We start from the raw sequence: 288,358 nt of genomic DNA on the forward strand, positions 1-288,358 counted from the left end.
CTATCAACCAGAGTCAATGAATTTACTCTATTTGCCAGTTACAGCTAGCCCTTCCTGGGCCTCTGATGGTACTTCAGTTTTTGACCCCTGAATTAAAGTAAACAGAAACAAATTCTGATCATGAATTTTATCATCATTAAAAACAAGCTTTCAGAGATAGTCATTCTCTCCATAAAGGCATTTTTAAAGTTTTATTTCGATTTACTTACTCTGCTTAGCTAATAACAATGTCCTTATGTAATTAATAAAACATATAAATTAATTTTTCTCCAGGGCTTAATTATTAGATAAGGATACGTTTCCAACTGAAGGTGGCAACGTTATGCTGGAAGAACATGTGTCAGGAAAACCACAAAATTTCATGACTGTACTTGCTACACTTTCAGCAAAAGAGTTATACATATTTTCAATTCAACCAAGATTAAGCCAAAGAGAATTCTTAGAACATTCCCACTCTTCTCTGGCACATCAAAAGGCAACAAATGTCATTTTCTCCCATGTTTTCATGTGCAGTTTAGAACAAAGACCAATTATCTATGCAGCTGTCCACAGTGGATAAAACAAAAAGCATGCATTTGGTCCAGAGTAAGTCACCTGGGTTGGGCCCATCCAAGGAAGCTGGATGTTTCTACTCTCATGAAAAGTACCAATGGCACTGCACAGTGATAATCTTAGATATTAAGGATAAACACAAATTTCTCCTTAAATTTCCATTTATTGGAAATGATTGGAGAGGGAGAGAACTTCTCCCTCACCTCCACACTGTCTCTTTTCTAACTCTTCTTCCAACACAAAATAGTTTAAACAGCAAGCACTTAGAGAGCTTTTAGCCTTGCTTGCTGATTACAAGGCCCAAGTTAGTGTACGGTTTGCCCATCGGAGGAAAGCTAAAACCATGGGCCTTTCACGGGTGTTAAAATTCAAGAAACCTTTTCCATCATTTTTTCTATTTTCTTTAAAGTAACAACCTATGGACTTCCCCATTTGACATTTTCAAGTGATCCCACTGTGTGAATTGAAGGACTACTTCAGGGTTTGAGGGCAAAGCTGAGATCTTAGCAACTTACCAGTGAGCAAAGGTAGAACCCAGAGCCCATCTCTCCTTTTCCAGGCTGCTGAGTAAAGTCTGGCTCAATCAACCTATCAATGAAGCAGTGCTTACAACATTCTCCAAGACCACCCCAAACCCAAACTGGAAATGAATCATGACTAATCTGGCTCGTTTTGGCTCACACAGTGCCCTTCCAATTTGTATTTACCTTTACCACCCAGGACCTCACCTTGGACATGTGTACCAGGATGTAAGGCAATAAACCTATTCACAATTCCAAAAGGGCCTGGTCCTCTATTAAGATCTCCTGAAGGCTACTTACTTTCTCTACTCATTAAGATTTTTGCTTAACTTCAAATTTCTGAAATATACCGTATGTGAAAAATTTAAATGTTAATCTCTGTGCCTACTGTACTACTTGAACAGAGAAAATTAACTGGTAAACTGTAAATACAAACTGTCAAAATTAATTCTTGAGTTTTAATATCATCTAAATAAAAACAAAATAATGCAGCAAGTCTACTCCTCAGGGAAGGCAATAGATTGTATAGTTATCTCCTGAACAGGGTAAAATCACTACCCCACAACTATACAATCTACTACCTCACTCTGATAGAGCAATCTTTTCTTCTGGAATGGAAAGTACAATCTCTTTCAAAAGAAAATTTCAACATAAAATTATCAGCATCAATCAAAATAAAAAAAAACATTTATTCTGACACAGAGAAATAAGACAAGCAGCAAAAGTTTTCCCCACCCCCATCCAGTGTACTTGCTACAGACTTTCTAAAGTAATAAATTTTCAGGCCATAAAGAAATGCTGCACTACATCTTTTTAGGACAAGTTAATCTTAAATATTGTACAATTAGTTAACTGACTTTCTATCAGACCGCCTGGATGCAGACTTTTCTATCACGTTAGGAAAGACAGTAGATTGTATAGTTATCTCCCAGTGGTGGGTGTGACCCTAAAACTATACAACCTACTACCTCATCCCACAGTGAAGAGAACATCCAGGTTGAATGATGAAAAGGAATCACAGTTGAGCACCACAGGAAGGCTTTTTTTCCTCCTCGGTAATCCTGGTTTCCTGTGTGAGTGACAAGAAAAAAAGTATTAGACCATTTTCATTCACTTATGTTGAAAACAAAGTTTAACTGAACATTTTGGCTACATGCATAATCTATGCTGTGGTTTCATTTCCTGTATTTCATTAATAGTATTTTAAATGCTTGGTTATCTGAATCCACTCCTAAAACCATGTATTTACGAGATTCAGAAATCACCCTCTTACCACCACCTTTTACTATTATTAGCTGCTGGTTTTCTTATAGTTCCTACAAATGAAAATGCATGAAATAACTTATCCTTCTTTAAGAAACAACAAAAAATCATTACAGAAAAACGCGACAGCCTCTAATTAAAAATCCAATGACTTCAAAACCCAAAAAGTCCTGTACATCATGCATAATCCAAATGCACTAACGTACAACGAGGTAATATAAAAAATACACACAAAGAGAAACTAATTTTAAAGGAACCTACTCATTTATCCCATGCCAGCAAACACTAAGTGGTCTTATTAGGACTAAATCAAAGATAATCACCTGGATCTGATTCAGGGTCAGGATCCTTTCCTTTAGATAGAAAGGTAATATGTGGATTGAAGGCAGAGTCCAAAATCTTTAATAACCCCAAGTAATCTAAACTGTACTATTACTCTTTAATTTACAGACTTCATATTTAGGAGGTAGCTACTACAAAGATTATCTTTTAAGATAGGGACTAAATTTATTTTGTAGTGATTCAGTAACCAAAAGCACTAATTTTTAAAATTACAAAATGTAATAAAAAAATACAGCTCAATATAATAGAATTTAAAGACTAGAAATAAACCCATACATGGGTCAACTGATTTTCAACCATGCCAAGACAATTCAACTGGGAATTGTTTTTTCAACAAATAATGCTGAGATGGCTGTATATCCACATGCAAAAAAATGGATTTGCATTCTTTGTAAATTGGTGTGCAAAACATACCACATTAAAAAGTAACTTAAAACAACCTAATTTAATGGTAAACAAAATATTTTAATAGATATTTCACCAAAGATATGACTCATAAGCACAAATGGCCAACAGGCACATGAAAAGATACATTATTCATTAGGATGGCTAATAAGATTAATAAAAGTGTTGACAAGGATGCGGAGAAAATTGGAACCCTTAGATTGCTGGTGGGAATGTGAAATGGTGCAGCTGCTTTGGAGAACAAAACTTGTAGACAAGTCAAACAGTTGTTATTAAGTGGAATCAGAAATATGTATTTGGTCTTTGTCTCCATTTGAAAATCCTGGCTGGCATACAGCTCCTAAAACCCTCAGAATTTTCCAAGTGATGAATGTCTGTTTAATGCTACTGAGTCGATTGGTGGCTCCTACAGTTTCAGGAGGCGGATGGTCACCAGAAAGACCAAGGTGTGCTTAGAGGGGTGGAACTTTCAGCCTCACCCCCTCAACCTCCAGGTAAGGCAGAGAGGACGGAGAGTAAGCCAATCATCAAAGGCCAATAATGTAATCAATCATGCGTAAGTATGAAACCTCCATAAAAACCCCTTAAGTGTCAGGGTTTGGACAGCTCTGAGTTGAAAAACACATCTTCATGGCAGGAGGGTGGTGTAACCCTAACTCCACAGATATAGAAGCTCCTGTGCTAGGAACCCTCCTGGACTTCAGCTTAAGGACCTCTTCATCTGGCTATTTATTTATATCTTTTATAATAAACTAGTGATAATAAGTGTCTTCCTGTGTTTTGCGAGCCATCCTAGCAAATTATAGACCCAGTGGAAGAAGTTATGAAACCCCCTAATTTATAGCTGGTGGGTTAAAAATTCAGGTAGAAACGTAGGATTTGAAACTGGCATCAGAAGTGGGGGCAGTCTTATGTGTTTGAGCCCTCAACCTGTGAGGTTTGTATAACTTCAGGTAGTTTTAGAATTAAATTTAACTGTAGGACACTCTGTTGGTGTCGAGTTGAAGAATTGATTGTTGGTGTCAGAACTGGTTGGTGATGAGTAAAAAACAGTTCACCATATGACCCAGCAATTCCATTTCTAGGTATATACTCTAGAGAACTGAATATGGCTGGGTGTGGTGGTGCAGGCTTATGGTCCCAGCTGAGCTACTCAGGAGGTTGAGGCAGGAGGATTGCTTGAGCCTAGGAGTTAAAGGTTGCAGTAAGCTATGATCACACCACTGCACTCCAGTCAGAGCAAGAGAGTGAGACCCTGTCCCTCCCCGCAAAAAAAAAAAAAAAAAAAAAAAAAAAAAAAAAAAAAAAAAAAAAAAAAAAAGCAAGAGAATTGAAAAAACATGTACTTGAATGTTCACAGCATTACTCATTTGGAGTCACTAAAAACCAGGGTTCAAATCCTGGCCCTACTACTAATTCTCTGCCATTGAAACCTTGCAAAAGAAATTTAGCTGAAGTCCCTCAGCTTTCCTAGCTGCAGTATCAATACGTCTGTAAGAAAAAGGGAAAGATTTATTAATACCATATATCCAAAATATGTAAGGCCCCACTACTTCATCTCTAGATGAAAACTGGTGCTAAGAAGCTTAATAACTTGCCCCAAATTAGAGGAGACCGCACTGCATCACTAAACTATACTACATCTGAGACCATTTCAATTCTACAAGGCCAGGTTATGCAAAGTAGGAACTTGCAGACACACTTGTCCCTGAAGTCAGGCCCTTTATAAGCCAAAATATTTCCCATGAATCAGCACTGTCCTTACTTTTATTTTTTACTTTTTTTTTTGAGACAAGGTCTTGCACTGTCGCCCAGGCTGGAGTGCAACGGTGTGATCTCGGCTCCTGAAACCTCCACCTCCTGGGTTTTCAAGCGATTTTCCTGCCTCAGCCTCCCAAGTAGCTGGGATTATAGGCGTGCGCCATCACGCCCAGCTCATTTTTGTATTTTTAGTAAAGACGGGGTTTCACCATGTTGGCCAGGCTGGTCTCGAACTCCTGACCTCAGGTGATCTGCCTGCCCGCCTTCACCTCCCAAAGTGCTGGGATTACAGGCATGAGCCACTGCACCCGGCCTAGTCCTTACTTTTAAAACAATAACAGCCAAAAAAAAAAAAACCCAAAACCAAACAAAAAAAACAGCTAAAAGAAAAAGCATCTGGGCCGGGCGCGGTGGCTCACGCTTGTAATCCCAGCACTTTGGGAGGCCGAGGCGGGCGGATCACGAGGTCAGGAGATCGAGACCACGGTGAAACCCCGTCTCTACTAAAAATACAAAAAATTAGCCGGGCGTGGTGGCGGGCGCCTGTAGTCCCAGCTACTCGGAGAGGCTGAGGCAGGAGAATGGCGTGAACCCGGGAGGCGGAGCTTGCAGTGAGCCGAGATTGCGCCACTGCACTCCAGCCTGGGCGACAGAGCGAGACTCCGTCTCAAAAAAAAAAAAAAAAAAAAAGAAAAAGCATCTGGTACCTCTACTACAATCCTCAACCTCCTACTGATTTTCTCATTTAAAACATGTTTGAATCCTCACCAAACATTCAAAAATACATATTTTTCCAACCCTGGTGTCACATGCTTACTTTGTATTATTCTTTCTCAATCCAGCTATGTAAATAAATACCATATTGCTAGAAAGCATTCTGGTAATTTACATACCAAGTGCTATTAACATGACCCTCAATTTTTTGAAAAGTATATGCATATAAATAATCCAATAAATAATATCGTGCACAAATCAATACTCTTACTCTGTTATTTTATTATATATATAAACTGATATTTATAATCTGATGGTTCCCAGCCTGCAGTTCAGAAAACACTGATTACAGCAAATGGCGGAAACTAAAACCAAACAGCTGAGCAACCTTCAGTTAGGGCTAACTCTCATAAACACTGAACATAATCCATGAATTTATGGATTACAAGAACCCATGGAAACATTCATTTGGAAGTTAATTAAAAGCCCTAACTAATCACAACTATGTAATGCTTGCGTACTGGGAAAGAGCGGGTTGATAGCTAGTATACATTTAGGACTTGAAATTTTTCTGTCTACAGTTAATGCTGGCTCCCCATTTACTATGTCCTTGGACATACCACCTAATTTCTGGGCCTTTGTTTACTTCTTAGGTAGGATACTATTAGCCTTTGTTTACTTCTTAGGTAGGATACTATTAGCTAAAATTATCAGAATTTGAGCCTTCTGATAATTCTTTCTTAAAAAGTAACAAAAATACTTTTATATCCACTTTCTATCCTTATTCACGTACTACCTCAATCTTCAGCTGGAACTACTCTCTCATTAAAAGTTCTGGCAACTGGCCAGGTGCGGTGGCTTACGCCTGTAATCCCAGCACTTTGGGAGGCCCAGGCGGGCGAATCATGAGGTCAGGAGTTCGAAACCAGCCTGGCCAATATGGTGAAACCCCCTCTACTAAAAATAAAAAAATTAGCCGGGCGTGGTGGCATGTGCCTGTAGTCCTAGCTACTCGGGAGGCTGAGGCAGAAGAATCGCTTGAACCTGGGAGGTGGAGGTTGCAGGGAGCCGAGATCACGCCACTGCACTCCAGCCTGGGTGACAGAGCAAGACTCTGTCCAAAAAAAATTACGGCAACTGGCCAGGCGCAGTGGCTCACGCCTATAATCCTAGCACTTTGGGAGGCCCAGGCGGGTGGATCACCTGAGGTCAGGAGTTTGGGACCAGCCTGGCCAACATGGTAAAAACCCATCTCTACTAAAAATACAAAAATTTGCCAGGCGTGGTGGCAGACACCTGTAATCCCAGCTACTCAGGAGGCTGAGGTAGGAGAATCGCTTGAACCCAGGAGGCAGAGGTTGCAGTGGACCAAGATCGCACCATTACACTCCAGACTGGGCAACAAGAGCAAAACTCTGTCTCAAAAAATATATATAATAAATTATTTAATTAATTAATTTATGGCAACTAAAAGTCAAAATTCAACTTAGACAAAATGTATCTTCAACTTATTTCATTCAGCTCAGCATACCAGTACAGGAAAATGGTTAAGGGCAATGGTTTCAGGGTCAAGCAGCTACTTAGTGGCTGTGTTCTCTCATCACCATTTGGGGGAACTGTAACATCCACACCTCATGGGGTTGCTGTCAGGACTGGGATACACGCAAATAAATTGAATGACTGAGAAATTAACTCAACAAATGGCAACTGTACTTAATAAATTAATTTGACAAACTATCCTAACAGTAATTTTACCTTTCCAGATATATCTGTGATGGTTAAAAATACTATCAATTCAAAGCATGCTACAAGCAGGCAAATCTATCAGTTACAGACTTGTCTATATGTACATTTACATCAAGTAAGTTTTCATAACTAAGTTATTAACATTCACATTCCTAATTTCATTTTTGTAATGAATTTGTTTCAAACTGACATAAAAATTATTTTTATGGTGTACATAAGATAGGTTTATATTATAGCTAAATCAAGTTAATTAACATATGTACTATCCCCATAGACTTCTTATGGTGAAAACACTCAGGAACACATTCCTAACTTTAAAATATTTTTAAAAATAGCTTCCAATTACTTAAAACACACTAAACTTTAGTCCAAATGCAAGCATACTCTACCTTTTAAGCACTTAATATCTAGTAAGTTTAAATTTTCTGAGCTAAGACATTTCCCTACACTTTTACATTAATTTAAATACTCCCATAACAAAGTAGCTCAAAAAGTTCACAAGTAAACTATTTCCTCCGGTCTCATCTTCGTTTCATATGCTGTAATCAAATACAAATCAAAATTACAACACTCGCTACTTTGATTTCTTTCACTCTCAAATAGTTGAATTATCAACAAAATTATCCGACAATGATGCAGGCTGAGTATTACATTAATAAGCAAACTCTCCGATAGTATTTTGCTTCCTTCGATAGAGCATATGCAACACACGAGATAATAAATTCTTTACAATTATAAATAAGTTTCTCTGAAGAAATTTAACCTAATTCTACTTTAAGATCTTATTTCCTATTCTATCAAACATCACACTAACCCTGAGATTAAGTCTGAAATAGCTAAGTACTAGGTCAGGTTTCCCAAAAGGACTATTCCTTATTTCCTTTCACTCTTAGACACAGAGCAGACACTGAAGATAGTCTTGAAGAATATCCAACTTGGCTGGCTTGTTCTGCTTACTGACCATTATACATATACCATTATTTCTCAATCCTTTAAAAATCTTCTGCCTTCCTATCCTCCATTATATTGTTATGTTCCTGGGTTGAAAAAACCACTATGTAGTCTACACATCCCTAAGCCAAGAAAAAAAGTAGGGTCTAATTATTTAATCTAGATTCTACAGTTTACTATAATTAACTGTATCCTTAGTAGGCAATTCATAGTCTATACTGCACAACAGTGAAATCATTAAGAAATGAATTCTAAGCATTCGAGAATTATATATTTGGCTAATAAAAATATGGGGTGGGTTTCTCAGGTGACCAGAAAAATATGGGGTGGGTTTCTCAGGTGACCAGAAAAGTACTGTAACTTCCTGTTAATGAAAAATTCACACAAAGTAGAAAAGTATCCTCAGGGGACTGCTTCCAGGATACCTCCTCCTCCCAGAGGAAAATCCTCGGATGCTCAAGTCCCTTATAAAATGTGGTGTCGTATTTGCATGCAACCTACACACATCCTCCTACATAGACTACTTAAAATACTTAATACAATGTAAAAGTTATGTAAATAGTCGTTATACTATATTGTTTTTGTTCATATTATTTTTGTTGTATATACTTTTTTTTCCCCCAAATATTCTCCATCGGAGGTTGAATTCAAGGATGCAAAAATCCTTGGATAGGAAGGCCAATTGTGCTTAACAGAAGAGCAAAATGCTCCCCACTTGTATTCATTATGTTATGGTACAACAAATCATCCAAAATGTCTTATTCTTAGAGAAGCGAAAGAGACTTAAAGGTATAGCTGTCGGCTTAAATTCTGCATCTAGAAAAGGCCTAAGAAATCACCTGATTCGGCCAGGAACCTGGTGGCTCACACCTGTAATCTTTGCACTTTTGGAGGCTGAGGAAGAAGGATCACTTGAGCTCAGGAGTTGGAGACCAGCCTGGGCAACATAGTGAGACTTTCTACTACTGGGGAAAAAAAAAAAAAATCACCTAATGCAATTTCTTCACAATTGAGATGAAGCTGTGGAGAGAGAGAACATTTTTGGCTGTTTATCTGAAACTACAACTATTCAGCTAGAGAAATCTAATTTTTTTAAAAACAGTGCACTAGAACTGCACTGTTCATTTGGTAGCTGTTAGTCACATGTTGCTACTGAGCACCTGAAATGTGATTAGCCCCAAGTGTATGTGCTGCAAGTGTAAAACAGTCTGGATTTCAAAGACTTAGTACCAAAAATAGAGTAATGGCTCTCATATTTTGTCTGTTTATTTAATGAAGCCCATTCTTAAGTGATTATACAATGCTTAGAATACCTACACAGGCAAAAAGCATATAATGATCAGTCCTGAGGTCACATTAGGCAATGCTGACAACTCATTACTGGGGATTCGGATTCTTCTAGTCTCATCTAGACATGGACAAATAATTGGCAATTAATATTCTGGGATGGAAAAGATCTCTTAGAGTCTAAAGAAAAGCTTCGCAGGCTATTAAAAATATTATGATTAAAACGCATACTGGTCATGGATGGCAAATTTATTTCCCAACTTGTGAAAACTGAAGTGAGTGGCTCATGTTCCACCAAATATAAACAGCCCATTTAATACTCCTTAAAAAATATTAAACTATAATACTTTACACAATGCTATAAACGAGAAAAACACCCTACAGAAGTTGTTTTTCAACTTTTGACACTCAGCTTCACAGGATTATTTTGCAGGAATACACACGTGTCGAGCTGAATCAACACGCTATTTTGTATTCAATTGAATATTTTCTACTTTTTAAAAAACTCAGATCACCACCCACTAAAGTGACTTCATGACCCTATAACTCAGGACCTACAGTTTGAAACACTAGTTTGGCGCCCTTAACACTCAGTAATTCCCATATGAGTAGTTATTATACTTACTATCTTAGCTATTAAAATAAAAAGTACACAATGTCTTGTGTACTGCTCTCTAAACCAAAAAATGTCTAGTTAATGATAACAGGAATAAAATGACCCTAAGATATAAACGTTTGAGACTAACTTGTTTAATACTTATTTCTTCACTCAGTAAAACTGAACGCAGTTATTTACACATTTTCGTTTTAGAAATGGTTTTGTTTCACTCCACTTTTCATACTTGCAAGATTAAGTGTCTTCAAGTTCAACAGAGCTTCAATTTAAGCGAGGGGAACCCACAGCCTGTCTACACATAAAAATAGTCTGCAATTGTCACTGCAATGTAACTATCCAAAAAAGTTAACTTTTTCCCTCACACTGTAATCGCACCTAAGTGATACACTTTAAAATGATATTTAATACCACTGAATTTACAAGACGTCAAGAAATTTGTCTATTCTCAAAGTTGAAGTTTCAAAGTAAACTTTCAACAAGTATGTATAATAAATCATTCTCACAAAACCCAAAGTAACTTCCAAGTTTTTACTTCCCTAACTACACATACTTCCTGAATATACAGTAAATAAAACCAGAACCCGCCAAACACCAAAAGAATTCTGGATATAAACAATTATTTCCTAAACTACACACAAATTTGGAATTTGACATTCAATGTTCTTACACTTCAGGCCAACGGAAATAAGTGCAAAAAAATGCCACATGATGCTTTAACTTTAGGAACTGCATGCCAAGAAAGCAGTATTTATCAATGAAGTTAAAAAGCAAAACTCAACCGGTCTCTTGATTTACCTCAAGATTTTAACATTCACTGTCTTCCCTGCCTTTTTCCTGTCTGCCCACCCTCTCGTTAGTCAATTTTTTAAACACCGGAAAGCTGAAAAATACACACCATTACCTGTGACACAGAATCTACCGCAAAAAGTTGAAAGACCGAAGGGCATTACTGGCCAAGGACATACAGGTTACCACATTCCTCATACGAGAGCCCGCCCAAGAAGTTTATTAGCAAGCCTTCTGAGAGGCACTCGGTTCCAAGAGTTTGCAGTGTCGACTCAAAAGGCCAGCGCTGTTTCCGGTGACACCGAGTCGCAAATCTCCAAGCCCCGTCCCCCGGGATACGATTTCCTCCCGCTCCCGCGTTCCCCTCCCCCTCGCCAAGGACGGCTGCCGCAGCGGACCTCCAGCCGCAGCAGCTGCTTCAGGAAGGGAGGCTGCACTTGGCCGCCGGGAGCAGGGGCAAGCAGCCAGCCACGACTCTCCCGCCCTCCCCGCCCGCGCCTTCCCGCCCTGTCCCCCCGCCCCTCGCACTTCCTACCTTCCCTCCTTCATCCCAACCCCCAAGGCCAAGGTCTCCCCGGCCCACAAACATGATAGCGGAAGTGACGTCAGAGGCACCTGGCGGCGCCTACAACCAGTCACGCCACAGTAAGAGGCGGCGTCGGCCAACAGGCGCCGGCCACAAGGCGGGCCTTCCGCCCGCCCCAAGTTTGATTGAAGCGGGGGGAAGGGCGGGGTAAGGAATGTGAAGAATGACCCCCCTCCCCCGCCCTGTCGGTGAGGAGCTGGGCGGGAAGCGGAGGGGGTTGGGGCCGGCCCCACGGCGGCCACGCGGCACCCCTCCCCCGTGCCCCGAGCGCCCGCGACCTCTGCTCGCGGCCCGCCGGCCCCCCGCCCCCTGGAGGGGGCAGGCCGCCCCACGAGTCCCAGCCCGCGCTAGCCGGACGGGCGCGGGCCGGCCCACGGCTCTCCCATTCTGCCCACCCGCTGCCGCGAGTGTCCGGGAGATAAAATGGCGACGGACCCGCGCTCGCCGCCGCGTCCGCCATACCCACCTCGCGTTCGCGGAGAGGGCCGTCGCCGCCGTGGAAATGCCCCGGCCCTCGCGCCCACCGCCGCTGGGAGAGCAGTGCGCCAGGACCCGGATGGAGGCGCGGGCGGGCGCCGCCGCGGCGGCCTGAGGGGAAGCAGCGCGGGCGCCGGGAGGCCGATGCAGGGGCGGGCGCCGCGGAAAGCGCGCAAGCCGATTGGTGAAGCCGTCTGATTGAGGTGCGCGTCGCTCTTTCGCCTTGGCCTAGCTGAGCTAGTCCGTCCCCTCACTGGAGGGCGGTGGCTGGGCCCGCCTCGCGCGGGGTGGCCACCGTTGGGGAGGCGGGTCTGGCCCGCCCACCAATGTCATCTCCTTCTTTCCTATTGGAGGGCTGAGAGAGTGGCGGGGGTGGTGTCCTCCAGGCCCTGCCCTTTGCGCGTGATGGGCTGGCTGTGTCACGTGGCCGCTGAACGCGCTGCCCGCGGGGCGGGGCGGCTGCTTTGCTCCCTCAGGCTCCTGGGGGCAATTAACACGTGCGCGACCCGGAAGGTCCGAACGCTGTCGCTCGTGCAGCCTCGGGCTCTTCTCCGTCAACTGACCGTGTTCCCTCCAGGAGGCATCTGCGCCTCAGTTTGCTCATCTGTCAAATGGAGGAGTTGTGTCCGCCCAATCTTTTAACTTATTCCTTGACGTTTTGGGGTCTGAGGGTTTTTTTGTTGTTATTTGTTTTTTCGAGACACGGTCTCTCGCTCTTTCTCCAGGGCTGGAGTGCAGTGGCGCAGGTCACGGCTCACTGTAGCCTCGACACCCGGGCTCTAGAGATCCTCCCACCTCAGCCTCCTTGAGCTTACTTTTGTTATCTTTTCCAACCCATGTTTTGAAGATTTTTGTCTTCAAACGTTTTTCAAAGCAATCATTGATTTTGTTGTTTTAAAATTGATCCAAAGCCCAGTTCCTCCATCCCCATTACAACTTTCTCATGCTAGGACTCTGAAATCACTAGTTAAGGTGTCCTTTGAGGTCTCTGCCGGTTCTAAGATTTTATGACTGGGAACCCCAAGACCTAGGCTGTATGTAGCTTTGCTTTTTGTAATTCATTGTGACTGTGTGCAACACTTTAAAAAATGTGGGTCCTTGTCTATAATAGAACTATGGGAAATAGTACTTGACATGCTGTACACTTATATTTATGATCTCAGGTGGTGGTATCGGCTCCCCTTTTAGCACTCATATTAGTGCATGCAATAAGTGCCAAAGGAGTTTGTTTCGTTTTGTTTTTAATGGGGACTTTATTTTGTGAGCCAAAGTGAACAAGAAACAAGGGGGGGGAAACTTGAGCTTGACCCATGGGTAGGATTTGGGGAGGACTTCTTGAGGTTGGAAGATGTATTGAGAAAGGAGAGAGCAGGCCCCAGAGCTAGATAGAGTACAGTTCAGGGGAAGAGTGTGGTTATGCTGCAGGGGATGTGGAACTCTTCAAGGGCAGAAACTGTTTTGTTCTTGTCTATGCCAAGTACCTAGCACAGCAGTAGGGTAGGATTAAATGATATTTAATAATGGTGAAGTAGGCTGAAGTGGGAAGAAAGTATTAGCAAATAAATCAGGATATCGTTGGATATCAGAGTTAAGAGGTACTGTGAGCTTCAATTAGAGATTGGTAGTAGAGGCTGGTGGGCCAGTGTGTTTTAGAAGAAATAAGAAGCGTTATAGCACTATGAGCCCTTCTGACGTTTTCTTCATATGTTCATCGGAAACTTCTTGGTGAGTTTGCAAAAGTGCATATGACATACATTACCCTTTACCTTCCTATCTGTGCTTCATTTTTTACCCTTGAAGGTCAACTAAATGACTCTAAAGTAGAATCCATTTGGAAAATGTTAATAGATTTGACAATGTAAATGAAAACTGAATTTTAAAAAACTTTGAAGTTAAAAGACAAAAATTGGAAATATTGTAAAAGTCTAAAAAAATCTCTAAGAGACAAAACATTAATTTGAATGTCCAGTGGTTAAAAGCAAGGATCTGGAACCAGACTGCTGAGTGTGAATCCCAGTTCTGCCTCTTCCTAGCTGTACAACTATATACTGGACAAGTTGTATATCTTTTCTGTGCCTCAGTTTCTTCATCTATAAAATAGGGATAACAATACTTACCTTACAGGCTGTTGAAAAGATTAATATAAACATTTTAAGAACTAAGAACAGTGCTTGGTACACATAAGTACCACGTAAGCATTTGCTAGTATGTTATCCTTAATAAAGTGGATTTTTTTTTCAAATCAGTAGGATAAAGTGAACACTCCTATTAAAATATGGACTGTTTAAAAGGATGTGAACTGACAATTAACAAAAGAAAATGGCCAATAAATGTGAAAAGATGCTCATCCTCACTAGTAATCAAATAAAGCAAAGTTTTAAACAATGAAAGCTTTCTTGTCTCTTAGTTGATCAGTGGCATTGTAGAAGGAAACACTGGAGGCATTAGTATAAATTTCTGCAAGTCTAGGGGCCAATTTGGCAGCAAGAATTGGAATCTTTGAAAGTGTTCCTTAATCCAATATTTTGCCACTGCTAGGAATTTATGCCTAGAAAATAACAGGACAAACATACAAAGATCCTCCACAGGCTGTTCATCATCTTGTTTATAGTAGCCTCAAATCACAACCATCTACCAGTACACCATAGGTGACTGCATAAATTATGGTCCAAACATGCCATGAAAAGGTATGATCGTGGCCAGGCGTAGTGGCTCACGTCTGTAATCCCAGCACTTTGGGAGGCTGAGGCGGGGGGATCACTTGAGGTCAGGAGTTTGAGACCAGCTTGGCCAACATGGTGAAATCCCATCTCTACTAAAAATACAAAAATTAGCCGGGCATGGTGGCGTGCGCCTGTAATTCCAGCTACTCGGGAGTCTGAGGTGAGAGGATCGCTTGAACCTGGGAGGCAGAAGCTACAGTGAGCTGAGATCATGCCATGGCATGCCAGCCTGGGTGACAGAGTGAGACTCCATCTCAATTGGAAAGAAAGAAGAATTTCAGCTTAAAATGTTCTTACTCCTTCAATAGAACCAAGATACTAATGGTTGACAAATATCTACAAGTCAAATCAAAGCATTTGTAAACAACAGGGGAAATAAAATTCATTGAGCTGGAACTTTGTCTTGCTCTCTCTTGTGCACCCAGTCACCACCACAGGGCCTAGCACCTGACAGGCATCCAAGAGATACAGACAAATAAGGCTGAGGCAGGAGAATCGCTGGAACCCGGGAGGCAGAGGTTGCAGTGAGCTGAGATTGTGCCAGTGTACTCTGGCCTGGGCAACAGAGCGAGACTCCGTCTCAAGGGAAAAAAAAAGTTCTCATGGTAATGTAGATCTGTGTTTATTGATATGGGAAGATTATCGGTATATACTATTTATTTAGGTTTTTTTTTGAGACAGAGTCTTGCTCTGTCACCCAGGCTGGAGTGCAGTGGCACGATCTCAGCTCACTGCAACGTTTGCCTCCCGGGTTCAAGCAATTCCCTGCCTCAGCCTCCTGAGTAGCTGGGATTACAGGCTTCTGCCACCATTCCCAGCTGATTTTTGTATTTTTAGTAGAGACAGGGTTTCACCATCTTGGCCAGGCTGGTCTTGAACTCCTGACCTCATGATCCACCCACCTCGGCCTCCCAAAGTGCTGGGATTACAGGCATGAGCCACTGTGCCCGGCCAGGATATACTATTAAGTGAGAACTAAGGTTACAAAAAATTTGTTTGTCTTAAACAACAGTTAGCTCTGGAATTACTCCTGACCTTTATTTTTTCTCTCTCTCTCTCTCTCTATATATATATATATATGGATTCCTGGCAGTATGTATTGCTTTCATAACTAGGAAAAAATATAAAAATAAAAGCCATGCCAGTGACCGATAGTTGTTCCCCAGTATCCAGTGTCTCCTTTTTCTATAATAAACAGAAACCCAGTTTTTTGGTGATGGTAGAATTAAATTACCCCCTGAATGTACCTGTGTGACTAAGTTCTGGCTGGTGAGCTGTGAACAGGATGGAAGGGGGTCCTGGATTCCCTCTCTCTCCTGCTTTCTGATTTCTAGCTACTTGGGTGTAATTGGGGTGTGGTGGAGAGCCACTGTGCCCACCACTTGCAAGCAGCAGTGAAGAGCTAACCTGAGTCCCCTGGTAGCATCACAGGGCACCCTCTACACAAGCTTGGACTTTAAGTGAGAAAGACATGACTTCCATCTCATATAAGCCCCTGAAATTTGGGTGTACTTCTGCCAGAAGCTGGCCCGATGTGGCAGACATGCATGTGGACATTTTGTGGAGAGAACATGCAGCCTTTAGTACAGAACAAACATGAGTGAATGTCCAGCAACTCCATTTCCTAGGAACACCTTTGGATAGAGACTCCCTATTTCAGCTAGATCATACCTAGGAAAGTGATTTGGGACTGCTGAGTGATAAACAGAGCCTGGTTGTCATTAATGATCATTATTTGGCAAGGGATAGGAAGAGCATGCATTTCGCTGTCTGGGATCAAACAGAACAACCTGCTTGCAGAGCAAAGCAGCCCATGGTATTCCTTGGGTTCAAGTCCGAGCATGCTCCCGTGTCCAGCCTGGGCCTCCCTCTCCATTCGCCACTCCTGCCACTGCTCAGGTCACTTGGCATGCTTGTCCCATCTTCGTCTGGCTGGTCCTTGTCACCCAGATGGCACCTGAACCTCCCCTATTTAGAGAGGACTTTGCTGGCCACCCAGCCTAAATCTCCATCTTAAATCAGATTTCACCGCTCTGTTTTTGTAACATTATAACGTTTTGGCACTCTCTGGCTCCATCTTGCTTGTTTTATTGATGTTCTACCCTCATGAGGGCAAGGAACTTGTCTGGCATGTTTTCACTACTGTATCTTACATTCTAGAACAGGGCCTGGCAAACACAGTAGGTACCCAATAAATCTCTCTTGAAGAGTAGAATTAAAGGTGAAGAACTGGCCAGGTGCGGTGGCTCATGCTTGTAATCCTAGCACTCTGGGAGGCCGAGGCAGACAGATTACCTGAGCTTCGGAGTTTGAGACCAGCCTGGGCAACATGATGCAACGTGGTGAAACCCCACCTTTACTTAAAAAAAAAAAAAATTAGCCAGCCATGGTGGCACGTGCCTGTAGTCCCAGCTACTCAGGAGGCTGAGGCACAAGAATCACTTGAGCGCAGGAGGCAGAGGGTTGCAGTGAGCCCAGTGAGCTGAGATCACACCACTGCACTCCAGCCTGGGTGACAGAGGGAGGCTCCACCTCAAAAAAAAAAAAAAAAAAAAAAAAAAAAAAGTGGAGGCTGAGCTTGAAGGATACAAATAAAAGGAGTGGCCACAAGGGGAGTCTAGCTCATGAAAGTCAGGACTCACAGAAAGTATGAATAAGTTGAGGGAGAAGCAGCTGGCTGGGTCCAGGAAGAGAACTGGGCAGAGATGCTGAGTAGTGAGTAGACCAGCAAAATCTTGCAGCTGAGGTTCCTAGAGTAGCCAAACCCCAAACCACAGCCAGAGGCCCCTTGTCCCTAAGGCCTGTGTCCCAGAGGCCTTGCCATCTCATGATTACAACTCTATCTGTCTATCTGTCTTCATGCAGCCTTAGGACAGAACCCTCCCTCTACCTTTCTTAAACTGGACAAACGAGTCTCTTTTCCTTGTAACCAAAACAACTAAAGTAAAGCAAACACATACTCCTGGAAATTGTGACCTTCACCCTCCCTAAGCCCCTTCCTCTAGGAGAGATTTAGTTCTCTGCCTTTGTGTAGCTGCTCCCCTCCAGCCCTACACTCATCACATGGTGTTGGAAAGATGAGTTTGCCTCTTGGTCTCCCAACTATTCACAGGTTAGACTTCCTGCTCTTATTCCTGAATGTGATAGTTTTATGTGTCCGCTTGACTGAACCTCAGGGTGCCCAGATATGTGGCCAAGCATTATTTCCAGGTGTGTCTTTGAGGGTGTCTGGAAGACAGCAGCATTTGAATTGGTGGACTGAGGAAAGCAAGTGGCCCTCCCCAGTGTGGGTGGGCAGCATCCAATCCATTGAAAGCCCAAATGGAACAAAAAGGTGGAGGAGGGTTGAATTTGCACTGCCTGTTTGAGCTAGAATATTGATCTTCTCCTGCTCTCAGTGCTCCTGGCTCTCAGGCCTTCAGACTCAGACTGGAATCTACACCATCAGCTCTCAAGTCCTCAGGCCTTTGAACTACACCACCAGCTAGCTTTCCTGGGTCACCAGCTTGCAGATGGTAGATTGTGAGATTTCTCAACCTCCATAAATCACACAGGCCAATTCCTCATAATAAATCTCTTTCTATCTGGATATATCTCCTCTTGGCTCTGTTTCTCTGGTGAACCCTGCCTAATACACTGGGTCTTCTGCAACAGTCAGCCCAGGTCTGTCTTAGCACAGAGCATAGTGGATGTGTTAACCATGAGGGTGATGTCTGGATAGTGCCTTCCAAAACCTCACCTAGGAGCCTCCCATTTTCTGTGTGCTCAGAAGAGCTGCCTCTTGAAGAGTTACAGCAGAAAGAGAGAAAACCCACAGCTGGAGGCTCCAGGCATAGTGAATCTCCCCAGGGATCATTCTCGGGGTGGAGTGGACATTTATTATATTTTCTACCTACAACCAGGGGTTTGCAAACTGATGATGGCCTGAGGGTCACATCTGGTTCACAGAAGTGCTTTCTTACACCCACGTTATGTTTTAAAGCTATTTTTAACTAGCTGACAGCATACAAAAGAATCAAGACATTTAATAGGAAAAAAAAAATCTAGATTTCTTGCTTCTCTCAAAAAAAATTGGCATCTCTGGCTACACTCAGCCTACATTCCAACATGACAATATTTTCTTTATGTGCAGCGTGGGCTCTGCTATTTGTCACAGTCCCCATTGAGCCTGCTTCATTCTTACTACAAGCCTGGCCCCTGAAGTCATCTAAATTTGTGTCCTCTGGCCTGGAAGCATGCCTCTTCTTTTGAAAGAAGCTCCTGCTCCACTTAGTTGTGGGATTGTGGTCTCAGCTGTTAATCACAGTACCTTAACCACAGAGGTGAGTGGGTAACACACACTGGTAAGTCCTATAAGGGGACAGTACCTCAATAAGGCCAGTGTCCCTTCCTGGAAATGTAGTAAACATGGACTGGGAGAAGGAAGTCCTCTTAGCCACAGATCCCAAGCTGTAATGACGTGTGAAAAGAAGTCAGCCCACAGCAGAAAAAGCAAAGCAAGAGTCAAGAAACAGAGACAAGGCTGGGCGTGGTGGCTCACGCCTGTAATTCCAGCACTTTGGAGGCTGAGGCGGGCGGATCACAAGGTCAGGAGCTCGAGACCAGCCTGGCCAATATGGTGAAACCCCGTCTCTACTAAAAATACAAAAATTAGCCAAGTGTGGTGGTGGGCTCCTGTAGTCCCAGCTACTTGGCAGGCTGAGGCAGGAGAATGAATCGCTTGAACCCAGGAGGTGGAGGTTGCAGTGAGCTGAGATGGCGCCACTGCACTGCAGCCTGGGTGACAGAGCGAGACTCTGTCTCAAAAAGAAAAAGAGACAAAAAACAGAGAAAGAGGTGATGATAACAGCTGAGTCCCCACATCCAGGCATCCTCAAGGCCACTCCATCCCTTCCCCATTAAGCATCAGAAGCTGTACATTTCCCTCTTTTCTCACCTGGAGCTGGATGGAATTTCTGTCACATGCAACCAGAGATGTTACTAATAAAGTGGTTAGGAGGAGGACTGGCTTGAGAGTAACATCTAGAATCCACGTTTCTACCATGCAATTTGCGATTTTGGACAAACTGCTGATCTCCTTTCACCTCAGTTCATCTGTCTGTTTGGTCGGCACTGGGCACTCTAATGCTTATCTCCTCAGGTGGAATGGAGTTCTCATAATGCAATGTATGTAAAGCATTAAACTCAGTGCTTGTGCATAATAGGCATTCACAAAGTATTTCATAAACACTGAATTTTAAGATAAATGTTTAATAAAAACTAGTAGACTGGAAAGAAGAGTGAGTAAACTTCTGGAGAATTGTAATAGTGGTTTTTTTTTGAGATAGGATGTCACTCTGTCACTCAGGCTGGAGTGCAGTGGCACGATCATAGCTCAATGAAGCTTGGAACTCCTAGGTAAAGCTGTCCTCTCACCTCAGCGTCCCAAGTAGCTGGAACTACAGGTGGGGGACACCACGCTAGACCATTTAAAAAAAGAATTTTTTTTTTTTTGTAGAGACAAGGTCTTCCTATGTTGCCCAGACTGGTCTCAAGCTCCTGGCCTCAAGTGATCCTCCCGCGTTGGCCTCCGAAAGTGCTGAGATTACAGGCGTGAGCCACCACCCCAGGCCAGCAGTGTTCTTTAAGGTGATGTTTCCAAATCAGTACTGCTTTCAGAGACTTGGGAATATCCTACAAGAAGCCAGGCCTCACCCAGATGGACTTGAATTTGTTTTACGGCTCACTGTTTAAGTAAATGTGTGATCCTAAACCAGTTACTTACATTTTTTGACCCTGAGTGTCCCCCTATAAGGTGGAGATAATAATTCTCAGCTCTTTTAGTTATTTTGAGAATTAAATTAACTCATTAATGTAAAGGGTGCATAGTAGTCTATGGTAAGCGTTTAATAAACTGTAGTTAGGACTGTTGTGAAGGAAAAATAACAAAATCCATGGACAAGAGCTAACAAAAGGCTTCATTTCTGTGGAGTCATTGCCATTGTAATGTCTAGTATTTGAAGCTCAACTGAGCTGAAATTGCGTAGTAAGTCATCAGAGTACAATGCTGTTCTGTTCAGTTGTGCCAAGAACTCACCTCCTGCACCACCTCCAGCTGAGCCAAGCCCAGCATCTCCCACTAGTTAAAGCCCTCCTATGTTAGCTTTCAGCAACAAGCTTTTAAAGCAGGTTTCCATTAAAAATGAAAAAAAAATGGATGATTAATTAGCAGCAGAATAATCCAAATCAAGAGAGAGATCACAATGTGGAAAGTTTGTTTTTTTTTTTTTTCTTTTTAAGAAGTGAAGTCTAGCAACTTTCAAATTATAGGCAAAATGATCAAAGTTTTTGACATTTTGAGGCCAAAATATGACTTTACGCTGTTGATTCTCTAGACTTAAGCCCACTTCCTTGTGTGGAGAACACACCAGTGAAGGAAATGGAGGAGGAATAACATGGGTCCCCAGGAAGCTTTGCCTCTTTGTTCGGTTTTGGCAGCAAGCCCAACTCTGACTTGCATAAAATCTCCTGGAGCGTTTGTTCCAACAGTTCGCTCTGCGTGGCCCTGCCCGTCCTGCAGGCCTCGGGCAGCCTGGCCACGGTGGCCAGCGCCTGGGCTAACTCAGGCAGGACCAAGCCAGCAATATCTATTCCTTTAATGAGCTCTTGAAAATAGTGCCTGATAGACACGTTGTCCTTTTCAGGGACCTGGGGGACCATGCCATCGTGCATGAACCTCTTCATCTGTGTCCTGAGCTTTTTGTCTTTTCCTGCAGAAACTGTATTGCATTCCGGTGCTGCTGCAGGAGCCTCAGTATCTGGTGGCAGAGCTGGCGGGGGGTTGCGAGGTCCCGGGCCACCCACTGCAGCCTCTCCAACTCGGAGGCATGCTCTAGCTCCAGCTCCTCCTCCTCCAGGCTGCGGCTGTGGATGCTGCTGATCAGGCAGTTTCCAATGGTTTTGATCATGGTCCTTGTGCTGGTGGTGCTGGTGGACAGGTCTGATGAGCCTCGCTGTGTCCTGCCAAGGGAGCACTAACACACACTTAGGCAAGCCCTGCAGGGAGGCCCTCCAGCCTACAGGTTCTGCTCTGCCTGGGCTTCCACCCTGAGGCAGGGAGGCCCCAGGCCTGGCAGACACTGCTGGTTGCCAGCCCACTACCCATTTTTCACCTCTTTTCTACCCAAATAACTCTGATTCTTTGGGGGAACCAATGTGGGCAGCTAAAAATACTACATTCATTTTCTGCTCCCCTTGACATTGGGAGTAACCAGGTGTGCAATGGAAGCAGAAGTAGAATCCAGTCAGGTGGGCTTCTAGGAAGCTGCTTAAAAGTGGGTATGTGCCCCTGGGACCAGTCTTGACCCTTCCCTTTCCCTTTGCCGGGATCATGGACACGATGCCTATATTGGACAGCCATCCTGTGACTACGTGCTGACGAGCACCTACCAAATGGTCGAGAGAAAAGGGCTGGAGCATCACGGCTCCCAAGCCAGCCAGCCTTGACTTCCTACCTTGGGACATTTCATTAAAGTAAAAAAATAGAACCCCTGATTTTTTAAAGCCATTGCTCATGGACTTCTGCTACAGCCAAATGCAGATTATTGTTGAAAGAATAGCCACATGGAAGAAATCACCTGAATAATTTAGAGGGAAGTAAATGAAATCTCAGATGCAACCATTCTAATATTTCTAGAAAAAGTCAAGATCTCATACTCCAGAACTGGTGGTCTTCAGTTCACCCCTAAAGCCCAGCACAAAGCTGGCATGGCAGCTCACACCTGTAATCCCAACACTTTGAGACCCAAGGCAGGTGGATTGCTTGAGCGCAGGAGTTTGAGGCCAGCCTGGGCAACATGGCACAACCCCAACTCTGCAAAATTTGCAAAAATTAGCTGAGCATGATGGTACATGCCTGTAGTCCCAGCTATTCGGGAGGCTGAGATGGGAGGATCCCTTGAGCCCAGGAGGTCAAGGCTGCAGTGAGCCGTGATTGTGCCACTGCACTCCAGCCTGGGTGACACAGCAGGACCCTCTCTCAAAAATAAATAAAATAAATAAAACCCAGTACCAGCATCACCCCATGATCAGGTCTTTCCAGATGAGGCAGCAAAAAGTAGGGGAAAGCACATCAATGAAGCCACACAGACCGAGGAGAATCTTGGTTCTTGCTAGCTGGGTAGCCTTGAATCTCAGTTTCCTGCCTTCAAAGAAAGGGATCCTGGCCAGGCACAGTGACTTACGCCTGTAATCCCAGCACTTTGGGAGGCCGAGGTGGGCAGATCATGAGGTCAGGAGATCGAGACCATCCTGGCTAACACGGTAAAACCCCGTCTCTACTAAAAATACAAAAAATTAGCTGGGCGTGGTAGCAGGCACCTGTAGTCCCAGCTACTCGGGAGGCTGAGGCAGGAGAATGGTGTGAACCTGGGAGGTGGAGCTTGCAGTGACCCGAGATTGTGCCACTGCACTCCAGCCTGGGAGACAGCGAGACTCCATCTCAAATAAATAAATAAATAAAAATAATAAAAAAATTTAAAAAATTTTAATTTTTGAGTACATAGATATAGATCTAATTTGAATATTTTTATATTTTGTGTCTGTAACTTTCTGAAATATGGAATATAATTATAATAACTTTTAGTGTCTTCATCTACTAATTCTAACATCTGTCTCAGTCCTGATTTGATTTTGATTGTGTGATTATTGTTCTCATTATAGACTATGTTTTCCTGCTTGTTTGCCTGCCTGGTAATCTTTGATTGGATGCCAGACATTGTGAATTTTACTTGGTTGGGAGCTGCATATTTTTGTATTCCTATAAATCTTCAATTTTGTTATGGGATGCAGTGGAGGTACTTGGAAAGAGTTTGATCCTTTCAGGTCTTGCTTTTATTGTTTTTTAGGTGGGTCCACAGCAGTGGTCCATCTAGGGCTAATTATTCCTGACTACTTGGAGGAAAGACCTTCTGAGTACTCTTCCCAGTGTTCCATGATGTATGAGTTTTTCCAGTCTTGTGGAAATAGGCATTGTTCCTTGTCCTGTGCAAGCATCAGGTGCTCTTCCCTCAATATTTTTATGTTTCCTTGTCTGACCTTGGGTAGTGTCTTCACAGACATATGCTGATCAGTTCACTGCTGAGTACTCAAGGAAGACTCTTGACAGGTCTCCAGGATCTCTGTTTGTGTAACCATCTCCTCTCTGAACTCTGTCCTATGTACTCTAACTGCTTTGGTCTCCCTAGAGGGTGTCTTAGCTCCGTCTTCTGAACTCAGGGAAGGTAAATTAATTGGCTATTAACTGTTCATTTTTTGAAGTCCTGAAAGCAATCAGGACTGACCCAGTTCTTAAGGTGCACATTTCAAAACTTGGCATGTTTCAGGACAGACTCAAGGGGAACCCGTCTCTAGAGAATGCAATGTATGATTTCTCCCTTGCACTTATACACTGCCTTTGTTGGCCTTGTGCTCTGAAGAGAAAACTGTTGAAACCAGAACCAAACATTGTCTTCCTGTTAATGTGGGGACAGGAGAGGAACCATTCAAGCCATACCTCCGTTTCCTGGGCTGTGCTCTCAGATCTCTGCAGCACCTGCTGAATGTTCTCAGCAAAGCCAGCTTTCCTCTCTGTGTACACATCAGCAATCTTGGCTACCTGGTGAGAACTGTGGTCCCCAGAGAGCTTGAATATCCTGCATATTGGCTTTTCATCACTTAGGCACATCTGATTGAGAAAAGAAAAGCAGTGAAACTTTCTTTCCTTCCTTTTCCAACCCTATGCACTAGAGACCTGCCCTACCCAGGCTGATGACATTGTGAATGTGTGAAGCAACTATTAAAAGTCAGTTGCACAGGACACCCTGGTGTGTGTAGAACAGAGGTGATGATAGTACTAGGATGGTCTGGTGGTGATTTAGTAAGTGCATGTTGTTATTTCACAGAATCCTCACACAACCACCCTTTGCTTTAGATAGTATTGTTTGTTGTTGTTGTTGTTGTTGTTTTAGACAGGGTCTTGCTTTGTCACCTAGGCTGGAGTGCAGTGGTGCAATTTCAGCTCACTGCAACCTCCGCCTCCTGGGTTCAAGTGATTCTCCTGCCTCAGCCTCCCAAGCAGCTGGGACTACAGGCACATGCCACCACGCCCAGCTAATTTTTTAGTAGAGGCAGAGTTTCGCCACATTGGCCAGGCTGGTCTCCAACTCCTGTCCTCAAGTGATTTGCCCACCTTAGCCTCCCAAAGTGCTGGGATTACAGGTATGAGCTACTGCGCCCAGCCTACATAGTACGGTTTTATGGGTGAGGAAGCTCAGAAGGCTGCAAATAACTTGCCAGGAAGGGACAGCACTGGGATTAGAAGACAAGGTCCTTCTGAGTCTAAGGTCAGAGCTTTTCCCACATTGCCACACCACCTGCCTCATAGGACTGCCGTGAGAATTAAATAGGGCGATGCACGTAAGATGCCTGGAGTACTGCCTGACACCTGGACGACATTAAACCCCTGGTAGCTGTTGATAATATTATAAGGACCTTCACAAACAAAGTGAGCCCCACTACGGGACTGAAAGCTGAGCACATTTCTAGATGGAGGGGACCAAAGAAGAGCCATCCCCCCTGCCTGCTTCTTCTGCTTCCACCCCTTCCTTACACAGTTCAGGGGCAGGCTCTGAATGAACACCATAGAGGTGACTGCTGAAGATGAGGCAGAACCATAGCAAACTTGTGAAAAACTAAACCAATTCTTAAAGGCATAATCTAAAGAGGAATACATAATTGCACCTAAGGGGCTTGACCTAGCCTGTCCCAAGCAGTGTCATTGATCTCAGCAGAAGTGCAAGCTGCAAGGAAGAGAGGAGTGGCTCAGGCGGTGGCCCAGGTGGCTGGTTGAGGGTAGAGGATCTCAGAGAGACCCTGCCCCACCGCGGCGGACCTGATTCAGAACTAGGAGACCCTCTTCCAGAGCCTCTTTCAGTGCCACATCTCTGCTTTTGGAGTTGGCTTCAGAGTTTCAAGTTGTGGCAGAATTATGAAGTCCCATGAATACTTTTGACTTCTTCCAAGTAAATTGTCAACTTAGGGGGCCGGGCGTGGTGGCTCATGCCTGTAATCCCAGCATTTTGGGAGGCTGAGGTGGGCAGATCACGAGGTCAGGAGATCGAGACCATCCTGGCTAACACGGTGAAACCCCGTCTCTACTAAAAATACAAAAAAATTAGCTGGACGTTGTGGCGGGCGCCTGTAGTCCCACCTACTCGGGAGGCTGAGGCAGGAGAATGGCGTGAACCTGGGAGGTGGAGTTTGCAGTGAGCCGAGATCGCGCCACTGCACTCCAGCCTGGGCGATAGAGTGAGACTCCATCTCAAAAAAAAAATATGTATTGTCAACTTAGTTTACACCTGATAATTAGCAAAGACAAGCAACCTAGATGAGGCTCCTAAGGCTGGTGGCTGATGCTACCTAATCTATGAAACATGGAAACTCTGCCTTCTCCTGCCCCTCCGGGGTTGCTTGGGGAGTCAAGTAGGCTAAAGGTTGTAAATGTGCTTTGTGAACAGCAAAGAATTAAAGCCTTTTAAAGGGGTATCCCATCTGACAGAAGGATCCATCCTAAAGTTAGTGCCAAAGGGGAAAATTACCTCAAAATTCCCTTTGAAGATCCCTTAGCAAGGGAATGTGGAGTGTCTTGTAGAACACATCTAGTTTTGTGCAAGGCACACTGTAGATATGTGTGTAGAAATGTACAATGTACAGAGCATTGCACAGAAACAACCAAGGGTTCATATGGCACACTGTGCGGAAAATGTGTGCTGAGCATCTAAACGCCAGAATTACACTCAGCTCTCCAAAGGAGTCACTCCTCACCAGCCATTTGGGAGGCAACAGAAGGAATAGCCGGTTCGCCAGTCTCATCCTACCGCACCCTCTCTCCGAGATGACTGAGGGTGGCTGGAGTGTCATAAATCTCATAAATCACTGTACCTGTTTGAGCCCTTCTACATGTGACCCCTTCAACCCCGCTGTGGGCTGCAGGGCTGAATACTGCACGCACACACATGCACACACACATGCACCCCCCCCACACACACACGCACATCCCCCGCCACACACACACGCACATTCGTCCCTGGGCTCCACGTTACAAATGAAGAATAAAGTTAGCATTGGGTTGTGGATTTGGAAAGTAATCCTCTACTATACTCCTGAGTAAACATCTGGTTTCAACTATGTAGGGTTACCGAGTAATTTAACAAATTGGGCAGCTAGGCAAAAAGAAAATTTTAAAAAGTATAATTTAATACCAGATTCATGATTTCTCCACGCTTTTCACACATCTGAGTGAGCTGGTTTTGTTCCCCGGTGTGAAGTGTCTCAAGTACTTCCTTAAGCTTTTCCAGGATATTTTCAGCCAGGATGTTTCCCTGCAATCCATTTGTTCTCTTGCCCTTCAAATAAATGTCCTAAAATAGAGATGACATGAGTTTGTGGCAAATTCCTGAGGCCAAAGGCCACCTCATCTTCGGGGAAGTTTGAAATATGTCCCTTCCTGGTCACTAAAACACCATCCGGGAGGAGGAAAGAACTCACATTCCACCCTGGGGAAGGCTGATAAGACCTGGAGAAGGAAGTGACCGAGAACCCTGCACGGTAACACTTCCAGGCTGGCCCTGCCGTGGGCCTGGTACCAGCATCTGTTGTGAAAGTCACTACAAACTCCATCAGGTGAAACTGGAACCTGCGTTCTTTCAGTCCGTTGAGTTTTGGTTAGGACCTACTCTGTCTTCCACAGAAACGCAGTCCAGTGGTAAGACAAATGCTCACAGTCAATGACTGCACAGTTGGATATGCCAGTGGAGTGCAGAGAACGAAGGACCAGGTCTCACTGTGTCTTTTATTGTCTGTGTTTTGATGTTTTGGCACCTGGGGCCTGCCCTCCCAGGGTTAGCCAACTCCTAGACAGAGTAAAGGATCTCACCTAGGACTGTGCTTTTCAGATGCAAACCAACCAACCCAGATCCCACACCCCCAACCATCCAACCTTCTCACACGCAGGCCACTGTCTACCTGCCCTAATTACCAGAGAGCAAGGCACAGCTCCTATGCCTCAGAGCCCACTGAAATGATTCACACTAGCCAGTCTTTACCCTGCTTACCCTCCCCTCCCCATTTGTTCCTGTGGAAACCACAGCAAAGGCCCTGGACCACAGTTCCCTGCCATTCCCTTTGCCTCCTGATCAATCCTGGGGCTTCCCCATGTGGCCCTGCGTGGTGGGGGGCTCCCTCCTCTTGGGAACTCCGAGTAACAAACTACCTTTTCAGTGGCAATCATCTCCTGATCTTTTGGCCCGAACAGAACCAGTGCAGGGAAGTGATTTCTTTTCTACCCCACTAAGAATTTCCCTGGTCGCTCGGAAATGAGAAAAGAACTTGTCTTGAAAAGAGGTGGACCTGGGTTTGAATTCCAGCCTAGCACTCACTACAGAATGCCACTGGTATATAAATCTTTTCCAGGATTCAGCAGAATGAATACCCCAGGGAAGATGAATAGGCCAGCGCCTGGGATCTGGGCCTTTTTTCTTTTCAAAGAAAACTGAAGAGCATTGAAAATGTCCCAGAGGGTCTGCCTTCAGAGCTGGGCACACCAGTCCTTTCCCTCCCTTCTCTCTCAAATCTCTGCCTCTACTCAATCAATCCAAAGCTCTTTCCCACCCTTCGAGGCCGCAGGTGCAGCCGGTATCCCAGCCAGCACTGTCCCTCCACTCGATCCCCTGTGTTCTGTCAGGGTGAGGACGCACCTCTACTCCTGCTCAATCCTCTTGGGACCGCACCTGCATGACCTGCCCAACCCCCAAATCCAGGCTCAACAAAATTTCTGCGAAGACCTCCAGTGTACTTCCTGTGCCCTTTGCAGGTTCCTTATGGTCTCCCGGAGTCTGAGGAGCCTGTATGTCCGTCACCTGGGAGGAGGAAAGCCAGAGAGCAGGGCAGGGGACAAGGACCGCCTCCCTTCCAAAGTGGAGCTTCCGAGGGTGCCGTTATCTCTAGTTGCTTGGTGCATAACTTAAAATCACAATAGAGAAATTAAGGTTGCCATGGACCTGCTCAGGGAGGGAAGATGAGGAAGGAGCTGTGCACGAGAAGCTCGGTCATCGGAGAGGCAGCAAATGCCAGTAGCGTCTAAAACCAGTGGGTGAAGAATGGCAAGATGAACACATACTCAGAGCTATGGTGGTGAGTGCAGGAAGAATGATGTAGAAAAAGTTAGGAGAGATTGCCTCTGGAGAGTGGGACTAGGGGTGGGATGGCAGCATTGCTTTTCATTATAAACTCTTTTCTACACTATTTCTTTGATATGATTTAAAAATAAATGTACAAATAAGTGAAAATTCCAGGTTGAGAAATAAAATGATCCATCGAAATGTGTGCTGCTTCTGAGCTGCTGCCCCTGTCTCTGCAGTCACCTCATGGCAGCCCTTCCCCAAAAGCCAGGCGATGACCGCCTGGGAGATCAGTGCCTGTCTTTCTCCCTGCCCTCCAGCCCCTCAGGATTCCTCTGCCTGCAACCTATTCCTTCTAGATTTTCTTCCTTCCTTCCACAAATATCCAAAGGGCCTGGAGCAACACCAATCATGATTCCTACAGTCCAGCTGGCAAAATGTTACACAAAGCATTTCCATGACAGCATGTGACGTTGTGCTTTCAGAAGTCAACATTATGATGACCCTTTCCAGGTTAAAATATGTCCCTAGCTCCCCTCTGCTTACAGGATAAAATGCAAAGCCCTTTGCTTGATGTATAGGGCATCCTGGAATATGTCCTACCTACCCTTTGGGTGGGTACCCTACAGCCCCAGGTGTCTCCCACAGCACCTTACACTCAAGCCTCCCTGATCTCTGGGCCAGGCCCTTAAGCACCTCCTTTCTTAAGCCCTCTTTCTTGGGCCTTGGTATCTGCCACTGTCTCTTCCTGGATTGCCCTCTCCATCAGCGTCAGTCCTACTATAGATTCTACCCAGCAGTGCCTCCCTTGTGGCCTTCCTGTCCCCTGCATTGCATTGCAGACCTGCACTGTGGGGTCTCCCATTATATGCGTGATCCATCTCTCCTTGAAGGACGAAGTCTGAACCCTCATCAGCTCTGCTTCTCTGGTCTTCCACCACAGTGACAAGGTACCTAGCAAGTGCTAATAAATGGTTCTACCTACCCCAGCGCATACTGAACAAGCTGTTCTATGAGAACGTTCTCTCCAACCTTAGGCCACAATGTACATCCTCCTGTAGCTCCTCCCTGTGGGTCCCGATGGGACTTCTAAGCCTAAAGGAAAAGCCTGTCCTACCCCTCCCAACACCCTCCCACAACCCTTCAGAGATGTGGGTCTGTCTTGCTGGTCTTCATTTCGGGGCCCAGCGTCCCCAGTTTTCTCATGGGCCAGGGTTCGAAGAGTGCAGACCAGAAAGAAGTCTGCTCCCATGGTCAGGCGCTGTGGCTCATGCCTGTAATCCCAGCACTTTGGGAGGCCCAGGCGGGCGGATCACGAGGTCAGGAGATCAAGACCATCCTGGTTAACACGGTGAAACCCCGTCTCTACTAAAAACACAAAAAATTAGTCGGGAGCGGTGGCGGGTGCCTGTAGTCCCAGCTACTCGAGGGGCTGAGGCAGGAGAATGGTGTGAACTCGGGAGGCGGAGCTTGCAGTAAGCCGATATCGCACCACTGCACTCCGGCCTGGGCAAAAGAGCAAGACTCCATCTCAACAACAACAACAACAACAACAACAAAAAAGAAGTCTGCTCCCTCATGGAGTGAAAGGGCGCTGATTTTCCTCTTACTTTCCTACACACTGGACAACAGAACCGTCCCTGGACCTGGGTGCAATTCTGGCAAACCAAGATCAGCTCCAGGCACTGTTTGCAGAAGTTATGGGAGCAGGAGAGCAGCAGTGCAGATGACGTAATCAGCTCTGTGCACATGGGCAGGACAGTGCTGCACCCAGCGGCTCCATGGCTCTCAGGCTGCCGCCCTGGACAGATGCTAGAACAGGCCTAAAACTGCTCTGGGAGCCACGTCACAATAGCGCCATGGCCAGGCCTGGCTTTCTTCCAGGGGATGAAGCAAGGAAGCTCCTTGAGTGCTTCAGGGGCGCCAGGACATGTCGGGGAGTCAGGCGGCCAAATCCAGCTGCAGCTCCTTTCTTTGTAGCTTGTGTGCCAAGATGGTTCTTAGATTTTTTAGACTTTTTTTTTTTTTTTTTGAGACGGAGTTTCACTCTTGTTGTCCAGGCTGGAGTGCAATGGCGTGGTCTCCACTCACGGCAACCTCCGCCTCCTGGGTTCAAGCAATTCTTCTGCCTCAGCCTCCCAAGTATCTGGGATTACAGGCATGTGCCACCATGCCCGGCTAATTTTGTATTTTTAGGAGAGACGAGGCTTTGCCATGTTGGTCAGGCTGGTCTTAAACTCCTGACCTCAGGTGATCTGCCCACCTTGGCCTCCCAAAGTGCTGGGATTACAGGCGTGAGCCACCGCGCCTGGCCATTTTTTAGACATTGTATAAAACAAAAAGCGAAAAACAAAACAACAAAAACAAAGATATGCAACAGAGTCCACGCATGACCTGCAAAGTCATAAGTATTTACTTTCTGGCGCTTTACTGAAAGAGTCTGTGGTCCTGTGTAATTGAGAAGATGAACCTACTGAAATCCAGCTACTCCTAGGCACAGCATCCTGGCCTCAGGTTAGCAGGGAGGAGTTGGGGGATAGGGCCACCACCCCACCACAGCTGAACCATGTGAGGCAGGTAGCTCCTGGCCTCTCCTGTTCCTTCATTCACGTGTGTTGAATGAGGCCATCTCTCAGCACGTCCTCTCTGATCCTGGGCATCACCAGTCTCTGGATTGTGACTTGGCCTTTCCCAGCCCTCAGTGCCTGTCTAGCCTGCCTGCCTGGGGGTTCCTGGAGGATCAGCCAGTCTAAACAAGGGGCACTAGTTGAGCACCCATATTGGGCCGGCATTGTCATGTGTTATTTCTTATTTCATCTCCACAGCCCTAAGAGGCTCAAGAAATTAGCTTTCATTAAGTCAGAGAAACTGAGGCACAGAGAGGTAGGATAACCTTTCCAGGGCTGCAATGTGTCACATTCCATATGACTCTTTCTCTTTTCCTGGCAAGCTTTGTTGCCTCACAGATGAGGTTGTCCTATAGATGTGAAGGTTCATGGTAAAATATATAGGTGTGGCTGGGTGCGGTGGCTCATGCCTGTAGTCTTAGCACTTTGGGAGGCCTAGGAGGGTGGATCACCTGAGATCAGGAGTTCGGGACCAGCCTGGCCAACCTGGTGAAACCCTGTCTCTACTAAAAATACAAAAATTAGCTGGGCGTGGTGGCAGGCACCTGTAATCTCAGCTACTCAAGAGGCTGAGGCAGGAGAATTTCTTGAACTTCGGAGGCGGGGCTTGCAGTGGGCTGAGATCACGCCACTGCACTCCAGCCTGGGTGAAAGAGCAAGACTCCATATCAAACACACAAAAAAGGATGGGTGTGTTACATTGCTAGACATGCTCATGAGACCATGGGGAGCAGGGAGGAAGGAGTGAAAACCCACACCCAACACTCGCAGCCCCTATTCAGCACGCAGGCACCCAGCATCAAATATGTTCAAGACACAAGATGGGCCCTGGGGGGCTGAAGGTGCTGTGACTGCTCCTTATTCATGATGGTGACAGCCACTCTTGGAGGGCTCAGCACATATGAGTTCTCGGTATGCACTGTCCCAGTTACTTACCACAACACTCCTGTATAATCAGGTCCAAAGTCATAAATAAGAAATAGGCTGGGTGCAGTAGCTCATGCCTGCACTCCCAGCACTTTGGGAGGCTGAGGCGGGAGGATTGCTTGAGCCAGGAGTTCGAGACTAGCCTGGGCAATGTAGCAAGTCCCTGTCTCTATACAAAATAAAATAATAATAAAAAAAGAAATATGGCAATATCCCTGCTCTCACAGAGCTCTCAGTCCAAAGGAGATGACAGATACAGAAGGAGAGTTGCAGGCATCCCAGCTGGCCCACCCGTCATGACATCCCTAACCATCTTCCATCAAGGCCAGAAACGCTGACTACTCCCCTCATCAGACTGACGTCAAGGGGTGGTCATGTGATACGCTTTTGTCCAATGAAACGTGTTGAAGTCTGCTCAGAGGCGTCGAAGAAACTTTTTTGCACTCCTGGGAAAAGAAACATGCAAATTTCACCACACCTTCCCATATCTTTCCACCTTGTGTGAAGACTCAAAAGCTGGAGTTGTAGCAGCTGTTTTGTAACCATGAGGGAAACTACCAGGAAAAGCACAGATATGGATGCTGACATCAGTGAACTGCTGGACCCATGTCAATGCTCACTTCTCTCCAACCTATAGTTATGTGAGAACAACAAAGCCACTACAAGCCAGGTCTGCAATCCTAACTGATAACAAAAAGGTAGTAAATATTATGAGCCATGAGAGATAAGAAGCTGTAAACATTTAGAGAATACAAGACTACTTGCAAGTGGAAATAGAAAGGATGGGGAAGATGTGGCAGCCTCTGTCTGTTGCTGACTGTACTAGAGCCATTGCCTTCTTTTTTCTGTTTTTTTGTTTTTTTGTTTTTTTGGTACTGAATCTTGCTCTATGGCCCAGACTGGAGTGCAGTGGTGCAATCTTGCCTCATTGCAACCTCTGCCTCTAGGTTCAAATAATTCTCGTGCCTCAGCCTCCTGAGTAGCTGGGATTACAGGTGCCCACCACCACACCTGGCTAATTTTTGTATTTTTAGTAGAGATGGGATTTTACCATGTTGGCCAGGCTGGAACTCCTGACCTCAAGTAATCCGCCTACCTTGGCCTCCCAAAGTGTTGTGATTACAGGCATGAGCCCCTGCGCCCAGCTGCCTTCTGTCTTGCTAGGAGCACCCTGGCTGCTCTTAACTCCTGAGACAGGTCCGTGATGGACAAGATCATTATGTAAAGGTCATCCCCCAGGCCAGATACTGTCCCCCAGTCACCCCAACATTTAGGGCAGGTTTGGCTACATGGACTAGTACTCGCCAATGAGATGTCAGGGGAATTTTGCTAGAAGGTTTACTGGGAAATTCTTCCCTCTATAATAAAAAAGGAAAACTGCCCACCTGTTTTTTTTTTCCTGCTGCCTCTCCTTTCTGCCTTGACTGCAGTTGTGTAACGACATGATCACTGCACTACAGCAGCTGTCTTGTGATCAAGAAGTAAAGCCCTGAAGGTCAGCAGAGATGCCAATCCAGACCATTGACCTTGACATCAGTGAGCTGCTGAAAGAACCTGGAACCACCTTGCTGGAGACTTCTGGTGAGATAAACATCTTTGTTACTTAAGCCACTATCGGTTGAGTGTTCTAATGATCATTCTTGGCCTGTGCACAAGCCTTCCTGGAAGACTTGGCATTTGAGCTGAGGCTTGAAGGATGGGTCGTGCTTGGACATGCAAGTATGAAGGAGAGGACTGAGGAGAGGTGGGTTCCAGAAAACCAACTGTTTGGAGCCAAGGCAAGGAGCTGGAAAATGTGAAGCTAATGAGTAGTCTGGTTTAACGAGAGTGTTCACAGTTTATTGGGCACTGAAGAAATGCAGTGTGTGTTTGATAGTTTGCAGGAGATGGGAAGCTGTGGGACTGGGCTGGGGGCTGCCTGCAGGCAGGACCTGCAAAAACAGGCAGACCAGGGCCAAAGATGGCCCTTTGCTTTTAAGACTCAGGCGCCTAATGACAGCGAACAGCAGCCCCTTTACAGAAACCCGGATCCCAGGAGCAGGGCCCAGGTTCAGATCTACATGATGGCAGACCCTCTTGTCACCCACTATCCACAGGCTGTGCTGTGTTTCTCAGCCTCCCGCAGGCTGTATGGTCTTTCTGGTCCTAGGACACACAGCAGCAGGTGGGCAGTTAAGCTCCAGCCTCCTCTGTCCACTGTCCCCTGCACAGCAACCCCAGGCCTTGGGTTCTGGACCTGGGAGAGCCACCTAGCCCACCCCATGGGAATTCAAACAAGAAGCAGGCTATTGTTGGTTAAGCTACCGAGATTTAGGAATTGATCTGTTATCCTGGCACAGCCTAGCTTGGGGCTTCTCAAATTATCTATGGTAAAGGGCTAGTTCTTTTTAAATTTCCTCTTCTTCTTCTTCTTCTTCTTCTTCCTCCTCCTCCTCCTCCTCCTCCTCTTCTTCTTCTTTCTCCTTCTCCTTCTTCTTCTTTCTTCTTCCTTTTTTTTTTGAGACAGAGTTTTCTCTTGTCACCCAGGCTGGAGTGCAATGGTGCGATCTTGGCTCACTACAGCCTCCACCTCCTGGGTTCAAGTGATTCTCCTGCCTCAGCCTCCCTAATACCTAGGATTACAGGTGCCTGCTACCACACCTGGCTGATTTTTGTATTTTTAGTGGAGATGGGGTTTCACCATGTTGGCCAGGCTGGTCTTGAACTCCTGGCCTCAAGTGATCCATCCACCTTGGCCTCTCAAAGTGCTGAGATTACAGGCGTGAGCCATGGTGCCTGGTCTCTTTTTAAAAATTTCTAATATAACACAGATTGATGCTTTCATAAAGTAAAGACAAACTACTGGAAGAATATTTTTAAAAGACATCCAGAATACAAACCCAACTTTAATTATTCTATTCATCAGACACTGTCAGAATGGATTTCTAAATCCTGACTCTTATTTTCTGCACCCCACTTTCCAAGAGGGGACCACTCTGGGAGCTGCACTGGCCAGGCCTGTCTTGTCCCACCCGTTTCCTCTGTCAGGCCTCCGTGTGTGGAGAACAGGCTGAGGGGTAACGGGAGTGGGATTCAGTCTGGGCTCTGCTCTTGGTGGCGTCAACCCCAGTGGGCACTTCATTTGCCCCAAGGCGAGGTATGAAGGGTATGTGGGAGTGTCTAGTAGGCAACTGGAGACTGTGACTGAAGGTCTAGAGATAATTTAGAGGTCATTTATTGACCTGTTATTGGATGCGGGCATTGCATTCAGTATTCTGCAAACATCATCCCATGTAAACAGTAAGCAACAGTGCAAAGCATGCACTATTGGGCAACGCCCTTTCTTCTCATTTAAAAATATTATGGCAGGCTGGGTGCAGTGGCTCATGCCTATAATCCCAGCACTTTGGGAGGCCAAGGTGGGAGGATCATGAGGTCAGGAGTTTGAGACCAGCCTGGCCAATGGAGTGAAACCCTGTCTCTACTAAAAATACAAAAATTAGCCAGGGGTGGTGGTGGGCACCTGTAATCCCAGCTACTGCAGAGGCTGAGGCAGAAGAATTGCTTAAATCTGGGAGGAGGAGGTTGCAGTGAGCCAAGATAGTGCCACTGCATTCCAGCCTGGGTGACAGAGCAAGACTCCGTCTCAAAAAAAAAAAAAACAAACAAAAAATTTTGGTAAAATATGCATAACATAAAATTTACCATCCTCACCATTTTTAAGTGTCCAGATCAGTGGCATTAAATGCATTCACATGATTGTGCAACCAACACCACTATTCATCTCCAGAACGTTTTTATTCGTTCAGTCCAAACTGAAACTCTGTCCCCGTTGAACAACAACTCCCCATTCCCGCTCCCCATAGCTTCTGACAACCACCATTCTTGGCACTGCCTTTTACAGATGGAGATGAAACACAGATGGTACAGGAGGCAGCAGGACAGCCAGCCCTCATCCTGGTGGCCCTGGGGCAGGACAAGCTCCAGGGCCCTGTGCTTGGCTCTGGGTGGTGAATGCCAGCTCCTAGGCCACAGCGGCTGGGAGGGATGGGCACAGTGGGGTGACCCCTCCCCAGGAGGCAGTGAGGGGTGTGGGAAGCACTGACAGTTGGGCCAGGAGGAGGAGTAGGACCCAGAAAAGGGGTCGGACAGCCAGAGGGGCCAAGGGAGGAGAGCGGGCAGTAAGTCTACACTGCTTCTGAGGTCAGAGGAGGCAGAGGACTTGGAACTTCAGACATGACCAGTGACTGGTTCCAGAGAGGCTAGATGCCTGGGGATTCAGGGATGAGGGCAAAGGCGGTGGGAGCGCAAGCCAGGGAGGGGACACGCAGGCTGGCAGGGGGGCAAATGGCGGGGCAGAGAGGGGGAGGTCTGCCCCACGCCCCTGTGCCCCAGTCCAGAGGCCGCCCAACTTAAATGGAGGTGGACCCTTTCCTGACTCTGTGGAACCTGTTCCGTTCCTGCCTGTAGTTCATGATGCTGATGTGGTTTTGCCTCATTGCAATTTTCTCCACACTGTAGAATCTCCCTGTAGCAGATTCTCCTCCTCCTCTGCTCCCTTTGGACACCAGCTGGCTCTGCGGGTGTGGGGAAATCTTTGTCCTGAGCCACCCTTGCCTCCCAGGAGCCCGCAGTTGTCTGGGGCAGCATGCTCACTGCAGGAAGTGACTGCTCTCTGAGGAGAAGAATTTGCCAAGTTCTCAGACTAAGAGAAGGTCACTGGCCTGGGGTCTGGGGAACTGCATGGAGAAGGTCCTCTGAAGTGGGCCAGGAGGACAGATGTCACCGGGGGAAGGGTGGAAACACAGCAGGAGTGGGGTCTCAGAGGTGAGGGGGCTGTGCTGTGCGGAGTGATGGGACACTGGCCTTCACTGTGGGGGACAAGCTGGACTCCAACTGGGACCCATTTTGGTACCTGTCAGACAAAGCTAGGGAAACCATGGCACTTGGAAGTAGGGAAAGAATGTGGAGGATGCGTCTTTATATAGGCCCTGAGGGGTGTGGAAAGAAGTGGAAAGAGACCCAGAGACTGACCCAGGGGTGGAGACAGGGAGTTGGAGCTGAAAGACATTTGCCCAAGAATCTAGACAAATTGAATGGCTGGGGGTGTGGCCAGCTGACTTCACACAAAGAGAAAGATAAAAGTGATTTTCTTGGGGTCAAGAGAGGATGCCACATTAGAAGATAGGTCTCTGAACTCCTGGAACCCGATTACCAGGATGTCTGTGGTTGAAAACCTTGGACAGAGCCATCCACCGCAGGTGGTGGAATGGGAACAGGCTTAATGCCAGGGTTGCTGTTACCCCCCGGCCCAGCTGGAGAGGGGCCCTCTGCATGCTTTGGAAATGCTGGCCTCTAGGCACATTTCTATCCTTTAAAGAGAGAAAACACACGTGTTCCAGCTTTGCTGGTGGTCCCTACCCAGAGGCTCCACATCTCAACAGCCCAGGCCCTGGGATGGGGAGCAGAGGACCTGGCCCAACCTGTAGGGCTGCGGATGGCCTCGGGACCGTGGCACATTCTTGGAGGCCTGGCATGACTGAGATCAGGTATTTCACCTGCCTGGGGAGAGATGGGGGCTTGAAGTCTACACTGAGTTGGTTTAAAGAAAGAGAAGAAATGCACTACTTCTTGCTCACCTGTTTGTGGACTGTTTTAAAAGTGGGGGCTGGGGCTGTTTGAAATTTGACACCAGAATGACTCACTGACTTTATTTCTACCCCAACCTCTCCCTACAGTCCGTGGACAAAGGATGATTTGGTTTTTCAGAATGAAAGGCCAGGAGTACTATTATCTATTGTTTCATTGTCCAGAATTCCTGTCCCTCTATTTTCTGCATACAAATCCACAAGGCATGTCCCCTCCTTTGTGGAGCCTTCTCTGCCTTCCCAGAGGGCTCTTGGCCTCACATGACCTGGTGTGTTCCCGTTAAGAAGCCATCTGGCCTGGGGCTGCAGTCTGTTCCCAGAGCTTGCCTCCCTCCTTAGTTGAACTGCTGAGGAGCCAACGCAGCCTGCGGTCCATTTGTGTCCCTAAGCCCAGGAAAGACTCTGAAGATGCTCCTTAGTGAAGTACTGAATGAATGGTGCCAGCGGGAAGGAACTTAGCTGGCTCTGTATTTTATTAAAATCTCGAGTCTGTGGCTCTGATACAGTCCATTCTAAGGTACCATTTCCCATTTGCCTGAAGGATTATTTTACACGCGGGGTTTCTTCATGACTCAGTTTCTGGGCAGTGGCCAGCAGGCGCTCCCGGTTAGAATTCCTGTGGAGGAGGACTTCTGAGCAGCATTCTGACCTCCTGGCCTGCCCTGCGGAAGTCAGACAGGCTGAAATCTTTCCTAAGCTCTTTAATTACATCAAGATTTTTTTTGTTTTGGTCTTCAAATTAGTTTGCCAATACCGATTGTCAAAACTTTAAACTGTTGACAAAAAAATAACTATGTGGCCATACCAGCTAAATCTCATCTGTGACTTTTAAATATAGAAAGCAGGAAGACAAACATCTGGTAATAGAGGTTGTGTTCTGAATGGGCGGTGGCCAAAAAAAAAAAAAAAAAAAAACCCAAAAAAGCATTAGTCAGAGTCTAGAAAAATAGTGTGTTACTTTTACCAAGTAATATTTAGAGACAGGACTGAGGAGGGAATGTAAGACATCTGTTAAAAAGCAGATTTTTTTCCAAACACAGTCCTTTAGAAATTCTTAGGAAAAACATTTTAAATAAAAATAAATTTCAGTTCATTTAAAGATATTTTAGATTGTAAAAACAAAGCTCCTACTTTAAAAATATTGCAACTCATAGAGGTTTGCTGAAGATTCAGAATCAACAAACATCAGAGCTCAGTTGTGAGCTAGAAAATTTTTTCTAACTTTAAAAAATAACACAGTTAATATGTCGGCACATTTGTGCAATAAAAATTCAAATGATAGTTAAAGCTCAAGTTCCCCTTGTATGTAACAACCCTTCCCAGAGCCTTCCCCAGAGAAAACCACCATCGTTATGTTACAGTAGGTAGTCAGGCAGACATGAGCAGGGCAGGAGAGGGCCTCCAGGGGTGGGAGGGAATGTCAGGCAACCATCAGGTGATGGTCAGGCAGTTATTTATTTATTTATTTGAGACAGAGTCTCACTGTGTTGCCCAGGCTGGAGTGCAGTGGCGCGATCTCAGCTCACTGCAACCTCCGCCTTCTGGGCTCAAGCGATTCTCCTGCCTCAGCTTCCCGAGTAGCTGGGACTACAAGCGTGTGCCACTTCGCCTGGCTAATTTTTGTATTTTCAGTTGAGACAGGGTTTCACCATGTTGGCCAGGGTAGTCTTGAACTCCTGGTCTCAAGTGATCTGCCTGCCTTGGTCTTCCAAAGTGCTGGGATTACAGGCATAAGCCACCTTGCCCAGCCAAGAGATAGTTTAAATTAAAAAAAAAGTTCTCTTATTTATTTCTTTTTCTTTCCCTCTCTGTTTCCCGCTTCCTACTTTGGCCTTCAGAAATGCAAATATAATCTTCACCTCCCCTCACCAGACACTCCCTACAGGGCAAATCCATCTAACTATGTGCTCCAAGACAGTTGACAGTTGATTTGCAGACTGAAACATACCCCATGGAACTCTCACCTCCAGGGGGTTGCCTCAGAACTTGTACCCATGCGGAGGACATGTCAAAAGCATGCTGGTGTGGCCATGTTTACAACTTATTTTTGCCCAAGAAGGCGCCAACTCAACTGTTGGATAGATAAGGCACCAAGCTAGCAGTGGGACCCCCTGCCCATGCACACTTCATCCCCTACCTTTCTTTTTTTTTTTTTTTTTGAGACAGAGTCTCACTCTGTTGCCCAGGCTGGAGTGCAGTGGCGTGATCTCAGCTCACTGCAACCTCCGCCTCCTGGGTCCCGGTTCAAGCAATTCTCCTGCCTCAGCCTCCCAAGTAGCTGGGATTACAAGAACGCACCACCATGCCTAGCTAATTTTTGTATTTTTAGTAGAGACGGGGTTTCACCACGTTGGCCAGGCTGGTCTTGAATACCCGACCTTGTGATCTGCCCACCTCGGCCTCCCAAAGTGTTGGGATTACAGGCATAAGCCACCGCGCCCGGCCCACCGCCTACCTTATAAAAGTTTTCTGCTCCAAAAGTGAAGCAGCACATTTAAAGTCACGACACCTTGTGCCTCTTTCCATAAGCTAGCTTCGGAATAAATTCACTTGTTTTGTACCAGATCTCATTTTGTTAATTGGACACTGTGTGTGGCAAGCAACTAACCTGCTTTTTAGTTATGGTCATGCCTCCTTCCTCTCCCTTCCCCACCTCCAGGCAACCACAGATCAGCTATCTGTCACTACAGATTACTTTGCATTTTCTAGAGTTTCACATAAATGAAATCACACAGTATATAATTCTTTTTTTGTCTAGAGTCTTTCACTCAGCATAATTAGGTTGAAATTCATTCCTGTTGTATGTATCAATAACTTATTCTTTTTAAATTGCTAGATAGTATTTCACCTATTTTTATAACCACAATTAGTTTATCTGTTCACCTGTTCGTGGACGTTTGTGTTATTTCCAGTTTTTGGCTATTCCACATAAAGCTGCTGTGAACACTCATGTACAAGTCTTTGTAGGGACATATGTATTTTTTTCTCTTGCGTAAATGCCTAGGAGTGGAATTGTTATTGGAAAGGGATCCTGATCCAGACCCCAAGAGAGGGTTCTTGGATCTCTCGCAAGAAAGAATTCGAGGTCAGTACATAAAGTGAAAGCAAGTTTATTAAGAAAGTAATGGAATAAAAGAATGGCTACTCTATTGGCAGAGCAGCCCTGAGGGCTGCTGGTTGCCCATTTTTATGATTATTTCTTGATGATATGCTAAACAAGGGGTGGATTATTCATGCCTCCCCTTTTTAGACCATATAGGGTAACTTTCTGACGTTGCCATGGCATTTGTAAACTGTCATGGCGTTGGTGGGAGTGTAGCAGTGAGGGCGACCAGAGATCACTCTTGCTGCCATCTTGATTTGGTGTTTTAGCCGGCTTCTTTACTGCAGCCTCTTTTATCAGCAAGGTCTTTATGACCTGTATTTTGTGCCTACCTCCTATCTCATCCTGTGACTTAGAATGCCTTAACCTCCCGGGAAGGCAGCCCAGTAGGTCTCAGCCTCATTTTACCCAGTTCCTATTCAAGATGGAGTTGGCTCTGGTTCAAATGCCTCTGACAGAATGGCTGGATCATATAAGGTATTGCCAAACCATTTTCCAAATGGATTGGGCCATTTTATATTCCCACTGGAAGTGGATGAGAGTTCCCGTTTATTATATCCTCATCAACACTTGGTATGGTCGGTCTTTTAAATTTTAACCATTCTAAAGTGTGTATTGCTCTAAAGCTAATGATGTTTTAATTTGCATTTCTCTAATGACTAATAGTGCATATTTTCATGTGTTTATTTATCAACCGTTTATCTTTGTTGGTCTATTCAAATCTTTTGCACTTTTAAAAGTTTGGGCTGCTCTTTTTTTCTTACTGTTGAATTTTGAGAGCTTTCATATAGTCTGGATGCAAGTCCTTTAACAGATATATGCTTTGCAAAGATTCTTTTCTAGTCTGTGGATTGTCTTCTCATTCTTCTCATAGAGCAGTTAAGTTTTTTTGTTCTTGTTTTCATTCTCTCTCAGTGTCTTTTGAGGAACAAACTTTAAATTTTGATGTAGTTCAATTTACCAACCTGTTCTTATGGATTGTACTTTTGGTGTTGTATCTCACAAATCTTGAGCTAATCCAAGGCCACACATGTTTCTCTCATGTTTTCTTCTAAAAATTTTATAATTTTAGATTTTACATTTAGGTTTATGATCCTTTTTGAGTTGATTTTTAATATGGTGAATGATATACATTCAAGTTCTTTTACATATCTATAAATGTCCAATTGTCCCAGCACCATTTGTTGAAAGACTATCTTTTCTCAGACAGGTGAGGTGGCTCACGACTGTAATACCAGCACTTTGGAAGGCCAATGTGGGAGGATGGTTGAGGGCAGAAGTTCAAGCCCAGCCCAGTCAACACAGTGAGACCCTCATATCTACAAACAAAACAAAACAAAAAAAACACTGTCCTTTCTCTACTCCTTTGCCCTTTGTCAAAAATCATGTGTCCATATATGCATGGGTCTTTTTCTAGAATCCTTATTCTGTTCCATTAATCTATCTATATACCAAAACCACTCAGTATTGATTACTGTAGTTTTATAATAGTTCTTGAAATCAGGTAGTGTTAGCCCTCCAATTTTGTTCTTTTTCAAAGTTTTCTTGGTCATTCTAAATCCTTTGCCTTTCCACATGAACTTTAGAATCAGCTTGTCAATTTCTACAAGAAAAGCCAGCTTGAATTTTGATTAGCATTGCAATGAATGTATAGGTCAATTATGGGGGGAAGTTGACATTCTAATAATCTTGAATCCTCTGACTCATGGATAAGATGTATGTCTCCATTTATTTAGGTCAGTTTAATTTCTTTCAGCAGTATTTTGTAGTTTTCAGTGTATGGGTGTAGTGAGTTGAATCATAGCACCTGCCCCAAAGATATGCCCATGTCTTAATACCCAGGGTCTGAGAATGTGACCTTATTTGGAAAAAGAACTCTGCAGATACAATTAAATGTCTCAAGATGCAGAGATCACCCAGAATTCTCCAGATGGGCTCTAAATCCAAAGACATGTTTTCGTAAGAGAGATACAGAGGAGAAAGAGAGAGGGAGGAGAAGGTGACGTGAAGATGGAGGCAGAGATTGGAATGATGGGGCTACAAGCCAAAAAATACCAAGGAACATATTAAGCCAACAGAAGCAGGAAGAGGCAAAGAACAGACTGTTCCTTAGAGCTTTTGCAAGTACTGCAGCCCTACCAGCACCTTGATGTCAGACAGACTTATGGACTCCAGCACTGTGAGAGAATAAACTGTTGTTTTAAGCCACCAAGTTGGTGGTAATTTGTTATGACTGCCCTAGGAAATGAATAAAACAGGTCTTTCACATTTTCTGGCAGATTTATCCCTAGTATTTTATCTTTTTGATGCTATGGTAAAGGACATTGTTTTTTCAATTTCAATTTTGAATTGTTCATTGCCAGTTTATAGAAACACAATTGATTTTTATATGTTGACCTTGTATCCCTCTGCTTTGCTAAGCTCACTCATTTGACCTAATAGCTTTGTTTTTCTAGAACCCATCAGGTTTTCTATATAGACAATCATGTTTGAGAAAAAATGGCTTTACTTTCTTCTTTTTTTTTTTTTTTTTGAGACGGAGTCTCGCTCTGTCACCCAGGCTGGAGTGCAGTGGCGCGATCTCGGCTCACTGCAAGCTCCGCCTCCTGGGTTCACGCCATTCTCCTGCCTCAGCCTCTCCGAGTAGCTGGGAAAAATGTTTTTACTTTCTATTCTCCATGTCTTTTATTTCTTTTCTTGCCTGATTGTGTTAGCAGTGGCAAATCTGTACAGGTCTGCAGCAACCTCATTTCTTGCCTCCTCAGAAGAACTTGTGTGAGGGGCATAAAGCAGAATGAGAGATGGAGGCAAGTTTTAGAGCAGGAGAGAAAGTTTATTAAAAAGCTTTAGAGCAGGAATGAAAAGAAGTACGCTTGGAAGAGGGCCAGGCGGGCGACTTGAGAGATTCAAATGCACAGTTTGACCTTTGACTTAGGGTTTTATACATTGGCATACTTCCAGGGTTGTGCATTGCCTCTCCCCTGATTCTTCCCTTGGGGCGGGCTGTCTGCATGTGCAGTGGCCTGCTAGTGCTTGGGAGAGGCTGCATGTGCAGTGGCCTGCTAGTGCTTGGGAGAGGCCGCATGTGCAGTATGTTTACTAGAGTCGTATGCGTGCTCACTTCAGGTGTTTTTCCTCCACCAGTCTAGCATTCCTAGAGGAAGGTCATATACCAGTTAAACTCCACCATTTTGCCTCTTAGTGCACATGCTTGAGCCCACTCATCCAACTCTTGAGATCTTATTGGGAAGCTGCTGATCACCAGTTTTAGGTGTTTCTATCTATTGGGAAACTGTCTTTCCCTGGCACTGGCTGCAACCAATAATTATTTCAGAGAGACAGTTTAACAACTGCCTGGCCATCCCCTGATGGTCACCTGGCATTCCTGGTGGGAGTGCCTCTCCTGCCCTGCTCATGTCTGACTGGCTACCCACTGTAACAATTGCACTAGTGAGAACCTCCAGTGCAATGCTGAATAGGAGTGGCAAGAGCATGCATTTTGGAATTGCTCCTGATCCTGTGGGATCAGCGTCCAGCCTTTCATCATTACTAGGTACAATGGTGCCTGTAGGTTTTCTGTAGCTGTCCTTTACCAGATTGAGAAAGTTCGTATTACCAACTTGCTAAGAATTTTTATCGAGAATCTTGTTGGATTTCATCAAATGCTTTTTCTGCATCTTAAGATTATCACATTTTTCTTTTCTCAGTTTATTAACATGGTAATTTTCTCATGAATGAAGTGATAGGTGCTCATCTGAATACTTCAGGATGTCTCCCTGCAGATCCTTGGGAGTTTCTGCCAGTGTGCCTCTCTCCTCTCTAGACTCTGCTCCATCAACTCAAGCTGCCTTGGTCTCCTCAGCTCCATCTTCTCAAGTCCAGGAATCTTCCAGGCTCTGCCTCTGTTCTCTCTTTGCCACAGTCCGGAAGCTCTCTCAGGGTGGTAAAGCTGTGGCGATTGTGCAGTTCACAGTGTTGTTTCTCATCTCTCAGGGATCACTGTCTTTCATTGCCTGAGGTCCAGTGTTTTATATACTATTGCTTTTGTCATTGTGTGTGTTTGCTTTTTTCAGGAGGGAGGTTAAGTCCAGTTCCTGCATCTTGGCTGGAAGGGGAGGTCATATATAGTTTATGCAAGTTTTTTCAAAATGATGTTATACATACTGCTGTTTTCTAGCTTTGTATTATGGAAAATTTCAAATGTATTCAAACATAGAGAAAATAGAATAACGAATCCCAATGTATTCATCACCCAGCTTTAACAATGATAAATCAGTGGCCAACCTTGTTTCATCTATAACTCAGTTCACTTCTCTGCCTATGTCCTCAACTCATGGGGACACTTCTCCCCACCAATTTTGAAACAAATCGCCCACACTGCATCATTTTATTTGCAAATAACTCTATATCTTTAAAATTCATAACTTTTAAAAACAAATGATAGGCTGGGTGTGATGGCTCATGCTTGTAATCCCAGCACTTTGGGCTGCCGAGGCGGGCGGATCACTTGAGGTCAAGAGTTTGATACCAGCCTGGCCAACATGGTGAAACCCCATCTCAACTAAAAATACAAAAATTATCTGGGCATGGTGGTGTGTGCCTGTAATCCCAGCTACTCAGGAGGCTGAGGCAGGAGAATTGCTTGAACTTGGGAAGCAGAGGTTGCAGTGAGCCAAGCAGTGTGCCAGTAAGGACCAAGATGGCGCCACTGCACTCCAGCACAGAGTGAGACTTCATCTCAAAAACAAACAAACAAGAGCAAATGATTATCATTCTGTAATATAATAAAATATCTAGCTGTTGTCATTGCTGTTTTACAATAGTTTATTCATATCAGGATCCTAACCAGGTCTACAGATTGTATTTGGCAGATAGCTCCTTTTCAATTATTGATTCCTTCCTAGTCTCTCCTTTGTAATTTATTTATTGAAGAATGCAGGTCGTTTGTCCTGTAAAGCTTCTTAGAGAATGGTTATTCTGGTTGCATCTCCATGTTGTCTTCAAAGTGATTCTCTGTCCCCTGTTAAACTTATAGTTAGATGTGATTCAATTTCCAGTTTGGGGTGAATATTTCAGAGGATGTCATGCATAGTACCATCAGAAGTTTATAATGTATTATTGTATCTCTCTCTCTTTTTTTTTTTTTTTTTGAAACAGAGTTTTTTGCTCTTATTGCCCAGGCTAGAGTGCAGTGGTGCAATCTTGGCTCACTGCAACCTCCACCTTCTGGTTTCAAGCAATTCTCCTGCCTCAGCCTCCCAAGTCGCTGGGATTACAGGCACCCACCACTATGCCCAGCTAATTTTTTTGTATTTTTAGTAGAAACAGGGTTTCATCATGTTGATCAGGCTGATCTGGAACTGCTGACCTTGTGATCCACTCGCCTCGGCCTCCCAAAGTGCTGGGATTACAGGCTTGAGCCACCGCGCCCAGCATTGTATCTCTTTTGTGGTGTTCTAGTAGCATCCTGTGCACACCTCCACCACAGTACAGTCATACACCTCATATTTGTCAGCTCAGGCTACCCCAGCAAAATACCACAGACTGAGTGGCTTAAACAACAGAAATTTTATTCTCACAGTTCTAGAGGATTAAAGTCCCAGAGCAAGATCCGGCAGGGTTAATTCCTGGGGAGGGCTGTCTTCTTGTCTTGTAGATGTCCACCTTCTTGTGTCCTCACATGGTGGAGAAAGACCTCTGGTATCTTTCTCGTCTTATAAAGGTGCCAGCCCTATCAGATTATGAGCCCACTCTCACTTTATGAGCTCATTTAACCATAATCACTTCTTCACAGGCCCCATCTCCAAATATAGTCACATGGAGTTTGGGGCTTCAACACGTATACATTTTGTGGAGACACAAACATTCAGTCTTATACCTTAAAACTTTCTTAAAAATAAACTTTTAAAAATAATATTTGCAGGTTAAGAAAAGTTGCAAAGATTGTACAGAGAATCACTGTATACTCCTGACCCAGTTTCCCTATTGTTAACATTCTATATCACCATGGTACCTGTATCACAACTAAGAAACCAACATTGGCACATTGTTATTAACTACACATGATGCTTTATTTAGATTTCATCAATTTTTCCTCAATGTCTTTTTTCTGTTCCAGGATCCAATCTAAGATGCCTCATTACATTTATTCATTCTGTCTCCTTAGCCTTCTCTGGTCTATGACAGTTTCTCAGACTTCCCTTGTCCTTGATCACCTTGGTAGTTTTGAGAAGCACTTCCCAGACATTTTGCAGAATGTCCTTCAATTTGGGGTTGCCTGATGTTTTTCTCACAGTTAGTCTGGGATTACAAGTTTGGAGAGGGAGGCTGCAGAAGTAAGGTGGCATTCTCATCACAATATATCATGGATACATGCTATCCACATGACATTATTGAGGAAGTTAACCTTGATCACATGGCTGAGGTAGGGTTTTCAGGATTTTTTCACTGTAAACTTTTTGTCTGTCCCCACAACCTCACTTCAAAGTGGTTACTTTTTCGAAGCAAGTTACTAAGTGCATCCCCCATTTGGGTAGGGCGGAGAGGGAATTAGCTACATAAATTAATCTGGAATTATTCTGTACAGGCAATTTATCTAATCTCCCCCACTTATTTCATGTTGAAACATTTATTTATATCTATATGGACCCATGGATATTTACGTTACACCTTTTGTATGGCTCATGCACCATACAAAAACAAGTAGTGAGCTAGATTGGCCTGCAGGCCATAGTTTTCTGATCCCTAGTCTAGAAGACTCCTCAGGAAGGACTCATTTGAACAATATTCAAATAAGTTATTCTACTGCATGAGTCCATTCTCACACTGCTATAAAGAACTAATTTATGAAAAAAAGAGGTTTAATTGACTCACAGTTCTGCAGGCTGTACAGGAAGCATGGCTAGGAGGCCTTGGGAAACTTATAGTCATGGCCAAAGGTAAAGGGGAAGAGAGCATGTCTTAACATGTCAGAGCAGGAGAGAGAGAGAGCCAATGGGGAGGTGCTACGTAGTTTCAAACAACCAAATCTTGTGAGAACTCACTATAATGAACACAGCAAGTGGAACATCCGCCCCCATGATTCAGTCACCTCCCATCAGGCCCCTCTTGCAACACATGGGGATTACAATTTGACATGAGATTTGGGTGGGGACACAGAGCCAAACTATATCATCCATGTTCACGTAAGTTTGTGGTCTTCACATATAAAAAGGTTGCATTGGCTGAATAAAAAATCTCTTTTCCATTTTTGTAAAGAAAGACTATTGGGGCCAAGGTGGGTGGATCACGAGGTCAGGAGATCGAGACCATCCTGGCTAACATGGTGAAACTCCGTCTCTATTAAAAATACCAAAAAAAATTAGCCAGGCATAGTGGCGGGCGCCTGTAGTCCCAGCTACTTGGGAGGCTGAAGCAGGAGAATGGCGTGAACCTGGGAGGTGGAGTTTGCAGTGAGCTGAGATCATGCCACTGCACTCCAGCCTGGGAGATAGAGCAAGACGCCACCAAAAAAAAAGAAAGACTATTGGAATTTTTACAGAAATTGCATTTATTCTATAGATTACTTTGGATAATATTTACATCCTAACAAGATACTTGTATCAGTCTGTTCTCACATTGCTATAAATAAATAAATACCTGAGACTGGGTAATTTATAACAAAAGAGGTTTAAGTGGATCCCAGTTCCACAGGTTGTACAGAAAGGTTGTACAGAAAGGTTGTACAGAAAGGTTGTACAGAAAGCATGACAGCATTTGCTTCTGAGGAGGCCTTGGGGAGCTTTTACTTATGGCAGAAGACAAAGCTGGAGCAGGAGGAAGAGAGAGAAGGGGGAGGTACTATACACTTTTAAACAACCAGATCTTGTGAGAACTCACTCACTATAGAGTACCGAGGCTGGGATGGTGCTAAACCATTCATGAGAACTCTGCCCCTCATGATCCAATCACCTCCTGCTAGGCCCCACTTCCAACATTGGAGATTACAATTCAAGATGAGATTTGGGTGAGGACAACATCCAAACTATATCATTTCACCCCTGGCCCCTCCAAATCTCATGTCCTACTCACATTGGAAAATACAATCATGCCTTCCCAACAGTCCCCCAGAGTCTAAACTTATTCCAGCATTAACTCAAAAGTCGAAGTCCAAAATCTTATCTGAGACAAGGCTAGTCCCTTCTACCTATGAGCCTGTAAAATAAAGACCAAGTGAGTTACTTCCAAGATACAATGGGGGTACAGGCATTGGGTAAATACTCATGTTCCAAAACGAGAAATTGGCCAAAAGAAGGGGTCTCCAGGCCATGTGCAAGTCTGAAACCCAGAAGGGCAATCATTAATCTTAAAGCTCCAAAATAATCTCTTTTGACTCTGTGTCTCAACTCCAGGGCACACTGGTATAAGGGTAGGCTCCCAATGCCTTGGGAAGCTCTGCCTCTGTGGCTTTGCAGGAGTCAGCACCCATGGCTGCTCTCACAGGCTGGTGTTGAGTGCTTGCACCTTTTCCAGGCATGTGGTGCAAGCTGTCAGTGGCTCTACCATTCTGGGTTTGGAGGATGGTGGCCCTCTTCTCACAGCTCCACTAGGCAGTGCCCCAGTAAGGACTCTGTGTGGGGGCCCCAACTCCACATTTCTCCTCTGCACTTCCCTAGTAGAGGTTCTCCATGAGTCCTATGCCCCTGCAGCAGGCTTCTGCCTGACCATCCAGGCTTGTCCATACATCCTCTGAAATCTAGGTGGAGACTCCCAAGACTCAACTCTTGCACTCTGTGAACCCACATGCTTAACACCAAGTAGAAGCCACCAAGGCTTATGGTTTGCATCCTCTGAAGCAGCAGCCAGAGCTGTACCTGGGCTCCTTTGAGCCATGGTTGGAGTTGGAGTGGCTGGGATGCAGGGAGCAGTGTCCTGAGGCTGTGCAGGACAGTGGGACCCTGGGCCTGGCCCACAAAACCATTCAGTCCTCCCAGGCCTCCCAGCCTGTGATGGGTGGGGCTGCCTCAAAGTTCTCTGAAGTGCCTTTAAGGGCTCTTCCCCATTGTCTCTGTTATTAGTATTTGGCTTCTTTTTACTTATGCAAATTTCTGTAGCCTGCTTGAATTCCTCCCCTGAAAATGAGCTTTTCTTTTCTACCACACGGCCAGGCTGCAAATTTTCCAAAATTTTTTGCTTTGCTTCTCTTTTAAATATGAGTTTCAGTTTCAGGTCATTTCTGTGCTCACACATATAAACGTAGGTTCTTAGAAGCATCCAGGTAACATCTTGAATGCTTTGCTGCTTAGAAATTTCTTCCAAGGCTGGGTGTTGTGGCTCATGCCTGTAATCCCAGCACTTTGGGAGGCCAAGGCAGGTGGATCACTTGAGGTCAATTCGAGACCAGCCTGGCCAACATGGTGAAACCCCGTCTCTACTAAAAATACAAAAATTAGCTGGGTATGGTGGTGCATGCCTGTAATCACAGCTACTCGGGAGGCTGAGGCATGAGAATCGCTTGAACCTGGGAGGCAGAGGCTGCAGTGAGCTGAGATCCACTCTAGCCTGGGTGACAGAGTGAGACTCTGTCTCCAAAAAAAAAAAAAAAGAAAATTCTTCCACCAGATAACCTAAATCATCACTCTCAAGTTTAAAGTTCCACAGACCCCTAGAGCAGGAGCACAGTACAGCCAAGTTCTTTGCTAAAGCATAGCAAAAGTGACCTTCACTCCAGTTCCCAATAACTTCCTTATTCCTGTATGAGACCTCCTCTGCCTGGACTTCATTTTCCATATCACTATCAGCATTGTGGTTGCAACAATTTCACAAGTCTCTAGGATGTTACAAATTTTCCCTCATCTTCCTGTCTTCTTCTGGGCCCTCCACATTTTTCCAACCTCTGCCTGTTACACAATTCCTAAGCTGCATTCATGTTTTCAGGTACCTTTATAGCAATGCCACACTTTTTAATACCAATTTTCTGTATCAGCCTGTTCTTGCATTGCTATAACGCAATACATGAGACTGGGTAATTTATGAGAAAAGAGGTTTAATTGGTTTACAGTTCCACAGGCTATATAGAAAGCATGGCAGCATCTGCTTCTGGAGAGGCCTCAGGGAGCTTTTATTCATGGTGGAAGGCAAAGCTAGAGCAGGTATCTTCACATGGCCAGAGAAGGAGGAAGAGAGAGAGGGAGACAGTGCTATATACTTATAAACAACCAGATCTCATGAGCACTTAGTCACTATATGGTACCAAGGGGGGATGGTGCTAAACCATTCGTGAGAACTCTGCCCACCATGATCCAATCACCTCCCATCAGGCTTCACCTCTAACACTAGGGATTACATTTCAACATGAGATTTGGGCAGGGAGAACATTCAAACTATATTAACACTTGAGTATCTGAAATCATTGTCCTCTGGTGTAGTGTTGCTTTTGAAAAGTCTGATGTCAGTCTGGTATCATTTCCCTTATAAATGACTTGGTCTTTTTCTCTCTGATTGTCCAAAGGTTTTTTTTTTCTTCTTCTTCCCTTTAAAATCCAACAATTTTACTAGAACATTTCTCATTGTTGGCCAGCTGGGTTGATTTTCCCATGTAAATGGAGTAACTTTTCAGTATATAGTTTTAAGTCTTCTTTTATTGAACAACACTTTGTTGCATTATAGCTTTTCAACACTTTTTTTTCATTACTCTTTCTTGTTTAGATACTCCTATTATACTTATGTTGAATCTTGTTTGCATGTCTTCTATATCTATCACTTTTTCTCAAATCTTTTAAATCTTTCCTTATTAAAAAAATGTTTTTTTTTCTTCTCTCTTCTTGGTTTTCTTGTAAACTTATTTCTCTTGAAGACTTATTTGCCCATTTAGTTTAATCTTCCTCTTCTGAAAGTTTGTCTTTTCATTTCTAATTCTTTAATTCATCATCTTTTTTTTCAGATCTTCCTTTTATCAAATCATCTCATCTGAGTTTTCAAATTCTAAATTTTGCTGTTCTATCTATAATCTCTTAATTTTTAGATGAATGAAAAGTCTGGCATGAGGAAGTAACTGCTTGAGCTAAAGCCAACCCAATTTTCTTAATTTTTAGAGCTTATTTTGAAGGGTTGGGTAATGGTAATAGTCTTTATTTTGTGAGCACATATTTCTGGCACACTTTCACTATGTATAGGGATGTCATTCTGCACATTAATTCATCAATTTTTTATTCTTTTAATAATTTTATATGGTATTAAACTGTGGTCCTCTACTATTGCTCATACTACTTGAATTGGGACAGAACTCCTTTCCTAACTCCATGGCTTAAGGGCTTCTTTCTCTGTGGTTTTTGAAATAATGAAAAAGATGAACTCCAACTTGCTGTTTCTCTTCCTACTTTTAAATAGTCTTTCTAATTCCTTTGCCCCAAATTTCTCTCTCTTCTTCAAATTGAGTTCTATTTCCAGCAGCATCTCCTTAGTTGGAGGCTTTCCTGGAAAGGAGCTTTGGCTTATTGGTTTTGAGCATTTATAGAGCTCATACACTGTCAGGAATACTTGAGGGACCCAAGACCCTTTCAAGGTGTCTGAAAAATTAAAATTGTTTTCATTCTAATACTAAGATGTCATGTGCATTTTTCACTCATGAATGTACAGTGGAAATTTCCAGAGATTATATGATTTGTAATACTATAACATAGATTATTATATCAGAAGCAGCTATGAGAATCTATCTGTCTTCTATTAAGTCAGATCTTAAAGAGGCCTGTCTCGGCCTCCCAAAGTGCTGGGATTACAGGCGTGAGCCACCACGCCAGCCTAATTTTCTATTTTTAGGAGAGATGGGGCTTTGCCATGTTGGTCAGGCTGGTCTCAAACTCCTGACCTCAGGTGATCCACCTGCCTTGGCCTCTCAAAGTGCTGGGATTACAGGTGTGAGCCACAGCACCCGGACTGAAGATTATTGTTAAAATGTCAAAACTACCCAATGTGATCTACAGAGTCAGTGAAATCTATCTGAAAAACCCAATGTTTGTAGAAATAAAAAAGCTCATTCTAAAATTCATATGGAATCTCAAAGGACCTTTAATAGCCAAAACAACATTGAAAAAGAACAAAGCTGGATAACTCACACTTCCTGATTTCAAAACTTACTACAAAGCTATATTAATCCAAACAGTATGGCACTGGCAAAAAGACAGACATATAAACCAATGAAATAAAATAGAAAGCCCAGAAATAGCTCTTGCAAATATGGTCAAATTACCTTTTTTTTTTAATTGAGATGAAGTCTCGCTCTGTTGCCCAGGCTGGAGTGCAGTGGCCCGATCTTGGCTCACTGCAACCTCTGCCTCCCAGGTTCAAGTGATTCTTGTGCCTCAGTCTCCCAAGTAGCTGGAAATACAGGTGCATGCCACCATGCCCAGCTAATTTTTGTATTTTTAGTAGAGATGGGGTTTGGGGTTTGGTTATGTTGGCCAGGCTGGTCTTGAACTCCTGGCCTCAACTGATCCACCTGCCTCAGCCTCCCAAAGTGCTGGGATTACAGGGGCATGAGCCACTGTGCCTGGTCACCTTTTCTTTTTTCTTTCTTTCTTTTTTATTTTTTTTGAGAGAGGGTCTCCTTATGTTGTCCAGGCTGGTTTTGAACTCCTGGGCTCCAGCAATCTTCCTGCCTCGGCTTCCCTAGTAGCTGGGATTACATGCCCATACCACCACATCTAGTTTCAAATAGCTTTTGATAAGGGTGCCAAGACCTAACAGTCCTTTTCAACAACAAGTAGTGCTTGGAAAACTGGATATCCACATGCAGAATAATGTGGTTGGACCCTTACCTAATGTCATGTAAAAAAATGAACTCAAAATGGATGAAAGACCTAAATGTAAAACCTAAAGCAATAAAACTATTAGGGAAAAAAATGGCAAAAATTTCACAACATTGGATTTGGCAGTGATTTCTTGGAAATGGCAACAAAAGAGAAATAGAAAATTCTACTTCATCAAAATTAAAAAATTTTGTGCATCAAAAGACACAGTCAACAGAGTAAAAAAGCAACCCATAGGATGGGAGAAAATATTTGCAAATCATATCTTTAATAAGGATTTAATATCCAGAATATATAGAGAACTAAAACTCAACAACAAAATACAAACCAACTGAAAAATGAGCAAAGGACTTGAATAGACATTTCTCCAAAGAAGATACATGAAAAGGCAATAGGCATATGAAAAGATGCTCAATATCACTAGTCATTAGGGGAATGCAAATCAAAACTACAATGAGAAACCACTTCATATGCATGAGGAAGGCTACTATCAAAAATACCCAGAAAATAACAAGTGTTGGCAAGGATGTGGAGAAACTGAAACCCTAGTGCGCTGTTAGTGGGAATATACAATGGTACAACCACTGCGGAAAACAGTGTAGTGGTTCCTCAAAAATTTAAACACATGATTACCACATGATCCAGCAATTCCACTTATGGCTGTGTACCCAAAGGAATTAAAAGTAGAGTCTTGAAGAGATATTTGTATACCTATGTTCACAGCAGCATAATTCACAATAGCTCAAACATAAGCAACCCAAGTATCTATTGACAGATGAATGGATAAGCAAAATGTGGTATATACATACACTGGAATGTTATTCCACTTTAAAGGGGAAGGAAACTGCATTATACTACAACGGGGATGGATCCTGAAGACATTTTGCTAAGTGAAATAAACCAGTCACAAAAGACAAATACTGTATTATTCCACTTATATAAAGTATTTAGAGTAGTTAAAATGAGAGACACAAAAAGAATGGTGTCACCAGGGGCTGGCATGTTGGAAGATGGGGGTGTTCTTGTTTAATAGGTATAACATTTCAGTTTTACAAAATGATGACTTAAATAGATGGATAGTGGTAATGGCTGTACAACATTTATGAATGTATTCAATAACAAGACTATATACTTAAACATGAATAAAATGATAAATTTCATTATATATATTTTACTACAGTAAAAAAATTAAAAAATACATGAACAAGCACTAGAGAAAAGAAACATAAATGGCTCAAAACATGTAACAAGGTAACACATTTGAGGTACTATCTCATACCAACTGAATCTGGCAAAAATCAAAAAGTCAGTCAATACTAAGTGTTGACAAGGATGCAGAGCAGTGGGAACTCTCATTTACTGCTGTTGAGAATATGAACTGGTACAATCATTTTGAGAAATAGTTTATCATTACCTAGGAAATTGAAATTGTATATACCCTAAAGTTCACAAATTTTACTCCTAGCTACATAGCCTACAGAAACTCTTGCACATGTATACCCAGAGACATGTGAAAATATGAACAACCCAAATGTCCATCACAAGTAAAAGAGGTAATTTGTGGAATATCCACACAATGGAATGCCATCCAGCAGTGAATACAAATAAGCTACAGCTTACACATCAATGTGGATAAATGTGAATAGCACGTTGAACAGAAAAGGCAAGTCACAGGACAATACACACAGCATTATTCAATTTATGTAAGGTTTATAAACAGGCAAAATCAAGAAATATGTTGTTTAAGATAGAATTATAAAGAAGTACACACAAGTTATAGTGGAAGAATTAAGGAACATCAGGGAATTCTGTCTTCTGTATTAGTTTACTATGGGCTCCATAACAAAGTACCACAGACTAGGTGGCTTAAACAACAGAAATTTATGTCTCATGGCTCTGGAGGCCAGAAGTCTGAGATCAATGTGTCACCAGGGTTGGTTCCTTCTGAGGCCTCACTCCTTGGCTTGTAGATGACAATTTTCTCTCTGTGTCTCCATATAGCCTTACCTTTGTCCATGTTTGTGTCTCAATCTCCTCTCCTCTTTGTTTTCACTTTTTTTTATTTTTTATTTTTTAAGATAGGGTCTCCCTCTGTCACCCAGGCTGGAGTGCAGTGGCGCAATCTCTGCTTACTGCAACCTCCACCTCCCGGGCTCAAGTGATCTTCCCACTTTAGCCTCCCAAATAGCTAGGACAACAGGTGTAAGCCACCATATTCGACAATTTTTTTTTTCTTTGTAGAGACAGAGTTTTGCCATGTTGCCCAGGCTGGTCTCAAACTCCTGGCCTCCAGTTATCTGCATGCTTTGGCTTCCCAACTTAGTGGGATTACAGGCATGAGCCACTGGGTCTGGCCTCAATCTCCTCGTCTTATAAGAACATCAGTCAGGTTAAAATTGGGACCACCTCAATGACTTCATTTCACTTTAATTACCTCTTTAAAGACCCTACATCCAAAGACAATCACATTCTGAGTTACTGGGGTTAGGACTTCAACACATGAATTTTATGGGGGACACATTCAGTTCATAACACCTTCCCATCTCTTTGGGCCGTGTGGTAGTCAGGTAGATAAAATTTAATTACATTTAACAAGAAGTTAATTAGCTTATATTCTGTTCCAAGGAAAAAGAGCTGAGTTTTGAAGGACATGTTGAGTATTAATCATCCAGCGTTGTATATAAGGAATGAAAGTGTGGACTGAAGGAGGTATCTAGATGGTAGGCAATGCCAAACTAATTAGGGTGACAACAGAGGTACAGAAAATGTCATGGACAAGCGCTGCTGTAGGTATGGATGTGCACTATACTTGTGTCTTAGTCCGCCTGTGCTGCTATAACAGAATATCTGAGACTGGGTAGTTTATAAACAACAGAAATTCATTCCTCACAGTTCTGGAGGGTGTGAAGGCCAAGATCCAAGATGCCAGCATTTAATGAAGTTTGCTAGCTGCTTCCACAATGGTGCCTTGAATGCGGCATCCTCCAGAGGGGAGGAATGCTGTGTCCTTACATGACAGAAGATGGAAGGATAAAAAATGACCACACTTTCTGTCAAACCCTTTTATAATAGCATTAATCACTGTATGAGTCTACAGACCCCAGGAACTACACACCTCCCGAAAGGCCACACCTCTCTAACACTACAAATTTTGAGGTACATATTCAGATTGTAACATTCCACTGACCCCCCAAATTTATGTCTTTCTTATATGTAAAATACATTCATTCCATCCCATTGCCCCTAAAGTCTTAATTTGTTCCAGTAACAATTCAAAGCTAAAGTACAGGGTCCCATCTAATCAGATATGGATGAGACTCAAAGTAAGAGTCATCCTGAGGCAAATTGCTCTCCAGCTGTGAGCCTGTGAAATCAAAAAAGTTATATACTTCCAAAATACAATGGTGGAACAGCCATAGGATAGACATTCCCATTCCAAAAGGCAGCAATAGAAAAGAAGGAAGGAGTAAGAGGTCCCATGTAAGTCCAAAACGTAACAGGACAAACATTAAATCTTTTTTTTTTAATTTCAATTTTTTTGAGACGGTGTCTTGCTCTGTCACCCAGACTAGAGAGCAATGTGTATGATCATAGCTTGCTGCAACCATGAACTTCTGGGCTCAAGCAATCTTCCTGCCTTAGCCTCTCCCGTAGCTAGGACTACATGTCTGTGCCATTTTGCCGAGCTATTTTTTTTTTTCATTTTTGTAGAGATGGGGTCTCACTATGTTGCCCAGGCTGATTTCAAACTCCTGCCTCAAGCAGTCCTCCCTCCTGGGCTTCCCAGTGGATTGGGATTACAGGCACAAGCCACTGTGCCCAGCCCAACATTAAATCTTGAAGCATGAGAATAATCTTTGACTCCATGTCCCACCTTCCAGGTACACTGGGGTGGAGGTTAGGTCCCCATGGCCTCAGGCAGGCCCACCCACATGGCTTTGCTGGGTACAGCCCATGCTTCAGCTCCCATGCACTGAAATAGTCTGCCCACAGCTTTCCCAGACTGCCACTGTATGCTGGTGCTTACACACTTCTGGGGTTTCTGGAGCAGCCCCAGTCGTATGACTCCACTAGGCACTACCCTAGTGGGGGCTCTCTGCAGAGACTTTGTCCTTGCAGCAGTTCTCTGCCTGGGCCCACTGAGGCATTCGTTGAAATCTAGGTGAAGGAAGCCATGCCTCCACAGCTCTTGTATTCTGCACACCTGTAGAATTAAGCACTGCATGGATGTGCCAAGGCTCACTCTTGCACCCTCCAGAGTAATGGCCCTACCTGGACCTGGGCCTGCTTGAACCAGAGCTGGGGTAGCCAAGGAGCACTGTGCCAGAGTGCAGGGTGCAGAGACCCAAGGTGGCCCTCAGCAGTGAGCACACAGGTCCCATGGGCACCCTGGGCCCCTCCTCAAAATTCATCTGTCCCCCAGACCCTAGCACTCTGGGCTTTTGATGGGCATGGTTGCCCCCTCCCCTTGTACCAAGATGTCTGTAATACCTTTGGGGTCATTCTCCCATTGTCTTGATAAATAGCACATGGCTTTCTTGTATCCATACTAATCTTATCAAATGGTGGCCTGGCCACACCGTGTGCTATCTTCTAAACACACTTTTTTTTTCTTTTTTGAGATGAAGTCTGTTCTGTTGTCCAGGCTGGAGTGCAGTGACGCGATCTCTGTTCACTGCAACTTCTGCCTTCTGGGTTCAAGTGATTCTCCTGCCTCAGCCTCCCGAGTAGCTGGGATTACAGGTGCTTGCCACAATGTCTGGCTAATCTTTTTTTTTTTTTTGTAGTTTTAGTAGAGATGGGGTTTCACCATGTTGGCCAGGTTGGTCTCGAACTCCTGACCTCAAGTGATCTACTCACCTCGGCCTCCCAAAGTGCTGGAATTACAGTGTGAGCCGCCGTGCCTGGCCCTAAACATCCTTTTTTTTTTTTTTTTTTTTGAGATGGAGTCTCACTGTCACTCAGGCTGGAGTGCAGTGGCGCCAACCCAGCTTACTGCAACCTCTGCCTCCCAGGTTCAAATGATTCTCCTACCTCAGGCTACCAAGTAGCTGGGATTACAGGCACCTGCCACCACGCCTGGCTAACTTTTGTATTTTTAGTAGAGACGGTGTTTCACCATGTTGGCCAGTCTGGTCTCGAACTCCTGACCTCAAGTGATCCACCTGCCTTAGCCTCCCAAAATGCTGGGATTACAGGCATGAGCCATCACAACTGGCCTACATACTTTTTTATTCTTTACATGGCTGGACTGAAAATTGTCCAAATCTTTTTCATTCTTCACATGGCTGGACCAAGAATTGTCCAAATCTTTATGTTCTGCTTCCCTTTGAATTATAAATTCTGTCTTTAAATCATTTCTCTTCTCCCATTTTAACATGTTAACATAAGCAGTTAAGAGAAACCACACAGCATCCTGCACACTTTCCTGCTTAGAAATTTCTTCTGCCAAATATTCTGGTTCATTGCTAAGTCCTGCCCCTACAAAGTCCTAGAACATGGACATGGACATAATTCAGCCATGTTCTTTGTCACTTTGTAGCAAAGATGGCCTTTTCCCCAGTTTCCAATGACAGTCCTCATTTCTGTCTATGACCTAATCAGAATGGTCTTTACTGTCCATGTTTTTATCAGCATTCTGTTCAAAGCCACTTACGCAGTTTCTCAGAAGAATGAATGAGAATTTCCCTACAGCTCTCCTTCTGAGCCCTCACCAGAATCACCCTTAATGCTCCACTTGTGGCAATACAAGCTTTTTCCTGCTTTCATTTCACAACTCTTCTAGCCTCAACCCATTACCCAGTTCCAAAGCCGCTTCTACATTTTTAGGTATTTGTTTTAGCAACACCCCACTCCCCTGGTACCAATCACTGTCTTAGTCTATTTTGTGCTGCTATAACAGAATAGCACAGGCTGGGCAACTTAAACAACAGACATCTATTCTCACAGTTCTGGAGGCTGGATAGGCCAAGATCAAGGCACTGCCATCTGGTGAGGGCTGCTCTCTGCTTCCAAGATGGTTACTTACATGCTGCGTCATCTGGAGGGGAGTATGCTGTGTCCTCACATGACAGAAAGTGGAAGGGCAAAAAAAGAATTCCCTCCATCAGGTCTTTTATTAATAATATTAGTTCACTCATGAGGGTGGAGCTCTCATGACCTAAACACCTCCTAAAAGGCTGAACCTTCCTACTCTATTGCATTGGGAATTAAGTTTCCAACACATGAATTTTGAGGGATTAGGCAACGTGACTTCTAGAGGGATGAATGACTGAATAAATAATTCCTGTGTGTCCCCAGAATTAGCAGAGGGCCAAGCAGAATAGGCACAGACATGTTGCTGAAGGAATGTTTCATATTTGTTACTTACAGTTGTATTGGAACTCTACTGTGAGCATACGGGATAGTCTTAGAAAATAATTGATCACCTAATCTAAACTTACCAAAATTAATTCAGGAAATGTCACCTACTTGTCCTGGAAATACTGAGTTTGATTATTAGGTTGAACCACATAAAATGGCCAGTACTTGATCATTTTTTACCAAAAAAAAATGGCCACTCCCTATGGTGCAGCCTAAATCAAAAGCCTGAGTAGTTTGTTTTTCTTTTCTTTCTTTTTTTTTTTTTTGGAGATGGAGTCTCGCTTTGCTGCCCAGGCTAGAGTGCAGTGGTGTGCTCTTGGCTCACTGCAACCTCTGCCTCCCAGGTTCAAGTGATTTTCCTATCTCAGCCTTCCAAGTAGCTGGGAATACAGGCGCCCACCACTACGTCTCGCTAATTTTTGTATTTTTAATACAGACAGGGTTTCACCATATTGGCCAGGCTGGTCTCAAACTCCTGACCTTGTGATCTGCCTGGCTCGGCCTCCCAAAGTGCTGAGATTATAGCCACCGTGCCCGGTCTGTTTTCATTTTTAAGAGGAGAAAAAAAAAATGATAAAGCAACTCATTAAATCAAAACCAGAGGCTGTCAGACCACTTTCTAAAAATCAAGTAAGCAGAGCCCATCCTCAAAATGTAATTTTTCTCTAAAATAGGCAATCTCAAGAGTAAAATATCTTTTCATTTTAATCAAGAAAGCCGAGAGGCAGGGGCTTAGCAGGCTTCTCTTACTATATAAGTTTCAGTGGATGTATGAAACTTTTATTTTCATTGCAAAAGGTTTTATGACATTTAAGTCTTATTGGGACATTATTTTTAGTGACTGGAGGGCTTTGAACAAAGGCTTGTCAAGCTCCAATACTGAATGGTTCCATTGTGATTACTTATAAATCAGTTTTATTGTCAGTGTTGAGGTAATCAGAGATTAGCTCATGCCTAAAAGCATAACTAAAAAAAAATGCACCACTGAGAAACAGGATTTTGTTGAATTTTTCTCCGGCTACTTTATAAACAATTTGCAGCCATCTAGCATTGAGAAAAGCTCTCTTAGGTAACATGCTAATCTTGTGCCGTTCATAAAAAGCATCAAAGAGTACGTTGTTCTTGATTTACCTGCACTGAAAATATATTAATGCTTGTTAATTTGGAACAATAATAAAGATCCTATGAGTAAGCTGTCATTTTTAAATTGACTCCCCAAATTACATGGGGGCTGTCAGATGTCAGGAAGTTGGGGCTTGCATTCTATCTACATTATACTGTCCCTGGATATTTTTTCAGACATGTGGAAACTAGCCTGAAATAGCACCCAATCATATCAGCAAGCATTCTCCATTTAAGAGAAAATAGAGAAACTTTATCTCTATTGAATTATGATATATGGTGGTTTTCATGGAATCCAGAATGATGAAGCAAATACTTTTTCTAAGACTGGGAAGCTGGGTGAAGATATGACTAAGTAACTCAGCACAGATTTTCTGAGTTACATAAATAAATGAAGCGAGCTCTACCACCAGCAGCAATTTGTCTCAAAGGGCATTAGTAAGCTCTCTGAAGTAAGAAAAGGCAACAGTGGCAAGAAATCATGTACTTCCTCTAAGTGTGATATACTAGAGAGCATCATATGATAGTAATAGAGCTGGTTCAGCCTTTTCCAGGACAGGTGTGTGGTATTTTCACTAAGTTATGGACAGCACAGTGTTCTCTTAATGCCATCATAAAATGTAGTGCTAAAGGGACCTCAAGGTCCCTGAGAAGGCAGTTTGACTGGGCAGCTTTGCCAGGTTAAGAGTCCTATAGGCAGGTAATATGAGCAGAGAGGAGGGCACAGCAAGGGGTCCATTGGACTCCACATCTAACGTCACACAGTTATGATTAAGACTTCTCAGGCCAGGTGCGGTGGCTCACACCTGTAATCCCAGCACTCTGGGAGGCCGAGGTGGGAGGATCACTTGAGCTCAGGAGTTCAAGACAAGCCTGGGCAACATGGCGAAACCCTATCTCTAAAATAAATAAATAAATAAATAAAAAATACAGAAAATTAGCCGGATGTGATGGCGTGTGCCTGTAGTCCCAGCTACTGAGGAAGCTGAGGTGGGAGGATGGCTTAAGGCTGGGAGTGGAGGTTGCAGTGAGCCAAGATCATGCCACTGCATTCCAGCTTGGGCTACAGAGCGAGACCCCCGTCTCAAAAAAATAAATAAATATAAATAAATAAAATAAAAAAGACTTCTGTCTGTCAAGATAATTCAGAGAGGTAATGGATACAGCTGGCCCATGGTAAGTTCTTAATATGTGTGTGCCCTTAACCTTCCTATTTCTGTTGAACTGAATTTTTCAACCTTATCACTTCTCCCAATATGTGAGATTTCTGTCTCTGGGCTACAAAGAACTCCTCATCCAAATATGGGAAGTTAAGAATCTTGTCAGCTTGGAGATTTTCCTCAGCTATTCCTCTTAGAACTCACCTATCCCAACTCCCCAGTGTTTGGTCATGCTGAACTGATGGAAGGAGTCTGTACTAACAAGAGCTTGGCTCACTGACTCAGCCGACAACTCAATTTGCCTGTCAGGATAATCTAAGAGCAAAACCTCATCTTTATCATCAGATGTCCTAGGGCATCAAGGTAAAGAAGTATAAGACTAGGATTATGGGTTGTTCTTTTCACTTTTATTCAAATAAATACAATACTTATATAGAGCCTGATTAATTTCCCTTGTCATATCTCTTTTTTTCAGGTTTCAGGCTTAGATTTTTAGTTGTGCATTGCTATGGTCACATCATAACTGTTCTCTAAGTTGAAACAAGTATTTCAACAGGCAAATAGCAAACTCGCCAAAGGACCTGTGGGTCACTTGCCCAAATGAGGCCGATTGAGATAAGAACAAACATCTTTTTTTGGTAAAAACTCTATTTTTATAGTGTACCTTTGGATAAAATGCAATTGTTTCTTCTCCTTCTTTCCCAGGCCAGGCACTTGAAAATAAGACATTTCAGGTATGGGTAACCCACTCCATTAACATCCATTGGACTTGATTTCCCAAGAAAATTAAAACAGTGTGAAAGAACACTGCATTTAGCATTTGGCATTTGAGTTAATGAGACTGATAATGACTGAAATATTTTGGATGTGCTAGAGGTTAATTCAGAAATGTAGGATTGGAGAAATTTCATTTGTTCTAAATGAGTCTTGCTTCCCCTGAAATTCCGTCTTTAGTAACTTCTTTAGTTTGAAATTAGTCTGATTAATATCACCTTTATTGGGAAAAACTATTATCCCCTCTTTGGCTTGGCCTCTGGTATCCACACATATTAATTTAAATAAAAGTATGGCTTCAATTGATAATTGATGGTTCAGCTTACAAGGAACTAGTTTAGGCAGTCACTCTTCTTACATGAAGCCAATTAGGGCTAATGCAACCTGTATGGTCAACTTCAGTTTAAAAATCTTAATTCTCATTGTAAGAAAGCAGCCAAATATAGAGCCTTGAGGCAAGTGGGTCTATGGAGTGGCAGATTTGGGAGTGTGGGGCCAGGGCCACGCTGCTCATGCTAATACACCATCAGCACAAACAGTGGCCCAGTTTTGACTTCCTCCAGCTCCAAGAGTCACCTCTGCAGAGTGGCTGTGGCACCTGAGAGAGCAGGGCTGGCACAGAGCCCCTGCCCTGCACGAATATCCCTGTGGAGTCCCCAGAAGGACAGAGGCAAGCCCTGCTTCTTAGCAACTTTCCACACTTCCTGCCTGTGATCCCACTTCCTCTGTAAAGATGCTATTTGGCTCAGCAGCAACCCAAGGGAGTGGGAATAAGGCTTGGTGTGTTGAGAACTGCTCCTGCCTCCTTTTGACAGCCAAGGCTGCAAGGTTGTTTGGAAATCTGACAAAGAGCAAGTCTACTTTCTACAAGCTAAATATCCCAACCACTTCACAGTCACTCCATTAAAGTAAAATTAAATCTCTCTGAAAAATAATATGCTTTGAAACTGTCTGTTACATTTATAAAAAGACAGGGAAAAACAAAAAATTTCAAAGTTAAAAAAAAAACCTTTAAAAATATTGTAGCAATAGCCTTTTTTGTAACAAATATAAAACAGCTTAAGACACTTGGTGACTTTCTTAGTTCATTTGTGGGGGAATGGATACACAATGAGGTTTTACTACTAAAGTTAGCTATTTGGTAAAAACTCTAGGAAGAGTTCCATCAAGAAAATGGTTATTTTGGAAACACAAGTTATGATTATTTCCAAAACGTCAAAAGAAATAAGAATGTAAACACCATATACTTGAAATGTTAATACAATAATATTAACTCAGTCAAATAAATAAAAGAAAGTGGCACCAAATTTATGGCAATTTTTCAAAACTGCCATAATGTAGCAAAACAAAAATGTAGCTTAAGGATATTTTAAAATAAATAATTGGTTCAAATAGGGACGACCATTCTCAGCACAAACTAACGACATTCGAAATAAAGTGCTATAAGAAAAAGTAGCCCCACAATCTTCAACTTATTCACATATGAACAGAGATACTATCTGGATCTTTAGGTCTGAAATATTCACCATGAGGGAAAGCTAGAGGCCAGGCTTAGGGCCATCTTTTGTCATTTTTCTTTTTTCTTCCAGCGTGTGCTTAAATATTTTCTTCAGGGTGTTGTAAACTGTTGGTCCATTTTCAGAATCAAAATTAACCTGGTGACAAAGAAATTTATATTCAGGACACTGTAACAAGAATTTGAACTAGTTTCTATTTTGAGAGAAGGAGGGAGTGGAGAAAAAAACCAGACTTACAAACAAAACTCTATATAAAATACACATAATAAATTTAACACATTTTAGTTGAAAGACTATATTAGAACTGCCAACCACGTCAATATCAAACTTATGAATGAAAACCTCAAAATTAAATCTAGTGCCTGGATATTTAGTCTAATTATATACACCCAGCCATGAAGCAAGTCAACAGTGGGTGTGAAGTGAATTTTTTTGAGACTAATCATTGATGGTATAAGGGAAAAGTCTCCCATATTAAAACAGCACATCAGCTGTGTATGTCCTGCTGAGAGGCCCTATGGCCACTCTGGACAGGGTCATAGTGACCTGAATAGAAGCCCAGCTCCCCACCTGCGAGCTATATGTCCTCATCTCATACCCAACCTCTCTGGACCTTGATCTCCTCCTTTGTAAAACAGAGATAATGATACCCACCTTCATAGGATAGCGTATCTATGAGTCTAACATATGTTTGGCACATATATACAAACCTCAACTGGCTGGGCGTGGTGGCTCATGCCTGTAATCCCAGCACTTTAGGAGGCCGAAGTGGGAGGGTTGCTTGAGCCCAGGAGGTCGAGACCAGCCTGGCCAACCTGGCAAAACCTCATCTCTACAAAAAATTAAAAAAAAATTAGCCAGGCATGGTGGCACGTGCCTGTAGTCCCAGCTACTTGGGAGGCTGAGGTGGGAGAATTGCCTGAGCCCAGGAGGCGGAGGATGCAGTGAGCTGAGATTGTGCCACTGCACTCCAGACTAGGCAACAGAGTGAGACCCTGTCTCAAAAGACAAACAAACAAACAAACCCCACCTTGATAAAGGTAAATTTCCTTTTCCCTTGATGGGAGCGCACTATTTACACATATTTGCATTTTTCACCCAAGTTTACCATACTCTGGGTTAGGAGTGATGGCAGGACAGAGAACCAGAGCAAGTACCCACCCTCAACGCCATTCCCAGAGTAATGTGTAACTCCCTGGGAAAGAATCAGGGTCACACAATCACTGCTTCTCTCCTTCTGGAATTTCTCCTTCTCTGATAAATTTTGACAAATGAAACGTTGTTCCGTCTGTCAACAACTGTAAAGGATCTGAGACTTTAACCTGTTAGCTTGCCAGTGTTATGGATACTGGTAGAAGATACGAGATTCCTGGGTCAGAGACAGACAACTTTTATTTCTCATAGCTGCATGTGCTTCATGTTCACATGGGTTCTGCTTGTCTCCCAAGTCTCATGGGGGCAATGCAGAGGGGCCTAGGTGGAGGCTGCACAAGCACGGGGTTTGCCTCATCGCTGAGGAGCCCCAAGCTTAGGAAACTCCAATGTTTCACAAGGGGGCTGCAAGCAAATCTGCCAACCTTTGCACTGAAGGGAAACATTTTTATTATCCTGGAAGTCAGAACGTGTGCCTTCTGCTCTCCAGGTAGAGCTCTCCAGACATCAGTGAAGAGTTGATCCCCAAAGAGAGTGGTCAGGGCATCTGCTCATCAGACTATGAAGAGACATGAGAGACCCAAGGAAAACTGTCTCCTAACATTTTCTATAGACAGATTTTGAACAACTGTTATCTCTAACTTTTCATTCGTATCCCCTTAAAAGGCCAAAAGAAGTTGTAAAGAATTTCTACTGCTTTCAGAGAGACCAATCGTAAGGATTTTTTTCAGTCAAGCTCAGGAACTTAATTTTATCTATAACTATATTATCTATCCCATTTGCAAAAAACTCCTTATTAACATTAATAATGGTGTGAATTGTTTACTTTTTTTTTTTTTTTTTGAGACAGAGTCTTGCTTTGTTGTCCAGGCTGGAGTGCAGTGGCGCAATCTTGGCTCACTGCAAGCTCCGCCTCCCGGGTTCACACCATTCTCCTGCCTCAGCCTCCCGAGTAGCTGGGACTACAGGTGCCCACCACCACACCCGGCTAATTTTTTTGTATTTTTTTTTAGTAGAGACGGGGTTTCATGGTGTTAGCCAGGATGGTCTTGATTTCCTGACCTCATGATCTGCCCACCTTGGCCTCCCAAAGTGCTGGGATTACAGGCTTGAGCCACCGCGCCTGGCCACTTTTTTTTTTTTTTTTTTTTTTTTTTTGAGACAGAGTCTCGCTCTGTTGCCAGGCTGGAGAGCAGTGGCGCGATTTCAGCTCACTGCAACCTCCACCTCCTGGGTTCAAGCCATTCTTCCACCTCAGCCTCCTGAGTAGCTGGGACTACAGGCGCACACCACCACGCCCAGCTAAATTTTTGTACTTTAGTAGAGATGGGGTTTCACCATGTTGGCCAGGATGGTCGCAATCTCCTGATCTCGTGATCTGCCCATCTCAGCCTCCCAAAGTGCTGGGATCACAGGCGTAAGCCACCACTCCCAGCTCTGTTTACTTTCTTAAACACCAAACCACAACCTTCTTCACATAGTGGGTAGCCTCTCAGTCTATGAAAATGTAAATACAGATGTAAAGGACCATGTGGTTTGGATTTGAGACTACTGACTCTGGAAACAGTGGAGAACAGATTGAAAAGATGGTTAGTGGTTAGTGCCATAGAATCCAGATGAGGAACAAGGAAAGCCTGAAGTAAGAACATCACTCTGGAAAGAGTGGAGGGGAAGGAGACTGGACAAATATTAAAAAGGAAGAATCTTCACAGCTTGTTAATGAGTATAAATAATAACTTATTATCATTAATGTTACCACAGATGTTGTCATTCAAAAGCTGGGCTCTTTGTTTAATGACACTTTCATATCAGTGAGAGGTAACAAACAAATTATAGATACTTTCATATCAATGAGAATAAACAAATTATAGCTGATGGGGTAAGGGGAAACTTTTCTCTCAGTATGAACCTGGCTTCTTCTTCTTTCTTCAGCCAGGAAAAACTGCTGCATCCAAAAGGATGGGCTTTTAGAAAGAAAACCTTTTTTTTTAACTCTTTCCTTAGGATTTTCCAACCAGGACTCAGTACTGAGTTAGCAATGTGGGATGTTTAATTCTCAATAGATGGTTTCTTACTTACACCCAAGGTAGAACTGACTCGACAAGCAAAGATCCTCTGACTCCGATTAGGCACATGATCTAAAAATATGTATTCAACACTCAGTTGTTTCTCTTTCTTTTACATAAAAGCTCTTTGTTGCAACGTTCTCCTTCAAAAAACCCACAGTTCAGCTTTTCCTAAGATCATTGTTTGGAAACTTTTTTTTTGGTCAAACTCTGCAACTACTTAGAAGAAATGTCAAACAGATTTCCAAGAAGGGAAAACATACACATACATGTTTTATTTTAGAGGATGGTGACCTCTGGATTCTGATTTACAAAGATGATGCTGATCTGTGTTTCAGAGAGGGGAAAGGAAGAGTGTGACCCACCTTAGTGAACGCCTTAATGGCATGGGCAAGGAAAGCTTCCTCCACATCCACGGGGATTGTCTGCAGGTTCACTATGCAGTGCAACACACAGAGAATAGTCTGGTGCTGTCCCTGTTTTGGTAGAAATCAAAATTTTAAAAATTTTTCAAAAAATGCCTCAATAAATCAATTCAAAACTATCATAGAGTCAAGAATTGGTTTGTGACCAAGTATTCATAATGTCAAATGCCAAAATACCTAACAAAATATCTAAACATCAACAAATGTTTATTGTTATGTGTTAATATAATTTGAAAAGCTTTCAGGAGATAATATCAAAGCTGGCTAGCTATTGTACAAAGTCAAACTAAATTTGAAGATCAGTGCACTTTTAAACCAAGTGTTTCTCTTGCAGTGAACTGAATAGATTTTCCCATTCTTGTTGTTTCTGGATATAATGTCAGTTGTCTAGTAGATGGTGACATGCCATAGAGATATATGGACTAATTAATTGGGCACTGAGTGGTCAGGATCTGGGTGCCCAGCCACTGCAGATGATATGGAGGGAGGTAGGTACACAAAGAAAAGGACAAGGACAACCCCAGTCCCCCAGGAGCAATGCAATGCTTAAGTGCTTAGCCTCCAACCTAAGGGGGTAAGATACTTAAAAATGTGTCCACTGACTTGACTCTTGGGGGCTGTTTACCTTAGCAAAGAAGAAATTCCATCACCTTCAGCAATACATATCCAAGATGTAATGTACAGGGACCCATCAATTTCAATTCTGAAAATCTACTCTAAGAGCATAATCTATAATAAAGAAACACCTGCAAGTACAAATTATCATTACAATGACGCCTATGAAAGTAAAAAACCTGAAGCAATATAAATGCCCTATACATGGGGCGAGGGTGATTTAGGATAAAACAGGCAGCCTTATGTAATAGAAAGCACATGGGCTTTGTGCCAGAGTGGTCTGAGCTTGAATTCTGCTCTGACATGTGGTGCCAACCTTGGGCATGCAACCTCAGCTTTCCTTGTCTGTGAAACGGGCCTCTACCTCTAAGGGGTATTGAGATAAACAGAAGAGAAAATGTAAATTATGTCCTGAAAGGCTTGGCCCAGTCACCTACCAAACATTAATCTCCCTTATCACCATCTCCTGTTTTATCTCTGTGATTTAATTGCTGAGAAAATATCCTAAGAAAAGGACTTCAGATACAGGAAAAATCATTTCTTAAAAGATATGTATTGCATAACTGTGGTATGTGAGTGTGTGTGTGTGTGCAGGCACACACGTCTGTGTATTGTGTATTGTATCTGTGTGCATGTATCTGCATGTCTGCGTGTGCATCCGTCCATATGTGTCCGTGTGTGTATGTGTAGTAACAGCAGATTTTTAGTGAAATTTAGAAACCGAGGAGATATTTACATGGAGCATAGTAGGTAACTCAAGGCTGGTTATTCGATAACATTGTTTCTTAAAACAAAAACAGGCCTGGCATGGTGGCTCATGCCTGTAATCCCAGCACTTTGGGAGGCCGAGGTGGGTGGATCACATGAGGTTGGGAGTTTGAGACCAGCCTGACCAACATGGAGAAATCCTGTCTCTACTAAAATTACAAAATTAGCCGGGCATGGTGGTGCATGCCTGTAATCCCAGCTACTCAGGAGGCTGAGGCAGGAGAATCGCTTGAACCCGGGGGGCAGAGGTTGCGGTGAGCTGAGATCACGCCATTGCACTCCAGCCTGGGCAACAAGAGCGAAACTCTGTCTCAAACAAACAAACAAAAACAAAAACAAAAACAAACCCTGTTCTAAACTGAAAATTTAGTATCTCTGTATGGATAAAAATGATAAATTGTATAAAAGGATTCATACAATTTCTCCCGTTTCCTAGATCCATTGTCTTCTAATATCTTTTCCTAAAGGTAACCACTATTACCAGTTTCTTATTTCTCCTTCTATATATTTTATACATATATACATATTTTCTCTATTTTAAACATATATCTTTTATACATAAAATATAGAAAACATCTATATTTTACAAATAGAAATTATATATACATGTATATATGTGTGACACCTACCCCTTTTTAAAAATACGAATGAGTGCATATCTCAACCTAATTCATAATTTTTCCCATATGCATGCTCACGGCAAATAAGTAGAAACAAACAACCAACAGTGAAAAAGTGGTTAATTATGGCACAGTCTCGTGTTACAGTATCATATCCATTAAGAGTCAATATTTATGAAAAGCTTACTTTATTCACGGGAAAATAGCTATGTTATAACTTTAAGCAAAAATGAAACATAAACTTAACAAGTTAATATACATATTGATAAGTTTAAAATATTTGAAAATGTTTGCAGTGCCTCTCCCAGGACTATGGATAGTTCCCCTTTTTATTTTTGTATTTTCTAAGCGTTTACACTGGGTATCAGTTTCTTCTCAGTTTCTTCTCTTCTCTTGGAAAAACTATTAAATTAGACCTAGATTTGGGATTCTGTGTGAATTCTCTTTTTTTATACTGGATTTTTTTTTTCTGCGTGAAAAACTAAGGGCCTCAGTTACAGTCATTAACTGGTCCTATACCCACTTTACCTTCTCTAATAAAAACAGTGCTTCTGTGGCATCTGCTTGCCTGTCAACCAACATGTCCACATCCTCTTTGGTGATTACAGGCTCCTTCAGTTGCTCCACCCAAGACCACATCAAGCTGCATAGGATGAAAGGGTCCCTCTCGCCACATATTCTTTCCCAAGCTCCATCTCGGGAATTAAGCTCTTTCTAAAAAGGAAGAGAAAGAGACAGACAGACAGAGACAGAGACAGGGAGAGGAGAGAGAGGTGCACCATTTGACACTGCATGATTCTTGCGCTGCCCATGAGAGTGAAAGACTCAGGCTCCAGAGTGCAGAACTGGGACCCCTCCCAGCCTCTCCACTTCCAGGCTGGATGCTGGACTAAGACACTGAACTCTGTAAGCCCCAGTTTCTCTCTATGAAACTCATCCCCTGCCTCACAAGCTGTTGGGCTGATTGACTGAGATAAAGTCGGTTAAAGCTTATAGCACAGGGAAAGGGCTTAGTTAATCCAAGTTCTCTACTTTATTCAGAAACCACAGAAACCATTCAGAAGAGTCTTCCTTTTCAGCCTTCTGGTGAACAAAACAGAACTATTTTTTTGCAATAAAGTAGATGGTAGATGAGAAAGTAGAAATAAGGGAACATTTATACATTAACCTGGGGTCTAAGGAAAAGGAAAAGCTTTGAGCTTCGCAGTCTGCAAAAATAAAATAAAGGTGCTTGAAAGTTGGTAAATGGGGCATATGTACTTCTTTGAAATATCTTTTTAGCATCCTATGTAGGATTTAACAATAAGCCCCGAGTCCTGAAATTTGACATAGGGAAGATAACTGGAAAGTTTTTCTAATACTCCAAATGCCTAGAGAAAATTTAAGCATGAGATTTTAAAACTTTACCTCACAGAGAGCAAGGGAAAAGTGAGATAAGGATTTTCATGAATTTCTGACAGGGTTCAGATTTATGTTTTAGTGAGTCAAATACATTTTTACAATAGAAGTGTAATAATTGCTACCAGCCACTCATTCATTCACCTATCCAATATTTACTACATGCACACAGTGGGACAGAAACTGTAATACATGTCTTATCTCTAACTCTCAAATGGCACCCAGCAGGGAGCTTCCTCACCAATACATATAATGGGGCTCAAGAAAGATGAAATAACTCACCTAGGAGCCAAAAGCTAGAAAATGGCAAAGGGGGTGTTCATACCCAGTTCTGCCTTACTCCAGAGTCTGTGCTGTTTCTGTTACACCACAAGGGCCCACCGGTACTGGGCTTCTCTTTATTATCTTATGAATACGCCAATACTTTGTTATTCACAGTCCTTCGTATCCCATAGATCATGTATAAAACAAAGTAGCTCTTGATTCAATCTTATGAAGGAGACAAGCTGGGCAGAACTGACAGTAATAAAAAACGCTCTTAGCAAAATGACTATCTTATCATGATGTTTCCTGAGGCTCTCCAGGGAGGTTAGCCAAGAATCCTGGGATAATGGAAAGTGTTAAACACATGTGCTGTACCCTGACTCTGCCACATGCATGCCATGTGACCCTGAGCAAATCACTTACCCTCTAACCTTTGTGACCTTTAGCATCCTCATCTGTCATACTGAATTCATAAGATTAACAAAGACTGTAGAAATAGTATCATCTGCCTCACAGATATGTTCTATGATAACTGTGAAAAATCACGTGAAATAATATATGTGAAATGGTCTAGTACAGGCATGAGTGGCATTATACTATTCAAATAATGTTCATTTTATTCTTTTCCAGAATTCAACTGATTTTTTGATAACTAAAAGTCCTAAAATAAAATCTAGAAAGGAAAAAAACGCAAAACTATCCTGATTAAAGGTCTGTGTTCACCTCCAGAAAATGCTTTCATATACGCTACATACGGTCTGGCCCAAACCAAGTCCTGAATGCTTCATCACCACAGCAGAGCTTGCATGGGCACTGGGGCTGACCCAGGAGTGGGGGTGCGAGATTTTCATCTAAAATAGAAGACTCTCTTTCTTGCTAACTCTTAGCACACAGTAATGCCCAGGAAACATTTGCTGACTGAATGAAAGACTTTTTCAGTTTGGAGCAGAAAATAAAGAAAATAATTCATTTTGGAAGAAAGCAATACATTTAACTATTGGATAGGCGAAACACAATTCTGAAGAACAAAATTTTTATCAAAAGTTCTCTCCTCCCGTCATATAGTTGTAAGTTAATGTGAAGCTCCAAACTTAATTTTCATGCCTCTGCATCTGAAGAGATACTGGCACTCAGAAATTTTATATGCCTGGTTTAATCAATGGCAGACTATGAAAGCGAGCTATTAAAATAATTCACAGTAGGTTATGGGCTCAAAAGTCAAGATTTCAGTGATTCACGACTGTCCAAGTCAGCCTCCTTTTGGGGCAGTTTAGCTGTTTCTCATAGCTAGGTTTATAAGGCCTATCTTTTCTCGAGAACAGGTGCTCATTCAGGGCAAAAAAAGTGTGGCTGACTTACGACTGTATCCTAGTAAAAGTACAACACAAAAAAAGAGTTAAACATTTACATTCTTTCTTTCTTTTTTTTTTTTCGAGATAGAGTCTCGCTCTGTCGCCCAGGCTGGAGTGCAGTGGCGCAATCTCGGCTCACTGCAAGCTCCGCCTCCCGGGTTCACGCCATTCTCCTGCCTCAGCCTCTCCGAGTAGCTGGGACTACAGGCGCCCGCCACCACACCCGGCTAATTTTTTTTTTTTTTGTATTTTTAGTAGAGACAGGGTTTCACCGTGGTCTCGATCTCCTGACCTCGTGATCTGCCCGCCTCGGCCTCCCAAAGTGCTGGGATTACAAGCGTGAGCCACCGCGCCTGGCCTAAACATTTACATTCTAATCGAAGTAAAAGCTAAGAAATGGACCCCAAAGACCTCATCTCAGCTTTTAAAGTGAATGGCACGTAGTAATCTGTGGTTCCACCCACTTGCTCTCATGATTTCCCACAGTTGCCCTATTAGGGCAGGATTGGCAAGTCTGAAGGAGAGGATGCCAAAGAGACAGCCTCACTCTTCTGACCTTGCTCAGCACCAGTGTTGATGAGCTTTGGAAAATAAATATTTTATTTATGTCTGCACATCTGTAGTTCTCAAAGTACGGTTCCCTCTGCAAGGCCTCATGTTAAAGATGCTTCAAGTCAGTTTCGAATGCTGTCTGCTGTGGGCCAGTTGCCCCCATAGGCCCAGGAAGAAAGAAGGAAGCTACTAATATCAATGCCTAGTGTGGGTCAAGCATGACACCAAGTGCTTTCTTGTGTATGCAAATTTAAATGAAACCATACAAACACCTATGTTTTTTCTATAACATCAGGTTCACATCAGAGACGAGAAACCTGAAGTTAGAAAGTATTATGCAAACGTATCTTCACATTTCTATAATAAATAAGTTTGGGAAAATGTATCACACTTTTGCCCTGACATAAATATTTCCCACATATCTATAATTAAATAAAGTACTAATAATACCTGCCACATTTCTACCTTCCGTTTTAGTTCCTCCTTTTCTACAGATTCATTTAAATTTGCTAGGGCTTTGGCCGCCAGTATTCTTCTTGCCTCAGCACTCAATTCAGACTGTAATGTAGAGTGTGAAGCTGCTTCAGACAGATCTTTTCTGTCCTGGGTTTTATGTTCAACCAAGAACTGTGCTTTGGGACTGGAGCCACAGTCCAGAGGGCTTCGGGGTGTCCTGCTGTTCTGCCTGACAGAGCCAGGGCTCCCAACACCATGAGTTTTACAGTGACAGTGAGACACTTGCTGGTGAGCAGGGTTTGGATACTTATGGACATTTGCAAAGCTGGGTGAAACTGGCTCCCCAGGGCTGTGTGAGCCTGAAACATCTGCAGAGAAAACTCCACTCTGCTGTGCTTCCTTTAGAATGGTCCTTCCATGGAAAATTGGTGACCCATTATCTTTGAGTCCTTCCAGGCCTCCAAACTTTGACTGACTCCAGAAAGAAAGTGTGCTGCGAACCAAGGCTTCCTTGTGTAAGTCTGGTTCTGAAGACTGTGGGATGTAACAATGGCTTATGAGCTTCTGCTGCCTGGGGTTGTGGCCAACCAAGACCTGGGCAGGCACTGTCTGTGGAGTCTCCCCTTGCTCCAGGAGGTTCTCGGCCCTCTTTAAATCTGAGTCACTGTAGCTGAGCCGCCTTTTCAGATGAGTCAGGGGTTGAAGGCACTCAACATTCCGCCTTTTCCAAAGAGGGTCAAACTCTTGCTCTTTGGAGAAAATCATGCCTCGATTGTTAAAATCTGCTGCCACAGCAGTGGGGTTAGGCGAGTTCGACACATCACTGTCATGCCTCAGTAACTCTTTATCCAGCTGCATCTCAGACATGGTCTTTTCTATTTCAGCAGAGAGACCAGGTCCTTCGGACATGTCCTTCATCATAACTGGCCTGTTCTCCGCTAAGTCCAGCAGCAATTTGCAAACTAGGTGGATAATTTTTGGCACGTGTTTCAGAAGTCGTGCCTCATAACCATGAAGCAGATGACGCTGGCGAATTAGATACTGAGCTAAGGTGACAGCATGTGCTTTGGGATCACAGCAAGAGAATATATTGCGGAGAGGAATTAGAAACTGAGTAAATTCCCTTACACAGAGGAGCTGTCCTCTGGCTTGTATGGAATTGGGTCGCTTTGCCCGCACAGATGTAATTGCTTGGTCAGCAGTCATTCTCGTTGCAAAAACTAAGTAACAGGCTATTAAAACACCTAAACAGTGAAGAAGAGAAGACTGGTATGAGAAAAGCTTACATTTTTTTTAATTTTATTTATCACTCTTTGATGATTTACAATTTGAATATGTGTTAAGAAACCATATAAATAGAGACACATTTTAAGGACAATTATGATGATAACTTTGTGACTTTTTATAGAGCTGTTATTATTGCATGTTCCTTACTGCACAGAACTTTATTAAATGTCTACGTGGCACCGCCTCCCCATGACTGAGTCATCTCAGTAGCCCAGAGCTGTGCCAGCACAGGCACAATGTAGGTGAGTAAGTGTGCAGGAGGGAAGGGAAACTGATCATCTGGCCCATCTATCTTCCTTGTTCTACTTAACTCCAACAGAAGAAAGCAAATCCTGTTTCTATTTTCCACTCTGAACAGTTCTTGAGAATTTCCATCCAATCAATCCATACACTTTGTGTTTGGAACCTCCCACCCTGCCATCTTTGCCATCAACTGCTGGCACATCCCAGCTTGGCACTCTCCCTACCACGGCAGTTTCTTCTTTGGGAATTATTCATATTCACAGCCTACTTTTCTTCTTGGCAATTCTTTTTCCAGATTTGTGCCTATACTAATATGTGTTTTCCTTCAGACCATGATATAATTCTATTTTTCCATAAGCAATTATGGAAAATTAAGCAATCTTAAGGAAGCCAGCCTTAATGGTATAAACATTAGGTATTCTTACTAATATCTAATTAAAAGGAATAACTAGTAAGGTTATTACTAGTTAAAAGGTAATAATTACTAGTGAAAAGATAATAATTAATAAATTAATTCAAATATAACAGTCAATTAATATTAAAGTAAAAGGCAAATCAAATACACCTGTGTAATCCCCAAGTTTGTGAACACGTTGTTACATACGAAAATCAGAACCTCTGAAAACTGCACGCTCTCCAGTTCACAGTCGGGAACAACATATCTTTCTCACTAGGACACAGAAGATCTTAGTATAAATGTAAAACGTCTGCAGAGCTATCACGTCAATGTCTAGAAACAGTGAGATTTTGGCTTGATCCTAAGAGCTACCAATCTCAAGCAGAGCTGAGTCCCCTCCCCTGAGCATGCTTCCAGGTATGTGGCAGATCCCCTGGCAGGAGCACAGGTACACTGCGGACAGAGTTGAGCTGCATGTGGTTGGATCAGATGACAATGAAAATTTCAGCCCTACGGCCTTTTATTTTTGCCCTAATATCAGCACTGTAATGAAATTCAGCTGAATGTTTTAAGTAAAATCACTGACTTTTTAATAGAATTCTGGGCACAGATAGACTCTTCTTCACAAACAAAATCCTTATACCTCCAAAAATGGAAAGCACATGAACTCTGGAGTCAGACAACCATGGATTTAAAGTGTGGCCCTGGCACTTACTAAATGTAGCAAATTACTTCTCTCAAATTGCAGTTTCTCCAACTCACATTGTTGCTAAAGACTTTAAAATGATATACATATGGTCATTGTAACTACCTGTTTATGGTATTTCAAATATCTTAAAAATTTTTTGATTCAATTTTTAATGTTAATAATTATACATATCTATGGGGTATATAGTGATGTTTTAATACATATAATGTATAGCGATCAGATCAGTGTATTTAGTATATGCATAATCTCCAACATTTATCATGCATTTGTGTTGGGAACATTCAATATCCTCCTTCTAGCTATTTGAAACTATATATCATTTTAACTATAGACATCCTACAGTGGTACAGAACACTAGAACTTATTCCCTTCTTCCACCTGACTCCGAAGCTTTGATAGGATTCTGAGAAACATTTATCCTCAAATTAGGAAATCTTATTCCTTTTATGTTTAAATATGCCTACAAGACAATAAACCACCTCTTAGGACCTACCTGTTCGACCAAGCCCTGCATGACAATGGATAGCTACTTTTCCTTCCTGTAAGGCAAATGTCATCACCTTCACCATATCTAGGATAGTAGTAAGAGACACTACACCATAATCCTTCCACCCGAAATTGTAGAAGTAAACTAGGAAAAAAGAAAAGGAAAAGAAAATCAACATACAGGAAATTAATGAAAGTACACACACTAATGAAAAGTACACAGATCTACACTGAGGCATGTAGATCTCAGTGCATACACTGAATAAAATAAGAGGGATTTTACATTCCTAGTAACTTTACTGTTAACATTTACTCACAGAGCACATTTTATATTACTTAAGACATTTCCTGCAGAAACTCAGCCAGAAAGAATTATGGCAAAGTATAATTACAAATTAATAAAGTCAGTGATTCATGCTATAGTTACTCAGCTATGGAGGGAAAGCATACACTCTTGTTTAAGCAGGGAAATGTGTCTAAATGACTGATAAATAGCTTAAGACAGTATAATATGGATTTTCTATCCAGTGTAAATAAGCTTCTTAAAAACAAGTTCCAAGATTGTTTATCCTTTCCAGCCTGGTTTGAAGGACACATGTTGAGTGTATTTCATCCCAAAGCTCCTGTGACTGAGGCGGCTTTGAAATTGTTAGAAGTAGAATTCCTGGGCATCATTTTGGGAGCAGGGCTGGACAGCAGTAAACCTGGAGCATGTCCAGGTTCCAAACCTGACTACCATTTCTAAGCCGTCTGATCTTAGGCAAGTAGGTAATTCTCTAAGCCCCGTGTGGCTTCATATGTAAAACAGAAATAACAATTTTGTTACACAACTGCTTTAAGGGTTAAATGAGATAATAGTGGCTGGCATACTGTAAGCATTAACTAAATGTTAATCATTATTACTACAGGATCTCCTCCCAACATCCCTCTTACAGGAACAAAGAAATCCTGTACTTTGAACAGCAATACCAAAGAGAATGGTAGCTCATTTTTTCTAATCCTTACTACGATGCAGGAGGTATTTATTTCCATCATCTTTTTAATCTAAGAACCCAGCAGAGAAAAGCCTCTGAGTGCTGCCCTTGATAATTCATGAGAGGAGGGTGGAAGGAACTTACTGCCAGCCTGCATGAAAGCCTCAGGAAGGTATGTGAAGCCACTTTCTTGTTCCAGAGGGTTCCCACAGCTAGCATGCTCACCAGGGCGCTGGAGGTTGATTATTGTTTTTATGCCATGGCTTAAAGGAAAAAGGGCAGTCAGTCATATTGGGAGCTAGCATTTAAAAAAAATTAACCATTTTTGGTATTAATCAACATTATTAATTACTCTCAAAATCTTAATTTCTCATTTGAAATACACTCTTCACTGCCTATTGTTAAAATGAAAGCACTTTTTCACTTGAAAACAAAGGCAATGAAAGAAAAAACATGAGTTTGCTCACTCGTGTGTGAACAATACAGCATTTACCTGAGGAACTGATCAATGATGTGGTACTTCTCCAGGAGCTCAGAGGATGGGCGGGCCATGGCCAGTATATTATCAGTGACCCTGCAAATAGGTGGAGGGACTGGTGAGATGTGCCAAAACCTAGGAAGTTCCAGCCCAAAGAGATGTTCCAGCCCTGAGAGATGATTTTTTTCTATGATTTCAACAACTCTGTTAGAATATTCTTTTTTGTGTATAAATTTTATTTGAACAGGTAATACAGTTTCATGGTTCAATAAAATCAAAACAATACAAAAACGTATGCACTAAAATGTTTGCTCTCAACCGTTTTCATCCACTCCATTCGGTTTGTTCCCCATATGTAATCATTTGTTTTAATTTCATGTTTATCATCTTAGTGTTTATTTTTGCAAATATAAGCAAATATGAATATTTATTCTTATTTATCTCCTTTTCTTGTACAAAAGGTAGTGTAGTAAAGGCACTGTTAGATACTTTGCTTTTTTTCTCTTTAGGTTAATTTTTAAAATTTCGATAGTTTTTGGGGTACAGATTATTTCAGGTTACATAGATGAGTTCTTTAATGGTGAATTTTGAGATTTTGGTGCACCTGTATAAGAATATTCTTATACAAATCTGGCTTCAATTTTGGATGATTAGAGCTCTAAGAAACTCTAGTTTCTTAAATCCCTGGAAAAAATTCCAAGACGTAAATTATTTGTGGATTCCAGCAAAGTATTTTCAAGGACTCTCAAGAGATTCTAGTGGACATGATGGAGAAAACTCAGCTGGTGGTGAAGGTAACAGTCTGGATTGTTACTCAATGGGTAGTGACTTATATGAGGAGGGCCAACTGGGAGATATTTTGTTATTCAACTATCTGAATCTTAGTTACAAGGTGTTAAATGGGGATAATAATGCCTGTCTCACAGGGTTGGTGTGAGAATTCAATATGATGTGGATGTAAAGTCTTTGGCACAAATCCTGACATGCAGTTATGAATAAATACTGAGTTACTGTAATGCAGTTACAAATAAATACTGAGTTACTGTAATTTGATGACAAATATGGGCTCCAGAGTCAGTTGGGCTTGGTTTCAAATGCTGGCTTTTCTACTTTCTAGTTTGGTAGCAAATTACTTGGAACTCAATTCCTTCATCGATAAAATGGCATTAACAGCTCACAAGAGTTTTATGAAGATAAAAGATAATAGTATGAAAGCATCTAGCACACTGACTGGCCTACAGCCAAATGGGTATTTACTGAATGAATGAGTGGGCAGACGCCCAATAAATGACTATTACTCTTGTCAGGTCTCTGGGCTTTGGCTTCACTCTGTTCTGTTCAAATTTCTCATCAGTGGCCTCATACTATTAGTATGATAGTGATGGACAAGAATATGACCTGTGGTGAACAATAATGGCAGTGGACCCCAGACTATATCACTACAGATATACTGAGCAAATCCAATATGAAAAAGTAACGGTTGTAAGCTGGATAAGCCAGTTGACAAATATCTAATTTAAAAATGGGTTCTTGATGTATGAAATAATTCACTACTAGAATTAAACAGTGAATTCCTCTAAGTATGCTTCCAATGTGATTTAGCAGAATTTTTCAGATGTTACTACATCAAAAAGGTGTATTTGACTAGTTTACTGTTTAATAAAAAGCAGTATGATTAAAGAACAATATTAATTGCACTTATACACCATAAAAAAAGCAAGTATCTTATGTTTTCTACTGAGCTGACAATGTGTACACTTTTATTAGGGTAGACTGAAGGGTATTTGTATGAAAATGTGACCTTTCATATAAAATATAGGAATAACATAAAAGCTAAAGCTTACTTGCATGAAACTGAAAAATTACACATGTACCTCATAATTTTCTCAAATTTATAGCTGAACAGTTTTATTATTTCTAAACATTTCTGAAATTTAAGAGCTAATTATCCATTTCTTCAATACACTTTATATATATCATTTCACTTAATTAAAAAAACCCTATGGTTTTGGTTTTATTATTTTCACCTTACAGATAAAGAAACTGAGGGTCAATAGGCCAAGATCACACAGCTAGGGCAAAGCCAGATCTGACTGGCAAAGTGAGGTCCTGACTTCAAAGTCCCACACTGCTCCTCCCACACTTCAGGGCTCCTGGCTCACACAGAGCGTCTTTCCTGTATCCAACAGAGCTATGAAAGACCAACAGGATCACTCACCAGGATGAGTAAACCCCCTTGATGGCTTGCTCCTGCTCACTCCAGTGGGCTGGGTTCTCATACTTGCAAGCTCTACCACCACATGCCATGGAACACCACATGTGTCCAGGAATGACATGCCGTAAATACTCTCCTACTTTTGTGTACTTTGGTGTTGGATGTTCTAAATTTCCTAGAACATATAAGGAAAGGAAAATTCAAAATTCCACTCTCCAAATGAAATTGTAACATGGGAAACAGCTTCCATTTTATCTCAGGATGGTAGATGACAAGCCAGTGCAAAATCGCCTTCATCTTGTCAAGAAAACAAAACTGTTTCCCTGTCAAAGTGACATATATCTCTTAATGTAAAAAAGCTTTCACATATAATAATCTCCACACATACTGGCAATTAGGAGGAAGAAACTGTAGAAGCAGATGTTTTACAAGAGAATGAGTTTTGTTCAAACCTATATTTTTAATAAACACAAAACATTTGATCATTTTATATCCTCATATATTCACTAAAATAGCATAACAGACAGCAAAAAGTATAATATAGAATAAACCGCCAATATTTAAAAAGGTATAAACACAACACAGCTGATTCCCATTCCTCAAACTTATATACAAAGGTATGGCAATCTATAAGAAGAAAGAGACCTTTACTTTTTCTTTCGGGGAAAGTTGGGTTTCCCTCTGCATGGCTGACTGAGGAAACAGCCACCATCACCTGGAGAGAGGACGAGGACAGCAGCTTCGTGGCAGAGCCGGAGCCCAAGCCAGAGCCCCGCCGGGCCTGCTGCAGCCGCAGTACTGGGTCTGAGGTGGAGTGCCGGCGGCCCTGGAGAAAGGAGCTGAGGAAGTGCACGGCTGAGGGCCGCCTGGTTGCATCCTGCACCTGCATGGCACTGGGAGGCAAGAGCCAGAGGCAGGAAGAGTCAGCCCCACTTACTCAGTGAGAAACTTTCACTGAGAGCACGGAGCATTGCATCGTTCTGTATGATCTAAGAGCCATTCAGATTGGCTGACTGGTTTCCATGGTGACAAACAAAGAAACTACTGATTCCCACTTAGATCTGAACAGGCAAAATCCAATATGAACAGATTGCATTTTGGACAAATTGTTCAAATATAGGGAAGAATAATATAAATTTTAAATATATTGATTACTAAATTTTGTTTCTCAAATGCACTTAAAATATCTAACCACTCAAAGAGTTACTCCCCAAAATATTGTAGTGAATTTAGAAAACTGTCTTCCTGAAGCAAAAACTGCCTTTTACATACGTGTTAAAAAGCTTAAATTCTGTTATTCCTTTCACAACCTGTCTCTGGATTTTTTGAAAAAAATTACCTTTCTACTCCTCATTTGAATAGTGTAGAAAAAAGTTAATTGTAATAAAGTGGGATATACTGGACACCTTACAACATTATTAAAATATCATCCAATTTTTCATAACCAAAACCACTTCTATTTTTTCTTTGTACAACTATTAAAGAAATACTTGGATAGAACAAATAAAGACATTTTTAGAGGTGATATATTATCAGAAGACATTTAACTTCATGTGTTCATTTTCAGAATATAAAAACCCAATTCTTAGTTATGCCTCTGCTGGACAGTTATAGTAGCCATGCCTCTCAAAAACTCAAAACACCATTCTCTGCCTTTTGTTGCAGTGAGGGAAAAAAGAAGCTTCAATAATGTCTTGGCAGAGGCATATAAAGAAAGATCACTAAGTATCACATTTTTAAAGGAACTAGATGAGGGGGAGGTTGCAACTTGAAGATAAAGGATATAAAGAAAATAGAAAGTGCAACAACCACTAATGTACTCATTGTCCGCCTCCTCCCTTGTTAATGTCAGGCTGCGCCCTCGCTTGCTCGCTCGCTCTCTGCACAAGTGGTATTTCAGATGTGTGTGCACAGAAACAAACTACTGTACTGCTACAGATAAGGCTATTTTCTGTTTTTTTTTTTAACGTTTACTAATGCTATACCAAGCTCCTTTTAAAATGCTGCCCCCATCTCCCCAATAATGTGCACTTTTGTCAAATAAGACAGGGACACAGAATCCCAATTTGGTGTCCAAATTTCTACTCTATGTGTAGTATCATGCCTTTGTTATTTAGAATACAGCCATGGAAGAAATCACAGCTTTCCTGTTGGAGGAATTATATGAGGATTACTCTAGGCAAGGCCCTCAGGACCCTAAGGGCAACACAGAAACAGCAGTTGCACAGAGGTCTGCATGACAGGAACATGAACTTATTGGCAGGAGGCCTTAAATGCTCAAACTAAGGAGCTGTATATTTGCTATGTGTGTAAGAGGGAGTCTAAGAAGATTTCTGGGCAAGTCTGTGCTTCTGAGTATGTGGCACTCCAGAATGTAAACTTAGCTCTTGAGAGACAAGAGTGGTGAGCTCTGCAGAGACAAGTCCATGGCCTGGAGAACCAGCATCTGAGGACATCTACAGAGAAAAGTCAAAAGTAACTGCTTTCAACTACACTAAGAATGACAACTAATTTCATTAGATAAGGGGTAGGGGTAGGACTTATTTGGACCAGGCTAAGGAAGGGATGATTTATAGATCACCTCAAGAATAATCTCTGTGGTGAAATCTTGAGACCTGGGTTGACCTCAAATAAACACAAAACAACTGAGCTGACCCCAGTTACTATAGTCAGTGACCCTGTGTCAACGTCTAAGGAAGTCAAGCCTAACGCAAACAGGATTCTGCAAGGTGAAAGCAGCCCTTTCTGCATGCTTGCTCAGTGTTCCCAACAATGAGGTGCTGTGAATATACCTTGCATTGATGCGGCAGATGAAAAGAAATGTACCCACCTCTGGACATGAGAACCAAATTTAGAATAATATTTAAGGAACCAAATGAGATACTGATCATGACAAATATGAAATCAGTCACAATAAACACAACAAAGAAATCCACTAAAATGTACCAGTGAGTACTGAGTCTTTTCTTCCTTAATTTCTACAAGTGGGCAGGTAAAACACTGAAAAGTGAGATCTAGAACACCAAGAACTAGCAATTTCCTTCTATACTCAAGATTTCAGAAAGGGCTCATTACTTCGTAAAGTCATAGAACAATAGGCTGAGAATGCAGTGGGTGCCTGGTGGGCGTGGGAGGCCCACCTATCCGCATTCTTAAGTCCACAGAGGAGTCACTTCCAGGAATTTGCTGTACAGCTGAATTTCCAGCCTCGTGTTCTCTACTTTTTGTGACAACAGGCTCACTTTTCATAAGGGAACTGACTATTCCACTGTTAGACAGCTCAAATGTTTTCTTTCTTTCCTTCTTTAGAGATGGGGATCTCACTTTGTTGCTTAGGCTGCACTCAAACTTTTGGGCTCAAGGGCTCCTCCTGCCTCAGCCTCTTGAGTAGCCGGGACTACAGATGCCTGCCAACATGCTGGTCTCCAAATATTCTCTAGTATTGAGTTAAAATCCATTCTATAAACATTGGTTCTGGTTCTTCCCACTGAAAATAAAGAATAAAGCATCTCTTTGTCTTGAAAGATTTTCAAATATCAGAAGACAGAACTTTTCCAAGACTTTCCCTATTTCTGTTTTTCAAACATTCCTAGGTATATGTAATTGTTTCCAGATCTTTCACTATAATTTCCCTTCTTCTGAGGGCCCTTCTTCTCTCCCCTTCATAGCTAAACCTCCAAACCAAGGTGATTACACCTGCCATCTCCACATGTCACAGGTCTCATCCTTAGCCTACTCAGCTCTGGCCTCTGCCTCCACTCTCAAATCAAACTACTCTTGCTAAGGCCTCCAATGATCTATTTTGAGGTGGACTCTTTAGAGTTTCTATTTGACTGTGCAGCAGCATGCAACACAATTGAACACTTTAGTTTTAATTTTTAATTTTTTTTTAAAGACAGCACCTTGCTCTGTCACACAGGCTAGAGAGCAGTGACGTGATCATAGCTCACTGCAGCCTTGAATTCCTGGGCTCAAACAATCCTCCTGCCTCAGCCTGTCTGGTAGCCAATATGACAGGTGCCTGCCACCAGGCCTGGCCCATATATTTTTGAGAATATTTTATATTTTTACTTTGAATCAATGTCAAACTTACAGAAAAGTTACAAAAGAGTACAAATAATATTTTTCCTTGGCTGGACATGGTGGCTCATGCCTGTAATCCCAGCACTTTGGGAGGCTGAGGAGGGCAGATCACCTGAGGTCAGTAGTTAGAGACCCACCTGGCCAACATGGTGAAACTCAGTCTCTACTAAAAATACAAAAATCAACTGGGTGTAGTGGTGCACGCCTATAGTCCCAGCTACTTGGGAGGCTGAGGCAGGAGAATTGCTTGCCCCTGGAAGGCAGAAGTTGCAGTGAGCTAAGATTGCACTCTAGTCTGGGTGACAGAGCGGGACTGTCTCAAAAAAAAAAAAAAAAAGAATATTTTTCCTTGAATTTTTTAGAGTAACTTGCAGAAATGCTGCCTCATTACGCCAAATAATTTAGTGTATATTTCCCACAAAGATATTCTTGAAAATTACCCCAAATCAGAAAATTATGGTTGAGATACTACTACTTGCCCTCTATTCCTCATACCTCATTCAAGCTTCACTGATTACTCCAAAAATGTTCCTTACAGTAAAAGGACATGTTGTATTTAGTTGTCCTGTTTCTTTCACCTATTTCACACTAGAACAAGTTCCTCAGTCTTTCCTCGACTTTGATGACCTTGACACTTTTGAAGAGTATAGGCCAGTTATTTTGTAGCAATCTCTCTCAATTTGGGCATGCTGTTTCCTCATGATTAGACTCAGAAGCCCTTGCATTTATTAGTAAAGAACGGTATCTAGAAACCAATGTCTGCGTGTTAGGTATGCTCATTGCCATTAGAGTGTTACTGCTGCCAGGCCCTCTCAGTGGACAGAGCTAAAGAATATGGATATTATGCACAGGCACATACATTACCATACTTTACATCTATATTTATTCCCGTATGTAGGCATATATACATATGGAAAACCCAGAGTTTACCCTGATACTACCAATTCCAAGCCAACACCACAGAGTTGCTCTAATTTCCACCCTTTCCACAACTATACCTATAATTATAACTCTGTGAGAAGCCTGGGCACCGTAATCTTTAATATATTTACCTAATTGACCAAGCCCCCTACATGTAACCAGTCTCCCATCACTGCCTCTGCTCCCTCCTCCATGTGGATGCCTCTCTCATCCCATGTGGACTTTAACACCTATGCCAAGCTGCTGCTGCCACCCACCTGGGTAGATGCTCTCCTCGCCCTGCCTATGTTCCAATATTCCATGCACGGTCACCCTGCCACATGGAGCCCTCCCAACCTGACCCAAGCTCTGATGCCTGGGAATGTTCTAACACCCCGGGCCAGGTCACTCTCCCACACGAGTGTTATCTGGCTCAGGCTTCACCACTCCTGGGCTGCTCTCCCATATGGATTTCCTCCTCACCCTTGCTGGCTTCTCCCAAGTGCCCCTGCTCCACCTCAACTGTAGGTCAAAGATTCCACACTTAGGCAAGCCAAGAAGACCAGAAGCTATCATTCCTGCTCACCTTGCAAAGCAGGGGGATCACTCAGAGAAGTGGGCTGTTGCCCCTGCCTCAAGCTCCAGAGACATGGCTAGTAGACTTCAGCCAGAAGGAGAAGCAGGCCTTAAAAACAGAGAATTCTGAAGCTCTCCCCCTACAAAACTATTTTTATCTGAAACACAGCATGGGGAAGTTCAAGCCTAGGATGCTTTCAAAAACAATGGAGGCTTTGGTTAAGCAGTTATTAATAAGAGTAGCCTCATAGCTTCATGAGACCAATAAGCTGAACTGTAGTCACACTAGTTTGCCAGAGAGAACCAAGGAAAGAGACAACTAAGCCCTCTCATGGAGTATGATCAAACCTCAAGACTGACCTCAAAAATGGCCACCACCCAAACTTAATTAGATCAGATTGTAGGGCAACAGATGACCCAGGGCTTTGTCAAAAACAACAGAGTGATCAGCAGGTAATTAGTGGAACCCAACAGCTGGTGTGCTAACAACTGAGGGAGACAGCCTAACAGAGAGATTCGTGGAAGAGGGAAAGAGTGCCCTGCTTAAAAAAAAAAAACACTGTCTTCCCAGGGTGACTGCGTTTGCTTGGCCAAGGCCATGCCCTCTTAGGAGTCACATCAGAGGCTTCAAACTATGAAGAAAAAAAGACTAGTCCATCACTAAGATGGTCTAGTCAAGTCTCTGATCAAATAGGCAAATAACAAAAACAAGCCCGGGGAGGGAAGAGTATCTAGAGGTGATAAAAAATATTACCTAAAATGTCCAGTTTTCAACAAAAAGTATGAGACATGGAAAGAAAGAAAAAAGTATGACCTATACACAGAAAAAAGTGTAGTCGATAGACACTGTCTGTTAGAGGGGCCAGGCATCTGATATACCAAAGCCTTCAAAGCAGCCATTACAAATACGTTCAAAGTCCTAAAGGAACCCATGTTTAAAGAAGTAAAAGAAGCTATGATGACAATGTTTCATCAGATACAGAATACCAATAAAGAGATGGGAATTATAAAAAGGAAATTCAGAAGTTAAAAAGTACAAAAACGATGAAAAATTCACTCGAGCAGCTCAACAGAAGATCTGAAGTGGCAGAAAAGAATTAAGAGAACCTGAAGATAGACTGATAGAGATTATGCACTCTGAAAAACACAGAGAATAAAAAATGAAAAAATGAACAGAGCCTCACAGAAATGTGGAATACCATTAAGTGAACCAACATATACCTTATTATAAGTGAACAGAAAGAGTTGAGAGAGGAGTAGAAAAAACTTTTAGAAATAATGGCTTAAAGCTTCCCAAATCTGATGAAAAACATTAATCCACACATCCAAGAAGTTCAAAAAACTCTAAGTAGGTTACATACAAATAGATCCACATTAAAACACATCACAGTAAAAATGCTCAAATAGAAAAATGACTCCTTGTGTACAAAGAAACCTCAAAAAGATTAAGTTTACTTCTCATCAGAAACCATGGAGACCAGAAAGTAGAGGAAGGACATATTCAAAGTGCTAAATATTAAGCTGTCAATCAAGAATCTTAATGCAGCAAGATTATCTGTCAAAAATGAAGGGGAAATAAAGGAATTCCCAGGTAAACAAAAAGCAGAGAATTTGTTGCTAGCAGACTCAGCATGTAAGAAATATAAAGGAGGTTCTTCAGATTAAAAGCAAGTCACCCAAGACTAATGTGAATCCACGTGAAAGAAACGACACTGGCAAATTACAAGAGACAGCATGTATTTATATGAAATGTCCCAAGGAAGCAAATTGACAGGGACAGAAAGTAGATTAGTGTTTGCCAGGGGGACTAGGGTGAAAGTGGAATGGGAACTCACTGTTGGGATATTGTGAAATATATATTTGGTCTTGGTCCCTGTTTCTTGGCATACAATTTTTGAAATCCTTGGAATCTCCAAGGTGATATCTTTTTGTATGTTAATAAATTGACTAGTGGCTGTCAGTCCCTCCGTAGCTTCAGGATGGAGGCTGGCCATTGGAAAGACCAAGGTAGGTTTACAGTGTTGGGACTTTCAGCACCAAATCCAGCTTCTGGGGAGGAGAGAGGGCTGGAGGTTAAGTTGATCAACAATGGCTAGTGGTTTAGTCAATCATGCCATGTGATGAAGCCTTAATAATAGCTTAGAAGGACAGGGTTCAAAGAGCTGAGAACATGGAGGCTGCTGGAGGGTGGCACACTTGGGGTCAGCATGGATGCTCTGTGCCTCTTCCACCATACTTCACCCTTATGCATCTCTTCATCTCCATACTTTGTAACGGCCTTTATAATAAATTGGTAAACGTTTCCTAGAGTACTGTGAGCCACTATAGCAAATTAATGAAATCCAAAGAGAGGGGTGTGGGAACCCCAATTTATAGCCAGTCAGTCAGAAGCACAGGTTAAACAAGCTGAGGCTTGTGACTGGCATCAGAAGTAGGAGGCAATCTTATAAGACTGAGCCCTCAACCTGTGGGATCTGATGCTATCTCTAGGTAGATAATGTCAGAATTAAATTGGAGGACACCCATCCGGAGTCTCCTGCAGAATTTATTGCTTGTTTGGTGTGTGGAAAAAATCCCGCACATCTGGTGTCAGAAACATGTTATGAGAGTGTAGCAGGATAAACTGAGCTTGCTTATTCCTCTGTATTCTCAAGTGCTAATTGGTAGAACATTTTTTTTTGGTCTGATGAAAACAGTCTGGATTTAAATAGTGTTGATGACTGCACAGCCTTAAGTATATACTAAAAACCAATGACTAGTTTAAAATGGTCAATTTTATGGTATGTGACTTATATCTCAATAATTTAAAAAGGGCAAATAATTTGAGTGGGCATTTCTCCAAAAAAGATGTAGAAAGTTTCAATAAATACATGAAAAGATGCTCAACATCACTAGTCATTAGGGAAATGCATATTAAAACCACAATGAAATACCACTTCATACCTACTAGGATGGCTACAATCAAATGCCCGATAATAACAAGTATCAATGGGGATGTAAAAGAAATGAGAGCCCTTATCTACTGCTGGTGGGTATATAAAATGAAGCAAACACTTTGGAAAATGGTCTGGCAGTTCCTCAAATGATTAAACAGAGTTACCATATGACCCAGTTCTTTCCTCCTAGGTAAATACCCAAGAAAAATGAAAACATATGTCCACACAAAAACTCAGGTTTTGTTATTATTCATAATAGCCAAAAAGTGAAAAGAGTCCAAATGCCCATCAGGGGAATGGATAAATGGAATGTGGTATATCTACACAATGGAAAATTTTTCAACTATATAAAGGAAGCAGCACTGACGCATGCTACAACATGGATGAACCTTGAAAACATTATGCTAAGTGAAAAAAGCCAATCACAAAGACCACATATTTACATGGTTCCATTTATATGAAATGTCCAGAAAAAATGAAATCTATAGAGACAGAAAGTAGTCTGGTGGCTCCTTGGGCCAGTGGGAAGGGAAAGAACAAATGGCAGCCGGTGCTTGCTAAAGAGTACAAAGTGGCCAGGCATAGTGGCTCACGCCTGTAATCCCAGCACTTTGGGAGGCTGAGGCAGGTGGATTACCTGAGACCGGGAGTTCGAGACCAGCCAGCTTGACCAACATGGTGAAATCCTGTCTCCACTAAAAATACAAAATTAGCTGGGTGCAGTAGCATGTGCCTGTAATCCCAGCTACTTGAGAGGCTGAGGCAGAAGAATTGCTTGAACCTGGGAGACAGAGGTTGCAGTTAGCCAAGATCGTGCCACTGCACTGCAGCCTGGGCAACAAGAGTGAAACTCCGTCTCAAAACACACACACACACACACACACACACACACACAAAACAAAACAAAAAAGCACAAGGTTTCTTTTTGGGGTGATAATAATCTTCCAAAACTGACTTTGGTGTTGGTTACATAGCTCTTTGAATGTTCTAAAAACACTGGATTGGTACTTTAAATGGGTGAATTATTGATAATTATACCTCAAAGAAGTTAAAGGAAATTCTCCCTTTCTCCCTCCTTCCTGCTCTCCTTTCCTTAATAAAGCAAAAAGCTACTAGGCAGACTTCTGGTTCTGTCCAAGTAGAGTTGCCCCATTCCTCATCCTTGTGTCTTAGAAACTCTGGACACAATAGAACAGATAAACATAGGAAGACTCTGAGAGGGGGAGACTGTCTAAGGACCTCAAGACTTGAGGAACAATATGGCTGTGAGCTACCTGGGATTCTTTATTGCCTCCAATATATCCCTAATAGGGTGCTGCAGAAACCTTCAGCCCAGAACAAGCTATAAGAAAAGCGTGTCCCCCTTTGCCAAAGGTCTGTGGAAAATGTGACCCAACAACTGAATATATTTTTGGCAATACCCAGTTAAAAATGCCGTTATCATCTTCCAATCCCCAGTTTCAGAGAGGATGGAGAGGGAGCTGATCATCTATCAAATACTCCTGCTCTGCAGAAGTGGAATCAATCCACTTCTCTCATCAGGTGGTGTCGGAGGGATAAACATGGATCTCATTTTCTACTGTGTCTAGAAGGACCATGTGGTGCTCTGATTCCCCCACTGGGTGGTTTTGGGGCTGATCAGGGAGCTAACTTTCCATACCCCAACTGGAAGAAGCAGGTGGCACTCTGATTCCCCTGCTGGGTGGCAGTGGTGGCCTGAGCAGAAAGATGATTTCCCCCCATCAGGTAGAAATGGGCAGTGCTGCAGTTCTGAACCCCTGCCAGAGTGGTGTCATTGGGGTCTGTGAGCTGTGCCTCACCCAGCAGCAACCAGTCTTAACAGGGTGGTTTGAAGTGGGATTAATCAATACCAGGCTCACCACCTGCCTCTATGTAAGTGGGACCCAGTGGAGACCTGAACCTTTGTTCTCATCCATCATCAAGGACACTGAACAAAGCTGTGCAAGTGGGGGCCTGTAAATACTCTATTTTCCCCATAACTTTCATCTTAGTGAGGCCCAGTGGGGAGACAAACCTCCACATTCAATTGGCGTCCACAAGACTGAACAGTGCAGTAGGAGGAAAGGCTAGTTGGCATTCATGTCCCTGCTGCCGCTGCCCCAAGCAACAGGGGAGCTTCAAGGGAAGCTGAGCCTCCACACTCATTTGCCATCAATGAAGCAGAATGAGGGGGTGTGAAGCAGGATAGTCAACATTCCCGTTTCCCAATCCCCTGGTGTCAATGGGGTCCAGTGGGGACCTGAACTCCCAACTCCATCTGGTATGAGGAGGAAAGAGATGGTGGGGGGTGGGAGGCTTGGCATTACACTTTCCACCTTCTCCTCCCCTGAGGACCACAGGGCCCAGCCAGGAATGAGCTTCAGTCACACCTCGCAGAAACAAGGCAGTATGAGTTGCCCTCTACTTCTTACTAGGTGGCAGTGGGGCCCAGATTTGTTTTTTCTCATGTTGCTGATCTTATCCCCCTGACTCAAAGGCAACATGACAGTGCAAGGCAATGCCCCACTTTCACCACAAAGATGTCAAACAGAACTGGTGAGAGAGCTGAAATTCCACTTCGTCATCTGGACTGAGGCAGTGTTTTTAAGCACCCGACTTTTGTTGGGGTGGTGTCAGTGAAGCTGAACAGGGAGCTGGGCATATACACTCACCTGGCTCCTGGGTAATGCTTCAAGAAGACTGCCTGACAAGCGAGAAAAAAAAGGACCCAAGATGTCCAGAATACAGTTGAAAATCACTTGTCATACCAACAATGAGGAAAATCACAACTTGAATCAGAAGAAACAATCAACAGACATCAAAATGGAGATAAATGATACGCTGAAAATTTCCATTAAGGACTTTAATTATAATGTGTCTTGGCACTGATTCCTAGAATAACTGGAATCATACAAAGAATGTTCTCTGCCCACAATGAAATCAAACTAGAAATCGATAACAGAAAGACAACAATAAAAACTCCAAAGACTTGGAAATTAAACGTCAAACTTATAAATAAATCATGAGTCAAATAGGAAGTCTCAAAGGAAATTACAAAAACACACAGAACTGAATCAAAATGAAAATATATCAAAATATATATATAAGATGCTAGTAAAGCAGAGATTTGTAAGAAATTTCTATCACTTAATGCTTATGTTAGAGGAGAGGAAAGGTCTCAAATCAGTAATCCAGATTTCAACCTAAGTAAACTGGAAAAATGAGAGCAAAACACACACAAAACAAGCATTGGACAGATAAAAATAAGAACATAAATCAGTAAGATTAAAAATGGAAAACAACAGTGAAAAATCAGTGATATAAGAAGCTGGCTCTGTGAAAAAAATTAATAAAATTGATAAACCTCTAGCAAGACTGACAAAAATTTTAAAAAGACACAAATCACCCATATCAGGAATGAAACACAGCTATCACTACAGATCTGGCAAGACTGACAAAAATAAAAAAAAGACACAAATCACCCATATCAGGAGTGAAACAGGAACTATCACTACAGATCTGGCATCTATTTAAAAGATAACAAGGAACTAATACAAACAAATTAGAAATTGTTGACATAAACTTGACAACTTAGAAGAAATGGATCAACTCCTTGAACACTGCCAACTACCAAGACTCAACCAAGATGAATGAGACAACCTGAACAGTTCTATAAAAATTAAAGAAATTGAATTAATAAACAAAAAGTTTCCCAAAAGAAATCTCCTGGCTTAAACGACCTCACTGGAGAATGCTACCAAACATTTAAAGAAGAATGGGCACCAATTTTCCACAATGCCTTCCAGAAAATAGAAGAGGAAGGCCGGGCGCAGTGGCTCACGCTTGTAATCCCAGCACTTTGGGAGGCCGAGGCGGGCAGATCACGAGGTCAGGAGATCGAGACCACGGTGAAACCCCGTCTCTACTAAAAATACAAAAAAATTAGCCGGGCGTGGTGGCGGGCGCCTGTAGTCCCAGCTACTCAGAGAGGCTGAGGCAGGAGAATGGCGTGAACCCGGGAGGCGGAGCTTGCAGTGAGCCGAGATTGCGCCACTGCACTCCAGCCTGGGCGACAGAGCGAGACTCCATCTCAAAAACAAAAAAAAGAAGAGGAAGGAACATTTCCCACCTCCTTTTATGGGGCTAACATTACCCTGATACCAAAAGCAGATAAAGAGGGTACAAAAAGAGAAAACTATAGTCCCACATCAATCCTGAACTTAGGAAAAAAATCCTCAACAAAATATGAGCAAATCAAATCCAGCAATGCATAAAAAGAATTATACATCACTACCAAATGAAATTTATTATAGGTACAGGCTGGTTTAACATTAAAAAATCAATCAATATAATCCACCACACCAACAGACTAAAGAAGAAAAATCATATGATCATATCAATTAACACAGAAAAAGCATTAGATAAAAAAATTCAACACTGACTCATGATAAAAACTCTCAGCAAGAATAGAGGGGAACTAATTCAACTTGTTATGGAAAACTTACTGCTAACATCATACTGAAAGTCGAAAGACTGAATGCCTTCCCCCTACGGTCAGGAAGAAGGCAGACTCTGCTGTTGTGACTCTTATTCTACTTAGTAGAAGCTTTAGGCTACTATGATAAGGGAAGAAAAAAAATAACAGCATATGAATTGGAAAAGAGGAAATAGAACTGTCCTTATTTGCAGACGTGATTGTTTAAGTAAGAAAATCCCAAGGAATCACCAAAAACTTCCCAGAATGGAAAGTGAGTTCAGCAAAGTAGTAAGGCATAAAATCAACACACAAAAATCAATTGCATTTCTATACACAAACAAAAAACATGTGGAAACTGCATTTAAAGACACAATACCTAGGCCAGGTGTGGTGGCTCATGCCTATAATCCCAGCACTTTGTGAGGCCAAGGCGGGCAGATCACCTGAAGTCAGGAGTTTGAGACCAGCCTGGGCAACATGGCGAAACCGTGTCTCTGCTAAAAATACAAAAATTAGCTGGGCATGGTGGCAGGCGCCTGTAATCCCAGCTACTCAGGAGGCTGAGGCAGGAGAATTGCTTGAACCTGGGAGGCAGAGGTTACAGTGAGCTGAGTTCATGCCACTGCACTCCCATCCTGGGCGACAGAGTGAAACTCCGTCTCAAAACAAACAAACAAAAAAACCACAATACCAGTTAAAATCACCCCAAAGAAAATGAAATACTTAAGTATAAACTTAAAACATGTATGAATCTATATGCTGAAAATTATAAAATTCTGATGAAGTAAGTCAAAGATATAAAAAAAGAAATATACGGTGATTATAAATTAGAAGACACAACAAAGATGGCAATCTCCTCAAACTGATTTACAAATTTAATTCTTATCAAAATCCCAGTAATATTTTTTGCTGACATAAATAAGCTTATTTAAAGTCACAGGTCCTATCTAAGATGATCCTGAAAAAGAGGATAAGTGGGAAGAATCACTCTATTACATAACTACAGTATTCATGACAGGGTGGTATTGGTGGATGGACAGATATATAGCTCAGTGAAACCCAACAATGAATCTACAAACACATTCACATAGCTTCAGTGCACTGGGAGAGATGAAAAGTTCTGAAGACTTGACAGCAAAAGTGTAATCTGTAAAAGAATAATTGGACTTCATGAAAATTAAAAACTTTTTCTCAGAGAAAGATCATACGAAGAGATGGAAAGGTAAGTTACAGAGTGGGAGAATGTATCTGCAAACCATGTATCAGAGCAAGATCTATTATCTAGAGTATATAAAGAACTCTTAAAACTCAACAGTAAAAAAAACAATTAGTGGATAAAAGACATGCACAGATATGTAAAAAGAGAATATACAGATGGCAGATAAGCACATGAAAAGAGGTTATCATCATTAGCCATTAAGGAAATGCAAATTAAAACCACAAAAGACACCACTATAGAACTGCTCTAATGGCTAAAATAAATACTGATAAAACCTAATGCTGGTGAGGATGTAGAGAAACTTGATCACTTGTACACTGCTGGTAGGAATGTAAAATGGTACAACTACTCTGGAAAACAGTTTGGCAGTTTCATATAAAGTCAAACATGCAACTATCATATGACCTAGAAAGTAAATTCTTGGGTATTTATCCCAAAGTAGTAAAAACCCATCTACACACAAAAATCTGTACATGAATATTTACAGCAGCTTTATTCATAATAGCCCCAAACTGCAAAGAATCCAGATACCCTTCAGTGAATGAACTGATAAACACACTGTGGTACATCCATACCACGGAATACTACTCAGCAATAAAAAGGAATCAACTATTGGTACGCACTTACCTGGATGAAACTCAAAGGAATTAGGCCGACTGAAAAAAGTCACTCCTAAAAGGTTACATACTGTATGATTTTATATACATAATGTTCTTGCAATGACAAAATTATAGAACTGGGGAACAGATAGCGGTTGCCACAGGCCAGATTTATGAGTGTAGGCCAGGTTTGACTATAAAGGAAGTAGGAGGGATCCTGTGTTGATGGAACTGTTCTGTATTTTGACCATAACAATGTCAATATCCTGGCTGTGATATTATTATTACACAATAGTTTTTCAAGCTGCTACTATTGGTGGAAACTAGATAAAGGATAAATACGATTCTTCTGCATTATTTCTTATATTTGCATGTGAATGTACAATTATCTCAATATTTTAATTAAAAATGTATATATAATCAAAGAGAAAGAGCTACACATAAAGCCTAAGCAAGGGTCATCTAGCAAAGGTCAGGGCAACACAAGGCAGGCAACTAGTAGGGTGCATGGCATATGCTGTGGGGCCTGGCAGGGTACGGGCCCTGTGTGGAAAATACAGCTGAGTTGGGTGCTGGCCTGGCAGGGTTGAGAGAGTGGTTAGGAAAAGGAGGGCTGAGTAAATAAGCAAACATACTGGGGATAATAAAAGCCAGGTTTCTCATTCTTACATAATTATAAATGGGAACAGCTATAAAGATGGTATAATAATGGATTAGAATTGAAAGTACTGGGCGGGGGTGGTGGCTCACGCCTGTAATCCCAGCATTTTGGGAGGCAGAGGCGGGCGGATCACGAGGTCAGGAGATCCAGACCATCCTGGCTAACACGGTGAAACCCCATCTCTACTAAAAATACAAAAAATTAGCCGGGCTTGGTGGCGGGCGCCTGTAGTCCCAGCTACTCGGGAGGCTGAGGCAGGAGAATGGCATGAACCCGGGAGGCGGAGGTTGCAATGAGCCGAGACTGTGCCACTGCACTCCAGCCTGGGCGACAGAGCAAGACTCTGTCCCCCCCAAAAAAAAAGAAAGTATTGGCCGGGCATGGTGGCTCACGCCTATAATCCCAGCACTTCGGGAGGTCGAAGCAGGCAGATTACTTGAGGTCAGGAATTCAAGACCAGCCTGGCCAACATGGTGAAACCCCACCTCTACCAAAAAAATTAGCTGGGCGCAGTGGCAGCTGCCTGTAATCCAAGCTACTTGGGAGGCTGAGGCAGGAGAATTGCTTAAACACAGGAGGCGGAGGTTACACTGAGCAGAGATCGCACCACTGCACTCCAGCCTGGGCGACAGAGCGAGACTCTGTCTAAAAAAAAAAAAAAAAAAAAGAATTGGAAGTACCAAAGTGAACTTCTGCTTTTCAATATGTATAGACAGAAACAGAAATAAATATACAGTTGACTCTTGAATACAAGTTTTAACTGAGCTGGTCCACTCATATGCAGATTTTTATCAACCAAAAGGTACTGAAAATACAGTATATGCAAGATGCAAAACCCTTTAGCATGGGTGGGTACCACAGAGGAGACTGTGAGACTTGAGTATGCATGGATTTGGTATACCAGGGTGGGAGGGTCCTGGAACCAATCCCCTGTGTACAAGGAGGGATGACTGTACCTGTAAAAATGGACAGGTACATATGTATATGTATGAACACATATTTCCTAGCTTTGTCCCCTAAAAGGGGTTGGGAATCATGATATTCCAGTAGCAGTGAGCATACCAGATCTTGGTTATATTTCCTACTAAAAAGAACCAAGGCTCCTTGAAGAAATGGCTGATTTCTGGGCCAGGGCAAGAAAAGGATAAAATGAGCTGGAAGATCTTGCTGTGCTACAGAGTGAGGAATATAGGAATGGTGGGGACATGTAAAATGGACATTGTAAACAGCTTGAAGGGGCTCTTACTGCCCAAATATGGGGAAACTGAAGCATCCAAATAAATCATAGTAAAGGATTACAATCCACTGAACAAAATAGGAATCCATGCTAAATAAATAAATAATCGAACAAATAATTAGAAATTCTTCCTTACACTAGAATGCTAACTAATAAAGACAGAAGGAATAATGAAATTAGAAAATCTCCAGTTATCGGAGGGTTGGGCAGGGGAAGAAAATCTCGTTATCTATCACAGTAATAATTAATTCAGGCAAGAAAAAGCAATAGATGCTAAAACTGCTAGGTAAAAGTTGGATGTGGAACAGGATATTTACGTAGTCTGAAAGCATCTCTCCTTAAAATATTAATTATGAGGGGAGAAAGCATAATTTATAATGGATAAACTTTGGCAGACACCACTTTACTGATGTGATCAAACTACACATTACCAGTGATGGGGCAAAACGACATCTAGTGTTATCTGTGACCTTTCTACCAAAAATGTATAATCTCAGTCTTATCATGAGGAAACAGCAGACAAACCCAAATTGAGGAACATGTTACAAAAAAAAAAAGTCTATAATCTTAAAAAATGTTAAGGTCATAAAGGTCAAGAAAGGAGTGACTAGGGCCTTTGAAAGGGATTTAAAAATATTACCAGAATCATTTTCCTATTAAAGGATATTATTGGGACTGCTGACAAAACTTGAATGGGGGTCTCTGGGTGAATAGAATGTAGGAGTTCTTTTGTGTGCTTTTCTTGTACCTTTACTGTAAGTTTGAAATTATTTCAAAATAAAAAAATTAACATCACAAAAAACAAGACAATCATACAGCCTGGGCATCCTGAGGGAGGAATATAGCACTGCCCATGAAACAGTCTTGCCAATTAAAAAAAATCTGACTAGACTCTACATCCATCTACCAATTTATAGAAAATATCACGTCGATATTATCAGCAAAATACAGGTTGTGGCAAACTCCACAAGGCAAAAAAACCTGTTTTCTTCAACAAATAAACTGTAAGGAAAAAGAGACAGAGGGAAGCCCAAGTTTAAAAGAGATTGAAAGCCAGGCACGGTAGCTCACGCCTGTAATCCTAACACTTTCAGAGGCTGTGGTAGGTGGATCACTTGAGGCCAGGAGTTTGAGACCAGCCTGGCCAACATGGCTAAACCCTGTCTCTACTAAGAAAACAAAAATTAGCCAGGCACGGTGGTGCATGCCTGTAATCCCAGCTACTTGGGAGGCTGAAACATGAGAATTGCTTGAACTCGGGAGGCAGAGGTTACAGGGAGCTGAGATGGTGCCACTGCACTCCAGCCTGGGAGACAAAAAAGAAAAGAGATTGAAGCTAAATAGCAACCAATTACAATGTATTGACTTTTTTTGGATCCCAATTCAAACAAATTATATACACACGTGATACATATATGTATAAATATATCTATGGTGTATCTATAAGACAATTAGAAAATTGAACACTGTTTAGATATTTGATGATATTAAGTAAATACTGTTGATTATTTGAGGTATGGTAGTAATAATGTGGTTTATTATTATTATTATTATTTTTTGAGATGGAGTCTCACTCTGTCACCCAGGCTGGAATGCGTGGCATGATCTTGGCTCCCTGCAACCTCTACCTCCCGGGTTCAAGCAATTCTCCTGCCTCAGCCTCTCGAGTAGCTGGGATTACAGGCATACGCCACCACGCTCGGCTAATTTTTTTGTATTTTTAGTAGAGATGGGGTTTCACCATATTGGCCAGGCTGGTCTCGAACTCCTGATCTTATGATCCACCCACCTCAGCCTCCCAAAGTGCTGAGATTACAGGCGTGAGCTACTGCGCCCAGCCAATGATGTGGTTATTTAACAAATAAAATGACATGATGCCTTGAGTTTGCTTCAAAGTAATACGGATGCAGGGAACTGAGTGAGAGAAGTGAGCGGCTGAGATTGTTAAAGCTGGGTTATGGTACATATTTGAAGGATGATGCGTACATGGGGGATGATACAAATATGGAGATCTTTATTTTATTCTGTATACTTTTGTGTTTGAAATTTTCTGTAATAAAAGTTTTTTTATTTTTTTATGGCCGGGCATGGTGGCTCACTTCTGTAATCGCAGCACTTTGGGAGGCTGAGGCAGGCAGGTCATTTGAGGTCAGGAGTTCAAGACCAGCCTGGCCAACATGGTGAAACCCCATCTCTACTAAAAATACAAAAATGAGCCGGGTGTGGTGGCATGCACCTGTGGTCCCAGCTACTCAGGAGACTGAGACAGGAGAATCTCTTGAACCTGAGAGGCGGAGGCCGCAGTGAGCCAAGACTGCGTCACTGCCCTCCAGCCTAGGCAAGAGTGAGACTCCATCTCAAAAAATTAAAAAAAAAATTTTTTTTAATAATGTGATTTTTAAACTTTATTCTATTAACATGGTATTACATTAAATGATTTTGAGATGTCAAACTGAACTTTAGATACCCCCCCTTGCTCATGGGTTACATTTTTTTAAAGCAACTTATAGTAGCTATGTTAATTACTATCATGACAAGTTTATAAGTACATTATGAATTCTCATCATTTTTTAAAATTAACCCAGAAATTTTGAATGGAAGAATGTATTATCTTTGAACAAACACCTCAATTAAAAAATCCCAGTGTAAATCCTAACAGTCATTTACTGGCAAGTTTTGTAACACAGGACATTTTATTTATGTCTAGGCCTCAATTTCCTCATCTGTAACTTGGGTATATTAAAACCTACATATAACATAAGATTTGGTGAAAATCAAACGAGATAGCATTTTTTAAAGATTGGCAAAGTAGGAACTGAAAAAGTCCATGGGATTTTTAGAAGTTATACATGAATTCAGATTAGAACTGGTTATGTAATCCTCCTAAAAATGTCTTAAATATAAAAGTATCATATCTCAATTTATATTTCTAGTTGACAAAATAGGACAAAATGTCATATAAATTTTTTACAAATTTAAACAGCCAAGAATTCAGTTACTTGATTTTAAAAAACAAACTTTATCTTTTAAAATTATTAATATAAAAAAGAAAACATATGACTTTCACAGTTTTTAATCACATGATTTAACACTTGACAAGTTTTTGTTGATATCAGTTGGCAGACACCCATCAGATTACTCAGACTTACAATAACAATTGTGGCAATTTACATAAGCATACTTAGAATTACAGTCTAGACTCACGGATTTTTATCTTCCATTTACAAAAGTTTTGCCTGTCAATTATAAAAACGCTTTAAGCAATTCGTGTTAATTTTTTCAGTGAGAGACATAAAGGGTGATTATTAGAGGGTTTAAAAAATATTTTAACCCAATAAATGTGCATCATATTACTGCATGTATGCATTGAGAATAATAGTGATACAATTATAGATCTTTTTTCCAGGTAAAAGATTCATGTTGGTAATATTATTTTAATTATAAAGCTCTAAAATAATATGGTCTCCATTTCAAAAATGAAAAAACTAAAGACAAAATATGTTAAGTACTTGCTTATGATCACATAGCTAGAGGCACAGTCTCCACCAAGACTGAAAAATTTCCAGCTGCTCGCTTATGGAGCTTTCTCAATTTCACCTTTTTGCTTTGGGGCAGCCTGAGAAGAATCTGTGTACAATTTTCATCATATGGGTTTCTGTCCCAATAGTAAGGCCATATAATAGAATACAAAGAAAGAACATGGGAGTCTATTCATTCATTCACTCAGTCATTCAACATACCCTGAGTGCCAATCATGTGCCAGGCACTGTTCCAGGCCCTGGTTAGAATATTCAAGGTGAACTCCATATCTACCACTTAATTATTTGTGTGACTTTGCACAAAAAAATCTCGTTTTACCACAGCCTCTTGATTAGTAAAATGAAGATGGTAACATCAATCTTCCTCAAGGAATTGAAAATTAAACTAGATCATATACTCGAATATGACTTGTAAAGTTCTCAATTTAGATACAACAAACATCTGTTATTTAAACTGCACCACGTCACACAACTGCCACATGAATGCCAGACTTCAAACTCACTAATTGAACTCATTGTCTTTCTTATACTCCACCTGCCTCCCCTATCCCCAACCACAGTTACTCATTACTGGTTCCACTGTCTACCTAATTACCCAATCCAGAATCCTGGAAGTCACCCTGACTAACCCCACCTCCATCAAGCTCCATGTCTAGTCAAACACAAAGCCCTACCAAGTGTCCCTCTTAAGTCCCTTCCAAACATATTTATCTCCTGTCTATCCCTACTGCCAAAACCTTTTTAGAGGCCCATTATTTTTTTGCCTTAAATATTTGGGTGCCTTTTTGTCTCTCTAACACTTACTGCATAATCTGAACTGAAAACAGGTAAATTCAATAAAAATCTGCATGTTGAAGGTTGAGACTCCCCTGTAACCTCTGTCTCTTACTCAATCCCCACAATGTGGGGAGCAAACTGAAATCTTCCAGGCAGGAGATTAAATAATCCTTTTCTGTAGAAACTGAAGCCTCCTTCCAAGAAACGACCCCCAAATACTGACATCTTAGATACTTCCCTGATAGCTGTGAAAGGTGTCCCTTCTTCTTCCTGAAGCCTGATCACCTTCAGAGCTACCAACTTCCCATTTACCTTGCTTTTCCCTTTGTATACTGTAGCATAAGATCCTTCCCCTAGTTTTTGCAGCTTTTCATGAGTCAGCTTTTCCAAATTTGGGACTTGGCGAGCTGGGGCTGGAGTGCCGCCTAACTTTAGGTGACTCTTTGCCAGTGGAGGAGGTCTTAAAGTTAATGCAAGCATTGTTCTCAGAATGCACCCTCTTTACTTGATTAGCTGGTTTCTCAAATGGGTCAAAAGTGCTCTGTGTTCTCTGAACTCTGACTTTTTTATCCTCAGGAATTGTGTCCAAGGGTTTGATCACTGAGTCCATTCCCTGGCAGTTCCGTGTAGACATCTTTGTGACACATATCTCATCAAAGGTGGTGTCATCTTTCTTCAAAGCAATGCGACTGAAACTCTCCAACAAAGTTCTCCGCAACTTCTTCATCTTGCCGATCTTCTCGGCCGGCTGCGGCTCAATGAGGTCGCACATCTGGGCAACACGGGGCCCCGGCAACTTCCCAAAACTGGTCCAGGCACAGCTCAGACAACAGCGAGGGCGCGCGCCGCGGGGAAAGCGGCGCCTCCTCCTTCTCCACCTCCTCGGCGGGCCGGGAGGCGACGCGCAGGGCTAGGGAGGCGAGCAGCAGGCAGGCGGCGGGCGGCAGGCTCCGCTCCGGCCTGGGCCGCAGCTGGGCGGGCGGGGGCGGTTTACGTAGTGTCGGGGGCGGACGCGCTCGCCGCCGCCGTGGTGGCCCCGCGCCGCGCCGCCGCCGCCTGGCTCATTTTCCCTTCTTTGTAACGGAGTGAAGCGCGGCCGGCAGAGGGAGTGGTGCGGCCGAAGGAGGAGGCGGGGGCGGGCCGGGGACAAGGTGCGGAAGTCGCCTGGCGCCGAGTGAGCGGGGCGAGGGCGAGTGGGCCGGCGGGAGAAGTTCTCAGCTCAAAGTTGCAGGCGCTGGGCAGAAGGAGCCGCGGCGCGGAACCGCCAGCCCGACCGCTCCTGCTGCCCTCCTGCTGCCGCCGCCACGCCCCTCCCTCGACCAAAAATAATTTTTTTTTTTAAGTAGTAGAATCAAGATTTAACTCTAGGTCTGTCTCACTCCACAGCTACTTCTTGATAAGTTTTCTGTTTTCCTTTAAAAATAAATACTTCATTTATGTATCCCCCAATTAAATTTTCCCATGAATTATATAACATTTAAAAAAAACTTCCCATCCACAAACATAATAAAGTATAACTATCTTTATAGATATGCTTTAATAAAATTAGCTATAAGGCAGATGTTATTTGTCTAGATTTTTTCCTAATTAAAAACTAGCTGCATTTATACTAAGAGGAAAATTTTAATTAAAAAAATTTTTTGGAAAGGTAAAAATCAGCATACCTAGTGGATCACAATAGAGGTGGTACACCTTCCTGGGGGTGTTTGGAAATATGCCGGGTTTTTTCATTGTCACTGGAACCTGGGGATGCTACTGGATTTAGTGGGAGGGATCAAAGATGCTATATATATGTCTTAGGTGCTCAGAGCTCTCCAGTACAGCAAAGAGTTGTCCCACCCTCAAAGCCAACAGAATTGCCATTGAGAAACACCAACTAAGAGGTAACATTTACAACAGAAGAAAGAAAAGGGAAAAAGGTTCGTCTGACTCAGACTTGTTGGCTGAAGAGTTACTCGGGGGAAAGAAACATTATTCTAGACGGGAAGCAGCCAGTAGACATCATTCTTGCATTTGTTTTAGACAGTACTTCTTTCTAAGACCAGGGAAACTAACACATTAAGTCTGGCACCTAGAAGCTGTCCACAAATGGTAGTTACCAGTAGTATTAGTGCCTCTAGGGTCAAACACAGCAAAGACAGATGAAGGAGGATCTACAAGGATACGGAGTTTAGACAAGATGAGAAGTGGGAAACAATGGTTTTCTTGATGAGAGAACGCCCCCTGGTGGACTGGTCAGATTCCAGCAAGAACACAACAGAACTGACTTGTTCCTAGCAAGTGTTGAACTCAATACCTCTAGTTAGACCCTTACTCCTTTACTCTTCTTCCTGTCATCTAATCCATACTTAGGGGAGAAATCCTTCAAAGTTCTCTATACAGTAGGACTAAAGTGAATGTGGGCAAAGCCCCAAGGGGGCAGTTAGAAAATACTGCAAGTGGTACTGCCAAGAGAAATTACTTAACATCTCCCTTGGCTAACTGCCGGTGGTGGCAGCAAGACCAGCAATATCAAAGCAGAAGAAGGGAGGCTCCCAGCTCAGAGCTTATGATGGCCAGGAAGAGTAAAGGGCAAATGTGGTATTAAGAGTTCAAGTCACGACACTTGTCCTTGCCTGGGGTGTCATATAAAAAGCAAAACGGCATGGGAGAAAAGACACTGGGAGAAGTAGGGCTGGAGTGCTTCTGGATGTGCTAAGTGGCACTTAAAACTAGTGAAAGGAGAACGAAATTAAAGTTTGATTCATAAGTAGGCCTTTGATGACAGGAACAAATGCATAATCTCAGCTGATGATAATTATGCAGGAGACAAACACTGTTTGCAATACTCCTTCTTAAAAGGCCAAAGCCATTATTCAGGATTTTTGAAAAGGAATTCTAACAGGCCAAGATGGTAAGGCAGTAAGTAATACCTGCAACTTGGGATTCCATTATGAAGAAGAGAGCCTTTTCTTTCGTGTCCATTCATATAGCTACTTTTATTAAACGCCAGCTTGCACAGAGAGACAAAAAAGTGTATTAAAGAGACATTACCTTTCCTGTTTGCAACACACTCGCTGTTATTCACCAAGGTAGAATATGGTTGTTCATTCTGAGGCAAGAATCCTGCAGCCATGGTAGTCTGTTGGAAAAAAAAATTACTTTTTGAAAGTTTGCCTTGGGATAGTCATTTATTAATCACCCAAAATATGGCTAGACCTTTGTTATCCAGTGATGCAGTCACTGGCCAAGTGGCAGATACCTGAAATATGGCTAGACAGGTTGAGATGTGCTGTTAAGTGTAAAATACACACAAGATGCTGAAAATTTAACACAAAAAATACAATGTAAAATACCTCAATAATTTTTACATTAATTACACATGCTAAATTTCATGGCTAAGAGATTACTGTATTGCTCAAATGATACAGTTTCCATTGAGGAAAGTTAATTAAATCTTAGATGTCAAAAAACCAAAAATTATCATCTTTATTAAGTTCTTTCTATGTGCCAGACACCAATATTAAGTCACTTTTTTCTAACAAGAACTCTACGAAGTAGCTATCATCCCCTATTTTAAAGGGGTAGAAGTCATGTCAGTAGGATTAACACACACTAAGTAGTAGGGTGGTAGTTAATCCCATCTTTCAGCTTCCAGTTCAGTTTTTTCAATTAGTACACAGCTGCAGATGAAAGAAATTCTAATAAAGATGATCTCAACATTTTTGAGCTTCCAGATAAGCTGTGTAATTCAACTTTGTAGTTCCTGAGTGTACCTCAATGTAAATATTGATGAAAACAAAACTTAGTTGTGGAATTTTATAAATGACAAAACTATTTCCATAAAATGCAAGCACATAACCCAGAAAAGTTTATGGAGTTGACTGTGATACAAGAGAAAATAACACAATTCAAAAGTTTTTTCTAAATAATGATTTTAATAATTTTCTTGGCAAAACCATGTTTATGGTTTGAACATCTATTATTGGGAGGTCAAATATACTTTTATTAGCTTATTAAATGGCTATGAATTTTATTTAAAGGCAATAAAAACTTGTTGAAATTCTTGCACCAATAAATCTACAGTGGTAATTAAATCCAGCCCTAATTAATATTTTTCTTTGGTGCACTGGATCATTCCTCTGAGAAAAAAGTCACTTCTCAAACCTCAGTGATTGAGAATTTCAAGTTCACTAAAATTTTACTTCTAAAAGCAATCTTCATACGTTCAAAAAGTACAAAATTTAAAATCTAAAATCCTATTTGATAAAGCTGTTTCCCTTCAAAAGAAATACAGGAATTAAAATCACAGGGGTGATCTGAAGTGAAATCAAAAAGAATGCTTCCTGAAATATTAATGTCACACACTGGGTATCATACTAATTAATGCAAAATTCTATAATGTGCATAGTATTTCAAATGAACGTTACATAAAACCATTAAGTAAAGGGACTAATGGAACAAGTTGTTCCAGGAAATTCATTAGCAAAAACTTAATCTGAAAGGATATCATTAAGATTAGACTTAGATAAAACATTTTTTACCATATTTTAAAATTTGGACTATTTTCTTAAAACATTTGGATGAGAAAAACAATTATTACCATATTAGAATCATGGAATTTTGGAGCAGCTGGGACACTAGCCCTGGCTATTTTGTATATAAGAAGTTATGAACCATGTCCCAGAGAAGGTCCTGCCTTGTCCCACATGATACAGTATGGAGAGTGACAGAGCATGTTGGTGACAAACTTGGACCAGTTATCACTTTTTTTGTGAAGCTTTCCCTGCCCTCACTCTTTGCTCTTCAGCTGTAATGTAATGAAACATGTATACCTGACAGTCTCCCCTGTAGAACATGGGGTCATGAGGATGAGTTATGACTGGTTCACCTTTATGTCTCTAGAGAATGGAAAAGCCAAAAGCCAGTATAGGTACCCTCGTGACACAACTGTCAAACTGAAATGGACCATACTAGACTGAGTTCCTTGAGTCTGTTCATGTCTTGTTTATCTCTGTATCCTAAAGCCTATTGAAAACATGTCTAATATGGTTTGGATCGTGTCCCCACCCAAATCTCATGTTGAATTGTGTTCCCCAATGTTGGAGGTGGGGCCTGTGGGAGGTGACTGGGTCATGAGGGTAGATCCTTCATGAATGGTTTTGCATCATCTCCTTGATGTTGTGGTAGAGTTCTCATGATATCTGGTTGTCTAAAAGTGTGTAGCGCCTCCCCGCCCTTCCTCCTGCTCCTGCTCCCACTTTGCCTTCCACCATGAGGCCTCCCCAAAAGCAGATGCTGCCATGCTTCCTGCACAGCCTGCAGAACCATGAGACAATCAGACCTCTTTTCTTTAGAAATTAGCCAGTTTCATGTATTTCTTTATAGCAATGCAAGAATGGACTAATAAAGATACTTGAAAATGTGGAAGCAGCTTTGGAACTGGGTAACGGGCAGAGGTTGGAAGAGTGGGAAGGGGTCAGAAGACTGGAAGATGAGAGAAAATTTGGAACTTCCTAGAGACTTGTTGAATGGTTATAACTAAAATGCTGATAGTGATATGGAAAGTGAAGGCCAGGCTGAGGAGGTCTCAGATGGAAATGGGGAATTTACTGGGAACTGGAGCAACGGTCACTTTTGTTAAACCTTGGCAAAGAGCTTGGCTGGATTGTGCCCCTGCCCTAGGTATCTGTGGAACTTTGAACTTGAGAGAGAATTTAGGGTATCTAGTGGAAGAAATTTCTAAGCAGCAAAGCATTCAAGAAGTCACTCAGCTGCTTCTGAAAGCCCATGCTCATATGTGTGAGCAAAGACATGACCTGAAACTAGAACTTATATTTAAAAGGGAAGCAGAGCATAGAAGTTTGGAAAATTTGCAGCCTGGCCATGTGGTAGAAAAGAAAAGTCCATTTACAGGAGAGCAATTCAAGCAGGCTGCAGAAATTTGCACACCAAAAAGGAAGGCAAGTGCTGATAGCCAAGACAATGGGAAAAACCGCCTTGAAGGCATTTCAGAGACCTTCCAGGTAGCCCCTCCCAACACAGGCTCAGAGGCCCAGGAGGAAAGGATGGTTCTGTGGGCTATGCCCAGGGCCCTGCTGCCCTGTGCAGCCCCAGGACACTGCTCCCTGCACCCCAGCAGCTCCAGTTGTAGCTAAAATGGGCCCAAGTACAGTTGAGGACACTGCTTAAGAGGGTGCAGGCTGTAAGCCTTGGTGTCTCCCATGCGGTGTTAAGCCTGCAGGTGCACAGAATGCAAGAGCTGAAGCTTGGGAACCTCCACCTAGATTTCAGAGGATATATGGAAAAACCTGAATGTCTAGGCAGAAGCCTGCTGCAGGGGCAGAGCCCTCATGTAGAACCTCTACCAGGGCAGCACAGAGGGGAAATGTGGGGTTGGACCTCCTACACAGAGTCCCCACTGGGGCACTGCCTAGTGCAGCTGTGAGAAGAAGGCCACTGACCTCCAGACCCCAGAATGACAGAGTCACCAGCAGCTTGAACCCTGTGTCTGGAAAAGCCATAGGCACTCAGTGCCAGCTCATGAGAGCAGCCTTAGGAGATGAACCCTGCAAAGCTATAGGAGCCGAGCTGCCCAAGGCCTTGCGAGCCCACCCTTTGCATCCGTGTGCCCATGGAGTATTTTGGAGCTTTAAGGTTGAATGACTGCCCTGCTGGGTCTCAGATTTGCATGGAGCTTGTAGCCCCTTCCTTCTGGCTGATTTCTCCTTTTCGGAATGGGAGTATTTATCCCATGCCTATATCCCCATTGTATCTTAGAAATAATTAATCTGGTTTTGATTTTACAGGCTCATAGGTGGAAGGTACTAGCCTTGTCTCTGATAAGACTTTGGACTTTTGAGTTAGTGCTGGAATAAGTAAAGACTTTGGGGTACTGTTGGAAAGGCATAAGTGTATTTTGCAATGTGAGAAGGACATGAGATTTGGAGGGGCCAGAAGTGGAATTGTATGGTTTGGATCTGTGTCCCCACCAAACTCTCATGTGGAATTATAATCCCCAATGTTGAAGGTGGGGCCTGGTGGGAGGTAACTGGATCATGGGTGGGGGCAGAGTTCTCATGAATGGTTTAGCATGATCCCCCTTTGGTACTGTATAGTTAGTGAGTTCAGCTGTTTAAAATGGGATTCAGCTGTTTAAAAGTGTGTAGCACCTCCCCCTGCCTTCCTCCTGCTTCTGTCATGTGAGATGCCTGCTCTTGCTTTGCCTTCTGCCATGAGTAAAAGCTCCCTGACACTTCCCCAGAAGCCGATGCTGCCATGCTTCCTGTACACCTGCGGAACCGTGAGCCAATTAAACCTCTTTTCTCTATAAATTACTCAGTCTCTGGTATTTCTTTATAGCAATGGGAGAATAGACTAACACAATGACTATCTAAAAAGTATATGTTGAGTTAATTGTACTCTTCTGGGTTACAATTATGGACTACTTTAAAGACTTATTTCTAACTAATCCTTCAGAAACTCTAAGTTGTAAGGAAACTCAGAAGTTCCTCTAGGAGAATCCTAACCAAATGTGAGCATACTCTCCACAATATCTTTGTCTAAACAGTAACAGTGACATCATTACACAGCTCTGGTAGCCAGAAAGCTTTTTATAATATTACCACTCTGTAATTTCTACCCACTGGTCCTATTTCTGCTCACACAGAACAATACACCCTTTCTTCCATATATCTAAAGCTAGTGATCACGCTCCCCTCACTTCTGATGTATAGCTTCCCAGATGATATGCATCAGCAGTTCCCTTTACCTTTTGTCATAAGTAATGTTTCTAGACCTCCTCACCAGCTTGGATGCTCTTTTCTATATATACACTCTATAGTTATTAATATTCTAGTGCCCAGAACTGAAGTCTAGTCCCCAGATGTGGAACGATCATCAAAAATCAGAACGAAACCAGTCACCTTCCTTATCTGAAAAGTTTATGTGGCTTATTATCACATTAGCATTTTCAGCAATCTCAAGACACATCAGGATACAACAACAGTCAAAGAATAAAGCTGGTCCATATATTTTGATGCTAAAAAAGATATTCACTAGGGATAATTAAACATATATGAAAGTTTAAAGTGAATAAATGGTATACAATGAAAAATAAGTCTCCACCTTCTATCCCCCCAAGCCAAGTTTTATCCCACAGAAGTAAACCATTTAAATTCTCACTTTAGTTATTCTAGGGCTGGGGGTAATAATCACTATACTTAGACCTCTGGTTCTTATGCTACCATCTTTAAACCATACTACTGAATTCCTGATTTAAAGATGAGGAAACTGCCTCATTTACCATACTTTCCATCATGCCAAACTTTCCCCTATTTAATCTATCAAAATATTTGTCTTCTGATTATCTCTGTAATTTTAAATTCTGATTATCTTTGTAAATTTTAAAGGTGAATATCCTTTAACCAATCTCTTGTTCTATCAATTTTAAACAGTATCTTGATTCCCTCTATGTAAATTAGTTAACTTACACTACTGTCCACTTTATTTTCCCGTCCACTTTCAAGTTCTGCCAACCATACCATTTTTATATGAAGATTTTTAACTTTTAAATTTCAGTTAATCTATAATTTTCTCAAGCTTTGTCTGTAGGCTTATTCTAAATGTGAGACAAAATACAATTGTTATCACTATCATATATAATACATATACACATATAATCTGTGCATGCATACTTTTTTTTTACCATCTTGTATCACCAAACTGTGACGCTTTAAGTAAGACATTGCAAGCATAAGTGTCAAATGGATTATCTTTCACTCCATCAGTTGCTTAAAATAAAGGCATACTTTGTTTTGTTGTAAATTTGGACAGTATGTTTCTTATATATACTTTCCCGGGTTTTTTGTTTGTTTGTGAGACAGAGCCTCATTCTATTGCCCAGGGTGGAGTGCAGTAGCACAATCTCGGCTCACTGCAACTTCTACCTCCTAGGTTCAAGTGATTCTCCTACCTCAGCCTCCCGAGTAGCTGGGACTACAGGCATGTGCTACCATGCCCAGCTAATTTTTTTTTGTATTTTTGTAGAGATGGGGTTTTGCCATGTTGGCCAGGCTGGTCTCGAGCTCCCGACCTCAGGTGATTCACCCGCCTGGGCCTCCCAAAATGTCCCGGATTTTTAATAGCTTTTTTTTTTGTTTTTTGAGACAGAGTCTTGCTCTGTCCCCCAAACTGGAGTACAATGGCACAATCTCGGCTCACTGCAAATTCCGCCTCCAGGTTCAAGCAATTCTCCTGCCTCAGCCCTCCGAGTAGCTGGGATTACAGGTGCATGCCGCTACACCTGGTTAATTTTTTGTATTTTTTTTTTTTTTTTTCAGTAGAGATGGGATTTCACCATGTTGGCCAGGCTGGTCTTGAACTCCTGACTTCAAGTGATCCACCCGCCTCAGCCTCCCAAAGTGTTGGGATTACAGGTGTGAGCCACTGCACCTGGTCCAATAACTTTTTTTCTTACTGACTGAAGTAATATATATCTTCACCACAGCTTCTTAATCATACTATCATAATCATACTACCCACTTGCTTTTTGAAGATATTTTTCTTCTGAGATCTTTGGATTCCTACTCCAAAGAGGAGTTTGTGCAGATCGGTACTCAACCAAACACCTTGGGCCAGCAAAACCTTGAGGGCCCTCTGCACCTTCCTGTGCTGCTCTCACGTCTCCAGGACCTGACTCTGCAAATTCTAGCCACCTTGGCCACACTGAACTCTGCTCTCTGCACACCTCCGGGAAAGCTCTGTCTTAGTCCCCCTCCCTGCACTGAAGCCTGGAAACTGCCCCCAGGGAGACAGCTGATGCAATGGTAAACTCTCTGTGTTTGTTTCTCTTCTCTCAGAGATCTAGGTCCTCAGCTGCTTTCTTTCCAAAATCCAAAAGACATTTTCTTATATATGTTGTCCAGTTTTCTAGTTGTTTTAGGCAGAAGGGTATTAATAAATATCTAATTTCTCTTATTTCATCTTGGTTGGAACTGAAAATCCCCTCTGGCCATCTTCAAATAACTCAAATCCAGGGAACTGTGAAATAGTGCCTAATATGCATTACCTATACATAAAAACATTCATTTATAGTCCAACTGTATATAACTGCTGATCAAAAATTCTATTTCAAGAATATTAAACTATATTTTAGAATCAGAAGTTCTGTGTTTTAGTCTTGACTGTTCACTGTCAGCTATATGAACCATTCTGAGCTTCAATTTCTTCTATAAAATGAGGACTATAATATTTACTCTTCTTGATTGTTGTGAGGATGAAGAAAGGGGTGTGTGTGTGTGTGTTCCTACCACAACACCTGGCATTTAAGTATTCAATAAATATTTGTTATCTTACTTCGCAAACCAGTATCCGTAATATCTTTTTGCTTTTTCCCTTCTTAGTCTGTACTCACTTCATTTCCCTCCTAGCTTTATAAGAATTTGTAAAGGATTCTATTCATACCTGTCCAACAGTCCTGTTAATATTAATGGGCTGCATGCAGTGGTTCATACCTGTAATCCCAGCACTTTGGGAAGCTGAGGTGGGCAGATCGTTTGAGCCCAGGAGTTCAAAACCAGTCTGGGCAGGATGGTAAAACCCTGTCTCTACAAAAAAATTTAAAAAAAAAATTAGCCAGGCATGGTAGCACATGTCTGTAGTCCCAGCTACTCGGGAGACTGAGGTGGGAGGATTACCTGAACCCAGGAGGTTGAGGCTGCAACCTTGGTGAGCCGTAATCGCGTCACTGCACTCTAGCCTCAAAAACTAAAAAGAAACAAAAAGTAATGGCTAAGCTCCTTGGGTACAACCCCATGAAGACTCTGGGATTGGGTGGGAAATTAGACTAGAACAATTGTTGTTAAAATGGTCCCTGGGTCACCAATATTGGAATCATCCTAGAAGGGTGTGAAAATGCAGATCTTCCAGCCCTGTCGCTGATACTGAATCCTCATTTCCGGAGTGGGAGCTGAGATTTTGCATTTTTAAAAAGCCACAAGGTGGAATTCTTGTGCACTAAGAGGTCTGGACACAACTGGACAAGCTGGGAACCAACAGGATGAGTGGGTGATTTTGGAGCCACATAGACTTGGATTTAAATCCCAGTTCTTCCATTTAATATTAATAGCTCTGACTGTGACAAGTCACCCAAACCCTCTGAGCTTGTTTTCCCACACAGTAAATGAAATGACACTTTGTTGTGGAGATCAAATAAAATTGTGTGGACATATGTATGTGTGTATATATGTATGTACCTGTACGTGTGTGTGCTAACAGTGCCTGTTATGGAACTTCTATAAGATGATCTCTTGGAGTTTTCTGGCTCTCAGTCTATGAATGCTAGTATATTTTAATCCTTCCACATACACAACTATCGCAGGATCATCTGCTTATCCACCTCCCTAAAGCAGTGTTTCTCAACCTTTTCTTGATTTTCCCCCTCTCCTCCCAGGAGACGTTTTAGACATTTTATTTCCGAATCTGCCAACCCCATAAAATTTCAATGACATAGGTATAATGTATATCTGCTTGTTTTCAGGCTCTTTGGAAAGCCATAAAGAACGGTAATATCTAGGATCTTTTTGCCCCCTAAGAACACGAGCAATATCACCCATGTTGAGAATGCATGTCTGAGAGATAAGTGACTTGGTCAAGGTCACGTGACTAATTTAGTGGCAGAATTAGACCTAAATTAGAGGTCACAAACTGGCAGACTAGAACCAGCTTATAAATGTCTTTTGTCTGGCTTCCAATGTTCCTTCTTTTTTTTAAATTGATTGCCAACATTTACAAATCAAGAGATTTCTCATAAAAATCCCGATATTCAACTTCTCATGAGAAATCTGAGATCGCTCCGAGCGGTAGTTGAGAGAAAAATCTGAGATCGCTCCGAGCGGCAGTTGAGAGGCGCTCCCCACCCCAGAACGTGGGGGTTCTCCCAGCATCTCCCAGCCTGGTCCCTGCAGATATCTGAATGTGAGACCCTCAAATCCAAGACCTTTAAACTTTAGTTTCAAGCTCACGACCCTCAATGATTTGCCTCCAACCACGCATCACTTAATAACTAGACGTTTAAAAAAACAAATCTGAAAGAACCATACTGAGTGTGCGGCTAAACTAGCTGCGAATTCCGAACCTTTTCCCGCTCGGGATCCCAAGCCCTCGGCGCCGGCTGGGGTCAGCAGGACGCGCCGTCCGTGTCGCAAGTCGTCTGCGGTCGGGGGACCAGGGCGCGGCCGGCCGGGAGACGCTGCCCCGCGGAGGGTCTGTAGGTAGCGGGCCCGAGGGCAGCCTCTGCGCACCCTCACGGCGCGGCACCGATGCCTGCTGCTCCTGACGCGCCCTGGAGGCAGAGGCCGGGTCACCGGCGCTGCCCTCAGCGCGCCCGCTCGCCAGCCAATGTCAACCGCCACACGCCGCACGTGACGTGTGCTGGCCAATGGAGGCCTGAAGCGGACCGTGACGAGAGCGGTGGCTCTAGGCATTTTCCAACGGGCGGGGGCGGTGAGGGAACCGTGAGGGACGCTGAGGGGATGGCGCGGGTGCGGAAAGGGGACCGTAAGTAAGGGGACGGCATGAGCCAAGAAGGACCGCGGCGGACCTAGCTCCAAGCGCTCCCCGGCCACAGGGTCGAGATGAGTGAATGAAGAGCCACGAGAGCCCTGGAGCAGAGCGGACGGAACCCGGCGACTGGCCGCCTCTCTCTGGCGCGCTTCCTGTGTTGTTCCTCCTGCTTCTACTGGTCCTATCGTCCCAACTCTTAACGGCTTCGCGGCCCCAGGTGGTTCAGAGAAATCCGAGGAGCAGAATCTGGGTGAGAGCAAGGCCCAGCAGTTGACAGAGTGGCTGACGGGGTTTGCCTGCGTGTAACAGGAACCCCCAGATTCCAGTATCCTAAACTCACGAGGGGCTTTTCCCCTCTCCCATAAAAGAAAGTGGGAGGAAGGTACCTAAGCTCGTTCGGCTCTGTCATCCGTACAGCCTGGCTTGTGTCCACAAATTTGCGTTATGGGCCAAAATAGTAGTTGGAGCTCCAGCCATCACATCCTTATTTTAGAAAGGGCCTTTCTGGAAGTCCCACACAAAACCTTCTAACTACATCTTACAGACTCGAATTTAGCATCATGACCTCGCAGAGCTGGAAACTATAATCTTAACTTGGCACATTGATGTCCTTAAAAATCTTCTTTCCAAAATGAAGGGAAGAATGAATTTAATTAAGCAACTAGCAATCTCTGCTGCGTCTTGTTTTTTCACCCTCGCAAGTGGTCTTGTGTCTCACGGCTCAGTAGAAATAAGTCCTTCCCCTGCATGTGCAGAACAATTCACTAGGCAAATACATACTCTGTGGCAGACCCTATACTGGATGCTTTACATATATTTTCACATTTAATTCCTCTAGGTAGGCATTACTAGCCCCATGTTGCAGATGACTCTAGAAGATAGAAATGGTGACAAACTGTGAATGCAGAGAGGCTGTTAGATTGACCAGATGGTCTGATACCAGTTGGCTGCAGAGTTGCAAGCACATGGACCTAAGAATGTAATTTTCTGTACCGAGTCCACAAAGGACACTCTGCCTAAAGCTGGCAGGAATCGACAAACAAGATGAAGATACCATACTGCCCTGTGGCTCAGGAAGCAGGCCCCATATAATACACCAATGCAAAAATAGTGTGACACATCTAAACACTAGTATGGTAATGATGTAAAAAAAATGGTTTTAGTAAGCAACAGATGAAAAGAGATTTGAAAATGTTGACTTGGTATTTCTCAGCACTGTCCTACAGAGAACAGTGCCCATACTTGGGCTTGTTAATAAGTAATGGAGACCGGGCACAGTGGCTCAAGCCTGTAATCCCAGCACTTTGGGAGGCCGAGGTGGGTAGATCACATGAGGTCAGGAATTTGAGACCAGCCTGGCCAACATGGAGAAACCTCGTCTCTACTAAAAATACAAAAATTAGCCAGGAGTGGTAGTGCACCCCTGTAATCCCAGCTACTAGGGAGGCTGAGGCAGGAGAATTGCTTGAACCCAGGGGGCGGAGGTTGCAGTGAGCAGAGATCGCACCACTGCACTCCAGCCTGGGCCACAGAGCAAGACTCCATCTCAAAAAAAAAAAAAAAAAAGTAATGGATTGGTTTCATACATTTAATAAACAATGTCTTGTGTATACTTGTGCTGCACTGAGCATTAACAATTCCAAGGTGAATTAGACATTACGCCTGCCCACAGTCTATGGGGAGACAGACAAGTATACAAACAATTAGAACACATCATGATAACAGTATTTGGGCGGTATGGGAGCACATGAGAAGAGTATCCAACCTGGCTGGAGAGAGGGAAAAAGAGGGATTTTCGTTAGAGAAGACTTTCTAAAGAAACGATAGACCTGAGTCTTGAAAATCAAGCTTGAGCGGATCAAACTAAGTAAGTGGAATGGCAGTCCAAGCAGAGGGATCAGGTAGTCTAAAAGCATGTTGATGCGAGAGAAGCCAGCATATGTGACACTGGCTATGAAGAAAGAGGGGGTAGAAGAACATATTGAGGAGTTAGTGTCCTGTCATGATGGATCATGTGTGCCATGCTAGGGAGTTTGCATCCTTTGGTCATAGCATCCACTCCTTCCCTTGCTTTGGGGAAATTATTTCTCCACCTTGTGTGTAGTCTTGGTGGCATTATTAAGATGCACTGTGTTCCCCCGACTAGTGGACAGATGGATAACCCTAGTTAGGCCAACCAGATTATCTGCCAAGGGTGAGAGGGAAAGTAGTGGGATAGGAAGTTGAGAGTGTTTAAACATGCCTCCCTAGGGAGGGGATGAGATTTCATTTGGATCCATGAAAAGATTATAAAATTGGATAGAGAGCACAATCAAGGATAGAGGTCATGTGTGTGATGTTTTCTTCAGCAAACTAAATAGCACAGAGTCTCTAGTTGATTTTCACATCTTACGACTGGATATAAATACTGTATTCCAGCCATTCGAAAGGTGTATTCTATAGCTATTAGGATTATATTTTGTAACCAAAAATTAAATGACTTTAGTATTTTAAATAAGCATTGCATGGGAAATCTGGACTATGTAAACCTCATTTCTCTACTGTAATTTGGATGGTTATTCCACAAATTTGAGTAATATGTGGGTTTTACTTTCATTCCATGTTTACCTAACAACCTTCTTGGAGTTCCAACTCAATAACAACAGGATTCCCCTGTGGAAAAAAAACCACTGTATTATTTATACATAAATTATTTAGTTATACGTAAATTCTTTAGTTTTCTAAATTTCTAAGGGCTTAAAACTGTAGCATCATTATGACACAAAAATTACACATCACAGATAAACTCTCTTCCCAAGGTTTTGAATATCGTTTTTTCTTTAAAAATGAAAATACATCTATCTTTATAATATACATGTTCATTGAAGATAAGTTTCAAGAAAGGCAGAAAAGTATGAGGAATACATGTAGTGGTTTACATTGTCCAAGACATTTTTCTATGAACATTTATTTAAATATAAGTGTACTTTAAAATAAGATCATATCATACGTACTGTTTCATAACTTATTTTTTACGTAACATATCTTAGACAGCTTTGCTAAGTACCACAGACTTAATGGCTTAAAACACCACATGTTTATTATCTGTTTCTGTGCATCATCAGTCCTGCCACAGTTTCTGTTAACAGATTGCAATTCAGGTACTGGCCACGGCTACAATCTTATCAGAAGCTCAACTGGGAAAAGATCCACTTCCATGTGCCCTCAGGTTATTGGCAGAATTCATCTCCTTGCAGCTATAGACAGGTCACCATTTTCTTGCTGACTATCAGCAATGGGCTGCTGTCAGCTTCTAAAGGCCAACCTCAATTCTTTGCCTTGTGGTCCTCTCCATAGACCTCAGAAATGGCAGCGTACTTTTTCAAAGCCAACAAAGGAGAGAGAATCATTATAATTTTTAATGGTAACATAATATTCCACTATAGGACTGTAACATAATTTATTTAACTATCCTCTATGGATACGAGGATGTTTTAAATTTTTCATTATAAACAGTGTTACAGTAAATGTCCTCATGCATATACCTTTGTGACTTCTCTGATTGTTTTCTTAGGATGATATCCAGAGTGAATTGCTGAGTCAGATGGTATACTTTTTAAATCTTTTTTTCTTTGCATATTGTAAAATAGCTATCCAGAAAACTAAGCCCATTTATATTTCTAAGAATGTATGAGAATGCTGGTTCATATGCATAACTTGCCAACATTGGCATTACCCATAAGTTTAATATTTGCCAATCTAATGAGTGAAAAAAATATTTCTTATTGTTTTAATTTGAATTTGTTAAATTAGTGAACTCAAACATATTTTTATATGTTTACTGGACATTGTGTTTTTTGAATTGCCTTTTCATGACTTTAGCCCATTTTGCAATTGTGAAAGCACTTTGTATGTTAAGTGCTCTTTGTTTGTGGATTGCAAATATGTTTCCTAGTTTATTTATGTTTGTTAATATTTTTGTTATTTTGTTTCTAGGGGATAATTGTTTCTAGGGGGATTTTTGGCCATAAAAAAGTTTTTAATGTTTTTTGAAATCAATTCTATTGATTTTCCTAATGCATTCTGCCTTTGATGGCATGCTTAGAAATGACTTTCCCACCTAAGGGCATAAAACCTTTCACTTATTTTTGTTCTAGAATGTTTATGGTTTCTTTTAACATTTACATTTTAATTGTTTTAGAATTATTGTGTTGCAAATAGATTGATTGCTATTGTCCTGTGATGAGTTTTTTAAAAAATTGAGTTATTCAATTGAGAGGGGTAACTCTAGAGTTATTTTTAAAATCTGTAACTTGTTACTGTAGATTTGTGGGAAATAGAGAACAAACCAACACTGTGAAATGTTTTCTTCATCATGTGGTTCTCTAAGCACTTTTTGTTCCAGTAATGTCTACTTTTTCCTGAAATTATATAGAAGTGTATCACTTGTGCTGTAATAACATTATATGAGAGGACTTATTAGTGACAAATTGACAACAGGGAATAAATAAGCATAATTGACCAGGAGGACATGGGACAAAGACCAAACCACAAATGCCCTTAATTAAGAGGGCAGGATGATCCTGCCATAACACAATTACTTTCAAAAACAATAATATTGAGGCCAAGGGCACCAAGGCATTGGTTGAGAAACGAGTCATTCATCACTGCAAATGGGCAACTGAAGTTAGAGAGGAGTGGCAAGCTGAGAAAGAAGGAGCTCAGGCGTGGCTGAAGTGTGGAGCAAGTCTCTGAGGTACATTCTTCTGCTCCAGTGAAATTCAGAGAAGAGATTCTGGTAACCAGAAAGCCATAGGAACTTTCATGAGCTTGATTTCTCTTAAGGAATGAATGTGTGAAATGAAAAATCAAGCATTAAATTCATTAAATTCCAGTGCTGTGACTTATTTGCCTGGGATTCTGAGCACTTAGTGCAGTGCCTAGCTCAATATGGGTTTTCAATACATGTTATTTTCTTTCTCCTTTCTCTTATGCTATTCTCTTATTTGTCTCCATTTTTTATCACCCAGTGTAGGTACTGGTGTGTATTAGTCACTTAGTGAATCTTTATGAAATAGTTTCAAACCTTTGGTTTCAATACCATGGGTGGTTTGAAGAAGTAAATGTATAGAAATATATTTGAGAAGGAGTTTAGTTACATACCAATAGCCACAGTAGCCCATGTGTTGAATGTTCTGTACTGAGCTCTCCACACACTTAATTAATTTTCATGATAGTCCTGCAAGGCATAACTCTTTGTATTATTCCCATTTTATATATGAAGAAACGGAGGCTCAGAGAGGTAAAAGGAACCAAAGTTACCCAGTTAATAAGTGGAGAAATCAAGGGTTGTAACCCTGAACTACAAAGGCTGGTCTGATTACAAAGGCCGAGTAGTTTTCCAGTATTCCTTTATAGCCTCTAAAAAGTTCACATATCACTTTGGCAAGAGAGTTCTAATCATTGTATAGGCATGTGCACACCTGAGGCTTTTCAAGTGTGTGTTTATCTTCTAAAATGGACAAGACCCAGACCCACAGATTGTGCAAGACTACACGAGCCAGAGAGGGTTCATTAACCTCTGTGAATTCCTTCAGCTCAGCTCCCCAGAGAAGAAAGGGACCAGATGGTCATCATGCTGCTCACTTCCTCAGCTGCACGGCTATTGTCTAGAGACAGTGTCAACTTGACAGCCTGGCTTAGAATTTCTAGGGACTGTTGGAGCTAGCACATTTAAGTTTAGCTAGAGTCTCACTACTTGCTTATTAATTCTGTTCAGAAGGCAGACACCAGGCCAGTATAGTGGGAAACAGAATTGCGTACTAGAAAGTGTTGGATAGGAAGTGAAGAGAACTGGGTTCCAGCTCACTGGTTGGTTGGTTTGTTTCATTTATTCATTCTGCAGATGCTTTTTGAAATGTCTCTTATGTGCCAGGCCCTGTGTATTTAGCAAGGAAGGATTGAAGGAGACGATCCCACAATGATTTCTTCTGCTTAAGAAGGAAACAGTTCATGTACTATAATCATCATTCTTAAGCAAGTTGCACCAAGGTGTGTGTGCTCCTTTCTCAGAAACTAAGCCACACTGAAGGAAGAGAAAAATGGAGCTCCTATAGATGCTTATGTTGGCTTGCTTTCAGTGTTTTTTTTCAAACAATAGAGAATCTTGCCCTTCAGTGTTCTAAATTTAGAGAGTTGTTATCATAACTCACAATTTCTGCCCTAATGTTCAGAAGCAGGGAGGGGTGGACAGGCTGTGCTCCTTGCTGAAACACTTGCCTGGTCACCTCTGTAGTGCCTTGCTTTAATCTGTAGGACAGTCATCTGAGTTAGGTCCCAACTGTACTAGATGAACCACGTCAGCATGGAGGTCCAGGACTGTCCCACAGATTGAAGAAGAATCCCACCTTCAGTGGAGGGTCAGAAGCAGTCCAGATATATCTGAATGTGGCTTTGCACTGCCTTAGATACGAAATAAATGGCCATTTGAAACTCTTTATTTACCATCTGTTTCTTGGTGCTCTAAACTTCCATCTTATTGTCACTAAAAGATAGTAAGGCTCACTCAGACCCTGATTTTGTCACGTCCTTAAGCCTCTAACCTTAAGGATATTTTTGTCTAGGGGATGCCGTATACTTGCGCACAATACTTCAATTAGACCCTGCCAGGTAGTGCCTTATACCTTAAAAGCACTTTCAGACTGGATGTGGTGGCTCATGCCTGTAATCCCAGCACTTTAGGAGGCCGAGGTGGGTGGATCACCTGAGGTCAGGATTCAAGACTAGCCTGGCCAACATGGTAAAACCCCGTCTCTACTAAAAATACAAAAATTAGCTGGGCATGGTGGTGCGCGCCTGTAATCCTAGCTACTCAGGAGGCTGAGGCAGGAGAATCACTCAAACCCAGGAGGCAGAGTTTGCAGTGAGCCAAGATCGTGCCACTGCACTCCGGCCTGGGTGATGGAGTGAGGCTGCATCTCAAAAAAAAAAAAAAATGTCACTTTTTTATCCATTTTCTCTTTAACCCTTACAAAAGGCATGTATAGGCATGTGGGGTATTTATTATTTTCGTCCTGCAGAAGAAGAAACATAGGCTCAGTGAAATCAGAGATGTTAAGTGGTAACATTGCTATCAAATCCATGTCTGTATGATTCCCAAATCCTTGCATGGTAGGCAGGATTCTATGTCTTCTAAGATTTCCCTCCTTGCCATCCCCATGTACACATTCTATATAATCCTTAGGAGTGTGAATTTGATTGCTTTTACTGCCATGATTACATGGCAGTAAATATTATATGGCACAGCTGATGTTAAGAGAGTATACAGGTGGGCCTGGTCTAATCACATGAGACTTTTAAAACTAGAGAGTTCATTATGGCCAGTAGCAGTGGCAGAAGTCAGATTAAAAGAATGGGCAGGGCTTGCTGCAATGTTTTTACTTTGTTAGAGGAGACCGTGAGGAGCTGAGAGCAGTTCACAGCCAATGGCCAGCAAGGAAATGGGACTTTTGTCCTGCAACTGGAAGGAACTGAACCTGCCCACAAGAATGGGCTTAGGCAGGTCTTTCCCAGAGCTTCCAGACTAGAACTCAGCCTGGCTGACACCTTGTTTCACCTTTGTGACAGCCTGAACAGAGAACCCAGCCAGGCCATGCTGGACTCAGAAGCTACAGAACTGTGAGCTAATGAATGAACATAGTTGTTCACCTCTAAGTTTGTGGTGATGTGTTAGGAAGCAATAGAAAACTAACACACCCTGCTTTTTTGGTGAGATCTTGGGACTTGAGGCAAGTCTTTGAACTTTTCTGGTCTTAATTTTCACTTGAAAGAGGATTAGATGTGACCTTTAAGGTTCTTTCCAGCTCAGATGACTCTTAAGATTCTTAAAACAGTTTCTCATGAAAAGTAATCTGTATTTTAGGGCCATGGCTATGGATATGTTGGGAAGATAGAGTTTGTGACTCCTGATTCGAAGGCCATCAGCTCATCTGTGGAAAACTCAGGGAGCACATGGAGGGAATGAGGCTCTTCAACGTCCTGAGGCCCTGTGCTAGAGCTCGGAAGTACCACAGGAATAATGCAAGGTACCTGCCCTTACACTCTGGGTAGGGAGGCCGAGCGTTGGTGTCCATATGAATAAGCAGTCACTACAAAGTAAAGTCCCAGAGGAGGGAGGGAGTCTTGGTTGTAGGATGTAAAGCTTGGGCTGGATTTTAAAGCTAAGTGGTTTGCCAGGCTATTGGTGCTGGAGCAGCCTGTATAGAGGTAGCAGCATAAAGGAAGGCATGGGACATTAGTGAGACTGACCGTGTAGGTTATACCTGCTGATTCTAAAGCCTAGGGCAGGCATTGAGTAAATGGGAACTGTTAGCAAACAGAATATTGCTGGAGTATTTGGAGTGGTGAAGCTGGAGAGAGGATTCTGTAAACAGGATACCTCTATGCTGAACACGTTGAGCATCACTCTGATATAACCTCGCTTATTTTATTTTATGTATTTATGTATTTATTTTTTTGCGACTGAGTCTCACCGTGTCACCCAGGCTGGAGTGCAGTGGTGCCATCTCAGCTGACTGTGACTTCCGCCTCCTGGGTTCAAGCAATTCTGCCTTACCCTCCCAAGTAGCTGGGACTACAGGCGCCCGCCACCAAGCCCAGCTAATTTTTGTATTTTTAGTAGAGACAGGATTTTACCACGTTGGCCAGGCTGGTCTCTAACTCCTGACCTCAAGCGATCTGCCCGCCTTTGCCTCCCAAAGTGCTGGGATTACAGGCGTGAGCCACTGCGCCTGGCTCCCGCTAATTTTAAATCCATGTAATCAATATTTACTAATCCTTTAATCTAGTGCTTATCCCCTCTGAAGGATAGTTTTGTTGAGCTTTACCTTCTGTAGTTAGAATGATAAAAATCATTAAGAATACACTGAATATATTCTTCTCAATGACTTCAGAACTTAACCCTGCTCCCACCTGCCACCTAGCACAGGATCCTATTAGGCGTTCCTGAAGACTCACTTGTCCAGAATATAACCTTAATGTGAATGACAGAATCACAGGGCTGAAATAACAATTACTGGATTGCAAACTTACTTTCACTTCTCAATATCACCTAAAACACTCAGCATAGTTTCCTGCACACAGCAGGTGCTCAATGTCTAATTAAATTTAATTGGAGATAAATTGAAATTAGCACACAAAAAAGGAGCAGGGATCCTATTCAGAGCTTCCTGATGGATTGTGCTCAGGCTTTTTGCACACACCAAACCCGAATGGCTGGAAAGCATGGAGCAGCTACAGCACACTTTGGGAGAATGCCACAGTTGACACCCCTGATACTGGAGAGAAGTCATTCAGCTGCCAGAGGGCAGCTGCCGGGAGGAAATCGCCTCTTCACACTAGGTCTGAGCTGTTCTATGAGCCACCAGAGATTATTACCACTCAGTTATTATTACTGTAGTTGACTGCTCCATAAGTTGATGGTTAAATTACATTAACAATTATGGAAAATATTGTGACACCAAAGAATTATTAAGTAATTCATATGCATTGCTAATCTCCCACCGTTATACAGAATAAAAGACCAGGTAAGATAGACAGTTGGTAGCTGCAGGTTTATCTGCTTATTTTTGGCGGGAAGATTTTTTTCCCCCTAAAATCTACCATTAATTTATTCACTGACCAAAGGTTTATTGAATACCCACTGTGACTCAAACACTGGGCTGGCCTCTAGGTTTGAACTGCAAAAAAGATCAACATGGTCCCTTGCCTTTATATGAAGCTTAAAATCTAGAAGTTAGAAACTTCAAGAGTGTAAAGTATTTTGATGGCTAAGGGCAAGATGCTCTGGGAGTGAGTGTATGCACAGGGAACAAACCTAGTCCAGGGAGGTGAGGTTCTCTAAGGAAATAATATCTTAGGTGACAACTGAATATGAATGTGAGTTAACGGGGAGGGAGGGAGGAAAGGGTGGGAGAGATTTCAGGCCAAAGAAATAACCACAGTCTTACAAGTTAGTCCTTATTAAATTGAAAAATCAAGACAATATCTAAAAGAAAAAGGATATTCTAAGTGGAGAAGGCAAAAGTGAGATTTCAGACTTGGATCGACCTCATTCCTTTTCCTCAGAATTTTGCCCTCTTGTGGCAGTTAGCTGTCAATGACCACACTGTGTCAACAGGTTTCCTTAGATTCCTGGTACTTTTTGAGCTGGAGGTCTTTGCTTTAGAAAAGGACTATTCCATTGGTTTCCAAGTTTTGTTCGGAGGGACACCATTCATTATCTGCTTCCCACATGCGCCCATATTTTGAAAGATTTCTGTCAAACAAAGACACACTGTTTTTTTGTTTGTTTTTTGAGAGATGGTCTGTCACCAGGCTGGAGTGCAGTGGCATGATCATGGCTCACTGCAGCCTCAACTTTCCAGGCTCAGGTGATCTTCTCACTTCAGCCTCCTGAGTAGCTGGGACTGCAGCACATGTCACCACGCCTGGCTAATTTAAAAAAAAATCTTTTGTAGAGATGGGGTCTTGCTATATTGCCCAGCTGGTCTTGAACTCTTGAGCTCCAGCAGTCCTCTCACCTCTGTCTGCCAAAGTGCTGGGATTACAGGCATGAACCACTAGGCCATGCCTGATACACTTCCTTTTCCTTTTTTTCTTTTTTTCTCTAACTGGATTATCTTGGTTACATTATTAAGTTGATATAATTCTATATAAAAGCAAAGAAATTTGTTGTTGTGTTTTATTTGGCCTTGTAAACTCTAGCTCTGCCTTAATAAAGCTATCTTGACTTTCTGTGGGACCATTTCCTCTTCTGAAAATAGAAATGATAAAATAAATATAACAACATCTACTTTTAAGTAACTGTGAGGAAAAATGAGCTGTTAAGAGGATACTTAGTAAATTTTTATTGCTTTTCTAGCCTTCTCATGGGCAAAAGTTTGGTTTTAGTAAGCTTACTAACCCCCATTCATATTGCTGAGCTCTCTACCCCCAATTCAGGGATTCCAGCCTTGGAGTTTAACCCCAATCTAGTTCAACCTTCTTATTTTATAGATGAAGAAACTAACAGCCAAGAGGAAGGAAGTGACCTCATTTCTGCCCTTGATCTTAATTTGTATATCAGCTTATTTACAGTCATTATTAAAAAACCAGTGAAAATAAGGGCTTAATTTGTATATCAGCTTATTTGCAGTCATTATTTTAAAAAAAACAACAGTGAAAATAAGGCCAGGGCCTCCCAGAAATAAAAAGAAGCCCACTGTAGCAGAAAGTGAGCAAGAGGGAGAAGGCTGTGCAATTGGGTTGAACAGGTAGGCCAGGCTCAGACCACACAGGGCCTTCTGGGCAATTTTAACTATTTTTTTAGTCCCTGTCTAGGGGCATGGGCATAAATAATGTCAATGTTATCAGTTGAAATTTGGAAACATCTGAACAACTGTATTTAAAGTTCTTCATCCATATGTTTGTAATAGTCAAATCACAGGTTTAAAGTTGTAAACTATTATTGTGTAAGCTGACAACAAGAAATTAATCTGTTTCCGATGAAGATCAGAACCTAAAACAATGGGCTTAAGTAGACAAAAGAAATTTACATTGGATATGGAGGGCAATTCTTGACTAAATGTTATGTGATACTGGCCATGTTACTGAGGCTTCTCTATCCTGGAAAAGTATATCTAGGCAGCAATATTCTCAGATCGTTATGAATCTGAGGGCTTTAAAACCATGGTCCATGCAAGATGAAGATTTAAACCACCTAAAGAACTTTTAAAATATATTTTAGATATTGGAGTTCCAGTTTGATTTCCTTTTTAAAAAATTCTGTGGAAAATGGGTGCAGAGTTTGAAAATAGCTGGATCTAGAGTATCTTTCATACTAGCTATTAGTCAGTAATGTGATTCTAAAACATAATTTTGTCTTATATTTATCTTATATTTATCCATTTCAGATCTCTCTCCTGTGCTCCAGAACCCTATATTTAACAGTCATTAGACACCTCTACTTCTTATCCCACAGACTTAACCTTCTAAAACTTGACTTAGTCTTTTTCCTCCTAACTGCTCCTTCTAGCCGAGTGAATGTAACCACCACCATTTATCTGTTAGCCCAAACTGGAAACTGGGGAGTTAATTTTGATCTTTTCCTTTGTCTCCATGCTTACCAGCTATCTGTCTTATGGATTCCACCTCCTCAGAACCACTTGGATTAATTAACTAATCAACTCTTCTTCTCCACTTCTGTTACAGTTGCCCTCCCTAGATCCTCAACAGGGTTACTGCACCTGCTTCCTGAGTGATCTCTCTGTCTAGCCTGGACTGCTTCCAATCCATCTTCTATACTGCTGTCCACCAAGTGGGCTTTCTAAATACAAATCTGATCATGGCACTGCCTCTTTAAATGCTTTTACTGTTTCCCACATCCGTGAAAAGTCCACACTCCTTAGGATGGTGTGCAAAGTGCTTCGCCCTCTCTTTCTAGCATCCTTCCTCCCACTCCATTTCCCTTAATTTTTAAACCTAGCTATGCAAACTTAAGGCAATTTGTCAGATGTGCCAGGCCCTCACTCACTGTTGCCATGCTGCTCTCTTGGCCCAAAATGTCCCTGCTTTCCCTTCCTCATCCTTCGTGATTGAACTCAGTTATTAGTTCTTCCATGAAGCCTTCCCCCAACTTCTCTACCCCAGCTTGAGAAAGGTGCTCATACTGTGAAAAAGACTGTGTAATTGTATTTTGCAGTTTACAAAGTTCTTTTACATATATAATCATTTAATTCTTGTAAAAGGCTAGATTGGGTAGACTTGTATCCATTTTATAGATGACATACAGTATCATTTAATTCTTTTCCAAAGGCTAGATGGGGTAGATTAACATCCACCTTATAGGCAAGGCTAGTGGAATTGACATCCAAGGCCAGGTGACTGGTTAGTGACAGAGCTGAGTTATGGTCAGAGACTGTGGCTTCAGTCTTCTGACTTTGAATGCAGTGCCCTTTTTCGTCTAGCCTGCTGAAACAGAATCAGAAGAGAAAGCAGAGGGTGTGCACTCCAGACCCGGGAGGCTGCCACAGAAGCAGAGAAATCATCCTGCCTGCTTCCACCTCCCCCTGTTCACTCTGATCTAGCCTAGCAGGAAAACTTTTCATGTAGCACAGCATTTCAGGCTGAGCAATGCATTTTTAAACTCTGAAAAATGTCATTTCTCCTGACATTTCTGGAACTACTTCCAAAAATGAAAGCCAATTAACCAGCAACTTTGTTGATTAATTCATTACCTAATTAGGGCTGTGAGGACATTTTGAAATAGTCAGATGAAAGAGGTTGGATAAGAGCAGTAGGAACAGAACCTTTTCCTGATGTTTCAGGCTCTGTGGCTTGGGGCCTGGGGAAAAGTGTATATTCAGGACAGAAAATGAAGGGAAGGACTTTTTTCTGAGAACAGATTTTAGTGGTCTGATTGAGTTGGTAACATGAAAGCCTGTTGGGACATAAAGACCGAGAAGAACTCACATCTCCCCCCAGATTTTCCCTGTGGGCTAAATTGTGCCCTCTCCGTACCCAATCCATATGTTGAAGACCTAACCCCTTATGGGACTGTATTGGAGTTGGGGCTTTTAGGAGGTAATTAAATGAGGTCATAAGGGTGGAGTCCTAATGTGACAGGATTGATGGCTTTATAAGAAGAGGAAGAGAGAGACTGCTCACTCCCTTTCCCGGATGGGCCTGGTGGCTCACACCTGTAATCCCAGAACTTTGAGAGGCCAAGGTGGTAGGATCACCTGAGGTCAGGAGTTCGAGACCAGCCTGGCCAAAATGGCAAAACCCCGTCTCTACTAAAAATACAAAAATCAGCTGGGCATGATGGCGGGCGCCTGTAATCCCAGCTACTCAGGAGGCTGAGGCAGGAGAATTGCTTGAACCCAACAGGCGGAGGTTGCAGTGAGCCGAGATTGTGCCACTGCACTCCAGCCTGGAGTAAGACTGTCAAAAAAAAAAAAAAAAAAAGAAGAGGAAGAGAGAGATTGCTCACTCCCTCTCCCATGCACCAAGGAAAGGCCACGTCAGCACACGGTGAGAACGTGTCCACTGCAAGCCAGGAAGAGAGCCCTTACCAGGAACCCAAGCTGCTGGGCCTTGATCATCAACTTCCAGGCTCCAGAGCTGTGAAAACAATAAATTTCTGTTGTTTAAGCCACCTAGTGCATGGTATTTTGTTATGGTAGCCCAAGCACACTAAAATAGTTTCTATGACCACCTCAACCCTGGTACACTAAGAACAGATAGCTCAGCATAGGACTCAAATGGAAAAGCTAGATGGATTTCTGCCCACCCTTGCTTTGTGCCCACATTTAGGGGTGAAGACAGAAGGATTCAGTGCCTTCTTTGCTAGTGGGTGTCCTTCTCTTGACTTTTGTTTGTCTTTTTACATTTACTGCATTTAGATAACTAATTATTTATTCCTTAATGTGTCAGGTGCTGTTCTAATTTTTTTTTTTTTTTTGAGACTGAGTCTTGCTCTGTTGCCCAGGCTAGAGTGCAGTGGTGTGATCTCAGCTCACTGCAACCTGGGTCTCCCAGGTTCCAGCGATTCTCCTGCCTCAGCCTCCTGAGTAGCTGGGATTACAGGCACCTGCCACAACACCCTGCTAATTTTTGTATTTTTAGTAGAGACAGGGTTTCACCATGTTGGCCAGGCTGGTCTCAAACTCCTGACCTCAAGTGATCTGCCTGCCTTGGCCTCCCAAAGTGCTGGGATTACAGGTATGAGCCACTGCGCCCGGCCTGTTCTAAACATTTTACATGTATAAACTATTCCATTTAGCTTGAAACCTCAATTATAGGACATGCCTGACACTGATGCTCCTTGTTACATAGTAGACTCGAGGTAACATTGATTTGCTTCGACTGCCAAACATTATTTAGAAAACTCACGAGAAGGAGGCCAGGTGCAGTGGCTCACACCTGTAATAGGAAGCCAAGGTGGGGGTATCACTTGAGGACAGGAGTTCGAGACCAGCCTGGCCAACATGGTGAAACCCAGTCTCCACTAAAAATACAAAAATTAACCGGGCATGGTGGCACACGCCTGTAGTCCCAGCTACTTGGGAGGCTGAGGCAGGAGAATCACTTGAACCCAGGAGGCGGAGGTTGCAGTGAGCTGAGATCGCACCACTGCACTCCAGCCTGAGCAACAGAGCGAGACTCTGTCAAAAAAAAAAAAAAAAAAAGGAAAGTCTATTCCATTTATCCATACTTTTACCCTTTCAATTTTTTACTTTTCCTCCCTGATGTTCCAAAATTCTTCTTTTATCATTTCCTTTCTGTCTCAAGAGCATCTTTTAGGGTAGATTTGCTATTGACAAATTCTCTTAGTTTTCCTTCAGATGATAATGTCTTGATTTCCCCTTCATTTCTAAAGGGTATTTTCACTGGATGTAGAATTCTGGGCTTACAGTTCCTTGAAACAATGCTGTGCTACTCCTTTCTGACCATCACGGTTTCTGAGGGGCAATTTGCTGCCATTTTTATTTTTTCTCCTATGGATAAGGTGGTGTTCCTCTCTCACTATTCTTGAGATTTTTTTTTCTTTGTCTTTAGTTTTCAGGAGATTGACTGATATGTCTTGGCATAGATTCCATTAGGTTTATACTGTTCAGTGTTAGCTTCTTGAATCTGTTTTTATGTCTTTTGCTGAATTTTGGAAGTTTTCGGCCATTATTTTGTTGAATACTTTTTTAACCCCCACCTGTCTCTCTTCTCTTTCTGCGACTCCAGTGGCATAGTATTAGATTTTTGGGGGTTGTAATTACATAGGACTCTGAGGCTGCAGTATTTTTTTCCAATCTATTTTTTTCTCCGTTTCTCAGAGACTGGGTAATTTCTCAGGCTGGGTTATTTTTATTATCTTAACTTCAACTTCACTGATTCTTTACTCTGTTCTTCCCATTTTCCACTGAGCTCATCCATTGAGTTTTTCATTTGTATCTTTCAGTTCTAAAATTTTCACTTGATTCTTATTTACGTCTTATATTCTTATTTACCTTACCAACTGCCACAAGATTTTCTTTCCCATAATTAAACAGAAACCAGTTCCTGAGAAACAATGTTTGGAAGATTTCCCCACCAATCTTGACAGACCGCTTGACGTCGTAGCCAACCTCCCCTCTCTTATTCTGGTCTTGCCATGACAACTGACCAGCCTTACAAAACATTCCTTCCTGGTAGACGACCACCAACCAGAGCCTGGTTCTGGCCAGTCCACAGAGGCTGTGCATGAGATGCCTTTGTGTCCTGTCTTTCACCTCTTGACATAAACAGCCAAGTTTTACTTCATTTTAATGTTAAATCTCTACCCCAAAGTGAACATGGAATGTATTTAACATACATGTTTACTCACTGAGCATGCATTTAGCTCCTCTCATAAATATTCATAGATTCTCCTATAACCTGCGAAATATGTATATATCGCCAACCCTATCAAGCATAAATCCCAGCCTCTCCCCTTCATCTTTGAAACGTATGCTTTTGGTTTGTGCTAGGATCTTTGTTTCTCAATCTGCAGGTTATAACCTTTTATAGGATATAAAGCTCTCCTTTTTCTTCTTCCACAAATTTCATGGTCTCAGAAATTTTATATATCTATATAATTTATATATCATATATATATAATATATAATATATATACACCAAATAGTTTCTCCTTGCCTATGACTTATTTTTTCATTTTCTTTTGAAAAGTTGAAGCTTTCATTTTAATGAGAGTTAATTTGATGAAGGTTAATTTATTTTCTTTCATGGTTTATGCTGTTTGTGTTAAATCTAAGAAATCTTTGCCTGACCTAAGGTCAAAAATATTTTATTTTTTGCTTTCTCCTAGAACGAAGATCTTCAAACTACAGCCCCCAGTTTGGTATACAAAGTTTTACTGGAACACCACCTATTTTTGTAAAGAAGGCTTTATTGGAACATAGCCGCACCCAGTTGTTTTTGTATTATCTATGACTGTTTGGTGCTACAATGGCAGAGTTGAGTAGTTGCAATAGAGATCTTTTGGCCTACAAAGCATACAATATTTACTATTTATTTCTTTAAAGAAAAAAAATTGTAACCCCTGGTCTAGAAGTACTATAGCTTTAGCTCTTACATTTAGAACTACCCTCCATTTAGAGTCATTTTTTGTGTATGATATGAAGTAAAATTTGAGATTTGCTTTTTCCTATATGAATACCTCTTTATTCTATACCTTTCCCCCATTGACTTGATATATACATCTGGATTCTCAATTCAGTTCTATTGGTCTATATGTCTATCCCTGTGCCAGTAACACACTGTCTTTATCATTGTAACTTTATGCTGACTCTTCATTTCAGGTAATATTCATTTTTCAGAAGGGTTTTCGTTATTCTAGGTCCGTTGCCTTTCATTATGTTTTAGAATCAGCTTGTCAATTTCCACATTAACCCTGTTCGGACTTTTATTGAGGACATATTAAGTCTATAGATCAATTTGGCACAAATTGACAACTTGACAGTGTTGAGTCTTGTCTTAGTCCATTAATGTGTGTATTAAAAAATACCTGAGACTGGGTAATTTAAAAAAAAAACAGGAATTTACTTCTCACAGATCTGGAGGCTGGATGCCCAAGATTGAAGGGGTGGCCTGCCCCTCCACACCTGTGGGTATTTCTAGTCAGGTGGGATGAGAGACTGAGAAAAGAAATAAGACACAGAGACAAGTATAGAGAAGCAACAGTGGGCCCAGGGGACTGGCACTCAGCACACCAAGGACCTGCACTGGCACCAGCCTCTGAGTTCCCTCAGTTTTTATTGATTATTATTTTCATTATTTCAGCAAAAAGGAATGTAGTAGGAGAGCAGGATGATAATAAGGAGAAGGTCAACAAAAAACATGTAAGCAAAAGTATGTCATGATTAGGTTCAAGGGAAGGTACTATGCCTAGATGTGCACGTAAGCCAGATTTATGTTTCTCTCCACCCAAACATCTCAGCGGAGTAAAGAATAACAAGGCAGCATTACTGCAAACATGTCTCGCCTCCCACCACAGGGCAGCTTTTCTCCTATCTCAGAGTTGAACAAATGTACAATCGGGTTTTACACCGAGACATTCAGTTCCCAGGGGCAGGCAGGAGACAGTGGCCTTCCTCTCTCAGCTGCAAGAGGCTTTCCTCTTTTACTAATCCACCTCAGCACAGACCCTTTACGGGTGTTGGGCTGGGGGACGGTCAGGTCTCTCTCATCCCACGAGGCCAAATTTCAGACTATCACATGGGGAGAAACCTTGGACAGTACCCTGCTTTCAAGGGCAGAGGTCCCTGTGGTTTTCCACAGTACATTGTGCCCCTGGTTTATTGAGACTAGAGAATGGCGATGGCTTTTACCAAGTATACTGCTTGTAAACATTTTGTTAACAAGGCATGTCCTGCACAGCCCTTGATCCCTTAAACCGTGATTTTATACAACACATGTTTTTGTGAGCTCCAAGTTGGGTCAGAGTGGCTGGGGCAAAGCTACAAATTAACAACATCTCAGCAAAGCAATTATTTAAAGTACAGGTCTTTTTCAAAATGGCGTCTCTTATGTCTTTGCTTTCTACATAGACACAGTGACAGTCTGATCTCTCTTTCTTTTCCCTACACAAGATCAAGGTGCCAGCAGGCTTATTTCTTCTTCATTTATGAAGGTTAATCTTGCTGGATGTAGTATTCTTGATGACGGGTTTTTTTCTTTAGGACTTAGAATATATTATCTCATTGTCTTCTGACATGTAAGGTTTCTGCTGAGAAGTCTGCTGTTAGTTTGATGGGGTTTCCTTTGTAATGACTAGATGTTTTTCTCTTGCTGTTTTTAGAATTCACTCTTTCACTTTGTTTTAGACTGTCTGATTATAATGTGCCTTGGTGAAGACATTTTCGTGTTATATTTATTTGGGAGTTACTGAGCCTTGTATATCTGAATATCTAAATCTCTTGCCATATTTGGGAATTTTTCATCTACTATTTTGTTAAATATGTTTTCTAAACCTTTTTATCTCTCTTCGTGTTAGAAACAAAATGCTTGTTCCTTGGTGCTGCAAAGACCTAGCACTCGAACATAAATTTAATTTTTTCAGCAAGGCAATTTTTACTTCTATTGAAGGGTGCAGCTCATGAATGGAGTAATGGCGAGAGCACACCTGGACAAGGGAGGAGAAGGGGTTCTTATTCCTGACGCAGGTAGCCCCTACTGCTGTGTCATTCCCCTATTGGCTAGGGTTGGACCACACAGTCTAAGCTAATTCCGATTGGCTATTTTAAAGAGAGCAGGGCTACAAGCTGGAGTAGCAGGGTGGATAATTTGGCAGGAAGGGCGGTTACAGAACAGGTGACTCAGGATGATTAAGGTCAGAGGAGGTGACCAGGGGTGACTCAGGATGGAGCAGGTGACTGGGGTGACTCAGGTCAAAGCAGGTGACCAGGGGAACAGATGTGAACTACTGATTAGAACTGGGGGGAAAGTTGTTTACTGAAGCTGGAGGCAAGGGGGCAAAGAGAACCAAGAAGTTAAACTTTAAAATGCAGAATCAAAGAATAAGAGAGCTGAACATACTGATATACTGATTCTTTGAAGAAAAACTTGGAGTTACTATATCTAACATTTGCCTTGGGAGATACCAATAATTCATAAATTCTATTGCTTTACATTGTCCAAAATATTTTGAAGACTTTGTTCTCTTTTATTCTTTTCTCTTTATTTTTGTCTGACTGGATTATTTCAAGAGATGTTTCTTTAAGTTCTGAAATTCTTTCTTCTATTTAACCTAATCTATTGTTGAAGCTTTCAAATGTATTTTGTATTTCCTGCAATGAATTCTCCAATTCCAGAATATCTGATGTTTTTAAAAAAATCCATCTCCTTGGTAAATAGATATCTTATTCATATCATAAATTGTTGTTCTGGATTCTTTGTATTGGTTTTTCAATGTTCTTTTGCATCTAATTGAGCTTCTTTAAAATCAATATTTTGAATTCTTTATCTGGGATTTCAAGAATTTCTTTTTGTTTAAGATCTGTTGCTGGATACTTGTGTTTTTTGGGGGGTGTTGTATTTCCTTGCTTTTTCACGTTTCTTGTGTCTTTACACTGATACCTGTTTGTGCCTCAGGGTAGTGTATGCTGGCACCTGCGTTGGCAGTTTCTGAAAACTTTTGTTTTGGATATTTTATCTGGTTTTCTGGTTTTTTGTTTTTGTTTTTGTTTTGTTTTTTGTTTTTTTTTTTGATAGCTTGACAGCAATTCCCATAGCATTTACTCTGTTGTGGACAGAAGTGAAGACATCCATTGAGTTCTTAATTTGAGTTATTATAGTTTTCAATTCTAGAATTTTCATTTGATTATTTTTAATAGTTACCAGTTCTCTAAAAAAATTAAGCAGTTTCTTATTTGATGTATTGATGATATGATATATGAAACATAATTATTTTAAAGTACATGTCTGGTAATTCCAGTATCCGGCCCTTCTATGTGTCTGTCTTTGGTCTTATTTTTTCTCTCAAATTTTGGTCAGTTCTTGTCTTTTTGTATGCCAGCCTAACTTTGATTGAGTGTCAGACTGTGGTTTAAAAATCATAGAGGGAATTTGAGACGTTGGATTCTGTCTCATACAGACAGGATTTGTCTTTGCTTCTGGCAGGATGTTAATGAGAGGCAGATCACCTTAATCAAACAAAAGGCTGAGCTGATTTAAAGCTGGCTTTGGTCCTTGTAAGAGCTGATATTCTTCCTGTTTGCCTACCTGAGAGCCTGGATGTTTGACAGGGCCTTTTCTGTTTGGCTGACTTTGCATGACAATTATTGTCCCCTAGGCCAATGCCACCACCTACAGTCTTGCTCAGCTTCTAGGCCTCTCAGCTACAACAGCATTTGTTACTGGCAAATGTCTTGAGGAGAAAATATACCAGTTATCAAGCTCCCCTCTCTGGGCTTGCTGTCTCTCTGCAATGCTGTCAAAAAGATATTTATCTATATTTTGTCCAGCTTTTCTAGTTTTTCTTGGTGTTAATTTGAAACAAGCTAGTCCACCATTGCAGGATATAAAGCTCAGTCTTAATTTCTTTTTAGTAATACATATTTTGAAAATTTCAACTTTTATTTCAGATTCGGGGGCACATGTGCAAATTTGTTACAGGGAATATTATGTGAGGCTGAGTTTTGGGGTATGATTGAATCCATCACCCAATTAGTGAACATAGAACCCAATAGGTAGTTTTTCAACCCTTGCTCCCTCCCCACCTCCCGCTTTCTTATAATCCTGTGTCTATTGTTCCCATCTTTATGTCCATGTGTACCCAATATTTAGCTCCCACTTATAAGTGAGAACATATAGTATTTGGTTTTCTGTTTCTGCATTAATTTGCTTAGGATAGTGGCCTTCAGCTGCACCCGTGTTGTGGCATGATTTCATTCCTTCTTATGGCTGTGTAGTATTCTATCCTGTATATGTATCACATTTTGTTTATCCAATCTGCCATTGATGGGCCCTAGTTTAATTCCATGCCCTTGTTTTTATTATAAATAGTGCTACAATGAACATATGAGTACATGTGTCTTTTTGGTAGAATGATTTATTTTACTTTGGGTATATACCCAGTAATGGGATTGTTAAGTCAGATAAGAGTTTTATTTTTAGTTTTTTTGAGGAATCTTCAAACTGCTTTCCACAGTAGCTGAACTAATATACATTTTCCTCAACAGTGTATATGCATTCCCTTTTCTCCATAGCCTCATCAACATAATATCTTTTGACTTTTTAATAGTAGCCATTCTGACTGGTTTGAGATAATATCTCACTGTGGTTTTGATTTGCATTTCTCTGATGATTAGTGATGTTGAGCATTTTTTTCTTATGTTTGTTGGCTGCTTGTATGTCTTCTTTTGAGAAATGTCTGTGTCCTTTGCTCACTTTTTAATGGGGCTATTGTTTTTTGCTTGTTTGTGTATATTCCTTATAGATTCTTGATATGAGACCATTGTTTGATGCATAATTTGTGAATATTTTCTCTTATGCTGTAGGTTGTCAGTTTACTAAATTGATAATTTCTTTTGTCATGCAGAAGCTCTTTAGTTTAATTAGGTCCCATTTGTCTATTTTTGTTTTTGTTGCAAATGCTTAGTCATAAATTATGTCCTAAGGCCAATGTCTAGGGATATTTCCTAGGTTTTCTTATAGGATTTTAATATTTTTATGTATTACATTTAGGCATTTTATCCATCTTGAGTTAATTTTTGTATATGGTGGCATGTAGATGGTCTATTTTTATTCTTCTGCATGAGGTAAGCCAGTTATTCCAGCACCATTTGTTGAATAGGGAGTCCTTTCTTCATTGCTTATTTTTGTCAACTTTGTCAAAGATCAGTTGGTTATAAGGGTTCAGTTTTATTTCTGGGTTCCTATTCTGTTCTGCTGGTTTATGTGTCTGGTTTTTTGTACCAGTACCATGCTGTTTTGGTTACTGTAGCCTTGTAGGATACTTCGATATTGATTCTCCCAATCCATGAGCATGGAATGTTCTTTCATTTGTTTGTGTCACCTGTGATTTCTTTTAGCAGTGTTTTGTAGTTCTACTCGTATAGGTCTTTCACCTCCTTGGTAAGATATATTCCTAGATATATTAGTTCATTTTCATGCTGCTGATAAAGACATACCTGAAACTGGGAACAAAAAGAGGTTTAATTGGATTTAGAGTTCCACATGGCTGGAGAGGCCTAAGAATCATGGTGGGAAGTGAAAGTCACTTCTTACGTGGCAGTGGCAAGAGAAAAATGAGCCAGAAGCAAAAGCAGAAACCCCTGATAAACCCATTAGATCTCATGAGACTTTTTCACTGTCACGAGAATAACATGGGGAAGACCAGCCCCCATGATTCAATTAACTCCCCCTGGGTTCCTCCCACAACACATGGGAATTCTGGGTGCTACAGTTCAAGTTGAGATTTGGGTGGGGACACAGCCAAACCATACCACTAGATATTTTATTTTTTGTGGCTAGTATAAATGGAATTGCATTCTTGATTTGACTCTCAGCTTGAACGTATTGGTGTACTGAAATGCTACTGATTTTTGAACATTGATTTTGTATCCTGAAACTTTACTAAAGTTATTTATTAGGTCTTGGAGCATTTTGATGGAGTCTTTAGGGTTTTCTAGGCATAGTGTTATTTCACCAGCAAAGAGACGTCATTTGACTTCTTTTCCTATTTGGATGCCTCTTATTTCTTTTGCTTGATTTCTCTGGCTAGGACTTCCAGTACTATATTGAATAGGGGTGGTGAGAGTGGGCATTCTTGTCTTGTTCCAGTTCTTAAGAGGAATGCTTCCAGCTTTTGCCCATTTAATATGATGTTGGCTATGGGTTTGTCATAGATGGCTCTTATTATCTTGAGGTATGTTCCTTCAATGCCTAGTTTATTGAGGGTTTTATCATGAAGGGATACTGGGATTTATTCAAAGCTTTTTCTTCATCTGTTGAGATGATTATATGGTTTTTGTTTTTAATTCTGTTTATGTGGTGAATCACATTTATTGATTTGTGTATGTCGAACTAACCTTGCATCCCAGGAATAAAGCCTACTTGGTCATGGTGAATTAACTTTTTGATATTCTGCTGGATTCAGTTTTCTAGTATTTTGTTGAGGATTTTTGTGCCTATGTTCATCAGAGATATTGGACTGCAGTTTTTTTTTATTGTGTCTTTGCCAACTTTTGGTATCAAGATGATGCCAGTTTCATAGAATGAGTTAGGGAGGAATCCCTCTGTATTAGTCTGTTCTCGCATTGCTGTAAAGAAATACCTGATACTGGGTAATTTATACAGAAACGAGGTTTAATTGGATCATGGTTCTGCAGTTTGTACAGGAAGTATAGTGGCTTCTGCTTCTGGGGAGGCCTCAAAAAGCTTCCAATCATGGCGGAAGGCAAAGAGGGAATGAAACACTTCACATGGCCAGAGCAGTAGGAAGAGAAGAAAGGGGAGGTGCCACACACTTTTAAACAACCAGATATCATGAGAACTCACTCACTCTTGTGACCACAGCACCAAGGGGCGATGATGTTAAACCATGAGAAACCACTCCCATGATCTAATCACCTCCCACCAGGCTCTACCACCAGCGTTGGGGATTACATTTAAACATGAAATTTGGGTAGGGATACAGATCCAAACCACATTACCCTCCTTCTTGATTTTTTTGGAATAGTTTCAGTTGGATTGGTACCAGCTGTTCTTTGTACATGTGGTAGGATTTGTCTGTGAATTCACCTGGTGCAGGGCTTCTTTTGTTGGTAGGTCTTTTGTTACTGATTCCATCTTGGAACTCATTATTGGTCTGTTCAGGGTTTCAATTTCTTCCTGATTTAATCTTGGAAGGTTGTATGTTGCCAGGAATTTATCAATTTTCTTTTAGTAATATTTTTTGTGCTGGAGAGGGCAAAGGTATACCCCATAATGAAATACATGCAACCAAAATCTTCCCTGTATTCAAGGCTAACTTTAAATTTTTGAACATCAAGACCTCAAACAAGGATCAGACCTGTGCCTAAATAACTATAATATACACACCCTTCAATAAAGCAGATGAAAATCTGAATCCTTAGTTCAGAATCCCTGAACTAAGAAGATTTCAGGCAGAAGAAATTTCCCACCATGATACATGCAAATACCGTATCGGAAAAGGGCATATTCACCTCTGATACCACACCTACTGTGTTTAAACCTCACAGCAACTCCACGAAGTAAGTTTCATCAGTAATGCCATTTTACAGAAAAGGAAACTGAGGCATAGAGAAGTGAGGTGAAATAATTTGCTTGAAATCACCAAAACAACAAAGTAGCATTGCAGAAATTTTATAGCCAAACTAGTCTGAGTTTGACACTACCACTCATTAATGATATAATCACGTATTAGTTTCCGGTGGCTGCTGTAATGAACTACCATAAACTGGGCAGCTTAGAACTACAGAGTTTATTCTTTTACAATCCTGGAGGCCAGAAGTCTGAAATGAAAGCACCAGCAGGGCTGCACCCCTTCTGCAGGGCCCAGGGCAGGATGGATCCCACTCTTTCTCCTTAGCACCTGGTGGCTGCTGGCACTCCTGGACGTGACCTGGCTTGCAGCTTCATAACTCCATTGTCACATGGCGTTCCCCCCATGTGTCTGTCCTCATGTGGCACTTTTCTTTCCGATAAGGATACCATTCATATTGGATTAGGGCCCACCCGAATGTCCTCATCTTAACTTGATTACATCTGTAAGATCCTATTTCCAAATAAGGTCATATTCACAGCTACTAGGAGTTAAGACATCAGCCTATCTTTAGAGCAGATACGATTCAGCCCATATCAAGCACCACAGAGCCTTGATAATAGGACTCCCCTCCCTAAATCTCACATCACTCATCTACGTTCACAGTCCCTTGGGGCACCTCCTGTGCCACACCCCACAGCCAGCCAAGTGCAGTCCCTTCCTCCATGAGGTTTTGGTCAAATGGGAGGATGCACATTAAATGAATAACGCTCAAGGAAACATGCACATGCAGACTGTGGTGCATGCTGTGAAGGAATATACATGGGAGAGAAAACCTGCCTTTAGGACTGGGGTCTAGAAAGCCTGCCGTGAGGAACTCATACTCCAGCTGAGATAGGGAGGCCCCGCCAAGGGAGAAATGCAGGCAGGAGGGGAGAGCAGACGTGCAGGCCTCAGGGAGGGAATGAGCTGCCGACTAGAAGGCAAGAAGGGGCCTGCATGGCCGGAGCTTGGGGACAAGAGGAGGGGTGCCACAGAGGAGGCAGCTGGCCCTGCGGCCAGTAGGACAGAATGATTTTGGAAGCTAGAAGAGGCTTTTAAACTTGGAGCAACAGGATGCAGACCAGGATTTAGGGAAATGGGATGTGGAACAGAGTGGAGACGAGAGTAAGTGGGCTGTTGTGGAGGCTGCAGGAGTTCAGGGAAGGGTGGACCGGGACAGCAGAGTGAGTATGAGGGCCAGGAGGGAGTTTGAGGTGACAGGCACATGGGTTGTAATGGGGCTCAACAGGAGGAGCAGCCTGCAGGTCACTGGGGATCCCAAGGAAGCACTTGGTCAGTGGTCACCCCTTGTTCTAGATCTGATGCCAATGAGCTGGGGGCCTCGGCCAAGGGACTGCACCTAATGGGGCTGAGTTCCACTGACTGTCACACCACTTTGCAATGGGCCTGGCATTGAGGGAGCCCTTGTACCTGCTGCACCCACTTGCCCTCTGTACCATCACCAGATGGCCTCCAGAGTGCTGTGATCCATGTGCACGGTGGGGAGGGCCTGGAGTCCACCTGAGCCCTTGCCCTAGTGCTGCACGAATGAAATATTCCTCCTTATTCCTGGAGGCTAGTGATTTCCAGACTTGTCTGACTATAAATGTCACTCTAGCTACTTGTGGAAAATGCAGACACCCTGGGTACCCCCCTGGATGTTCTGAGTGGAAGATTTGGGAATCCACATATCCAGCCAGCGTCCTAAGGGTTCTTACGAGAAGGCCTTCTAGCCTGTGATGGCCTCACTGCTGCACAAAGTGATATCCCTTGGTGAAACTCACTGTGGCCAAAGCCGGGTGATCATCTGTGTGGCTGGTTGATTTGTGTCTTTTCAGCTGATGGTACCCCAAGGGAGCAGCACCACCCTGCCTCACTTGTGTGTCCTGGTGACTGCAGATGAGCTCATGAGAGCATGAATGAATGAATGGCTTCCAAATGAAGCATGTCCTTCAGGGCAGAGTAAGGAAGACAGGTGGTAACAATGGGCTCAGGACCAGGAGAGGGTGAGCTGGGCGGGTGCTGTCAGGAACAATGTTGTAAATATCAGGACCTGGAAAAGACTTAAAGCAACATTGCTCAGGCTTGCATCATACACTGTTTGGCACATGTGGGGCAGAGAAGCTCTGGGATAGAGCTGAATGTTCTGGGGCATGGGGTTCCCCCTGTCTGGGTTGGGGCAGGGAGCATGGGAGCAGCTTAAGGTGAGTACATACTAGAAGCATGAGGAGGAATTTTCCAGGTGAAGGCATGCAGGATGGGCACTGCCCTGGCCCAGGGAATAGTCTGGAAAAAAGTTCAGAGGAGGGAAGGAAGGAGCATGACAGTTAGGAACTTCAGCTCACTCAATGGTAGGACTGGGACCCCTGCCACCCACAATTTGTCTTTTTGCCTTTTATTATGCAAATTTTTGAACAGAGAAAAGTGAAAAGAATAGTACCATGAACAGTCATCTCTACCTAGGTTTAATAATTGTTAATAGTTTGCTTTTTCTCTTTTTCTATTTTGCAAAGCCATCTTAAATTAATTATGGACATTGAAAGCCTTCACTTTTAAACATAACCCCGATTATCACAGCTTAAAAAAATTAGCAGTAAAACCTGAAGAGCACTCCTACCTGGTTCTTTTGGTTAAGGCCTGGCAGGAAGCAGGTGGTGTGCTGGAACTGGGCCATCGGGGAGAGAAGAGTAAAGGACAATTGACTAGGATGGACAATTAGGGAAATAGCTGTCACTAGCTATTGGCTTGCAGGGCAAGAGAAAAAGTTGGCTGGAATTCAGAGAAGCAGCTGGATGGAGCCTGCCAACCGCCTGCCTGGAGCAGTGGCTTTTGGTGGAGGCACAAAATCCACCTGAGCACCTGCGAGTGCAAGAGAAATAAACCCCCATCTTCTCCCTCTCCCAGGGGCTGCCCTCCTCCAGGTGTACCCATCAGCCAACCCACTGGAAACAAGGCTTCTGTTAACTAAGGTTGAACAATGGTGCCATCATCTCAGTGGCTTCCAGCAGCATCTGCTCATTCTTTCCCTGCTTCTATGTTGGCTGTGGGTTGGGCAGTCCTCTTGTCTGGGTCACACCAAGACCCACACCTCGGGTCTTAAAGCTTCTGTTAGGAAGTGGTGCCCGTCAATTACACTCATATCCCATAGGCCAAAGCAAAACACATGACCCAGCCGGCTGTCAGCAGGACTAGAGGTCAGACCCTTTCTCATGGCAATAGGTAGGGTTGTAAATTCTGAGTGTGAGGAGAAATGAATGTTTGGAAAAATACAATTTGTTCAGCTGGGAGCCTGATGATGTATTTTATAGAGGTCAGCTCCAGGGCGCAGAGCAGGAGGAAGGAGGAGAGTGGGTCTGGTGGAGAAGAAGGAGATCCAGTGCAGTGATTCAAGCTCAGCTTCCCTCGTTGCATTTGTTAAAGCCAGTCTCCAGGTAGGGACCATGCATTGTGTTTAGCTATTATTTCTCTGAGGCCTTTCAGTCTAAAACAGTGCACACCTTTTTCATGCCACTGACTTGTGGAAGAAACGGGGCTGGGTTCCTTGGAGAATGTCGCCTATTCTAGCTTTTTCTGATGGTTCTCACCTCTCTACAACTGGAAGAAGTGGGTCAGAGCAGCTCGATTTGCATGGAGAAGCAGACAGGAAATGATGGGAACATTCTCAGCTCCCGTCTCCCCCTGACTCACCTGGTGCAGGTTACACCTGAGATCCCCTCAGCCTGGAATGAAGTCCAGTGGTAGGGATGGCCAGCTGCCCACCAGCACTGGGCTTCCCCTGCCCCAGCAGGAGGTGGTTGCTGGGGGGCAGCTGCCCAGCCCCTTCGCATCCATGTTTGGCTGCATGGCTACAAGTGGTTAATGGAATGGGAGAAGTAATGCATCTTGCTTTTGCAGTGAGGTGCTCTTTCCATCCTTTCTCTCCCCTCTGTACCAGTTTCCTAGGGCCACCATAACAAATATCACAGATTGGCAGTAGTGGGGAGCTTAAACAACAGACACTTATTGTCTCACAATTCTGGGGGACAGAGCCTAAGGTCAAAGTATTGGCAGGGTTGGTTTCTCCTATGGCCTATCTCCTTGACTTGCAGATGGTATCTTCTCCCTGTGTCCTCACTTGGTCATCCCTCTGTGCAAGTGTCCTCACTTGGTCATCCCTCTGTGCAAGTGTCCTCATCTCCTCTTCTGATAAGGACACTGGCCGTTTTGCACTGGGGCCTGCCCTAAAGGCCTCATATTATCCTATTCAACCCTGTAAAGGCCCTGTCTCCAAATACAGTCGCATTCTGACGTGCTTGGAGTTAGGGCTTTGTCCTGAATTTTGGGGGAATACTATTCAGCTCATCACAGCCTCCTACCACCTAGACAGAGAGGACTCTGAGGGCCCAGAGGATGGAGTTACTCACTGCAAGATGGAACCAGCCTGGATTCCTGAGTCACTGCATGGTGAAAACCCTGCACAGATCAGCAGCATCCATATCAGCCAAGCGCATAAATGAAACAAAAATTGCTATCGGGTTTGTTAAAGCACATAGCAATACTCTAGCCATTAGAAGTAAACTGCTGACTAAGCATGGGGTGTAGGATCAGACACAGGAGGGGAAAGACACTGCCCGGGAAATACGATAACAGGCTGAGGAACAAAGCAGTGATTCTGGGCCTGGAGTCAGGTCTTTGCTAGAGGACATTGATCCTAGGATGATAAGATTCCCAGTTAAAAGGAACCCAGGGGACCTCTACTCGTGCCTTCCCAGGGCTGTCAGAGCACCCGGAGCTTACAGGGAATGTGGCTGGTGCTGCTGGTGACTCACTCATAATTGCCAGGGCTGGCAGGGGCCTTGAGAACTCTTGAATCCAGCCTTCCTTTCACAGACAGGGAAATCGAGGCTTTGCTAATGCCACAAAGCTGCAAAGTGGCATTCGGGGCTCCAGGGCTTGTGTGGCCCTGAATTTTCCTTGTGTGGGAGGAGACCAGTAATGTGTATCTGTGGCAATGATGACACAGGGCCATGGGGACTGAGCTCGTCATGGCAGTGGAGGCAGGCATCGCCGGGCACCATTCACACACAAGGAGCCTGAGCCCACCAAGGGAACACTGTGCGCTGGGCACCAGCTTTTGCACCCAGGGCTGCTCCTGGGGCTCCCACTGGCCCAGGCCTGATGGTTTCTGGCCCACGTGGCTTCTCCCCAGGCATCCATGGGTTATGGGTCCCAAATCATCTAAAGTTAGCCCTGTCGGCATGAGGACTGTTGAGTTTTCTCTTTGGGGGAATAAAGCTTTCCAACATGTGTTTCCTTCTAAGAACCAAATGCAGAGCGAGTTTTTCCTCATGACTCAAGATCGTGTGGCCCTCTGCATTTTTACCACTCAGGTCCAGAGGCGCGGGGGCGGGGCACTGGGCAGAGCCAGGATCAGACCCTGGTGCCAGGGAAGATCATTCTGGTTAACACGAACAATTGCACCCAGAGTAACATCTGGCAGGTCTGACAGTCCACGTGGACCTCTATACCATCTTCCCTTCAGTGCACTGCAAAATTTTTTAATAATAATTATGAAATGACATGAGTAACAATCATAATCATAATAATGGCAAGCAAGGAACTGGAATGGTAAACTTTTACTGAACTTCATGCCAGTAAAATAATTAAATAAGTAATACTATTAGAGAAGGAATAGAAAACAGCCTAATGGATTAGTCCTTTCAATGTACAATCATGTACTTTCTAAAGGGGGAAAGGCTTCAGCCCATATATTGGTCTGTTATGGTCTAGTAACAAATACAAATTAAACAAGCAGCAGAATTTTAAAAGAAATGGCTGAGCTCAGTGGCTCATGCCTGTAATCCCAGCACTTTGGGAGGCCAAGGCAGGCAGATCACCTGAGGTCTGGAGTTCAAGACCAGCCTGACCAACATGGCAAAACACCATCTCTACTAGAAATACAAAAATTAGCCAGGCATGGTGGTGGGCACCTGTAATTCCAGCTACTCGGGAGGCCAAGGCAGGAGAATCGCTTGAACCTGGGAGGCGGAGGTTGCAGTGAGCTGAGATCACACCACTGCACTCCAGCCTGGGTGACAGAGCAAGATCGTGTCTCAAAAGAAAAAATTTTTTTTAAAAAATAAAACAATTATACATTTCAATTTCAAAATTTCAAATTCAGTAAAATATTTCATGTACAAAACAATTTTTCATGTACAAAAAAATATTTCATGTGCAAAACTATTACATCTGTAATTGGCACTGTCTCACTGTTTATTCTGGGGTATTATTCTTGTCCATTTAAAAAATCTTTTTGTTTTGAATATATATTGACAGGAAGTTGCACAAGTGACAGAGAGAGGTCCATATCCCCTTCACCCCCCGTGGCCCCATTGGGGCATCTTGGGTTAATTATTGTTAATCGAAATTGAAAGCAGGAGGTTGGCATTGGTACTGTGTGTTGTTCTATGCCGTTTTATCACGTGCAGATTTGTGTAACCACCACTGAGTTCAAGATTCAGAACTGGAGCCAATGTTGGGGTTCTGCCAACTGCTAAGTATGTCTTAGTTTGCCAATTATGCATTCTGGCACTGGAAAAATGACCACAGGATAAGCCTAGGAACCCACTGAACCCACTGTAAGTCAGACCTGAGCTAAAACTCCATTAATTACCTGATCTCCATAAGCCCTTACTTTAACTGGAGGACTACAATGATATTTTGGGTCCCCTGGAATCAATGTCAGCTCAGAGCCAATGTCCAGTAGTCCCTGAAATGTCTGATAATTTCCCTTTCCCCAGTGCACAGTTACCCTGGTAAAAGGCCAGAGGTCTCCTTGAGGAAGGAATGGAGAAAGATTTACAGCATAAATTGTCAGCAATGTAGTGGGGTCCTTCCTCAAGGGGACCCGGCCTCCCCTTCATTCAAGGGGTTCTGGGTCTGTAAACTGGCTTAAGTCTGGGAATTGATTGAGGGGCCATGATTCTCTGCTTTTATAATTTAAATTAGTCTTTTGTCCATTTGACCAAGAAGTTTTCTGCCTATAAAAAGTAGGAATTCAGTAGGCTTTCTATCAATTTCACCTCTAAAAACACCATGATTAATTAGCCAATGCCAGAGCTCTACATGAGTCAGACTATTCTGATTGCTGCTTTGCCTCTTCTGTCCATTACAGTAGCTATGCCCACCTTGCCTTTGATGGTTGAGTGCTGCCACTTGGCCCCTGCCACCTTGGGATCCAATTATTCCCATTGTATTTAAATTTTGTAGTTGAGTGACTGTGGTTCCCACTGTTAGATGTGACATACAGAAAAGAGCAATTAAAAGGCACTTCAAAGGTGCAGGTGCTGGCCTCACAAATCTATTTTGCAAGGCATTGATCAAGTGTATATCTTCTGGACCCTCACAGCTGGGATGAGTAGGTCTAAAGTGACTAGTCCAGTCCACCATCTCAATCTCCCTAAGCCTTTGGATCCCTTCCTCTACATTAAACCAAGGGAGATCAGGCATTTCTAGCTCACTCACAGTGGGCCATCTTTTAATCCATACTTCAGCTAACCAAACAAATAAACTATTAGAACCTTTTTTAACTCCCCAAGCTGCGATATTAAATGCAGAGTGATATGGTTTGGCTGTGCCCCCACCCAAATCTCAACTTGAATTTTATCTCTCAGAATTCCCATGTGTTGTGGGAGGGACCCGGTGGGAGGTAATTGAATCATGGGGGCTGGTCTTTCCCATGCTATTCTCATGATAGTGAATAAGTCTCACAAGATCTGATGGGTTTATCAGGGGTTTCCGCTTTTGCTTCTTCCTCATTTTTCTCTTGCTGCTGCCATGTAAGAAGTGCTTTCCACCTTCTGCCATGATTCTGAGGCCTCCTCAGCCATGTGGAACTGTAAGTTCAATTAAACCTCTTTTTGTTCCCAGTTTCATGTATGTCTTTATCAGCAGTGTGAAAACAGACTAATACAGTAAATTGGTACCAGAAGCAGAGTGTTGCTGAAACGATACCCAAAAATGTGGAAGCGACTTTGGAACTGGGTAATAGGCAGAGATTGGAACAGTTTGGAGGGCTCAGAAGAATACAGGAAAATGTGGGAAAGTCTGGAACATCCTAGAGACTTGTTGAATGGCTTTGCCTAAAATGATGATAGTGATATGGACAATAAAATCCAGGCTGAGGTGGTCTCATATGGAGATGAGGAACTTGTTGGGAACTAGAGCAAAGTTGACCCTTGTTATGCTTTAGCAAAGAGACTGGTGGCATTTTGCCCCTGCCCTAGAGATCTGTGGAACTTTGAACTTGAGAGAGATGATTTAGGGTACTTGGTGGAAGAAATTTCTAAGCAGCAAAGCATTCAAGAGGTTACTTGGGTGGTGTTAAAGGCATTCAGTTTTATAAGGGAAGCAGAGCATAAAAGTTTGGAAAATTTGCAGCCTGACTATGTGATAGAAAAGAAAAATCCATTTTCTGGGGGAGAAATTCAAGCTGGCTGCAGAAATTTGCATAAGTAGCAAGAAGCCTAATGTTAATTCCCCAGACCATGGGGAAAATGTCTCCAGGCCATGTCAGAGACCTTTATGGCAGCCCCTCCCATCACAGGTGTGGAGGTCCAGGATAAAAAAGTAGTTTTGTGGGTTGGGCCCAGGGTCCCCATGCTGTGTGCCACCTAGGGACTTGGTGCCCTGTGTCCCAGCCACTCCAGTAGTGGTTGAAAGGGGCCAACATACAGCTCAGGCTGTGGGTTCAGAGGATGAAAGCCCCAAGCCTTGGCAGCTTCCATTATGTTCCTTGGCAGTGTTGAGCCTGCAGGTGCACAAAAGTCAAGAATTGAGGTTTGGGAACCTCCACCTAGATCTAGAAGATGTATGGAAACACCTGGATGCCCAGGCAAAAGTTTGCTGCAGAGGTGGAGCCCTCATGGAGAACCTCTGCTAGGGCAGTGTGGAAGGGAAATGTGAGGTTGGAGTTCCCACACAGAGTCCCTACTGGGGCACTGCCTAGTGGAGCTGTGAGAAGAGGGTCACCATCCTCCAGACCCCAGAATTGTAGATTCACTGCACTGTGCCCCTGGAAAAGCCGCAGACACCCAATGCCAGCCCATGAAAGCAGCCAGGAGGGAGACTGTACCCTGCAAAGCCACAGGGGCAGAGCTGCCCAAGACCATGGGATCCCACCTCTTGCATCTGCGTGACCTGGATGTGAGGCCTGGAGTCAAAGGAGATAATTTTGGAGCTTTAAAATTTGACTGCCCCACTGGATTTTGGACTTGCATGGGCCCTGTAGCCCCTTTGTTTTGGCCAATTTCTCCCATTTGGAATGGCTGTATTTACCCAATACCTGTGCCCCCACTGTATCTAGGAAATAACTAGCTTGCTTTTGATTTCACAGGCTCATAGGTGGAAGGGACTTGTCTCAGATGAGATGTTGGACTGTGGACTTTTGAGTTAATGCTGAAATGAGTTAAGACTTTGGGGGACTGTTGGGAAGGCATGGTTGGTTTTGGAATGTGAGGACATGAGATTTGGGAGGGATCAGGGTGGAATGATATGGTTTGGCTGTGCCCCCACCCAAATCTCAACTTGAATTTTATCTTCCAAAATTCCCATGTGTCGTGGGAGGGACCCAGTAGGAGGTAACTGAATCATGGCGGCCAGTCTTTCCTGTACTATTCTCGTGATTGTGAATAAGTCTCACGAGATCTGATGGGTTTATCAGGGGCTTCTGCTTTTGCTTCTTCCTCATTTTTCTCTTGCTGCTGCCATGTAAGAAGTGCCTTGTACCTCCCACTATGATTCTGAGGCTTTCCTAGCCATGTGGAACTGTAAATTCAATTGGACCTCTTTTTGTTCCCAGTTTTCTGTATGTCTTTATCAGCAGCATGAAAACAGACTAATACACTGAGTCCCTACTTAGTGGGCCCAAATCAACAAATTCAGCCTGATCCAACTCTGTGTTCTTTCCACTATTATCCCACACCCTTAATACCCATTCCCATGCCTGTTCTCCAGATTTCTGTTTGTATAAATTAGAAAACTCAAGCAGTTCTTTTTGAGTGTAGTGTACCTCCTCCTGGGTCACACTCTAAACCTCACCTCTAGGGGCCTGCCAGGACTTCAGTCTAGTTATAGGACTAGAAGCAAACAGGGGTGTTCGGGGTGGCTCCCAAGGAGAATCAACATTATCTTGCCTGGAAACTGCCTCAGGGGAGGCCATCACTGTTGCCGCAGGCCGCACAGGGTTTATCTCCTCAGACAAAGGTGGAAAGGCTGATGGCAGCATGGGTTGGGGAGGGGATGTTGCCACTACTGGGGATGGGAAAACTATTTCTTCTGGCAAAAAAAGATTGTTGGAGTTTACAAACTCAGTGTCCCCAGCTTCATCAGGGTCCTCCCACACATCCCCATTCCAAGTTGCAGGATCCCACTATTTTCCAATCAATGTCCTCACTTTAACAGTAGACACCTGGTGAGGCTGTGCATGCATCTTTCATTGCAGGTTAGCCACTTGCAAGATAAGAGTTTGTATCTGTTTTTCCACAATTTCAGCTCTTTCTCTACAGGAGATAAGACTCTCACTCAGGGCAATCTTAGCAGATTTGAGGCTCAGTATCTGCTTCTGAACCCGGGAGACAGAATCCCTGAATTCATCATTTTCTTTCATCACTTTGTCCTCTGAACTTAGGAGCAACCAACCAGCTTCCTTATGTTCCTTGGTTCTCTACATATGGTCGAAGGTATTACTTATGGAGTCACTAAACTCCTTGCCTCTCACGAGTGAAGAATCAGGAGTGTCAAATGCATTTATTTTGTCTAACTCTCCAAACAGTTCGTGCCAAGGACTATCTATACCCATACTATTAGAAGTAGGGTCAGCCCGGTGCAGTGGCTCACTCCTGTAATCCCAGCACTTTGGGAGGCAGAGGTGGGCAGATCACAAGGTCAGGAGGTCGAGACCATCCTGGCTAACACAGTGAAACCCCATCTCTACTAAAAATACAAAAAATTAGCTGGGTGTGCTGGTACGTGCCTGTAGTCCCAGCTACTTGGGAGGCTGAGGCAGGAGAATCTCTTGAACCCAGGAGGTGGAGTTTGTAGTGAGCCGAGATCATGCCACTGCACTCCAGTCTGGGTGACAGAGCAAGACTCTGTCTAAAAAAGAAAAAGAAAAAGAAAAAGAAAAAAAAGAAGTAGGGTCTTTAGCATAATCATATTAAGCAGCCAACTCCAGAAACCCCAAAACCAACGAAATAACTCCATCCTTAATATTCTGTTCCTCTAGAACCACTCCTGGTATGAAAATCTGTATTAGTCAGGGTTCTCTAGAGGGACAAAACTAATGGAATATATATATATATATATATACACATATATATAGGGAAGTTTAATAAATATTAACTCACATGATCACAAGGTCCCACAATAGGCCCTCTGTAGGCTGAGGAGGAAGGAGGGCCAGTCCAAGTTCCAAAACTGAAAAATTTGGAGTCCGATGTTCAACAAGAGGAAGCATCCAGCACAGGAGAAAGATGTAGGCTGGGAGGCTAGACCAGTCTCACCTTTCCATGTTTTTCTGCCTGCTTTATATTTGCTGGCAGCTGATTAGATGGTGCCCACTCAGGTGAAGGGTGGGTCTGCCTTCCCCAGCCCACTGACTCAAATGCTAATCTCCTTTGGCAACATCCTCACAGACAAGCCCAGGATCAATACTTTGCATCCTCTAATCTGATCAAGTTGACACTCAGTATTAACCATCACAACTTCCATGTAGAACAGAGTGTTGATGGGCAGTTAAATAATGCATATGTGCTCATCTGAAGCTTACATGCATGTTATGAAATGCAATGGTAACTACAGCAGTGGTTTGGAACATAACCCAACAAAATATTTAGTAGGGGAGAAGAGCATTTCATGACTGACATTGTTTAGAATAATGGGTGCATGGTGATAACAAAAAGCAGACCAAATTTTTAGTCACTTTTGTTACTGTTTTTACATTCTGTGTAGATAATGTACCCCTAAAGGCCCCCTTGCCTCAGCCTTACTTTTGAGGCGCTGCTGAGGTGCCATTCCCCTGGGCTCTGTGACATGTGCCGGCCTAGGTTCAAGCTGAAATTCTGGCCTGGACTCTTTACCTGGGATGAATGTTAAGCTTATGAATGGACAGGTTCCTGGATAGGGTGGCTGCTTGCAGTTGTGTGGGTTGTTCACTGCACAAGGGTGCTAGTTGGGGGTTCCAACCCAGCTGTGCTCTGCTGGCTGCAGCTGTGCCTATCTGTAGGAGGGGGAGTCTGTATCTAATTTGTACAAAGATGACATATAGGCAGTGTTGTGGGGTGAATCATGTCTCCCAAAAAGATATGTTGAAGTCCTCACCTCCTGGAACCTATGAATGTAGCTGTTTTTGGAAATATGATCTTTGCAGATGTAGGTAGTTAAGGTGAGGTCCGGCTGAATGACAGACCCTAACACAATGACTGGTGGTCTTATAAGGAGAGGGACATTTGCATACACACACACGGGGAAGGTCATGGGATGATAGAGGCAGTGCCTGGAATTATGTGGCCACAAGCCAAGGACTGCCGGCCTCCACTGAATGCTGAAAGACACAAGGAAGTCTCCTCCCCTAGAACCTTTAGAGAGAGTGCCGCCTGCCAACACCTTGGTTTTGGACTTCTGGCCTCCAGAACTGTAGAGAGTGAATGCCCACTGTTCTAAGTCACCCACCTATGGTGCTTTTTTCTTTTTTTTCAGCAACCACAGGAAACTAACCAGGCAGTGATGACCCTGTTCTGGATTCCCCCCTTCAGCATTTAAAATATCAGAACTTTTCCATCTCCCTAGAAATGTATCAATATTGGATGGAGGTGGAGATTGGTGGACCTTTCTGTTCCCAAGGAACAGAAACTAGTGGCAGGGATTTTTTAAAAATACAAAAATAAACAAGCTTATCTTTGCCCTGAGGAGTTCTGTTCTTCACCAGAAGAGCTGGCTGGACAAAGTGCCACAGCAAGTTAAGTCACAAGGTCCGACCGACAGTAAGCTGCACAAAACACCTGCTGAATAGAGGAAGGGACCACTCCGTGGGCCAGGTGCTGGCTGACGGAGAGGCTGAGCCTGGCTCCCCACTGACATCAGGGGCCAGCTGCAGGACAGAGAATAAACCCCTGCCCTGCAAGCCTCCAGGCGTTGGAGGTTTTCTTCACAGCAGCCTGTCTTGACTGACATGTCGTCCCAATTCTGCCACTATTTGTGTGGCTGGAGTGAGTCCCTCTCTGCTCTGATCTCAGTTTCCCCATCAGAAAGTGAAGAAGTCGTGCCTGCTGTTGCCTATGCAATGATGAGCGCTGACAGCAGGCTCCAAACAGAGGCAAGGACAAGGGAGTTTAGGCGAATGAGAAGAGGAAGCTCTGGAAGCCATGAGCAGGGCCTGGATGGTCGGGAGTGGAGACGGAATGAGGGGCCAGGGACAAAGGAGACCTGTGGGGAAGGAGACGCTTCTCAGAAGAGAGGGGCCCTTACAGAGTCTCCTCTAGGGAGGGCTCTGGAGGCGGTGGACTACGAGCTGGCTGCAAATCAAGCTCTGTATTTATTTAGCACTTGCCATAGTAAGGCCCTGTGCCCAGGACGCCAGGGACCCTTGGTGTCCTCAGCCACCCTTCGAGGAAGGCATTCTACCTCTAACATTGTGGACGGGGATGCTGAGGCCCAGGGATGAAGTGACTCGCGGAAACAGAGACAAAAGCGGTAGAGCAGCGGCCCTGGACGGTGCCGGTGCCGGCGGCTCTTCCCACAGATCCATGGGCATTTCACCGGAGGGAGCTCAGAGCTCTGAGGATGCAGAGGGCGGCAGGGAGGGGAGGCAGTGCCTCCTCAGCCAGGGGAAGGAGCGAAGGGACTCACCAGTCACAGGCAGGGCTGGAGGGGGAAGATTCAGGGATACATGGGGAGAGGGGTCTGAGCACGGAGCGTCTCTGGGGATCCCTGTGGAGGAGGGGCAAGTACAGCAGATGAGCAAGTGCGCGGGACAGGGCCACCCAGAGATGGCGACCAAGTCTTCCCTGCCCTGACTTCCCGAGATGGCAGCTTTATGGGAACCAGTGACCAAGGCCTTCAGGAAGGACATTCCGGACAGATGTCCTTGTCACTGGAGTGTTTTTGCGGTACAAAGCCCCCACCCAACCTCCAGGCATCCTCTGGCCTCACATAGGTGGCCCAGCACTGGGGAGGGTGGCGGCCCCACTTGAAAGGGGATTAGGCCGTCATCTCCAGGACCAGGGGAGGGCTCACGGGACTCCAGGTATTGCAGACTGACACAAACAACAACCAGCCTCCTCCCCCAGCCCTAGCCCACACCTCACTCCTCACCGGCCTGCACGGATGCTCCAGAAGGCACAGGCCTCGGGAACCCCAACTCGCACCCACCCCAGACATCAGGCCGCACCCAGTGGACATGGCCATCTGATTCCTGCCAAAGAGACTCTGTTTCACTTTGCTGCTGGTCAGGGAAGCAAGTGGACACTGAATGTGCTCCAGCTGTGGATGGCATCTTTGGCACGTGGGCCCCCGCAGCTGCTGTCCCCACCTTGGTGAGGCCTTTGCCCAGGGGTCATCTTCAGACAGGACGGATTATGTGGATCTCTGCTGGAGGCCCAGGGCTCTCTCTGTGGCTTGCAGGACACACAGCAGACACTGTCCTCGCTCAGATCGAGGGCATCAAGATAGCATGCATGGCAGCATCAGAGCTCTCCTGGGTGCTTCATTCATTCACTTCATTTGTTCTCACTCCACTGACTGAGGAAAGCCCTGCCAGGGCCAATCACTTCTTCCCATAGAAGCTGAGTCCTCCATTGGAGGGACAAGAAAAGCAAGTGTCAAGGAAGCTGAGGCTGTGGGTCTCGGTGCTGGGGCAGCCCCAGCTGACACTGATCACATAGTCCCCTGAAGGAACAGCTGTCAGGCCACCTCTGGCAGGGCCCTGAGTGCTTGGTGGAGGGGGGATGAGCTGGTGGCAGTGGTAGCCAGCCTGGATTCACTGTGCTGGTGCAGGGCTCCCCCACTTCATTCGTCCAGTTTATTTAACAGATGACTCACCAGCATGTGCTGGGGGCCTGGGCTGGTCTGGGGCTGTAGGAATGTGCATCAGCTGGTCCTCGCCTCACGAGAACTCCAGGACGCAAGTGCTAGTGTTATCCTCATTTCTCAGTGGGAGAAACTGAGGCATACAGAAGGAATGTGCCTCTGACACTGAGCAGGACAAGGTTTGAACCGGACACTGTGCCACCTCGCTCGCACCTTCATCTTCATGTTCTTGCTGTTTCCTCATGCATAACCGGTGCTCCCTTTATCTGACTGTTCTCTTCAAATGACAATGTTGTTCTTACTGAATAAATGTGTTTAAAAGTGATCCGGATCTTAGTTTTAAAAGCTGGGTGCAGTGGCCCAAGCCTGTAATCCAAGCACTTTGAGAGGACCAGGCGGATGGATCACCTGAGGTCAGGAGTTCGAGACCAGCCTGGCCAATATGGTGAAACCCCGTCTCTACTAGAAATACAAAAAATTAGCCAGGTGTGGTGGCAGGTGCCTGTAATCCTAGCTACTCGGGGGGCTGAGGCAGGAGAATCACTTGAGCCTGGGAGGCAGAGGTTGCAGTGAGCCAAGATCGCTCCACTGTACTCCAGCCTGGGAGACAAGAGCGAAAATCCGTCTCAGAAAAAACAAACAAACACAAACAAACAAAATAAATAAAAATAAAAGCCCAGCATCACCTAGCAATTGTGGAAGTAGTTAACTGGGGTCTGAATCTCATCGCATAGTGCTGTGCCTTCACTCTCCCAGGCACCACTGGTCGGGGGGGCCTAACTGGTCCAATGAGGCAGTGATGGGCCTGTGAGCACAGTGAGATCACACTGGCACCAAACTCAGACTCGACTTAGCATGATTGGAAAGACAGAAAGTGCCTGGGGAGGGAGTGACTCCTGCTGGGGTGTGGTGTTGATTAGTGCCATGCTCACATCAGCTGAGACAGCCCGTGTAGCTCAAAGCCCTTGGGGTAGGCCTGGATCTGCCTCACCTGCACACATTCCTGCTTTCCCCTAACCTGGGAGAAGTGAGGGGAGGACAGGAAGGGGTAGAGTAGTGGTCAGGGTGCTCCTCCAGCCCAGGCCTGGCTGGCAGAACGTGGCATCTCACAGGCTGTGTCAGGCGTCAGCTGCAGCCGGCGCTGGTGCCAGGAGCCTCCTGAGAGCCCACACTGGGTCCAGCAGGCTGGGAGGCACTTCTCCTGCAGGGCATGGAGAGGGAGGGGTGGCCTCCTATGGGCAGCACCTGTGTCCTGAGAGTGGGGCTGGGTGGGGTGGAGGCCGTGGTGGGTGTAGAGCAGGGTGGCCCCAGCCACCAGAACTAGGGTCTGAGAACGTAGTCAAATTCTACATGCCACCCTGTCCTGCATCTTGGAGCCCAGGACAATTAAACCAGGGGTAGGAGAAAAAGGAACCAGATGTGCTCCCTGGTCTGTGTCCACCACTGGCAGCTCTGCCGCCTCAGCAGAGGATGGCCGCCATCTCTGCCCTGGGACTTGCCTGGGTAAGAGGGGCCTCCCCTCTCCGGGCAGGGTGTTCCTTGGATCTGCTCTTTTTTTTTTTTTTTTTTGAGATGGAATCTCACTCTTGTTGCCCAGGCTGGAGTGCAGTGGTGCAATCTCGACTCACTGCAACCTCTGCCTCCCGGGTTCAAGCGATTCTCCTGCCTTAGCCTCCCAAGTAGCTGGGAATAAGGCGCCCGCCACCAGGCCCAGCTAATTTCTGTATTTTTAGTAGACACAGGGTTTCACCATATTGGCCAGGCTAGTCTCAAACTCCTGACCTCAGGTGATCCACCTGCCTCGGCCTCCCAAAGTGCTAGGATTATAGGTGTGAGCCAAGGATCTGCTCTTTCTTAATCACAGCAAGGTGGCGGCTGCAGGCCATTACAACAGTCCCTGGGCTGGCCAGAATGTGGCCCCTTGTTCTCTTGTCCATGCTGTGGCCAGCCTCCTGCCAAAGGGGCTTCCTCAGGCACCAGCGGGCATTGTAGGGATGAAGGACATCACAGTCCCTCTGCAGGCAGGGTCACTGGCCTGGGGTGGACTCTGAGGTTTGCCCCTGGGTGATGGGAGAGGGTGAAGATTCAAACAGGATGTCTGCCCTCCTGTGGTCTCTCTCCTGTGGCAGACATGAGGTTCCCCACGAACACACACACCTCCCTGGCTGAACTCGGGTGCTACTGCAGCACAGCAAAGCTCTGCAGACTAAGTGGCTGAAAACCAAACACTGTTATTATCTCATATTATTATCTCCTCCATGGGTTAGGATCTGCTCAGGGTCTCATAAGGCAGCAGTAAGGTGCCAGCCAGGCTGCGGTCTCACCTGGAGCTCTACCAAGGAAGACCCACTTCTGAGCTTATTCAGGCTGTTGGCTGAGTTTACCTGCTTGCTCTGGGTCCTGGCCATGCGGGCCCTCTGTTGGCCACTCACAACATGCAACTGGCTTCTTCAAGGCTGGCAGAACTTCTCTGACCTCAGGGAATACCTCAGTCACTTTTTTTTTTCTTTGAGACAGTCTTGCTCTGTTGCCCAGGCTGGAGTGAGGTGGTGCGATCTCAGCTCACTGCAACCTCTGCCTCTTGGGTTCAAGTGAGTCTGCTGCCTCAGCCTCCCAAGTAGCTGGGATTATAGGCATGCACCACCACGCCTGACTAATTTTTGTATTTTTAGTAGAGATGGGGTTTCTCCATGTTTACCAGGCTGGTCTCGAACTCCTGACCTACGGTGATCTGCCTGCCTCAGCCTCCCAAAGTGCTGGGATTACAGGCATGAGCCACTGTGCCTGGCCCCAGTCCCTCTTAAAGGGGTTGTCTCAGTTAGTCAGGCCCAGGACAATCTCCCTTTCGATCAATTCAAAGTCAACGAGTTAGGGACCTCAAAATCCTTTTTGCCATATCAGGTAGCACCATGAGGGCGATGCTATCCTATCACATTGATAGGTCCCTTATATTCAAAGGGGTGGATTATGTAGGGCACAAACACTTTGATGATGAATTTTGCTCTAATCTGTAATAGAAACATAAAATGGAAAGCCAGTAGATTTATAAATTAAGGTGGATTTTTAACAGGAAGTATGCAGATAGGATATGTTTTCTTCCCTTGTTTCGATATGTTGCTTATCATCTCGGAAAGGAGCAGGCAGAACTCAAAACAATGATAACAACCTTTTCTATCCATTTGGTTTGATGAGAAGAGATGCAAACAATAATTGGCAGGACTGTTGGGCACAGTTGTGTGGGTTGCACACTGCACAATCAAGAAGTGCTATTCTCAGCACAGTCGATGACACCCCTGGGAGTTACATAGTCTGTAAATGGCAGTCCTGCTCTCCTAGACTGAGCTAGAATGGGATGGGGTTGGGACCAGCACAGGGCCAACCTATGGAAGGAGCCCAGTACCATGGGTGTCCTGACCAGAATTGAGTCCACAGGGCCCTGCCCTTTGAGTGGAGAGGACTTGCCTGCTGCTCGTGCTTGGGTAGGAACGGGGCTGTCTCCCAGGGCACTCCCTGGTCAGTGAGCTGTGTCTGCAGGGGATGGCTGCTCCAGTCCATCTTCTCCACTCAGAGCAGGGTGAGGAGGATAACAATAAGTCCAGATCTGGACACAGTGAGTGTGGTGTGCCCGTGGTCACCCAGCTTGGGTGACATTTGGGCAGCTGGAGCGATAGGTCTGTCTCAGTGGCAATCAGTGAGGGAAAGTAGGGGTTAAGTCAGAAGGTGAAGGACCCCAAAAAGGTCACTGTGATACTGTGGAGGGAGCACTGGTTCTAATCCCAGCTCCACCTCTCAGGCAAATGAGGTCACCCCTCTGTGCCTCAGTTTCCTTATTAGTAAATTAAGGGTAAAATTGCCAGTCTCCTAGAGTGGAAGACTTAAGTTTAAATGAGATCATGTAACGGGGGCACAAGGCCTTGCACAGAGGGTGTGCTCTCTAGAAGACTGACTAGGGCTTTTCCAGGTTGGGGAGTGCACAGTGGAAACCACAACTGTACTGAGAGACATCCCTTTTCAGTAGCAGGCCCAGAGAGCATCCCCATGGGCTTCATTACAGGCACAGAGCTCAGCCTCTTAAGTCCCTGAAGGTCAGAAGTAGCTGGCTCTAAAAGTATCCAAACATTTAAAATCCAACCTGTGCTGTCTGGCCCGCTGATCGGAACACCAACACCCCACAGTGGAAGCCATGAGCTCACTGTGTATGTCTGGAAGCTCCCCACTCCCGGGGCTCAGGGCCTCCCGCATGCCTCTGCTCCATGGCATGCTCCCTCCCGCTGTGTCCACCACCTTCTGCTTGCTGTGTCTTTGCCACTGGCTGTGAGCACATTTGTATGTCTCTGCATGGTTAAACTGCACTTCCCGTGGGCAGATAAGATGCCTTTTTCTTTGTATCTTCAGCAACCAGCAAGGTGTTTGATACATAGAGAGGGAAAGTAAGTACTGGATTATTTTTCCTTTTTTAAAAAAAATTTCCCTCAGCTTTATTGAGGTATAATTGGCAAATAAAAATTGTATATATGGCTGGGCATGGTGGCGCATACCTGTAATTCCAGCACTTTGGGAAGCCAAGGCAGGTAGATTGCTTGAGCTCAGGAGTTGGAGAACAGCCTGGGCAACATGGTGAAACCCTGTTTCTACCAAAAATACAAAAATTAGTCGGGCATGGTTGTGTGTGCCTGCAGTCCCAGCTACTAGGGAGGTTGAGGTGGGAAGATTGCTTGAGCCCAGGAGGTGGGAGGATTGCTTGAGCCCGGGAGGTGGAGGTTGCAGTGAGCTGAGATGGCACCAGTGGGCTCCAGCCTGGGTGACAGAGTCAGACCCTGTCTCAAAAAAAAAAAAAAAAGTATGTATTCAATGTGTACAATGTGATGTTTTGATATATGTATATATTGTGATGATCACCACAATCAAGCTAATTAACATATCTATCGCCTTACATAGTTACCATGTTGGTGAGAACACTGAAAACCGACCCTTTCGGCACACTTGAAGCACACAATACGTGATTGTTAACTATAGTCACCATGCTGTAAGTAAATCCCCAGAATTTATCTTATAACTCAAAGTTTGTACCCTTTGACCGACATCTTCTCATTTCTCCCCCACATCCCGGCCCTAATAACCACCACTTCACTCTATTTCTATGATGTCAACTTTTTTAGATTCCATATACAAGTGAGATCATGCAGTCTTGTTTTCCTTTATAAGAGGAACGGTTCCGAGTGAGCATGGTTAAGACTCAATATGACCAGCAGACGGCGCAAGAACCAAGGAAGATGCGGGGGCGGGGCGATAAGGCCTCCCTGTGAGCAAGATTTCCTGGAAACACTTCTAGCAAGCAACACATTTATAATCTCTATTTTTCTGTCATATTCTTTCCCTTTGCCTAGTCCCTGCAAGATTTGTTACGTGGCAGCTGCAAAGGCTCAAGGCTTGGGAAACTCCCAGAAAATCAGAGCCACCGCCCCCTGTCCATCCACATTTCAGCAGCTGGCGAGGATTTAGATGGAATTGCCAGGGGTTGGGAATGGCTGGCTGGGAAGAAGCATTCTCACCGGGGGTGGCCTTCGCCCTTAAGGGGCTGCAAGCCTACGTCACTGGGCTCTCAGCAGTTCGTTAGGCAGCCACTGAAGGGAGTGAGCGTCCTGTCTCCAGGGGTGTGCAAGGAGCTGGAAGGCAGGGTAAACTGTCTCTACTCCAAAGGCTGTTGCAAGGATTAAGTGAGAGGGTGATTGTACGTTGTGCAATCCAGTGTCTGGGTATAGTATTAATAAGGGAAACATTTAAATTATTGAGAACTCAGAAATGGGAGTAGGAAATGAGTCAGGTGATTCTGTGTTCCTAAGTCCCAAATACTGTTAAACTAATAGATGCTTTCCTGGAGAAAAGAAATTAAAATAAAAAAATGTTAACATAAGGCAACATGTCTGATATGGAAGTGCAATATTTGTGCAATCAGAATAATTGAAACTACACAAGAATTGGTAAACTGTGGCCCATTGCCTGTTTTTGTTTGGCCAGCAAACTGAGAATGGTTTTTACATATTTAAGTGGTTGAAAAAAAATAAGAATCATATTTTGCGACGTGAAAATTAGATACAAATCAGGTTTTCATATCTATAAATAAAGTTGGCTGGAACACAGCCATACCCACTCATTTATGCATTATCTAGGGCTACTTTCACACTACAAAGACACGGCTGAGTCCCCACAACAGGGCCATGTGGCCTGCAAAGTCTAAAATATTTGCTTATATGGCCCTTTACAGAACAAGTTTTTCAAACCATGACCTAAGCTGTTAACACTGGCAAGGAGAAAGATTCACCTAAAAACCCCCTCTTGTTTTTTCATTTGGGAAAACTGAGGCTTGGACAGGAAATGGGCTTGCTCAAGGGCAGTAGCAGGGAGAGGTCTGCAAACCAGGGTTCCAGCTCATCTCGAGGTCCCCTGTGTGCTCTGCCTATCTGCAAATGTGTAGAATTTGGCCATTTGGGAACTGGGCTTGTAAGCCCATTCCTGGCACCAAGAGGCAGGAACAAGGCAGAAAGTACAGGTGTGACATGGAACAGGGGGCCCAGGGAAGCCCAGTGCCTGTGGAGGTGGCACCAGCTCCTGTCCCCATCCTCTCCGTGTGTCATCTTCAGTCAGTTCAAACCAGAAGGAGGCAGGAGGGCTGGCCTGGAGTGAGGGTACCAGAGGCTGATCCTGCCTGGCATCTGAGGGGTGGTGTGGCTGTGGCCTCCTTTTTCCCCCCAGACCCCAGAACTCTTGCCTGTAAAAGAAGCACCATGCCCCCTGTTCCATCCTCTCCCAAGCAGCACCCAGTGGGAGGTGCAGCTGGAGGAGGCAGTGCCCAGCCCCCTCTCCCTTCCAGTCCTGGCATGGTGGTGGAGGGGGGAGGTGGCAGGTGAAGACAGGACTGGTAGCCAGAGTAGAGTCCTGCGTCAGGAAGGACAAATGCAAGTGTGAGTCCCTGCTGGAACGTGGGCAATGTGATGTAGTCTGGCCTCCCTGCCACAGGAGACATTCTGGAGGAGATGCTGTGGTCCATCTCACCTGGCTAAGGGGCCAGGGCCCAGACCCCTTCCCCAATCCCAGGCCTAGCTCCCCAGGCTGCCCAAGCTGGAAAGAATTCCCCACCCACTACACAGGCTATAGAACCCTCCAAGAGCTCTGTGCTTATTAAACGTATTAAATCTGCAGAGAGTCTGGCACCTGGTGGGCACACCGCGAGCATGAAGGCCTCTTCTCTTATTAGGAGGACGGGACTGTGGCTTGGCCGTCCTTCTGATGAAAAGGAACAGAAAGGGGGGGGGGGAGCGGGAGCAGAAGAGGAGACAACAAGAGCGAGAGTGAGAGAGCAATAAAAGAAAGAAGAGGGGTGGGGGGAGGACTTAAAAAAAAAGAAAGAAAGGGGAGGGGGAAATGGGTGGAAGAAGGGAAGAGAGGAAAAAAAAGCAAATAAAGAAAGAAAAGGGGAAAAAAAGAAAGAAAAGCCGAGCCGTTTCCGCGGGCGCCTCGCCGCGTTCTGGCCTGCGCGAGCCGGACGCTCTCTGGGGTCTCGGGCTCTGCACGTCGGGGAGGCTCCTCGAAGAGCCGGGTCCGCAGCTTCCAGGGGCTGTGACCAGCGCTTCATGGGCTCCACCAGCCCGGATGGGGCAGGGAGGGCCTGCGGAGTCGGTCCGCACCGACCCTGACTCTCCTCGGAAGGCCGAAGCTGCATGCTCGTGGGGATCAGACCTGGGCCAAGGGAGCATTCTCGAAGGGTCCACACTCGCCGGCGGGAGAGCGCCCATGCGGGTCGCAAACACCGTCCCCGCCCGGCTTTGCAGTCCGCGCCTAGCAGCTCTGGCCCGCGCGGCCGGGCCCCACCGAGCCCCGGCACCCAGATGGCTACTTCCTGGCTCTGGGTGTGGCCTCAGGCGCCGCTGGTTCGCGTAACTGGACTCGGATGCAAGGTCTCTGCGGGAGCCGCCGGGGCTGGCGAGCGGTGGGTGTGAAATAGAGGCGGGACCCGTCCAGGGCCTGGAGGGCTGAAAGCTGCGGGCTGGCGGCTCCGCGTGTCCAGGAGCATCGCCTCAGGTTCCTGGACTACTAAGAACCGGGTCATCTCCGGGTCACAGGAGCGAGTTATTTATTACCTATCTAAGGATCTATCTTTTATTTTTATTTATTATTTTTGTTAAGAGACGGGGTCTGGATCTGTCGCCCAGGCTTGTGCAGTGGGGCAATCATAGTTCACTGCAGCCTCGAACTGTTGGGCTCAAGGAATCCCCCTACCTCAACCTGCCTAGAAGCTGGGACTACAGGCGCTTGCCACCACGCTGGGCTGTTGGATGTATTTAAACTAACACTTCCATAGAAAATTAAACATTAAAAAAAAATCAACAACAAAACTTACAAAACAAAAATAAAGTAGCGAATTCCAAAGCAACAAATTTGTAAATTGCTCCAAGAGGGGGAGCTTGGAAAGACAGGGGGATGTGTCTAAAGGCGCTGTCACCCGAAACACAATTTGACCCCGAGCTTCTAGGGCTTTGAAATGACTCAAAACGAATGCCCACATTTGAGTTCGAAATTTTCATGAAAGAAAGGGTCACAGAGACTGGCTTCTCCAAAGAGAAAGCGAGTTGGTGGTCTCCAGGAGATAGTGACCTGTAAGCGTGGGGAGGGGGTAATTTTATAATTCCAAAATTTTCTGTTTTGAAGCTAGAAAAGATGTTGCCAGTCTCGGCGCGGGGCAAAAGCAGGGCGAACGCCGCAGCCCACCCGGACGGGGCGTTCGGGGCGAGGTCCAGGCGGCCTCTGTCGAGCACAGCACACCTGCGGCCAAGGCCGGTGCCCCAGTCCCAGCAGCACCACCAACGCCACCAACAGCCTGCTGGGCCGAGGACAATCAGAACCAAACGTTTAAAAAAAGAAGAAGAAAAGAAAAAAGAAAAAAGGAAACGAGCTCCATTCCCGGCGTTCGCGACGCGTCCCCAGGGACGGACCGTGTGCTGGGCGTCTGGACGCTCAAGGCTGCGCGGGGAGCAGAAGGCCGCGAGGTGGGGCGGCCCGGGGCCGCCTGGGCCCCTAGGGGCTGGACGCCAACCAGTTAGAGGGCGAGGGACCCCCCGCAGGCGGCTGCTCGGACGACCGCATCCGGAGGTGAGCTGACCGTTCTGGAAGAAGCCTCCGTTCCACCGCGGCCCCAACTTCGTTTTGCCAATTAAGTTGCAGACCCGCTGCAAGTGGGAGCGGAAACAAACTGGCCACGGCCGAGGCGGATGGAGGAGAGCCCAGCGCCCTCCAAACGATGCACGATCCCCCTGCCGCTGGCTGCTGGCCGCTGAGCCTGCCCCGAGTGCTCCTTCCAGACTTAGCTTCCCCCTCTGCACAACGAAGGGCTCCTGGACACCTTCGCACGCGGAGCCATTTCACAACCCGGTCTGGGAGGCGCTGGAGTAGGAGAAGGGTGTGGGTGGAGGTGAGGTGGTTCTGGAACCTACACCTGAATGCTTAGGGGATTCGGTTGTGGGAATAAGGTGGTCCCCTCCCTGTCCCGCAGCCTCCAAAGGGGCTGTAGGGTCTGAGGAGCAGAACATGGGTGGGGAGGGGGCCGGTTCTGCGCTCTGAGGGCCCCACATCCAGCGACCGGGCGGCGCCGAGGACCCCCTGCCGCCCGGAGCCCCTTGCCGCCCGGCTGCTAGGGAGGGCGGCTGGCCTGGGGCGCTGAGGTCACCTTTTCCACTGCGCCCGCCGCGAGCAGGACGGTTTCCGGGATTTTCGCGGCGGCGGCTAGAGGCCTCGGGAGGGGGGATGTCCCAGGCGTCGGGCTGGCAGCTGCGCCCCTGGGGTGGGGACTGCAATCCCAGACGGCACCCCACTGGGAAGGAGGCTTCCCCTCTCTGGGCCTCGGTGTCCTCGACAGGGAGGGGGTTCCCGTTCTCTGGGAGCCTCTTTTTTCGGCCGCCAACGCAGCAGTGCCTGAGCAGAGGAGGCCCCGCCGCCGCCGTTTTTGTGTAATTTTCGCCTAAAAGGGGTTTATCTGCTGGTTTGCCCTGGGGGTCGGGCGACGGGGAGGCTGTGTCTAGGAAGAGCCGGGGGACCAGGGACAGACCTATGAGGGAGCTGTTTTGGGCGACCAGGGGCAGGACCCTGGCTCTCTCAGCCCCTGGAGCCAGCTGCAGTCTCCCAAAGTTCCCTAGGCGCTGGGCATTCTCCTTCCAGCCCTCAGGGCCTCATTCCCAAAGCCTACCTCTGCTCATGCTGCAGGGCTGGCCTGGGGCTGCAGGAAATGGTCCTGGCCAGTGTCCAAGGAGCTGGGGGTGCACACCTGTGGAATGGGGCGAGGGCTGGGCTGCACTAGTTTTTTGATTCCCCACAATCTAGAGATGAGGCCTTCATCCTGAAAATGACCCCCTCCCCCACAAGCTGACCAAGGAGCTACTCCAGGGCGATGGCTCATAGTAAAATAAGTTTAGTGACAGCTGATGAACAGTGTGATCCCCAAATCCTTGGATCTGGAATCTGGGGATCCATTTTGAGGATGTGAGACCCTCAGGCCTTGAGGGCAGAGATGGTTCAAATTTGGGTGGCTTCTGTTAGAGCCCAAATAACAGGGGATGGGACAGAGGCTAGCTGGGCCTACTCAGGGGAGAAACCACCACTAGGCTATGCCCTTAGGGAGATGTAGAAGCCAGGGGGTGAGGAGGGGGCAGGGGCCCTGCTAAGATGGGGGAGGTGAGGGAGGAAGCCGGGAAAAGGGGCTTGATATGGCTCTGTACAAGGAGCAATAGTAAACCAGCCCTACTCACTGTAGTCCCTGCACCAGGCCCTGCCTCTTGCTGGGCCTCAGTTTCCCATCTGAAGAAGGAGATGGTTGGATTGAGTGATACCATTGCACTCATCTAGGGACGGTTCTCTGAGCCTACCCACGGATAGGGGAGCCGGACTGGGCTGCCCTGGCCTCCCAGGAGACACTGGCTTGTTTCTATTTGCCAGGTAGGATGTCGGTGGCTGCTTGGCCAACAGGGCCAGCTTCCTGGTCTCTTGGTTTCTCACCAGGAGGCCTGCTCAGTGTGGGATACTGTTGCTGTTAGCGGGCCCCTCTCCACCCTTTCCAAAGAACCATGTAGGCTCACAGTACCACTCTCCGAGGGAGCCTGAAGCAACTGGAGGCCACTGAGGCCACCGTCTTTCAGTCCCAATGGTAACTCCGAGTTCAGAAAGTCATGCAACAACTGGGAAGGAGAGACAGTGGGCTCTTGGGACTGGGATCTTACCAGAGTAAGGTAGTCTTGTCCTCACTCCAGGCCCTACGGACAAAGGATCTGGGCCACTTCCTAGTCCTACCCACCTGCCGCCCACCCCCACTCCCGAGTCTGGGGCAGGTGCCAGGGGCTGAGGGCCAGCCTGAAGGCCTCCCCACTAGCAGCTGGAGCTGGAGAAAGGACTTCAACTTGGGTGGGGGGGGGCATGTCTGTAGGTGTGGTAAGCCCTAATTACTTGAGGTAAAGACTGAGGTCCCACACGGAGCTCACAGAGGAATTCGGGGTGGCCCAGGACACCCCCAGTGCGTCAGGTGCTGACTGGCAATGACGGATGGGGCTGGGAGGTAGGACCTGTGATTCCTGAGGAGGAGGGCAGGTGCTCCTCCCCCAACCTCCTGGGGACACTTCTCCCCTCTTGCCTGGAGGAACTGTTTTCTCTCCAAACAGACCTAAGGGCTCCCAGGGTGCAGGACCCTCAGAGTGCAGGACCCCCTCGCTGAGTTCTCACAGTCTCTCTGGAGCCAAAGGTCAGCATCTCCTCAGGACAGGTAAGGAAACAGGCCCAGAAAGGGTCAGTGGTTTCACCAGTAGTGGCAGGACCAAAGAGAGGAGTTCAGCGTAGGGTAGCTTTGGGGTTGTTCACTCCACGGCCTGGGCTTATACTCTTCTAAGGATGGAAAGAAAGATCTAGAGAAGGCACTGCCAACTTCCTCCACCATATTGGAGACTTTGAGGCTCCGCAATGGAGCCAGGTCCCACCAGAGTTTGGTCTTTACACTCTCAGAGCACCCAGTGGCCCCCTGGCCCCAACTCTGCCCAGTAACAGTTTCTTGATGCTCCAAAGCTGGGAAAAGGCAAAGCTGCATCCTTCCCTTCTCCTCGAATCCTTTTCCTTTTCTAACTAGGGAGATGTAACCAGCCCACAGCCTCCTGGGGGCTGTCAAGGAGGATGTGTCCATGGATCACTTGAATTTGCAATTCAAGCAAATCTCGGCTGGAGAACATTTTTCTCTCAGGGCAGCCGGGAGAGAAATGAGGCCGTACATGGTAAACTGAGGCAGAGGTGGGAGGGGTGCACAGGTGCTGCTACCGCTCTGCCCCTTGCATCCCTGAACGCTGCCTCACCCTTGCCGGGTTGGCGGTGTGGAGCCCGGGACTGGAGGCTGCTCGAGACCACCTCCTTCTCAGCTGAGGAGCGCGGCCTTTGCCCCTCCTCCTCCCGACCTTTCCGGGGCTACCTAAAAGCCGATCAAGCCGCCCGTTTTCTAGCTGTCCCCTTTCTTTACCGCCCCCTCCCTCTGCCCCGCCTGCCTCTGTGCCCTCCGTCACGTCACAGTTCGCTGGCTCTCACGCCTCTTTTGGTCTCTCTGCGCACATCTCGGTGGCGTCTCTGGTACCCTCACATCACTGTCTGGAATCTTGTTTGGCCCACGCCGTCTCCCTCTGCCCCCTCTCTCACCTGTGTCGTTTGATCCCTCCGACTCTCGTCTCTGGGGGTCTTGCCTCCCGAACTCTCCGGCTCTCTCCTTCCAGGGCGTGCGCTCCGCTCGGTCTCCCTCGGTCTCGGTCGGCCGGCCTCTTTCACGCGGCCCCCTCCTTTCTGGCCTCCCTTCCGCCTCCCTCCCTTCTGGGTCCCTCCCTCCGGCTCAGCCTAGGGGTTGGGGGCGGTGGCGCGGGGCGGGGCGGGGCGGGGCGGTGACGCGGGGCTGGCCGGGCAAGAGGCGCGGCGGCGCGGGGCGGGGGCGCAGTCCAGGGTTCGACCGGCCGAGCCCCGCGCGCCCCGCCCGCGCCCTGCGCCTCCGCCCGGCCGGCCGGCGGGGGAGGGGGCATGAGCCGGCGCCCGCGCGCCGCCCCGAGCTGCGGGCCGGCCTAGAGCTCCGTGCGGGCCCCGCGCCGGAGCCAAGCCGCCGCCGCCGCCGCTGCCAAACCGCGGGCGCAGCAGTGGGCGCCGCGATGCAGCGGCCGGGGGAGCCGGGCGCCGCGCGCTTCGGCCCGCCCGAGGGCTGCGCGGACCACCGGCCGCACCGCTATCGCAGCTTCATGATTGAGGAGATCCTCACGGAGCCACCAGGGCCCAAGGGCGCCGCGCCCGCAGCCGCCGCTGCCGCGGCGGGCGAGCTGCTGAAGTTCGGCGTGCAGGCGCTGCTGGCGGCGCGGCCCTTCCACAGCCACCTGGGTACGTGTGGCGGCCGAGGGGTCGCGGGCCGGGCTTGGCGGGAGACAGCGAGCTGAACCGCGGGGGCGCCCCGAGCCTTCTCCGGCCTCGAAGCAGCCCCGGGAAGCTGCTCTGGGAGCGCAGATTCTAGGACCGTCTCTCGGAGCCCTCCAGGCGGGAGGCGGAGGGTGCAAGCGCCAGGCCTCACAGAAACCAGGCCTCGTGCCCGCGGGCCGCCCAGGGAGGGTGTTCGCTGTTTCCTTCACTGCTTCCCTTCGGCCTCCAGCCCGGGGACCCCGAGTGAGCATCCCTATTGCAGGCGCACGGCCAGGTTACGGACTCTCGTGGGTGGAAGCGACCTCAGGCCACGGGCGCCTGGGCTTCGCCGCAGAGGGCTGGCCGGGAGTGGCCGCGGCTGCCCAAGCCAGGGAAGTCGGACCTCTGGGGAGGAGGCCTGCGCTCCCGAGGGCTTGGTGCTGACGCGGGCCTAAGCCGGCCCGGAGCCCCCGGGAGCTCCAGCGGGCGAGGAACGCGGCCTTGGCCGCAGTGCGGACCTGCTTGGGCCTTGCCTCGGGGCCAGAGGCCTGACTGTGAGCAGCTGCTGGCTGTCCCTTCTGCTTTCAGGTCGGCTGGGCCTCTGCAGGGCTTGAACGGCCTGCGCAGACCTTTTCAGCTTCTGCCCTTTCTCCTAATTTGGCGGGGCCTGCTCTGTCCTGATGGTGCTGTCTCCATCGCACTCCACCCTCGTCTTGTCTTTCCCTATCTCGCTTTCCACCCGTCTGCCGGTCAGCCTCCCTCGGCTTCTCTCATTGGGGTCGGTCTGCCTCCCATTTCTCACCTTTTCCCTACGGATCCTCTGCCCCACATTTACCTGCGCCTTGCCCTGCCCTTTCCGACTCCAGCCGGGCTAGGACTCGCACCTCAGTGACAGGCCTGTCGGGGAAGGGAGGCTCCTACGCTGTAGCCGGGACCTCAGCCTTTCAAGTCGCCTTCCCTGCACCCCCCACCTCCTAGTCGGTGCTCCCCAGCATGGAGACGGCAGGGCCAGCGCGCTCCTTCTAAGTCCAACTGGGACTCGGCCATTCGGCCACCTTTCATCTCCATCTGCTCTGTTGTTACTAATTCGTTTGAAGCGGGCAAACAATCATTTTAGGACTGAAGAAAATGGAAACATCTTCATGGGGAAGCGTCTGAAAATAGAAAACGTGAACAATAATTTCCAGGTTCTCAGGGTACTTTGGAATTTCCGGGAAGCACCCAACTCCGGCCCAGATGACTCCTGGCCACCCATGGCTGTTGTGCCACGCACGGAAGAGCAAATGTGCACGCTCCATGCATGTTCTTTTTCGAACGCAGCAATGCTGATTTGGTTGGAGCAAACGCCCATCTTCTTAGGACCGGCTGCCGTTTTCGTTTTGGTTTCTACTTTCCCCGAAAGACAAGACACACTCCGAGTTTCTCGCAGCTGCAAACATGTTCATCAAGAACCCCGAGATCTCAGAGGCAGCTGAGGCTTGGAGAACTCCAGGACAGAACACAGACAGGGTCGAGGAGATACTCCCTCCCAAATCTGGGGAACAGCAGCGTTGAGGAGGGTCTCCATCTGCGCCACCCGCGCCGAGCGGCAGGGCGTGGAGGTTTTGCGCTGGGTGGCACTGGCCAAGCGCGAGCACCCCCGCGGCACATCGTGCGGCAGCCCCTGGGGCAGAGGAGCGCGGCCGTACCTCACCCGGCTCCTCATTCTCTTTCTTCGCAGCCGTGCTGAAGGCCGAGCAGGCAGCGGTGTTCAAGTTCCCACTGGCGCCGCTGGGCTGTTCAGGGCTGAGCTCTGCGCTGCTGGCGGCGGGGCCTGGGCTGCCCGGCGCCGCGGGTGCGCCACACCTGCCGCTCGAGTTGCAGCTCCGCGGGAAGCTGGAGGCGGCAGGCCCTGGGGAGCCAGGCACCAAGGCCAAGAAGGGGCGTCGGAGCCGCACTGTGTTCACCGAGCTGCAGCTGATGGGCCTGGAGAAACGCTTCGAGAAGCAGAAGTACCTTTCCACGCCGGACAGGTAGGGCGGGGCAAGGCTGGGGCCAGCGGGCTGTGGGAGGGTGGTCACTTGCCTTGCTGAGAGTGCGCCCTGCTCTTTCCAGAATAGATCTTGCTGAGTCCCTGGGCCTGAGCCAGTTGCAGGTGAAGACGTGGTACCAGAATCGGAGGATGAAGTGGAAGAAAATAGTGAGTGTGCCTGGTGGCTTCCCGCCCCTCGGCTTCCTGGGCCATGCCCCGGTGCATGCAGAGCTGCTCTCCTCCTTCTCCCCGCGGAGACTCTGCCCAACCTCCCGATTCCCTCGGTGCCTGGTACGCACCGGAACCCTCTCAGTTCTTTCTGCCCCTTGGGTAAGCCAACATTTCTTCCTTTCCCGCGGCACCTTCAGGCCTCCTGGCAGTCTTATGCTCCCCAGGCCAGGCCGCTCCCCAGGCGGCATTCGGACAAATAACCACCATTTCCCGGGACATTTCCCCACCATTTCCTCATATGGACCCTGCACTCCTTAGTCCCACCTGGGTTCAAGTCTCCTCGGGGGTCCCCAGTCCACGTCCTGGCTCACCCAGGTGCTGGCGGTCCCCGGTGCAGGTGCTGCAGGGCGGCGGCCTGGAGTCTCCCACCAAGCCCAAGGGGCGGCCCAAGAAGAACTCAATTCCAACGAGCGAGCAGCTTACTGAGCAGGAGCGCGCCAAGGATGCAGAGAAACCGGCGGAGGTGCCGGGCGAGCCCAGCGACAGGAGCCGCGAGGACTGAGGGCGGTATACGGTGCCGGGCCCGGGATGCCCACGCCACCGGCAGCCCCCTCACTCGGCGGAAACCCGCGAGCCGGCCCTTCCGCGTCCAAGACGTTTACTTCCTAAACCTTTTTATTATGATCTTGAATGCGGACAGTTGGGGCCAAACGAGGAAGGACACAGACCCTAAAGCCAGACCCAGGTCCCAGCGCGCTTCTGGGCTCTAACCTGGGAGACTCGCATCCAGCGCGGCGGAAGCTACAGTCTCTGCCCTGAGCTCCGTGGCGCAGAGCGCTCCACGCGCATTCACGCCCCGCTCCTCTTCTGCACCCCCACCCCGTCTGGGGCCTGCCCTCCCGGCCGGGGAGCCTCCAGGCACACACCCGCTACTGGACGTCGGGGACCTGGCGGTTGGGCTCAGGCCACCACGGCCTGAGACTGCCCCGAGGCAACCCGTCGGCTCGGCCTGGAGGCCGGGTCCCCGATGTCGCTGGGGCCCCTACCCCCTCTTGCGAAGACGGTGACTTTTTTTCCAATAAAATATTTTATGACACAATCGGGCTCGGTGGAGCAGCTTCTGAATCCACAGAGGGTGGGGGTGGGCGCGGCAAGATAAGCGGAACGCCGGCAATTGCTTCTTAAACTTCCTTTCCTCCGGCTCTGTCGAAGGCAGCTGTGCTCTTCACCATCAAGCCCGGGCTAGGCAGGGCGGGCGGCTCGGTGGCTGCAGGATCCTAGGAATCGCTTCCACTCTGGGCGTGAGGGGCCAGTCTGAACTCCACCTCCTCTCCTTTGCCAGCCAGAGAGCCGCTGGCAGGAGCAGTCTGGCCGCACCGCGGGTGCCCAAAGGAGCGGGAGCCAGAGGTCCGCCGCAGAGCTCGCTCCGGAAGTGGCCCGGACAGAGAGCCGCGTCGGTTGTTGTTTCGGTTTCCTGGGACTTGAAGGACCAGTTTGTGCGGTCCTTGAGATGGTCTTCACCAACCCTTTATGAGGCGGATGGGAAGTCGAGGACGCAAGGTTTGGACAGAGCCCCCCACCAGCGCGGTAGCCCGCCCGCGGGTCCTTGCAGCAGCAATGGCTCCCCAGAGTTCGCACATTTTTCTTCAGGATACTCAGGGCGGCGGCGCCTGGGCTGCTGAGTTCCAGGTCCGGGCAGTGAGAGCACCTGGCTGACGGAGAGAGAGGACTCAGCTGACACCGGCCTAGGGAGGGTGCTCCCTTGCAGCGACACAGCTTGGTTGCGTGTGCTGTCAGGTGCCCCCTTCTCATGGAGGTCTCAGTTGCCTTCCCGCAGTCCAGGCTGGGCTCACGGCTGCCTGTGGGTTCCTGTCCTCGTGCTTCCTGAAGCTGGGGGTGGGGAGGATGACCAGAGGTGGGGATGGAGCGATGGCCACTTTACTGGTTAAAGCTCAGGAAGACTATGAAACTTGGCCATTCAGAGTTCCTGAAGCCAGGTCCTTCCAGGCTCAAAAAGTAAAAGAGATTTAGGTACAACAACGACAACAAAAAAGAGATTCAGGAACAAACAAACAAAAAACTCAGCTGCAGACTTTGTGTTTCAGAATCTGAAAGTGACTTCTTCTGGCCCCCACCTATTGTGGCAACAGCTTGCCTTTCAGATCTTGGCTTGACAGGCTCTTCCCAGAACCTGAGCTTGGACTTCCCCTGCCGGAACCTCAAGGCCTGAAGGAATGAGTGGTGGGGTGGGGTGGGGGTGGGGGGCCGGTGGGAGGGCGGCCTGGGGAGAGGAGAGGGAGAGAGCAAGCGCTTTCCAAGGGCTGCAGCCACTTTCCTCACCCTAGTCCTGCCGGGTGTGGGAAACCAGCTCTTGCTCACTCTGAGTTCTTAATTCAGCCTTGCAAACAGCTCCCAGACAACTCGCCTGCTTTTCCTGAGAAGCCAGAAAACCTACCCAACCTTGACCGCCTGGAATGAATGAATCATCAGTGTGTGACTGCGGCCCCTAATCCCTTCCAGGCTTGAGGTTACTCCTACGTCTTTCAACCTGGTGACCCTGCAGTAACTTTCCTGCACTGGTCCCAGCAGCCAAGTGACTTACCTGACTGCATTTAATCCTCTCCATTTGAAAGGACAGGAAGTGAAGGTCTGACTTCTGTGGAAAGGGAGGCCTGAGGGACCTGGTTTCCAGCGGTCTCTACCATACAGAGTTGTGAAAGAAGGTAGAATGCACCTAAACCAGTCAAGAGGGGCAAGGAGTGGTATCTGACCAGCATCAGTCACAGTTAGTTCAGGGCTCTCCGGTTTTACTAAATCCGAGGAAGGCAACCTTCTGCAGATTAGCTGCCCTGCGAGTCTTTGGCATTTTCCCAAGGTGCCTCGCTGTTCTGGACCTAGTGGTCTTTGTAGGACCAGGGCTCTGAGGGGTGGGGGAGGGGGTCCGGCCAATCCGGAGTCAGAGCACAAGGGCCCCAATATTTCAGCGGGAACAGCCCCCTCCCGGCACAGAGGGGAACTTGATGCGGGAACTCCGGTCCGGGGGTCACCTGTGGGTCAGTGGGGAAGTTGGGCCTCAAATGAGGGAGACCAGATTCCAGGCCCTGCAGTGCGGGAGGGGTGGAGTTTTTGTCACTGCCTTCACCTCTGTGCTCCTTGGCGGGACAGGGAACGCAGAGACAGACCGAGTCCCCGAGACTGGGGAAGAGGAGAGGGCTGTACGCCATTGTGTTTGGGCAGCTCAGGGCTTCCTTGCTTGGTGGAACCCTTGAGACCCAACGGAAGCTCCAGGCCCGCTCCAGGGAGCTAAGGCGCAGAGGCAGACGATTGCCCGCCGGCCCGGAGACCCCGTGCTGACCTAGCCCGCAAAGCTGCCATTCTAGGTAAAGGGCCGCGTCCTGTCTTCCAAGGTAACGCGGTCTGTCGGACTGCGCGTGCCCGACCCGAGCTACCTGGCGCCCGCCCTGCGTGCCACTGCGCCCCAGCCACCGAGCGCTGAGGTTGTCTCTCTGCCTGCAGGCAGCAGTCGCATCCCTCATTTCAGGCCCGGGGCTTGAAGAAAAGGTCTCTTGGATCTCGTTCCTCTTCCCCTCTATGCACAAGTCTCTTCTCATCCCCAAAGTCCTGGGAAACAAAACCCAGATATGGCCTGGGCCCAGGCGGTGGCTGAGCTTCCCGGAGCCCGGGGGGCCGCAGCCAGGGGAGGGAGAGGCCCCAGGAGTCTCGCGAGAGCTGTGGCCCTGCGGGAGTGGGGAGCGCCTGCGACCGCCTGGACCCTGGGGACGCGAAGGGCTGGGGGCGGAGAGAGGGCTGGGATTAGCCTGGCCGCAGCGTTCGCCCAGAGGCGCGAAGCTTGCGCTCAGTGTGCTTTATTCAAGGTGGCCTGGGGAATGAGGGAGTCCTTGGGGAGGATTGTCAGAAGGGCCCCGGCCCGGCATGGGGGAGGGGGTCGCTTCTCGACTGGTGTGGTGCTGGCCGGAGCAAGACGTTCTCCTGGTCAGTAGAAGGGGAGCTGGAGAGTCCCGGGAGAGAGAAGATTTGGGCGGCGCCCAGCTGGGCCCAGCACGCAGGAGGCGTGTGGGGAACGGAAGGCCACTTGCAGCCGACTTGGATATTCCAGCTCACCGCGGGCTCCACGCACAGCCCCTGCACCGCGAGGACAGTCGCAGGCGTAGTCGCGAGCGGGGGCGCCCCATCCCTCCCCCTGGCTTTTCACCTAAAAAAAAAAAATAAGTTCCTCTGGCTTGCTCCCTTCCCTGTTCTGGATTCCCCGAGAGGATCACTTGTGGGGACTAAGAAAGAAAAAAAAAAAGAAGCGCGGGTCCCAGCCCAAGTCGCAACAGCAGAATCTGAAGTTTTTGTCCCCTGGAGCAGGAGGGCACTGTCTTACTGTGCCTACAGGGAAACCGAGCAGGGCCGGCTAGGAGTGGCCAAAATGTGGTCCTCTCAACCCGGAGTGAGCACCTCCACTCGGCCATCTCTCCCCATCTCCCTGGAGCTCCAGGGTCCGAGCAGAAACCTGGCACCGCCTCTGTTTTCAGTTGCTCCCCTGCCTGATTTCCTTTCTACAGGTCAGGGAGCCTCTGCCCTAGAAATGACAGTACCGGAGAAGGAACGCAAAGGACATCCCCTGAGCCCACTTTGGGTTCCTGTGTCCACGGAGGAGACTAGCTGATGCTGGGAACCTCTGCCTCTCTGTCCAGGCTGGGTTCCCCAGCGGTCCCACCTACCGCCCCCACCCTCCCTCCCAGCCCAGCCCGGGGCAGATCTCGGAGCTGAAGGAAAACTTCTCAACTGCCACCTCCCCAACCCCACTGTAGGGAGGTAAGGGAGCTGGGACTTCTCGCTCCGCTGGGCAGGGCAGGAAGGTAACTGCAGCCGCGGGGCTAGCAGGTGCTGACTCTGGCTCAGCTCTCTAACCCTGTTCTGGTCCCCGGGTCCACTCATAACTTCCTGCCCCAGGACTGTCAGAGGCCCCTCCACGGAAGGGCCTTCCCTTTTGGGATCTCTCTGACTTTGGAAGGGGGACCCTCACTGATGTGACTTCAGAAGTTCAATTTGTCTTAGCTCTTACACAATAGTGTTCCTAGGTCTCGACTTTAAGACAGCATCTTCCCATTTCTGAAATCTGGGTTCCATGACAGTTGAGATAGGGGTGAGGGTCCTAGAGGCTGTGGGTGTCATGGATGCTCCATGTGACCCCCCGCCCACTCCCATGGGTGTACCGCCAAGGTTATTTAGCCATTCCAGTGGACAGTGGTGGCCCCTGGCCTCTCAGGCACCAACGCTGGATGGGAAGACCACGGAGGGAAGTCCTTCAGCTAGGCCAAGGAATTCACACGGGAGGAGCAGCTTGGGGCGGGGCAGAGGGTGGGGGTCCTTCAGCAAGGCACAGAAATTCACAGGGGAGGAGCAGCTTAGATGGTGTCCATTGAGAGAGGTGCCTCTGACCTCAAAGAAGTTTTAGGAATACCTCCACTGATGATTGATTGTGCTGATAGTTTCCGTTTTGATGTAAACTCAATAGTGATCTATGGGTTTTTTTTTTTTTTAATCTATGTCCTAATAAGCCTAAAAGAGGTCTTTGAGTAAGTATAAAATAAAAATTCCAGGTGATATGAGAGCAATGGGTTATGGCTTCATTCGCAATATTTAAACAACGTTTCTTTCTCAGTGCTTCAGGAAATAATCGTGCATCTGACATCAGTGGCAGCATAGACTCACTGATAGGTATCAAGCTCTTATGTCAGCCCTTCATTCCTTTAACAAGCACTTATTGAGTGTGGCAGACAATTCTCAGGGCTAGGGACAGAACCCCCCCTATTTCTTCTGAATTATCTTATCGATCCAGGGACACCCCAGTAAGCTAGGTGCTCCTGCTCCCATTTTCCAGAAGATAAAGCTCACTGATGTTAGGCAACTTGCCCAGGAACACAAAGCCATTAGCAACGAATTGGATCTGATTTCAGCTTGGTTAGTCTCCACTGCCCCTCACTCAGCAGCCTCAAGGTCCAGCTTGGGGTGCCCCACATGCCTTAGGGTCTCCAGAGCCCCTGCCTGCCTGGAATAAGTCTCACTCATTTTTTCACCAATTTGTTCAACATGCCCTCTACGTGCCAGACACTGTGCTAGGGAGGGGTGGACAGACGGTGAAGAAGCCACAATTAAATCCACAAGATGATTTCAGAGAGTGATCGTTGTCATGTGGAAAATGCAACAGGTGATAGAAGATGAGTAGGGTGGGGGCTTTAGTCAGGGTGGTCTGGGAAGATTGGTCTCAGGAAGTGACCCTTCAGTGGAGACCTGAGTGACCAGGAGGAAGGGGACGTCTGTAAAAAGCGCCTGGGGATGAGCGAAACCAAGTGAAAGATCCGGGGGCGGTTATGAGCCTAGCGGAAGGAGGTGGTGCAGTGGGAGGCCAGGGTGTCCGGAACCAGCAAGGAGAGGTGGAAGAGTGGGAGAGAGCGGGCAAGAATGTGGGCCCAGGCGCCACTTGGAAGCGCTGGGAGGAGGCAGCGTCCTGCTCTTGCGCCTTGGCCCGGGAGAGCCCCTGACAGCCGCCCCAAGTCCGCCCTGCCGAACGCAACTCGGCCCGCACGCGCAGCCGCCCCAAGTCCGCCCTGCCGAACGCAACTCGGCCCGCACGCGCAGCCGCCCCAGGCCCCGCGGCGGCTCCGCCTCCACCAGGCAATTTGCTTTTTTTCTCCTTTTTCATAAGGATGCAATTTTCTGCGTGCTTTAAGGACATTAGAAGGGCGTTTGACTGACGCGCCATGCGAAATGCATTAGCGAGGCTCGCGCTGCGCACGGCAGGCAGCGCCGCCCGTGCAAGGGGCAGGTGGAGGCCGAGGCAGGGGAGGACACGCAGAGGGACTCGACCTCGAGGGAGGAGAGACCGAGACACGGGGTAAGAAATGCTGAAAGGAGAGACAGAGGTGGAAGACAGCGGCAGTTTCTAAGAGAGAGAAAAGGGGAAACAGGGAAGTGTGTGTGAGAGAGTGGGGGGTGGGGAGGCACAGAAACGGCGGAAAGGGAGGGGGAGAAATGGAGAGACAGCCTGGAGAAAGGAAAGGGAAAGGGCAGATGGGAGAAGAAGGTGGAAAAGTTGGGGTGAGGAAAGAGTTACTGAAGGAAGGCAGCCCAGCTGTCCCGCAGACCACCATGTGACCTTGAGCACAGAAACGAGCGAGTTCCCTGCCTGGTAGTGGAGAAAATGGAAAGTGACAGAAAACTTCCTCCGTGTGTTTCTGCTTTTCGAATGAGCCAACCTCCCTCCTTCCCCAGGGCACTCGCGCATGCTGTTCCTCAGTCTGCAATGCTCTTCCCTGTGCTCCCGGCTGCCAGGGACTGTCTCCTTCTTCCGTCCTGGGCTCCCAAGGGTCGTTTCGCAGAAGAGGCCTGCTCTGACCCTGACTCACCCTGCAGTGCGCTCTGGCACTCACCACCACTCACAATGCCTTGTGTATCTACCTGGGATCTATCTTTGGGGCAAGGTCTCTCACGGCTCCTCTCCACCTAGCATTCCCCTGCGCTTTAAGGAACTTACTCTGCAAATGCTCAGACACCGCTCCCGCCCCGCAAACTCAGAGTCAGGAGGATGCTGGCTGAGTGGTTCTTTTTCTTCCCCCAGGGGTATCTGTAGGAGTCCCTCCTCCTGTCTGAATGGTGGCTGGTGGCTGAGTGTGGGCGGGGGGAAGGTCTGGAGGGGTTTGGGCTGGTCCTGCAGTCAGGGTTTGGGAATGGTCCTGGGGTTCATGTGGGGATGTGGTGCAGGAGCACCAAGTGGCATCGTTCCCCAGCCCTGGAGCCTGAAGGGAGCCCAGGCCCTCTCCAAGCAGAGGCAGAGATAGAAGCCAGCTTGCACTGGGGACCAGCTATGTGTGCCAGGCCCAGGATGGGGCCTCTCCATCCCCACCTCCACCATTTTGGAAGCATTGATGTTGGGCATGGCCGTGGCTAATCCCAGTGTGGTTAATCCTAAAAACCTCTTGAGATAGAGAGGGTGAAATCTGTTTCTCAGATGAGAAAACTGAGGCTTAGAAAAGGGTCTCACACCTAGTGAATGGCAAGCAGAGCTGGGGTGTAATTCAGCCCAAAGTAACTTGATGAGCTAGTCCTGTACCTTCAGCCCTGAGAAGATTCCCAGAGAAGGCTTAGCTGGCTGAACTGCGTTGCAATTCATTCCAGAATACAGCTATTCTGAGTTCAATCAGTGAAGGGCCCGAATACGAGCACAGCTGAGCCATGGGGCAGCCTAGCACTGTGGTTAAGACCCAGGTCATTTGTTAGCTGTGTGACCTTCGGCAAGTTACCTGTCTTCTCAGTGCCTCAGTTTCCCCCTCTTTAAAATAGGAACCGATAACACGATCTCATGTCCTCATTAGGTGCCTGGACATGCAATGAGTAGGATTTCCTCCCAAAAGATTTTTGGAATAAATGCGAGGGTATTACTTGGTGTTCTCGTGGTGTCCCTGGAGCTGATGGGAGCTGCTAGGATGGAGCAGCTCACAGAACTGCAGGGGGCACCCCTGTTCTGGGCAAGGAGACAGGGCTGGCTCTCTGCAGGCCTTTGCTGCTCCTTCCTCCTTGTGGGCTGATGATGGACTATTGTCCAGGAGAGATCCTGGGCTTTGGAGGCAAGTTTGTGCTGGGGTCCCTGAGGGTCTGGCATAATTCCCTTCCGTTGTCTCCATGGCACTTACAGGAGGGCAGTCCTCAGGAGCTGCCCATCTCTCCCACCAGCATGTCTGCTCCGGAAGGGCAGAGACCCTGCCTGTCCTGCACCCCAGTTCCTGGACAGCGCTGGGATGTGGCAAATGCACAGCAAAGATCTGTGGACCGGATAAGTGAATGTCCTACTGCCCCCACACTTACACACTGGGAAGTCCCGGCCAAACTCTCACTGTGGTTATGACCCATGTGTGAAGATCTCATATGACAATAGTTAGCTTGGCCTTCCCTGTCACAGCCAGTGGAATGCAATACCCTCTCTTCCCCTGCCTGCTGGTGGTAAACTGAGGCAGGGGCAGGGTGATTGGCAGTCCCTTGGCAGCATGGGTGTCACCCTAGGGGTGCTCCACTCTTGGGGCTCCTCAGGGTCTCATAGGTCAGGCTATGTCATTCCCACACTGATGCTTCAGCAGCTCTCAGTCAAACCCATCAGGCCCTGCAGTGAATGAATGAACGAACGAATGAATGAGTGATGGCCCAGTTCTTTCAGTTATAAGCTCTGGCTTTGAGTTGGCTCAGGACTTCTGCTGCCACCAAAGCCTGCCCTTGCAGCAGCCTGAAAGTGCAAAGAAATTCACCCCTTCCACCCTTGAAAGTGGTTCTCAACCAGGGGTGGGCGGGAGTTTATGGATAGACACCTGCCTCACCCCCAGGTAGATGATGCTGAGGGGTGCTATCCACACTGGCTCCCAGAGTTCCCCTGCAAGGTCAAGCTCCAGTTGCCCCTGGGTTGATTTGCTGGACACCACACCCTTTGTCAGCTGTCTGGTGTTGGTCCTGTCCCGTGTAACATGAGTGGATGGGCAAGCTCCATAGAGGGCCACTGTGGGGAGGGGAAACCATGAAACCAGCTCCCCTCATGTCTCTGAACTGTTGTGGCTCTGGGTAGGCTTTTATTTGAACAACAGGACAGCTGCAAAACGAGGTTTAAGACCAGCTAAGAGTAGAGACTTTCAGAGGACCCTGCCCAATCAGAGCTTCTGGAATCCTCACGTTCCCCTTCAAGCAACCACTGGCTTTGCATCAATCATGCAGCAGCCTCCCTGGTGTGTAACAGGGAGGAGGAGGAGGAGGAAGGAAGAGGGAAAGAAAGTAGGAGAAACCAAGGAGGACCACACACTGTCTGATGCCCGGTCTGTGTGATGCCGACAGCGGCTATTCAGAGGCTGGGATGGCTGCCTGCATTTCCTGATCTTCAAGGAGACCTTGGACATCCTGTGAACATAAGCAAGCAGAACCCCTTGTAAAGAAGGGACAGCATGCTTCATTGCGAAGGGGCCCCGCTGGGCAGCTCAGCGGGTTCTTGGAGGCCCAGTCCACATGGATCTCCTGTGCTCTTGCTGATGGGGGATGCAGGAGGAGGAGGAGGAGAAGGAGGAGGAGGAGGAGGAGGAGGGGGTGGAGGAGGAGGAGAAGGAGGAGGAGGAGGAGAAGGAGGAGAGGGAGGAGGAGGAGGGGGAGGAGGAGGGGAGGAGGAGGAGGGGGAGGAGGAGGAGGAGGAGGAGACCAGCATCACAGGCAGGGAGTGAGTGGGGCTGTGGGAGAAGCGGAGGAAGGATGCCCTTTACGTATCATTTATTCGTTCATTCATTCATGTATTCATTTCCTCATTCCCTTATTTGATCTTACAATAAGAAGTTATTTGTGCCTTATTTGTACACCCATGTTCGTAGCAGCATGATTCACAATAGCCAAAGGGTGGAAGCATCTCAAGTGTCTATCAACAGATGAATTGAGAAACAAAATGTGCTCTGTACACACAATGAAATGTTATTCAGACTTAAAAAGGAAAGAAGTTCTGACCCATGCTACAACATGGACGAAACTTGAGGACATGATGCTAAGTGAAATAAGACAGTCAGCAAAGGGCAAATACTGTGTGATTCCAGTTATATGAAGTCCCTACAGTCATCAAAGTCATAGAGACAGAAAGTAGAACGGGGGTGCCAGGGTTTAGGTGGCTTTGGATAATCTCGCTTCTCCCCTTTTACTCACTTGTAGTCTTCAAGAGTAACTGTAGAATGTGCTGTGGATACGACATCCATAGAGAGGGACGGCTGGGGCAGCCGTGGCTCTGCTCTAGTTCCCCCCATAGAAGCAGGATGCCCTTCAATGATTTAGCCAGCAAGTCTCTTTGCTCCATGGTCTAAAACCCAGCCCAAGACCTGCTTTCCAGGACCCTTCAGCTGGGGTGCAAGTGGGGCACACATGAATGAACAAGACAGGGGATCCCAGGCTTCCATTGTCCCTTGCTACCTATCTGTAAGGAACAAACCCACTTCATGTAACCTGTTGGGTACCTGGGTGTGCTCTCACTGGACTCTGACAATTTGCTAGCCAGTGCACAGTGAGCCTACTCTGGGGCTGGAGGAGGGGCAATGGGGAATTCGTGTTGAAGGGGGACAGAGTTTCAGTTTTACAAGATGGAAAGAGTTATGCAGATGGATGATGATGATGGTGGCACAACAATGTGACTGTACTTAAAACCACTGAACTCTTAAAAATAGTCACAATGGTAAATTTTATGTTATGCATATTTTACCACAACTGAAAAGTTATTGTGCCTTCTTTGGACAAGATTCTGGGCTTGGCCCATCCCCTCAGAGAGCATGCATTCCCTCACCTTCTGCATCATTTACTCTGAGCTGATGACTGTTTTCTTCACTTGTTAGTACATTCAGTGAACATAGCTGGGCATCTGATGATTCTAGGACACAGCTGAGGGCAGGACAGATAAGACCCCACCCTTGGAGCCACATCCAGTTGTGGGGACAGTGAACAAAATTAGTAAGTAAAGATGTAATAGGTCACAAAATGGAAGTGCTTTGGTGAAACTAAACCAAGGAAGAGGAATGGGTGCACAATCTGACAGGCCCTATGGAGGTGGTGGTGACACTGGAGAAAGGGAGAAGTGGGAGGGGAGGAGCACAGCAGGCACAAGGGCTTGGCCAGTGCAGCAAGAGTTTGTGGGGCAGGCTTGGGCCTAGCTTTTCCTTGGAGAGGGGGTCTGACGGAGGTTTGAGGGTTCCTCTTGCTGTGTCTGGGGGTGGGATGAGGGTCTAGGCAGGGAGCCATGGGAATTACTGCCACCATCCAGATGAGAAATGATGGGGCTGGATCAGATGTGGCAGAGGTGGGCAGAGGTGGGATTCAGGTGCATCTGGAGGAGCACTCAGTTGCTGGCTGGCTGAGCTGGAGGAGCATTAATGTGAGGCCTGAGCTGTGGCAGGTGGAAAGGACCCTGGGGAGTAGAGGTGGGAAGTGGTGCCAGCCACTGACGGTTCCCTGGTGGCTGCCCTCCAGGCAGCTGGGACTTGATGTCTGTGATTAGGCATGGGCAAGGGACAGGGTTGGGGACTCACAGAGAAGAGGAGCAGCTCATTTGACCTAGGAGGAAGGCGTGCGTCCCGGTAGGAGGACCAAGTTGGGCTTCAGGAGAGGTCCCAGGTCCCATGAGAGGAGCAAGGGTAGGCTGGGGACAGTCCCCCCATGGAGTTCTGGGAAACAACCTCCGGGGCTGTTCTCCTAGGGAAGCTGGTGCCAGCAAAGAAAAGCTTTCTCCTAGCGTCAGCCGCCAGAGATGTCTGTCAGGGGGTAAGTTCTCCATCACACGAGGTGTGTGATTTAAGAGGGGCCGCCACAAGACAGCTGCAGCAATTGAGCAGCGCTAGCCCTTACAGTTGTTTCCTAAATGACACAGAAGCCAAGGGTGAGTGGGTGAGACCCAAAGCACCATTTCCGTGCCTATGCCCAAACCTCAGGTCCACCATCTCTGCCGGTGTGTCTGAGCTGGTGGACAGCATGGAAAATGGAAGGGAGGACTCAGGCTGGATGCTCATGGCGCTAGCACCTTGCTCTTCCACGTAGTACCTGGGTATAAGCCAGGCTCAGTGTCCCACTCCTGGAAAGGCCAGCCTTCAGGACTACATCGTAGGGGTCCCATTGTGTCTGGAGCTGGTTCCTTCCAGCAGGTTTGTGATATGGCTGACTTCATGAATGAAGCCGCACACCTTCACGGTGAGTATTACAGCTCTTAAAGATGGCACGGACCCAAAGAGCAGCGGTAGCAAGGTTTATTGTGAAGAGCAAAAGAATAAAGCTTCCACAGCATGGAACAGGACCGGAGCAGGTTGCCGCTGCTGGCTGAGGGGTGGCCAGTTTTTATTGCCTTTTTTGTCCCCTCCCATGTTCCGTTTCTGTCCTATCAGAGTGCCCTTTTTTCAATCCTCCCTTTTAGGGAGTCTACTTTTAGGATCCTGCTGATTGGTGCATTTTACAGAGTGCTGATTGGTGCATTTTACAGAGTGCTGACTGATGCGTTTTGCAGAGAGCTGATTGGTGCATTTTACAATCCTCTTGCTAGCTGCAGAGCGCTGATTGGTGCGTTTTTACAGAGTGCTGATTGGTACATTTTGCAATCGTCTTGTAAGACAGAAAAGTTCTCCAAGTCCCCACTCGACCCAGGAAGTCCAGCTGGCTTCACCTCTCACCATCCATGGCCTGGCCCCTCTCTTCTGGGGTCCCTTGTCTGCAGGACAAGCCCCTGTTTCTGGCTGTCTTCACCAGAAAGTGCTGCTTGTGATTTTTTTTTTAAACAGTCTCTGTGAGTTACTCACACATTTAAAATTATTTTAATCTATTTTACACGCTATATAAATGGGGTTGTGTGTTTCCTTTTTATTAAAGGTGTCTTATTTAGGCTGCTTGTATAATATGACCAAGAGGCTGTCTGCTGAGGCCTGGGATTTTTGTGGGGCTGCAGAGTGGTCCACAGCATGGAGGGCAGCTCTGCCTATGGGATGCTGTTAGTGCCCTCGCCTGGTGGCCTTGGCACACCTCCCATCTGTGGTGCTGTAGCCTCTGGGGCCTGGATGTGTGGGCTGCAGGTCTCCTGCACACGGTGGCATGAGATGCCTGCCTGCCCAGGTGGCAGTCACTGCCAAGGCCCCAGGGAAGGGGCTGGTCAGATAAGAAATGTTGTCAGGTCATGGTCTAGACACTTGATTGGCACAGTGGAAGACCAGGAAGCCCAGGTCCTGTCCCCATGGGGCTGGCTTGATTTGCTGCATTTTTGAGAAGCTGTGAAGTGCCTGGTTTGTGCTGGGGACACGCAGAGGGGTGAGAGCCAGCCTTGCCTCCATCAGCTCCTATCTGTGGGGAGGTAGACTCTGCCTTTCTTTCTTTTTCTTTTTCTTTTTTTTTTGAGTCCTGCTCTGTCGCCAGGCTGGAGTGCAGTGGCGCGATCTTAGCTCACTGCAACCTCTGCCTCCTGGGTTCAAGCGATTCTCCTGCCTCAGCCTCCTGAGTAGCTGGGACTGTAGGCATGCACCACCACACCCAGCTAACTTTTGTGTTTTTAGTAGAGATGGGGTTTCACCATGTCGGGCAGGATGGTCTTGATCTCCTGACTTCGTGATCCGCCTGCCTCGGCCTCCCAAAGTGCTGGGATTACAGGCGTGAGCCACTGCTCCCAGCCAGACCCTGCCTTTCTTTTGGCTCTTCTGAAGGCCCCCTCCCCTCTCTAACTGCTTCTACTTCCCCTTCTGCTCAAGACCCCCAGCCACACTGACCTCTTGGCTATTCCTCCAACATCTGCCCTAGGGCCTTAGCTCACGCTCTTCCATCTGCCTGGACTCTCCTCCTCCAGACTTGCCCACAGTCCACTCCCTCTGGCCTCTCACAAGCTGCTCAGGTACCCAGATACTGTCTCCTTAGTGAGTGCCCCATTATAGCCCCAGCCCAGAACCCCTAGTCTGGCCCACCCCCTCTCCCCACTCACTGTTCCAGTGTGCTCCGCAGCTTGTATCCCTATTGGGCACACATCCGCTGTCCTAATTTTGTCTTATTTACGTCTCTCTTCCTCCAGAATGCAATCTCCCAGCACTTTAGTCTCTTTTATCATGTGTTTCCTGAGCTCTCAGGACAGTGATTGGCACATAGGAGGTGCTTGATAAGTACTTGTGGAATGAGTGATGGATGTGCTGACGGATTGAGTAACAGCTTTAGATCAATCTATCGTATGCATTTCAGTAGGGTCTGTGCCCAGGGGTGGAACTGCTGGGTCACAGCATATGCATAGGTTCAGCTTTCCTGGATCTTTCAAACAGTTCTCCAAAGTGACAACACCATCTTCTCCTCCTCCTGGGAGAATCCTCAGTGCTCTACATCCTCCTCAACACTGGGCATAGTCAGTCTCTTTCATTGTACCTTATCTGGTGGGTGTGTAGTGCTAGCTCGCTGGGATTTTAATTTGCATTAGCACCTTTTCATATATGTAGTGCCACATGGATATCCTCTCTTGTGAAATAATTATTCAAGACTTTCAGCCGGGTGTGGTGAGTCACGCCTGCACTCCCAGCACTTTGGGAGGCGAAGGTGGGAGGACCACTTGAGGTTAGGAGTTTGAGACCAGCCTGGGCAACATAGTCTCTACTATGTTTTGTTGCTACAAAAAGTACAAAATTAGCCAGGTGTGGTGGCATGCACCTGTGGTCCCAGCTACTCAGGAGGCTGGGAGGCCAGGATTGTTTGAGACCAGGAGGTTAAAGCTGCAGTGAGCTGTGATTGTGTCACTGCACTCCAGCCTGGGCAGCAGAGTGAGACCCTGTCTCAAAATGAAAGACTTCTGTCCATTTTTCTACTGAGGTACCTATTTTCTTCTTATTAACTTGTAAAAGTCTTTATGTATTAGGCATAAAACCCTCTGTCACTGCATGGGTTGCAGTAAGAACATAGTCATGTGACACTAAGTCCACACCACCCTCCCTCCCTGCACACTTGTCTGGAGCTGGGTGTGCATGTGCAAGTCGGTTCTTCAGGCACCCTCGGTCCTGGGAAACCTTAACTGTGAGTACCCCACCTCAATTCAAGCTGTTCATTCAGCTGGTGCTCAACTGAGGGAACAAGTGGTCCATTTCCAAGTTGGAATAAAGACAGGCTGGGTCAGCCTGGGCTTGTCATGGGCTGTACTGGCAGTCTTGGGCATGACTCTTTCCTGAGGGTGATTTTGGCTCTGAGTGTCCATCTTAGAAGTAGACACTGTGTGGGAAGTGGCCACACCACTGGGTCTCAAAGGAACGTGGTTGCTTCAGTCTCTGGTGCTTCGCTCACAGCGTACCCCTACCCCTCCTTGGCCAACCACGTCATTGACACATTGCTGAAATGCCTGCCTGGCCTCTAGGCCTGGTGAACTCCTGCTTCCCTTTCAAGATTCAGTGTAGAAACTGCCTCCTCCAGGAAGCCCTCCAAGCCCTTCTGAGGATGAAGTAGGAGCCTCCTCTGTCTGACTGACTGGCTATCTTGCTGGCTGACTGACTGACTATTTGAGTGACTGACTGGCTGGCTGGCTGACTAACTGACTGGCTGACTGACTAACTGACCGGCTGGCTGACTGACTAATTGACTGGCTGACTAGCTGACTGACTGACTATTTGAGTGACTGACTGGCTGACTGACTGGTTGACTGACTGACTAGCTGACTGACTGACTATTTGAGTGACTGACTGGCTGACTGACTGGTTGACTGACTGACTAGCTGACTGACTGACTATTTGAGTGACTGACTGGCTGACTGACTGGCTGACTGACTATCTGACTGGCTGACTGACTGGCTGACTATTGAGTGACTGACTGACTGGCTGACTGACTGACTTACTGACTATCTGACCGACTAACTATCTGACTGTCTGACTATCCATATGACTGATTGATTATCTGACTGACTGGCTGGCTGGCTGACTGACTGAGTGACTGACTATCTATGACTTCATGTTTCTCCTTAAACCCATTCACTGTTTTTTAGGTTGGTAGATCTCTCCATTTATTTTAAAGTAATAACCATAATTTCTTCTTTTCATATTTCTGAATTTTCTAATTTTTAAAAACTAGACTTTATTGTTTAGAGTAGTTTCAGGTTCACAGCGGAACTGAAGGAAAGTGCAGCAAGTTCTCCTATACCCGTCGGCACGCATGCACAGCTTTCCCCATAATCAGCATCCCCCACCAGAGTGGGGTATTGGCTACGACTGATGAACCTACATAAATGCACAGCAATACCCAGGGTCCCCAGCGGACGTTAGCGTTCTCTCTCGGTGCTGTATACTCTATGTGTCTGGACAAATGTCTGATGCCATGTATCCACCACTACAGAATCCCAGAAAGTAGACTTACTGCCCTCAACACCACATGTGCTTGATTTATTCATCCTCCCTTCCCCCAAACCCTGGCAACCACTGATCTTTTTACTGCTCCGTGGTTTTGCCTTTTCCAGAATGTCCTATAGTTGGAATCACACAGCATGTATCCTTTTCAGATTGGCTTCTTCACTTGGTGATATACATTTAAACTTCCTCCCTGTCTTCTCAGCACTTGCAGCCCCTTCCTTTTTAGCAATGGATACTACTCCGTTGTCTGGATGTCGCACAGTTTGTTTATCCATGCACCTATCCATAGGCATCTTGGTTGCTTCCCAGTTTTGGCAATTATTATGGATAAAGCTGCCATCAGCATCCATGCGCAGGTTTTCATGTGGACATACATTTTTCAACTCCTTTGGGTAAATACCCAGGAGTGTAATTGCTGGATTATATAGTCAGAGTATATTTAGTTTTATAAGATGTAAATAAAGTGTTTTTTAAAAAAGAAAGACTATATCACTGCAATAAGTGGAAAACCAGTATCATCTTGCTGTACGTAGAAAGTAAATTTAAGAAAAGAATACAATAAAAGAAAAAAGCTCATCAACTTCTGGCTAAACCATGATCTTGCAGAGTCAGAAGCCTTAGATCCTGAGGGCTGCGCTGTCTCTATTCTAAAGGGCACCAGCAGGTGTTGGAAGGTATGCCAGGTTTCTAATGCAGTGGCAGAGGACGAAACACAGTGTATGGATGACCCCTAACCATTCACTCTCCACCTAAGCGCCCCAGGGGCCTGCACGCCACTCTTGGGACTGGAGGCCAGGCCAAGCAGTTCAGGCCCATGGATGGTGGTGGGCAATGCAGGGAGACTCAGCTTCCCATGCCCTGGTGCTTTCTCCTCCTGGTGGGCACAGGGCCCAGCATCTAGAGCCCATCTGTGCCCTCCTCCCTACGCTGTGCCCTCCTCCCTATGCTGCATCTCCTGCCTACGCTGTGTCTCCTCCCTACGCTGCGTCTCCTGCCGTCCAGCAGCTCCCGCCCAATGGCACTCAACCAGAATGGCAAAAGGGATCCTTTGCTTTATTTTTAATTAAAAAGTCAAGCATCTGTTGATTCAATAAAGACTAAAATAAAATTTACCTGAAATCCCAGCCTCCTCTGTGAGTCTCTCCAATTCCTCTCCCATCAAGACTGCTAGCCACAGGGATTTGGGGTGTGTCCTTCCATACAGGTTTGAAGCTCAGAGACTCTCACCTTCCTCCTGTACTTTTAAAATCAATCATCTCTCTACTTCCCTTTGTCTCCCTATCCTACTACCTTGTGTGTTACCACTGGGTGTACTAACTGCTGAGCTGCACTCAGGACAGCCATGCATAGTTTTGCGGGTCCAGCACTGCCCAAGGCTGACAACTGTGCGGTGAGTGGGGCTGAAATCTGGCCTGCGTTTCACTGGCTGAACTGCAAGTACTGGGTCTAGACTGCATTCTCCTCCCACAAGAGGAATCTTCTATTTTTCCTAAAAACTGCCTGCAGGTAGGCAGAGGCACTCATGGATGTATTGTTTTGCCTTCGGTCTGTGGGCTCCAATCAGCTGAAGCAAAGTACTGGCCATCTGGCCCTGGGCCCTGTATCTCTCCTTTATCCACGTTCCCCCTCCTGCACATGACTGTTCTGATGTATTTAGGGGGTTTGCTTTTATGTTCTTATGAAGTGTGTATCATTGTTTGGATGTTCAAGACAGTGCCTGGCTAATAGAGGCACTCTGTAAATGTTTGTTCAAGGAAATGAATGAATAAAATGAGTTTTTAATGTAGACCATTGAAATTGTGCTGTTACCGTGAATCCTTCTGCGTCTTGCTTTTTGCACACCGCGCTGTGGTTTTTCACAGTCTGTCTGTGTTGCTGAGAGGGATCCCGCCCATTGCTCCTGACGGCTGCTAGGGTGTGCCCAGGAGGTCCCCGAACTGCTTCCCCAGTGGTAGACCCCGGGCTGACCCCAATCATCACCTCCATCCCCTACCACACCAGGGCTCCTCTCAGGCTGAAAGAGCGTTTGACAGATACCCAGGAGCAGAGTGGTTAGTGTGAGTTTACGGGGTAAAACACCATGCACCCTTTGTGATCCCATCAACGCTGGCTTGTGCAGTGCCAGGCTATGCTGGCTCCTCACTGTCAAACCTGGAGTTCAGGTTTCCTAGGGCTTGAAGTGCAGGGGAGTCACTTCCTGGAGGCCTTGGCTGGTGGAATACAGGAGGGACAGGGCCAGGCAGATACATTCCCTACCCTTTCCTGGGGCTCCCCCTGGAGAAGTCTCAAGTGTTGACCAATCAGGCCTGCCTGGGAGACTCCCTCTGCAGCTGGACCCACGCTAGAGGGGCAGGAAGCTGGCGATGAGGTGGCTCCTGAGGCCCAGCGACAAAATGGTCAAGTGGAAATCGTACGAGAGGGACCTTCCCCCGGCAGCATTTGCTGCTGGATCTCCCTGGTATCGGTTCTCTCCTCTTCCTCCTCACTTTCTTCTTTCCTTCACTCTCACCCCCCACTCCCACTCTCTCTGCCCCTCTGCCTGGGGCTCAAACACTACTTTTAGAGTCCCAGGGAAGGTGTGAGGAATGCAGAGCTGCCTAGGCCATGCGAGCACCCGCTCACCCTGCAGGACACACGGCCAGGCTCCCTCTGGGTGTGAGCCTCCTCTTGACTCTGCTTAGGGGTGCGGGCCAGCTGGGCTCCCTGAGGTGCTGAAAGGACCAAAAGATGGAGTCACTACTCTGGCGCTGAGCCCACATGGGGCTCTACTCGGCAACAGGGCAGGACACCGTCCCCATGTCCTGACTGAGCCGCAGAGAATGGCTCCTGTAGCTGGTTGGCGCTGGCTCCTGCCTTCGCCAAGCTGGAAGCCAAGTGAGGTGTTAGCCGTCAGCTGTTCCTGTGTCCCCATTTTACAGGTGAAAACTGCAGACCCGGGTCAGGGAAGGGACACAACTGAGGGTGGACAAGAATCTGCCCTTGAGTCCCTGTGCCAAGCTGACATTGTAGTTGAAAAGAGCTTTCTGTTTTGGGAGAATGTGAATGTCTGTGCTCTTTTAATTTTAAGACAGCAGAGGTGCTGTGGTCAGAACTATGTACGGCATGAATCCTTGTGATGGGCCAAATTGTGCCTTCTCCCAACCCCGTGTTGAAGTTCTAACCCCCAGAATCTCAGAAGGTGAATGTATTTGGAGACAGGGTCTTTACATAGGTAATTAAAGCAAAATGAGGTCATATGGGTGAGCCCTAACCCAACATGACTGAGTCCTATGAGAAGAGGAGATGAGGACACAGCCACACACAGAGGGATGATCCTGTGAGGATTCAGGGAGAAGACGCTGTCTATAAACCAAGGAGAGAGGGCTCGGGAGAAACCAACGCTGCCGACACCTTGATCTCGGAGTTCCAGCCTCCAGGACTGTGGGATAATAAATATCTGTTGTTTAAGCCTCCCACTGTGTGACATTTTGTTGTGGCAGCCACAGCTGACAAGTACAGCCCCACAGACTTTTATTTTTCCTGTTTATATAGTACTGAGGCTAAGAAATTTTGAAATTCTCTTAGTGCTTTTAGAAGCAAATGGAAATCAGCCCAGAACTGATTCGATTCAGCAGTGCAGAGCTCCATTCATCCATTGGCTAACTCAGTCTCCAGACACTTGCCCTGTGCAGCTCTGAGCCCTGCACACAAGCCATGGGATTCATGAGCCTCAGTTTGGCCTTGAGGAGCTCATGCTGTGGTGCAAAGATGAGGTCCCTGTTCATCCCATATCTATCAGTGCTTGCTTCAGGCTGGCTTCTATAGCAGGTATCATGGGTACAGAGGGGAACAATGCACAGCCCCTGCCCTTAAAGAGAGTGCGGAGCAGTCATGGAGCTAAGACATTCATTCACTCATTCATTCACTGGACAAATGTCGACCCTTGCCAGGCATTGTGCCTCTTGAGATATTAAGAAGCACACCAGGGAGGGGGATACTAGCTGAATTCTTCCCCCCATGGGTCCCTTCAACTGTAACAGCAGGAAACTCACCATGCACCAGGCACTGGGCTGGGCACGTTATGAGGTCAGTTTATCCACATTTCCAGCAGTTCCTGTCCCAACTGCCTAGTACGAAACCTTGGTGCTGAATGGTTCAGGCTTTAAGTATTTCAGATGTTGGAAGGCACATGCACCATGCATTATGTATGTGTCTCATGTTATCAAACATGATGAATGGATTGTGGAGATGATGATCCCAAGAGGGTAAGTAGTCCACAGATGGCCTCATGCAAGGTCGGGGCATGGCACCAACCCAGGTTTCCACAAACTTACCAAAACACCTCCCGTTTTTCAGGGTCTTCTGGATTTTAACTGGAAACTGTGTTCTTCTTTTTTCCACTTCATGGGTGAGGAAACAGAGACACCAAGAAGGGAAGTAACTTGCTTGGCAAGTGGGTGGTGAAGGCAGGGCTTGAACAAGGCTGAGGGGCTCCCGTGACTTTTCTGCCTGTGTGCCTTGTCCCAAACACCACACAGATCAGGACCTCCAGCGCCTGCCTCTCCCTGAAGCCAGAGGTGCTGACTCAAGTGCACACCTGCTCAGTTCAAGTGTTTGTCAAATTCAGGGTCTCCCACCTCTGCAGAGGAGTGGGCATCGTTGGGAAATCCTTCTGAGGTTCCTGGTCAGTCCTGCCCCCTTTCCTCTGTGGTGATGATTTCAAGCCTTCAAGTCTCCACCACCTGTGATAGATTGACTGTGAAAATACCCCATTCTTCACCCCTCCAGGCATCCCTGTGTCCATGCCCTTGCCCCCGGCCCCCTTGAGTCTGTCTCAGCCAATAAAATGTGGTGGAATTGAAGACATGCCAGCTCTGAGCTCAGCCCCAGGAGTCCTTGCAACCTCGGCTCTCCTGGCCCTTGCCTATGGGGACAAGGCTGGACTAAGCTGCCAGCTCCTGAGAGACCGCATGGAACAGAGACAGATGGGACCAGCCAGTCCAGGTCCGAGTCACCAGACAATGCCAAGAACAGGCCTGGTGCATTCATAGGCTTGTGAAAGATAAGAAACTGGAGGTTTTAAGCCACTTTTGTGTATGTGTGAGCCAGGATCTTGCTCTGTCACCCAGGCTGGATTGCAGTGGCGCTCCTCCTACTTCAGCCTCCTGAATAGCTGAGACTACAGGTGTGCACCACCATGTCTGGCTAATTTTTGTATTATTTCTGGAGAGGGGGTTCAGCTATGTTGCCCAGACTGGCTTCAAACTCCTGGGTTCAAGTGATCAGACCACCTCGGCTTCCCAAAGTGCTGGGATTACAGGCATGAGTCACTGGGATGGTTTCTTTCTTGCTTGCTTTCTCTTTCTTTCTTTTTCTTTCATCTTTTCTTTTCTTTCTTTTCTTTTCAAGACAGTCTTGCTCTGTCAGCCAGCCTGGAGTGCAGTGGCATGATCTCAGCTCACTGTAAGCTCCGTCTCCCAGGCTCAAGCAATTCTCCTGCCTCAACCTCCGGAGTAGTTGGGATTACAGACGCCTGCCACCATGTCCCGCTAATTTTTGTATTTTTGTTAGAGATGGGGTTTCACCATGTTGGCCAGGCTGGTCTGAAACTCCTGACCTCAGGTGATCCACCTGCCTTGGCCTCCCAAAGCGTTGGGATTACAGGCATGAGCCACCACGCCCTGCCACTGGGATGGTTTACACGGCAATCATTAATTGCTTCCCCTTAGGGAGGAAGACGGAGCCTCCTCCTGCCTGAAGCCATTTCCTCCCCCGAGCTCTAGGGTCCACTCTCTCCAGCCTCCCTGGCCTCTTCGTCCAGTGCTTTAGCTTCCTGGGCTGCTATAACAAAGTCCCACAGAGCGAGCAGCTTAAACTGCAGGAGTGCATTGTCTCACAGCTCTGGAGGTCAGAAATCTGAGATCAAGGTGTCGGCAGGGTTGGTTCCTTCTGAGGCTGTGAGGGAGAACCTGTCCAGGCCACCCCCAAGCTTCTGGTGGTTTGCAGCAATCACTGGTGTTCCTTGGCTTGTAGAAGCATCATCCCCAACCTCTGCCTTTATCTTTAGGAAGGATTCTCCAGTGTGCATGTCTCTGTGTCTAAATTTCCCCCTTTTCTTTTTTCTTTTTTTTCGAGATGGAGTTTCACTCTTACTGCCCAGGCTGGAGTGCAGTGACACGATCTCAGCTCCCTGCAACCTTCGCCTCCTGGGTTCAAGTGATTCTCCTGCCTCAGCCTCCCGAGTAGCTGGGATTACAGGTGCCTGCTACCACGCCCAGCTAATTTTTTGTATTTTTAGTAGAGACTGGGTTTAATCATGTTGGCCAGGCTGGTTCAAACTCCTGACCTCAGGTGATCTGCCCGCGTTGGCCTCCCAAAGTGCTGGGATTAGAAGCATGAGCCATCGTGCCTGGCAATTTCCCCTTTTTCTAAGTATACTAGTCATATTGGATTAGTGCCCACCCTACATCAGTGTGACATCATCTTAACTAATTACTTCTATAGGATAGCTCTATTTCCAAATAAGGTCATACTCTGAGATCCTGGGGGTTAGGACTTCAATACACAAATTTGGGCAGACACAAACCAGCCCATCACACCCAGTGAGCGTTACTTCACTCCTCCATGGCAGTGAAGTGTGTGGTTAGGGACGAGGACTTTGAGGTTAGGCTTAATAGGAGACCTCTTGACTCCCTCTGTGCACACAGCTCAGTCCCAGAGCACTGAGCCCTATCTGTGAAATGAGGGTGCAGATAGGAACTGCATTGTTGGGCTGTTGCCAGCTCTTAGAATTGAGCATGGCATGCAGTAAATGCTCTACATGCCATGTTCTACATGTAAAACATAGCTCTACATGTTTTAAATCATCACTTTGCTGCCCTTATCTTCAGCCTCTCCCTTCTCTATTGACCACTTTGTGGTCAGCTCTCAAACATGAGCAAGTCACAACCATTTGTAAAATACAACCTGCTGCAACCTTAGAGTGCCCTCCCGCTGGTCAGCTGTGTCTTGGCCCTGTGGCATACTGACTTTGGTGGCTCTTAATGAACCATGCGTCCTGCGCTGACTCTGGGCTTGGCCATGTGAGTAGCATGGTCCATGGGCAAACATGATGCAAACAGAAGCTTAATACACACTAGCACCCTGGACTTGTCCTTTGGGAGTGCTGGGTCTTGACACTTAGCAACCATGCTGTAAGGAAGCCCAAGCAGCTACATGGAGAGAACCTGGGGCTGAGAACCAAGATACTCCTAGCCGATGGCCTTGTGCCTAAGGCTATCCTAAGACGGCCTTGTGTGTACAGCTGGCAGCCCAGACCAACTGCCAGCTGTATGCACAAGGCCATCTTAGTACTCCCATCCACCCTGAAGCCCCAGCAAAGCCCAAGTAGGAGTCACCAGAAAAATAAATTGTTATTTTAATTGTTATTTTGGCATGATTTGTTACCCAGTCATAGAGAACCAGCATACATCATTCACAGCTAAGCTTCTTAAGGAGTTGCCCTCCCCAGCTGTCTCAGGTCCTCTTCCTCTCACACCGTCTGCACCCTACATCTGGCTTTCTCCACTAACATTGCTCTCACTAAGTCACTGTGATGGGCTGAATTCTGTCCCCAAGATTCATATGTGCTGGGAGTTCAAGCTCGAACCCCCGGTACCTCAGAACATGACTGCATTTGAAGGTGGGGCCTTTAAAGAGGTGATTTAGGTAAAATGAAGCCCTTAGGGTGGGTTGTGATTCAGTACTGCTGTCCACATAAGAAGAGATGAGGACAGAGGCCCACACAAACGGATGGCCATGTGAAGGCACAGGGAGAAGATGCCACCTGCAAGCCAAGGAGAGGCCCCAGGAGAAACCAATCCTGCTGACACCTAGACCTCAGACTTCCAGCCTCCAGAATGGTGAGGAAACGAATGTGGTCGTTTAAGCCCCCAGTCCATGGTGCTTCGTGATAGCAGCCTGAGCTGGCCGATCCAGCCACCAGTGACAGCAAACTCAGAGCTTGCAGTACCCATGGGCAGTGTGCAGCAGTGGTCAGCGCAAGCTTTGGCTCTAGACCACCTGGTTCAGATCCTGCTGCTGCTGCTTCTGAGCTCTCAAACATAAGGCAGGGGTCTTTCACCTCTATGTGCCTTAGTTTCCCTCCCGATAAGATGAGGCCAGTGATACAACTACCTCCCAGGGTTGTAGTGAGGAGTTAACAAGTGAACACACCTGATACCTTACCTAGACGGTAGCTGTCACCTCTTGACTATCCACAGCAGGTGGTCTCCCTCTCCTCCTGAAATACAACTCCCAGATTCCCAACCCCTACTTGTCCAGTGTCCTCTGTTTTCCTTTTAGGACCTTCTTGAGCCTTCAGGCCAGAGCTCCCTAGGGGTCAGCCTTCTGCCCTGCTGCTCTCACTCTAAACCCCCCCATGCCAGTAACTCCCAAATGTGGACTCCTGACCCAGGTCTCGCTGTGATTTTAGCCCCTAGGGCCAGTTTCTTCCTTGAGGCCCCCCAGATGTCTGACGAGTCCCTCAAACTCACCATGTCTGAAGCCAGACTCCACAACTTCCCCTGAACTCCTGCTCCCCAGCTCCCTACTGTAGCAAATGGCATCACCACCCTGAGTCTCAATGGATCATCATCTGTCCCTCTGCCTTCTCTGAGTCCTGTCATGTCTATGGAGCTTGCCACCTCCCTGTGGGTTTCCCCATGGCTCTGCTTTTCTCATTCAGTTGCTGTTGGCAGAATCTCCCTGAAGCTCAGATCTGATCTTGTGCACTGATCAGTCTTAAAAGCCTTCAAGAGTATTCTATTTGACCCAGCAATCCCATTACTGGGTATATACCCAAAGGATTATAAATCATTCTACTATAAAGACACATGCACACACATGTTTATTCTAGCACTATTTACAATAGCAAAGACTTGGAACCAACCCAAATGCCATCGATGATAGACTGGATAAGGAAAATGTGGCACATATACACCATGGAATACTATGCAGCCATAAAAAGGAATGAGTTCATGTCCTTTGCAGGGACATGGATGAAGCTGGAAACCATCATTCTCAGCAAAGTAACACAGGAACAAAAAACCAGACATTGCATGTTCTCACTCATAAGTGGGAGTTGAACAATGAGAACACACAGACACAGGGAAGGGAACATCACATACTGGGGCCTGTCAGGGGTGGGGGGCAAGGGGAGGGAGAGCATTAGGACAAATACCTAATGCATGCAGGGCTTAAAACCTAGATGACAAGTTGATGGGTGCAGCAAACCACCATGGCACATGTATACCTATGTAACAAACCTGCACATTCTGCACCATGTATCCCAGAACTTAAAGTAATATAAAAAACTAAACAAAACAAAACAAAAATCCTTCAAGGGCTCCAAGCCTCAGCCACATCCTCCACACCACAGACTCTGTGTACTCAGCCCCAAGTAGACACACTCTCCTGCCCCAGGGCCTTTGCACAGGCCACTCCATCTGCCTGGAAGGTTCTCCCCACTTCCCTTGCTTGGTTAATTACTCCTTTTTTTTTCAGACAGGGTCTTGCTCTGTTGTCCAGGCTGCAGTGCAGTGGCATAATCACAGCTTACTGTAGCTTCAACCTCCTGGGCTCAAGTGATCCTCCCACCTCAGCCCCTTGAGTAGCTAGGACTACAGTCGCACACCTTAATTTTTGTATTTTAATAGAGATGGGGTTTCACCACATTGCCCAGGCTGGTCTTGAACTCCTGGACTCAAGTGATTCACCTGCCTTGGCCTCCCAAAGTGCTGGGATTACAGGTGTGAACCACTGTGCCCAGCAGTTAATTCCTGTTTAACCTTCCACACTCTACTTGAAGATCATTCTCTGCAGAGCGTTCCTCAACAGACCCATCAGGGCCTGTCATTCATGGACATGGCTGTTCCTGTGTCTCTGTTGGGGCACCTGCCTGTCATCACTGTCATGAACAGAGTCATGATCTGAGTGGCCTGGTGGCTGTTCCTTCACACGCAGTGTGGTGGCCGTGTGAGCAGTCATGCTTTTATCTTGTCTACGGCTGTATCCTGAGTCTAGTACAGTGCCTGACAAAGAGCAGGTTGTCAGGAAGGACCTGTGGAGGCTGTTGAAGGAGTAAGGCTTCAGGTGACAAGGACTGAGCAGAAAGGGCAGGGCTGGGGCGGGAAGAGAGGGACACTTGCCCAGCGCTGGGGTGTGGTGGAGGAGGGTGATGGTCGGAGGGACTGTGCCTGTTGCTTTCTCCTGAATCTCTCCCTCTGACTTGTCCTGTCCCCTCTCCCCACCCCCCATCTTCCACAGCCCTGGTAGGAGACCGAGAGCTTTCCAATGCGGACTTGCAGCATCTGAACCCTCCCCCTACACCAATGGCTTTGGTAATTGTTCTCACAACCATGTCAGTATCGAACAAACAGATGTTTATAGTTAATCCCTAATTTTGCCATCAAAAAATATACAGTCTTGGGTAGAAACTGAAGAGGAAAGAATTTTTTAATTTACAGTGTCTCCCCACTGCCCCACTCCTGAAATTTGAAATTGCTGAACGGCCTCCAAATTCAATATTCCAAGTCAAACAAATGTATGTGTTCTCCAAAAGGAAGTATTGGGTATCTGACCAAGATGGAGCGGGATAGGAAAATCAGAAGAGGGAAAAGCTGCCTGCCCAGCTGGGTCCAGCACGCAAGCTACTTCCAAGAATGCCTCTTTTCCGGTGTTTGTTCGTTCTTTCTTCTGTTAATTTTTTTAATGAAAGAAATGCCTCTGTGTGTTGGCCTTCCTCAGAGGAGCTCTCAGGCAGCGGTCAGAGAAAGCAGACCCTGCCTTTTTGCCCTCTTAATGCCCACCCTCTGCTGGTGGGGGTGAGGCCTGGGTGCTGGCTTTGGTGTGGTGCAGCCTGTGCCCTTCCTGGGGAAAGGACCCATGGCACATTCATGACAAGTGCTGCGGTGAGGAGCCTGATTTCAGTGGGAGGTCAAGGAAGGCTTTGTGGAGGAGGAGACCCTAGATCTGGGCCTTGAAGGTGAAGCAAGAGGTCACCTGGCAGGGAGGCCCGGAGAGCTGGGATTGTAGAAGCCATGCTTGCAAGAGTAAGGGGCAGCCATGGGGAAAGGCCTGAAGTGCCTGGGGCTTGGCTGTGACTGTGTGAGCCCTAGGAGGCTTTCAGGCAAATGGTGGGGCATGGAGGGCAGGCATAAAGGGTGGGCCGCACCTGGGAGTGTGCTGAATGAGTGCGCTAGACCACCAGCTCAGGTGTCGGCCCTCCTGGAGCCTGCCCCATGTCCTCAGCTGCAACTTGCCCCGCCCTCCCCCTACTCCACCATGAGGTAAGTGACCCCGTGTGACCCTTCTCCAGTCTCCTAGAAGGCCTGGGCCAGACTCCATATCAGTAACTGAACGTGGAAGGCCACGATCTGGATTCCTTCCATGCCACTCTTCCTCCCCCTGCTTCAGTGGCTCTCCACCACCTGCTCCTGCTCAGCCATCCTGCCCGGCATCTGGCCAGGCTTTTGCTGGGCTGCTTGGTTCCCTAGCCATAGCCTCTGACCCTGGACTTCTGGGGCCTACTTTCTTGTCAGAGATCCGGGATGGCAGGGTTTGTCCTCACGGTCAGTCTTGGAGAAGCTGGGGTGGCCTCCGATCTACAGATGGGGAAGTTGAAATTAAATGACCTGCCATGTTAACAAAGATCCTGTTGGTTACCAGTGACAGAAGCCAACCCCAAATGGTTTAAACATAGAAGGGGACTTCTTGGCTTGCATAACTGGAGAGCCCAGGAGCTCAGGCAGCTCCAGGGAAGGGAACAGGTGCTTCAGCTGGGCACTGCCCCCTCCCCTGTGGTGGCCCAGGCCTGGTAGGAGCCCTCCCAGCCTGTCAGCAGCCTGAAGTGAAAGCCTCTTTTTCCAAGAGCCCGAGAAAAGGCCTAGGAGGAGCTCTGACTGGAGCTTGTGGTCACTGCTGTAACAGTCACAGTGGCGGGCAGGTCACTGCTGGGCCCACTGGGACAGACCTGGGCATCCCAGGACCTGGATAGTCCCTTGTAAACCACATAGGCTGAGGCTGGGGGCATTCTCAATGAAAATTCGTGGCTGGACCTGAAGGAGAGGTGCCAGCAGGTGTCCATAACAGTTACTCACAGCAGTGGGGCCAGGATTTGAACCCGAGCTCCAGGTGGAGCGTAACTGTGTTTATATGAATATAAATTTGTTTAACACATCTTTTTGTTGCTTGTTTTTTTGAGACAGAGTCTCACTCTCTTGCCCAGGTGGAATACAGTGGTGCGATCTTGGCTCCCTGCAACCTCCACCTCCCAGTTCAAGCAATTCTTGTGCCTCAGCCTCCTGAGTAGCTGGGATTACAGGTGTGCGCCACCATATCCTGGTAATTTTTGTATTTTTAGTAGAGATGGGGTTGCACCATGGTGGCCAGGCTCGTCTTGAACTCCTGACCTCGTGATCTGCCCGCCTTGGCCTCTCAAAGTGCTGGGATTACAGGCGTGAGCCACTGCGCCCTGTCTGTTTAACGCATCTTTATTGAGCATTGTGACAAGGGCTAAACAGTTTTACCTGGATGCTGCAGCACTTGCCATTCAGGGACATTCTTATGCAGTGGAAGCACCTGGTTTGTAAGCCTGCCCTGCGCTGAGTGCCAGTTCCCATGCTGGGGTCTCATACCAGTTCTTACTGCCACCACCCTCTTGGCCCTCCAGGGCCCTCCCCTATTAATGTTCCATGTTCAGACATACAAGCTTCTCTGTCAAGGTGTGGCCCAGTTTAGAAAAGGACAGAACATTTAAACAAGGCCTTAAGAAAGGCTGGAGCAGCACTAGCCAGTGGAAGTTTCTCCAATGATGAAATGTGGCTGGTGCCACAGAGCTGCCTCCTGTGACTCTGACCTGCATCCAGCGCTGCCCATATCAGCGGAGGAGTCTGCGCCAACTGGCTGTGGCACTGCAGGGATGTGTGAGCCAGGTGTTAACACAGTCTTTATGAAAAGTCAATTATATAAATGTACAATTAAATGATTTACATGCTGTTTTAGAACCAAGGGTGGCTGTGCTGCTCTTATCCGTGCTCTGCAAGTCCTGCTGCGTGTGCACCTGCATGGGAGGTGCAGCGTGACTGCTGCTCCCGGCCTCTCTTCCCAAAACCGTGCTCAGTGACCGCATGTTAGTAGTTTGAAACCAGCCACAAATGTCATGGAGAGCTGTAAATGCTACAAATCAAGGCTCAATTTATTGTTTGATAGGTTGTCTAAATGAAGGGTCTGCAAACTTTGCCACAAGAGGTCATATTCTAGGCTTTGCCGGCTACTTATGGTGGCTGTTGCACCTGCTGTCACCCCCTCCCCTCCCTCCTCCTTCTTCTCTGTCTTCTTTCTTCTTCTGCTAAGGCTCTTTGCAAATGTTAATACCATTCTTAACTCACAGGCCATAGGCTAGATTCGGCCTGAGAGCCTTTGTTGACAAACCTATGGTCTGAATGGAAGAAAATGATGGAGAAGATGTTGGTAATGCAGATTCAGGTTAAAAGTGCCCTGGATCTGAAGCCATTGCATTGTGACTAGCACAGGAACAGAGGCAATGTCCTTCCAGCATTTGATACGGGTCATCAATGGTGGGTGAAATTTTAACACTGACCTTTGTAGTTCTTTCTTACTGCTCATTTACAGATCTCTGATGCAACCCTGGTGCACAGGTGGTGCACCGTTGACTGGCCGCTGCCTGTCACCCCCTGCCACTTGCTGTGCACAGGGGCCCTCTGTCACTTGCTCACCAGGAGCAGAGGGGGAACCTGAGGTTCAGATTGCTCTGGGTCACAGGGGTTGATGTGTGGGTAGGGGCCTGACACTGTCAGTATGCCCAAGCCCATTGCTGCCCACCACAGCTTTCCATCTCAGCTACCATAGGCCGGACATCAGGTACAGGCTCTTGGTTTGCTGTGTTTCTAAGGTTGCAGCAATAGCAGTCGGAGTGTGGGACCTGAGATTGACCATCGACCTCAATGCTGGGCTTGGGTGCTCAGGGGGCTCCATGTTGCCCTTCAGTGGGGACAATGGTCGGAGTCCTATCCAGGAGGACCACTGCTGCAGAGAGCTGCTGGAGGTGGTGAGGGCAGAGAAGGGTGATGTGAGAGCTTGTACTGAAGTCTGGGAGAGAGGCCCAGGCCTTAGCGGGGCACAGCGATGGTGAAGAAAAGGTGGCTTAGAGGGGGAAGAGGAAGGGCTGGTGGGGGTGCTGTGTGTCCCTGAGCTGACAGGAGTAGTCAGGTCGGGCCCCTCCATCCTCCCACCTGGGCTCTGCCCTTGTTGGGCTCCCTGAGAGGCTGCTGGGGCTGGGTGGGCACATCTGGGTGGCATGTGGGGGAAATCCCTGCACTGGGCAGGAATTAGAAGCTCCTAAAGTCCTCTCGTTGGCACCCTCCTGGTGTATGGCACATGGCTCGGGGCTCAGGGATGGGGACCTGAAGGCATAAGGCACCGTCCATCTCTACCCCAGGCTCCCGCACAGGCCAGGGCAATACGTAGGGGCCAGCGTGGTTGTCCCAGTCTAGTCCAAGTCTCTCAAACACAGAGATTAATCACGTGCCATCCTAAGGCCTGTGGAGAAACTGCTAGCTCTCTAATGAAGTCTCTTCTCCTCTCAGGGTACAGATGCACTGGGTGTGGCTATGTGTTAAGACAAAATGATGGGGTCATGGCTTGGCCTGGCCAAGTCTCTCGGGTCCACCCCCTTCCTGCTGGTGGAGTCCTAGTGGTGCTGATGCGACTTGGAAACGCAGAGGACTATGAGCCCAGGATAGGCGAGCCCCTTGGCCAAAACAGCGAGGTCCCCTGGGTGTGGAGCAGAGCAGCAGGGGTGCGGCGACAGACGCCCCCAGCTCTCCAGTTCCCCAGCAGGAAACTGAGGTGCAGAGAGGGGAGAGTCAGGCACAGCCAGAACCCAGACCTGAAGTTGCTCCAGCATTGCCCGCTGCTCCCCAGAGTCCTTGCACATGGACAGCTCCTATCCACCCACGTGCCTCCAGGCCATGGAGGTGTCCGCCAGACCCTCAGACTCCAGTGCCTGGGAAGGACAGGTGGGGAAAGGAGTGGTTCGGGAAAAGTGGGGGCTGAAGGAGTCTGAGGTGGGGCACAGGTCCAGAGAAGCAGAGCTAGGGGATCAGAAAGAGGTGAGACCTGGATATGCAGAGACAGAGAGGCAGAGACTGAGAAGATGGAGGGAGACAGGGAAGGAGAGATGGAGGCAGAGAGAGAAAAAGGGGCCTAGAGGGAGAGAGGCTGAAAGAAAGAGAAAGAGAAAAGGACAAAAAGAGACAGAAAGGCGAGGCTCCTGAAGGCAAGGGGCCTGCATGCAGGGGGAGTGTCGGGCATGGAGGGGACTTGGAAGAGGACAGCTGGGGGTGCCGGAGCAGCAGCCATCAGCCCAGCCCGGCCTCCGCTCTCCTGAGCCGCCCTCCTCCTCCTCGTGGGCCTGGGGGCCGTGACTGGCCCAGGCAATCTGATATCCACCAAGACCCTCCCCAGTCAAGCACGTGGGAGGCGCTGCCCTGTCTCCAGTACTGCTGTCACCTTGTCAGCCCCAGACCTCTGTCCCGACACCCTCAGCATCTCATCACCCACCACCTTCCTTGCTCCTGACCCCCAGAATCTGTTCCCTCAGCATCCCCTCACCCCATCACCCATCACCGTGTCCCCATCATGTCCTGGGGCAGGGGGCTGGCAAGAGGCGGCATGGCCAGACCTTGCTGCACATGTACCGGATGAGCTTAATTACCGCGAAACCTAATTCTTCAAGGCTGCCTGCACCGGTCAGTAGGGACTTGCGCGTGTTTTCTTTGGCTGTCTTCTGACAACAGGATTAGGGGAAGAGAAAAGTAATTGGGGTGGGAGTGCTGCAGCCCAGGAGGGGCCCTGCCTGCTGCTCCGTTCAGCACTTCTGGGTGCCAGCCTTGGCTGGACGCTGGGCCCGGACTGGATCTTGGCCTCGGCAAGATTGGTGTTGGAGCTGGATCGTTCTCCCGGGTGGGGGTGGTCCTGTGCACTGCAGGGTGCTGAGCAGCATCCCTGGCCTCCATTCCCCAGACGCCAGTAGCACTCCCTAAGTCATAACAACCAAAAATGTCTCCAGATGTTGTAAAGGGGACCCAAACTTGCCCCTGTTTGAGAACTGCTGGTAAGAGACACCTCAACTCTGCTTGGAGGGGGTTGGGGGACACAGATACTGCACAGACTCAAGGGAGATTGGTGAGTGCCAAGGGACGGACGGGGTGCCCACAGTAGGAAGGGTGAATTTCCCCTTGGCTTGGGGAGGTGCTATTTGAAGGCTGAGTTGAAATTAGACAGCATGGCAGGGCGCGGTGGCTCATGCCTGTAATCCCAGAACTTTGGGAGGCTGAGGCAGGCGGATCACCTGAGATTGGGAGTTCGAGACCAGCCTGACTAATGTGGAGAAATCCCATCTCTACTAAAAATACAAAATTAGCCAGGTGTGGTGGCACACACCTATAATCTCAGCTACTTGGGAGGCTGAGGCAGGAGAATTGCTTGAACCTGGGAGGCGGAAGTTGCGGTGAGCCAAGATTGTGCCATTGCACTCCAGCATGGGCAATAAGAGCAAAACTCTGTCTCAAAAAAAAAAAAAAAAAAGAAAAAAAAAGGAAAATGGCCAGGTGGGAGAGGGTGGCAGAGACATCGCAAAGGCTGCCTGGCCAAATTGGGAGGTGGAGGCAGCCCTTGCTGGGCAGAGAGCTGGGGAGGGGACAGAAGGGGCACATGAGGCAGAGGTGGGAAGGCCACGCCCAAATCTGGGAGGGCAGGTGATGTCTGTGGACCAGGGTCTCCATGGTGGGGTGTGTACAGCCCAGGGGTCAGGTTAGGGGTGGTGGCAACAATAAATATTGCATTTTAAAATCTAGAGGCATGGGAAGGAAACTAGGCATGACTACTGTTAAACTCTGAAATGCGGCTGTGCCCCCTCTCTGGCACCTTCTCGCAGGTCCTCATAGGGGACTTTGTGGGTAACATTATCCAGTTTTAACATAACCAACATGACCCAAGATGGGCAGCTGCCTAAAGTCAGGCCAGGGCCTATTGAGACAGCATCACTGACACAAGCCCTGGAGACAGTAACGTTTCGGTGGGAGCCAGGGTCCCCTGGGGGTCCATGCAAGTTAGCTCAGTGTCCACAGAGCAGCCCTGGGTGGTAAGAATGATTGTTAGCATCCCTTTTCCAGGTGGTGAAACTGAGGCACAGAGTGGTGAAGCAACTCTCCCAAGGTCTCACAGATCCTAGAGGCCACTCTGGCTGTGAGGACATCTGCATCAGAGCCCTGAGCTCACCGGGTCCTCCATTCAGATAGGGCTTCACGCCGCGCACGAGGCTGCCTAAACTCTTGCTGCACATCCAGATATTACTGAGTGGGAGCAGGATGGGCAGATCTTTTCCAGATAAGTAAACCTACCTATTGGATGGGAATCCCCAAATTCCTTTCCTGGGGTGGTTTCGGCAAAAAGAATTTGGAGTTGAGTGCCCTAGGTGACGAGGGAGGGTGTCCGTCGGGGAGCACAGGTCTGATTTGGGCGTGAGAAAGGTGGTGGGGGCGAGTTGAGAGGAGATGACTTGATCTCAGTGAGGAGGGCCTGGGGTACAGACTGCATGAGGATGGGGGATGGAGTCCACACAGAGGCTTCTGGAAGTGAAGGTGAGGTGGTGGCAGGAAGCCCAGGCCCTGGAGCGCAAGGTGTCACCTGTGTCAGCACCAACTGTCATTGAGGGGAGGAGGGTGGCCGAGGAGTCATGGTCGACTCTCAGCCATGGAACTCTCCCTGTGAAAGACCCAGGCGCAGGCTTCCCAGGGCTCAGGTTGCTGCTAGTTGAAGCCTCTTCCTGGGAATCCAACCCTCCAAGGTCTTAATTTTCATGCCTGGTAAAAGCTGTTGGCTCCTTTGGCAAGTCAGGGGTGGGAGTGGGGTTGGTGGGACAGAAGGTTAGGGAGTAGACAGTGTCCTGACTCCAGGCCAGTGCCTCCCTTCACTGTCCTTTCCACGGAGCTGGGCAATGTACCAGGATGTGACTGGGCCTCGGGTAGATGGTCCAGGGAGCAGGGGCTTCTGGTGCTTGGTAGCACATCCCAGAACTTCTCCCAGAACTACCACCCGATGCAACATGTCCCTAGCTCCTGGGGCACTCAGTAGGAAGACTTGCGGGTGTGCCAGCCCTCTGGCTTCTACCCTCTGCCTTCAGTGAGCTTTTGTCTGTTTGCTGGGGGCTCAGGGAAATCACAGCACATACACACACACACACACACTCTCACACTCACACACATACTCACATGCACACACTTGCTCACACACATGCACACGCCCACACTACATCCTCACATGTACACACACTCACACACACACACATGTTCTCACATGCACAAGCACTCACACACCTGCACACACAAATGCACTTCCTTCAGCACCTTTGGAGTGCAGAGGCCATCACGTGGTGGAGGACAGCATTTGGAGTCATGTGACCTGAGGCCAGTGTCTGCTCACCTTTGTCCCAGTATAGATCCCAGGCCCTTTGAGACTCGATTTTCTCATCTCATTGCAGGCATTGGAAATCCAAGTCCAAGGCTGAAGTGTGTAGCTGACAAATCCAAGATAGGTCTGCCTTCAGGCACAGCTGGATCCAGTGGCTCCAGTGTGCCCCTCTCTGCCAGCTTTATTCTCAGATGGTCTTTCCCCTTGCAAAGTCAGAGCTAGCATAGGCACCCAGGGAAGCCTTGCGTCCTCTCAGTGGTCAGAGGAAGAGGCATGACCTCTTTCTCACCAACCCCAGCCGAGGCTCTGAGTGAGCTCTGATTGGGTGAACTTCGTTTTGTGCATTCGTGGCCTATCATGGTGCTAGGCGGGCCAATGCACCAGGACCCCTGCACTAGGACAGGGTCTGATCCATTGGAACCATACAGACGCAGAAGGGGGGCAGGTGCCTGTGTGAAGTTGGGGAGCTAGTTCTGGAACAGGAGGAAAAACACCAAAAGGCCATGCCATGGGGACACCGAATGGGGAGTCAGTAGGAAAATCCCCTACAAAATGCAAAGTGCTGGCCTCTGGGGTTGTGTTGTAGGGTGGTGGCCAGGAATAGTCCCCTGGGTGCACCTCTGTGTCTCTGGTTTGTGGTCCCACCCTGCATGGCAGGCACTCCACAAAGCAGCTGGGAAGGCTGATCTCCAAGTGCAGGCAGGCACCCCATCCTGCAGAGGAGTTAACTGAGGCCTCGTCCAGGTTCACTCAGCTGGGAAGTGAAAGTGATGGGGGTCATGGTGGGACCTTGGGCATGGGAATGCCAGGGCCCTGATTGGAGACGGAAGAGGTCATAGCAGGAGATACAAAGCTGAGTGTTGAGTGCTGAGTGAGGCAGGACGGCCTGGGGTGGAGCTTCTGATGGGGTGGGGCCCTGGAGAGGCCTGGAATGAGGTGGGGCCTATGGCAGGGCTGGGGGAGTGTGTGGGAGGGCATCTTGTAGTGTGGTAGGGCCTGTGGTGAGGCACAGTGGGATTGGAGAGGTCTTGTTGTGGGGTATTGGATCCAGACCTGGGTGCAGGGACTTAAAAGTGCTGGAGTACACAGTCACAGTGCTGTGTCCTGTGCCGTGCCACCTGTATTCAAAGACCTTTCTTTCTTTCTTTTTCTTTCTTTCTTTCTTTCTTTCTTTCTTTCTTTCTTTCTTTCTTTCTTTCTTTTTCTTTCTTTCTTCTTTCTTTCTTTCTTTCTATCTTTCTCTTCTTTCTTTCTTTCTTTTTTTCCCTTCCTTCCTTCCTTCCTTCCTTCCTTCCTTCCTACCTTCCTTCCTTCCTTCCTTCCTTCCTTCCTTCCTTCCTTCCTTCCTTCCTTCTTTCATGCAAACATCCTCCATGGGCCAGGACCAGATGCAGAACTGGCCCAGGAGAGGAAGACCCAGCTGCAGCTTCCCCAGGAACTCTGGCGCCTCCTTCCTGCAAGTCTCTTCCTGGAATGAGACCCGCCTGCTGGTGGACTCTCTGGCCTGGAGCTGGCAGCCTGTGCCCTGGCCGCACCTCTCACACTGTGAGCTGTGGGCAGGGCTTTCTGCTGCCATGTCCCTTGCTGCCTCTCCATTTAATTGAGTGAATGTGCTTCTCTTTATTTTTGGTTTGCATTTGGCTTCTGTCACTTGTCACCAAGATATCATCACTGTGCACCCAGTTCTATGGCTCCCACGCCCTCTTGGCCTCAGTACCCTCTCTGGAACCTGGGCTCCTGATACCCTAAAGTAGAGCTCAACGACACTGTGGGCCTGGGTCCATCCTTGGAGTCTCCAGGCTGAAGGAGCACAGATCTGGACTACAGACCAGAGGGGCCCTGTAGCAGCTCGTCCACAGGTGGGTGACCCCGGCTCTGCCCTCTGGTCTTGAGATGACTCTGTTTCCTGCTGGTTTTGGTCTCATCTCTGAACCACCTCCCTCCATCCCTGGCGCAGCAGCTGTTTACTGAATACTGCCAGTGCCCAATGATGGTTTGTTAATGTCCTTTACAAAATGTAGAGCAAGAAACAGAGGACATTTCTTGAGATGGAGGAGGATAGCAGTTCTCTCCAGCTAGAGTGTAAGTGACACCCCTCTCAGCTTCTGAGAAAACCTAGTTTTCTTTGTGCAGCCTGAGACTGTATCTCTGTTTAGCTGTGAGTCTTCATTTCAGCTTGTGGTCAACTAAGACCCTTAGGTGATTTCACAGGAGCTCTTGCCATACCATGGATGTGAACCTCATTATGCTGGGAGCTGGGGCTCTGAGGCAGTTTTTCCTTGAATCTTGACACTAGCCAAGGCTTGTCCTTATCTGTGTGTTCCAAAGATACTTTTGTCTCTAGTGATTTGAGATGCCTGTCCCACCTCACCTCATTTCATATAGGGCCTGAAATGTCACCATCTGTCATGCCTTTGGTTTCTTCCTTGGAGGTCCCTATTAAAAATACAAATGTTCTCTGGGCAGGAGATGGCCTGGATTAGGTAAGTTTTTCCGAATTCCAGCCCTGTGGGCACCACCTTCAGGCTTGGCCAGAGCTGTGGGCCTCAGGATCTTATGTATTTAACTGTTCTTGCAGTGGGCCTCGTTCTGACTGATTGTACTTTGTGGTGCTCAAAGAAGCCATAGCTACAAAATGATGGAAAAGTTATACTTTTCTAAAGTGTGCCCTGGTGGCTATTACAATCGGTGTGCTACCTCCCTCCTCTGGCTCATGGTGCTCTGCGTGGGTCCACGGAAGGAGGGCTGAAGCTGAGTCCTCTCACGGCCTCAACTCCTCATTCCCTGGTATCTGTGTCCTTTGCAATTGCTCCTGGAAAGAGATTGGATTCCCTACCTTTGACTGCTTGGACAAGTGGGATGCAGCTGTGGTCTAGGGCCTTGATGCTCAGAGTGTGTGTTTGTGTTACTGCTTCCCTCTTGTACACCTGACATTGCCCCAGGACGAATGTGCTTCCTTGGGGCACTCACATGGCTGTTGTTCCAGGACCTGAGGCAGTCAGGTTGCTCCATCAAGTTCAGTCTCCATCAGCCTATCCTCAGTCAGACCTCAACTGAATCACAGGCATGGAGCCAAATCCATTCTTCTGTCGTATTGCTAAATGTGTGCTTAGTGTGCTAAATGTGAGCTATTGTAGTTGTTTGCTATATAGCGTCTTTGCAGCCACAGCTAACCCATGCAATGGCCCGGCAAGATGAGTGCCAGGCTTCCCAAGGGCCTCATCTGGCCACGGGAGCCCTGCAGTGGGAAGACCCAGTATTGCCTGCCTTCCTGTGGGAAGATGGGTAGGGAATGGTAGCATGGGCTGTGGCCGCTGATGCTAAATGAGGAAGCCTGCCTGGGACATAGACTCGCTGGAGGCCTTGAGCCTCTCCCTCTCTGGGGCGACCTTCTCACCTGTAGAACAAGGAGGTTGGACTCAGGCTCTGACGTCTGGGTCATTCTGATCTGCTCTTGCTTCATCCCAGCAGCTTCTGGTTCACTGGACTGTGTGTGATGAGCCACCCCGAGGTGGGGCTCACTGTGGTGCCCCTGCAAGACCACACGGCAGCAAGTTGCTCCTGGCGATGGGTTCAGTTATTGCCCCATACTTGAGCTGTCCCTGAATAGTAGCATCTATTGACTTCCATTGAGGGTTCCTGTGTGCCACGCACAGCGCTACCACCCTTTAGGGAGATTCTATCAATCCACAGCTGAAGCAGCCAAGGCAGGTCTGTTACTCGTCCCGTTGGGGGGATGAACAGACTGAGCCCAGAGAGGTGAGGTGACTGCTGAGCACCAGGGAAGTGGGGCCCATATTCAACCCCAGGCCCACCCAATCTCTCACTGAGGAGTTTCTGGTGGTGAAGGTCAGGGTGCTCCAGACCCTCAATGGCCCGTATCAGCTTCCTACAGCTACATAACCAAGCACCAGACACGTGGTGGCTCAAATTGCAGAAGTTTATCGTCCCACAGTTCTGGAGGCCAGAGGTCCAAGATCAACGTGGCAGCAGAGTTGGTTTCTTCTGAGGTTGTGAAGGAGAATCTGCCAGGCTGTTCTAACTCTGGTGTTTGGCAGCAATCTTTATCGTTCTGCAGCTTGCAGGGGAATCACCCAATGTCTGCCTCCGTCTTTACATGGTGCATTCCCTGTGTGTGTCTCCACATTTCCCCTCTGCTTTTTTTCTTTTTTTTTGAGACGGAGTCTTGCTCTGTTGCCCAGGCTGGAGTTCAGTGGCACAATCTCAGCTCACTGCAAGCTCTGCCTCCTGGGTTCACGCCATTCTCCTTCCTCAGCCTCCCAAGTAGCTGGGACTACAGGCGCTCACCACCACACCTGGCTAATTTTTTTTTTTTTTGTATTTTTAGTAGAGATGGGATTTCACCATGTTAGCTAGGATGGTCTCGATCTCCTGTCCTCGTGATCTGCCCACCTTGGCCTCCCAAAGTGCTGGGATTACAGGCGTGAGCCACCGGGCCTGGCCAATTTCCCCCTTTTTATAATGACATGGTCATGCTGGATTAGGGCCCCTCTACTCCATTATGACCTCATCTTAACTAATTACCTCTGTAACAACCTGTTTCCAAATAAAGTCACAGGGAGAGGTATTTGAGTTAGGGCTTCAACAAGTACATTTAGGGGGGCATAATTCAACCCATATTAGCCCCCCAGCGTGGCTATCAGAGCCCTGGTTGGTTGTTGGTGTGTAGGAGCAGTGACTTGGGAGGGTGTGCCCCCTCCTCGAGGAAGCTGGGGCAACCTCTGTGTCTGCGGATGCCTGAGCCGAGGTGTGGCCCTCAGGGAGAAAGGCAGGGGCGGAGCTGTGTGGGTAAGTCACAGCTTTGCCAGAACAGTGGCAGGATGCTCTTATGCAAATGCTCTCCCACAATGACCCCCACCCCAAACTGCAGAAAACCCTGCCTCTGGGACAGGACAGTGGTGGGGGCTGAGGGAGGAGGAGACCTGTCCCTGAATGCTTGCCACTTGTACATTTTGAATTGTGAGCCATGTAAAAGAATTGCAAAAACAGTTTTTGAAAGTTCTTATTAAAAATAGCTCTAAACTGAAAAACAGGACCTACCTGGTAGGCAGGATGAGGAGCCAGTGAGCTGATGGATGGAAACGCCCGCCCCTGCCTGGCCCCAGCAAACGGTGCTATTATTAGCTCCCAGACCATGCTGGCCTCTGAGGTGGCTCCAGGCTTGGCGGGCTTGGCAGTGCTGGGACACACGAGGCTCTTTTAACCCCCACACCCGGAGGAGCCCAGGGAGCCTGCCCTGGGCCTGGCTTCATGAGGATCAGCTCAGGGTACAAGCTAGATCCGGGGGCCAGGAGGTGGTCAGGCCATCTCAATGCAACAGCCCCAGCCCCATCCTGGCCTGGGCCTCCTGGCTGCCTTCAAACAGGTGGGAAAACTCCCACAGCCTCTCCCTTCTTGCACGAAGCCTTTTCCGCCCCCGCCAGCCCTGCTGCCAGGCCAGGCGGCCCGCGGGCCCTGGCAACCTGGTTGGAGCCTCCAGCTGGGCGGATGATGGATGGGGCCACGTCAGCGCCCGCCTCAGAGTGGATTTTGTGTGTGTTTGACATTTATTTACTGTCCGTATAAACACTAACACCTATGAAGCATGCTCGCCGTGTGATAGCTTGGCTGAAGGCAGCTCTTAAGTACATAAATTATGTGCACCTCACTAATGAACGGTTTGACAGGCGGGAAGTTTTATTTACCGCTGGCCCGAGTTTTCATATAAAACCAGGGCACCGGCAAGCCAGGATTTGTGCACCGTCATAGTCTTGCCTATTCAGAATCCAACTCATTTCTTTCTTCTTTCTAAAAAATTTCTCCTCCTTCTTCTTTTTTTTATTTCCCTCTTTGAAAGACTTGACATAAAGCTGAGATCTATGTATAATCCTGCTGCCTGGAGCAAGTGTTGGAGGGAGAGCCAGCCCATCTGGCGGCAGGCTCTTCTGACGGGCGTATGCTTGAACAATATGTGGTTTGACAAATTTCAAGGCAGGCTTATGAAAAAATAACAGCGGTGCAGCCGTCTCGGTGAGTGCCCATCCACCTGCGGGCGCGGGCAGGGGTGCCAGGCCGTGTGAGTCAGGGTGCCTGGCGGGGGATTAGGAGGCCTGTGTAAATCACCGTCATCCAGCACGTGTGGGACACATCAGCGTCCCAGCTCCTGAGACTTGTTTCTCATCACGGGGTCTGCCCAGGGCCAGGTGCCGCTGGTGATACTGGCAGCCTGTCCCCGGTGACCATGTTGGGGTGCACTGCTCTCAGTGGGACGTCTGCTCCTTGGAGTGGAGGGTATGCCCCGAGGCCTGGGCAGGCACCTTCAGGCATCTGTCTTGTCAGCCCTCAGGAGGCCTTGAGACACTCCGGGCAGGGTGGTCCCCTGGCCAGACATTCCTTGAGGACTTAGTCTTTTCATCTGAGAGGGGGTGCAGTGAACCCCCTCACCCTGGCCAAGCTACAATGGTAAAGCCCTCTGTCTGTCCAGCCCTGTGGAGCCAGGCAGGGCTGAGGTGCATCAGGGGCTGGCCTCCAGGCGGCGCCTCTCTGCAGGCCCTAGCCGGCCACTTCGGGCCACAGGCAGGGTTAGCATATGCTATATGAGGCCTCAAGCCATTTCTATACCTCTCTGTGCCTTGGTTTCCCCACCCAAAAAGTGGAGGTACCACTAGCCCCTGCCTCTCAGGACTGCACTGAGGAGATTCAAGGACACAGTGTGTGCTGGGGGCAGAGTGAGCCCCTGCCACACTGTGGCCAGCCTGTGCAGTGTTTCATTTCACCCTGGCAACACCCTGTGTGCAGGGAGGAAAGGGGCTTGCCCAAAGCCTGGAGTTGGCCTTTGTGGGGCCCGATGCCCCTGCCCCTCCCCAGCAACCCTGCCTCCTGGGTCTCCACCGGCCCAGTCAGACCCAGAGTCACTGTGATATCGGCCAGAAGCTTTCTGTGGTGTGGGGGCTCTGTTGGGAGGGTGACAGCAGCCTGCAGTGTGACCTGTGTCTATCGGGCCTTCTGATGGCTTCTGAAGCATGTCTCAGGGGATGGCCCAGGGACTCTGTCTTAATGGGCGGCATGAGCCATTCTGTTGTGAGCATCCTGAGCAGGTGCCCACTTCGAAGACAAGGAGATCCAGATGCCTGCCCAACCCACCCGCTGCCTCTTGGATTGGGGTGTGAGGGGCCCCCAGAGAGGCCGACACTGCTCACGTGGTCATGCTACAGCCAGCTCCCCACCTGCAGCGCAGGAAGCATCCATATGTGGCAGGGCGATAGCCACATACCAGGAGTCAGGGCACTAAGGAGTTGCCTCTCTCCCATCACCGGCCATTCTCCATGGCCTCTGCCCTGGAACTTCCCCAGCTACCCTAGGCAAACCAGCCACCCCACTCCTCCTGGCCTGGTTGCAGCCTGGGCACACATCTCTCCCTGCAGGTTACCACACCCACATCTGAGTCCCCACCAGGGCAGGAACTGGTTCCCTTTTGTCTGTGTCTCTGGGTCTCAGTATACAGAAGGTGCTCATAAGTGTCACAGGAAGGGTAGGAAGCAGGAGGTGCAGAGATCTCCATCCAGCCAGTGCTGGGCCCTCAGGGACCTTGAGTAGCTGGGCAGTTGTCATCCCCGGGCCCTGCTTTTCCCAAGACCACTGCAGCCACCAGGCCCTGTTCCTCTTGGTTCTTGCATGAACCTGGGTGACTGTTCCCCACTCCTAGAGTTCCAGTTTCATTCTCTACCCAGCAGCGGCGATGAAACCCACTGGAGGACTGCTGTGCCTAAAACAGTTTTGGGAGGCTGTGGGTCCACAGCAAAGGGCAACTGGTGGATGTGGCCATAGGCACTCAGGAATGCCACAAAGCCAGGAGGCCTTCCTGGAGAAGGTGGCATGTTGGTCAAAGAAGATCATAGGATATGGCTAGGAGGGGAAACTGCAGCACAAGCAAAGCCTCAGACCCCAGAATGGCTGTGCGGTGGTGGCGGCTTGGGAGCTACATGGTGGCTGAGAACCTGTTGGGGCAGGGGTGGCACTATCTCCACAGTCCCAACTGGAGACTGTGTGGACCCCTCTGAGGCTCAGGAGAGAATAAAAGCGCCAAGGTCACAGAGCAAGTAAGTATGGAGCCTGCACCAGTCACCAGGCTGCCCAGCTTTGCATTCCCAGCTACTGGGACACACTCAGAGGCTCACGGAGCAGGGCCACGTGCCGCCAGCTTTATTAAATTCATATTTCCACCTCCATCCCGCACAAATATCTGTATTTACCATCAAGCTCGGCAGTATTTATTTTCTAAAGTAGTTCTGTTTAAACAAGGAGTTTCTCTCTTAAATTCATCGACTCCAATTTCCTGTGGCCCCAGCCCTCCATGGAGCTGACATTAATCATTTGCATGACTGCAGGTTCTGCGGCCGCCGAGGGCCTCCGGCAGGCGGCAGCCATGGCGCCGGGCTTCGCTGCGGCTTCCCCTGACTCTTTCAATTAAAGCCGGGGGAATGGGACACAGTGCCCCCAGAGTGACCAGAGGTGGAGTGTGGCTGGAAGGGGCAGGAGGCAGGACCAGCTCAGCAGCTCCCGGCTCCCACCCTGGCTCAGTCCGTTAGAGCCGGATGACCTCTGCCAGCCTCTTTGCTCAGGCTGCCCATCAGGGGCTGCACTCCAGCTGCTGTCTGCATCCAGCGCGGGCTCCACCATGGGCACTCACTGTGCCTCACTTTGCTCACCCATGACATGGGGACACTAGGTGTCCCTGCTGCACCTGGTGCACTGAGGTGGCAGGTGCACACAGAGCACCAGCTGCCACTTCAGCAGTTGTCATTGATATTTGGTGCCATTGGCAGGGAGAGCACCTGGTGCAGGGCTAGCCCATAGCATGTGCTCCATGGGGTTCCTTCCTGTCTTGTGCACAGTCTCATTCCCTTAGCAAGATGACCGGGCATCCCAGCACATTGGGAGGCTGAGTGGGAGGATTGCTTGAGGCAGAAGTTCAAGACCAGTCTGGGCAACATAGCGAGATTCTGTCTCTATTTCTCTATTTCAACAAAAGTCTTTCCCACAGCATAATATACTCTAGCCTCATCTTTGGCCTTTGCAAAGGTGGGGTGGTGCACACAACTTGGGAGACCCACTACCCTCTTCTGGGGGCTGACCCCGCCCCCCACTTCAGGGCCCTCTGGATTCCTAAAGTGTGAGAGGGCCACCGAGAGAACACCCTGGGCCACGCCGCCCACCCACCCACCCCCCGCCTGCCTTGCTCCAGCCGCACACCTCTGCTGCTCCTGTCAGTTTCCTATTGAGCATCTCTGTGCAGTGCTGTGAGCTGTGACAGCCAGGGCAGCCTGGTTGACAGCAACAGCAAGAAGGGAATGAACTGGAAGGTTATGGGGAGGCTAGAGTTTTGGATTTTGAGAGACAGTAGGGTCAGCCTCATAAGACATTGAAGGCAGAGGTGATGGTAATAATGTTAGTAACTGCAATGACATCAGCTAAGGTTCACTGAGCGCTCACTGTGTGCTGGACACCATGCTAAACACATGCACATACAGTCTCATTGAATCCTCTCTGCAGCCCTGCCAGTGGGTACCATAGCCCATTGTACAGGTATGAAAACTGAGGCACAAAGAGGGTGAGCAGCTGGCTGGAGGTTGCACAGCTGGTGAGTGGTAGAGTGGGAATTTGGACCCTTGACCTTGGACCCCAGTCATGATGCTGGGTTTGTTTCTGTAGGCTGCACAGAACCCTCGGTTGGGGACCTTTTAGGAAGGAGTTAGCTCCTGCTGGGACCAGTCCTCACACCTTTGCACTGTGGAGGGATTTCAGGAGAGAGTGGAGCCTTTGGCTGCATGCCTACCTCTAGACAAGGGGAGGGCAGGCCTCGGAGCAGCAGTCCCAGCTGATTCGTCTCCAGGGGAACAGGGAACCTTGGAAAGAAAGCTGGACACATTGGGAGGTCGAGGTGGGAGGATCACTTGAGCCCAGGAGTTTGAGACCAGCCTGGGCAACAGAGCAAGACCCCGTCTCTATTTTTTTTTTTTTTTAAAGAAAGAAAGCTGGGTGCTGTTTCCAGAACAAGGTGTTATGGATTCTGGCCAGCCCAAGATTCCTCTTCTTCACTACAAGGACTGAAAATGTCCTAAAGTCAGCAATACATTTCTAACTCTGATTCTACAGGAGGGAAGCTGAGGCCCAGAGCAGGGACAGAAGCTATACCAAACTTCCAGATGCTCCTGCCCCATCCCAGAGCTTCTCTTCCAGGTGCCAGCAACAGCAGTAGTTTCCTAGTTTGCACCCCACTGCCCCATCTCTCTGGTCAAAACCCCGAAGATGAATGGAGGCCTGTGTCCATCAGCTATTGCTGTGAAACAACCCACCTTAAGACTTAGTGGTTGAAACAACAATAATTTAATTGCTTGAAACTCTGCAATTCATGCAGAGCTGGGCAGGAGCTGCTGGTGTGTGCTCCTGTGGCATTCATGGGGCCAGTTGGGCCAACTCAATCGAGGCTGCAGGCTCCAGGACAGTTCCACTTGCACTCCCAGCACCTCTATTGAGCCTGGGAATGGGCACCTCTCACTCCCCACCCCTTTCTCATCCCAAGGTCTCACTCTCCATGTGACTTCCTGTACTAGAGGCCCAGGAGGCCAGAGCTCTCTGAGAGGGAACATCCTGGGGAGTAGATGTGGGAGCTGCAGACCCCATAAGGGAGGAGGGGATAAAGATAGGTTATGGGAACAAGGGAGGAATTAAGTCCCATCTTTTCCAGGCCCAGGCTGCTTCAGAGACTCGGGCCTGTTGGTGAGAGAGATGGGTAAAGGAAAGTGAAGACAGGTGAGATCTGGGTGTAAGATGGGGTCTTGAGGCCAGTGTGAGGATGGGCTGAAGTGAACAGGAGTAGAGGGACTGTTATGGACTGAATTGTATCCCCACAACCCATATGTTGAAGCCCAATGTGACCTCAAGATAGATACTGCTATTTTCCCCATGTTACACATGGAGACTGTCCTAGTTCCCGCCATAACAAATGACCACAAATTCAGTGGCTTAAACAATAGAAGGTTATTCTGTCACAGTTCTGGAGGCCAGAAGTTCAAGATCAAAAGGCTCTAAGGGAGGCTCCTTCCTTGTCCCTTCCCATTTCTGTTGGCCCCAAGAGTCCTTGTCTTGTGGCTGCATCACTCCCATCTCTGCTTCCACCATCCCATGGCCTCATCCTTCCTGTGGATCTCTGTGTGTCTTCTCTTCTGATAAACATGCTGGTCATTGGATTTAGGAACCACCCAATCAATCCAGTATGACCTTGTCTTAACCAATTACATCTGCAAAGACCCTATTTCCAAATAGGATTACATTCTTGGGTTCTGGTCAGACAGGACTTTTGGGGGACACTGAAATCTCTTTCTGTAGTCCCACAGTCAAGGCAGCAGAGCTGGAGCTCCCATCCCGGGGACTCCCCACCTAGCTGAGCCCCTACAAGGAACTCCCCTCCTCTCCCTTGGGGGTTACTGAAAGCCTAGTGGTTGGAGGTTCATGGTGCAACCAGCCCCTGGCCCACCTTCTCTGCTCTGAGCACTGTAGAGTAGAATACAAACAGCATCAGAAGGGTGGTCAGGAGTGCAGGGGCCACGCTGCCCCTCCTTCCCTCGTCTGTGACTGTCTATCTCCTGGCCGAGTTGGAAGTCACACAATGGGATGTGCAGGTACAGAAGGGGCAAAGGCCTGGGGTCACCCCCCTCCCTTAAGCCCCCCACACCAAGGCAGTGCAGACATGGCTATTGAGACACCTGGCTCTCAAGCCAGCATTGAAACCCATGGTGTCAGCATTTTCCTTTCTCTTACGTTTTTTGTTTGGGGCATATCTCAGTCCACTGGTGCTGCTGTAGCAAAATACCTGAGATTGGGTAGTTTATACACAATAGAAATTTATTTCTTATAGTTCTGGAGGCTGGAAAGTCCAAAATCAACATGCCAGCATTGGTGTCTAGTAAGGGCCTTCTTGCTGTATCCTCACATGGTGGAAGAGTCAAAGGGAGCAAACTCACTCCCACAGTCTTTTTAGAAGAGCCCTGATCTCATCCATGAGGGGTCTGCCCTTGTGATTTAGTCACTCTTAAAAGTCCGCACCTCTTTACACTGTCACATTGGCCATTAAGTTTCAGCACGTGAATTTTGTGGCACATATTCACACCACAGCAGGAAAGGGGGCAGCCTTCAAGTGTGTAAGTAAAACCTGCAGGCAATAGCTCTTGAAAAAACTAAAACCTTACAAGTTAAGATTAATGTCCCTGTGGATGCCACCCCTCCCAAGTCCCTGCCTTACCTCCAGAACTGAACACCTTTATCTGTTTGGAACACATCCCTTCAGACATTAAAAAAAAAAAGCCTTTATTACATGCATGTGTGTGTGTGTGTGCGTGTGTGTGTGTAGAAAATACGTACTATTGCATTATGGTGCTTAACTCATTTTGTCAAAAATTTCCATAGACAAAATAGTCAAAGAACCCCACGTCCTCACAGCCCAGCCCCACCTGTCACCTGCTCACAGCCAATCTTGGCTCCTCTGAGCCCCTCCCCCAAACCCAGGCATCCCCAACTCCCTGGCAAGTGTCTCAGGGTGTGTCTGCCTCCACGGGCAGGGCTCCCCTTTTCTTAAATAACACCATTCCATCAGCACTCTCACCAAAGTCAGCAAGTGTTCCTTAAGATTATCTAATGCCCATTCAGCCTCCAAATTTCCCTAGTTGTCTAAAAATGTCTTCTCAGGCTTGGTTTGTTTGTCTCAGGATTTGCCGGGCTGTCAAAGGCCTTCGTGGGACCCTGCTCTGGGCCCCACCGTGCCGGCATCTCCGAGGCCCATCCTGCCCAAACATGCAGAGGGCCTCCTGCCTCCTCACGGCCCTGCAGCTTCCTCCTTCACTCAGTCACACCTCTATTGATGGAGACACACTTAGGTGGGTCCAGGGTTTTGCTACAAAAACAAGGCTGCAATTAACATTCTTCATTCTTTCTGAGCCTCCTGGATGTTTTTCTAGGGACAATGGCTTGCTGTTGGGCAGCCACTTCCCCTCTCTGAGCCGTGGCTTCCCCCTTGGAGAAGTGTAGAAGGCTGAGATTCTAACAGTATCTGATATTCTAAGAGGAAGACTCCATCATATGCCCTGAGGCCACGTTGTTCTGAGCAGAGGGAGGCAATGGTGTTTTGCTGTGGGAGAGACTTCCCACCATGCTCACTGGTCCTCAAACTCCACAGAGGGATCACTGGCATGGGGGAGGAGCATCCTGGGGCCATCTCAGAATCTGCCCACCACACTGCCCAGGAGAAGGGCTGATGGGACTCTAGCAGTGAGAGCTGAGTCAGGGGACAGTCAGAGGAGTGGGGTCTGGGGAGTGGGGTCTGGGAAGTGGGATGCAGGTTGCAAAGCAGGAAGGGATCCCTTTCCTGCCTTCATTAGGGCAGGAGTGCCAGGGAGAGCAAAGCCGACAAGCACAGGTTCTTGTCTAGGCCTTGCCTCTCACTCTGCCCTTGACCTCTCCAGCCTCAGCATCCCGATCTGTGAAATGGCCACAGGGACAACATGCTCTTCCCGGGCTTGCTGTCAATGCAGCAATGCACACACATTACTCCAGCACATTGAGCACATAGAAGGTGCCCAAGAAATGTCATTTCCTTTCCCCACACCCAGGCTGGGCCCCAATTCAGTGCACAAGCAGGTGCTACTGGCTGCCTGGCCAGGCCCATAACAGGAAGTTGGGTCTTTGGGGTGACTTTCTGGGCAGTGCCAGTGACTCTGTTTCCCTCTGAGTCTTACAGAGGAAAGACCCCAGCTTGTGGCCAGAGGCACTGGGCTGGGTGCAGAAGAAGGTATTGCAGGAAAGGAGAGCCCTTCCCAGTGCTAGCGACAAACCCCTGTGACCTCAGGACCTCAGGTACGTTCTGCGAACTCCCACTTTCCAAGCCCTTTCTGTAGATGTTTTTGACATTCATAGATGGGGAAACTGAGGCCTGAGGAAGGGAAGCAGACAGAGTGACTTGTCAATGAGCTCAGAGTGAGTTGGGGCAGGGCCAGGACAGACCCAGAGACGGGCCTCTGCCCAGCAGGTCCCGAGGGCAAAGGCTATATATCTGCTGGGGTCTTCTCTTTCATCAAGGGCCTCCTAGGATGTGTGGCAGGTTAGGAGCCAACAAGGAGGTGGTGTGGATTGTGGGCCAAGCCCCAGCCTAAAGGACAGAGGGAGAAGCCTGTGATGCTGTAGCCTTGAGCAGGGAGCCACTGCTACATCCCCCCAAAGCCAGGGGGGCATCGGGAGAAACACCAACCTGTCTCTCCTCCCATCCTTCCAGCAGGTGGGGGCTCAGGGTCCTCTGTGGGGTAGGCTCCAGGACCCAGGCCTGTGAGCCAAGCAGGACTGGGTGGACCCTCACCTCGAGCACCCCCAGGGTGTTGTCAGAACCCTGCTGTCCTCATGCATCCCCGCCACCCAGCAGTTGTACTGTGCACAGTCATGTGCTTAGCTCGGTACATGGGCCGTGGTGCATCGAAAGGACCTTTTTGCTCATGTTTCTATTGGGACTTCAAGGGCAAGGGCAGGACCAGTGGGGCCAACTGACCCACATTCCATATGGAGGACTTGCAAAGAGGGTGGTGAGGCCAATTTCACTGGCCCCTCACCTCCCAGTGATGAGCACTTGAGTAGAGAAGGGAGTAGGGAAGTGAGACAGCAACTGGGGTCGCTGCTGTGGTTGCTGGGGCTCAGCCCTGCTGCAGGGTTGGGGAGACCTGGAGAGCCCAGATCTGTCACCCCAGCCAGAATGAGGGTGCCTGGAGCCATCGGCACCTTCCGCGGGGCATGAGTTGGAGGTAACTCCCTGGGGCCGTAACTCCCAGGTATGAGGTGTGCCTCATACCTGCCAGGCACACTCCTGGCTGGAGAATGTTCTGATCCATGGGCTGCTGAACGCCTTGTAAGGAAAGAGCCATTGGTGGGTAAAAGGGAGGCCAGTGACCAGGGTGCAGGGCATTGATATCTGCTGCAGGAAGACCCATGATGCCCCCGGGAGCCTCCAAGAGAGGGGCTGGGTGTGGAGTCTCTGCTGTGCTGCCAGAACATCTTGTTTACCCTCTGTTGGTGAGGGACACCTCCGTGTGCCCGGTGGGTACAAGCTGCCATGCTAAAGAGGGTGCCGCCTGGGGCCTCTTCACAGAGCAGACACGGGAGGGTGTCCCAGGAAGCCACTGGAGGTGAGGCCTTGCAGGGAGAGGGGACAGAAGGAGAGATGTCCCCAGAGAACAACAGGTGTCCCAAGAAACAGCATCAGCTTCAAATGTCACCAGGCCCAGGGCACGCAGCCACCCTGGAGCTGGTTACTGCTTCTGTCCCTCCCTCTGCAAAGGCCAGTCCTGTCCGTTTCCTGCTAAGCACAGGCCAGAGAGAGTGGGGTACTACAGAAATGAGAGATTTGAGGTTAAAGGACTTCTAATGACCAAGAGTGGTCAGAGGAGATTTAGGAAGCTGCTGGGGACTTCCTGCAGGGCGAAGGGCATCTTTTCCCTGGGCAGGTTGGAAGGACAGTTGGGGAGGATCAAAGTTGCTTCAGAGATGGGGAAATAGGCTCAGAGAAGCTCATGGCAGCCTGAGGAGGGGCCCAGCTCCTGCTGTGGGCTCCACACTCCCATCTCGGCCTCATTTTGCCATGCAGCCTTTGGAATTGCAGGAGCCAGGGCTGCTCCCCAGAAGCCCAGGTTCTGCAGTCCATTTTGGGGCATTGACACCCCTGCTGTGTGTTTCATGCACCTGATGTGTAACCAGCCCTGCCATGAGCCAGGCAGTGCAAGTCACTAAAACAAAGCTCTGGAAGTCTGAGACTTGCAAATCCCTGACCTCAGAAGCCCCTGTCACCCGAAGATGGGGTTATGGCAGCAGCTCAGGGAGAGTCCCCAGGCAGCTGCCCATTGTCTTCCCAAAGCCCTCTGCCTGCCTGGGTGGGGACAGACCCCCTCCAGCATGGCCCCCACCTACCCCCACCTGCCACATTCTTCTGTGACAACACCCTGTGCGGGGCAGGTGGCAGCCAAAAGCCCCACTGGCATGCGGACAATGAGCCAGGATTAGGCCTGAATGACAGGCCTGACAGAGGCTTGGGTGGATCCTCACTGGGGCTACTGCTACCCTGAGCCAGTGGGAAGGGCTTGACTCTGAGCTTCAGTGATAGGTGGGCGTCTGTCTTTGCGAGGCCACCCAGCCGCTGGGCGCTGTCCCAGGATGGCCCCTGGACCCCGAGCACTCTCAGACTGCTCTCTTCCCTGCAGCTCTGCAGCCCCTGCCATCCTGTTCCTTGTGCTAAAGTCACCCAGTAAGAAGCTGGCAGGGTGGGGATCTGAACCCAGGGCCCCAACCCTGGGGAAGTGTACACCCACCTGCACCAACCTGCCACCCCTCATTTCTTCTGGAAGTCTCCCAGGCAGGCAGCACTACCTTCATTTTGCAGATGAGCAACCTGAGGCAGCCCAGCCACTAGGTGCCCACGGATGCTTGTGAAATGGAGGCTGGTGGAGGTTCCCCAGTGGGAGGCGATGCAGGGACTCTGGATGGGCACCAGGAGGAACAGCTTGAGAGCTCACCTTCCCTCCCACCTTGGGCTCTGGGGTCGGCCTGCATCAGCAGCCAGTGGGCCTCCTGGGACAGAGATGCGGAGGCCCCATGGACCTGCAGGCGCTGAGATGTTAGAATCAAAACTGTCCAAGAAAGAGTGGGGCCTTCGAGGGGCTCCTTGAGGGGCTGAGGGACTGGGCAAGGTGGGCGAGGGCTGTCCTGGTTGGGAGGGGCTTTGAGGCATGTCATTGGCTAGTGCCCTGAATGTCTGTCCAACCAGCCAGGAGGATGTGTCCTCCCCATGGGATTGGGACAGATCCTGGGTCAACCTTTAACAGATGAATTTTAGCCCACAATGGGGAGAGACTCCTCTCCAGCCTCAAGAGCCTAGAGACTAAGTGGGCTGCAGCAGGAGGCACCTCGGGATGAGCCACCACCCGTGGGAGGCCTGAACAGCTCACGATGACAGCAAGGAATGTTTGCTCGTCCCTGGCCTGGGCCCAGGAGCTCTCTTGTCTCAGGGTCCTCTGTCAAGTGGGGATGGTTGTCCTTCTTCTCTGGACCATGGTGGGAGGATGGAAGATTGTGCCCAGGAAGTGTCTGAGGCCAGTCGGTGCTTGACAGGTTAACGCCCACCCAGCCCTTGCCTCTTCAATCCCCTGGCCCTTCATCCTCTTCGGCACCTCCTCTTTCTCCTCTTCCCTGCTTCCTTATCTCCTCTGTGGCCAGTCTCCTGAAATGACCTCAGTATTGGCCTCAGCATCCCTCGCCGCTGAAGAATATCACCCCCACCCCCAGGGCACACTGGGGGGTGAGTGCCTCCCTCTCCCACGGTGCCTCCTGGATCTCCAGGGAGCCTGTCACCAACCTCACCTGATTCCAAGTCGGGCTGAGCCATGGGCGTAGGTGCATCTTTGGGGGCCTGTCATGGTTTGCGACACAGACCATTGAGGCCAGTCTCCATCCCCATTGAGTCTCTGCCCTCCCTCAGGTCCCCATCATCTGGCACGTGAACACTGAGGCAGGCCTGGGGCTGTGCCCTTCACTTCTGCATCCTGATGGCCAGACACAGGCGTGTGGCTGCCTCTCTCATGCTGGGCACCTGGGAAGAGGAGATGGTAGGACAAGTGACCGTCCTGGGTGGAGACTGCTGTTTTGGGGATGGTCACAGGATCCACTGACCAGGTTGCCAGGAAGGCAAGACACACCCAGCCCCATCTCCCTGAGCCTTCATTAGCTGCCCCTGGGCCCGGAGTGGAGGACACACACAGGCAGGCTCTGCAGTGCAGTCCAGGGAGGTGACTCCCAGGGCTGTGCCCTCTGCTGGATGACCAGGCCCCCTGACGCTGCTAATTTGCTTTTCTCTTGGAACAGCCTCTGCCATCAGACACCTGCCAGGTGGAGAAAGATGGGGCCCATCTCTTCCCTTGCTCTAGCAAATGGCCAGCTGACGCCAGCACAGAACAAGGTTGGGGGGCCAGGGTTCTACAAATCCCTTGATTCCAAGCCTCCAGCAGACACACACCTTGCCCTAGTCCTTCAAACACTCCTCAGTTGCTGCTGTGAAGGGAGTTTGCAGACGTTATCAAGGTCCCAATCAGGTGACCTTAATTGACAGGGAGCTGACCCAGGCGGGCCTAACCTACTGAGGGGAGCCCTTTCAATCCAGTCTAGACATCAGAGACAGGCAGCCAGAGATCGAAAGCATGAGAAGAATTTCATCCAAGGAAGTCTCCATTGCTGGCTTTGAAGATGGAGGGAGCCACACAGCCAGGGCTGGGGGAGGCCACTAGGAGCTGAGGGCAAGGAGGAAATGAGGACCTCAGTCCTCTCACCTTAAGGAACTTAATTCTGCTAATAAGGATGAGCTGGGAAGTGGATTTTTCCCCAGAGCCTCCAGATGAGGACTCAGCCTGGCTGGCACCTCAATTCAGCCTTGTGAGACCCTGAGAAGTGAACCCAGACATGCCAGGCCAGGCTTCTGAGCTGTGGACCTGTGCGCTGACTCACGGTGGTGTTTAAAGTGGCTAAATATGTGGTAGTTTTTATGCAGCAATGGAAAATGAATACAGAGGCCAGCTCCAGGCCAAATGCCATCTGACCCACAGGTGGGTCCAGCAAGGTCAGTGGAGACAAGAAGAACTGGCTGACCAGTAGACTCATGAGCAAAAGTAGACTTGTGGATTTCAGCCACAAAGTGCTGGGGTAACTTGTTACACAGCAGGAGCTAACTGCTACGGCTTGTCAACAACCACAAACTGTGAGGGAAAGAAAGCCTAGGAGGTGCCGCACAGGCAGCTCTGGGAGGTTGGGGGTGGCAAGTTGGAAGTCAGGAGGCTCCACAGGGACACCTGGGGCTGAGGCAGGAAGGAAGGTGGAAAGGAGGGCATGGGCCTTCAGGGACTTGGTGACATGTTGGGAGGGCAGTGGAGGGAGAGGAGTCTGTAAGGCTGAGCTGGGGAAGGACCTCGGAGGGCCCTGGGTGACTTTGTCCTGGGGGTACCAGGGAGCTATGGAGGACTTGAGCAGGACGAGGGTGTGGTCATGCTGGGGTTCGGGAATTCTCCTTTGGTGTCTGGGCTGATGGAGGGGAAGGGAAGGGAGTAGGGCAGTGAGACCAGTCGGAAGCATTTGGGTGCTCATCCTGGGAGCCTCCTCTTCAGGGTAAATGGAGGCCGAGTGATGTGGGGCTGGTAGGGGTGGAGGAGGGAAGGGAGACCGTGGCTGAGGGCCCTGAGAAAGGAGGCTCAGGCAGCAAAGGGTACACCCCGGCCCCCTAGACTGGGCCAGCAGGTCTCCTGCCTTGAGTGGGCTGGGCTGTATGGGAGGGAAAGGCTGCCTCCGAGGCCCCACCAAGAGGAAGCCAGTCCCAGCCAGGTGTCCCCAGGTGAGAGACCTGACTCCCTGGGCTGTCGTGAGACTCATGGCCCCTAGATGGGCTTAGGCATAGACGCCCCTGTGAAGGGCGCTACCAGACTGTTTTGCAAACTGGGAGACTGAGGTGTAGAGAGGCTGGGTAACCTGCCAAGGTAACACGGGCAGTGAGTGGCCCAGGAGGGGTTTGCACAAAGGGCATCTCTTACCCGAGGGGTGAACAAGCGGGGAGACTGCTGCTGCTCTGCCCGGAGGTGGCTCTGTATGAGGAGGGGAGCTAGAGCCCCCACCGCCTCTGCGTCTTCCCTTCAGGAGGAGCTGGGAGTGATGTTACGACTTGGAAAGCTTAAGACCACAGGAGAAACCAATTTTTGCCTCCACTTATGTAAAATAAAATAAAATAACCCTAAAGCATTTGAAGTTCTGCCCGCCTTGGCTGCCTTCCCCAGGGGTTGTGTTGGAACCGCCCCGATTTTCCTGGTGGAGGCTGTTCCAGGGACTGCCCATTCCCAGTGATTCTGGGGCCAGAGCCGGACATGGGTCCAAGGCCTCCTCCCCCAGCTTGGCTCTGCTCAGCCCCTCTCATTGCTGTACTGGCTATTGACCAGCACGGCTCCAAGTCCTAGAAAGGTAGGACCTCAGGACATAGACTCTTCACTCTCAGGACCCTGGAACAATGGAAACCTAGAGCCACAGGTTCTTAGGAAATGCACAGTCCTTCAGAACTTCAGGCCACCCATTCCTTCCCATCGGAGACTGTGGTGGTCCAGGGAAGGGCTGTCAGCCCTGAGCAAGCAAGCACCTCTGCAGACAGGAGCCCCTCAACTGTTGTGTGACAGTGGTGCCACCAAGTTCTTCCCCACGGGAGAAGCCGCCTCCTACGCCCTGCGCTGCCAGGGCCCCCGCTCTGGGTGGGGAACGAGCCTAGAGCAGCTGCTCCTGCTCTCTGGGAATGGCTCTCTGGTCCACGGTTTGCTCTGGCCCCTCCTTCTTCCCCTAGAAGAGTCTCCTCCTGTCACCATCACCTCACTAGCCATTCATATCATGGGCTGTGGGGACTGGGCTGTCTCTGGGTGCCACCTAGCCCTGTCAGCCACTTCCAGCCTGGAGACACACAGGAGCCCAGGGCTTGTTTTATGCCTTGACCATGCTCAGGTTGTCTTCGGCAGGAAGTCAGAGCTCCCAGCAAACCGCCGTGATGGCCACAGTGCTTTCTGAGGCCTAATTTCAGTCTCTGCTGTATGTCTCTGCTTTCGCCCCCAGACATGTGCCTTTCCCTCTCCCCTTCCCTCTGCCTCTAGTCTCTCTTCCCCCTCATTCTCCCTCTGTGATAGGCTCCACTGTGTCCTCCCAGATTCTCCTATGGTACGTCAGAATGCAATCTGATTTGGAGACAGGGTCTTACAGGAAGTCACTAGGGCGGGGCCTAACCCAGCACAACAAGGCCTGAAGTGCTTTGTGCTGGCAGCTCTAGGAAATGAATCTCCACCCTCCCTCACTCCCTCCCCACCCCTCTGTCTTAGAGAAGGCCACCTTGAGGCTTTCAGCCTCAAAGACCCTGGATCAGATGCACCTTCAGTCCCATCGTGCCCAAGGCAATGTGATGGGTTGCAAGATTTTAGGAGGCATTTGTCCCTCAAAGGTCTTTTCAGTTCATCATCTATATTTGGAGTTGAGAAGCAGCACTTTGGTTCTCTAACCTCTGGCGAGTTTCTGGACCCTCTCCTCCTTTCCTGTTCTGCTTGCAATCTGACGAGTTTCTCTCCTCAGCACCTGTCTGTCCTGTCATCTTTAGATAGTTGCAGCCAATGGCAGCCGGCACCCCAACCCCTGATGTCTGCTGCTCCCATCTCTTCTCTCAAAGCCACACGGTCACTAGGTAAGTTCTAGTGGCCATGTGGGTCTTCATCCTTCCAGCCTCTGACATGGGATGCACCCCACTTTGTGTGTAAACACTACACCAGTGCCACACACTCTTGCTGGCTTTTGTTGCCACCCCATTTCTGGTGCCAAGCCAGTCCTTGGACACAGAAACAACCAACCTCATTTTCAGACTTGACACCACAAAGGCTTATTTCTCATGCAGTGGTCAGTTGGGGAATTGCTCCTCACGCAGCCCCTTGGGGGCCCCGGCTCAGGCAGCTCCACATTCTGTAGCTGTACCACATGGCCCCTTGAGCACCAGCTCAGAGGAAGAAATAGCTGAAGATGTAGTCTGGCCCCTGCCTGCCCCAGCCTGGAAGTGATACCCATCACTTCTGCCCATGGCCACTGTTCCATGGCCCACCTGAGGCCAAGGAGCCTGGGGGATGTGGGGACTTGGTGGCACTCAAGCCCTTTTGTGTAGAAAACCAGAGATGTTCCCAGGGAACAGAGGGCTTGGAGACACTGGGTCAGCCTCCATCCCCTTCAGCACCTATCTGATGTGGACTAGGGCCAGGGCTGGCCTTCACCTCCACTCCTGCACAGCTCACCTCAAGGGCCCTGGGCATTGCACTCTGCTGTCTGGAGCCTCAGCTCTGAATCCTGTTCAGAACAAAAGGGAAAGTAAAGGCCACCAAAGGCTTTGCTTTCTGAGGCTGCAACTGCCTACCAGCCACTGAATTCACCAGGCTCTGGCCTTGAGACCCAGAGGCAAGTGCCTCCTGAGGGGTGGAAAAAGCCGGCTGGGGCAGGGAAGTGGCTCTGCAGGGCCTCAGGCCCCTGAGCCTCCTCTCCCTAGGCCTTGGCCCTCTCCTGGGGTGGGGCCATGCATTCCTCCCACCAGTTCCCACCCATGGGACTATGATTCCATTCTGCAGAGCAGAGCCCATTGCTGATATTGGCTCACCTGCCCTCACAGTGCGGGTGCCCGGCCTGCTGAGGCTGGTGCCAGGGGCATCCCTAGGACACTATGATAGATGAGGCCTGGGGAGAGGTTGAGGGTCTGACCCATCTCCCAGTTCACTCTGCAGGCCCTGCCGGATGGCTGAGCCCCTCTGCTGGGAGGAGCCATGGCCCAGAGTTGGGGCGGGAGGCACCTGGGCCCACCTCCCAGGGCCTCTCTCCAGCCGCCTCCACCTGCACCCTGTGTTGTTCCAGGCCTTGTGCTGGTTCTGTACTCCCAGAGCCCTCAGACTGTGGGGGGACAGGGCCACTAACAGTCGTGGGTGCCATGAGAGCTGTGAGGGCTTCTGACCAGAGAATGAGCAGGAGGGGTCCTGCAAAGTGTTGTGGGGGGAGAATCCAGGGGAAGGAACAGCATGGGCAGGGTGATTCCTGGCAGAGGGACCCCGGCACCTCTGCTGAGGGCTCCTCCCAACCCAGGCCCTGATGCTGCCTCCACCAATCCCGCAAGGGCCACTAGGGGCACCTGGTGCCCCTGATGCAGGGCCACTGGGTGGCACCTGCCGTGGCCCAGCACTCCCTCTCAGGAGGCGGGACCAGCCTCATCCTCTCAGGAACCTGTGGGATCTGGGGTTCCTTTGCCTCTTGCTTCCAGCAGGACTGCTGCCCCCCACCCCGGCCCCTACCACCGAAGGAATCACATTGAGCCTCACCCTGCAACCCCTCTGGGCACCTAGCTCTCACGGCCTAACCTGACCAGGGTAGGGCCTTCAGTCCGGTCTTCTCCCACCTGCAGAGGAGAGGTGCACCCATCCCCTCGGTCTCCTCCAGGCTGCGGAAATAGCCCATTACTCCCAGTGCTGATAATGGCCTCTCAATTGAATTAAGAGAGTTCACGTGAAGCCCAGGCATGAAATCCGTTTCCGTAAAAGTCCAAATTTGGGACAGTGGCAGGGAGCAGCATAGGGAGGGGACTTCGGGTCCACCAAAGAAAACACCCCTGTGCATTTGTTTCCAATTCCCCTTCCAGCACCATTGCTCCCTCCCTACTCGCCCAGGGACCTTGGGCGGTGGGCCAGATGCTGCGTTTGTAATTCTCTCTCATTAATGGGTAATTTCCCCTCCTGTGAATGGAGGAGAGAGGCAGCCCCTGGGGAGGTAGGCAGCACATGGCCCTCAGGCCTGAGGCCTCAAAGGGCAAGTGGGCGCAGCCTGGGCACCCAGGCATCTGCAGCCACCAGCACCTCTCAGGGCCCTTCTCAGGTAGCTCATGGCCCCCACCAAGCTGGCATTCAGATTCCCATGGACAGATGGGGAAACCGAGGCCCTAGCAAGCTGTGGTTTTTCCAGCACACCCAGCAAATAAGTGCTCCATGCTGCAACAATACCATGAAATGGCATGAGCACACGGAGAGGGGACAGGAACCCAGGAAAGACGCAAAATGAGCAGACTTCCAAATTATGGGCCACAAAGCTGAAAATCATTCTGTGGATGTGGGGTAGAGGATGGAGGGGGCGGTGCCTTGAGCTCAGACGGGCCTGGGTGGGAATCCTGGGCCATCTCTTGGGGCTTTCGCAGCGGGCCTTCCCAAGCTGAGCCTCAGTTTCTCCATCTGCACATGGAGGTGTTTCACAGGGGGATCTGTGCCTTGCCTGGGTAAACCAATCCATCTCAGAGGTCCCTGCCAACTCTGGAAGGCAAGATTTCAGATTCTGAAACCTCTTTTCCTACCCACTCTTTTATCATTCTTGAACCCTGTTCCCTGCTTTGCAAACTATTACCTTCAAAAACATCTAGGAAATGATCATGAATAGCCCAGATGCAGCCCCCTGGTGGGTGCTGATGTGACATTAAAAAGCTAGGGTCTGAGACTGAAGCAACTGTCCCCAAGGGAAGCAGGCGGAGAGGTGAGGGGAGCCCTGCAGGGAGAGGCAGGAAGGGGGCGGGGTTCTCAGCCTGTTCATTCCTGCTGAGACCACTCTGGGACCAGGCTGAGGCTGGGCCCTTCCTCCTGTCTCAGTGGGAGCAGTCAGCCCACCTGACAGATGAGAGCACCTGCCTCATCTGTCATGCATCCACATGGGGCCAGGGCTGGCGCTTGGCAGCTGAGTCAGTTGCCAAGGTGTGCATGCACAGAGCAGACCCAAGTCAGACCCCAGACCCAGGGCAGACCCAGTTTAGAAACCAAGTGGGTGCTGTGGACCTCCTGAGCAGAAACTAGTGCTCCCTTGCAGTTTCATCAGCCCCTGGGCCCCAGGTCCCTCTGCACATAGAGGTGTTTCATAGGGGGATCTGTGCTTCACTTGGGTGAACCAGTCCATCCCAGAGGCTCCTGCCCACTTTGGAAGGCAAGGTCCCAGGCCTGGCCTTCCCGGCCTGACTGCATGGGAGACCTACCCAGGAAGCTGTTCAAACCCAGGCCCAGCCCAACTTAACTCAGCTGCCAAGGTGGCCCAGGAGGTACCTGGGCTCAGAGCCTAAACTGGGGATCCCCTGGCAGAGCAGCTCGAGGCAGCACTGGGTGGGTGGGATAGGCCAGGGCCAGGGCACCCGGGGACACTTTGAGACCAGCTGGGATGCCCCACAGTAAAGGGGAAAATGCGAGCCAACACTGATGTGGCCCAGGGTGTGCTGAGAGCAGGCTCCTCCCCTTCCAGTGCTGATGGACGTGGTGTGACTAAAGGGCACAATCTGAGGCTAATGGAAAGCAAACAGCTTGCTGCATGGGGAAGAGCCTGGACACACACAATATTTTCTCAGGAGCTCACAGTGCAGGCAGGAGAGGCTTGGCTGAGGCTGGGGCTGTGTCAATCACTCCCTGGCTGTTTGTCTAACCTCGCCAAGTGCGTTTTCTCCTTATTAGCAGAACACAGATAGGGAAGCAGATCTGCCCACAGATGCGCAGCTGCAGGAATGCATCCTCCCAGCAGAGCGGGAGGGAGGTGGGAGGGGACCCCTGTCTGCCAGCCAGGGCTGCTCTGGAGACCCTGATGGGGCTTTGGGAAGCCAGGCTCCTCTCTGCTGAGCCCTCACCTGTGCCAGGCTCTTGGAAGGGTATTTACGGATGTTCTCTCTGAATCCTTGAAAATGCCCAGGTGGCTGTAATTCTGATCATTTTCCAAGCCTGAATCTGAGACTGTGTGGTGAGGTGGCCCACTCAGAACCACACAGTGAGGAAGGATGGGGGTGCTGAGGTTTGAACTCCACTGCTTCTGCTTCTTAACCCATTTCAGTGCCTGTCCCAGTGCCTCTGGGCTGAGTCTGGTCTGGGTCATCCCTGGTGAGTCTGGCTGCCTCCCAAAATATCTCTGGGCCTTCAGTTTTCCTCATCTTGTGCCAGATCAGGGGCCAGCAAACCTTTTCTGTAAATGGCCAAATAAAAAATATTTAGGCTTTGCAGCTCACAGAGGCTCTGTCAGTCACTCAGTTCTGCTTTGGTAGTGTAAAGGTAGCCATAGGTGATATGTAATAAAATGGGTGTGGCTGTGTCCCAATAAAACTTCATTTACAAAAACACGAAGCAGGCCAGATTTGTCAACCCCTGTGCTAGATTGATTGCAGAAAATGGTCCCAACTCTTTAGACCTCTGTTTCAACTGGATCTGCTATAACAAATTATCATAGGCTGGATGGTTTAAACAATAGGCATTCACTTCTCAATGTTCTGGAGGCTGAAAGTTCAAGATCAAGGTGCTGGCAGATCCAGTGTCTGGTGAGGGCTCTTTTCCTGGTGTGCCAACAGTCTTCCTCTCATTGTATCTTCACATGGCTGAGTGCAGAGAGGAAGCAAGTTTTTGGTGTCTCTTCTAATAAGGACACTAATCCCATTACAAGGGCTCTGTTATGGAAACACCACGGGTTCAGTCTAGGTCCTGCTTCTCTCAGAAAGCCAATCACTGAGACAGCAAGTATTGCCAAGGAAGAAGGCTTTAATAGGGTGCTGCAGCTGGGCATATGGGAGCTCCATCTCAAATCCATCTCCCTGCCCAGCTAAAATTAGAGGTTTATATAGCAGGGAAGAAATGTAATAACACATAAAAAACCAGCAACTAGGGAGGGGTAAGGAAGCAATTATGATGAATGAAGGGCCTGGCGTCTCATTGTCTGGATGAGTTTCAGTTCTTAGATACTTTTTTTTTGAAAGGCCTGAGAGTTCTTCACTGAGGAAGGAACCCAGATAAAACAAATGTAAGTTTCAAGCTTTAAGACCAGAAAGGTCAATTTCTGTATATATATATCATATATATATATAATATATATGATATATATGTACATATATATCATATATATATAATATATATGATATATATGTACATATATATCATATATATACATATATATCACTCTCTATACAATTATACGACTATTGGTTCAGTTTCAGTTCCAACCCCCATGACTTAACTATCTCCCAAAAGCCCCACATCCTAATACTATCCCATTGGGGATTAGGATTTCAACATTTGAATCTGGGGGGACACAAACATTCAGTTCCTAGCAGCCTTCCTGTGTCCAATCCTCTGCAATCTGACTTTCAGTTTCTCCCAAGAAGAGGTCAAGTTGATCCCCTGCTCTGTGAATCCCAGCTGGCCTCTTGACTTTCGTGGTGACAGAACACAGTGGAGCTAGAAGTCTCTGGTTCCAAGCCTGAGCCTCAGAGGACAGGCACACATCCCTCCTCTCTTTGGGTACCTTGACAAAAGGTGCAGACAAGCCTGGACTAGCCAGCTGGAGGATGAGAGTCACATGGAACAGAGGGGAGCCACACTAGCTAAGGCCATCATGGGCCAGCCTCCTGCCAGCCAGCTATAGGATATGTGAAAGGCCAGCCAAAATGAGCTGGGCGGGCAACAATTTCCTTCAATGCCTGAGTCAGCCCAGCCCAGCCCAAACCAACTACCCAGCTGTGGGCATAGCTAAGAGCAATGATGAATGCTTCCTGGATTTTGAGGTGGTTTGTTATGCTGCAGTAGCTCACTGTTACTTGTGCCAGTTCATATCCCTCACCGTGGTCAGATTCATCACCCTGATTCAGAGATCCGATCAAGTTCTTCCTCAGCTCAGGGATCTTCCAGGGCTTCCTCTTCATCACCTCCAGCATAAAGTTCAAACTCCTTTAACTTGACACTCAAGACCCCTCCCATTCTGGCACCTGTCAGCCACAGTGACCCACAGGGAGGTCTGCAGGACTCAGAAGCCTCCTCTGGCTCCACCCCACAGAAGCCCAGAGTCAGGTCAGGAAGCTAGGAAGAAGCTGGTACCTGCCAAGTGTAAAGTCCAAAGTTAGCTTTGCAGCTGGGATGTGCCCTTGTGTGCTCTTAACCAGGGCTTTCTTTTCTGTGTTCTGATGCTTTGACATCTGACCCTTGCTGACACTGGGGGACTGCACTGCCCCTACCTGAGCTAGTCAATTCCTGTGATCGCACCCTTCCAATGCAGACCAATCCGCCCAGAGCCCACACCCACCACCTCCTCTCTGGGGCCCTTGCACTCTGGGCCACCATCCCTCTGCCCTCACCCCAGGGCAGGTACCAGACAGCCAGGGACAGCCCCTATACCCCAGAGACCACTGAAATGATTCAAACCAGCCAATCCTCAGCCTGCTTACCTGGACTCACCCATTTCTTCCAGCAGAAACCCCAGTGAAGACTCGAGTCCATGTTTCCCCTGTGCTCCCTCTGCCTCCTGACCAACCTGGTTGGTGCTTCTCCGTGTGGCCCTGCACAGCCTGCCCTGCCTCCTGTTTCCAGGGATCTGTATGAAAACTTATTCCTCATGACAGTCATCTTCATGTTTGTGTGTCTCATCACACCTGATGTTTCACTGGGCAAGTTCACTTTCACAGAGCTACAGTCACTCCTAAGCCTGAGCCCACGTGACCATGATTCTGCTTCGTCTCTGATCACAGCTGCAGTTCCTGGCCATATGACTCTGGACAAATCCCTTCTCCTCTCAGAGCCTCCATTTCCTCAACAGTAAGCTGGACATAGAAACAGCATAAGCAATTGTATTATTTAAGGGAATGCCAAAACAGAGAAACCTTGAGATCTCAATGACTTAACACAATAGAAGTTGGTTTCTCACTCATGGATGGTCTGGGATGAACACTGATGATTATTGGCTGTGGGGGAAAGTGAGTGAGGGGCCTCTGCTCTCTCAGTCATCCTGAGGTCAAGGTTGACAGGCCTCCTCCATCCCTAACCCACAGCTTCCCAGGTCCCCCCAGGGGGTCAGCATTAAGAATCTTGTGGAAGGATCTGGAAGCAGCATGAGTCTTCTCTCTGTACATCCTGCTGGCCAGACTCAGTCACACAACACAACCTAGTGACAGGGAAGATGCCATTTGGCAGTATGCCAGGAAGAGGAGTAAGCAGGTTTGATGCTGAGCTTGCAGACTCTGCCACAAGTCATTGTATTGACAGTAGGAAAGGCCATGAGGTCAGACCTCTTAAAATGGGACTAACATTTTCTAGTATGTGTGAAAAAAATGACTCTGCCTTAAAAAATGAAATGGAAAATTCCGAGCACAAGTTTATTCTGTCCTTTATTTAATACATTTAGGTTAAATTCAAAATGTATTAGAACTCTTTCCCTTTTTAATGCTAAATAATATTCCATTGTACAGAGATGTTGCATTTCGTGTATCCATTCATCTGTTGAGGGACACTGGCTTGTTTCCACTGTTGGCTACTGTGAGTAATGCTGCTATGAACATTCTATACAAGTCTCTGACTCCCTGTTTGCAGTTTCTTCGGGTATATATCTAGAAGTAGAATTGGTGGATCATATGGTAACTTTAGGCTTAGCTTTTTGAGGAACTGCCAGCTGTTTTCTATAACGGCTGCACTATTTTACGTTTCTACCAGGAATGTTTGAAGATTCCAATTTCTCCACATCCTTGAGAATCTTCATTTTTTGTTTTTTTTTTTTTATAATAGCCATCCTAGCAAGTGTAAGTAATGTTATTTATTTATTTATTTTGAGACGGAGTCTCGCTGTCTCAGTGCAGTGGCCTGATCTCAGCTCACTGCAACCTCTGCCTCCCAGGTTCAAGCGATTCTCCTGCCTCAGCCTCCCGAGTATCTGGGACTATAGGCACGTGCCACCATACCCAGCTAATTTTTGTATTTCTAGTAGAAAGGGGGTTTCACCATGCTGGCCAGGACGGTCTTGATCTCCTGACCTTGTGATCCACCCGTGTCGGCCTCCTAAAGTGCTGGGATTACAGGTGTGAGCCACTGCGCCTGGCCAAGTAATGTTATTTTAAAAAATTGAAGTCTATAGTTTCTGTAGATTTCCTTAGTTTGTCCCTAACTTTTCTGTTCCAGAACCCTATCCAGTATCCCAAGTTTAGTCATCATCTCTTCTGTATTAGTCAGCTCTCGCACTGCTATAAAGAAATACCAAGACTGGGTACTTTATCAAGGGAAGAGGTTTAATTGGCTTACAGTTCTGCAGGCTGTACAGGAAGCATGGCTAGAGAGGCCTCAGGACATTTACAGTCACAGTGGAAAGAGAGCTGATATGGCCAGAGCAGGAGGAAGAGAGAGACGGGAAAGGTACTACCAATTTAAACAATGAGATCTCACGGCAACTCTATCACAAGAGAACAGCACTAGGGGGATGGTGCTAAACCATTAGAAACCACCCCCAAGACCCAGTCACCTCCCACCAGGCCCTGACTCCAACATTGGAGGTTACGATTTGACACGAGATTTGGGTGGGGACACAGACTCAAATCATATCATCTCCTTAGGCTCCTCTTTGCTGTGACTGTTCCTTAGATTTGCCTTATTTTTGATGACCATGATCATTTTGGGGAAATATCTGGTCAGGTATCTTGTAGGATACCCCACTACTGGGACTTGCCTGATTTTTTTCATGATAAGATTGAGATTATGGGTTTTGGGGATGAAAATCCTAGAGGTAAAATACAGTTCTTATTACATCATATCAAAGGTACGCACTATCCACACAACTTCTGACTGTTACTGTTGTCCTTAATCACCTGCCTGAGATAGTGTTTGTAAGATTTGTACATTTGTGAAGTACTCTTTTTCCTCTCTTTCCAATTGCACACTTTAGAAGGGAGTCACTATGTGCAGCCTGCCTCTAAGGCGCAGTACTTACGCTCCCCTTCCTTGAGGGTGGAGTATCTACATAATTTATTTGGAATTCTGCACAAGAAAGTTATATCTTCTCCCTATTTATTAATTTAGTCATTTATTTATTTACATCAGCATGGCCTCATGGATAGTTATTTTATCCTCTGGGTTATAACTCAATGCTACTTTATTTTGTTGCTCAAATTGTTCCAGCTTTGGCCATTGGAAGCTGTTTCTTTGGCTCCTGTGCATCCTTGACATGTCCCCATCAATGTGTGTGTGTGTGTGTGCCTCCGTGCATGTGTGTGTGTTTAGAGCAATTCCCTATTTTCTGCCACTACAAGATGCTACAGGTCCATCTTGTACATTTCCTGCCTCAGTCCTAGAATCAGCCATTTCTCCAGGAAGCCCTAAGTTCTATTTATTGGAAAATAGTATTAGAAGTAAAGATTTGGGTGCTAGGTGTGCTCATTAGTATTGGAGTGTTATTTCTTTTAGGTACTCTCAGCTGACAGTGCAAAAAAAATACATGTGTTTAGACTAACCTATGTATATACACATATCTCTAAATATTTCTATATGGAATTATATATCTATATCTATATTAAGTTGACATGGGTTCATACTAACGATTTCAACTCTAATCCGCCACCACGTGGATCATGCTAGCCTTCTTCCCTTGCTTGTCTGTAGTGGCCCCTCCAACAGTGAGAAAAAGGCTCCCACTATCCACCATCCATTTACTTAATACATTCCAGTATGCATGGACAGCAGATTTGTTAACTTATACCTCTGTGGGAAACAATTTTATCAACAAGAGTACATTGCTTATGTCCAGTTCCTTTTGCTTTTAGTCTTTTTTTTTTTTCTTTGAGATGGAGTCTTGCTCTGTCACCAGGCTGGAGTGCAGTGGCACAATCTTGGCTCACTGCAACCTCCATCTCCTGGGTTCAAGCAATTCTCCTGCCTCAGCCTCCCGAATAGCTGGGACTACAGGCACGTGCCACCATGCCTGGCTAATTTTTGTATTTTTAGTAGAGATGGGGTTTCACCGTGTTAGCCAGGATGGTCTCGATCTCTTGACCCTGTGATCTGCCTGCCTTGGCCTCCCAAAGTGCTGGGATTAAAGGTGTGAGCCACCGCGCCTGACCCTGTTTTTAGTCTTATAGACTCCACTCATTTTCAAAGTTACTCAGATCAGCACATTTCCTCCTACCTACTCAGTGAGTTTGTTTTATGCATTTGTAATGTGGTTCAATTTTCTTGTCACATCTGCATTCCACCCCGGGACCCCCAACATCCTAAGAGATTTTTAAAAACTTTTTACATGTTAAGGTTCACTGTTCATTCCGTAAAGTTCTATGGGTTGTGACCAACGCGTGATGTCTTGTATCCACCATTATAGAATCATATGGGATAATTTTCCTGCTCTAAAAATGTTCTATGCTCCACCTACTCATCTCTTCTCTCTCCCCCTGACTGGCAAACACTGACCTTTTTACCATCTCTATACTTTTGCCTTTAGCAGAATGTCTTAGAATTTGAATCATACAGTAGGGAAGTCACATTCTTTTCACACCTACTGTCACCCTAGTCTGTGCTCCCATTGCCTCTTGCTAGTGCAGTGGCCTCCACACAGGCCTCCCTCCTCTGCCCTGGCTTCCTGTGTCTCCTTTCCACACAGCAACCAGTGTCAGATCCTGTCTCTCCTTACGCAGAGCCCTCCCACAGCTGTCTCTCCCTGAAGAGGCCTTGCAGGATCCAGCTCCTGCCCACGCTCTGATCACATCTCTCAGCCCCTCCCACTTGCTCCCTGTGCCCTAGGTGTTCTCAGACAGGCTGGGAACCTTCTGCCTCCAGGACTTTACACTGGCTACTCCTTTGGCCTGTTCCCAAAACCCCTCAGGGCTCACTGTCTCACCTCCTTCGGATCTTCCTCAAAGGTTATCTCTTTGGAAAGGCTTTTGCTCCACTTCCCTGCTTTGCCTTTCTTTCTAATACTTATTACCGTTGAACAAATCATATATATACACACACAGTTGACCCTTGAACATCATGGGCTTGAACTGTGTGGGTCCACTTATATGGAGGATTTTTTCAATAGAATATTTGAAAAGTTTTGGAGATTTGCAACAATTTGAAAAAACTCCCAGATGAGACAGGTAGCCTAGAAATACCAAAAAGATGAAGAAAAGTTAGGTATGTTATGACTACATAAAATATGTGTAGATACTAGTCTGCTTTTATAAATTACTACCATAAGATAGACACAAATCTATTGTTTAAAAAGTTAAAGTGTATCAAAACTTACATACGCAAACACAGACTGTACATAGCAACATTTACAGTTGAGAGAAAGCTAAACAAACATGAAGATACAGTATTAAATTGTAACCCCATAAAATTAACTGTAGCACATGCTGTACTATTGTAATAATTTCACAGCCACCTCCTGTTACTATTGTGGTGAGCTGAAGTGTTGCAGGTATCCACTTAAAACACCATGTGATCCTAATTATCTCAACATGAGCAGTTCACTTGTCTAGTAAATTGAGTATCACAGTAGAAAGTGATCTCACCGTTCTCACATACTTTTCATTGCATTTAGTGCAATACCAGAAATCTTGAGTGACACCATGGGACCCACACAAAGTGCCACTAGTGATACTTGGAAGTGCTCCCAAGAAGCAGAGAAAAGCCATGACGTTGCAAGAGCAAGTTGAATTGCTTGATATGCACCATAGATTGAGGTCTGCAGCTGCAGGTGATGTCGTTTCAGATAGACAATTCATCTTGTAAACAGATGACGTAAACTTACAGTATCAATAAATATAGTACAGTACTGTAAATGTATTTTCTCTTCCTTATTGTTTTCTTAATAACATTTTCTTTTCTCTAGCTTACTTTAAGAATATAGCATGTAACACATCTAACATACAAAATATGTATGTTTATGTTATCAATAAGTCTTCCAGTCAACAGGAGGCTATTAGTCGTAAATTTTGCGGGAGTCAAAAGTTATACTCAGATTTTCAACTGTGCAGGGGGCCAGTGGCCTTAACCCCTGCATTGTTCAACGATCAATTAGATACATAATTATATATGCATATAATTATAGAATATATACAATTTAACAACTTTATTGATATAGAATTCACATAACATACAATTCATGCATTTAAAGTGTATATTTCAATGGTACCTTACCAACTTCAAAAATTGTGGCATATGCATACATATACATGTATCTATATGTATATATTCTTGTGTTGTATTATTCTTATGTATTCTTATGTATTATGTATTATTATGTTGTTCATGTCTATGTATACGTATATATAACAAAATTTGCCATTTTAAGCATTTTTAGTGTTCAATTATGAGGCATTAATTAAATTCAGTATTGTAAAACCATCATCATTATCTATTTCCAAAACTTTTCCACACCCTAAATAAAGTCTGTAACTACTAAACACTAGCTTCCCACTCTCCCCTCACCCCAGCCCATGGAAACTGCTAATCTATTTTCTGTTGCTATGAATTTCCTCGTGATAGATATTTTACATAAATGGAATCATGCAATACTTTTCCTTTTGTGCCTGGCTTATTTCACTTAGAATAATGTTTTCAAGGTTTATCAGTGGTAGCATGTGTCAGAATTTCATTCCTTTTAAAGGCTCAATAATTTCCCATTGTATGTATATATCACATTTTGCTTATCCATTCATCTGTCGATAAACACTTGGGTTGTTTCCACCCTTTGGCTATTGTGAATACTTTTAAAATAAACACTGGCATACAAGTAACTTGGTTGAGTCCTGTTTTCAATTCTTTGGGGTGTGTACTTAAGAGTGGAATTTCTGGGTCACGTGGTAATTCTACGTTTACTTTTGAGGAACTACCAAACTACTTTTCACAATGACTGTACCATTTTGCATTATCACTAGCAATGTATGAGAGTTCTGATTTCTCCACGTCCTTGCTAACACGTTATTTTCTGTTTTAATTCGTTGATCTTAGCCATTCTAGTGAACTTGAAGAGGTATCTCCTGGTGGTTTTGATGAACATTTCCCTAATGACTAATGATACTGAGCATCTTTTTGTGTACTCATGGGCCATTTGTATATCTTCTTTGAAGAAATGTCTATTGAAGCCCTCTGCCCATTTTGAAATGGATTGTTTTATATTGTTATTGAATTGTAGGAATTCTTTATATGTTCTAGATGTTAAACCATTATCAGATATGTGATTTGCAAATATTTTGTCTCATTCTGTAGGCTGTCTTTTCACCCTCTTCATAATGTTTTTTGATGCACAAAAGTTTTTTATTTTGTTGAAGTTTAACTTATCCCTTTATTCTTTGTTGTTCATACATTTGGTGTCATATCTAAGAACCCATTGTTCAATTCAAAGTCACAGTGATTTACACCCTATGTTTTCTTCTAAGAGTGTTATAGTTTTAGCTCTCATATTTAAGTCATTGATCCATTTAGAGTTCTTTTTTGCATATGGTGTCAGGTAGGGTCCAATTTTATTTTATTTTTGCTTGTAAATATCCAGTTGTCCCAATACCATTTGCTGAAGAGATTATTCTTTTCCCAAAAATGGACTTGGCACTCTTGTCAAAAGTCAATTGGCCATAGATGTATGGGTATATTTTTGTACTCTTTTTTTTTTTTGAGACAGAGTGTCACTCTGTCACCCAGGCTGGAGTGCAGTGGTGCAATCTCGGCTCACTGCAAGCTCTGCCTCCTGGGTTCACCCCATTCTTCTGCCTCAACCTCCCGAGTAGCTGGGACTACAGGTGCCTGCCACCACGCCCGGCTAATTTTTTGTATTTTTAGTAGAGACGGGGTTTCACTGTCTTAGCCAGGATGGTCTCGATCTCCTGACCTCATGATCTGCCTGCCTCGGCCTCTCAAAGTGCTGGGATTACAGGCATAAGCCACCTCACCTGGCCTATTAAACTCTTAATTCTATTGCATTGGTAAGTACATCTATCCTTATGCCAGTACCACACTTTTTCTGGTTGTGTAGATTTGTAGTAAGTTTTGAAATCAGGAAGTATGATTCATTCAAACTGTTCTTCATTTTCAAGATTTTTTTGGCTCTTTGAGATCCCTTACAATTATATATGAAATATAAGATTAACTTTTCCATTTCTGCAAAAAGACATTTAGAATTTTATTAGGGACTGTGTTGAATGTGTAGATCACTTTGGGTAGTATTGACACCTTAATGATATCATGTATTCCTATCCATAAACATGGGAGGTCTTTCTACTTATTTAGATATTCTTTGTTTCAGCAATGTTTTGCAGTTTTCAGTGTCCAAATAAGTCTTCTACCTCTTTGGTTAAATTTATTTCTAGGGTTTCACTATCGTAGATACTATTGTAAATGAAATTTCTCCCTTAATTTTCTTTTTGAATTGTTCATCCCTGCTATATAGAAATACAACTAATTTTTGCAAGTCAATTTTGTCTTCTGCAACACTGGTGAATTTTTAAGTTAGTTCTAATAGCTTTCTTGTGGATACTTTGGGGTTTTCTGTATGTAAGACCATGTCATCTGATAATAGAGATAGTTTTACTTCTTTATTTTTTTCATATATATGAAAAGTATCTTTCACTTTTAACTTAAAGTCTTTTAACTTTTGACTTTCTATATATAGATATATCTCTATAGATTTACATGTATGATATGTTTATATATTATATGTCTATATATATATAGATCTATTTATATATATAGAGAGAAAGACAGGGTCTCACTCTGTCACTCAGGCTGGAGGGCAGTGGCATGAACACAGCTCACTGTAGCCTTGACCTCCTGGGGTTCAAGAGATCCCCCCACCTCAGCCTCCTGCGTAGCTGGGTCCACAGGCATGCACCACAACGCGCAGCTAATTTTTCTTTTTTCCAGACAGGGTTTCACCATGATGCCCAGGCTGGTCTTGAACTCCTGAGCTCAAGGTAATGAGACATGTGATGTACGAACGAGCATGTAGTTACTGTGCCTGTGTACCCAGAGGACCACCCAGAACACTCTTACTAGCAACACCTCTTTCCCCCTCCTTATGAATATTTATGTTGGGCCCGGAATTGGTGGGTTCTTGGTCTCACTGACTTCAAGAATGAAGCCGTGGACCTTCGCGGTGAGTGTTACAGTTCTTAAAGGCCACGTGTCCGGAGTTTGTTCCTTCCGATGTTTGGAGTTTCTTCCTTCTGGTGGGTTCATGGTCTGGCTGGATCAGGAGTGAAGCTGCATACCTTTGCGGTGAGTGTCACAGCTCATAAGGTGGTGCTCTGGAGTTGTTCGTTCCTCCCAGTGGGTTCGTGGTCCTCACTGGCTTCAGGAGTGAAGCTGCAGATCTTCACGCGAACCTTACAGCTCATAAAGGCAGTGTGGACCCAGAGAGAGCAGCAGCAAGATTTATGGCAAAGAGCAAAAGAACAAACCTTCCACAATACGGAAGAGGATGCCAGAGGGTTGCCGCTGCTGGCTCGGGCAGCCTGCTTTTATTCTCTTATCTGGCCCCACCCACATCCTGCTGATTGGTCCATTTTACAGAGAGCTGACTGGTCTGTTTTATAGAGAGCTGATTGGTCCGTTTTGACAGGGTGCTGATTGGTGCATTTACAATCCCTGAGCTAGACACAAAAGTTCTCCACGTACCCACTAGATTGGCTAGATAGAGTGTCCATTGGTGTATGTACAAACCTCGAGCTAGATACAGAGTGCCAATTGGTGCATTCACAATCCCTTAGCTAGACTTAAAGGTTCTCCACGTCTCCACCAGATCAGCTAGACACACAGTGCTGATTGGTGCATTTACAAACCTTCAGCTAGATACAGAGTGCCAATTGGTGTATTCACAATTCCTTAGCTAGACATAAAGATTCTCCACGTCCCCACCAGATTAGCTAGATACAGAGTGCCCATTGGTGCATCCACAAACCCTGAGCTAGACACAGGGTGCTGATTGGTGTATTTACAATCCCCTAGCTAGACATAAAGATTCTCCAAGTCCCCACCAGACTCAGGAGCCCAGCTGGCTTCACCCAGTGGATCCTGAACCGGGCCGCAGGTGGAGCTGCCTGCCAGCACCACACGGTGGGCCTGCACTCCTCAGCCCCTGGGTGGTCGATGGGACTGGGCACCGTGGAGCAGGGGGCAGTGCTCGTCGGGGAGGCTCAGGCCATGCAGGAGCCCACTGTGCGGTGAGGGGTGGGCATTCAGGCATGGCAGGTTGCAGGTCCCAAGCCCTGCCCCACGGGGAGGGAGCTAAGGCCCCGGAGATTGAGCACAGCAGCTGCTGGCCCAGGTGCTAAGCCCCTCACTGCCCGGGGCTTGCGGCCAGCCGGCTGCTGCCAGTGTAGGGCTCACCGAGCCCACGCCCACCCGGAACTCGTGCTGGCCCACAAGTGCAGCAGGCAGCCCCGGTTCCCATCCGCGCCTCTCCCTCCACACTTCTCTGCAAGCTGAGGGAGCCAGCTCCGGCCTTGGCCAGCCCAGAAAGGGGCTCCCACAGTGCAGCGGCGGGCTGAATGGCTCCTCAAGTGCGGCCAGAGTGGGCGCAGAGGTTGAGGAGGCGCCAAGAGTGAGCGAGGGCTGCAAGGGCTGCCAGCACGCTGTCACCTCTCAATGTAAGACTCCCATAAAGGAGGCCTCCCTAGTGCCTGTCTTTGTTGTCTCATTCTTAGGAGCAGCCTGCCCTTGAATTCTTTCTTACTTGGGGTATATTGTCTATTCTGCATCTAACTTTCAAAATGTTCTTTTCTTTTGCAATAAATTACTCTATGCTGCACCTCCTTTGCTGTGTGTTTCTTGTTTAAATTATTTTAAATCAAGAAGACAAGAACTGAGGTATCACAACAGGTATCAACAATGTTAGCTATGAGTTTTTCATAAATGCCCTTTATCATGTTGAGGACATTTCCTTTTATTTCTAGTCTTCTGAGGGTTTTTTTTTTCACGATAGGGTATTGGATTTTGTCAAATGCCTTTTCTGTGTCACTTGAGATGATCATGTGATTTTCTCCTTTGTTTTATTATTTTATTAATTTTAATCTCAATTAACTTATTTTTAATTAATAAGTAAAAAATATATATTCATAGCATACAACATGATGTTTTGACATCTGTATACACTGTGGAATGGCTAAGTCAAGCTATTTAAAATATGCTTTCTCTTCCATACTTATCTTTTTTGTGGTGAGAGCACTTAAAATCTCATTTAAATTTTTAAGGATAAAATATATTGTTATTAATTGTAGTTACCATGATGTGCAATAGATCTTTTGAATTTATTCCTCCTATTTAGCCTTCATTATATTAATGTGATGTATTACATTGATTGATTTTCTTATGCTGGACTAATATGCATTCCTAAGATAAGGGTCAGATGGTCATGGTGTATACTCTTTTTACCATGCTGTTAGATTCAGTTTGCTATTACTTTGTTCAAGATTTCCACATCTATATTCATAAAGTCTGTAAATTGATTTTCTTGTGATGTCTTTACCTGGCATTGATTTCAGGTAATTGGTCTTACAGAAAGAGTTTTGGAGTTTTCTCTCCTCGTCCCATTTTTGGAAGGGTTTTAGAAAGATTGGTATTAAGCCTTCTTTAAATGTTTGTTAGGATTCACTAGTGAAGTCATCTGGTTGTGAACTTTTCTTTGTTGGAAGATCTTTAATTACTAACTCAATCTCCTTAATAAAGATCTGTTCAGATATTCCATTTCTTCTTGAATCAATTTTGGTAATTTCTGTGTTTCTAGGAATTTGTCCATTTCATCTTGGTTGTCTATTTTTTTGGTGCAAAATTTTTCATAGTATTTTCATATAATTCTTTTTATTTCTGTAGAGTCAATAATAATGTCCCCACTTTTATTTTTTATTTTAGTTATATGCATTGACTCTTTTTGTCTTGTCAGTCTAACTAAAGGTTTGTCAATTTTGTTGAACTTTTCAAAGAACCAGTGTATTAGTCTGTGCTGCCATAACAAAATATTTCAGACTGGGTGGCTTAAACAACAGACATTTATTTTCTCACAGTTCTGGAGGCTAGAAGTTCATGAATTTGTAGGTACTTACAAATTAAGTTTCTGCTAGGCTTTCTTCGTGGCTGTATACAGCTGTCTTCTTGCTGTGTGTCTTTAGATGAAATTTCTCCTGAGTACTAGGAATGAGAGAAATAGAGCATGAGAGAGAGAGAGAGAGAGAAAGAGAGAGAGAATCTTAACATTTCTTCCTCTTGTAAGGACACCACACTTATCAGATTGGGACCCTACCTTTATGACCTCATTTAACCTTAATTACCTTCTTAAAGGCCTTATCTTCAAACACAGCCACATAGGAGGTTAGAGCTTCAACATATATATATATTTATATTATATATAATACGTTATATATAATGATATATGATATATAATAATGATATAATATGATATATATCATATATAAAATATTTATATATAAATACATGTATATAAATATGTATATATATAAATACATATATATATACAAATTTTGGAGGACACACTTCCATTCATAGCAACCAACTTTTTGCTTCTGTATTGTTTTTCTATTCTCTAGCTCAATTATCTCCACTAGAATCTTTCTTTCTTTCTGCTAGCTTTGGATTTGGTTTGTGCTTTTTTTCCTAGGTCCTTAATGTGTAAAGTTAGGCTATTGATTAAAGAGCTGTCTTATTTTTTAATATAAGCATTTACTGTGACACATTTCCTTTATAGCACTGTGTTCATTGTATCCCTTAAGTATTGGTATGTTGCATTTTCTCTTTTGTTAAACTCTAAGTGTTTTCTAATTTCTCTTATTATTTCTCCTTGACACATTGATTATCTAAGACTGTGTTATTTAATTTTCACATATTTGTAAATTTTCCTGATTTCCTTGTTACTGATTTTTAGCTTCATTCCATTGTAGTCAGAGAAGATTCTTTATACATTTTTCTTTTTAAATCTATTGAGAGTTATTTTTGTCCTAACATATGATCTATTCCAGAAAATGTTCCATGTGTACTTGAGAAAAATGTGTACTCTGCTGTTGTTGAGTTTATACATGTTTCTTAGGTCTAGTTGGTTTATAATGTCCTTTCATTTTCTATTTTTATTGATCTTCTGTTTATATGTTGCCTGAATTACTGAAAATAAGGTGTTGGAATATCCAACTATTAATATTGAATTGTCTGTTCCTCCAGTCAAATGTGACAATGCTTTGTCACATATTTTTGGGCTCTGTTGTTTTGTGTGCATACGTTTCTAGGTGTTACATCTTTTTGATTATTTGACCTCTTTATCAATATATAATGACCTTCTCTGTCTCTTTTAACAATTTTCTACTTAAATGATATTAGTATAAGCACTGCCACTATCTTTTGGTTCCCGTATGTTCATGGAATCTATTTTCCATTCTTTTATTTTCAACCTATTTGTGTCTTTGAATTTAAAGTGAGTCTCTTGTAGACAGCATATACTTAGATTTTTGTTTTGTTTTGTTAAAGATAGGGTCTCGCTGTGTTGCTCAGAGTGGTTTCAAACTCCTAGCCTTAAGCAATCCTCCAATCTCAGCCTCCCAAAGTGCTGAGGTTACAGGCATGAACCACTGTGCTTGGCTTATTTTGTTTTTGTTTTAATCCATTTGGCCAATCTCTGCCTTTTGATTGGGGAGTTTATTCTATCTACATTTAAAATAATTACTGTCAAGGAAAGACTAATTTCTGCCATTTTGGTATGGCAGAAATTTCTCTATGTCTTAGCATTTTCTCTATGTCTTAGCTTTTTTTTTTCCCCTCATGTCCTCCATTACTACCTTCTTTTCTTCTTAATTTTTTTGTAGTGAAACATTTTGATTCCCTTCTTACTTTATTTTGTCTATATTCTTTAAGTTTTTTCTTTGTGGTTACCATGGGAATAACATTTAAAATCCTAAATTTGTAACAATCTAATTTGCATTTTTATCAATTTAATGTCAATAGCATCCCAAAACTCTGTCCCTATACAGTTCTGCCCTCCTCTTTATGTTATTTTTGTCACAAATTATTTCTTTCTATGTTATGTGCCAAATAATATAGATTTATAATTATTTCTATACATTTACATTTTAAAACATGCAGTAAATCAAAAGTGGAATTAGAAACAAAAATTAAATACATTGGATTTTATATCTGCCCATGTATCTAACATTAATAAAGATATTTATTTCTTTAAATGTTTTCAAATTACTGTCTAGTGTGCTTTCATTTACATCTGGAGGACTCCTTTTTGTACTTTTGCAGGGCAGTTCTAGCAGTAATGCACTCCCTCGCTTTTGTTTATCTGGAATGTCTCTCTCTCTCTCTCTCTCTCTCCATATATATATATATATATATATAGCCACCACACTCATCCCCTTTTCTCTCATTTTTGAAGGACAGTGTTGCTGTTTATAAAATTCTTGGCTGACAGTTTTTTTATTCTTTTAGCACCTTAAATATGTCAGCTCATCGCCTCTTGGTGATCAAGGTTTCTGATGAGAAATCAGCTGTTAATCTTATCAAAGAATTTCTTGTACATGATGAATCACTTCTCTCTTGCTGCTTTCAAGATTCTCTTTTGTCTTTCAATAATTTGTGTCTTGGTATAGTTTTTTTTGTTTAGTTTATCCTACTTAAAAGTTTTTTCAAGGTTCTTGGATTTGTAGATTCATGTCTTTCATCAAACTTGTGAAATTTTTGGACATTATTTCTTCAAATAAATCTTCTACCTCTTTTTCTCCTCTCCCTTTTGGACTCCCATTATGCATATGTTGGTCCACTTGGTGGCACCTTACAGGTCAAAATTAGTACTGAGGAGTGGGGCATTGCTATAAAGACACCTGAAATTGTGGAAGCAACTGTGGAAGTGGTTAACAGGCAGAGTTTGGAAGAGTTTGGAGGGCTCAGAAGATAGGAAGTTGAGGGGAAGTTTGAAACTTATTTGAGACTGGTTAAATGGCTGTGACTAAAATGCTGATAGTGATATGGAAAATGAAATCCAGGCTGATGAGGTCTCAGATGAAAATGAGGAACTTACTAGAAACTGGAGCAAAGATCACATGTGTTATGCCATAGCAGAGCTTGGCTGCATTCTGTTTATGCCCTGTGGAGCTGTGGAAGTTTGAACTTTATAGTGATGATATAGGGTAACTGGTAGAAGAAATTCCCAAGCAGCAAAGCATTCAAGATGTGGCCTGGCTACTTCTAACAACCTATGCTCAGATATGGGAGTAAAGGAATGACTTAAAGTTGGAACTTACATTTAAAAGGGAAGCAGAACATAAAAGTTTGGAAAATTTGCAGGCTGGTCATGTGGAAGAAAAAGAAAAAGCTTTTTAAGGAGAGAAATTCAAGCAGGCTAGGGAGCAGCCATTTATGAGCAATATTTGCATAACTAAGGAGCCAAGTACTGATAGGCAAGAAAATGGAAAAAAGGCCTTGAAGGCATTTCAGAAACCTACATGGCAGTACCTCCCATCACAGGCCCAGAGGCCGAGGAGGAAAGAATAGTTTCATGGGCCAGACCCAAGGTCTCACTGCCCTGTGCAGCCTCAAGGAACTACTCCTCACATCCCAGCTGCTCTAGCTCCAGCCTCAGTCCAAAAGGCCCCAGGTATAGCTTGAACCACTGCTTCAGAGGGTGCAAGCCATACGCTTTGGTGGCTCCCATGTGGTGTTAAGCCTGCAAGTGCATAGAGCAAAACAGTTGAGGCTTGGGAACCTCTGCCTAGATTTCAGAACATGTAGGAAAAGCCCAGATGTCCAGGCAGAAGCCTGCTGCATGGTGGAGCCCTCACAGAGAACATCTACTAGGGCAGTGCCAAGGGGAAATGTGGTGTTGGAGCCCACACACAGAGTTTACAATGGGGCACTGCCTAGTGGAGCTGTGAGAAGGGGGCCACCGTTCTCCAAACCCAAGAATGGTAGATCTACCAACAGTTTGCACCCTGCACCTGAAAAAGCCACAGACACTCAACACCAGCCTATGAGAACAGCCCTGGGGGGTTAAACCCTGCAAGAAAGTGAAAAGTAGAACTAAAATGAAAAATTCATTAGAGGGATTCAATAGCATATTTGAGCAGGCAAAAGAAAGAATCCGTGAACTTGAAGATAGGACAACTGAACAATTAACAATTCAACCTCAACAATTGAAATTATTGACATTGAGGAGCAGAGAGAAAAAATAATAAAGTGAATATAGCCTAATGGATTTTGTATTAGTTTGTTCTTACATTGCTATAAAGAAATACCTGAGACTGGGTAATTTATAAGCAGAGAATTTTAATTGGTTCATGGTTCTGCAGGCTGGAGAGGTCTCAGAAAGCTTCCAATCATGACAGAAGGCAAAGGAGGAGCAGGCACATCACATAGTGAGAACAAGAGCACGTGCGTGCATGTGTGTGTGTATGTGTGTGTGTGTGAGAGAGAGCGAGAAAGAGGAGCAGGGGTGGTGGAGGTGCCACACTCTTTTAAATTATGAGCTCTCATGTGAACTTAGAGTGAGAGCTCACTTATCACCAAGGGGATGGCCCAAGCCAATCATGCGGTATCTGCCCCCATGATCCAAACACCTTCCACTAGACCTCTTCTCCAAATTGGGGATTATAATTCAGCATAAGATTTGGGTAGGGACAAATATACAAATTATATCATTCTACCCTGGCCCCTCCCAAATCTCATGTCCTTCTCACATTTCAAAATATAATCCTGCCTTCCTAATAGTCTCCCAAAGTCTTAACTCATTCTAGCATTAATTCAAAGGTCCAAAGTGCAAAGATTCATCTGAGATAAGGCAGCTCCCTTCCACCTATGAGCCTGTAAAATAAAAAACTAGTTAGCTACTTCCAAGATACAATGGGGGTATAGGCATTGGGTAAACATTCCTATTTCAAAAGGGAGAAAGCAGTCAAAAGAAAGGGGCTACAGGCCCCACGCAAGTTTGAAATCCAGCTGGGCAGCCATTAAATATTAAAGCTCCAAAATAATCTCCTTTGACTGTATGTCTTATATCCAGGGCACACTGGTGCAAGTGGTGGACTCCCAACAGTCTTATAAATTACCCAGTTTCGGGTATTTCTTTACAACAATGCAAGAATGAACTAATACAAAGTCCATCAAGCTATATTCACTTTATTATGCCTGTGGTCTGCAGAATAACGCCCCCCTAAGATGCCCACCCCAACTCCCGGATCCTGTGAATACACTGCCTTACATGCCAAGATGGATTTTGCAGTTGTGCTGGGGGATACAGACCAGAAATAGGGAAATTATGCTAGATTATACAGTAGGGCCAGTCTAATCACTTGAGTTCCTAAAAGCAAAGTACTCTGCCACTTGGTGTCAGGGATATCTCAGAAAAGGAAATCAGAAAGATTTGAAGTCTGAGAGGAACTTGACCCTCTGCTGCAGGGGGAGCCCTGTGGAACCCTTGGAAGGTATGTGGCACTTTCTTCTAGGGGCAAAGACACCCCTCAACCCTGGCTGAAAGCCAACAAGAAAGGGGACTTCAGTTCTGCAACCACAGGAAGCACTACTGAACCGACAACCTGAATGAGTTTAGCAGCAGATTCATCATGAGCACTTCCAGAAAGGAGCACAGCCTGACTGGCACCTGGGTTACAGCCTTGTGAGACCCTAAGCAGGGGACCCTGGTGAGCCTGGAGATACAGAACTTCTGGTTGTCTGGCCCACAGCACTGTAAGAGCATGAATGTGTTGCTCAAAGCTGCTCAGTTTGTAGTGATTTGTTATAGTAGGGACAGGAAACCCATGCACCAGGTCACAGGGTCCCTTCTGCCCTTGGTAGCCTGGTGGCAGCTCTGAATTCAGGTTTCTCTGTGGTTCTGCTACTCCCAGCTCTTTTCACAGCCCATGGCCCAGCTGCAGGGCACCAGGAGCTCTTTAAACATGGCCATGCGGCCACTGGTATTGCCTGTGATTTCCTGACCTGAGCTTATTTCCATTCTACATCTCATCCACCCACAGCAAATTGCAGCCCTTCTCATTACAATCCACCCCCATCTCTTAAATGCTAGATGCATTGCCCGGCCAGGGCACACCCCCGCCTCCCAACTTGGAGGAAGGGGGATTGTAGCAGGTGCATTTGTGCAGCAGCCAGTGGTTTCTGCCACTCCACTCAGCACCAACAGTGGGGTATCTATGGCCCTCTACCCAGTTGGGGCCCCAACCCCAGAGCCTCACCAAAAATGTGCTTGCTAGGACAATTTTTTTTCTTTTTTCTTTTTCTTTTCTTTTTTTTTTTTTAAGAGACAGAGCCTTGCTCTGTGCAACCTTGCTCTGTCACCCAAGCTGGAGTGCAGTGGCACAGTCACGGCTCACTGCAGCCTCAACCTCCTGTGTTCAAGTGATACTCTTGCCTTAGCCTCCCCAGTAGCTGGGGCTGCAGGCATGCAGTACCACACCCAGCTAATTTGTGTTGTGTGTGTGTGTGTGTTTTATATATAGAGACAGTGTCTTGTTATGTTACCCAGGCTGGTCTTGAATTCCGGCCTCAAGCGATCCTCCTCCCAAAGTGCTGGGGTTTCAGTTATAAGCCATTATGCCCAGACTTAATAGGACAATTTTCAATAACCAATCCCAGAAGCAGAGCTGTTGTGAAGGTGACTTATGAGGAAAGAGCAGAAAAGGCAGAGGAGCCAAGCAAGGGTGTGAGGCGAGGCAAAGTCTATGACCCCCTCCTGCTGGGAGCTTTTCAAGCCCATTCCAATGTGGAGTGAGGACTGCCACATTCCCCGCCTGATGGCCACCGGCCAAGGACTGGTAAGACCTGAGGTCTGAATTCTGAGGTGCTTCCCATCCTTCAGGTGTAGACGCAAAGTAGGTTCCAGCAGCTTCAAGGCACCTCTCTCCCTGCAAAGGAGCCTCAGAGGCTGGTAGGGGAGTAGATTTCACCTCGAGACTGTGGGAACAGAGGGTGTAGGAGGCCAGGGCTGGGTGGGACCTGACAGGTCCACTACATCCCAGACTATGGGAGGTCAGGTGCCTTTGTGTGTTTGCTTAATAAATAGAGGACATTGGGGCAATCCCCCGTTTGGTCGCTTACTCATAAGACTGCAGCTGCCCTGTCGGCTCCTGATACTTGGCTGGGTGCTGGGCATGGACAGGACCCACCAGATAAGGTCTCTGTCTCAGAGAACCTGGCGGGAGGAAGGGAGTAGCACTGTGTGTCTAAGTTGGAACAGGTGCTCCATGCATCACAGGGGTACCAGTTCATCTCGGGGTGAGCCAGGGGAGAGGGAGCCAGGGAGAACTTCCTGGAGGAGCAGATGTCTAAGGGGAGATGGATTTACAGTAAAAATAGCAAAGGATTTGTCCTGCCAGAGGAAAGTGTAAAATCCTCTAGTTCCAGGGGCCAGGGAAGGCCTGAGGGTTTGGCGGGGTGGGAAGCCCCATCCTGCTACCTGCCTGCTGTGTCACAGCTACTCTCTGGATCTCAGTGTCCCCACCTCTGAGAGGAGAGAGTGGCCAAGTTGGCGTCCAAGCCCCAACAGAGCAGGGGGTCAGAGGCACCTGGACTCAGTCATGGGGTGGCTGTGTGAGGGGTCATGGGATGGCTGTGTGAGTGGCTGTGGGCGGCTGTCCTAGTCCCACAGGCTCAGCTCCCAGCCCACGGAACCCAGGGCTGCAGTGCAGCCAGTCGGGCTTTGGAAAGTGTGGCAGCTCAGTACTGTGTGTGTGTGTGTGGTGCATGTGTGTGCATGTGGTGTGTGGGGTTTGTGTGGTGCATGCGTTGTGTGTGCATGTGATGCATGCGAAGTTTCTGTCCTCCCATCCCCTAGGATGAACCACACCAGCCACAGAGCCTTGCTCAGGTGCCAACACGGCTGTTAAGACCCTCACCCTGTCCCCGGGGCTGTGTCTTCCCTCCAGTCTTGGCCTCCTCGTCAGGGAGCAAGCAGGTGGTAGCACGAGATATCTGAGGCTTGGCTGCTGCTCTGCTCTAGGGTTCTGGGATGGTGGGAGGTGGGATGCAGGGTCAGGACTAGCTGAGAACTCCAGCCTGGCGGCCCACAGCTGACATTTCACCCCCTGCCCAGGCCATGCCACCTGGGGGTGGGCTCCCCAGCAGCTGGCTCTCAGGCGTCTCCCAGGCCAGAGATGGGGGTGGGGACCTGCTGGGCAGGAAATGACCTTGTCCTGTCACTGGCTCTCCAGGGACCTCTGCCCACAGCACGAGAGTGAACAGAAGGCCCTAGGCAAGGCTTGGATTTGGGGGGCTGTCTGCACATCCATGTCCACTCCACCTGCCCCACGAGTTCTCACTGGTTGCTCATGGGCATGAACTCCCCAGAGCCCTGGGTTCCTGATGAAAATGTGTGGAGTGGCCTCAGGCCAGGAGTGGTGCCTGTTGCATAGATCAGAAAACCCCCGGCCCAGTGAGAAGCTCCTGGAAGCCCCAGGAGACTGTGGCCATCGTGACATCCTTGTACTCCACTCTGACAGTATTTCACAGGGTCTGTGCCTTTTGTGTGTAAAATGGCAGTTGTTATTTTCACCTGGGCCTGTTACCCAGTGCCCTCAGTTGGCGGGGAGTCACCGCTACTGGCTGGCCAGGCAGCTCTCTAATTTAAATTTCGGACTTGTTCCCTTGTTCCCAAATCCCTCCCCAGGAGGCCCCCATTACTATGTGTTCGGTGTCTCCTTTTGTCTGGAATTTGTTTCTTGAACACATGTTGTTTTGTGCCTGTGAGTTTTTCATGTGGGTATTTTGCTTTTTCTGCTCAGCCCTGTGTCTGTAAAGTTCATCATTGCCTGTTACTGCCATCTGGCCCTCTGAACAGTGCATCAGTTGAATGTCACCGTCCACTGTGCTGGTTACTCAGCTCCTGCTGATCCCTACAGGGCTGGACTCAAAACTTTCTCCTTGTCCCCTCTGTGTGAAGTGAGTGCATTCTTTAACATAACAAGGCCATTGGTGCTCTGCCCAGAACAGAGGCCCGCACACAGCATCTGATGTGATTTGCTTTGAGCAATCAGCAACCAGGCTTCCAGGGAAAAGTTTGAGAGCAAATTTGGGTCTGAAAATGAAAACTCATAGGGCCAGTGTGATCAAGTGAGTGATACACACATACATATGCACACACACGAATACATGCCTTGCGTGGACACACAATACACACACGTGCACACACACCATATGTGTACACACATGTACACGCACATACATACATGTGCACACATAAAACAGATACAATAATATACTCATAAAAACATCCAGATAGACATACCCACACATACACATGTGTAAATGTGCACATATACACATACCCATATAAATACACACACACATTCACACATGTACAACCTAGATAAATATATAATATACATATACATGCACAAATGCATACAAGCTTTTGCATAGCCACGCATTTATACATGCACACATATTACAGACATACGTGCACACACATGCATACATAGGACAAATGTACACACACATATATACACATATGTATGCACACATGTATACAAACATACCGCTCTTGCCATCTTCATCATCTTTTTTTTCTATCCCCTCCCTTTGTGTCTCACCAGTGCTGGGCTATCAGCTCTTCTCCCTGAGGCTCCCTGGTAAGCCTGGGGTGAATTTACTACTACCTTACAGATGAGAAAACTGAGGCCCCATAAGAACAAATGCTCAGGGTCACACAGCCATAAAGGTTGGTGTCAGGATTTGGTGTGGTGAGTCTAATGATCATCTCCAGTGCTCAAACCCCCATGGCTCCATTCAGAACTGAGGGACAGTGAGTTCTGCAGACGTTCCATACACAGATGCCCTTAGGGGCATCCTTGAGTTCCACTGTGTGTTAGGCTCTGGGGACAGATGGCTCCTCCCTCAGAAGGGTTGGAGTCTGAGGGACATGGACTCTGGGGACAGAGACTGCACAGGACAGATGTGGGCAGCAGGCACTGATGACAGATTTGTTGCAGATGTGAGTGGTGGTCTCAGGCTTGTCTGAGTGGTTGAGGAGACATACATCAAAACACAATGCACACCTGTAATCCTAGCACTCTAGGAGGCCGAGGGGGGTGGATCACCTGAGGTCAGGAGTTCAAGACCAGCCCGGCCAACATGGTGAAACCCTGTCTTTACTGAAAATACAAAAATTAGCTGGGCATGGTGGCACACACCTGTAATCCCAGCTACTTGGGAGGCTGAGGCAGGAGAATCACGTCAACCAGGGAGGTGGAGGCTGCGGTGAGCCAAGATCGTGCCACTGCACTCCAGCCTCGGCGACAGAGAGAGACTCGTCTCAAAACAAAAAACAAAAGCAAACAAACAAACAAAAACCACAATGTGCAATATCATTAATCATCAGGGAAATGCAAATCAAAATCACCATGAGGTATCACCTCACTCCAGTTAGAATGGCCATTACCAAAAAGACAAAAGGCAACAAGTGCTGGTGAGGATGCGAGAAAAGGGAACTCTTATACACTGTCGGTGGGAATGTGAACTAGTACAGCCATTATGGAAAACAGCCTGAATTCCTAAAAAAAATTAAAAATAGAACTACCGTATGATCCAGCAATGAAACCAGTATGTTGAAGAGATATCTGCACTCCCACATTTATTGCAGCATTATTCACAACAACAACCAAGATATGGAGCCAATCTAAGAGTCGTCAGCGGTTGAATGGATACAGAAAATGTGGTACATATATGCAATGGAATACTATTCAGCCATAAAAAGAAGGACGTCTTGTCATCTTGGCAACATGGATGAACCTGGAGGACATTATGTTAACAGAAATAATCCAGACACAGAAAGACAGATACCACATGATCTTGCCCATATGTGGAATCTAAAAACGAAAAAAAAGTTGATAATCATAGAAGCAGAGAGTAGAACAGTGGTTACCAGAGACTGGGGAGGGAAGAGAGTGGGGAGGATGGGGAGAGGTTAGTCAACAGGTACAAAGTTACATTTAGAGAGAAGAAATGAGTTCTGGTGTTCTATTGCATAATAGGGTGCCTATGGTAACGAGTATTGCATTTTACAAAATAGCTAGAAGGGGGTCTTTTGAATGTTCTCACCACAAAGAAATGATAAATGCATAAGGCGATGGATACATTAACTACCCTAATTGGATCATTATACAGCATAGATATACATCAAAACATCAAAATGCACCCTATAAATACGTACAATTACAATGTGTCAATTAAAAAATAAAGTTTGTCATTTAAACAAAAAAGAGCATGTAGTTCGAATTATTAAAATTCAATCTGATGACATTTGTCTTTTATGGAAGCATTTGGCCCAAGTACATAGAATGTAATTACTGGTATAGCTGGGCTTTAATTTTCCATCTTATTTTCTGCTTTTTATTTGTGGTCTGTTCCATATTTCTTTTCTCTTCTTCCTTTGAATTGATTATTTTTAGCATTTCATTTTTTCCACTACTAGTTTGAAAATTATATACCATTTTTCTTTTGAGATTACTCTAGAAATTACAGTATGTATTATTTCCCAAAGTCTAATATTAATAACTTTTTATTCCTTGTAAATAATGCTAAGCTCTTATAACGCTTTAATTATCTTAACCTGATAGTTAACCTTAATGAATAATACTATTCATGTGCCCTTTTTATTTAAAAAACTATTTTATAATTGTGAAACATATCAAACATGGGTAAGCATATGTAATGCATGAGGATATTTTAAAGAAGAAAAATTAAAGGAACACTCAAACATCCCTAAGCCCACAAAATAAAGCTTTTAAAACCTGACAAACCCGCCCTCACCATGACGTGGGGGTATCGATTCAGGATTGGGGGTTTAGGAGGTCGGAGGGCACAGAGGAGATGCTCCCAAGAAGTGACCTTAGAAGGCAGGAGTGAGGCTGCAGGACTTGCCCCCAGCTCCCCCTCCCCAGCCCCCGCTGGGCAAGAGGGTTGAAGGCTCAAGGGAGTTGCCAGAGAGGAGCACGGAGGTTCTGCTGACCCTCCACTGTAGAGAGAGTCAGACGGTTCTGGGCTGGGGCCGTCAGGAAATCTCTTTCAGGCTCACTAAAATGAGTGCTGAAGGAAACTGGCCTTTTACATTACACTGCTGCAATGTTCAGTGTTCTTGTTATTTGAGTAGCACGAGGGCCTGCAGAGGCCTCTGGCTGCATTCCTGGAGCAGCCCCGGGGCCTGCTGCTCACAGGTGAGGCCAGGGGCCCGTGAGGGTCCCGCTGTCTGAATCGCAGAGCCCAGCAAGTGGACAGTGCCTCCCTGGAAGGGCCTGGGGGACAGGAGCGTCCCTTGGAAGGGACTGGGGCCCCCATGCCTACACCGTGTCCCTGCACCCTGCAGCTCCCCTGCCTGCAGCGCCTCCCGTGCCCACCCCACTGTCAGGTTCTCAGCTCAGGGACACTGTCCCACCAGGGCAGGGCAGGCAAAACCTAGCTCTAGGAGCCCAGTCAAGTGGGGGTGGAGAGTGACCCAAGAAAATAAGTAAATTATGTGTGTGTTGGGGGGGCGCAGTGAAGCAAAACTGCAGGGCCTTGGACCCACAAGAGGCCCCTCTGAAAAGGTAACATTCGGTGGTGACAGAGGGGTCAGAGGTATGGTCTCTGGGACGTTGTGGGGCCGGCTTCTCTCTGAGATGGCCATGGAGGGTCTAATCTGAGGAGGGATGGTCAGACTTGGGTAGCCACAGTGGGGACAGGCTGTGGGGGTGAGGGGAGCCAGGACCTGAGAGGCGGCAGCTGCCACTGTCCAGGATGGGGATGAGGGCTTGACTGGTAGAATTGCAGAGTCTGAGGCCAGGTGGGCAATGATGAGTGGGGAAGGGAGCAGACACCCTGAGGCCTGTGGCCTGGAGAGGTGGGGCTGACATGCCTGAGATGGACCACGCAGGTTTCTGGGGAAGAAGATGAACTTTTAACACAGTCCTGCAACATTTACCCTCCCTATAAAGCCTTCCATTTTCTGGAAGCCTTCTGTTTGTCCACCTGTGGTCCCTGCAGAGATCCCTGGGGATGGGAAGCCAACAAGAGCTGCCTCAGTGAGGAAGGCCCAGGTCTGGTCAGGTGAGATGGCTGGGTCCCGCCGTCACCCACTCACGGCCTGCCTCTAGCAGCGTTGCTCTCTCTGCGGCTTGCCCTCCTCTTGGCCTAGCAGATCAGGTCACTCACTCCTCTGTGCAGTGAAGGCCATGCAGACAGCAAGAGGGTTTCATTCCCTGTGCCTGTGCGTCCATGGTTCCTCTGCATGGAATGCTGTTCTCGCCACCTCCATGTGGCCAGTTCCTATTGCTCCTCCCAGACTTCGCTCAAATGTCGCCACCTCCACGCAGCCCGCCCTGACTTCTCCCACTCCCACATAAAGACCATGAGCCTTCTTGTGAACCTCCCAAATGCTTTGTTCTTCCTCCACTGCTGCAATCCGCCACCCCTAGGTAAATACTCCTCTGAATCCCCTAGGCAGAAAACGAAGGAGGAGGTGGAGCCAGGCTCTTTGCGGGGCATGTGTAAGCAGGCAGTTGGAGAGAGACAGATGAAGAGACAGAGGGAGAATCAGTCAGATAAGGAGAGACAGAGAATCGTACAAGGAGAGAAATACAGAGAAAATCAGAGAGCAGAACACTGGCACACAGAAACTGAGGCCAAGATGACAAAGTAAAAGAACCACAAGCAGGTCCAGAGAGTGAAAGACAGAAAAAAGAAAGAAGAGATGCAGGGTGAGACAAAGGGAGACAGAGTAGAAGAAAGGGCTAGAGAGAAAGGGGAGAGAGAGAGAGAAGCCTGCTGAGAAGGTGGAGGAGGGGGAGAGGCGAGGGGAGGAGGGGGAGTGGGGGAAGGGGCCCGGCCGGCTGGGCTGGGTGTCTCCTGGGGACGCTGACCCCACCGCAGGCGGACCAGCCCACTAACCTCCCAGCTGAGCTCAGATTTCAGGGCTTGGAGCGCACGCAGATTCAGTAACAAATGCATGTGTAACGCATTATGAAGAAAGCCTTAAAAAGCCCTCGTTTATCGCTGTTTACGTTATGTGATTGAGGGGAGAATTTGCCAAGACCAAAGGTTACTGCTGGTGTTTCTGTGACGAATATTACCTCAAACTAAAGCAATTAGCTTCAAGGAACCGTGCATTGTCTTTGGGAGGGTTTTCAAGAGCGAACCCCATAATGTGCCCTGATGGATTTCAACGCTACCAATGTCTCCACGTGGCGCACAACCCACACAATGCACAATCTGCCGTTTTCCTCACAGACTTTCCATGGGAGCTGGGTCGGGCCACGTGGCCTCCATGCGCCTCAGCTTCTCTTTCTATAGAATGGGGAGGGGCCTAGACTGGACCCAGACGTTCTGGGGCTCCCCGTGGCCTGTGTGGTCTGTTTCCATTGGTTTCTGCTCCCCGTGCTGTGCCTTTGGCTTTTCCCCCCGCTGAGACTGTTTCTGCTCACAATTTGGCTGATCAAATCTTTTCTTGAGACAATTATGGAAATTGACTGAATGGTAATTAGCGAATGGTAGTTAGTAAATGTTCTCCTTTCTTCCAAAGAGGATAGGCCTAAGAAATCTGTCCATGGGCCCCTCTTTTCCCTAGCTTCCCAGGCTGGGAGGCAGGGTCTTATGCACCCTCAAACCTGATTGGGCGCCCCTGCTTCCCCATCTGTAAGTACAGTGATGATGGCACCTACATTGCAGGGAGCTGCGACAGAGGGTACCAAGCGTTTCTAACAGTTCCCAGGACACAGGTGGCACTAGCTGAGTGTTGTACCTGCTGCTACCACACTGCTACCTCAGCCAGTCAGACTTCCCAGGGTTAGGGGATTGGAGACAGGCAAGAGAACCCGCTGTGCTCCCTGGGTCCAGCACCTGCTGCCTGCTCCTCACTTCCTATCCCAGGCACTTTGTAAACCAACTAACTGAAGTCACGAAGGTGTTGTATCACACCACACCCCCCTTCGCCCCCCACTGAAGGTGAGAGGTGAAGCCAGCTGGACTTCTGGGTCAGATGGGGACTCAGAGAACTTTGCTGTCTTACAAGAGGATTGTAAAATGCACCAATCAGCACTCTGTAGCTAGGATTGTAAAACGCACCAATCAGTGCTCTGTGGCTAGCTAGAAGTTTGTAAAATGGACCAATCCGCACTCTGTAAAATGGACCAGTCAGCACTCTGTAAAATGGACCAGTCAGCACTCTGTAAAATGGGCCAATCAGCTCTCTGTAAAATGGGCAATCATCAGGATGTGGGCGGGGACAAATAAGGGAATAAAAGCTGGCCACAATGCCCCCCCACCCCCAGGCCCAGCTATCAGCCGGCAACCTTCTGGGGTCAATTTCCACGCGGTGGAAGCTTTTGTTCTTTTGCTGTTGCTCACTCTTTGGGTCCGTGCCACCTTTAAGAGCTCTAACACTGTGAAGATCCGTGGCTTCATTCTTGAAGTCAGCGAGACCAAGAACCCGCCGGAAAGAACCAACTCTGGACACAAAGGCACATCTTTTGCGTTGCAGTAAGCTGAGACTCTGGCGTGGTGGTTTGGAGATACCTGGCCCCCAGGCATGCCAAGAGCTAGACTAGCTTCGGAGGGTAGCCAGGCAGCAGGAGTCTACCCCTGCTCCTCCTCTCACTTTCTATTGGCACTGGGCAGGTCTCTTTGCTCTCTGGGTTCCTCACTGGAAAACAGGACCAATGGTATCCGTCTCTCATAAGGTTATGGAAAGGGGGCAGTGGATTCTACGGCAAGGCACCCAGTAACAGGCACAGAGCAGGCTGTGCACAGTGAGGCCCGTGAGTCCTTGCTAAGCCCCAAAGCCTGGGGGATCAGGATGGGCCCAGAGGACGCTACAGGAAGGACAAAGCCACCAGGGGATGCATGCTGGTGGGGAAAACCCACTCAAAGGAATGGCACTATCACTACAGGATCTGGAAACAGCTTTAGATACCAGGGGGCCAGGCCTCCAAATCTGGGGAGAGGTCTGGCTGCCTGCCCTCCTACCTCCAGGAGGAGCTGGTGGGCTCCTTCCTGCAGAGGCCCCAGGACAGCCTCACAGCCACATTCCTTCTTGAAACCGCTTCCGAGCCAACTGGAGAGCCTGGAGCTTCAGTTTGTCCCCAACGGAACAGGCAAGACAGTTTTCAGGTGGCATAATGGGCCCAAGTCACAGCTGGGAGCAGGGGACAGAGGCCACTCCAGGATGGGGGCCCTGACAAGGTTCTGTCCCCAAAGGGCCACTATTCCGGTCACTGTGACTTCAGCTGTTGGAGACTCACCTCTGCATTCTTCATAGGAAACAGTCTGCCCCAGAGGGTTGTAGAGGGAGGATCAAAACATGCCAGGATGGCCAAGCTCCGCAGCCAGCAGTGGGCAGATGCCACAGGTCCTGGGCAAGAAAGGGGACATCAGGGATCCCCAAACCCACAGCCTGTAGTTTCTTCCTCCCCTGCGATTACCCCATTTTATAGCCGTGGAAACCGAGGCTCAGGGTGGATGTAACCACGCATTCAAGGTTCCAATAAACTTTTGCCAAGTTGCTGAGCGTTTATCTTACTCGTTTGGGTTTGGAGCCCCTAGCACCAAGTGCACAGCTGGGCAGGTCCTGGAAGCCCAGTGGACACCTTCTTGGCATCTCCACCTACGGGTATCAAAGGCACCTCAAGTTCCTTCAGTCCCAAGCCAGTGCACGGCTCACTGTGTGTTGGCACACCCCAACCTCTCCTCTGGGACATTTTCTGATCCCGGATGGCAGCCCCTAGAGCCAGGCCCCCAGGCCGCACTCGGTCTCTTGAGAGCCCCGCAGCGCCCCAGGCACTTTCCGCGGGACCACCCAGCACTCACGAGCCTGTCCATGCCCTCAGTCCCCTCAGCCACCGCCCCCTGGCAGCCCCTGCCCCGCCTCCACGCCTCTGATTCCACGCTCTCCCGAGCCTCCCTCCACGCAGCAGCCAAAGGGGTCTTTTTGCAGCACACCGCGGACGCGTCCTCCCGGATGGACTCTCCCTCGCTGTCACTGCCCGAGGGTCCTGACCGCTGCCCTCTCAGGCTTCAGGCCTGGATGCCCTGGCCCGTTCCCACTTCTCCAGCGACTTAGCTCCAGGCTCGCCGCGCTGCCCCAGCCCTCCGCACGGCCCCCGCTCCTGCCTCAGGGCCTAGGGACAGACGCCCCTGCTGGCTCCTGCCCCCCTGTGGCCCCGCCCCGCCCTCCGCTAGGCTCCAGGCTCAACCCACGTGGGTTGATCACCCCCTCCGGGTCACGCCCCCTCCCCCTGTTTGCTTGCTGGCGGCACTGCATGGTCCGATTTGTGCAATCCTTTGCTGCCCCGTAGCGCCGCCGCTCCCCAGGCTGTGTGCTCAGTACACCAGGGTGCCCACCCAAGAGGGACAGCCTGGGCTTCACTTCTAATGGCCAGGAGGGTGCCGGGCTCCAGGAGTGTCCACACTGGTCCTCAGGCCCCAGCCCAGGGTTGGCCTCAGTATTGCCAGCCCCTCCTGGGTCAGTGACCACAAACCCTGTAACCTGAGGACACCCGGAGGGACCCGGCAACCAGTCACAACTTCGCTTCCCCCTCCAGATGAAGGCAGCTAATTCCTCAAGGTCGCCTGTTCACCTCGGCATAAAGCACCCATTCTTCCTCAGCGTGGGGATCGGGTGGGAAAATATTTTCCAAAGGTCAGTTTTCCAATTATACTTAAAAATTTGAAAGTTCATTTTTTTTTTTTGCCTCCCCTCAGTTCAGTGGCGTTCTGCTAATTTCATAAAGATACCATTTAGCTGAGGTAGGTGGGATTCTGGGCATCAGAACAGCTTCCCAACGTCAACAGCCAGCCATAACCATAACTACCGACTTCCCATCATTTGTGGGGAAAAAAACGTTTTTCTCCCCAAAAATTATGGCCTGTAGGAACCAGACAACATCCCCATTGCCCGGCGGGAAATTACAGAGATTTTCTTATGTACTTAACATTAAGCCCAAGTTTATAAAGTCTACTCGGTTTTAATGACCTGCTCACGGGCCGCCCTGGCCGCTGGGGATGAGGGGCTGTTTGAGGCCATTGCTTTGGTGTGGGGTGATGTGTCTGAATCCCCAAGTCACAGGATGGTAGCCCGGGGTGTCTGGGGGCTGGCTCCATAAACAGGGCCATGCAGCTCTGAGGGCAGGTGCAGGGGCTGGGACCCCTGGGCTGGGATGGCCCTACATACAGCAGCCTCACTCAGTGGCTGAGGTACAAGTCCCAGAGGGGACACAGACACCAGACAGAACTGTCTCTCGAAGGGCTTCTGCCCTTCCCCTCTAAGATGAGGACACCAAAGCACTGCTTCCTGGGTTGCCATGAGGATGAAATGAGGGAATGCAATGGAGATAGCATCAGAGGCTGTGGGTGTCAGTCAGATGGCGGGGCCGGGGGAGTCCAGGAAGGCTGGCTCCAACCAGAAAGGGTGGCCAAGCTTTTCTAGGATGGGGAGGGCAGGATGGACCCCCTACCTCCAGGGCTCTCTCATTACCTTTGCCCAGGCTGTGCCAAGGCCCCTCTAAGAGTGAATTGGGCTTGAGGTGGCTCCCTCTAGGGCCCAAGGAGGCACCCAGCACAGCTGAGCTGAGCAGAGGACCAGGAGAGGCAGCTGGCAAGAAGTCTGAAATGAGGGCCCCGTTAGGGGCCAGGCTGGAGTCTGTACCTGGAAGATGGGGTGCAGGGGGAGTGATGGGCCTCTCTCCTGTGGGGGCCAGGGAGGGCTTGACGCAGGTGCGTGTGAGGTGCAGGGTTCAAACGAAACCCACGGAGCGTCCGGCAGGGGTGTGGGTGCAAATACCAGGTCTGGTGCGTAGGTCTTACCCCAGCTACAGGCTGAGGCACCTGCCCAGCCCAGAAGGAGCGGGAGCGGGACTCATGACCAGTTTACAGGCTCAGAGATGCCAGCAATACCAGTGTTTAGAAGAAGCTGGGCATCTGGCTTTTGATGTGAAATACCCTCATTTGTCAAGTCTAGCACCCATTTACTATACTTTTTGGGCCCATCAGACCACAGGGGACTTTGGGCCTCTTCTGTTCTCTCATTTCCTGTCCTTCCCCCACTCCCACACCCCAGCCACCACTTTGAGTTCCCTGTTCCTGCCTCAGGGCCTTTGCACTTGCTGTTTCCTCTGCCCGGGACACCCTTAACCCATCACTGCAGGGCCAGCTCTTTCTCCCCTCAGAGGGCCCTGGCCATTGTCACAATGCCACTGCACATTTGTTTTCTTCCCAGCCCTGACCTCAGTTTGACATAATATTATGCACAGTGCTGACTGGCTTGAGTGTTTACTGTGTTTCCCCCACAGCACAGTAAGCTCCTGAAGGCAGGGACTTAGCTGATTTGTTCACCGCATTGCTCTCAGTGCCTGAACAGTAGGTGCATGATACGTAGTAGGTGCTTAATAAAATCCTAGCAAATAAACAAACAAATAAGCACATGACCTTTCCACCACCTCCCCCCATGGCTGGCAGCACCTTCTGCCCCTCATCATTCCACACTCCTCCCCGGACCTTGGGCACCTCTATCACTGGGTCCTGAGCTGAGTCCTGCAGGAAGGGCTTCCTGCTCTACAGGGAGAAAGGGGCCAGACTGCGATGACTTTGCTGGAAGTCCTTCCTGCCCTACCCTGTCTTACTTTGCTTTCAGAACTATTCAGCATCTGAAATGTTTGGGTTTACCAAACATGTCTGTTCAGAAGTCCAGAAGCAGAACCGGCCTTAGCACATCTGGGGGATGGTCAAGAGGTCAGTCTGTATGTCTGGGCACCGGTGTGAGGGCTCTGATGGAAGTGGCAAGGTCACTGAGGCTGTTGGCACAGTGAAGAGTTGAGATTTTATTCTAGGGAGCCATTGACGGGTCTATATCAAACATGGCGAAATATAGAGAGGAGTACAGAGAGAAATCTGACGGACCAGATCTGTGTTCTCAAAGAGCATCCAGGTGGTGAAGGTGTGCAAGTAGAACAGATAGATTTCTTGGCAATGTCTGTGGTTGTCCAAATACAAACACACAAGGTATGGACCTGTCTTCAAAGACCTAAGATTCTAAGGAAGAAGACAAATAGGCAAATAGAATAAACATTAATTAACTCCCACATTGACATATCCACCCACCCATCCATCATCCACATACCCATCCACCCACTCATCTATCCATCCACCCATCATCCACCTACCCATCTACCTACCCACTATCCGTTATGCACTGATCAGCTCTCCTACCCTTCCGGGTCAGGGTTCCCAGCTGAACATTTGAAAATGGAAAAGATATTGGGCCCTGTTCTCAATGGGCTCACAGTAGAGGGAAAGATTGATAAATAACCTCATAGTTCCCTTTCAGCAGGATTGCCATGATGACCATGAGAAGGAAGGGCCAAGGGTGGCAAAGAAGAGGAATGACTTACTTTGCCTGGCTTATCAGAGGGCAGAACGGAGCATGGTATATCAGAACAGGGTTTTGAAGGATGAATAGGAGCTTGTCAGATGGACATTGGAGGGGATTTTTTCTGTGTGGTAAAACATATTGTGCAAGCTTGAGAAGGCAGGAAAGAACCAGAAGTGTTCACACAAAATGTTTAGCTTTGGAAGGGTGGAGGCAGAGGCACATGAGATCAGTGGAAGGAGAAGTCACTGGAGATGGAGTGGGACCAACTTATGGAGAATGTTGTGCTCTGGGTGAAGAGCTTGGACCTTGTCCTGTCAGTAGTGGGGAGCTGGGTGGGGGCATGGCCAGGGAATGAGCAGGCTTACATTTTACAAGGGTCATGATGGGGGCTAATAGACAGAGGCCAGAAAGGACAAAAACAACATAAAATCATCCTTCCCAAGCATGTTCATAAATGACCTCTCATTTTTATCCTCAAGGAACACATTTCCCCATTCTGTGATAAGAAAACAGTTTTAACAGGAATGAGATACCTAAGGTAGCAAAGGAGTAGAAGGAGCACTGAGATTGGAAGGCAGATTCTGTGAGTCCAAATGCACCCATCACGGCAACTCCTAACAGCTTCTTGGAGGCTCCCAGGCTGTACTGAAGCACTTGGCTTCACTGGCCTCCTGGCTGTCTGGACAATCCCCTGTGCTTACTCTTCCAAGATGGGAATTCCAGTGGGCAAAAGGCAACATCCCAGGCTCTGGACCAAAGGTTCCGTTACTGTAGCACTGAGTGGGGAGGACAAAAATAAAAAAACATTTTTGAGCATTTACATGACAGTATGGACTTGTAGAAGGCACTCTAGAGGAGCAATTTCATTCAATTCTCAAAGCTGTCTTATGAGGGAAGGATTATCCTCTTTATTCTGCCTATAAGAAACTGGAGATCAGAGAGATTAAGTCAGCTTACCCAAAGTCAGAGAACTAGTAAGTGGCTGAGCCAGTATGCACACCAAGGGTTAGTTCATTTCAAACTCTCAGACCCCTGGTGAGAGGGAGAGGGAGAAGGAGAGTGGTTGGCGGGCTGCGAGGTGGTAGTGCATAAGCTGAACAGGCGAGTCAGGCACTGCCTGCTCTGGGGATGTTTACACCAACATTTGAAGAAGTTAATATAAAAATAATATATACACAAGGTGAAAAATTTAAATATAAAATTTGAACAATAAAGAGGGAGTCTGTACTTCCAGCTATGGTCATGATGGAGTACAGAGTATCAGATTTGCCCTACCCATAAGCAGCATAAGCAGCTGTAAAACTAGACCAAATATATGTGAAGCAACTGCCTTCAAGCATTGGACAGCAGAGAAAGCAGAGCTGTGATTCTTGGGAGAAGGAAACACACAGGCGAGCTCCGCATTTGCTCTGGCTTTTTGCCTGGGAGCATTTTTCAAACTGTGGCACAGGGATATAAACCTACAAAGTGAGCTCCATGGGCAGAGGAAAGACTGGAGGTTGGGACTTCTGAGGCAGATGGAGTTTGAAGGGCAGGGTACTGGGAAGGAGGAAGCTATGCAGAGAAGTAGTAGAATTCTGTAAAGAAGAACTGAGTCTCTAGCAGAATGCTAAGCTGCAAATGCATTAGGGTGAGATTCTGCGAGATTTAGCAGAGAACCACTGCTAGATGGTTGAGAGGTAAACGGAGATTCTAGAGGTTGGACAATTCTTGGAGACATTGGAATTCTGCCCAGCCAGTGTGAAGGGCTACTCTAGGCCCACCATAAAAAGCCTAACAAGTACCAATCATTTCCAGTAAACTAAGTGCCTGTCAGAAAACTAGTCAACAGTCTTTAAACACCACCCAGGCTCTCAATATCATAGCATCCACAATGTTTAAAATGCAACAAAAAATTACTAGATATGCAAAAACAAAACAAAAAAAACAGGAAAAGGGGAACCCAAAACCAGGAGAAAAAAAAGTCAACATAAAGAGATAGAAATAAATCATTTGTTGGATTGACAGAAAAAAACTTTAAATAATCAGTTATACTATGCTCAAGAATTTAAAGAGGGGAATGGACACAATGAGTGAATGAATGAGAAATCTCAGTAAAGAAACTGAAACTACAGAAATGGATCAAGTGGAAATTCAAGAACTGATAAATAACATATTTGCAAAGTGAAATTTGGACATGTCAGAAGAAAGGACCAGGCTTGAACTTGAAGACAAGGCAATAGAAGCTATTCAAAATGAAGCATACAGCGGGGAAAAGACCAGAAAAAAAAAAATCTAGAGCCTCAGAGATATGTGGGACAATGTCAATCAGTCTAACATGCATGCAGCTGAGGTCCCAAAAGAAGAAGCAAGAGATTGGGACAGGAAAAAATATTTGAAGAAATATTGGAGAAAATGTTTGAAATTGGATAAAAACTAAAAACCCAACAGATGCAAGAAGCTCAATTAAATTCCAGCAGAATAAATAGAAAGAAAACCATACCAGGACTCATCATATTCAGATGGCTAAAAAGCAAAGTTAAGGAGAAAAATTTCAGCCAGGCAAAAGACACAATTATAATATGGGGTAGCCAAAGACTTAAAAGAAAAACAAAAACAAAAAACACCAAAACACTGCTGAGTATCAGAAACAAGGCGAGTCAATAGAATGATATCTCCGAAATTCTAAAAGAAAAGTAAACTTGTCAATTTGGAATTCTACAGACTGCAAAAACACCCATTAAAAATAAAGGAAAAATAAAGATATTTTCATATGAACAAAAGCTGAGAGAATTCATAACCAGTAGATTTGACCTACTAGAAATGTTAAAAGAAGTTTCTTTGAATTGAAACGGAATGACATCAGGTGGAAACAGACTTGTATGAAGAAATGAGGAATGTCAGGAATGGTAACTATGTGGGAAAATGTAAAAGACATGAAAACTAGAGAAAGAGAATCAATTTATGATGCCAAGAGTTAATTCTATAAAAAGACATAGTGACACTAAACACAAACACACCTAATAACAGACACTCAAAATGCAGAGAAGCATTTTGACAGAACTAAATGACAAAACTAATGACAAATAGAATTAACAAACATAGTTGGAGAGTTAACCTTCCTTTCTAAGTAACTGATTAAAAAATAATTCTGTAAAGATATAGAACAATTGAACAACATTAAGAACCAGTTAACCAAATTAACATTTACAGAAAACTATATTGGAAATATGCATTTTTTCCAAGTGTACTTGGAACATTCACCAAAACAAGTCTTAATAAAGTAAAATAATTTAAAGCATATAGAATATGTTTTCTAGCCTTAACAGAGTTAAATTAGAAATCCATAATAATAAGATATTAAGGAAACCCTCAAATATTTAAAAGTGGCACATTTCTATAGCCTACAGATCAAAGAGGAAATCACAAGGGAAATTAGAAAATGTTCTGAACTAATGAAATTAAAACAGAACATATCAAAATTTGTGGAATGCAGGTAAAGCTGTGCTTAAAGGGAAATTTATAGTTTTACATGCTTATATTAGCAAAGAAGAAAGGCCTAAAATCAATTATCTAAGTAATCACCTTAAGAATCCAGAAAAAGAAGAAATCAAATTCAAAATAGAAAGAAGGAAATAAAGATAAGAACAGAAATCAATGAAATACTGCAAAGCAAAAAATAAATAAATTAATTAAATAAAATAAAGAGTAAACAGATAATCTATAAAATGGAAGAAAGTATTTGCAGATTATGCCTCCAACAAAGTACTAATATACAGAATCTACAGGGACTTAAACAACTCAACAAGAAAAAAAAAGCCTCATTAAAAACTAGGCAAAGGACATGAATAGACATTTCTCAAAAGAAGAAATACAAGTGGCCAACTAACATATGAAAAAATACTCATCACTAATTATCAGAGAAATGTAAATTAAAATCGCAATGAAATATCATCTTACACAAGTCAGAATGGCTATTAATTAAAAAGTCAAAAAAACACACACACACAAACAGATGCTGGTGTAAATGCAGAGAAAAAGGAAAGTGTATACGCCACTGGTAGAAATGTAAATTAGTTCAGCCTGTATGGAAAACAGTGTGGAGATTTCTCAAAGAACTAAAAATAGAACTGCCATTTGACCCAGCAATCCCACTACTGGGTAACTACCCAAAGCAAATCATTATGTAAAAAAAAGACACTTGCACTTATATGTTCATTGATTGCAGCGCTATTCACAATAGCAAAGTCATAGAACCAACTTTTAAGTGTTCACTAATGGTTGACTGGATAAAGAAAGTGTTACACACACACACACACACACACCACAGAATACTATGCAGCCATAAAGCAACAAGGATGGAGCTGGAGGCCATTATCCTAAGTGAACTAACTCAAAAACAGAAAATCAAATAACACATGGTATCACTTTGAACTGGGAGCTAAACAATGGGTACACATGGACATAAAGGTGGAAATAATAGACATTGAGGGTTGCAAAAGTGGGGAGGATGAGGGGGGAAAAGGGTTGAAAAATTACCTATCACTTTCAAGATTCACTGTTTGGGTAATGGGTGCAGTAGAAGCCCAATCCCCACCAGTATGTAATATACCCATGTAATAAACATGCACATGTACCCCCTGAATCTAAAATAATAAAATAAAAAGTGAACAAAAAATAGAGCAAATCAATGAAATTGAAAGTTGGTTATTTGAAAAGATCTATAAAATTGAGCTCTTTCTCTATCTCAACTGTTAATATATCCAATATAATGAACCATTACAACTCAATAAAAATAACCCAATAAATATGGGTAAAAGGCTTAAAAAAAGAAAATATACAGATGGTCAGCAAAAACGTGAAAGTGCTCCTCACTTTAAAAACAACATGAGATACCACTACTACACACCCACCAGAATAGCTAAAACTAAACAGACAATACAAAGGGTAGGCGAGGGTGTAGAGCAACTGCATACCTCATACATTGCTGATAGGAGGGTAAAACAGTAAAATCATGCTGGGAAGCGTTTGGCAGTTTCTCATAAAGTTAAAAGTATATTTACCACATGATTCACCAATAGGCTCCCAAGCATTGGCCCAGAAGAAATGAAATCACAAAGACTTGTAAAAAATGTTCATAGAAACTTTGTTAAGAATTCTCCCATGTTGGAAACAACTTAGATTCCCATTAGCAGGAGACTGGATAAAGTGGAGTGCACCCACACAGTGCACCCAGCAACAAAAAGGAGCCAACTGTTGACACATGCAGCAACAGGGATGAATCTCAGAAAAATCGTGTTGAGGGAAAGAAGTCAGATGCAGCGGACTCCATAATATATGACTCCATTTATATGAAAGTGAAAAACAGGGATTTGCATGGCTTGATACAATGCAGTATGTGTTGAACTCTGTCTGTAACTAGTCTTTTCCACCTCACAATACATCCTGGTCACTGGTCCCTATCAGGATGTTTGGATCTGCCTCTGCCTCTTTATCAGCAGCATGGTGTTCCATTGGGTAAAAGGAGCATAAATTATTTACTGCTGCTATCGGAGGGCACAGATGGTTTTCAATCCTTTGTTCTCATGCCACCATAGTGAAACTCACTGTAGGTTTTCTTGTGATTGTTGACAAGTCTAGATAACTGGGGACAAACTCCTAGAATGGATGTCTGAGGTCAAAGAATGCACTGACTTTTTCCTTGGGAAGCCAGAACACAGTCCCAGGCAATCTGGGAAACAAGGGCTCTCCTGGGCCATCTCAAGGTTACAGCCAAGGGCCCTGCATCCAGAACTGCTAGTATGAATAGGCATTATGAGTCACTGACAGCCACCAAGATCATGCTGGCAGCCTCCGGTGACTGCTGAGGTGTGCTGGTAATACCCAACTATGGCTATATCATGTACCAGACCTCAGGTGCTCCTGCCCACCTGCAGGTGAGCAGGTAGGAAGTGGGCACAGACATGTGGGACAGGATATGCCTAGGACAGAGCCTTGTCTGGACACCAAAGGGGTCTGAGGGGAGTCACAGGTGCCCTACCCCAGGGAGGAGGCAGCCAGAGCCCTATACAGAGCCCCTCCTGCCGGGTCTCCAACCACCCTGGGCCACGGGGCTGGAGCAGTGACCATGAAAGCCTCCACACTTGTCTCTAGGTCTGGTCCTGCTCCCTCAAACTCTAGCCTTCCAGTCCACACCCCCATACCTCCCCAAGGCAATCTTTCTTTATACAAATAAACTTATGAAATTAAATTATAAAAAGCCTTCAGCTTCTGGCCAAGGTGGAATGATAGTACAGATTTACCTTTCTCCCTGAAACAACCTAAAGAATAAACAGGATGTATGAAACAATGGTTTTTCAAGACACTGGACATCAGGCATTAAAGGACAGTGATCTATAAGAGCCAGGAAATAAAGGAGACAAACTCTACAATTACTCCAGATCACTGCCTTTGAGAGTTTCCAGGCCATCGTATAGAGAGAGGGAACTGCATGGAGTCTCGAGGACTCACTGACTTGAGAGACAGAGCTAAGAGTCTGGAGAGACTAGCTGGCTAGAGTTTGTAAGACACAGTACTAGAGAGTAGAGAGGTGCACAGATAGAGAACTCCAAAGAACTGTGGAGAGTCTCTCCGAAGTATTCAACAGAGTCTGGATCAGCACATGCATGTGAAGAAACTACTCAAGGATGGAAAAAGAATCACCTGAAAGGATTAGCAGTAACAATACCCAGTACTCACACAGGACCAGGAATAGTGCCTGTACCCACCAGACAGATTGGAAAATGTCATGATTAACAGGGCATTACGTAGACTACGCAGAAAAGTCTGGCCTCGTTAGTAGGGAATAATTTGCTCTAGACTGAACACTGCTCTGTCTCCACCTAAGAAAGCTTAAAAGCAAGACCCTAAATCATCACACTGTTTCCAAGTAACTTTACTGTGTTTCAGAACAAAGCTTAATCTTTGCAGGAATAAAAAATCACTCAGCACCCAACAAGGTAAAATTCACAATGACTACCATCCAATAAAAAATTACCAGGCATGAAAAGAAACAGGAATATACAACCCATAATGAGGAGAAAAGTTGATCAATCAAAACTGACTTAGAAGTGACAAATGCTAGAATTAGCAAAGAAGAATATTAAAACAGTTATTGTAATTGTATTCTGTACATTCAAAAGGTTAAGCAAAGACATGGAAAATGTAAGAAAGACACCAAATCAAACTTTTTTCTAAAAAAGAAAAGCAAAATCGGGGGACAAACGCTATCTGATTGCAAAACTTATCATAAAGTCACAGTAATCAAAAACTATGTCACTGGCAAGATAGAAAATTCATCAGTGGAACAGAAAATGTCCAGAAACAAATTCTCACAAATATATTTAGCTGAATTTTGACTACAGATAAAGGCAATTCAGTGGAGAAAGGACAATCTTTCAACAAATGGTGCTGGAAAAATTGGATCAAGTGGGCAAAATACTGAAATTCAACCCAAAATTTATACCCCAAATTTAGTCCTCATATAAAACATACTGAAATGTAAACCTCCAAACTATAAAATGTCTGTCTAGAAGAAAACATGGCAGAAAACCTTGTGACCTTGGGCTAGGCTAAGATTTACTAGCTACAACAGCAAGGGCACCATACATAAAATAACACATTGATAACTTTAACTTTATCAAAATTAAAAACTTTTACTTTGCAATAGACACTGTTAATAGAATGAAAAGACAAGCCACAGACTGGGGAAAAAAACTTTTCAAAGCATCTCTCAAAACTAAATAAATAAAAATTCTAATTTAAAAATAGGCAAGAGCTTTGAACAGGCAGTTCACCAATGAATATATATAGATAGCAAATAAGCACATGAAAAGGTGCCCAACATCGAAGTCATCAGGAGATGCAAATCAAAAACACAATGAAGGTCAGGCGCGGTGGCTCATGCCTGTAGTCCCAGCACTTTGGGAGCCCAAGGCAGGCAGATCACAAGGTCAAGAGATCGAGACCATCCTGGCCAACATGGTGAAACCCCGTCTCTACTAAAAATACAAAAATTAGCTGGGCGTGGTGGCATGTGCCTGTATTCCCAGCTACTCAGGAGGCTGAGGCAGGAGAATCACTTGAATCCAGGAGGCAGAGGTTGCAGTGAGCCAAGATTGCGCCACTGCACTCCAGCCCGGTGACAGAGTGAGACTCTGTCTCAAAAAACAAACAAAACAAAACAAAAAAACAAACACACACACACACACACACAATGAGATACTACTACACATCTATCAGCTGAATAGACTCCATTGTGTATATGTACCACATTTTCTTTATCCATTCATCTGTTGATGGACACATAGGTTGCTTTCAAATCTTGGCTCTTGCGAACATTGCTGGAATAAACATGGGAGTATAGATATCTCTTTGATATACTGATTTCCTTTCTTTTGGGTCTATACTTAGCAGTGGGATTGCTGGATCATATGGTAGCTCTATTTTTAGTTTTTTGAGTAATCTTCAAACTGTTCTCCATAGTGGTTGTATTAATTTACATTCCCACCAATAGTGTATGGGGGTTCCCTTTTCTCCACATTCTTACCAGCATTTGCTATTGTACGTTTTTTGGATAAAAGCCATTTTAACTGGGGTGAGATGATATCTCATTGCATTTGATTTGCATTTCTCTGATGATCAACAATGTTGAGCACCTTTTCATATACCAGTTTTCCATTTGTGTCTTCTTTTGAGAAATGTCTCTTCAGATCTTTGGCCCATTTTTAATCAGATTATTCTATGTTTTCCTCTTGAGTTGTTTAATTCTGGTTATTAATTCCTTGTCAGATTACATATCTATTAGAATGGGTAAAATGAAAGAGGCTCACCATATGAAGTGTTGGTAAGAATGAGGAGAAACTAGAACTGGTGGGAATGTAACAGGGTACAAACACTTAGGAAAACAATTTGTCAGTTTACTGAGAAGCTATAGTGGGATGTTAGAATATGAATCTTTGCAGACTCACTTCCAGTGAAAAAAGCAAAACTAGACCAGGTATGGTGGCACATGCCTGAATTCCCAGCTATTTGAGAGGCTGAGGCAGGAGGATCATTTGAGCCCAGGAATTCAGGCCTGTAGTACACTATGACTGTACCTGTGAATAGCCACTTTACTCCAGCCTGGCAACATCGCAAAACTCCATCACAAAAAAAAAAAAGGAAGACTGTCAACAGCTATTTTTTCAAAAAACATTTCTTTAAGAAGTCATTAAAAGCCTCTGGAAATTGTCCTGCAGCATACAGCAAATAAAGAAATATTTATTCAAGAAAACATATTAAAACTCAGTAAGAATAGCAAGAATCTGTGGCATTGAGCCATGGCCCATTCCCTCCCCGTGCCCCCGCACCCCAGCTTCCTCTCTATTCAGCTTCACAGAAGCTCCACTCTGAGTGAGTGTGATCAAAATACGGTGCTCCCTCTCCCTCTTCCTCCCAACCAAGTCATTCCATGCCTTACTGAGAAGGGCAGACCACTAGCATTTCTAATTCCCTTCAATTCCAAGTTGAAGAGTTCCTGGTGAATGTGACTGAGAGATACGGAGCTTCCTTCCTCTACCGAGAGGACAGAAGCTCTACCCTAGCACATCAGGCCAAGGATACTGGCACCCTAACCACCGTTGCCTCAGCTGAAGGCAGAGTGTTTACACCAAAATAGGCAAGCAATGAAGACAGAGGCCACAGGCCCATTCAGGGCTCAGAGACTGCGCCAGGGGAGAGGAGGCACGTAGGAAAAGCTCTACAAAGGACCTGACATTATTTGAAAGAGACTGGAGAAGTTTAAGCCTAAGGATGCTCTCAAAATCAACAGTTGCTCTTAATTAGGAGGAACAAGCTAAACCATAGGCCATCTGGGTCACCAGGGAGAATCTGGGAAAGAGATAGCTAAGAAGACTTCCACTGGGTACAGAATAAACCTTAAAGACTGAGCTCAAAATCTAGCCCTCTCCAAATTTAATTGGATTGGGCTGCTCAGAAATTAATGTTTCAGGGCATTGTCAAAAAAGACATAAAGCAATCAGTTGGTAATTAGTGGAGTCTAAAGGATGGAGAGTAATACCAAATGAAACAGACAGCTTAACAGAGAGACCAGAAAAGAGACAAAGAGAATGTGCTAAAACCACCCTCATCCCAAGGTAACTGTGTGCATGTCCCAGGCTGTGCCTTTTGATGAGCAACACCAAAGACTTCATTTTGTGTGAAATGGACTTCACTCTGTGTGAAATGGACTTCACTAAGATAGTCTAGCCAAGTCATAAAACACATAAGCAAACAAAATTAAGCTTCAGAGAGGGAGAAGGGCAATCAGTCTCCAAAGTTGCTATATTACCAGAAATGTTCTCACTTCCAACAACATATTATAAGACATGCAAAAAAACAGGAACATGGACCCATACACAGGAAAAATGTAGGCAACAGAAACTGCCTGTGAGAAACTCCAGATTTTATACTTAATAGACAAAGTCTTCAAAGTATGCATTATGAATATGTTTGGAAAACTAAAGGAAGCCATGCTTAAAGAAGTTATAAAAGATAGGAAGATCATGTTTCATCAAATGGAGAATATTAATAGAGATAGAAACTATAAAAAAACAAAAGTTCTGTGGTTTAAAAGTGTAATAAATAAAATGAAAAAATTCATTAGAGGGGCTCAACAGCAGATTTTAACTAGCAAAAGAAATACACAGTGAACTTAAAAATAGATCAATAGAGACCATGCAATCTGAAGAACAGAGTAAAAATAGACTGAAAAAAATAAGCAGAGCCTCAGAGTAATGTGGGACACCTTTAGACACACAAACACACATGTAACAGAAATACTGGGAGGAGAGAAGAAATGAACAGAAATAATATTAGATGAAATAATGGCTGAGGCCAGGTGCGGTGGCTCATGGCTGTAATCCCAGCACTTTGGGAGGCCAAGGCAGATGGATCACCTGAGGTCAGGAGTTCGAGACCAGCCTGGCCAACACGGTGAAACCCCATCTCTACTAAAAAAAAGACAAACAAAAAACCACAAAAATTAGCCAGGCATGATGGTGGGCACGTGTAATCCCAGCTACTCAGGAGGCTGAGGCAGGAGACTCGCTTGACCCCAGGAGGCGGAGGTTGCAGTGAGATGAGATCACACCACTGCACTCCAGCCTGGGTGACAGAGTGAGACTGTCTCAAAAAAAAAAAAAAAAAAAATTGTAGCTGAAAACTTCCAATTGGTGAAAAACATTAATCTGCATATCCATGAAGCTCAGCAAAGTCTGATTAGGATGAATACAAAGACAGCCACACCCAAATGCATAATAAAAAATGCTGAAAGCCGAAACCAAAGATAAAATGTTGACGGCAACAAGAAAAAATTGCATACAAGGGAAACCCAATAAGTTGAACAGCTGACTGCTTAGTAGTATGACATATTTTAAGTGCTCAAAGAAAAATATTAACCATGAATCTTATGTTCAGCAAATGTATTTTTCAAAAATGAAGGTGAAATACAGCCATTCCCAGATAAACAAAACTTGAGATAATTTACTGCTGTCAGGCTCACCTTATAAGAATTATTAAAGGAAATCAGTCAGGCTAAAAGCAAGTAAACCCAGATGAAAATTTGAACCCACATTAAAAAAAGAGCCCTGTTAAAGGTAGTTATGCAATTATCAATAAATAAACAAATGCATATTTTCTTCTTTCTTCTCTTACCTGATTTTAAAAGCAATTGTATGAAACAGAATGTATATATGCATACATATGTATGTACATGTATACATATGTATGACACTAACATACAGGTATTGTTAGGCCTATACATGTGATATGTTTGACAATAACAGCATAAAGGAGGTGGGTAGGTACTGGAGTAAGGAAATGATCCCAGATGGTAACTCAAAACCACAGGAACCAATAAAGAGAACCAGAAATGATAAATAAGAAGGCAAATATAATAAGCTAAAAAAATATGTACTTGCTCTCTATACAGAAGTGTCCACATATAAAGTAATAATTATAAGTGTATTGGTAGGTTTATGATATATTCTGACATAATATGTATAACAATAGTAGCACGAAAAGGAAAAGAGGACATAGAGTTTTCTAGAAGTAACATTTCTACAGTTCACTGAAATTAAATTAGAAGAACTCTAAGTAGATTCTGATAAACTTAGACTCTATGGAAGCCCTAGACCAACCACCAAAGAAATAACTCAGAAAATATAGAGATTTGGAGTACTTCTGGTTCCAAAATCATGGTGTAGAAGCAAGCTGGCTTCACCTCCTCCCACAGAAAACTAAAAACAAATAGACAGCATGGACATTATCACCAGCAATATTCCAGAACTCAAATATCAGGAGAATATATGTGGTTCCCTGGGCCACAGAGAAGTGAACAAACTCTGAGCAGACAGTAAGAAAATTGGATTGTCATATCCACAATGTCCCTCCCCACAATCCATCCAGCACCTAATGCATAGAAAATTTTCCCCAACTCACAGTTGGAAAAATACTGGAAAAAATAAGATCAAGGTGGTAAACCAACTTCTTCATCCTCTTGGGTTCACTGGCAGGAGACCCATTCCTGTTTCAACCATGGGAAGTATCAGGAGTGCCTGAAAGGAGAAAGATCACTGAGGATAGCCAGAGACAAAACAGGGAGGCTAGACTACCAGCCCCAGCCTTGGAAACTTAACCCTGTAACTTGATCAAAGGAGACACCAAATCACAGTGGCTGTTCACCAGCACCATGCTGTAGGAGATTCATCCCACAGGTCCCCTGGGCATGAGCCTATAGCCAGCAGTCCCACACTACTGAGTCATCCCCTTTGAGACCTCCCGTATTTGAGACCAGTGACACTAATTGTTTATTATAACTGAGGCAAACCTGGGCTTAAGTCACCATCTAGTGCAAAGAAGGAGGCAGAAACCTAAAAGAGAAAAAAAGAAAGAAAATCAATGGATAAACTACAAAGAATCTCTGAGGAAACATATCCAATAAACAACCAAATAAGCCTGATAAGACTGGAACAAATAACTAAGCCTTCAATGCAAAGATATAGGCATACATCAACAAGAAACAACAGCCAACAGGGACCCATGATTTCTCTAGATGTACAAAGCAAGAAATCAGAAACTGACACTAAAGAGATGGCAATATGTGAACTCTCTGATCAAAAATTCAAAATAGGCCAGGTACAGTGGCTCACCCCTATAATCTCAGCACTTTAGGAGACCAAAGTGGGAGGATCACTCGAACCCAGGAATTTGAGACCAGCCTAGGCAACATAGTGAGACTTATCTCTACAAAAAAATTTTAATAATTAGCTGAATGTGGTGACAAATACCGGTGATTCCAGCTACTCAGGAGGCTAAGGTAGGAGGATTGCTTAAGCCTGCAAAGTCAAGGATAGAGTGAGCCGTGATCATGCCACTGCACTGCAACCTGGGTGACAGAGCAAGACCAAAATAAAACTACTCCAATGCATAATCAAACTCTCAAAGGTCAAGGACAAAGAGAGGATCCATAAAGTAACAAGAGAAAAGAAGCAAATAACATATAAAGAAACTCCAATTTGTCTGGCAACAGATTTCTCAACAGGAACCATATAGGCCAGGAGGGAGTGGTATAACATTTTCAAAGTGCTGAAAGAAAAAAAATAGCTGTCAGCTAATAATATTATATCCAGCAAAGCTGTCCTTCAAGTATGAAGGAGAGATAAAGTCATCCTCAGACAAAAACAGAATTCACCACCATCAGATCCATCTTCCAAGAAATGCTAATGAGAGTTCTTCAATTTGAAAGAAGAAAAACACTAATGAACAGAAATGAAAATATTTTGATGTATAAAACTCACTTGTAAAACTAAGTATACAGACAAACCCAGAATACTCTAATACTCTAATTGTGGTGTGCAATCCACTCTTAACTCTAGTATAAAGCCCAAAAGACAAATCTATCAAAAACAACAATAGCTATAGAAACCTGTTAAGAGATAGGCATTATATGTAAATTGAGACAACATAAAGTCAAAATGTTGAGAGGATGGAGTTAATTTGTAGAGTTTTAAAAAATGTTTTATTTCTATTCTTCTCTGTGTTCTCATTCTCATTCTCTCTCTCTCTTTCTCTCTGTCTCTCGACAGGGTCTTATTCTGACCCCCAGGCTGCAGTGCAGTGGTATGATCATGACTCACTGCAGCTTTAAATTCCAGGGCTCAAGTGATCCTCCTACTTCAACCTCCCAAGTAGCTGGATTACAGGCACACATCACCATGCCTGGCTAGTTTTTTGAAAAACATTTTTTGTAGAGACAGGGTCTCACTGTGTTGCCCAGACTAGTCTCAATCTCCTGGACTTAAGCAATCCTCCCACCCCAGACTTCCAAATTATTGAGATTACAGGCATGAACCACTGTGCACAGCAGTTGTCATCTCTTCAAAATAATTTGTTATATAGCTATGATTTTTTTGTAAGCCTCATGGTAACCAGAATGCAAAAACCTATAATAGAGTCACTAAAAATAAAAAAAGAATTAAAACATAATGCCAAAAGAATTAAAACATAATGCCAAAGAATATCACTTAACCACAAAGGAAGACTGTAGGAAAGGAAGAAAACAAGCAACAAAATGGCAGCAATAAGTCTACATTTAATCAATAATAACACTGAATGTCAATGGATTCAATTATCCAATTAAAAGGCATAGTGTGGCTGAATGGATAAAGAAATAATATCTAACTATATGCTACAAGAAACTCACCTCATATATAAAAACACACATAGACTGAAAGTGAAGCAATGGGAAAAGATATTTTATACTAATCAAAAATGCTACTACATGCTAACCAAAAAAGAGCAGGAGTATCTATACTTATATTAGATTGAATAGATTAAAAATCAGAGACTGTGAAAAGGGACTAAGAAGGTCACCATATGATGATAAGGGGGTCAATTTAGTAAGATAATATAACAATTATAAATATATATGCACCCAATTAACTCTAGCTTCCAAGTATATAAAGCAAACATTAATAGATCTAAAGGAAGAGATGGATTGCAATACAATAATGGTAGGGGATTTTAACACCCTACTCTTAGTAATGGGCCAATTATCCAGACAGATAATTAGCAAAGAAACATCTAAGTTAAAAAAATACAGGATATCAATGAAATGAAAAGTTGATTTTTTGAAAGGATAAACAAAATCAACAAACTTTTAGCTAGACTAAAAGAGAGAGAAAGAAGTCTTAAATAAATAAATTCAGAAACAAAAAAGAAGTCATAACAACTGAGACCACAGAATTACAAAGAATCATTAGAGGCTACTATAAACAACTATATGCCAACACATTGGAAAACCTAGAAGAAATGGATAAATTCTTGGACACATACAATATACTAAGATTGAACCATGAAGAAATAGAAAACCTCAACAAACTGAGAAGAAGAAACAAGATTGAAGATGTGATAAAAAGTCTCGCATTAGAGAAAAGCCCAGGACCTGATGGCTTTACTGCTGAATTCTACCAAACATTTAAAGAAGAACTAATACCAATTCTACTCAAACTCATCAAAAGATTAAACAGGAGGGAATACTTCCAAACTCATTCTATGAGGCCAGAATTACCCTGGTACCAAAACCAGACAATACAACATAAAAGAACATAACAGGTCAATATCACTGATGGATATCGATGCAAAAAATCTCAACAAAATACTAGCAAACCAAATTCAACAACACGTTGAAAAGATTGTTCACCATGATCAAGTGGGATTTATCCTAGATATGCAAGGATGGTTTAACATATTCAAATCAATAAACATGTTACATCACATTAACAAAACCAAGAATAAAAGCCATATGATTATTTCAATGATGCTGAAAAAGCATTCAATAAAATTCAGCATCCCTTTATGCTAAATTTTTGTGTTAAAAAGTTAAGAGTTAAGAATTTTTATGTTAAAAACTCTCAACAAACTGGGTATTAAAGACACATATTTCAAAATAATAAAGGCCACATATGACAAACCCACAACTAACCTCATACTGAATAGGGAAAAATTGAAAGCCTTTCCTCTAAGATTTGGAACAAGGCAGAGTCCCACTTTCACCACTTTTATCCAGCATAATACTTGAAGTCCTGGCCAGAGCAAGTAGCTAAAAGAAATATAGAAAAGAGATCCAAATTAGAAAGTAAGAAGTCAAGTTAGCTTTGTTCACAGATGACATGATCTTATACTTAGAAAAACCCCAAGACTCCACCAAAAAACTTCTAGGACTGATAAACAAATTCAGTAAAGCTGTAGGATATAAAATCAATATACAAATATTGGTAGAACTTATATACACTAACAGTGAACAATCTGAAAAGGATATTAAGAAAGCAACTCTACTTACAATAGCTACAAAAATATAAAATACATAGGAATCAATTTAACAAAGAAATGAAAGATCTATATAAGGAAATCTATAAGACACTGATGAAGGAAATTGGAGAGGACACAGACACACACACACACACACATATACACACACAAATTGAAAGATATTCCATACTCATGGACTGGAAGTATTAATACTGTTAAAATGACAATACAACTCAAACAACCTACAAATTCAATGCAATCCCTATAAAATAACACTGACATACTTCACTGAAATTTTTAAAATACTAAAATGTACATGGAGCCACATCTATTTGATGAAGAAATTTTGAGCAAAAAGAACAAAGCTGGAGGCATCATATGGCCTTTGAAACATACTACAATCAGCATGGTAGTATATATAGCAAAATATACCAAGAAATCAGCATGGTACTGCATTTAAAAAAGACACATAGACCAATGGAACAGCATAGAAAACCCACATATACGTCTATTATTTTTAACAAAGGCACAAAGAACATACACTGGGAAAGGGGCAGCCTCTTCCATAAATGGTTCTGGAAAGCTGGATAATCATATGCAGAAGAATGAAACTAGAACCCTATCTCTCACCATATACATAAATCAAATCAAAATGGATTAAAGGCTTAAACCTAAGACCTGAAACTAGGAAACTACTAGAAGAAAACACTGGGGAACTGCTCCAGGACATTGGTCTGGGCAAAGATTTGTGTGTGTGTAAGATCTCAAAAGCACAAGCACAAGCAAAAATAGACAAATGGGATTACATCAAGCTAAAAAGCTCTGCACAGGAAAGGAAACAATCAACAAAGTGAAAGGACAACCTACAAAATGGAAGAAAATATTTGCAAACTACCCATCAGACAAGAAATTAATAACCAGAATATATAAGGAGCTCAAACAACTCAATAGCAATAAACTCCAAATAATCCAATTTTAAAATGGGCCAAATATCTGAAGAGACATTTCTCAAAAGGAGTCATAAAAACCACCAACAGGTATATGAAGAAAATGCTCAACTTCGCTGTCAGAGAAATTCAAATCAAAATCACAGTGAGAGATCATCTCACCCCAGCTAAAATGGCTTTTATAAAGAAGACAGGGATTAACAGATGCTGGTGAGAATGTGGAGAAAGGAGAGCCCTTCTACACTGTTGGTGGGAATGTAAATTTGTACAGCCACTATGGAAAACTGTATGAAGGTTTCTCAAAAAACTAAAAATGGAACTATCACATGATCCAACAATTTCACTACTGGGTATATATCCAAAAGAAATGAAATTAATATATCACAGAGACATATGAACTCCCACATTTATTGTAGCACTGTTCACAGTATCCAAAATACGGAATTGACCTAAGTGCCCATTGGTGCATGAATGGATAAAGAAAATGTGGTGTATATATACACCATGGAATATATCCAGCCATTATAAAAAAATTCAGTCATTTGCAGCAACATGGATGGAACTGGAGGTCACTATGTTAAGTGAAATAAGCCAAGCACAGAAAGACAAATGTCACATGTTCTCACTCATACATGGCAGTTTAAAAAAGTGGGTCTCATAAAGATAAAAGGTACATTGGTGATTATCAGAGGCCAGGAAGGTGGAGGCGGGAGAAAAGCGTTTAATTAATGAGTCTAAATATACAATTTGATAGAAGAAAGAAGATCTAATGTTTGACAGGTTGGTAGGGTAACTGTAGTTTCTAATAATCTATTGCATATTTCAAAATAACTAGAAGAGAATAATTCAAATGTTTCCAGCATAATGAAAGAAAAAATATTCAAGGTGGTGAATATCCCAATTATACTAAATTCATCTTTATAAATTATATAAATGTATTAATTTATCACATATATCCTGAAAATATGTATATCTATTGTGTGTCAACAAATTTTTTAATATAAAGGAAAAATCATTAAAGGAATTAAAATGTTATACTAGAAAATATTAACTCCACACAAAAGAAAGAAATCAAGGAGGAATAGAAGAACAAAATAAAGGAGACATATAGTAAACAAAAATGAAATGTCAGATGTAAGTCCAACGATATCAATAATGACCTTAACTTAGAATGGATTAAATAATCCAATCAAAAAGCAGAATTGTCATACTGAATAAAACGCATAATCCAATTACATGTTGGCTTTAGGAGATATGTTTGATTCAAAGATACAAATGGGTTGAAAGTGAAAGGATGGAAAAGACATATCATCCATATAGCAACCATAAGAAAGCTGAAGTGGCTATACTAATACCATATAAAATAGCTTTAATTTTTTTTCCCTGAAGATAAATAGGGATATTTTATAATGATAAAAGTGTCAGTCCATCAGGAAGTTGTGACAATTGTAAACATATGTGCACCTAACAACAGAGCCCTGTGATATATGAAGCAAACCCTAACAGAATTGAAGGTGGAAATAGACAATTCAACAATAACAATTAGAAACTTCAATACTCCATATAATGGATAGAACAACTTGGCAAAAGGTCAACAAGGAAATAGAAGACTTGAACAGCAATATACACAAACTAGACTTAACAGATATGTATAGAACACTGTGCCTAACAAGAATCACATTATTCTCAAGCACAAATGAAACATTCTACAGGATAGACAACAGGGCAGATCACCAAGCAAGCCTAAATAAATTTAAAATAATTGAAATTTACAGGACATCCAATTACAATGGAGTGAAATTGAAAACTAATAACAAAAAGAAATTTGGGAAATTCATAAATACGTAAGAATTAAACAACATACCATGAAATACCAATGGGTCAAAAAAATCACAAAGGAAATCAGAAAAATACTTTGAGATAGGTAAAAATGAAAACACAACACATGAAAAATTTCTGGAATGCAGCTAACATACTGCTTAGAGGGAGATTTACAGATGTGAATTACATGAAATAAAAATAAAGATCTCAAATCAGTATCCTTCCACCTTAAGAACCTGGAATAAGAAGTGCAAACTGAGCCCAAAGTAAGCAGCAGAAAGGAAATAATGATTACAGTGAAAATTAATGAATCAGAGAGTACAAAAATAATAGAGAAAATCAACTAAATCAAGCATTGGTTCTCAAAAAAGATTAACAAAATTAACAGACAACAAAATTTACACTTAGTCGTGGTACAGAATCCTTTTTACACTAAGGAGTAGTGTAAATTCTTTTTTACACTAAAGACTAGTATAAATCATTTTTACACTAAGGACTACATCTAGACTGACTAAGAAAAAAAGAGATGACTCAAGATTCCAAAATCAGAAGTGAAATAGGAGACATAACTACTGACTTTACAGAAATAAACACAACTACAAAGGAATACTATGAAAAACTGTGTGCCAAAAATTATACAACTTAGATGAAATGGACAAATTCCTAGAAAAAAGAGCAACTGAAGCTGACATGAGAAGAAATAGAAAATCTGAATATACTTATACAAGTAAAGAGTTTGGCTTAGTAATCAAAAAAAAATCTTCTGCCAAAATAGCCCAAGACCAAATGGCTTCACTGGTTAATTCTACCAAGCACTTAAAGAAGAATTAACATTATTTTTTCACAAACTCTTGCAAAAATAAAAGAGGTTGGAGCACTTTCCACCCCATTCTATGAGACCAGTATTGCCCTTATTTCAAAACTAGGCAGAGACACCACAGGAAAACCATATTTCATTCATTCTCACTTTTTATGAGTATAGACACCAAAATGTTCAACAAAACACTATCAAATAGAATCCAGCAATGTGCAAAAAAATTATATATTATGATCAAATGAGATCTGTCTCAGGAATGCAAGGTTACCTTATCATCTGAAAGTCAGTTAAAGTAATACACTACATCAACAGAATGAAGGGAAAACCCATATTTTCATCTCAATTGATGAAAAAAAGACAGTTGACAAAATCTAACACATTTTTATGATAAAAACACTGAACAAACCAAGAATAGAAGGAAACTAATGAAAAACCCATGAAGTTAACTTCATATATAATAATGAAAAGCTGACTTATTTTCTCTTAAGATCAAGAAAAAAACAAGGATGTCTGTTCTCACCACTTCCATTCAACTTTTACTGGAGATTCTAACTAGGGAAATTAAGTAAGAAAAAAAATAAAATGTATCTAGATTGAAGAGTAAGAAATAAAATGATCTCTGTTTGAAGAAGAAATGAACTTTTGTACATAAACTCCTAAGGAATTTGCTAAAAAAAACTATTATTAGAACTAATAAACAAGTTCAACACAGTTGCAGAATATAGGATTGATATATAAAAATCAAATATATTTCTAAACAACTCTATTTACAATAACATGAACAAGAATAAAATACTTAAGAATAAGTTTAACAAAAGAAGTGCAAAACTTTTACTTTCAAAACTACAAAATATTGTTGAAAGAAATTAAAGAAGACCTAAATAAATGGAAAAAAATCCCATATTCATCCCATATTATGGACCAAAGGCTTACTATTGTCATGAAGGCAATGTTATCCAAAATGATGTGCAGATTCAATGCAATCCCTATCAAAATTTCAGCTGATTTATTTTTGGAAATTGATAAGCTGATCCTAAAGTGTATAAAGAAATTCAAAGGACCTGAAATTGTCAAAATAATCTTGGAAAAAGAACAAAGTTGGAAGAGTCATTCTTTTCCTATTTCAAAACTTACTACAAAGCAATAGTGATCAAGACATTTTGGCAGTGGCATAAGAAAGACCTTTATTTAAATGGAATACAACTATGAGTCCAGAAATGAGCTCTCACTTTTATCGTCAATTGATTTATGATGAGGGTAGCAAGATGATTCAATGGAGGAAGAATAATCTTCTTAGCAAATGGTACTAGGACAACTGAATATCCACATGCAAAAGAATGAAAGAGTATCCCTACCTCACACAGTATACCAAAATTACCTCAAAATGGATCAAAGACCTAAATGTAAAAGCTAAAACTATATGTCTTCGAAGAAAACACAGAATCTTAAATGGGAAATAGTTTCTTAGATATGACATCAAAAGCACAAGCAGCAAAAAAAAAAAAAAAAAAAAGACTGAACATCATCAAAATTAAAACTTTTTACACTTCAAAAGACACCATCAAGAAAGTAAAAAAAAAAACACAAAGTGAGATAAAATATTTGCAAATCGTATATCTTATAAGAGATTTGCATCCAGAATATAAAAAAAATTACTACAAAATAACAAAAAGACAAATAACCCAATCTATAGATGGGCAAAGTGTCTAAATTGACATTTCTTTAAGGAAGATATACAATAGACGTTAAGAATATAAAAAGATGTTTGCCATCATTAGTCGTCAGGCAAATGCCAGTCAAAATCATGAGCTATACCACTTCACATCCACTAAAATGACCAGAATAAAAAAGACAATAGCAAGTATGTAGAGAAATTATAACCCTTATGCACAGTTGGTGGGAATGCAAAATTATGCAATTGCTTTGGAAAACTGTTTAGCAGTTCCTCAAGATATTAGAGTTTCCATATTACCCAGCAATTATATACCTAGGTATACACCCAAGAGAAATGAAGACTTGCATATGAATGTTCAGAGAAACTATTTAATAACCAGAATTAATAGCCCCAAACTGGAACCAACCCAACTATCCTTTAGCAGATGAATGATCAAACTACTGTGTGGTGTATTCACACCATGGAATCCTACTCAGCAATAAAAAAGAATAAAGTATTTATACATGCAACAGCATGGATAAATTTCCATGCAATTAGGCTGAGTGAAAAAAAGCTACAGATGAAAAAGTTTGGGGGGTGATTTATATGTTCAGTATTTTCATTGTGGTGAGGGTTCCATAGATAGATGATAGATAGATAGATAGATAGATAGATAGATAGATAGATAGATACATAGATAGATAGATAGACACAAACACACACACATATGTACAGAAGCATATCAATTTTATTAAGAGAAAGACAAATTACAGAATGGAAGAGAGTTACTTGCAAACCACATATCTGATAATGGTTTAATATCCAGAATATATAAAAACCCTTACAACTCAACAACAAAAAGACAATCCAATTAAATAGTGGGCAAATAGCCAACAAGACATGAAAAGATGCCTGACATCATTAGCCAATAGAAAAATACAAATCACAACCAGAATGAAATACCACTTTACACTTACTAGGATGGCTATAACTAAAAAAAACAGAAAATAGCAAGTATTGACAAAGAGGTGGTGAAATGGAACCCTCATAAATGCCTGGTGCGAGTGTAAAATGGTACCAACACCATGGAAAAGTTTTGAAGTTCCTCAAACAACTAAACATAGAGTTATCATATAACCCAGCA

General features: G+C 45.8%; 3 protein-coding genes and 2 long non-coding RNA genes across 24 annotated transcripts; 2 read left to right on the top strand and 3 right to left on the bottom strand.

Moving 5' to 3' along the window:
- Nucleotides 1-21,084: 21,084 nt before the first annotated feature.
- LOC129478494 (uncharacterized) lies at nucleotides 21,085-30,744 on the bottom strand. Its single transcript, XM_055270060.2, has 4 exons — nucleotides 30,536-30,744; nucleotides 27,009-27,167; nucleotides 24,263-24,433; nucleotides 21,085-21,729 (listed from the first exon to the last, which is right to left on the bottom strand). Exons 1-4 carry the CDS (start codon nucleotides 30,674-30,676, stop codon nucleotides 21,085-21,087), a joined length of 1,116 nt encoding a protein of 371 aa, XP_055126035.2. The 5' UTR covers nucleotides 30,677-30,744.
- Nucleotides 30,745-53,230: 22,486 nt separating this feature from the next.
- Nucleotides 53,231-114,788, bottom strand: PTPDC1 (protein tyrosine phosphatase domain containing 1). 16 transcript variants are annotated; one of them, XM_055271869.2, is made up of 10 exons: nucleotides 114,507-114,788; nucleotides 105,425-105,512; nucleotides 81,391-81,562; nucleotides 79,188-79,268; nucleotides 78,839-78,957; nucleotides 77,728-77,865; nucleotides 74,593-75,842; nucleotides 71,105-71,290; nucleotides 68,514-68,624; nucleotides 53,231-65,068 (listed from the first exon to the last, which is right to left on the bottom strand). In XM_055271869.2, the coding sequence occupies exons 2-10, from the start codon at nucleotides 105,504-105,506 to the stop codon at nucleotides 64,952-64,954; spliced, it is 2,256 nt and encodes a 751-aa protein (XP_055127844.1). In that variant the 5' UTR covers nucleotides 105,507-105,512; nucleotides 114,507-114,788; the 3' UTR covers nucleotides 53,231-64,951. The 16 variants fall into 16 exon arrangements, with proteins under 16 accessions (XP_055127844.1, XP_055127846.1, XP_055127845.1 ...); XM_055271871.2 differs by having other exon boundaries at nucleotides 74,608-75,842; nucleotides 114,507-114,749; XM_055271870.2 differs by having other exon boundaries at nucleotides 114,472-114,749.
- A 57-nt stretch (nucleotides 114,789-114,845) lies between these two features.
- Nucleotides 114,846-160,689, top strand: LOC129479186 (uncharacterized). 4 transcript variants are annotated; one of them, XR_010120016.1, is made up of 4 exons: nucleotides 114,846-115,184; nucleotides 122,835-122,997; nucleotides 159,753-159,840; nucleotides 159,974-160,689. It is a non-coding gene; the product is annotated as an uncharacterized lncRNA (long non-coding RNA). The 4 variants fall into 4 exon arrangements; XR_008656601.2 differs by lacking the exons at nucleotides 159,753-159,840; nucleotides 159,974-160,689 and adding an exon at nucleotides 152,487-153,654 and having other exon boundaries at nucleotides 114,853-115,184; XR_008656602.2 differs by lacking the exons at nucleotides 159,753-159,840; nucleotides 159,974-160,689 and adding an exon at nucleotides 125,969-126,069 and having other exon boundaries at nucleotides 114,853-115,184.
- A 7,121-nt stretch (nucleotides 160,690-167,810) lies between these two features.
- On the top strand, nucleotides 167,811-171,538 carry BARX1 (BARX homeobox 1). The gene is made up of 4 exons (XM_055271881.1): nucleotides 167,811-168,242; nucleotides 169,978-170,269; nucleotides 170,352-170,436; nucleotides 170,837-171,538. The coding sequence occupies exons 1-4, from the start codon at nucleotides 168,020-168,022 to the stop codon at nucleotides 170,999-171,001; spliced, it is 765 nt and encodes a 254-aa protein (XP_055127856.1). The 5' UTR covers nucleotides 167,811-168,019; the 3' UTR covers nucleotides 171,002-171,538.
- Nucleotides 171,539-265,160: 93,622 nt separating this feature from the next.
- On the bottom strand, nucleotides 265,161-281,722 carry LOC134736233 (uncharacterized). 2 transcript variants are annotated; one of them, XR_010120131.1, is made up of 3 exons: nucleotides 281,650-281,722; nucleotides 266,141-266,383; nucleotides 265,161-265,267 (listed from the first exon to the last, which is right to left on the bottom strand). It is a non-coding gene; the product is annotated as an uncharacterized lncRNA (long non-coding RNA). The 2 variants fall into 2 exon arrangements; XR_010120130.1 differs by lacking the exon at nucleotides 281,650-281,722 and adding an exon at nucleotides 278,106-278,221.
- Nucleotides 281,723-288,358: the final 6,636 nt, after the last annotated feature.

This window comes from Symphalangus syndactylus, chromosome 3, assembly GCF_028878055.3.
Source record: "Symphalangus syndactylus isolate Jambi chromosome 3, NHGRI_mSymSyn1-v2.1_pri, whole genome shotgun sequence".
Lineage (NCBI taxonomy): Eukaryota > Metazoa > Chordata > Mammalia > Primates > Hylobatidae > Symphalangus > Symphalangus syndactylus.

Excerpts from the sequence above, each read along its gene's own strand:
- LOC129478494 (XM_055270060.2), bottom strand. The coding sequence starts at position 30,676 with ATGTGCACAGAGCTGATTACGTCATCTGCACTGCTGCTCTCCTGCTCC. Across the intron at positions 27,168-30,535 it reads GTTGTCCAGTGTGTAGGAAA|GACATTTATTTGAAGGGCAA; the intron begins GTAAGAGGAAAA and ends TCTCTATTTTAG. Across the intron at positions 24,434-27,008 it reads GTGGAGAAATCATGAATCTG|ATGTGCCTAAGTGATGAAAA; the intron begins GTATTAAATTAT and ends TTTCTCAATCAG.
- PTPDC1 (XM_055271866.2), bottom strand. The coding sequence starts at position 82,276 with ATGCAGGTGCAGGATGCAACCAGGCGGCCCTCAGCCGTGCACTTCCTC. Across the intron at positions 79,269-81,390 it reads AAGGGGGTTTACTCATCCTG|GGTCACTGATAATATACTGG; the intron begins GTGAGTGATCCT and ends ACCTATTTGCAG. Across the intron at positions 77,866-78,838 it reads GGCTTTCATGCAGGCTGGCA|TTTACTTCTACAATTTCGGG; the intron begins GTAAGTTCCTTC and ends CTTTTTTCCTAG.
- BARX1 (XM_055271881.1), top strand. The coding sequence starts at position 168,020 with ATGCAGCGGCCGGGGGAGCCGGGCGCCGCGCGCTTCGGCCCGCCCGAG. Across the intron at positions 168,243-169,977 it reads GCCCTTCCACAGCCACCTGG|CCGTGCTGAAGGCCGAGCAG; the intron begins GTACGTGTGGCG and ends CTTTCTTCGCAG. Across the intron at positions 170,437-170,836 it reads GGATGAAGTGGAAGAAAATA|GTGCTGCAGGGCGGCGGCCT; the intron begins GTGAGTGTGCCT and ends TCCCCGGTGCAG.